We start from the raw sequence: 248812 nt of genomic DNA on the forward strand, positions 1-248812 counted from the left end.
TAATTCACATATTTGAAACTGCAAACGTTTCAACCCAGCAATTTGTTCGCATTACATTTAAAACATGACTAATTTTATTTTTATGATTATTCTGTGATCAGTGTTGTAGGTTTTATTTACAATCTACTAAGACGCGCGCCGAGTTGGACACGTCGACGCGGACGGTCTTGAAAAAAATATTTTACGAGTACCACCCGTTAATGATCAGTGATGGACTTATTTGTTATTTTACCTGAGGACCCCAGGCTATTATGTTCATTAACATATAGATTTGGCGGAATGACAGGCTGAGCGCGGCCCAGTAATTTGTTATTGTGTTATGTTATAAATTGGTAAATCAGAAAGACCATTGTAATGCAGCAAACGATTACAACAAGAACAAAGAAAACATTATTTAGACTTTCCTCAATGAATGTGCTATGAAATTTTTTATTTAAGCAATGAGCTAAACAAATAATAAAATGTGTCATGTATGATAATATTAAACATTTGTGCTGAGCGAGCTTAAAAATCGCAGGAAAATGGACAATTAAGTGCAATTGATATAAACGGGTGATACTCGTAAAATATCTGTTCCATATATAGGACCGTCGACGAGTCCAACTCGGTGCGCGTCCTGGTAGGTTGTAAAACTACAAAATTGATATTAATATTTCCAAATTGAAGGCACAATCTTTGTAGCGCGATGCACTACTGGGTCGCGCGCGCATCAAATAATGCTTCTCGCAACCACAGTAGTGTGCAAACCAACATTCGAACCACCAGCAGCTGGTGGTCAATTTCCTACGAACGCGACTTAATTTTGGTTCAGACTGGAGTCGAGCGCTACGTTATAGCTGTATATATAGCTCGTTTCACGACGAAATCTTCATTTATTGAGTTTGTCTGTCGATTATGTTGGAGTTTGTACTTTTAATTTTGTACTCGAATACTGTTAATTTATTTTTATTAAATAGTTGTTTTTCGTAACAGCACACTAGTACGTGATTCCTTTTGTTATTCTTACATAATTAGGAAGATTTTAAACTTCAATACTATAAATAATCAAATATTTACGAACACCGATCATCGGTATGTACCCATTATGCATTATTGGTATCGAAGTCTTATGTTGAGCTGGATATCGAAAAATTTCAAAATGTAAGGCTGTAATTTTGTACTTGTTTAGGTGTAGAACTAGGATTAACAACTTGATTGCTAGGAGCTAGGAAGAGATTTTAGTAATGATGACCCTTTAAACTTAAACTATATCTCTAGTGCACTTCGATCGGTTTTCTTTTCAATTTTGATAAAACCTAGTCGTGATCTTTGTTTCAGAACTTCACTAATTTATTAAGTTTTGTAGTTTATATAGACGGAACATGAGCAGATACCATTTGATTAATTATAATATATCCGATTTGAAATATTATTCTGTCGGAGTTTGAGTTCTACATGGACACATTTATTAACATCCCGCATGAATTTGTGTCGTCTTTACAATTTTTTGCGCTGAATTTGTATGCTTATTAATACTGCCGCATGATATCAGTAGCTGCTATAAAACTAGAGTGTATAGCATGTGTATTATACGATGTTTCCCACGTAAAAATCGCAGGTTGTTTTGGTGCGGCTGGGCACTCTACTGGTGATTGACACCAGAGACTGAGAAAAACTTTGACATAATTTTCAAGTTTGATATGACCTAATAACTACCACATTTACAGGAAGTATGGTAATACATTCTTGTCAGCTGTCTGGGCAAATCTTCTCTCGCAGAATTGGATTAAAATTTAATGTATTTTATTTCTCACTTCCAACGATGTCGCAATTATTAGGTAAAATTTGAAGTTATTTTGAGATTCAATTAATAAATTTTAGATTGCAGCTTGATATCACTTAGTATGTACATTGTACTCGGTTGCAAGGGTAGAACTTATGAGAATACTATCATAGTATTATTGCACTATACTATTATGGGTTCATCAAAGTTCGTATCATGATTTGTCACAATTAAACCATCGAGTCACTTGAGGAAACCCGTTAAAGCTCGCAATTGGCGACGAGATAAAGTTTGTGGTACCTCTAGATGTTAAGTTAACTCTTAGGCTCCAATCTTCCTTACTATACCTACCACTCCTTCTTCCTTGATAAGAAGTAGATCCATCTGGAACAGTGAGCTGCTTCTTCCCTTCTATCCCGTACTAGCCTACTCAGCTCTCTCCAAACCGTGAACAACTACTCCCGGTGCTAGAACTTTAACCGCATAATTATAACAGCACAATTCTTTCGCTTGAATCTCAGTCTGCTGTAAGACTGCTGTACCGGTAGAGTTTTTACTTGTATGATTCAGCAATCTGCTCTTTAGATGGTACCGTTACCTCCCGCCATAAGACTGTGCCGTCTTGGTGACCTTGAGAATATCATAAGGTCCGATATATAAAAGCACTATCCAATATCGAGACCCACTCAGGATCCCAAACCACGACTCCTTTCGGTCGTCTGTACTTGCTTTTTTCCTCCCAGCATGGACTAAGTCAATGATACTGTCTTACATCGCTGGCCTTGTTCTTATAAGTGTTCACTCGGCGCTCACAAGATAACATGTTCAGAGATCTGTTGCAGAACCTTGTCGTGCCGTCATTTATATACTCCTTGACTAAGAGCTACTTTACACCTACAGCAAAAATGTGCTAAATGATACCCATCCTCTCCTCACATTACTGTACTTGCACTTACCATCCTCATCTTCGCCATAGAGGTGGTTAAGAGGGTGACGTACACAGCATCTAGCACGAATCCAATAAGTGAGTCTACAGTGCGTGTCGAAATACATTGCATGTACCCTTATATATTAATTGAGACAGAATTTTAATAGATCAACAAATTCTTAAAATTTAAAAAGGTAGAATTTAATTCTATGGCATTTATTGAAACCTGCTTTTTTAAAGTTGAGAATTGGTTTCAATTTCTAGAATATCACGATAATGTTGACTCAAAACTGTTTCAGGCAGCTATCAAGTCTCAAGATATGACATAATTTGATAGAATGTTAGTACCAACGCTATCAGTGCATTGAAGTCGAGTTCTCGATACAGGTATTATAATTAGGTTCTATCGACCGTTTTTGTAGTCTTAACTCATTTTTATTTGTTATTATACGACCAATTAAAACCTAGCAAACCAGACTTCTTTATGTGCTAAATGTTACTTTAACCTTAATAATAGCAGCATTGTGGCAGATATCCAGTTACATTTTTTCCAGCCGTATATTATAAATATACAGGGTGGGCCAAAAGTCAGTGTGCAAACGTTGGCATTAATAGCTCAGTCACTGAGTGCCCAATTGAAATAATTGGTTCTGGTATGACTTACTACCACCACTGGTTCGAGAAATTTGTCAAATCGAAACATATTTGTGTTCATTGTTTTCAAAAGAAGGTTCATTTTCGCATTTATTTGATAGTTTGGATAATCGGATCGAGCCAAATTTTATTGAATTGTGTTTAGCCATTTAAATTACGTTTGCTCTAAAAAAATGAGAGTATATATCAGTGGGGGGGGGTGTCACGTCCGTCTATGTCCGCTTGTCTCATAGAATCCAAAAAGGACAGGACATAGGCGGACATTGGCGGACATAGGCGGACATAGGCGGACATAGACGGACATAGGCGGACATAGACGGACATAGGCGGACATTGGCGGACATAGACGGACATTAGCGGACATTAATGGACACCTAAATTGCTAAATAAAATGTTCAATTTTTGCTGTTATAGGGGGGATCATGTTTTTTGTCCGTTTGGTACCCTATATTTTCAAAACGGACAAAAAATAGAGCGGACAAAAACGGACAAAAACGGACAAAAATGGACGAAAACGGACAAAAATGGAAATAACATTTAGATGCTTCCTCCTCCTACTCTTCCTCCTCCTCCTCCTGGGTCTTCCTGATCTTCCTCAGTCCTCTTCCTCCTCCCCTCCTCAGTCCTCCTCCTACTCCTCCTCCTCGTCCTCAGTCCTCCTCATCAGTCCTCGCCAGTCCTCCTCCTCCTCTTCATCCTCCTCCTCTTCCTCCTCAGTCCTCAGTCCTCCTCAGTCCTCCTCCTCATCCTTCTCCTCAGTCCTCCATCCTCCTCCTGAGTCCTCCTCCTGGGTCCTCTTCCTGGGTCCTCCTCCTCCTCTTCATCCTCCTCCTCTTCCTCCTCAGTCCTCAGTCCTTCTCAGTCCTCCTCCTCATCCTTCTCCTCAGTCCTCCATCCTCCTCCTCAGTCCTCCCCCAGTCCCCCTCCTCCTCCTATTCAGTCCTCCTCCACCTCAGTCCTCCTCCTTCTCAGTCCTCCTCAGTCCTCCTCCTCCTCCTCCTGAGTCCTCCTCCTCCTCCTCCTCCTCTTCCCTCTCAGTCATCCTCCTGGGTCCTCCTCCTCCTGGGTCCTCCTCCTCCTCTTCATCCTCCTCCTCTTCCTCCTCGGTCCTCAGTCCTCCTCCTCATCCTTCTCATCAGTCCTCCTACTCCTCAGTCCTTTCCCAGTCCCCCTCCTTCTCCTCCTCCTATTCAGTCCTCCTCCTCCTCCTCAGTTCTCCTCAGTCCTCCTTCTCATTTCTCCTAAGTTCTCCTCCTGAGTCCTCTTCCTCCTGAGTCCTCCTCCTGAGTCCTCCTCCTCCCTCTCAGTCATCCTCCTCAGTCATCCTCTTCAGCCATCCTCCTCAGCCATCCTCCTCAGTACTCCTCAGTCCTCCTCCTTCTCAGTCATCGTCAGTCCTCCTCCTCATCCTTCTCCTCAGTCCTCCATCCTCCTATTCAGTCCTCCTCCACCTCAGTCCTCCTCCTTCTCAGTCCTCCTCAGTCCTCCTCCTCCTCCTCCTGAGTCCTCCTCCTCCTCTTCCCTCTCAGTCATCCTCCTCAGTCATCCTCCTCAGTCCTCCTCCTCCTGGGTCCTCCTCCTCCTCTTCATCCTCCTCCTCTTCCTCCTCGGTCCTCAGTCCTCCTCCTCATCCTTCTCATCAGTCCTCCTACTCCTCAGTCCTTTCCCAGTCCCCCTCCTTCTCCTCCTCCTCAGTCCTTTCCCAGTCCCCCTCCTTCTCCTCCTCCTATTCAGTCCTCCTCCTCCTCCTCCTCAGTCCTCCTTCTCATTTCTCCTAAGTTCTCCTCCTGAGTCCTCTTCCTCCTGAGTCCTCCTCCTGAGTCCTCCTCCTCCCTCTCAGTCATCCTCCTCAGTCATCCTCCTCAGCCATCCTCCTCAGCCATCCTCCTCAGTACTCCTCAGTCCTCCTCCTTCTCAGTCATCGTCAGTCCTCCTCCTGAGTCCTCCTCAGTCCTCCTCCTCCTCCTCCTGAGTCCTCTTCCTCCTCCTCCTGGGTCCTCCTCCTGAGTCCTGGGTCTACGTCTTCCTGATCCTCCCACTCCTCTTCCTCCTCCCCTCCTCAGTCCTCCTCCTACTCCTCCTCCTCGTCCTCAGTTCTCCTCATCAGTCCTCAACAGTCCTCCTCCTCCCCAGTCCTCCTCCTCCTCCTGGGGCCTTTTCCTGGGTCCTCTTCCTGGGTCCTCCTCCTCCTGGGTCCTCCTCCTCCTGGGTCCTCCTTCTCCTCCTCAGTCCTTCTCCTCCTCCTCCTCCTCAGTCCTCTTCCTCCTCTTCCTCCTCCTCCTCCCTCTCAGTCATCCTCCTCAGCCATCCTCCTCAGTCCTCCTCCTTCTCAGTCCTCCTGAGTCCTCCTCCTGAGTCCTCCTCCTCCTGAGTCATCCTCAGTTCTCCTCCTCCTTCTGGGTCCTCCTCCTCCTCCTCCTGGGTCTTCCTGATCCTCCTCCTCCCTCTCAGTCATCCTCCTCAGTCATCTTCCTCAGTCATCCTCCTCAGCCATCCTCCTCAGCCATCCTCCTCAGCCATCCTCCTCAGCCATCCTCCTCAGTACTCTTCAGTACTCTTCAGTCCTCCTCCTTCTCAGTCCTCCTCAATCCTCCTCCTGAGTCCTCCTCCTCCTGAGTCATCCACCGCAGTCCTCCTCCTCCTCCTCCTGGGTCCTCCTCCTGGGTCCTCCTCCTGGGTATTCCTGATCCTCCCCAGTTCTCTTCCTCCTCCCCTCCTACTCTTCGTCCTCAGTCCTCCTCCTGAGTCCTCCTCCTCCTGAGTCATCCTCCTGAGTCCTCCTCCTCCTCCTCCTGGGTCCTCCTCCTGGGTCTTCCTGATCCTCCCCAGTTCTCTTCCTCCTCCCCTCCTCAGTCCTCCTTCTACTCCTCGTCCTCAGTCCTCCTCATCAGTCCTCAACAGTCCTCCTCCTCCCCAGTCCTCCTCCTCCTCCTCCTCCTGGGCCTTTTCCTGGGTCCCTATATAATTTGATTTAATAAGTTAAAGCTATTAATAGCTTTAGTGTGATTAATAAGTCGTTTGTTTTGTACAAGATTATAGTACAAGTTGCGAAAAATTCTCAAAATGTTTGTCTGCTTATGTCCACCAATGTCCGCTAATGTCCACTAATGTCCGTCCGAGTCCGCCTATGTCCGTCCGGGTCCGCCTATGTCCGTCCGAGTCCGTCAATGTCCGTCCGAGTCCGCCAATGTCCGTCCGTGTCCGCCCATGTCCCAAAAAACACGTCCGTTGTCTCATAGAATCCAAAAAGGACAGGACATAGGCGGACATAGACGGACATGACACCCCCCCCCATCAGTTCAGTTCAGTAATAGCACATTCACATTTGCTGCTGATTTGTTGCTCTCTTATCGCAAGGCTTATCTCTACTGTTATCACGACACCGCTCAGCCTGTCGCTCGTCTTGTATTGTGTAACTTTAACTGTAATCATGGAAAAGATGGACTTGGAAAGTATTAACTACAGGTGGGATGAGATTTATTCTTGGAGCAAAGAGCAGTTGCGGAACTTTGGCAAACCGTACGGAAAGATGACGGACATAGCAGATCCGAAGTTTGCGAAATCAGTGAATAAGCCAGAACTTGTTGGCATTTGTAGTCGGTCTTATGAGTACATTGGCTATTTAATGGAAACTGTGGAGTCGTACCGAAATTGCTGCACAACTCTTCAGGCAAAGTTGATTCAGAACCAGGAAACTCTCATCAGCGTTCAGCAGGAGCTCTCTCAGTGTCAGTCCGAGAAACTGGAATCTATGAAGAAAATCGTGGAAACCTCAGTCGCTGATTCAGTTAAAGAGGAGATTAAGACTTACAGCGCAATTGTCAGCAATTCACAGACGGTAACTGCCCCAGTTATCTGCCCAGAAGCCCTAAAAAATGTTGTGAAGACCGTAGTCGCAGAAGAGGACCGTAGTCGAAATCTTCTTGTTTTCGGTTTGCCGGAGGAGGAGCAGGAAGAGTTAGAGGTAAGAATCGGCGAGGTTTTAGAGGAAATAGGGCAGAAACCGAAGGTGGAAGTAGTGCGACTCGGCAAGAAGAAAACTTCTACCTGTACTCGCCCAGTGAAAGTCTGCCTGACCAGCTCCTTGATCGTACATCAAATCTTAGCAAACGCTCGGAAATTGCGACAATCAGCCAAGTTTAAGACTGTGTTTTTGAGCCCTGACAGATCACTGGAGCAGCGGGAAGCCCGAAAGGAGCTGATTGCCAGCATGAGAGCTAAAGCTTTAGCGGAGCCGGACAAAAAGTTTTACATTAAGGAGGGACAGATATTCAGCTGTAGTCGCAATTGAGTGTATTTATCAGTACATGTGTGATAATGCTTGTTTTTCAGTGTGAGTGAAGTTTTAGTTAGTGCTAAGCGGGTGCCTACTAGGCTTTTAACTTTCTATACAGGACTGGATAGTCTTCAGACTGTTTTAAAGCTTATTTTTAGTGCAAGAGTTGGTTGCTAGGCATTGCATTTATCTAAGCAGCGCCTGTATTCAATAATTAATGAAATCTTATTAGCGGATTTAGGTATATAATTATTGTATATATTATTGTATGTATAAATTCTTGAGTAAACATTAACCAGTAAACAAAGCTGGTTCCCAAATTTGTGTGTAATTCGGAGATAAATTAAACAAGTTGTTATCGGCCACCATGTGTAAACGGAATGTTCTAGCAGACTGTATAATACTATAACATACATTTTCTTACACACACATAATCTAATCTCTGGAATGTTGCTATGATATCAATGGCAATGTTTTGATACTGTGTATTATCATGATTATGCCTTACAGGCCGATCTTCCGATGGAGTTTCGGTTGCCATGGCAACACATCAATATGATAAAGAATTTGTAAACGCAGTCACAACTCTGTCGTGTACACTGTACGGTGCGAGCGGTTATTTTATGATAGGTAACATCTACTTTTTCAGCATTTGCGGGATGACCAGTTCACACGTATATTTTCGCAGACACAACTTCGCATAAAATTATATCCAATTATTCTATAACCAATTATCTACACGGACTTCTGTCTAAATATGAATGAAATCGAGAAAACCAAATATTATATGTTTCATCCTGAAGTGCTGAGTTCTCAGGCAGTAAAATCATGATCCTGATAGATATCGAAGTCTCCTTAAATGATTGTCTCTGCTGCTTAATATATCTGGATTGTCGTTGGGAGGCGATGCAGATTTGTTTACTTTTAAGGGGGAGGTTCTGCTCAGCAGGAGAAAGAGGTGAATGGTGATGCACATTTTGTATTTGTCTGACATGTAGGACTTGAGCCACGTTTCCGTAAGTGCAATAAACGGTAACGAGTGGTTTTTGGATTTCTCCTGAATAAGAGCTGAGATTTTTGGCACTTCCCATATACTCGCACTTGATGCACTAGGATTCATGGACTGGACATTTAAGACGAGGCATGAGGAATAACGGGCACGTGCAGTGTATCCTCTGAGGCGGTAGGAACTGCTGGTAGTGGTATAGTGGGTAGTATATATATATTACTCATGCAACTAAGATAAATTGAGTATAAATACTCAATTTATCTTAGTTTAAGTTGCAAGTTATATAACTCATTTTCTAAAGGTCTCGTAAACTTTAATCAATTACAGAGAGTGTGGCCTCTTTTTCACTGAAAAGACGCCATCAGATTTCATTGCATTCTGGGACCAATTTTGGTGTGATTTAAAGTATCCTACAAATTGGTGTTTACTGTTTCGACTTTTGTAAAATCACTGTAACAATATAATCTGTATTCTTATAGTTTCAACCATAATAGTGAAATAGAGGGGCTGGCCAATAGCCACACCCTCTGTAATTGATTTAAGTCTACGAAACTTTCAGAAATTTGTGTGTAATTCGGAGATAAATTAAACAAGTTGTTATCGGCCACCATGTGTAAACGGAATGTTCTAGCAGACTGTATAATACTATAAACATACATTTTCTTACACACACATAATCTAATCTCTGGAATGTTGCTATGATATCAATGGCAATGTTTTGATACTGTGTATTATCATGATTATGCCTTACAGGCCGATCTTCCGATGGAGTTTCGGTTGCCATGGCAACACATCAATATGATAAAGAATTTGTAAACGCAGTCACAACTCTGTCGTGTACACTGTACGGTGCGAGCGGTTATTTTATGATAGGTAACATCTACTTTTTCAGCATTTGCGGGATGACCAGTTCACACGTATATTTTCGCAGACACAACTTCGCATAAAATTATATCCAATTATTCTATAACCAATTATCTACACGGACTTCTGTCTAAATATGAATGAAATCGAGAAAACCAAATATTATATGTTTCATCCTGAAGTGCTGAGTTCTCAGGCAGTAAAATCATGATCCTGATAGATATCGAAGTCTCCTTAAATGATTGTCTCTGCTGCTTAATATATCTGGATTGTCGTTGGGAGGCGATGCAGATTTGTTTACTTTTAAGGGGGAGGTTCTGCTCAGCAGGAGAAAGAGGTGATGCACATTTTGTATTTGTCTGACATGTAGGACTTGAGTCACGTTTCCGTAAGTGCAATAAACGGTAACGAGTGGTTTTTGGATTTCTCCTGAATAAGAGCTGAGATTTTTGGCACTTCCCATATACTCGCACTTGATGCACTAGGATTCATGGACTGGACATTTAAGACGAGGCATGAGGAATAACGGGCACGTGCAGTGTATCCTCTGAGGCGGTAGGAACTGCTGGTAGTGGTATAGTGGGAGCGCTGTTCCTGGCTGAAGAGGTGGATGTGGTCTGGGGTAGTGGTAGGGCATTTGAGTTTGAGGGAGGCTGGACCGGTGGTCGACTATTTCTGATAGGAGTCCGATCCTGGTTTGCATCGTTTCCAACAGTCTCCGTAACTATAACAATCCTGTGATCTGGTATTGGTTACTTAAACTTATTTAATTGAACATGGTGTTTGACGTTGGAGCTTATCACTTTACAGTTTACATCACCTTACCTGAATAATTGAATAGGATGAATACTGAATAGCATTTATTAATGCTTTCTTTACCCGGAGAACTCTGTTTTACTTGTCCCTCGGTAACACAAGACCGTGAGCCGTGACACTTAGTCACAATAATTAAGTCATAAGTCAGAAAGAAGTCCATAATTCGTACACCCATGATTATGTTAAATATAGATTGACTCCAGTCTCCATTGTTCAATGACTTCGTCAAAATGTTTTAGGAAAATGTTCACAGATTTGTTAATTTTGGACTCAAATTAACGTTGAGAAAAACTGAATTTATTTTGGAAAAATCCCGGCTAAAACCAAAATCCCGGCCGGTACCGGTACAAAATCGCCAAATACCAGCCGGTATTCCGGCTGCGCCGGTTATATCCCGGTCGAGTTCTGTCTGAGACCTAATTTTCTCTATTTCTCGTGCAATTTTAGATCAGACACAGTCATCTAAATTATTTAATAAGAAGGTTTAAATTATAAGCAATTAAAAACAGTTGGGACTATCATTGTTTGTGAGTACATATTATACGAATATAAGGTGGTTAATATAATTATAACACATTTAATATAAAACATTTAAGACACATTTTTTTATTCCTGCATTGTACTCATTAATTTAACTAGTAATATTATATAAAAACCACATTTCTATTTGTACAGGGAGCTGCTGGTAAACTACCGTCGCTATACATCGACTATGACTACAATCCTACTTTTAAAAACAAACTACATACATATCTCACATTTGCGAGGACTACTTCATCACAAGCAAAAAATCGACATTGGTAAATAAAGGTAGGTTCTTTTCACTGACTTCGTTAAATGAGTTACATATTTTCACACAAATTACGTGCGTGATCATTAAAGGGTTGCTTGTGTGCAGTTACTTCTGGGCCAGCGCCACCCTGTTGGGAGTTTTCACATAAGTAAATTTGCCGATAATACAATTTTACTCATTCTGGACATGTTACCTATATTATCATTATAGGGGGGGGTGTCATGTCCGTCTATGTCCGCCTATGTCCTGTCCTTTTTGGATTCTATGAGACAACGGACGTGTTTTTTGGGACATTGGCGGACACGGACGGACATTGGCGGACACGGACGGACATTGGCGGACTCGGACGGACATTGGCGGACTCGGACGGACATTGGCGGACCCGGACGGACATTGGCGGACTTGGATGGACATTGGTGGACATTAGCGGACATTGGTGGACATTAACGGACAAACATTTTGAGGACTGAAGAGTACTGAAGAGTACTGAAGAGTACTGAAGAGTACTGAGGAGGATGGCTGAGAAGGATGGCTGAGGAGGATGGCTGAGGAGGATGACTGAGGAGGATGACTGAGGAGGATGACTGAGAGGGAGGAGAAGGATCAGGAAGACCCAGGAGGAGGAGGAGGAGGAGGACCCAGAAGGAGGACCTAGGAGGAGGAGGAGGAGAACTGAGGAGGATGAATGAGGAGGAGGAGGACTCAGGAGGAGGACTAAGGAGGACTGAGAAGGAGAAGGACTGAGGAGGATGGCTGAGGAGGATGGCTGAGGAGGATGACTGAGAGGGAGGAGGAGGAGGAAGAGGAGGAAGAGGACTGAGGAGGAGGAGGAGAAGGACTGAGGAGGAGAAGGAGGACCCAGGAGGAGGAGGACCCAGGAGGAGGAGGACCCAGGAAAAGGCCCCAGGAGGAGGAGGAGGACTGGGGAGGAGGAGAACTGTTGAGGACTGATGAGGAGGACTGAGGACGAGGAGGAGGAGTAGGAGGAGGACTGAGGAGGGGAGGAGGAAGAGGACTGGGGAGGATCAGGAAGACCCAGGAGGACCCAGGAGGAGGAGGAGGAGGAGGACCCAGGAGGAGGAGGAGGACTGAGGAGGAGGACTGACGATGACTGAGAAGGAGGAGGACTGAGGAGTACTGCGGAGAATGGCTGAGGAGGATGGCTGGGGAGGATGGCTGAGGAGGATGACTGAGGAGGATGACTGAGAGGGAGGAGGAGGAGGACTCAGGAGGAGGACTCAGAAGGAAGAGGAGGAGGACTCAGGAGGAGGACTTAGGAGAAATGAGAAGGAGGACTGAGGAGAACTGAGGAGGAGGAGGAGGAGGACTGAATAGGAGGAGGAGAAGGAGGGGGACTGGGAGAGGACTGGGGAAGAGGAGAACTGATGAGAAGGATGAGGAGGAGGACCCAGGAGGAGGAGGACTGAGGACCGAGGAGGAAGAGGATGAGGATGAAGAGGAGGAGGACCCAGGAGGAGGAGGACTGAGGAGGACTGAGGAGGACTGAGGAGGACTGAGGAGGACTAAGGAGGATGGCTGAGGAGGATGACTGAGAGGGAAGAGGAGGAGGAGGACTGAGGAGGACTGAGAAGGAGGAGGAGGACTGAGGAGGACTGAGAAGGAGGAGGAGGAGGACTGAATAGGAGGAGGAGGGGGACTGGGGGAGGGTACCGCGACAATTGACCCCCCGACAATTGACCCCCCGACAATTGACTCCTATGTAATTACACTGGGGTCAATTGTCGCGAAATCTAGGCTTGAGTACGACAATTGACCCCCCGACAATTGACCCCCCGACAATTAACCCCCCGACAATTTACCCCCCGACAATTGACCCCCTATGTAAATACACTGGGGTCAATTGTCGCGAAATCTAGGGCTCAGTACGACAATTGACCCCCCGACAATTGACCCCCCGACAATTGACCCCCCATGTAATTACAATGGGGTCAATTGATCGGGTTAGGGTCAGGGTCCTGGGTCAGGATCCTGGTTCAGGGTCCTGGGTCAGGGTTAGCGTTAGGGTTAGGGTTAGCGTTAGGGTTAGGGTTAGGGTTAGGGTTAGGGTTAGGGTTAGGGTTAGGGTTAGGGTTAGGGTCCTGGGTCAGGGTCATGGTTAGGGTTAGGATTAGGGTTAGGGTCCTGGGTCAGGGTTAGGGTTAGGGTTAGGGTTAGGGTCCTGGGTCAGGGTTAGGGTTAGGGTCAAGGTCAGGGTCAGGGTTAATTGTATTAAATCATATTGTCGGGGGGTCAATTGTCGGGGGGTCAATTGTCGGGGGGTCAATTGTCGCCCACCCTGGGGGAGGACTGAGGAGGAGGATGGAGGACTGAGGAGAAGGATGAGGAGGAGGACTGAGGAGGACTGAGGACTGAGGAGGAAGAGGAGGAGGATGAAGAGGAGGAGAAGGACCCAGGAGGAGGACCCAGGAGGAGGACTCAGGAGGAGGAGGAGGACTGGGGAGGAGGACTGAGGACGAGGAGGAGGAGTAGGAGGAGGACTGAGGATTTGAGGAGGAGAGGAGGGAGAGGACTGAGGAAGATCAGGAAGACCCAGGGGGAGGAGGAGGAAGAGTAGGAGGAGGAAGCATCTAAATGTTATTTCCATTTTTGTCCGTTTTTGTCCATTTTTGTCCGTTTTTGTCCGCTCTATTTTTTGTCCGTTTTGAAAATATAGCGGACAAAAAACATGATCCCCCTATAACAGCAAAAATTGAACATTTTATTTAGCAATTTAGGTGTCCATTAATGTCCGCCTATGTCCGCCTATGTCCGTCTATGTCCGCCTATGTCCGTCTATGTCCGCCTATGTCCGCCTATGTCCGCCTATGTCCGCCTATGTCCTGTCCTTTTTGGATTCTATGAGACAAGCGGACATAGACGGACGTGACACCCCCCCCCCATTATACTAGTATTTCTTCAGGTCTGTCTTCTATAACCACGATGAAAAGAAAAGCTGGGCGAAAACATTTGAGACTGCAGATTGCAGAACTGGAACACTCTATTTGAAGACAGTGGCTGCTGAGTGCTGAGCTGCATCAAATCTATCAGCATCATGTAACTTCGATCAGGAACAGACTCCATTTCATTTCCGACAACTAGCACCTGTTTTCCCTAGACTTACCAAGTATTAAGTAACTGCATTAGTATTAGGTTAAATTAAAGGCCCTACATCGAACAAGTCTAACAATTAAAACTTAAATGCAAGAGTGCACAATTTATCACTAAATATCTTCCTCTTTTAATTCTAATCAACACACGGTTTCGTCTTTGTTTCACCCAATCGTGCTGATAATCAGTAATCATGCACTCTGCACTCTAACTTCGAGATGTTTCAAAAGGGCTCCCGACGAGTTGAATTAGATCAATATTTTCTTTTGATACATAGATACTGATTGGGAGGTTCATCATACTATTCTTGTCACATGGTAACGATTAACGATTAGCTGATCAGCTTCCAGCATCGACAGGCCGAAATCCATAAATATAATCAGTTGTAATTTAATATTTATCATCGTCCGGATCATCATAATATTTTAATTTAAAGTTACAATTGAACGGTGTTAAGAAAGATAATTTAAGAGAAATGTTTTGAAAGTGCCTGATTTCGAGTATAAGATCTGTACTGATACATTAATTTTCAGATTGTTATTATAGTTTATTTGTATTTTTTATATTATCTTATCCGCACAAGTTCGGAAGCCATCTGAACGCTATTGCCAGACACAGGCATATATTTATTTTGGGGTATCATGCTCTCAGAAATTTCAACTCAGTCCGATATTATAGTTATACTAACCTGCATTGCACAAGGTTAATTGTCTCGCAGTCTAGTGCATAAACCTTTTATTTTGTATAAACCCTTTATTTTGATTGGGAAAACTTTAGTTTAATGTGGTTACCGTCTCTAAAGTTGGCATGATAGTTAATAAACTCTTATCTATTATGTCACTGAAGATGACGCCTTGCAACATGTTTGACGATAGCCTGTAGATTGATAGTTTGATCTAAGTATTTACAACAATTCATCTAGTTTGATTGATTCAAAGGGAAACAAATTCCTCTCTTATCTATTATGACTATATTTAAATTCAATCCTGTAAAGTGATACTCCTTTTTTAGTAATTTAAACATGTGTTTTCTCCTTCTGATTTTTAAACTATTACCGGTCACGCTGAATAATAATGACATCAGTGAATTTAAAGCTATCGTTAACATCACTCAGAAAATGCGCGTCTTTAGCGCGTGTCTTGTTGTTATGCATCAATCCTTCGGTAGATCGGCGAGATGCACCACTGTGCCTCACCGAGCTGCGAAGGATTGACATCGTGAATCAAGCACAATCTCTAAAACAATTGTTGGCATTCCCAGCAAACCTAACCTGCTGAATGTGTTAATAATGCAGATAATTGCGTCTTTTCACGTTACAGCGTTTTTGTATTTGCGCGAGCTTAAGTTCACATTAGAGGACGTCGCGTTGTCGATTTGCGCACATTATCATGCTTGCTTCGTAATTAAGCATCAATTTGGAAAAGTTGGCATTATTCAGCCAATTAGAGGGCAGGAATTTGCAAAGTTAAAGTTTCTTATTGTAGCGCGATGCGTTACAGTGACACTGGCTAGATCGGCGAGATATGCGCTACTGTGCCGCGCCGAGCTGCCATGAATTGACATCTGCATCGTCAATTAAAGTTTCTTACTTTTATTTGGCTCAAAATAAAACTTTTTGAAATAAATCAAAATCTACAATTTTTCTCTTGGGGAGCAAATTGCTAAAGATTTTTTTACGAACAGCTGAGGTTGATATACATTATATTTTTGAAGATAGACCCTCATCAGTACGGTTTCCACTTTTGTTCAAACAAATTTTTAACGGGTGATAATCGTCGACGAGTCCAACTCGGTGCGCGTCCTGGTCACAGGGGGCGCTGAAACCAGGTTTTCGATCAAACGCTGCCATTATTTTTTTTAATTTAAAAAAAATAGAGGCTGGGCCTGGTTGGCTCACGAAAGGATAGCATATGTCCTGTGGGATGATGCCATTGGAATCGAGATGTGTAATCAAGGATGATGGTAAGGGAACCTCAGGCAGCTTATTCTGCATTCAACTATGGGTTATCTAAAAGATGGAATTATGTATGCCGAACAACACCTGGCATCAGTCAATACCTTAAAAGACTAGAATACAAAATTCAAGAATCCTTTATACCAGCAATATTGGATAGATCTTTTGGAACCGACGAAACAAGCAGAAAACTCTTTGCATTACCAGTCAAAGAAGGAGGTCTCGGTATATATGACCTAAGTTTGATGTCTGACCTAGAGTACAAGTACTCATGCCAAGTAACATCAGATCTGACAGAAGCAATATACAAACAAAACCCAGATTTTTATGACGATCAGGAAAAACTTGTCGAGATCAAGACCCAAATCCGAAAATCAAGAATAGAGTTTTTCAAGGAGAGAAAAGAAGAGGTTACAAAAGACCTGAATGAAACCCAAAAATTGCAATTAGATCTTACATCAGAGAAAGGGGCAAGTTCCTGGCTGTCATCACTCCCACTCAAATCATTTGGATTCTGTCTCAACAAACAAGAATTCAATGACGCCCTAGCCCTTAGGTACAACTTTGGAATAAAAGATGCTGCAAGAAAATGTGTATGTGGAAGTGACAACTCTATAAACCACTCATTGATATGCAAAAGGGGTGGGTATGTATCTCTCCGCCACAATTCATTGAGAGATGTGATAGCAGAGCTCTTAGAAACTGCTGGATGTAAAGATGTTACCACCGAACCTCTCCTTATCCCTGTCAATGGGAGAGAACTTCCTGCAGGGGCCAACAAAGCAGATGGAGCTAGGTTAGATGTTAGTGCTAGGAGTGTATGGAACCCATTGGAAAGGGCATTCTTAGATGTAAGAGTATTTCATGCTCAAGCTCCTTCCAATAAGGCTCTTGGATCTCCAATGAGTATGTACACTAGCCATGAGAGACAGAAGAAAAACATGTACAACAAAAGGATTGTCGAGGTGGAACATGGAACATTTACACCAATAGTCCTATCAACAACAGGTGGAATGGGAAGAGAAGCAAATACGTTCTTCAAAAAGTTAGCTGATAGAATGTCTAGAAAATCAGGCCAAAGATACAGTGAAGTAATGACTTTTATCAGGAAAAGAATAAGATTTGACTTATTAAGAACGACAATAATTGCTCTTAGAGGAGAAAGAGGGATAAAAAGCGGTAGTAAAGTTAAGATATCAGATTTAGATATTAATTTAGAGCCAACAAATTGAATTGGCTACTTTTACTACTACAACAACTTAGGGTTTTTATGAAATTTTCTAAGATTTTTTATTGAATTTCTATATAGAAATTTTATATAGGGTTATTGTTATATTATGTGTATATTGTTTTAACTTCAAGATCATACTTTATAAAGGATGATGGTAAGTGTTGTGGGGTGTGTCATAGATGAACGCTTAAGTGGTGGTTGAGTGTGGAAGAGAGAGGCGAAACAAGACAGCATTAAAGTAGTCGCTATGTTACACCTGTCTGGTCCAACTCCTCTGGCACCATTAAGCGTTTAGTGTGGTTTGCAAATGGTGGACGGAGATGTGTTGGTTGTCGAATATGTCATTGACAGAGAGGTAGTAGTCCCGGAAATATTGACCTCTTATTTGGGCAATAGCCGGGCACTGACCGAGAAAGTGTGAGAAAGTGTCCTCTTCGTCGCCGCATTTAGGACAAGCACTTGTGTCTGATTTGCGAATGGTGTGTAGGTGTTTGTTGAGGCCACAATTGAAGATGCAAATTGCTAATGGATTCAATGCTTGGTTTGTCTCTATTGCACCAAAGCTTAATGAGACACTGAATAATCTATCTAATGGCCTGCATATATTACCCATGAAAACTTTCTATGACTTCCTGAACCCAAGAAATGAAAAAAATATTAGGCTAGAAGATTGCTCCTCGAACGAAATATTGAAAATCATAAGCGAGTTCGAAAATGGTAAAGCCAGTGACATTCCAATAAGTGTAGTAAAAAAGTCATCTCATGTAATTGCACATGTATTGTCGAATTACTTCAATATCCTTATGACCCAAGGTATATTTCCTGATGTCCTGAAAACTGGTAAAATAACACCTGTATATAAGAAAGGTAACCCAGAAGAAATCAAGAACTACCGTCCTATCTCCACACTGTCCGTCTTCGGTAAGATCTTTGAAAAGCTCATATATTCTAGAATATACGGATTTGTTAGCTCCCAGGGAGTTATATCGAAGACACAGTTTGGATTTAGGAAATCTCACTCTACATCTCATGCAGTTAATTACTCTGTAGATTTAATTACAAAATCTCTTAAACTTAAGAATCATGTTTTAGGAATATTCATTGACCTAAGCAAAGCTTTTGACACCATCGATCATTCAACACTTCTTATAAAATTAGAGGGATGTGGAGTGAGAGGAGTTGCAAATAACCTCATTAAAAGCTACTTGACAAACAGGCAACAATACACCGAAGTTGTAGGAGAAAAATCAGATACCCTATCTATTCAATTTGATGTCCCGCAGGGTTCAATTCTTGGACCTCTCCTATTTCTTCTTTATATGAACGACATCACAAACAGTTCTAAACTAGGATCATTTGTTACCTTTGCTGATGATACCAATATATTTGTTGTCGGCAAAACAAAACGTGAGGCATATGAACGAGGAAATGAGCTTCTGTCATCATTACAGTCTTATATGAGAGCGAATAAGTTACATATAAACATGTCCAAGTGCTGCTACATACACTTCAAACCCACCATGGCAGGTTCTAAATCAGAGGTTTTATCACACCCTGAAGTTGTACTAACTATAGACAACTTTCCAATCAAAAAGGTTTCATCCGCAAAATTTCTGGGTGTTATAATTGACGAGAACCTATCATGGGAAGATCACATCAAAGCTCTTAAGCGAACTCTAAATCATTCCACATCCACTTTATGTAGACTCCGCTGCTCCCTTCCAGAATTTCTACACCAACAATTATATTATACCCTGTTCGAATCACATCTTTCCTACTGTATATCTGTATGGGGTGGGGCAGCGAAGCAACGTATAAGCTCATTATTTACTGCTCAGAAGTACTGTCTCAGAGTACTATTTGGTGATAGACTGGCGTACCTTGATAAGTTTAAGACTTGTGCACGTACTAGGCCTATAGGACACCAGAAACTAGACCAAAAATTCTTCATAAAAGAGCACACCAAACCGATATTCAAGCATAATAACATTCTAGCTATACAAAATCTATATACATACCACAGTTACCTGGAGCTGTACAAGATAATGAAATTCCGTGCTCCAATATCCTTACATGAGGGTTACACATGTTCATCAAGGAAACCCTGCCTTCTAATCTGTCAGGCAGACCCACCTGACAATCACAACACTAGATCAACCAAAATTTTTAACATTTTAACCCCAAAGTTCAGAATGACTGATTTTACTACTAGTGTAATGTGCTTGCGAGGAAAGCTAAAACGTGCGCTACTAGCTAATCAACATAACCACGCCCTGCTTGATTGGACCGTAAAAGACTTTGACTGCACAAATATTATTTTCCAAACATTATAACTGGCTGGTCACACACATCTAAATTAAATTACCCTAGGCTACTGTTTTCCAAGTCTTGTACTGTGAGTAAAGTATGTGTGAGAAAGTTTTAATAAAATGAATGTATATTTTTGAATTTTTAAATTTTAATTTGAGAATGGAGTATAAAGAAATTTTTAATTAGCATTGTATAGTTTAAAATATTTATAGCTTATTATAACCATTGATAAATTTAAGCCATAATCTTTCGCCTGCTCTCCAATATCCACCTTGAAGGTGCATTTTTAATCCTTGAACTACACAATATAAAATCAAGCATGTTTTAGTGTAGACTTTTTGTCACAACAGGACTGCAACCTATATAGTAAAAACTTTAAACAGAACCCCTAATGTCTGCTAACAATTTTTCGTATAGTCCTAATGTGAGCCTTGTCTCTAAAAACTTAACTGAACTAGCGTTTTGGTGTGTGCAAAAGCTCCCAGGCACGCGCATTCCTTGCCCCGTTAGTTACCTGTCCTTCCAAAACCAAACAAGCAGTCAAGGACAAAAAGTCATACACCAAATGGGCATTATATTTTATGAATTGTTTTACATCTTTTATTCTGTAAAATGTGCTAAAATTAAATTTCTTGTTTCAATTTCTTGTTTCATTGACAATGTCCCGTGATGAGGTGCACTGCAGTTCTGTAATTTTGTCTGTTGTTACTGAGTGTAGTGTTGAGATTTTTGGTGATGTTGATGTTTTTGTGTCCAAGTGTCAGTTTAGTGTGTCTGGGACCATCAGTAATCTGATTAAGTTTGGTGACTTTGTCGTTGATCAGGCGTTTGATGTAAGATTGTGGAATTGGGCAATTCAAAGTGGATTCACTGGTTGTGCCATTTTTGGCCAGCTTGTCTGCTTTTTTCATTACCCCACAATCCGATGTGTGCTGCTATCCATCTGATTTCTAAGGTGTTAGTGGATCCGAGTGTATTGAGGGTGTCGTAACAGTCTCTAGTAGTTCTAATTCTCGTTGAGGGTGAGGATATAGCTTGAATAGAGGAGAGACTGTCTGACCATATGATGATGTGTGTGTTGGTATAAGTTGATAAATATTTTAAACAAGCTTCGATGATGGCAGTGAGTTCTGTTTGATAAACGGTGCAATAATCAGGAAGCTTGAATGATCTTTCCTCTAGTGTAGTGTTGTTGTTGTCAGTGGTGATGATATAACCAGCGCTGCTACCTGAGTCTGTGCGTGACCCGTCTGTGTAGCAGGTGATGGTTTCACTGGGGATATCGATGGTGTTTTGGAGTGAGCCTCTATATTCAATGTTATCAGCTCCAGGAGTGGTGACCGTGAAGCGTCATTCAAGCATCATGGTTGGTATAGATAGGGCTCTCTCTGCTTTGGGTGGTATGTTGAGGTTTACCATGAATTGTTTGTTGATAGTGGTGTGAGTTGTGATGGTACTTTTTCTGAGGGCGATAGTTTCGAGGGTTAGGCTACCATAGGCTTGAAGCCTGGCTGTGCCCTTTGCTGCTTCACCTCTCAGGAAAAGTATGATATCTGGAGTGTTAGTGAGGTGGTTCAGTGCGATGAAGGGAGTACAAGGCATGGCACCAGACATCATTCAATGCCTGAACTCGTTTGAACTTCCTCGCGTTGGTGTCTGTTTGGGTTGCCCTAATCCATATACTTCAGCAGTATGATAGAATAGGTCGGATGACAACGGTGTACATCCATTTGCATGTTTTAGGGCTCATACCTCAAGTGGGGCCGACAGCTCTTCTACATTCTACGCTGCCATTATATTTGTAGTCAAACGTCGCCAACAGTTGCTCTCGTCCAATGAAATCGCTGCATTATGTAAGCTAAGCTTCGCCTACGAATATATGTAATTCAATTATGCATATTGACTTGCAAAATGCATATAATAAAAAGTATTCAAGCAATGTTCAGATAATATATCACAATAACCCTATATAAAATAATATAAATGAAAATCACATCATTATAAAATGAAAATCACCCCTGGCCTTGTGACTCCAAGTTCAGATCTAGACTATCTATATTGACAAAGTTCTTTCTCGCACCTCTGTCTCCCCGGAGAAAAATCACTGTAATTCTTAAGGTTTCAAAACAAAGGTGCTTCCTTATGTATCCCACAGCAACAATAGTCCCACAGCAACAATAGTCCTCCTTATTACACTTAAATTTTACTATACATTAAGCGGGACAAAATATTTATATATATATATATTTTGTAGCTGTACTCCTACACATTAAAAGTCGGTGTTGATTAGATCTTCGAAATAAGTCTTTGCATCATTTTATTAAACATCATTATCTGAGATAAAATTGTTCTAAAAGCAACTGGAATATTCACAAATCTTTAAAATAACTTACAAACTAGGAAAGGAAAACAAGTCTTAGGAAGACGTACAAAACTATGTGACTTAAAACGGTACAAAACTAAAATATACTGAGTAATAATCAAACGGAAAGAATGGCTGCGTACATTTTATCTAATCTATTAAAGATTAGTTTCTCGGAAAAAGCTAGATTTCTCTGAATCAAGCAGTAAAAATATATAAATAGTAATGAATATAACACGTCTCTGATAGCAATATTGTAAACTAAACACGGGTTTATAGGCTGAGATCATGTCAAATAAAATAAATAAACTAAACACTAAGCTCTAGCGGATTTAAAAAGGATGTGGTTACTATCGAGGGTGTTCATACCCCCATAACGCTCAAGGGCTTTCAATTGGGTCTGGTAGAACCCCTCTCTAGCTTCCATGGCCTTTTCCCTATCTGCTTGACTTATTTCAGGTTTAAATTCAAGAGCGTCCACTATAATAACAGAAAGGTGCGTACTAAGTGAAGAGTTATATAAGGCTACTGAACTAAAATCTAAATCATGATCAATATCTAAAAAGTGATTTACTAACTTACAACTTCTGATACCTTTCTTATTGTGGCTCTTATGATTAGAAAATCTCTTAGGAAGATTAGAAGTAGTATATCCTACATACGACTGTTTACAAGTTCTACACTCCATTAAATAAATAAGGTTATTACTCTGACAAGTTATATATTTAGTAATAGGGAAAACTTGTTTGGAATGGTGACTACTAAATTTGGAACAAGGGGACAGGAAACTTTGCTTACAAACATAGCATTTTCCACAGGCATGGCACCCTGCGTTGTCAGCCTCCCGAACAGCCGGCAATATTGCAGCGTCTGGTTCAAGAAATTGGCTAGCAGTGGCTTCTCCATCTCTACCACTGCTTACAGTTCCACTAGCACGATACTTATTGTGTACAAGCATGCCACCGATAGTTTGATTCTTTCGGTGACTTACAAATACACTGTCAGCACGTACTAGCTTCTTCAAGGCTGGATCGAGATTAAGAAGGTGCTTATACTTGTGAATAATGCTCCCCATGTTGGGAAGTGCTGGATTCTGATCCATCACCATGGGTATTAGACAAGTAGTCGTCTCATCCTTATTTTTAGGGGCATACAAGTTTTTCCTATTGGTTATATCACTAAATTTGTTGAAAGCATCGTCTACAATACTAGAATGGTAACCACGGGCTTCAAGGTAACCAGTATATACCTCCCTTTGCTCTAAGAAATTAGTGTCTTCACTATTGTTCTGCCTCACTCGCCTCGCCACACCATAGGGTATGTTTTTGAGAACATGGCTCCTATGACATGAGGTGGGGATGAGATAGCAGTGGGTGTCACTGGGCTTAGAGTAAAGTTTGGTATGAATAACATCGCCAACAGCATAGACATAGGTGTCTAAAAACTCAACACCATCCTTAGAGTAGTCGTAAGTAAACACAAGGTCCGGATGGATACTATTGAGCCATTCCATAAATTGTAGAAGCTCCTCAACAGTACCAGGCCAGGCCATGTATATATCGTCACGCAACCTACCCCAGAATGCTGGTCTGTGTGGCGGGCCATGTTCTAAATCTCTTTCATTAACTAAAATATCGATCTTATCCATTGCACAATCTGCATACTCACATGAGTTCTTAGGACCCATCGCCGCTCCACGCTCCTGACGGTATGTTATACCGTTGAACGAAGCTATGTTGTAATCAAGAGTGATTTCTAGAGCACTAATAATGCATTCTGTACTGAACAATTGATCATAACTACTTCTTTCATTCAGGTGCTTGGTGCATTGTTGGATCCCCATATCCCTGGGGATATTGGTGAACATGTTGGATATATCTATGGCAACATGTATCACCTCCTTACCCAACAATATGGTGGACTCATTCAAGCTATCAATCTTCCTCAAAAAATGAGGGGTGTCAATAATTCTATAATCTAAAATAGCCTTCTTCAATTCGTATGCAGTCAGGGCAGATAGGTTCTCAATGTACGAACCACATCCAGTAGTAATCATCCTCCCAGGGTACAAAGGTGGCTTGTGGGCCTTGGGATTCAGGTACATATTACCAGGCTGGTTGAGCTCCGTACACGGAATAACCCACTCCCTGACCTTCTTAGACATACCTAATTCTTCTTTATACTTGACTGTCCAACATGAAATTTTATCAATTAATTCTGAAACTAAATCATCTACATTATTTACAATACTATATACAGATCTATCATTCAAATGTACACCTATTCGTTGAATATATTCTTCCTCTCCAAGAAGAAAGAATCCTACCCCTTTGTCAAAAGGTCTAATAACCACATCCTTCCATCCTTTCACTTCTTTGAGAGCTGATCTGATAGGTGCAGCGATGTTGTCTGGTGAAACATACTTCTGAGTTGGCCTGTGGAGATCAACTTCTGCTCTGCAGCATTTAATGAATGCCTCGAGTGCAGGGTTTTTACATGATTCAAAAGTACGTGATGATTCGGCCTTGATGAGGCAGCGCTCCATGTCAGTAACTCTTTTATCTGCTTTGTTGGGTCCACATTTGAAGCTATCAAAAACAACTTTGGCTCTCATTTTGGAAAACCATGTACACAAATCGTTCTCGAAGCGACTCAGATCTGGTAGGGGAGGTGTAGGTGCAAACTTATGAGACAAGAAGAAGACATATAGTTGCTCTTTGGTGAGCTCCTTGTCTGTAAGGTTAACAACTGTCTGGACATGTTTTCCATTGATAAGTCTTCAACCTTCGGAAGGGTGCCTTTGATCAATGTCCTCTGATGTCTGTGAGACGAAGTACGGTTGACCTTTTTCCTCTTCCTCCTTCTTTTCTTCTTCACAGGTTTGGCATTGTCCACATATGAAGGTGCAATGTAAATGGCGTAGTCTGTATCTCTCTTTATATATATATATGTTGAAGAGCCAGCTGTAGAAGATTCAGGCCACGCCTCTCCAGACACAGCTGAGGATTTTGATTCTGGAGGTTGCTTTCCTTGTGCTAAGAAATGTGATCTCTGTAAAAACTTCCTGAAACCATCAACCACCATCGGCAGTTTCCACACCAACCAAGTATTCAGTATCAATGGACGATTGGACTGTGATACCAAAAATGTTTTGTACATTTTTCTGCTCCTGGGAGGCACTGAGAAGAAATTCAGTGATGAAGGTAAGTAGAAGTGGGGTGGGTTAGCTTGCATCAATGGACTAAGTTACACCAGGTGCTCAGGATGGCAATCAGGGCACTAGGCAGCAGTCACCAGACATTCCCCGTAAAATAGAATGCAACAACCTGAAAATAGAGACGGGCAGAGGGGAGTAAAACTTGTCTGGGGGATAAATAAATAAAAATAGATCAGAGGGAGAGAATGGATCAATGATAAAAATTTAAAGCTATAAGGTAAAATGTGAATCTAAAATGAAATATGTTCAATTACTAGCCTGATAAAGAAGTTTAAGACCCCAGACAAGCTGGGGGATGCTAGGAGAACTGCTGCTGCCTACCCTTCATGTTGCCATAGTTTTTAGACATATTAAAACTGTCCTAAAAATCAAACAATTCTTTTAAATCTTCTGTGTACGATTTAAACACAACAACGATGAACAATGCAATGGTATAGCAGTTTTATAAACTTATGACGATTGCTGAATTTGAGTGTATTTTAATCGAGTTCTTGTGTACACACAATCGGCCAGCATATGAGTACCGGTTGATTCTCTATTGTCTATAATACACAATTACAATCAGAGTCCTCTATACTACATATCATCTATCAACCGGTTCTCATGCTAGGAATAATTTATTTTTAATTGTAGTTGACGAAATGAGAGTCTCCACTCAGTGTGTTAAAACATAATTCTTTGTCGACGTTTCGGCTACATGCCTTTTAAACTAATTACAACACTACAAATCTATTACATTTATTGAGCTATGTAAGTTTTCAGTACGTCCTGTTTATGACAAAGGCATGTAGCCGAAACGTCGACAAAGAATTATGTTTTAACACACTGAGTGGAGACTCTCATTTCGTCAACTACAATTAAAAATAAATGATTGACCCACTCATAAGAGCAAAACAAGATTACCACTAGGAATAATTTATTAATATACTAAGTCTAACAGAAGGAGCACATGTGACATAAGAAGATTGAACACGTTTATGTCACATGGGTAAGCGCTCAGAAAGTGTGTTATTGACATTTATTATATACACACAATTCCCAATGGAACCTTCTCCCTTTCTCAAATATTGCAGATTTCTCTGAGGAGATCTCTAAACTAACAGTCAAGTGCTCCAAACAACAGCTTCCAGGATTATATTTGATAATATGACAGATGATGATACGCTGTGCGCCAAGTCCAATATTAGGTGTGTACTGATGGAGTGCCATGTTTGATGTGTTTCTTGATGGTTGCAATTGATGAGTATAAGTAATATGTTACTACTAGGCCGAGCTGTTGGGAATTAACTTTCCCTGCTCCTGCTAAATTACTTGTTTCATTGAAATTTCTTGTTTCATTGAAACAAAAAAAATGCCTGTAAGATCGATAACCCATTGTGAACAATCCCCTCCCCCAAATATCTTTATAATACAGGGTGGGCCAAAAGTCACTGGACATACATTGGCCTTAATAGCTCAGTCACTGAGTGCCTAATTGAAATATTTCTTTCTGGTATGACTTACTACCACCACTGGTTCAGGGAATTTGTCAAATCGAAAAATATTCAAGTTCATTTTTTTCAAATGAAGGTTCATTTTCGCATTTATTTGATAGTTTGGATAGTAATACCAAGCTAAATTTTATTGAATTGTGTTTGGCCATTCGAATTACGTTTGTCCTGAAAAAAATTAGAACTGTAGCTTCTCAGATGACCGAGATATGAAGCATAACGAGTTAATTCATTACGTGTGATCAGGTTATTGGTTTACCTAATCACGTGATTAGGTGACCCTGTTAACCACCCCGTTAAACATTATGGGAATTGTTAAGGGTGCTCAAGTAAGGTGTCGTGTCACGGTGTCACATAATCACCCAGTCAATATTGTTAACGAGATACAGAAAATGCTTGATTACTTCTTCATTTCTAATCCGTTTTGCCTCAGCTCATGTTTTCAGATCATATGCAACATTTAATAATCTACCGTCTCTGAAAAAATTAGGCTTTTAGCATGTTCAGAGAGAACAATATAGGTGTTTTAATAATGAATGGGCGTTGTCTAAAATACTCGAATTTTCAAATTTTGATGACAAAATCCTCGAACCAGAAGGTACAGTATGCTATTTGCAAAGCAAGAGCTCTCAAATATAAAACACAGCGGAGCTTTTAAGGCCAACGTATGTCCAGTGACTTTTGGCCCACCCTGTATGTTGCGCAATCATGTTGACAATGATATATTGCGCATTTCACCCTCTTACTACTCTTGTTGATGAAAATTCTTTCAGATACTGGGATATCTACTATTGTCATGGAGTTGTAAGGTAGGAGCTATATTTAGTTTTACCTGAGCTATCGATTATATAAAATATGTACAGAGTTTCTTATCAAGCATTGTCATGCTTGCTTTGCCTCGAAAGAGGAAGTTTTTGAGTAGTACCATAACAAATAACCTGATTTGTACACATTCATATTCAGTCATGATACCAATATTTAAACTTCTACTGGTTCTATTGAAGATCTGTCTGTCACAATCTTTACATCAGCCAGGTAAAATACATTAGATTGTGTTAATTTGAAATTCCAGCTTTAAAAGTCACATCTAACAAGCTCACCATTTAACGATTCCCTTCTTAATTAACCAATTAACCATTTAAATTCCCGATGTAACCTGAATAGAAATTTGGGCAGTATCCAACTAGCCTGACATGTGTTCGCGAACAGATCATTTCGTCTAGTTAGACAGTAGAGTACCATGTCAGAAATTAGAATAGTTGTTTTTGTTGTTTTTGTTGTTTTTTGTTGTTTTTGTTTTTTTTTGTTTTTGTTGATGATCGTAACTGATAATTCTTCACCGAAAACGAATCGTAATCATTTGTTTCATTGAGTAAGTTACTACGCTACAATCAATGCTAGTCGTAACTAATTATATCCAAGATACCACAAAAAAAGAAAGATACCACATAATTTGAATCTTAATCAATAATTTGATCCAGCAATAAACTACGCTACCATTGCATTAATGGCAATACTAGTCGTAACTAATTCATATGATCTGGTAACCATTATGTCATAAGTTGTCTGGGAACAAGTGTTCGCAAACACCTGTCGGGCTAGTTGGATACTAGCCCGTTGGATACTATTGGATGCAATCTGAATTGAAATTTGTTAGTCGCAGTACTTCAAATTCGTTCACAAGAAAGGATTTATCACTTCTAGTTTCAGATTTGTATCTTAATCTTAATTTTGTAGCAGAAGAGCGTGCTACAAAGCAGTACAAAGTATTACAAATATTACAAATATAACATATATATAACATATATAATATTACCATTTACCTTTTCAGGGTTACTAGTGCCCAATTTGTCTGGTAGATTCCCTCGCCAAGCATCCCCTAGCAGAAACGGTAAAACTGACACATTTATTCAAAATGTCTGTTTATTTAAAATGTCTAATTTATTTAAAATGTGGACCATGTGAATTGTGATTTATGGTTAACCACCTTCCTTGTGTTGTTGGTTAATCATATGAGCAGGATATAAATACTTAAAAACTTTGATGATAAAATTACTTCATAGTGTTAAATTAGTACAACTATATAGATACCTTATCGGACGTTATTTGACTGGAAATTACGTGAACGGACATTATTGTATTATTTTGAACGAACAATAATATGAACACTCGAAGGCATTCTAAACCATTAACAATCCTAATATAACTTGAACAGACCATAAAGGGATGAACTTAATTCGTCCCTTTATGGTCGAGTTAAGTCCGGTGGGTAGGGAGACACCGGCAACGGTCCACTCTACCCAATATAGATTTTGGTACAAAATATATGCATACATATTTAAAAATATATATAATACAAAATGTAATATGATATGCGTTATGTTATATTATATTGTATTATTATATACTTCACGACAATCTGTCGCAAAACATGGGTTCCAGAGAACCCCCTTCCCGCCCCTATCAAGATTCCTGAGAAAGTGCGATGAGACTGGATTTTGGCCATTTGAAAGTGCGATTGTCACGTGCAGTGGCGAAAAGTACTTATTTTGTATAAAATGATTGCATGAGCATATCCTGGGTATTAAAAGTTAGCAGGTCATTATAGTCATGGTTAGGGGTGGGCAAGAATGATAATATTTTTGGGTCATGTCATGAAATCAGAAAAGGCCCATTTTTTATGACCATCGACCTTTATATTGAAGAAATATGATGGTTGGAGGCCCAAAAAATCGATTTTCGGCATTTCCCGAGTTTTCAGAGGGCGGGAGGGTCATTTTTGAATGTTTTTACCGAAAAATGGCCTAATTTGTATCACTATAATCTCTAAAACCCTATTGTTACTGATGAATGATGATTATTATATTGACAATATAGGTAGAACAATATAGGTAGGGTGTTTGTATGGTTAAAAGGGGTAAAAAGTCAAATGTTAGCTACATTTGCTTGCATTTTTTCAAAACAGCCCGTTTCCATGGATACGGACACCCTGGGGTTCTCCAGTACAGATAATCTTTAGATGTCTGAAATCATTTATCCTACCTGGCCTATATTGTCAATTATAATCAACATTCATTAGGGTTTTATAGATTATAATGATACAAATTAGGCCATTTTTCGGTTAAAACAGTCAAAAATGACCCTCCCACCCTTCGAAAACAGGCATAGAAATGCCGAAAATCGATTTTCTGGGCCTCCAACCACCATATTACTTCAATATAAAGGTCGATGGTCATAAAAAATGGGCCTCTTTTGATTTCAACAAATTTGCATTTTCGTGCCCATAGGGACCTAGAGCTGGCTTTGTTAACATTCAATCGGTCTCGCTGGCTTGTTAGATGCAATAATTGAAAACAACCAAGACCAAAAGATCGATGACCAATAAAATTCCCGTGGCATAAAGTTTAAAAGTGACTAGGTGTCCAGTATGTAAGGAGTATATATCTTTTAAAACGGCCGGAAAATGTGTCTTCCTTAATCCCATACCTTACTGTATTATGCTTTGCTGATTATATTACCGAGCTCCGAGGAATTATTAGTTCTTCATAATTGTCAAAAAATACTGACGTTCAAAGAGTTTCGGTGGGGTTCGAACACTCAACAATTAGCTCCACAGCAGGCAATTAGCCAACCACGCCACGAGGTAATATGCAATAACGTAATATTTATATATTTATACTCGCGCGTTTCTGCTAATTTAAAAGCATGCCTAAATCTCGCGTCTAGGCTCGCGATATCGTGAGCCTAGCGATGAGATTTAAACGAAACTGGCAAAAATCTCGCACAAAACTTGCGCGCCGTTACGTTGAAGTTTTCACAATATAAACACATGATAAACAAGTGATAAAATACACATGATCGCACGTCATGTTAAGTTCCTAATTATATGTATTGTGTCCCTCAACTTTTAAATTCAACTTTTTCTGTTTTCTTATATATTTTCTTGTTAATTTTGTTCTGTGTTTATTTACAAATTTTGTGCGATGAGCCTAGCTCGCCATCTCGCATGAATCTTGACCTGGGCCTTCCCGGTACTCCCGAAACTTAAAATTTTGTTAAGGATTTCACCTTTTTCAAAGTAGAGTGCACAAAATGAGGAAAAAGTCGCAATGCTTTTTAAAGTGCAACCATAAATTTGTACATAGGATGAAGTGAAAATATTCAGCAGTTGTGATTTGAAAAAACGAAGTGCCAGGCTCAAGCAGAATATGACTTATGAGCAATTAAACTGAGTGCCAAAAATCAGCAAACCATTTTAACCTCCAATTGACTAATTCCATTGATTTCGCCATATTTAGCTCAAATATTGTTCACATTACACTAGTAGATTGGAGTGAGTAACTGTTTTCAGCATTTTAACGGCCAGGTACGGTAGCGCAGTTGGTTAGCCAGCTTTGCAATCGTGAGGTTGCGGGTTCAAATCCCACTGCCTGCCTGGTCGTGGGGTGAGTGTCGTTGACATTCAGCTAAGGATCGTGAGTGGTCTATGCAGCCCCCCGGTCTACTCAGCCGAATACTCGAGAAATCGGGTGTGAGGGTTAAATGAGGAGCTGCACATTGCAGCAAAGTCTCGGGCGAAGAAAGTATGGTACACACTACCTTAACCGTCACTGGCTAAAAACAAATCCTTCGGCTTCCTGTAATTGGCTGGTTGCACTTGTGTAACAATATGGCTGTTGGAATACTCCGAAGTAAAATAAGTGTCTAGATTTTTTTAAAAAGTCATTATTAGCAATTCCAGTAAGTGACCGAATTCAGCAAAAAGTCATTTTTATATCTGAATACGACTGCTCTATTGCTTGATGGTTCTTGTCAAAATGTTAAAAAGATCAAGGCGTGACTGTGTTTTTTTCTGGATAAGATAATCTTTGGTTGTGTCTTTAAACTAATTCGTACATGTCTATGTGCCAGCCATCAGCAAAAAGTCACACATGTATCAGCTTGAAATTTAATTTTTTTAAATTGATGAAATAAGTATCGAAATTTCAGTTCTCTTTTTCAGTCATGAGTATCCTTAAATTGAAAAATTGACTTTTAGATTGAAGGTGCCATTAATCAGTTAAAAGAAGGCTTGAACTCTGTATTGCTTACACTCAATTATGTCCCGAGTGCCCAAATTCAGTATATCAGTCATATAGATAGATGATGTAAAAAGACAAAAATTGTCTATTTCTTGATCCATGGGTGTACTAGTGTTAGTTTTTAAACTTTTCGAAATAGATGCTTAAAAGCATCTATTTCGAAAAGTAATGTGTTCATAAAGGGGTCAAAAACAGATAATAATATTAGAGTGCCACTAATCAGCTGTAGTGACTGCTGCAGCCACCGTGGGAATTACCAACTATTGTAAGTCAATATCAGCATTATCATCTCAAACCACCGAATTGTTTATGTTGCAGATACGAATCTTAGTTTAGTTATATCCTGAAAATTTTAACAGCATATGTGTCCTGAAAATCAGTAAAAAGTGACTAATTTGACAGAAATAGTCATTCTTACTGCTAAATGGCACTCTTTTTAGTTCAGAATATTGTTTGAGGGAGCGGTGTGCCTTTTTTGTTTAATGTGGCACAATTTTGTTGCACTGTGTGCCATTATTCAGCTTAAAATGACTTCTTTTTCTAGGCATATACCAATGGTAGATCACATAAAATGTTAGCTTTGTAAGCAGTGTTGTGATAACCTGCTATAACTAACTTAAAACTGGTACAATGAACTTCAAACATCAAAAGTATGAACAAAATTTCCATGATGAACATGATATTGTTGTCAGAAATCTACTTTATCGTGCCAATAATCAGCAAAAAGTCATTTCTATAAAGATTTTAAGCTAATAATATTATTTTTAAAATGACTTTTTGCTGAATTAAAACACACAATATCGTTAGATTTTGTAAAGGATCATCTTGATGAACCTGCTTTAAATGCTGTCAGACATCAATTGTATACCTTACTCGGGAATATTATAGCGGGTTAATTTATGACTGGGAAAATTAATGACCGGGAAAAATATGGCGGACTTTCCCAAAACCCGCCAAATTATCCCGGTCATGTATTTACCGGTGGCCGACCTTTCAAGTTTTTTTTTCAGAGGTAAACAAATTTTCAACCGAAATTTCTGTTTTTGTTACTTGTTAAAGAAGTTATTTGAATTTACAGTTATTGATATTACTCAGAAATAGAAAAAAAAGACACGTCTAATTAATGGAAAATAAATCTAAGCAATAATAAGTCAAATCTTCATTAAAGCGTATTCTCATTCTCATTATCGCTAATGTCCCCTCCATTATCATTATTGATATCCCCCTGCTGCTGACCGTCAAATTCGAAGTTGTATTGTTGTCTTAACAAGACTTTCATTTTGTCCGCTAATGGGCCTACTGCTCTGAAGGTCAGCCGGAGCTTAAGATATATATTATTTATTATTATTATTTTCGTTTTCTTCTATAACATATAAATTGTTTTCTTCTCTACGATTCACTGATTCATGGGCAAGATAAGTGAGAATCACGGTCCACCCTGAAATCTGATTTTTATAACCAAATTGTGATTTTTATAACGAAATTATGGTAGCAACCGCCAATAAAGTTGCAGCCCTCCATCCACTGCTTCAAAAGTCTTCTCTAGCACATATGAGACTTCAGGTAAAATATGATGATCACCACCCCCTTGGAACCCCATAATCTGAGTCGGCGGGTTTTTTTATGACTGGTAAAATTTTTGACCGGGAAAAATATGGCGGAATCTTCCAAAACCCACCACTTTATCCCGGTTATAATATTCCCGAGTAAGGTAGTGCCAATATTCAGCAAAGAGTCATTTCTTTTGAATTTTTAATCGTGATGAATTTGACCTAAAAATTACTTTTTACTGAAAACTGACACACTCTTAATTTGATTTTCGAACAGAATGCTGTTAAGCAGACTTAATCTTGACAGTATGATTGAAAAACGTTCTAATTTTTTTCTGTCTAGCTACTGCAATTAAAAAAAACTCAATTGTTATTTTGTGAGTGAATTGTTACTGAATACATGCACACAATAGGTTTTTCCTAGGTTACATTATTACAGACCAACGTTTCTTGAAAGTTGTTACAATTCATTCACAATCTGATTAAAAGTATTGGCCTTGTACTACCCCTTCAACCAAACTAAAAATTTTACCAAACAAATGACTTTTCGTTTATTTTGAGCACAGTTCAAGTATTCGATTCCTACAAAAATCCAAATATTCTTTGAATAATTCTGAGACATAATCTGAATTTTGAACAGAAAAGTCGCAAAATTCAGTTTTTTATGGGCGTTTTAAACGTTATAGTCCAAAATGCTGAAAACTGGCACTGCATTGGTACTATATTATGACATATTAACTACCTTACTCGGGAATATTATGACTGGGATAAAGTGGTGGGTTTTGGAAAATTCCGCCATATTTTTTTACCGGTCATTAATTTTCCCAGTCATAAATTAACCCGCTAAAATATTCCCGAGTAAGGTAACTAATGGATTTTTCTTACAGGGCCAGTTAAGATTGAAGGCATTTCTGTGCAACACTTTCTAGTTACTAGTCATTTAACTTTCACTGTCAAAAGTGTCATGGCACTCAAAGTCATTTTCACCACACTTAAAAAAAACGTGTCCTTAACCATTGGATTGATCAACGGCCTGAAAAATTTCATATCTCTAATTCAATTTTAACATGGTTTTGGTGATTGTACTGCATTGTACTGCATTGTACTGCATTGTACTGCATTTTACTGTATTGTACTGTATTGTACTGTATTGTACTGTATTGTACTGTATTGTATTGTATTGTATTGTATTGTACTGTATACAGTATTGTACTGACTACTGTAAACAAGGGCAGTGAACAGTTCACTGCCCTTGTTTACAGTAGTCAGTACAATACTGTATACAGTAAACTATTCGATGACCCAGTAGAGAAATCTAAGAACTTTCCAAATTATCGAAATAATTAATTTTTTCCCCATTTTAGCAAATTCCGAAACTTCATGTATTCCAACATCACACAGGTAAAGATTGTTATGTAAAAGAACAGAGTGGATTCCTCAAGTACACCTGCAATACCGGAATAAGCAGCAATTTATTCCTCAAGTGCCACAACACTGATGAATACTACGAATATGAGGAGCGTTTGGGTAGTGTGAATTTGAAGGGACAGATCTGTTCGGATGACACAAACTTTTATCAGTTTTGTGGGATAGAAAAACCACGATTTAAGCTTAAGAATGATGAGGGTCTCTGTGGTGACGTCCTGTGCATGATCGGTCATAACAATATTCTGACTACACTCGACACAATTAGGTATACGGGTAGACATTGTGATGGTAAACCTGATTGTATTAATACTGACCTGGATGAAAAAGGATGCCCTGATCTTACTAACATGACCACCTTATTGAGTGGTACTAAGGTTCAAACCAGGCTGGTCTGTGATGATGTCTGTGATACATTGGGTTGTGAAGATGAGGCTATCTGTAACGGATACCAATATGGCATGTGGTGTAAAAAGAAAGTACTATACTTGAAAGGAGAAGGAATCTACTATGTTTCACTATCTACAATATGTGATGGACGGGTAGAATGTGTAGACGGGGAGGACGAAGCAAACTGTACCGTGACAAATGAGTCAGTGTACACTTGTGAAAATGTATTGACACATCGTATCGTTCCAATTCACAATTATACTAGATGTTCAGTTATAGATATCCGTTCCGGTTGGGCGGAGATTTGCATAGATTATTGCTCAGAATATTTAACAGATTATTGCACACATTTTGCAGAACAGACAAATTGCTCTGACCCTAACAGGGTGGGTATCTCTTGTCAGATAAACGGATACATGTCTACAGTTTCAAAGTACATGATTTGTTTTGGTGAGAAAATATGCGATGATAACATTGAAAACATCTGTTTGGAGCCATCATTTTATTGCCATGTGCACAAACATCTGATGTGTGACGGAAGAGTAGACTGTGACAATAAAGAAGATGAAACACATTTTATCTGTGACCAACAGACCCAACAAAAATGTAAAAGGCGTGTTGGACGAGCAGACGAATTGACAATACCACTCTCTTGGTTAGAAGATGGAGTGCTGGACTGTATCGATGGTAAAGATGAGGAGACCATCTGGCCCACTTGTGGAAAAGATATATCATCGAGATTTGTCAAAGTTGAAGAAAACTGTCAAAATGTCCTTCTCTGTCCATGGAGTGAACCCAGTTTTGTGGAACTAAGAGATCTTTGTGATGGACTTGAAACCTGTGGAAATGAGAATAAAGTCTGCTCTGAGGCCCGAAGTAATCTAAGAATTTCCACATCTGTTTTGACAAGCGATAACGGTTTGAGTAAACGTCTCTCGTTTTGCCTAAAAGGATTAAAAAACAATGTACATCTTAAGGACTGCACAACGTTTCCAAAATTCATCTTCCCAAATCACCGTTTTTTTGGAGTAGCAGATAGAACTTCAGTCATCCTACCGGCAGAAATTCAAAGTTGTGACCACATGTTTGGAGAGCTGTACGTGTACACCAGTTGTACTCACAATTGTATCAGCTCTCCTTGTCCATTGAAAAACATTCCTAGATACGAGGTGTGTCCTGAACAATACCCAAATAGGATCGGAACTGTAGCTAACAATAAATACCTAGCATTTTTCACAAAATCATTCGGAAATTTCTACACAAACAGATATTTTGTTTGTGACAACAAGATCAAGTGTATTGATTACTCGAAAGTTTGTAATCTTGTGGATGATTGTGGAGATGGTTCAGACGAGGAATCCTGTACTAACCATTTTAAATGCAACGCAACAGGACATTACATACCCAAAACCAGTAAGTGTGATGGATTATTTGATTGTTTGGACTTATCTGATGAATGCAATGTCGATTGTTCAAGAAATATTCTAGAGGGTTCAGTTTTAAACGTTATTTCGTGGTTAGTAGGAGTTATAGCTATCGTAGCTAACCTTATCATTATTTTGAAAAGTGCGCCAACCTTAACTAGATGCAAGACAACAGTTGCTTTTATAAACAAATCGCTTGTCATTGCAATATCGGTCGGAGACTTGTTTGTCGGTTGTTACCTATTCATAATCGCAATCTATGACGGGATCATCTTTGGAGAAGATTATTGCCCCAAACAAATCAATTGGATTACAAGCATCGACTGCTCAAAAATCGGTGTTCTTAGCACCGTAGGGTCTCAACTCTCACTATTTGCCATGTGTGGTCTGAGCCTTAGCCGAATCTATGGAATATACCATTCTATGAGAATGCCGGGAAAAGTGACCTGGCTATTTTCGTTGCAATTCGTAGTGAGTTTGATAATCATGATCGCATCATCACTGAGCATCGCTGTCATTCCGATTATTGGCAAATTTCAGGACTTCTTTGTCAACGGTGTAAACTTTGCAAAAGATCTAAAAGTATTTATAGGCACGCCAAACAAGCAGAAAATTTCAGCAGTCCTTGAATCGTACTACGGAAGAATGTTGGACACTGAATTGAGTTGGAAAATGATTTATAAAATGGTCAATGAAATGTATTCTCACGATTTTGAATACCCAGACCACACGACAAAGATTCCGAGGGTTGATTTCTATGGAAACGATGGGGTCTGCTTGTTTAAATATTTTGTAAAAAACGATGACCCACAAAGAATTTTCGTGTGGACCATCCTTGCTTTAAACTTTGTGTGCTTCATATTGATTACAGTTTCGTATTTGGTGATTGGCTGCATTTCTCAGAAATCATCTGTTATTGTAGGACAGGCTGACACCTATGAGCAGAATTCCCAACGGCTTACAAAAATGGACCGAAAAATCTCCATTATAATCACAACTGATTTCTTTTGCTGGATCCCCTTTATAGTGATCTGTGTGCTACACTCCCTTGAAGTGTTGGATGCAACTCCTTGGTATAGCATAGTCTCCGTCATCATCCTCCCGATCAACTCAGTCATTAATCCTCTGATTTATGACAACACTTTGGTCATCCTGATCATCACCCCTTTCCGGAGAGTTATAAGCTTTATTACCAGAAAAAATGTTTACCAAACGCTAACAGGGACATTTAGAAGAGTAACACCGACTTTTGTACGATCATTAACAAAAATATGGAGAAGATCAACCACTGCCGAAATTGTTGAATTTGAGTTAGGTGAAATTAAAACAGCAGAGCCAATAATTGGAGAAGAGCCAATAATTGGAGAAGAGTCAATAATTGGAGAAGAACCAATAATTGGAGAAGAGCCAATAATTGGAGAAGAGCCAATAATTGGAGAAGAGCCAATAATTGGAGAAGAGCCAATAATTGGACAAGAGCCAATAATTGGAGAAGAAGGAATTGAAAAACTTTGTCAGACTCCCACGCAGCAACGAATCAAGAACACTGCTGTTTGATAGGGTAACAGAGTCGTCCCTTAATCGGCGAGTAGAGCCCGATAGAGTTCTTGTATCGATATTCTTACGATCTTGTTTAAATTATAGAGGTTACAGGGGGGGGGGGGGGGGGGGGGGGCAAATGTCAGTACACATACGTTGGGTCTTATACCACCGCTGTGTTTTATATTTGAGAGTTGTTGCTTTACAGATGGCATACTGTACGTACTTTTTCGAGGATTACGTCACCAAAATTTGAAAATTCGATTTTTGGGGGCCACACCCAATCAAAATAGAATCGCTTATACTCGTGTTTGTGAAAATGTTAGAGACTCCGTTGTAACATAATATTGCAATAGGTCATTTAATCCGGAACATAATCTGAAAAAATGGTGCGAAACGGATTTAAAATGGCGAAGTTACCAAGCAAACTTGATTGGGTAATCAATGATTACCCAATTACGACACCGTAATTGGGCTCTCTGCACGATTCCCATAATGCTGATCTAGCCTCAACCCAATCACCTGATCACATGTAATGAACAAACTCGTTATGCGTCATATCTCGGTCATCTGAGAAACTCTTATTTTTTCAGGACAAACTTAATTTAAGGACACGTTCATTTGAGTTTGAGGATATTGGTAAATATAAGTGACCCTATTAAAAGGCACAGTGTAGTTGACTTTGTCACACTATGAAATTACACAAACCCTTGATGGTTAGGATAATCGTTTCATCCTCTAGGCTAACTTTGTCACTTAACAATATCTTAATCAGGTGATAAGATATCGCTTAAATACGGCCGGCACGGAAATGGTTACATTGTCACACTATAAACATGTGACGGAGTAAATATGGACCCCTTGCTGCCGTTTTTGACCAAATCTTTGAGTGTCCAGTTGATTGGATGGGTACATATGACCATTACCTACATATTTGACGACTTTTTTCGTTAGATGGTGCACTCAGGTTTACTCTGTCACACATTTAAGAAAGCATGTGAAGAATGTTTAGGGCACCCTGATAAGCAATGCTGAGTAGTGTAGGTTTATTTGATGGCCTGGAAGTGCTAGGAATTGTTATTATATCATATAGTCGTAAGGAATTAAAACACAGAAGGCACAAACAAGTTTACTTTGTCACATAATCTTGATGATATCTGAACATGTGTGAAATTAAACAAATAATGATATACCAGCTTAAACCCCTTATATTACATACTATGGATCAAACAACACTGCTAGTACCACGCACCAGTCACATAAATCATTATCGGGTGGCAATATGTTAACAGTGTCACAATTAAACTACCGCAACATGGTCAAAAATAGGGTAATTTCGTCACAAAAAAATTATTATAACTCTGTTAGCTCCTTGCTGGCAAAATAACTAGTTCATTGATGATAAAGTTACATAGTATTCTAATACTCTAATAGAAGTATAGCTCTTCAAAATAGGGGCAAGACATGTTTACTTTGTCACATCAGTTATTATAAGAGTTGGGTAATCGTCATCAGATTAACAGATCTTTTTCGTAGTTTAGATCGATTAATATAGGCAATAAAGCATCCTATGCCAATTTTAACACACTATCTTGATATTTTTGTGGCAGGGAAAGTTAATTTTGTCACATGTTCAGCGTCTTTGACAAATTAATCTAAAATTGTTAAACTTGAGCCCTGATGTTCTAGAAAATATTCTACCAATCGTTTCTGAAAGAATGCTGAATTCTAATAGAATTATAGATCTTCAAAATAGGGGCAAGACATGTTTACTTTGTCACATCAGTTACTATTTATAGAGTTAGGTAATCGTCATCAGATTAACAGATCTTTTTCGTAGTTTGGATTGATTTATATAGGTAATAAAGCAGCCTATGCTAATTTTTACACTCTATCTTGAAATTGTTGGGGCACGAAAAGTCAATTTTGTCACATTTTTAGTGATTTTGATAAATTTAACCTAAAATTGTTAAACTTGAGCTCTGATGTTCTGGACAATATTCTACCGATTTTTGTCTGAAAGAATGTTGAATGCTAATAGAGTCATAGAATATATAGATCTTCAAAATAGGGGCAAGACATGTTTACTTTGTCACATCAGTTATTATAAGAGTTATTATAAGAGACTATTTCATTCTATAATCATTATTTTTAACCTACGTATTTACGATTTCGTATCATTTTTTGTGACAATGTAAACACTGATCTTAACTTGCATCAACTACATTGTCATCAAAATTTTCCCGCCTTTCAAACCAAAATCAGATATAAATAATTCGCCCAAAATTTAAAATTCCAAATATTGTGACGGAATTTACCTCATTTCCCAATAACCGAGTGCCTTTTTAGCTAACTATTCGAAACAACATATTTTAGGGCTTTGATTGGTAGATCAACCATCAAATAATGAGTTAAAAGGTTTTTGAGGACATCTCATAGTAGAGTAGAGGTATGGTATTCTGAGTGTGACAAAGTTACCCAAATATTGCCTTGTAACCGTTCGATCCGTGCCCTTTAACCAATGTTGTATCATAATTGTTAGATTGACCTAATATTCTATATTTCAGACCAAGGAATGATAATTAGACAACTGCAGTTAACTAAGTCACACAAAATGTGACATTTGAACCATTATAGTGCCTAACAAAGTAACAACAATAGATTTTCTTTCTGAGCAGTGCATATGGGAGTATGGGTTACGTGGCTAATGTTCAGAACTTCTGAACGTGCTAGGTTAATAGATGTCAAAATTAAGCCACTATCGTCGAAAACGCTATCATTTTTCGGTTCTTTTGCGATAGTCAAAACGCGACAACTAGCGCTGGATGGCGACAACTAGCGCTATCCAGCGCTAGTTGTCGCCATCCAGCGCTAGTTGTCGCTATCCAGCGCTGGATAACGCTGGCCAGCGCGAAATATATATGTTCGATAATTGTCGCTATCCAGCGCTAGTTGTCGCCATCCAGCGCTAGTTGTCGCCATCCAGCGCTAGTTGTCGCTATCCAGCGCTAGTTGTCGCTGGCTATGCGACACTGTCGCACGCGATAGTTTGCGATGGCCAGCGCAACTGGCCATCGCAGAAAACAGTTCGATAACTAGCGCTGGATGGCGACAACTAGCGCTGGATAGCGACAACTAGCGCTGGCCAGCGCTGGCCATCGATATCCAGCGCAAAATTTTTGCGCTATTACTCGTCAGCTAGCGCTAACCAGCGCTGGCCAGCGCTAGCCAGCGCTAGCCAGCGCTAACCAGCGCTAACCAGCGCTAACCAGCGCTAGCCAGAGCTAGCCAGAGCTAACCAGCGCTAGCCAGCGCTGGCCAGCGCTAGCTGACGAGTAATATCGCAACTATATTGCGCTGGCCAGCGCTGGCTGACGAGTAATACTAATATCGAGCGTGCTAAATCACTCTACAGTCGATCTTCGAGATTGTTCTAAAAGGGCCCCCGATGGTTGTGTCCAACTTCAATCGATGTATTTTCGGACGCTAATTCCGAATCAACCCCCATGGGGCCATGGGCCCATGACATAGGGTTAAAATGCTCTCCTGACGAGATATTGGCGAAAAACTGTACATGTATCGATCACGTGATATGACCGTATAAGGAAGTTAGTCTAATTTCTCGTTATTGTTAGGGTTTCAGCATATGTTTTTGTTAAGGATTGGGTTAGGGTTAGGGTTGGGATCAAATTAGACTTAGAGGGTTGGGGTTTCGAAAAGTCGTTCAGAACCAGCTAGAGTCAGAGAATGGATTAAAAAAGGCACGTGACAGTCAAGTGTAAAGTGATTAATCATCATCCGAGTAATATCGCAAGTATATGATTTTGATACATTGCGCTGGCTAGCGCTGGTTACCGCTGGCTAGCGCTGGCTAACACTGGCTAGCGCTGGCTAGCGCTGGATAGCGACAACTAGCGCTGGCTAGCGCTGGATAGCGACAACTAGCGCTGGCCAGCGCTGGTTAGCGCTAGCTGACGAGTAATAGCGCAAAAATTTTGCGCTGGATATCGATGGCCAGCGCTGGCCAGCGCTGGCTATCGCTTAGCGCTGGCCAGCGCTGGCCAGCGCTAGTTGTCGCTATCCAGCGCTAGTTGTCGCCATCCAGCGCTAGTTATCGAACTGTTTTCTGCGATGGCCAGTTGCGCTGGCCATCGCAAACTATCGCGTGCGACAGTGTCGCATAGCCAGCGACAACTAGCGCTGGATAGCGACAACTAGCGCTGGATGGCGACAACTAGCGCTGGATGGCGTCAACTAGCGCTGGATAGCGACAATTATCGAACATATATATTTTGCGCTGGCCAGCGTTATCCAGCGCTGGATAGCGACAACTAGCGCTGGATGGCGACAACTAGCGCTGGATAGCGCTAGTTGTCGCCATCCAGCGCTAGTTGTCGCGTTTTGACTATCGCAAAAGAACCCATTTTTCTTTACCAATATCCTCAAACTCAAATGAACGTGTCCTTAAATATCAAATAACGGAGTAGTTCGCTGTTTATTAGTCTCACACACTGAATACAGGTTGATGTAACCTGTATTCAGTGTGTGTAATTTCAATTTAGCATTTTAACTAGTATAGAAGCATTTATTATATACTAACATTTATAACAATTTTAGCCTGAAGTTGGCGTTGACGCCGAAAATTTGCCCTTACTCCTAACTTCCTTGTTTCACTTGTCCTTGTCTCTTCCAACCGGATAATATCCAGATATCAGTGTCCTTAAATGGCCAAACACAATTCAATAAAATTCGGCTCGATCCGACTATCCAAACTATCAAATAAATGCGAAAATGAACCTTTATTTGAAAAAATGAACACGAATATTTCGATTTGACAAATTCCTCGAACCAGTGGTGGTAGTAAGTCTTCTTCTTTTGATTGGTCGGCGTCGACTGTAAGCCTTCCTTGCGGTGGCTTTCACAACGCGTCCCCATTCTTCAACTCCTGCTGCTGGAGAGAGAGACTCCCAAATTATATACCATAAATATATTATACATAGATATCGACAACAGACTCCGAGAGTCTTGAAGTTCTGTTACCACCGCCCCTGGTGCAACCCCTTACGGGTTAGTGGTAGTAAGTCATACCAGAATGAATTATTTCAATTGGGCACTCAGTGACTGAGCTTTAAGGCCAACGTATGGGTACTGACTTTTGTCCCCCCCCCCCCTGTAAAATAAATGATGATAATGTTAATTCAAATAGAGATAAATAATTGTGGATAATAAGAATCTTGACACTTTTTGACGTCACTCATAATCCCTGGACTGTAGATTCTCTTTGTTAGTGTTATATCTGTTGTAGTGGGAAATAACACCTGCTGTTGTGGATATAACACCTGTAGTGCAACAATATATCTTTATTGTTATCTCTGTCCTCCAGTGCAATGTCCTACTATTCATCACCTAGAATATTTTAAATCGTTATTGTCCTTGAGTCATTTTGACTTTTTGAGGTAAATGCTAAATATATACGTATATTTCAAATGTCATAACTAAAACTCTAAAAGTTTTGTCTCGTCAAGCTGATCCTATAAATAACACTTGACTATAAATTATTTTAAGATAATGGATGCTTTTGAAGTTATAGGCATTTTAATTTTGAGAATTTTGAGAATTTATTCAAAAGTGCGAATACTCAAACAAATTTATAACAGTGCCAAAACAAATTGTTTTGTTTTTCTTCAATACCAACAAGTTTATATAAGAAATTCCTGGTGTTGTCCTAACTCCTCATTGAAGATAAAGCTGTCGTTCTCTGCTGTGCATTTTATTCATTATAATCTAGTTTACTATAAACATAGTACTACTTAAAAACTCTCCTTGTTTTATTCACTATTTAGTGTTATACTATAATCTATACTAAACTATACTATGATATCAATGATATTGCTTAGGTGATATTATAGAGTTCATACTGGATTTGAAACTTGTGTATTATTCATTATTAAAAGTATTTGCAAATAAATTCTATAATCTTTTATTAATTGTAGCTTGCTATGTCCTTCAATTATCCCTATCAAAGTATCCTGACAAGGGTGAGCTTGGTAACGAGGAACAGATTGAAACAACTGAAAAGGTCATAGAACATACTAGGCCGAGCTGTCGGGAATCAACTTTCCCTGCTCCTGCTAAATTTCTTGTTTCATTGAAAAAATAAATGCCTGTAAGATCGATTGTGGACCTTTATAATATGTTGCGCAATCATGTTGACAATGATATATTGCGCAATTCACCCTCTTACTACTCTTGTTGATGACAATTCTTTCAGATACTGGGCTTTCTACTATTGTCATGCACATGGAGTTGTAAGGTAGGAGCTATATTTAGTTTTACCTGAGCTATCGATTATATATAATATATACAGAGTTTCTTATCAAACATTGTCATGCTTGCTTCGCCTCGAAAGAGGAAGTTTTTGAGTAGTACCATAACACATAAGCTGATTTGTACACATTCATATTCAGTCATGATACCAATATTTAAACTTCTACTGGTTCTATTGAAGATCTGTCTGTCACAATCTTTACATGATCAGCCAGGTAAAATACATTAGATTGTGTTGATTTGAAATTCCAGCTTTAAAAGTCACATCTAACAAGCTCACCATTTAACGATTCTCTTCTAAGTTAACCAATTAACCATTTAAATTCTTGATGCAATCTGAATAGAAATTTGGGCAGTATCCAACTAGCCTTACATGTGTTCGCGAACAGATCATTTCGTCTAGTTAGACAGTAGAGTACCATGTCAGAAATTGGAATAGTTGTTTTTGTTGTTTGTTGTTTTGTTTTTGTTGATGATCGTAACTGATAATTCTTCACCGAAAACGAATCGTAATCATTTGTTTCATTGAGTAAGTTACTACGCTACAATCAATGCTAGTCGTAACTAATTATATCCAAGATACCACAAAAAAAGAAAGATACCACATAATTTGAATCTTAATCTCTTAATCAATAATTTGATCCAGCAATATACTACGCTACCATTGCATTAATGGCAATACTAGTCGTAACTAATTCATATGATCTGGTAACCATTATGTCATAAGTTGCCTGGGAAAAAGTGTTCGCGAACACCTGTCGGGCTAGTTGGATACTAGCCCGTTGGATACTATTGGATGCAATCTGAATTGAAATTTGTTAGTCCCAGTGCTCCAAATGCATTCACAAGAAATGATTTATCACTTCTGGTTTTAGATTTTTATCTTAAAACAAGCCGTTTACCCTCTTTGTACTGCTTTGTAGCAGAAGAGCGTGCAAATATTACAAATATATCAAATATTACAAATATAACATAATATATATATTACCATTTACCTTTTCAGGGTTACAAGTGCCCAATTTGTCTGGTAGATTCCCCCGCCAAGCATCCCCTAGCAGAAACGGTAAAACTGACACATTGTACTGTCTAATTTATTTAAAATGTGGACCATGGGATTTATGGTTAACCACCTTCCTTGTGTTGTTGGTTAATCATATGAGCGGGATATAAATACTTAAAAACTTTGATGATAAATTACTTCATAGTGTTAAATTAGTACAACTATATAGATACCTTATCGGACGTTATTTGACTGGACATTACGTGAACGGACATTATTTTGAACGGACAATAATATGAACACTCGAAGTTATTCTAAACCATTAAAAATCCTAACTTGGACAGACCATAAAAGGACGGACTTAATTTGAAGTTCGGACATAAAAATGAACGCTAGGGCCTTCAGCGTTTAATTATTATCCGTTCAAATAAAGTCCGATAAGGTAGCTATTATCCAACCAGACACCTGTAGAGGACTAAGAGGAATGGTAGAATGTCCAGACAATCAACTTCTGCCATGTATCCGGGAGAGTTACATGTGTGATGGTGAAGAAGACTGTTCAGATGGTTCAGATGAGAACAGAACGTTTTGTAAAGGTTTGTCAGTTACTATTATCAGTATAAGTAACAGCTGTTAAAAATTTAAGTGCCAACTGCCAATACTTTATTATAGTGTTAAATAGGGAATTATTCAACGTTTCAATGTGACAACATCGTATTTATGATCTCAAATTAATTGTCATAATATGGTAGTGTTGAAAGTATTAAAACTTATTAAAAATAATTTGAGATCATGAATACGATGTTGTCACATTGAAACGTTGAATAATTCCTTTCCTGATAAGAGTCTTATCCTTGTTGCATCAAACAGGATCAATAGAAATTTACCCAAGAAAACATTTTAACTATGCGACTCATAAATAATATTCCAATCCGGATTTTACAGTGTTAAAAATAAGTATTATTATCTATACTATACTAATAATCTCAATAAATCTGTGTGTTTGTCTGTTTGTCATTTACGAATGTTTAAATCAAGAAAACAGTAAGAGATATGGGACTCGTTTTTTTCGGTATAGTAGTAGTAAGCGGTTAAATTGATCATTTTGTGACCCAAATGTGATACTAAAGTGTCTCACATTCTCCCGCTCTCTCTCCTCTCATAAAAGATTTGCTATATATTAGGTAATTTGGCAGTGTACCTCAAGATTGCCTATCAAGTATTACTATTAGATACATGAGGGGCACTCAGAATTAAATTGCGGTCTGTTTGGACTGAGCGAGTTCATACTTTCGCACTGTTTTAACTACGAAAATGTAATGCGTGTTTTCAAATATAATAGGCGGGTTTATACTTTTGCAATGCTGTTAATTTCGCACTAAACGTATTATTCGAATTAAATTCGCATACTTATTTTTCTCTGAAAATTGCCGCATTTAAAAAAATGTACCAAATACGGGAACAGGAAATCACTTGCCCACATCAAAATGTTCACTATAGTTGGCTTTGTATGGTGGAATATTGCCAAAACATGTGTTTCCCGCAACACATTCGTGGTTACTGGACACTGGTTAGTGACTAGCGTGGGTACTGACCAAGATTGCAAGGGGTTAAATTTAGCTCATACCCGAAGACGTTATGGAGTAAACTAACTTCTCTTAATAAACTTGAAATCACTTAATTTTCTCCACAGTCTAGTCTACTTGTCGAGATTTGTATGTTTGAGATTTGAAATTGAAGTATAACGTCACAATTCACATAATATCCAACTAGATTATAGACTCGAGAATGGCTGCGCGTTCCCACAGCCGCATTTTTACCGAATTTTTCGCGCATTTTTTGACGAATTTAACAGCCCTAAAAATTAAAACTTAAAGTTGTAAATTGGCGAATTATTCGCGTACTTTTTGAAAACTCTAAATACGCCGTACTTTTTGACGAAAATTTGGCGAATTTAACAGCCTGGTACTTTTGCATTTCAACTGTGATAGTGAAGTCCCGGCCGTAGGCACGGGTTACACTAGTATATAATATATAGCTATTATCCAGACTACACCTGTAAAGGAGGATTGGTAAAATGTCCAGACGCAGGTGGTCTACAATGTATCGATAAGAGTTACATGTGTGATGGTGAAGAAGACTGTTCAGATGGTTCAGATGAGAACGGAGCGCTAGCGTTTTGTAAAGGTTTGTCAGTTACTATTATCAGTATCAACTCAATGAAACAAGAAATTTGTCCTTCCTAGTGTCAAATTAGTACCACTCATTTTTCATCAGACATCAGACACTGGCAACAGTCCAATCTACCCGATTGTAAAATATATATTATAATACAAAATGTAATATGATATGCATTATATTATATTATATTGTATTATATACTTCACGACAATCTGTCGTACAACAGGGGTTCCGGAGAACCCCCTTCCCGGTACTCCCGAAACTTAAAATTTTGTTAACCATTTGCATTGATTGATCAACGGCCTGCAAAATTTCATACCTCTAATTTAATTTTAACATGGTTTCGGAGGCACCCGAACAATAATATGGTGATTTCTGGGTTTTTACCGAATTTGGTATAACAGTGCATATTTTATGCAAATTTCTTAAAAATCTCCACATAGCTATTTCTAATTCCTGATATATGATTAGAATTTTATGAACTATAAATAAACCTGCTCTATGTGATCTCCTCGGTCGACACAGCCGAATGATAGGAAACTTGATTGAGGGTTTAATGAGCAGCGGTGCCTGAAAGGATACCCCTTCAGAACATGTACATTTCGATGACCCAGTAGAGGAATCTACGAACTTTCCAAATTATCCAAATAATTAATTTTTTCCCCATTTTAGCAAATTCCGAAACTTTTGTATTCCAACATCACACAGGTAGTAAAGATTGTTATCACGTAAAAGAACAGAGTGGATTCCTCAAGTACACCTGCAACACCGGAATAAGCGGAGATTTATTCCTCAAGTGCCACAACACTGATGAATACTACGAATATGAGGAGCGTTTGGGTAGTGTGAATTTAAAGGGACAGCTCTGTTCGGATGACACAAACTTTTATCAGCTTTGTGGGAAAGAAAGACCACGATATAAGTTTAAGAATGATGAGGGTCTCTGTGGTGACGTCCTGTGCGTGATCGGTAATAACAAATTTCTGACTACACTCGACACAATAAGGTATACGGGTAGACATTGTGATGGTAAACCTGATTGTATTAATAGTGACCTGGATGAAAAAGGATGCCCTGATCTTACGAACATGACGACCTTATTGAGTGGTACTAAGGTTCAAACCAGGCTGGTCTGTGATGATGTCTGTGACACATGGGATTGTGAGGATGAGGCTATCTGTAACGGATACCAATATGGCATGTGGTGTAAAAAGAAAGTACTATACAAAGGAGAAGGAATCTACTATGTTTCACTATCTACAATATGTGATGGACGGGTAGAATGTGTAGACGGGGAGGACGAAGCAAACTGTACCGTGACAAATGAGTCAGTATACACTTGTGAAAATGTATTGACACATCGTATCGTTCCAATTCACAATTATACTAGATGTTCAGTTATAGATATCCGTTCCGGTTGGGTGGAGGTTTGCATAGATTATTGCTTAGATTATTTAACAGATTATTGCACACATTTTGCAGAGCAGACAAATTGCTCTGACCCTAACAGGGTGGGTATCTCTTGTCAGATAAACGGGTACATGTCTACAGTTTCCAAGTACATGATTTGTTTTGGTGAGAAAATATGCGATGATAACATTGAAAACATCTGTTTGGAGCCATCATTTTATTGCCATGTGCACAAACATCTGATGTGTGACGGAAGAGTAGACTGTGACAATAAAGAAGATGAAACACATTTTAGCTGTGACCAACAAACTCAACAAAAATGTAAAAGGCGTGTTGGACGAGCAGAGGAATTGGCAATACCACTCTCTTGGTTAGAAGATGGAGTGTTGGACTGTATCGATGGTAGAGATGAGGAGACCATCTGGCCCACTTGTGGAAAAGATATATCATCGAGATTTGTCAAAGTTGAAGAAAACTGTCAAAATGTCCTTCTCTGTCCATGGAGTGAACCCAGTTTTGTGGAACTAAGAGATCTTTGTGATGGACTTGAAACCTGTGGAAATGAGAATAAAGTCTGCTCTGAGGCCCGAAGTAATCTAAGAATTTCCACAACTGTTTTGACAAGCGATAACGGTTTGAGTAAACGTCTCTCGTTTTGCCTAAAAGGATTAAAAAACAACGTACATCTTAAGGACTGCACAACGTTTCCAAAATTCATCTTCCCAAATCACCGTTTTTTTGGAGTAGCAGATAGAACTTCAGTCATCCTACCGGCAGAACTTCAAAGTTGTGACCACATGTTTGGAGAGCTGTACGTGTACACCAGTTGTACTCACAATTGTATCAGCTCTCCTTGTCCATTGAAAAACATTCCTAGATACGAGGTGTGTCCTGAACAATACCCAAATAGGATCGGAACTGTAGCTAACAATAAATATCTAGCATTTTTCACAAAATCATTCGGAAATTTCTACACAAACAGATATTTTGTTTGTGACAACAAGATCAAGTGTATTGATTACTCGAAAGTTTGTAATCTTGTGGATGATTGTGGAGATGGTTCAGACGAGGAATCCTGTACTAACCATTTTAAATGCAACGCAACAGGACATTACATACCCAAAACCAGTAAGTGTGATGGATTATTTGATTGTTTGGACTTATCTGATGAATGCAATGTCGATTGTTCAAGAAATATTCTAGAGGGTTCAGTTTTAAACGTTATTTCGTGGTTAGTAGGAGTTATAGCTATCGTAGCTAACCTTATCATTATTTTGAAAAGTGCGCCAACCTTAACTAGATGCAAGACAACAGTTGCTTTCATAAATAAATCGCTTGTCATTGCAATATCGGTCGGAGACTTGTTTGTCGGTTGTTACCTATTCATAATCGCAATCTATGACGGGATCATCTTTGGAGAAGATTATTGCCCCAAACAAATCAATTGGATTACAAGCATCGACTGCTCAAAAATCGGTGTTCTTAGCACCGTAGGGTCTCAACTCTCACTATTTGCCATGTGTGGTCTGAGCCTTACTCGAATCTATGGAATATACCATTCTATGAGAATTCCGGGAAAAGTGACTTGGTTATTTTCGTTGCAATTCGTAGTGAGTTTGATAATCTTGATCGCATCATCACTGAGCATCGCTGTCATTCCGATTCTTGGAAAATTTCAGGACTTCTTTGTCAACGGTGTAAACTTTGCAAAAGATCTAAAAGTATTTATAGGCACGCCAAACAAGCAGAAAATTTCAGCAGTGCTTGAATCGTACTACGGAAGAATGTTGGACACTGAATTGAGTTGGAAAATGATTTATAAAATGGTCAATGAAATGTATTCTCACGATTTTGAATACCCAGACCACACGACAAAGATTCTGAGGGTTGATTTCTATGGAAACGATGGGGTCTGCTTGTTTAAATATTTTGTAAAAAACGATGACCCACAAAGAATTTTCGTGTGGACCATCCTTGCTTTGAACTTTGTGTGCTTCATATTGATTACAGTTTCGTATATGGCGATTGGCTGCATTTCTCAGAAATCATCTGTTATTGTAGCACAGGCTGACACCTATGAGCAAAATTCCCAACGTTATACAAAAATGAACCGAAAAATCTCCATTATAATCACAACTGATTTCTTTTGTTGGATCCCCTTTATAGTGATCTGTGTGCTACACTCCCTTGAAGTGTTGGATGCAACTCCTTGGTATAGCATAGTCTCCGTCATCATCCTTCCGATCAACTCAGTCATTAATCCTTTGATTTATGACAACACTTTGGTCATCCTGCTCATCACCCCTTTCCAGAGAGTTATAAGCTTTATTACCAGAAAACAATTTTACCAAACGCTAACAGGGACATTAAGAAGAGTAATTTTGAGTTTTGTACGATCATTAACAAAAATATGGAGAATCTCAACCACTACCAAAACTGTTGACTTTGAGTTAGGTGACATTAAAACAGCAGAGCCAATAATTGGAGAAGAGCCAATAATTGGAAAAGAGCCAATAATTGGAGAAGAGCCAATAATTGGAGAAGAGCCAATAATTGGAGAAGAGCCAATAATTGGAGAAGAGCCAATAATTGGAGAAGAGCCAATAATTGGAGAAGAAGGAATTGAAAAACTTTCTCAGACTCCCACGCAGCAACGAATCAAGAACACTGCTGTTTGATAGGGTAACAGAGTCGTCCCTTAATCTGCGACTAGAGCCCGATAGAGTTCTTGTATCGATATTCTTACGATCTGCAACAATGATTTTCAAAGTTTCCAAAAAATGCGTTTTCAATGTTAGTTCATGTTTCTTGTATACATTATAGAATATAGAGGTTACAGGGGAGGGGGGGTAAAGGTCAGTACACATATGACACACGTTGGGTCTTATACCACTTCTGTGTTTTATATTTGAGAGTTGTTGCTTTGCAGATGGCATACTGCACTGTACATACTTTTTCGAGGATTCCGTCACTAAAACTTGAAAATTCGATTTTTGGGGCCACACCCAGTCAACATTGAATCGCTTAAACTCGTGTTTGTGAAAATGTTAGAGACTCCGTTGTAACATATTGCAATTATAAATAGGTCATTTAATCTGGAACATAATCTGAAAAAGATGGTGTGAAACGGATAAAAAATGACGAAGTTATCAAGCAATTTAATTATCTAGCAAAATTGATTAGGTAATCAATGATGAGCTATTTAGGCCAACGTATGGGTACTGACTTTTGCCCCCCCCCCCCCCCCCCTGTACAATATATCTGTTGCTCTGTTGTAGTGGGAAATAACACCTGTTGTTGTGGATATAACACCTGTAGTGTTATATCTTTATTTTTAGTGTTATATCTCTATCCTCCAGTGCAATGTCCTACTATTCATCTCCTAGAATATTGTAAATTATTATCGAGCTTTTTTTGTAGTATAGTAGTATTTATGCTATGTACCTTACTCGGGATTATTATGACCGGGATAAAGTGGTGGGTTTAGGGTAATTTCGCCATATTTTTCCCGAACCACATTTTCACCGGTCGTTAATAAACCCGCCTACTCAGCTTTTAGGGTTCCCAAGGGGTATGGGTGCTCATATTTTAATCGTTGTCTTATATTCACTAAAGAAGACTATTGGGACACTTGTTGTAGGTTTTTCGACTTCATTTGGCTAAAATTGCAAAAAATTCACCTTTTTGCCCAATTCTTGTCATATATCCTTATTGTCAAAGTTGATTTAAATAGGCCAATTTTGAATTTCTTAGGTATTGACTATCATTGAGTCATTATTTCTGTCTACTTTCAACAATTATTGATAATTCGACCTGTTTCACAAGTTTTAGCAATGCGAAAATTTCTAAACTTGCTTATCTCTAATAAGGAAATTTACATCTGAGACAAAATTTTTGAATCTAAAATTGAAAGGTTGGACACCGGTAAAATGGCGACCGGGAAAATGTGGTGGGTTTTGAGCAATTTCGCCATATTTTTCCCGAACCATATTTTAACCGGTCGTTAATAAACCCGTCGTAATAATCCCGAGTAAGGTTTGTCATATGTGGGGCTATTCTTCTCCAGATACAGGGCTATTGTCCTCGAGTCATCTTGACTTTTTGAGGTAAGGGGTCGTTCACATATTACGTAATCAATATTTTGGCAATTTTTACCCCCCCCCCCCCCCCACCGTAATCAACCGTAATCAAGACCGAACCCCCCCCCCCCCCTATATAGCTATATATATATATATATACGTAATCAAGGTTTGACCCCCCCACCCCCCCCCCCCCCCCCCCCCCGTAATCAAGACCCAACCCCCCTCCTATATTACGTAATCATTAATTTTATTACTATCTATTACATGTTCATGTTAAGCCATTTTTTTTTATTAAAAGCTATCACAACGGATTAATGAATGAAATAATCGCAAAGCACTTACTAAACGAAAATTGGTTTAAAAAACGAAAATTTTGATTACATAATTAACGAAAATTGTCCAATTGCTCAATTGGTATTTCGAAAATCGGTAAAAAATTAAAATTTTGATTACGTAATCAACGACCAAACCACCCCCCCCCCCCCCCCCCCGTAATCAACAGTAAGCATTTGAACCCCCCCCCCCCCCCCCCCCTCGGCTGATTACGTAATATGTGAACGACCCTTAAATGCTAAATATATACGTATATTTCTTCAAATGTCATAACTAAAAGTTTTGTCTCGTCAAGCTGATCCTATAAATAACACTTGACTATAAATTATTTTAAGATCATGGATGCTTTTGAAGTTATAGGCATTTTAATTTTGAGAATTTTGAGAATTTATTCAAAAGTGCGAATACTCAAACAAATTTATAACAGTGCCAAAACAACTTGTTTTGTTTTTCTTCAATACCAACAAGTTTATAAGAAATTCCTGGTGTTGTCCTTACTCCTCATTGAAGGTAAAGCTGTCGTTCTCTGCTGTGCATTTTATTCATTATAATCTAGTTTACTATAAACATAGTACTACTTAAAAACTCTCCTTGTTTTATTCACTATTTAGTGTTATACTATAATAGTCTATACTAAACTATACTATGATATCAATGATATTGCTTAGGTGATATTATAGAGTTCATACTGGATTTGAAACTGGTGTATTATTCATTATTAAAATTATTTGCAAATAAATTCTATAATATTTTATTAATTGTAGCTTGCTATGTCCTTGAATTATGCTGCATCCCTATCAAAGTATCCTGACAAGGGCGAGCTTGGTGACGAGGAACTGATTGAAACAACTGAAAAGGTCATAGAAAAAGTATTGATCCTGGCTGGAGCTATTGAAAAGGCTCAAAATATTGTTTTTATTACTGGTGCTGGCATTAGTACTTCATCAGGGATTCCAGATTTCAGAGGTCCTAACGGGGTCTGGACTATGGAAGAAAAGGGTCTTCAGCCAACTATAAATATTGATTTTGAACTTGCCAGACCATCATACACTCATTTTGCTATAAATGCAATTCTAAACAGTGGGAAAAGTTGTTATGTCGTTAGTCAGAATGTTGACAATCTCCATCTAAAATCAGGTATTTGATCTTTAAATTATGATAAGTTCTGCACTTTTTTAGTAAACTGAACTGTCACTTGATTATTATTTAAAATAAACGTGGAGAATCAAACTGTGCACTTTCCTTGTTTATCAAACTCTCTGTAACAGAATTAAACGCCGCGCCTCCAATACCTTTTATCATGTCTTTATTTCAGGTTTTCCGAGAGAACATCTATCAGAAGTACATGGAAACATTTTTACAGAGAGATGTATGACCTGTGGCAGAGAATACTTACGAGGTACTCCGACAAAAACAATAGGTCTGAAGAAAACAGGAAGATTGTGCACTACCCTGAAGGCTAATAGTAGACCTTGTAGGTGAGATATGTGCTGAATTGGGTGGGGGGGGGGGGCATTGTGGCAATCACATTTAGTAAAACAACGTAATACAGATTGAACATAAGTTTTTAATGTGAAAGCTGTTGCTAACACATAAATATACAATATTATTTATCTTTGTAAATCTGGTCTGAATGACAAATTTTAAACAGTTTTTATCTTACTGTTTAGTGTGTGAACTGTGAAAGCAGCAACTTGCTTCTCAACTGCTGTTTGTTATTTTCATTATTCACAAAATGCCAGTTGACTTGATGATGATTAAATACCACTAAAACCCAGAGGGAAACTTGTAGACAGTGTTTTGGATTGGGAAGATAGCCTGCCCTGGGACGAGTTATATGAAAGTGAATACCAATGTTCTACTGCAGACTTGTGTCTCATTTTAGGAACCTCCATGCAGATCCAACCAGTTGGTTAGTGTTCGTATTGTACTGAAATTTAAAAAATAATAATTTGCAGCCTACCAAAACCAATGGTGCCCTCTCCGGGATTTTTCTTCTCGCATGATAAATATTTACTGTTATAGAAATCCTGATCAATCAATAACAATTAGAAGGGGTGGCAGACTGTTATCCGATCTTATTGTATCCCCAAAAATGCAACGTGTTCTTCATTATTTTTCGTTGTTCTAGATTATCATTTATTATCAATAAAATTTCCAAAGTTTTTCAATCGAATGAACGTTCATGAATGTTATCAGTCTTAATTCGAATACATCCAGGTAATATGCCATTCAAAACCAAGCGCTATGGAGGAGAAATCATGATTGTTAATTTACAAAAGACACGAATGGACCAACACGCTGATCTTGTTATACATGCAAAATGTGACGAAGTTTTCAGAATGTTAAGCTCTAAATTGGGGATCAAAGTGAAAGAGGAGATAATAAATATGCCAAGCTCAACTGAACTGAAAGTTATTAAAGAGGGTTATCGTCCTGATCCTCCTCCTATTGTAAAATATAAAGTTAAAAGGATTAAAGTTTGCCCTGATGTAGATCTTGGTGGTGATAGTAAGGCTGTTGATGTGAAGACAGAGAATGGTGCTCAGAAGAATAGGAATGGTAAAGTTATTGCAGATGCTAATAACGAAATAAAATCAGAAAAACTGGGTTAGCTATCAAGTGATCCTGTTTTAGGTTTCAAGGAAATTGAATTATTATAACTTTGCCAGTAACTATTTCCGCAGATGCTTACTGATCAACGCGTTGATCAGTAAGCATCTGCGGAAATAATAGCAACGATCATAAATAATTGTAAATATGAGCTTCTGTTGGCAGTACTGGACCGATTTATTTGAATACCAAACGCTTATTTTGTTTCGTATTATTGTCAAATTTCAGATACGTTTATAAGATATATTTTGTCGCAAATTTTGTATTGCACCTTATTGCACGTGTTTCTTTCACTATATTATGTACTTTCTAAATAAGTGTTTTATCGTTCAACATCGAACAAAAGTATGCCAGATAATTTTTCGTTAGTACAGAATCTGGGCAATAATTCTTTTTACAGGCTGTTTTTGATTTGGAATTTCCTTACAGTTCAGATACTTTGGTTCGATGAAATTGCTTTTTTATTTTATTTGTTCTTTTTCAGATATAAAGATAAATTTGATGCTTGTTATAATATTAAATAAGTATTATTTGTTTGACATATGGTTTTTTTGTGAAATTTATAGTCTTAATATATTCATTATTGGTTGTTTAACTTTCACCAATTGTTCACCATAGATACTTAGACAATTACCCTTTTTCATGCTTATTGAGTTGTTTTTCATAACTAGCTATGTAACTAGCAGCAAATTGAATAAAATTGATGTTTCTGTTCTGCATGATCATATTAAACAGCATGTTTGCTCCTGAAGTACCTTTACTAAAGGTAGGGGCTACCGGGATCGGGGGTGAATTAAGTGATAACTTTTAATTCATTTTCTTAGATAAATTGCATACTTATATGCGTGAAAGCTCTTAAATCGCCTAATAGATCTGATTCATGACCTTTCACGTATTTCACCTCCTAAATTTGTCTTCAAACTTTATATATTTTAAGATTTAAACGACTCACCTGATAAAAGTGTCTTCCAAGGATGTTTACAAACTGTGTCACCAAAGTTCCCTCTTTATGTCCGAACATTAACTCAGTTCGGTTTTCTCATAGAGCTGTTAAAAAGACTATCGGAAATAATTACCTGCGGCAGATGAAGAGAATGCACTTTTACGATCGATTACAGTAGGTTACGAATTTTTCAAAACTTTGTTGAGATGATTAAAATTCAGTGCAGGTTTTGTGAAAATGTTTAAATCGTTTCGGGACACTTTTTCGTGTATTTCACCCTCTTCAGTCGTCTGAACTGACAATGTCAACGTTTTCAGGCTAGAGACAATATCAGAGTCTGATCTATTACCATCGAAGATAAAAGCACAAGCAGCCGCTGATATCAAACAACTTCCTAAATATAGTCACAAAAACACTGAAACTGATAAGTATGCATATTTTCAGTTTCATTTCACTCACCCGTAGCTGTCATGTGATGTGCTTTAAATTGTGATGGAAAATTCCTATTTTGTTTACCTGCTTTACATGGTATTATTTTAATGATGCCTGGGGAAATAACAAACTTTTCCTCAGATGCGCTCTTACTGGTCATTTACTGGGCTGTGTGAACGATTACAAGATAAACAGAAAGATATTCAGAGACCTAGCCATAAAGGGCAACATCTCTGGAATTAAATTTGTGAGTAATTGCTAGTTCCTAGTAAAAGGTAGCATTAGGCACTATAAATATCAATAAACGTCTGACTTTTTGGACTGATAAATGTATATGAAGTTAATTTTGGGTCACTTTGAACTTGTTTTCTCCTTTATTGGCGTAATAAATATCATACGATGGTAAAATGTTGAAATGATCTATTTTTCCAATACCCTCTGAGTCTTCAAAACTATTGAGCACTTATTTTCTTTCACAAACAAGACTGATCATAACAACACAATATACCCTCTCAACACATACCCTAACAACCCCCTAACAACACCCAATCAACACATGATACCCTCTCAGTGGAGATACCCTAACTACAGCCGATGGGACAAAGAAAAGCTGATATTCAGACTGATCCAGCTTGGTAATGACTCCTACCACCAGAACATGACTAAGGAGCTGTGCAGGTCTGATCCAGAGTTTGAAGATATCTACAAACGGAGAATGAGCGAGGAAAAGGCTGACGCGCGAACTAATGACTATGTTTGGTGTATGAGGAGGAATTTTACTCCTGACAAATGGAATGATGACTATCGGTTTTGAGATTTGGTGCTGATTATAGTTTGAATGATTTGTGAACATGTGCTGATGTTGAGAGTAAAGTTAACTTATTTTGTGTTACTTTTAAGGTGAAATTGCATCTTTATAATTATAACGAGTAGACATTTTTGATATAGGCTGGAAGTTTGGGTTCCAACTCCTAGGATTGAGACTTAGATAATTTCTGCTCCTTCATACAATTCGTATACACTATTATACATTTCCATTTGTACAATGTGCAGTTTCATTACTTAAAGTTCAATGCAGTTAACTCCCAAGTGATTCCATACACTTACAGTCGATGAGTGGTTTGCTAATTGCATGAGAATAAAATCTGTAATGAATAAAAAATAACTTCTAACATTTATTACACGCTTCGACATTAAAATAAACCCAGCAAAGATGTACATTTAAGTCATTCAATCGAGACTTAGTGATGAAATATCATGTCAAGATTATGGACTTTTTATCAGTTCAGAATTAGTGGACAAATATTTGTATTAAGTTACCAAAATTATGCACTTTCATATCAGCTTAGACATTATAGACAAATATTAGGAAAATTATCAAACGCTAGGTGGAAATAAAACGTCTTTAGGGCATTTTAAAAACATTCTACAGATGATAATGATCTCACTGAGTAGGGTAGTCCATTCCAAATTTTTGGTCCACAAAACATAAATGCAGTTCTCTAGTTTGATGTGTCCTTATAAGTACTGAGCAGCTATGTTATTAAGACACTTGAAGACCAGAAGTGATATTTTGAACTTGATTCTGAACCGAACATGAATGATAAAATTGGCGCATTTGAATAAAGTTGTAACTCATCACTCGTTCTTATATGTCGAAATCTCATTTTTTAAATTTTAAGGATGGTCTTAAAATGGCTGCTTCCCCTGATGTACTACGGGGCGTTATCGTTTGTTTACAACATTGAGGAGATAGAACATTTGAAGTATGGTATCGAGATAAACGCTCACCCAGTTCTCAGATCCCAGGTTACTGACCCGCATTATATTCTTGTTGATTTCCAATATCTCTCACGGGATCAAATCTTGTATCATTCATACATACAGATCCGCGGTGGACTTTCTGATAACTTTTGTTGAGTATTTTACACAACACTTTGAAATCAAAAACTGACTATAATTTCACATAGTTTAACACCCACAGTTACCCGAGTTGGAACATATAATAATGAAGTCGAAGTACGACCAGGAATATTCTTGTATCATACCCAACGTCGCTACTAAAGAGAATAAAGATACTGATCTTGAGAATGTCTTCAAATCATTCGCTTCCAGATTCATGTCTAATCAATGTATTCATAGGGTTCGTCTTTCAATAATTTGGGGAATTTGAAACCTCTTTATATTCAGCAGTATTACTATTGATAAGCCCTCTCTTTTTTGATAACTAGAAGCTTATAAGCTATTCATATTTTCCATCCAAAAGAATGTAACAAATCACAGCTTATAAACACCACTTTTACAGACCAAAGGATGGTGGACATACAGAGTTTGTTACGGCAACATAATCCAACAGTACCATCAACCAGGTTAGCTTTTCTTTAACTAGATATAATATTGTGCCGCTAAAATAAATTTAAGTTGATGAGGAACCCTCTCCCTCTCCCTCTCCCTCTCCCTCTCCCTCTCCCTCTCCCTCTCCCTCTCCCTCTCCCTCTCCCTCTCCCTCTCCCTCTCCCTCTCCCTCTCCCTCTCCCTCTCCTTCTCCCTCTTCTTCTCCCTCTCCCTCTCCTTCTCCCACTTCCTCTTGCTCTCCCTCTCCTTCTCCGTCTTCCTCTCGCTCTCCCTCTCCTTTTCCCTCTCATTCTCCCTCTCCTTCTCGCTCTCCTTCTCCTTCTCCCTCTCCCTCTCCCTCTCCCTCTCCCTCTCCCTCTCCTTTTCCCTCTCCCTCTCCCGCTCCTTTTCCCTCTCATTCTCCCTCTCCCTCTCCCTCTCCCTCTCCCTCTCCCTCTCCCTCTCCCTCTCCCTCTCCCTCTCCCTCTCCCTTTCCCTATCCCTCTCCCTATCCCTATCCCTCTCCATTCTCCCTATCCCTCTCCCCCTCCCTCTCCCCCTACTACTTCCCCCTACTTCCCTCTGCCGCTCAATATCTTCTTCGCTTTATATGTTGTTTTCTCTCAGATAGATCTCCCTCTCCCTCTCCTTTTCCCTCTCCCTCTCCCTCTCCCTCTCCCTCTCCCTCTCCCTCTCCCTCTCCCTCTCCCTCTCCCTCTCCCTCTCCTTCTCCCTCTCCCTCTCCCTCTCCCTCTCCCTTTCCCTCTCCCTATCCCTCTCCCTATCCCTATCCCTATCCCTATCCCTATCCCTATCCCTATCCCTCTCCTTTCTCCCTCTCCCTCTCCCTCTCCCTCTCCCCTACTACTTCCCCCTACTTCCCTCTGCCGCTCAATATCTTCTTCGCTTTATATGTTGTTTCCTCTCAGATAGGAGAATGCAGGGGGTCCTACCCGAGGAAGTGTCGATATTAGGTCGCTATGATAGAGACATGAACTGGACACAAGAACTAAGTAACCCTGTAAGTATATGAGGTTAAACTCTAATAGGTCTTTTAATATTTGAAAAACTTGTTAAATAGCGTGAGCCAAAGGTGATTCAGTGTTATCTCAGAAAAATATCGGTAGGATCTGAGTTATGGTCCTGTAGAATAACTGCAGCTTAATATGTGTTGGTACATGCTGCCTAATGCCTATTGTTGCAATGAAAGAAATTTCTTCATATTTTCCATTTTTGTGTTATGTTAAATCAAATTAAATTAAATTAAAAATACAAAATAAAACGATTTTGTTTGGAGTTAGGGTTCTTTTTTATTTTTTTTGAGATTTTCTGTTTTATGATAATAATGGTATAACATAATATGAATAATCGAACTCAGATTATATTCAATTATTTTAAATTGAATAACGTCAATTTATCAAATTTTCAACTTATCAATTAAGCTGATAAAACTTGACTGATTGAATTCAAATGTTAATAATCGAATAATCAAAATTCAAAACCTTAAAACATTATACTTAATAACATTCAAAATTAAATTTTCGACTGTTCAAAATTCAAATAGTAAAACTTAATGATCACATTGTTAATTTATCGATCCACGATCATTTCAAAATCAAAACAAATGCCCATATTTACAATATGTAATCTCTTAACATGAAATATGAGTTTTCTTCACCATCTATTTATTAATCAGATTAGTCACCAATCTGATTAATTCATCAATCTGGAAAATCCATCAATCCATGTTGCAATATCTATAGCATATAAGATTTTGACGAGCTGAAATTCGTCCGATATCTTTCATGAACACGTGTAATGGTGTGTCTATTGCAGCAAGTTATTTACACGATGAACTTGTCCTGCTTCTTGTATGCTCCTGGTAAAGGCAAGTCCAGACTATCTGGCCCGTGAAAGTAGTTCCGAAGCTTCACGAACAAGGAACATCCTCTTTGGGTCTTGGACGTTTCGTAGAAGTTTGGCATTGGTAATGCGTAGCTGTCAGGTTTCGTGAATCTGTAAGGTAATTTCTTAGAGCACACTTACGTTTAACATACAGGGTAAATTTGTTTATTAAGTATTTGCTACTTAGATTTTTAATTGTTCAAAAACTTAAAACAAGTTAAAGTGCCTTTAAAGCTTACCTGCACAAAATATGGGAGAATATTAGGAGGGCAGCAGCTAGGGCCAAACCTTTCCCAGCAACATTTCTTCCATTCTTCGCTGCCATATCATTTGCATCTTGCAGCACCGGTTCAACGTAGCTCCGGTAGGTATATGACATTTTAAAGTTTGCCATTGGTTTTGAAAAGTAGGAATGTCCTACCAGTGTAGCCTCCCCTTCCAAATCAACCATCTTGCCTGTAAATAATCATGTCGTTTAGTTATTTGTTGTTGTTAGATTCTTCCATTTGTTGAACAAAAATCAGGTGAAAAATCGTTTTATACTTTTCCATAATGATTGAAAAATTTAAAGAAAACTTACGCTCCCATCTCTGAATCTCTTCGTACAGTTCCGAAGTTCTTATTCCAACTTTCTGGTGTAGGTGGTACAGTTCAAGGAAGCATTTGTCGCTCAGGTGAGTTTGTGGCATTTCGGGGTCGACTGGTACTCGGCACACTCTATCGAGCAACTCAAAGTATTTATCTTCCTCCATCAACACAACCTCTGAAACAACAGGAATTTGTAAAGGTGATCTTTTGAGTGATGTTTTTGTTCTCTAAAAAGAGGGGAAATTGGAATTCAAAAACTTGGAATTCAAGAAAATCGCATAACAGAAGAGTCGGTATTTACTTTGGCGTTGGGAGACTCCAAGAAGCCCGGATTCCGTGAGAATAAGCAGAGTCACCGCTGCAGCACTAATAAGTGCAACAAACATCTTTATCTTCATGATTGGTTGTAAGTTTAACCAATAAGTATTTGTCAAATAGTAAACGAGAGTAGTTGATTTTACAACAAAAGTGATTTAATAATTGAGAAACTGAGGTTCACGTGCAAAACACAGGGAAATTGTCAGGTTATTCTCGTTGTTATGTTGCTACGTGCTCCTTTATAATGCACGTGCATCTTTTTTCTACTTTGAAAAATGGTGATGAAATTTTCTTCACTGTTTATCCAATTAAGTGATTGTCCCCATATGATGATTCATTGGATTGTTTTGTTGACTTCTAATCTATAGACATATCCTTATGTACGCAGGTCTGCTTTAATTGGAAACATTAGCAAAAGTCTGATACCTCATAGATACCGTTTTTGATCCATTTTATTCTGAAATTCAGCTATTATTAGATTTATCGGTGGAAATTTATATGATAACTGCTTCGGAATGATCAATAACAAGCTCCGTCCTCTTCTACTCATTGTTTCTCATTCAGAATGATGGCGGCGATACAAAAATTTCATGCTGTAGATAGAACGCGCGGAGTAAAATTTTGTAAACAATACGCAGCGTGATCACGTACGTTTATCGCGCGTTCTTGTCGCTTCCAACATAGCAAGTTTTATACCACGTTCGATAACAAAACACTGTCCCGCTATTATAATATTGCAACACTATTTCAGAGTATCAAGTACTACGAACAAATGCCGGTCGCTCACAAACAATATTTCCTAAACGGTGATTTCTGCGGAGATAGCGGGATGAATCGCCAAGCTACAGTTTCGGTAAGACACTATATTTCCTTGTTGTAATTGAAAGTTGATCAAGGAAAACTAATCAAATAATCCAATTGATCGTGGTGATTGTTAATCGTCCAATCCGTCTATTCAGTTCCCTTCAGTACGTATGTGATCCGGACGCGAATTCGGACTTTATTGCGCTGATAGATGAACGAACTGTCTGTGTTTACAAAATAGTAATACATACAGCCCGGATGTGCAAACACGACTTCTTCATGCCAGGACACACCGCTGTCAAACACAGAATATCTTGTAGCCCTATCGTCAGCTCAGTGAAAACTCCTGAAAAGCAAGGTTCATCTTTACTCTTTAGTATTATATATTATAACAGTTCACTAGTTCACTGTAGTGGCAGATCGCTAAATGATACAAAATTTACAAAATTGTACGCCTGATTAAAAAGATATAAGTAAAAAGTGGAAAATAACAGCAGAAATTCCCTCAGAGCGGCGACCAAAAATAGCAAAACCTTTACTGGCACCTTCGTGGGTGGGTAATAATCCCACATCTGACAATTACTCACTTAAAAACTACCTGGAGGATGTAGCTGACGAGGAGAAACAGGCACCGCTCAGAGCCCTCAAGAAAATGTTTAAATCAGCTGTGAACGAAATGAAAAGCGATATTAACAAACTTAAAAGTAAGCATTGTTATGTTATTTTAATCATCGATGACCCAGCTTCATGCATTTCTATTTCATAAACTGTAATCACGGTTCAACTGTTAGTTGATGGTTATTATTTGGATGATTTCTCAGAGCTAAATGACAGAGGAAACATCAAGAACCCTGAGTTAGCCGATATCAACCTGGATAATATATCAGACGATGATCTGAGCAATATTTTTCAATCTGAAGAGGTAATTATACATGACAATGACATTAATTTCCCTGCTAGCAATACCAAATGAAATTTACCAGGCAGAAAGGAGCGACTAAGTAAAAATTAAAAAACCCGAAAAAACATTATTCGGAATCCAAAAAACTGGCTGCCCAAAAAATATAAGACTTAGTTATAAATAATTGAACTGTACCAGCATCCAAGATTTATTGATTTTGTCCCTAACAAAGCTGATAGCTAAGTCATGATTTATCTCAACAAAGCCTAATTTGCGAAAGTACATTCCAATTACGTTTTTTTGCTCATTATTAGGCAATGTCCTAGACTTTGTTTGCCAGAAACCAATAATGATAGCCCCGACTTTGAGCGCCAGTATTTTATTTGTACAATTATTATACCCATTTTAAGAGGAGCACATCTAATTAGGATAATATTTATTGTAAAAATCTTTTCCCTGCATCTGGATCACACCATTTCGTGACGGGATACTTGTGCCCTTTTTGTTAACTTAGACTACTTGGGCAATGTGACTTTTTCCAACCTCTCCCAAATTAACAGTGGTCTTGTCACTCACTTACCTCTACAATTCGTACAGTTGGAGAGCACGATAAACAGGCTAGCCAAGTCCACTCAACAGCAAGTCGAAGCTTGGAAACACAAGGCTCAACAGCTGCAGCAAAAACCTGCCATAGAAATTAAAGTTATTTACCGGTATAATAAAAACTGAATCCTCTATCTTACTCATTCTATGTTTGCTAATAGTCGATGTTATCTACAGTTATACAGAAGTTTAGAGTGCTTTTCCATATGTATAATCCTAATATTGCAGTGATGCAGACGGTAACGTGAAGATAAGTGACGCTGACAGAAACACACCTGAAATACATGAAACTGTTCTTCGGCTCATGGTAAGTTTTAACTCTCCATTCCAAACTTTATCTGCGGTTTTAACATAATGTTAACATATCATGTACCTCCATTTAGTTACTTTACTTTACTTTAGGACATATGACCAACAGTGCAATGGAGAATCTTCAAAATACGAACAGCTAAAGAAATGAGCACCTAATTAATTGCTAATTGCTAGTTGCTAATTGCTAACCTCTCTTGCTGACAGGACGCAGGTACAGAGGAAAGAGTTGAGACGAGGAGACTTCAGACTCTTCAGAACGCGTATCATTTTGTGGACCCTAGCATGGAACACGGGGAAAGTGACCCTGACGGTAATGAACCCGCTTCAGATGCTGGGGAGGCTGTCTCGGAGGAAGACACGCTTCCTTGATTGGAGGAAGTCTCCGGAAAACGTTTTCAGATTATTCGGTTTTATCAGGAATCAGGATTGTGATGCACTATTTTCGTTTGTGTCTTATCTTGTAGATAAGTGTTTTGGTTGTAAACAGAAGATTTTGGTAGGTTATTAATGTAGCTGTGTGATTTGTCTTTGGATTTTTTTGAGGTCAATTTAAATTAAAAATTAGGTAAAATGATTTCTCTATTAATAATTTTGTCATTATCATTTATCAATCATATTTTCTGTTAATACTGGCTGGAATCTTACATTTGGGATAAATTCAAAATGATTGATGTTTCTGATTTAACTTAAACAATGTTTGTACAATTTTAAATTAAATGAGTAGAAATGTAATACTCTTGAGTTATGACTATGTATAAACAGTACTGAGTACATCTGATAGATAATTAGAATTTCCCTGTACTTACGGTCGGTGAGAAATTTTTTATTCTCTTAAATTAAGTTTAAATTGTAACAATTTGTAATTTGATATTTATTTTTGCGTTAATTATTCTGATTTAGATAACAGAAATTGACATGTGTGTTGATGACGACAAACTTAACATATTTTTCCAGTCTTGATATTTGCATGAGTTATAAATAATTCTGAGAGTTAAAGAAGTTAAACGTTAAGAAATATTATGTAAATACCCTAAAAGTAGACTCCGAAATATTTTAAACAATCCCACCGTATCTTCACTCAGTTTCACCTCCAACATAAAACCTGTCAGAACTGACAAAAATCAGCTGTTTTTCACCCTCTCGGGAACATTCCGAATACTCTGAATATTTCGTTAAAGACCTGCTGACAAGAGGCTCTTTGACAATTTGTAAATTTTAGGTTAGCGGAAATGTTCTACCACATGTGCCTGGAACACAGGATCCTGCTGCATCCCCAGTATTTCGGTCCGCGACTCATCGACATTGTGAAGAAGAAGTTGTTTACTGAGGTGGAGGGGTCCTGCACGGGTGAGTCTCATTTTATCTCACCATTAATTTAATTTATAACTTAATCTCTGGATGATCGTTTATTGTGTTGATTTAGGAGTACACGATAAGGGCACCGAACTCGTTAAAAGTCTTCATTTAACTCATGACTCTCCTTTATCTATCATGTGTTTTTGTTAGTTAAGTTATGTTAATTGATGTTAAGTTATGTTAATTTGTGTTAATTCATAAGTTATGTTAATTTGGTTTAATTTATAAATATATGTCTGTGCGTTGTGTGTCAAGACCAGGACACCAGGTCTTGCTATTAATTTAAAGAGATTAATCTAAAGCTTGCTATTAATTTAAAGAGATTAATCTAAAGCTTGCTATTAGTCTAAACAAAGCCATTGTAAATCCGCCTTTACAAGACAATACACATATTTTTAATTTAAGTAAATAGTCATCTAAGCTGTTCATTAGAGATATTGAACAATGAACACGTGCCAAGCCCATTCTAAATGTAATGCTATGCAATCAATGAGTTTAAAATGAACAAATCGTCGGTTTGTAGGATTATTATCAATGGATCTGCAAGCAACAACACCTGTGCTTGGACAAGAGTTCTAAAAGTAAGAGGTCTACAAGGTCAATACTCATAAGTATAAGAACGAGCCATAGTTGATGCTTTGACAATATTACAACTATTAAAGAGGTTCAACTTTATCGTTGCGGCTTTAAATTGAGTTATGATCTACAGCTTAGAGGATCCCAAGAATTTTAGGATAAGGTGGACAATATGCAATATGCATACAAGGGACAAAAAGAATGACATGAGATCATTGAAATACATGTATATAATACTATTGTCATGTTAAATATTGTAAAATACAAAAATGTCTGGTTTAGGGTGACCACACCTAATATTGAAAGTACTCTGCAAAAAGCAACAATATCTACTGTAATGTGTTAACTATATATAATTTCGGGGAGACATTGACTTATGAACGGTTTTATTTACCAATTAATGGCTCAGTTGATTAATACATTTCAGGAGAGTATGGGTTCGTAGTAGCGGTGACTACGATAGATCACATTGGTAACGGCGTGGTAGATCAGGGACAAGGTTCCGTCAACTTCCCCGTCAAATACAAAGCCATCGTCTTCAGACCTTTTAAGGGAGAGGTACGTTTGCAATTAGCATCGGTTTAGTTATTAGACGAGATTATGACTGGCACACCGCCAATACACCTTGACACTCATCACGAGAAATAAAAACTACCGCCTATACCGCCAATATTCATAAAATTGACCTTTTCAAGCTCCCCTGTAAATTCTAAATATTTAGACCGTCTTCAACGTACCATAAAGTGTGAAATATTCGGTTATATGTCCCAGACGTCCCTGTGTTTTACAGGTAGTGGATGCTATTGTCCGTGAGGTTAACAAAGTGGGGATCTTCTGCGAAGTTGGACCTCTAACGTGTTTCATATCTCGACACAGCATACCTGCTGACATGGTCTTTAACCCGGGTAAATATCTCCTCCTCACTCACTGCTCAGCCTCAGTGTAACATAGCTTGTTGTGCCATTTCTATCATGACACTCAATTAGGTTTGTCATAATATCTTGTAATAACTTGGCATACATTAGACCTTGTCATGCCCAGAACTATTATTTGTTGTACTGATCTCATACTGATATCATATGGTGGTAAACAAGTTGTAGGACATGATTTAAAACTTTTACCTAAAATTGTGCAAAATACAATGCAGCAACCATTAAAATCTTACTAAAAAGCAACCATTAAAATCTTACTAAAATCTTAACCTCCTTTTCAGATATGGAGTGCTATCAAAACCAGGATGAGGGTATAGTTGTACAGAAAGAAGACGAGATCAGACTCAAAATCATCGGAACCCGCGTTGACGCTAACGATATATTCGCTGTAGGCTCGCTAATGGACGATTTCTTAGGACTCATTAGCTAGCGATCTGAAGAACTTCTCATAAAGTCAGTTGCAGCCTATATTTACCTCATCTGCGAATACAGATATGGTTTCTCAGGAGTCAACTCTGGAATAGATAATGCAACGGCTGAGGCTCTCCATCTGAAAGTTCCCTGCTGTACGTCACAACACTAATTACGAACGTCATCACATCTTCAGACAGCGACAAATTTGATCCATAAGTGATCGACACTTTACATTTACCACGGCGTGTTCAACACTTTACTTGAGGAATGTACCATGAAGTTGAGGTGAACCGAATGGCATTGTTCCCTCGTACTTCCACGGTCTCTAATTGACAATCTAACAGGCTCTCTCCAAACCTCCCAGCGAGGAGACAGCAGGCTTCCCTCCTGAGAACTCCTACACAGACAGTATTATATTGCCACATCCCCTGCTGTCTATACCTTTTGGGGAGGCGGTGAAACCAGGTCTGTTCCAGAATGTTCAGGCTCCAAGGTATGCCTGCGCGGGCCAGTAATTGCAGTTTAATCTCTGACAGGGACTGTTAAACTTAACCTGGTGTGGAGAGAGAGAGGGGGGGGGGGGGGGTAACCTCACCAGCTCCAGAGATCCGTTAGTTAGTACACCAAGCTCTCTCTCTCTCTCTCCCTCTCTCTATACCTCGTATTATTATATGACAGCATATGAGAGCCGAGGGTTGTCATCGAGTCGAAGCGAAGTTTACAAACTACGTGTTGACTAGTAGCGAACATGACTCTCAGCAGCTGAGTGAGACCCTGCACTGCCGGCTTCTGCACACTGGCATACTACACTCTCCTCAGTGCGCTATGCTGTCTTGTGTGAAGCGCAAAACCTGCGAGTTTTATACTTTGGTTTAACAGGTTTTTAAAACCTACCGCCGCCTGGTGCGGTGTTGTGTTTACTTTTAGTGTTGTTGTGAGTTTTACATTTCTTAACTATTTCCCTTTCACAGCTCCTTATTTGTGAGCTAATTTGCCTGGTTCACTTTGAAATGTAGCTGTTGACGGTGGGGCGTGGACAGCAGCACCCGTTTTTAGAGTATTGTTTTAATGTTGTGATACTATTTATCTTTTTAATGTTATATATTTAAGTGTAGAGTTTTACTTGTCGGTTTGGAGATGCCTAATAAACCGAGGGTACAGCTGCAGGTGGACATTGGGAAGGGTGTTCCTGTGATTATAAGTGAGTGTACTTTAATGTAATGATAATTAGTTGATAATTAAGATAATCTAAACCAGAATTGGGAAATTCCATTCACATCCTGATTCCTGATATATCTTACTTGGTTTCGCATCGTTTCGTTTGAAGATTGGGGTTTACGAATGCTCTCTTCCGAATTATCAAGTCAATGTCTCAAGTCTACATTTATTCAAAAACCTTTCGCTGTGTCTATTAAAAATTAGGCAAATCTTTCACCATTCGATTCTCGTCACCAAAAATTACTGCACCTTCTTCATATGCAACCCGTTGATTTGATGTCTAAGTCTATCGACCATATGCACACCAGCTGGTAAATTGGCCATCAACAATAGCAAATTATCGCCGAACTCATGGACCATAGGTATGAAAAATGTGGCACTGCCTGGAACGCTTATATCCCCGGCATGCACATCAAATTATAGGAAGCTCTCTTTTAATTGCGACTGTAAAGGGTGGACCATGACTGGGCTCTCTCGCCCCTGAATCTGCCGAAAAGTTACAAGAAAGTATCAATATTTGACATTTGTGCGTGGGCAGAGAATCTCAGTTATGTTGCCCTTTTCTTCTAGAACGTTCCGAAGCCTGTCAACATGGCAAAGCATATTTTCTTAGTACATCGCGTCTTTCCAAATTGTAGGTACATCTCTCATAATGTGGGTCTGCCTACTACTGGACGGTTATATCACTATTTAGTTTCGCACGTGCCTCCACCTAGTAGCAGTCCGCATCATCCGCCCTCAGTAAGTTTTAGGAAATCACTAGATCCATGTACTGGCCGGTTTGTGTCGATGACATTCTTCTTCGGATGCACGTAGCTCTACGTTAAACGTCAATCGAGTATGTTGAACTATAGGAGTGATGAATTCGGGAGTGCCGCCAAGGGTTGCGTTCTGTTACAGTGCGTCCTGCATTCTGGCAGAAACTGCTCTGAAAAATGAAATAATTCATTAAATCACAAGTCACAACTACGGCTTCTGTTGATTGTAAAGTTTTGCTTTAAATCTGAGACCATATTAGAAGAAGCTAAGATTTTAAATGTAAAGATGGAAATCACGATCATGGGACTCTACTACAAAAACTTTCAGTTTTAATTACTTAATTAATTAATATTTTTCCGCAAAAAACCTAATTATAGACCTGTTGAGAACCAGGAGCCCACTCAGGGGAGTCGGGGAGTGATTACGACACGCCCCGAAGTAACAAGAGTTCCTCCACACCCAGCACCGCCACCCCAACCACAGCTACTTCCAATAAAGTCAGGCGGAGATCCCGAGCAGCAAGGTACGTGACGGCTAAACTTGGAGTTTTTTAACCATTTTCTTGCTGTCATCAGAAATGTGGAATTTTCCACAATCTTCGATTTTTAAAGTCACTAACCTGCCAAGTTAAAGCCGTCTAAGGTATTTCCTAAAATTTTAATGAACCTAACACTCCCCCCTTACAGGCGGTCGACAGGGATCACCCCCACAGAAGCAGATCTAGATACTCCAGATAAGGTTGATGAGGTGGGGTTGTCCCCCATTTCTACCCCCAAATCCTCCAAATCAGAAAGGGACCCTCTGACCAAAATGTCAGGTGCCACCTCGCTTCTCGTACCAGATATACCGGTCTACCGGGTACCCGCTAAACCTAAACCACCTACCAGTCCTAAACCTGACAAAGTTGCCAGACTTAACAAGGTTTGGATTAGAATTAGCGTTTCTAAATTTCATGTTTCTGTACTGTTATTTTGATTGAATGTACTGTGAAACTCCAAACTGTCAACTCCAGACCTGTTTAACACCGAATTATTCGAAGTTTTATCCCGTAAATAATTTGAAATCTGAAATTTGTTACTTAATATTATTAAGTATATTAAGATATATATGCTTAATGATAATGTTAAGTTGTCAAAAAATTCCTGTGTTAAAATAAGTCCGCCTTATTTTTTCCCGGAAATATTTGGTCCGATGTTTTGTGTTTTCCTTGTATCCCAGAAATATGGAAGTAAGTGCGGCTTTTCACTGGATCCTGGAGCAATATGGAAGTTTCCACGTACTTTGAACGGACAAATATTCTAATGATTGTAAAATATGCGCCCTTATTTTCTACAGACATCATGTGTTCCAATTGTTTCCTGGATTGTGGATTGAAGTGACCGACAATCGACATAGGCTGTCTGAACTAATCACACGTGACAGTATTCCAATAGATAGAGTTATACTGAAGTGATGCAGTTCTCATCTTTTTTCCATCCCACGGGTTAAATTTGGAAGCATTATGCATTAGTCGCTATTGTTAATAAACAATCGTTAATCTGGATAAAAGATACAGCTTAATTTAAGATTAAAGCATCGCATTATTGACACTTATCATCGAGTCTATAATAGACTACCGCTTGGGAGGCAAACATATTTTGTAACAGGTACGATCCTGTCACATTTTAGTCTAGAGGTATTTAAAGCATATATTGACGATGCGAAATTGCTTGCGTGGCTAGTCAATGAAAAGGGTAAATTCTTCATCAATTACAGCTCAATGATGTTGAAAAAAGAGTTATCGTCATGGGTGGAAAATATTTAAGCCGGTGTTATTGATGTTAATAAAAAAAATGTTGAGTTTTTTCTAGAAAAAAACTCTTTCATAAGCTTATGAAAGATCGTGACGTACATACTAACTACTAAGTCGATATTTACAACTTATGATTAGAGATTATAAAATATACATTGAGAATATGAGCTGCTAGCTGTGGAAACTATCTGCAGAGTTTAGATCGATCCGGACCAACTAATTGACTGAATGAATCTGTTAATTAATGAATTAATCATTATAACATTGAACTAAATAACCATTTAACTGATGATGAACTCTATCAGGAGTTAGCGAGTATGCGGAGGAAGATCGAGGAGAACGATTGTATGTTGATCCAGGGGTTAGAAGAGTTGAGGAGGAAGGATCTGAATATAAGAGCTCTTGATAAGACCCAGCAGAGACTTGCCAGCACTCTTACCCAATTGGAGAGGGATATTGAGGTTCGTTATAAATTAGAATTATTTGAGAAATCCCTTGATTTAATATATACTACACCAAAAAAGACAACTTCATATTAGTTCAATTTTTGCATCTTATACCTGCAGCCCAATATTCGAGGTCTATTAACACTCAATTTTCCATCGCTCGATTTCATCAAAACTTGGTTTCCCCCACTAAACATATACCTGAAGGAATGTGATGTCACTCATTTTCGCTATTGCTCAAATCGCGCAACATATTTCTATCACTCATTATTTCAAATCTTTATAATTCCAATCTCCCAACCTTATTAAATCACTCTATAGTCAAGATAACTAGATGTATTGTATTGTTGTTATCTTTTATTTGTTTGTTTTCAATTCAATTATTTTACCACGGGTCTCTCCAAGGAACGTCGGTATTTTAATTCTAAATCTGTGAAAGTTATTTATCCGTGGGTAAGAAAATAATCATGAATGAATGGAGTCGGTGAAGTATGATTTGCATGAGACGATATGGTCATTCACAACAGTTTGGTATTTGTTAAAGGAATTTGAATTCCATGATGGGGCGCATGAAAGTAAAAGTAAGGCGTGGTTATAAAGTAGACGAAGTGGCAGGAGAAAGAATGTATTTTTTTGACAAATGGCATCAATAAAGTATAACTACCATTCAGCTCAAAGCGACGACCAATAAAATTCGTTAATCCCTGGTTTTAAAAGAAAAATTCCACCACCTCATTAGTAGTAAAGTCTATTCTCTGGTCTAAATAAGCTAGGGACTTGGGAGACTTGGCTGATAAAATCTAGACCATATCACGGATACTTATCTGAGTTCATTGAATTTATTATTCAAATATTTGAGTCTGTTGTGTTGGCTCACAGTCTGACATCACTCAGACGAATACCAAAAATGATTGTTTTTGAGCCGTCCAACCAAAATATTACCTCAACACCAAGCCTTGCGTTTGGTTCATCCACTTGACTTATCATTCATTAAATCTTTCCACCAACTGAGTTATAATGCCCTCATTATTATCCATTATACATTAACACCTGGGTTGGAGAGTCATTTAGTTCTTAAGGAAAGTAAAAAGAATGAACAAAAGAAATGCCAAAGCGCTACTTGCAACAATCAAACGATTATACTTCTTAATTGGCGATGCTTAAACTGTGGGAACTTTTGAGGAGGGCATTGTATCTCATTTCTGGCGAATTGAAAGGATGATTGAAAATAGTAGGCCGCTTTCATTGTCTACTAACTGTGATGTAAGCCATTTCCTTCCATCTCTCAATGAGAGTCTCATTTCTATCTCTCATTTCTGTGAAGAGATCATCTCAAATCAACCACATCGTCATTCGTCAATTTAGAAATAAAAACAGTTCCCACCCTATGAATTTAATGCTAGAAATCAATTTTACCGTGTAACTTTTTCAGAAAATGACCACCACACAAGCGGAAAACGACAAGTTTACCAAGGAGAACGCCTCCCTTATCAGAGTTATTGGCAAACTCTCCAATAAAGTCCATAAACCACGATGAGAAGCAAAATCGTCACTTCTAGACTTCTCCCAACAAGTTAGAATGTCATAGTGAAAGTGAGAGTGAAATTGAAAGAAGAGGTGAAAGTGAAAGTTGATATGAAAGTGAAAGTGGGATAAGATCTCGTGATTAGTGGGGCGAGATTCGCAGTATGACTGTGAAAAAAGCAAGTGTTCTTGATCCAAACTCTAAAAGAAAATGAACTGACATTTTCATGGACATGATTTGGAGTGCACTTTTTCATCCTATACGATGCCATTACTTATAGTTATAGTTATCGGTTATTATTAAGAAAAATGTTGTGCTGTTTGACGTCGCAAAACGTCAATTCTGCGCTATAATTTCTACCACGACTGACGCAATCTACTGACGCGATCTACTGACGCGATCAGTACTGCAGACGAGAGTTTCTGACGTTTCCGAATTCTTTGAGTTTTGTAAAACTTTAAACCCGCGTTTTGTATTTACATTTCCAAGGTGACTAGTACATTTTCTCCATCTATTTCCTGTTGGATTACACCATGGGGCTGTATTAATGTATATTATTGATCCTTGTGTGATGTGTATTGTGTGTTATGTACAGTGAACATTCTAATCGGCAATTGTAATGAAAGCAATTCAAATTGTAATTGAAAAAGTGAGTGAATGTATTAGTAGAACAAGCTACTATGCGCGTCAGCAATTGCAAAATAACAAGCAGCTGCTGAGCTGCATAACAAGCAGCGCTCCAACACCACCAATCATATCCAGTATGTCTCTTAACAACACAGCTCGACAAACTCAGTTTTTAACTGGCCATTTTCCTCTTCTTGACTACACGTTTGCAGCTGTTTTGCTTGTAGATCGCTCACTGTTTATCTTCTTAGCGACAGAGAGAAAGATCACATACAAATCTCAAGATTCAACATATCGTGCAGACTTGAGATATACCATAAAAGCGACTAATTATATATCATAAGTGGTCGGTAATGTGTTAATCGTTGACGAGATCCCCAGTATTGCAATTAAGGGAGTCAGTACGATTAATTCTGCTTGGCACGTGCCTGGTCGATACAAAGCTGCGAAAACCCACAGAGTGATGGGGGACTGACCCCGGGGGCCTGCAACTTCAAACACACACGTGTCCGGCCCCTGAATAACGAGGCTAATTAATGGCTCAACGCATTTCCCTCTTTGTAATATATCGCTCACGTGACTTGCCAATCTTCCCGTGATGGCTGTCATGGAAACTGATTGGTGTAGGTTGGTCACCAGCATGAGAGGGTGGGTCATATCACATTCCTGTTTATCCTCCATTCTCAGGCATAAAGAGAACCATCGATTATCTGACCGTCGTCTATAGTTCGTTTTGAAATGGAATAATAGCTTTGAATGGAGCGAAATGCTGTATTTCAATGGTTCGTTTAATGGAGGAGCTTTCATTGTTTGGAGAGAGATGGGCGAACAAATCACAAACACGTGGCAACGCATTCCTTGGAATTATACCCTAAATCATTGACTAACGTCTAATCTACTCAAATTGCCGTGAGAAGCTCGAGCTCCTTTAGAAAACTGTGTAACCGTTTGTACAATGGATTCTCCATCTATTCATTAGACAGAATTCCGAAGATTCACCTGGGAGAAAAGAAAAAGATTTGGTGGCAAAGAATTTATTTCTATTATTTACCCATCAAATCTATTGTCAGGTGTCTAAAACGATCTTGAATCCCAGGCCAACTTTACTCGACGTTATTTCGGTCGCACCCAGCTTGTAAAACTGGCTGGCGTCTGACTCAGAGTTATGAGAAAAATGCCATCAGAATTTATAGATCTTCATAATTAAGATTCTTAAAATTAAATTTAAATACCACAATAATTAGCTTCTTCAAAACAACAATACAAAGTTTTAAATCTAAATAGCTCGGGTAATCAGAAATTAAGGCTCAATGGCATGGAAATACCCAAAATTCTGAAAGTTCGCTACATTGATGTAACAAAGTTTTTCTTAAACTGGCGCCCACCAGCTCAAGAACAAAACCTCCTAACCTTGGTAGCTCCACTCCCCAGGTGATGTGATGGCAATATTGACATCTTGCGGAGTGATATACGGAGGACGTTATGTCTGGTGGCAGTTTGCCAGGGCTGTGGCTCTGCTCATGACAGTCCTGGCTGGGGCCATGCCCGGCTGGAGTTATGACAGTGTCACGGGTACCAGAGTCGGTCTGTATCACACCTGCATGAGAGCTATCTGCACTACTACTTTTGATGGTAAGTAGGAACGAGGGTGATCTTTCAGTCCACCTTTCATTCGTTATTGAGGTCCGTTTTTTTGGGAGGGAGACAACTCAACGTTTTAAAAGGTAACGAAGGTTTTTTAACTGAGCAAATTTTAGCGGTTCAGAGCTGGCCACTTTCTCCACCCTAAGCTCATAAAGTCCTGAATTTCCATGTCTAACAACACCCCACTTCTCAGCAACCACCACACTTGAAGTCAGTAAAGCACTAGTGATAGTAAACGGTGTTCTGGCTGTGCTAGGGCCAGCTGTTATCACAATCAACTTACTCTTGTTGACCCTTGATATCGGAGCCAAGGGCAGGATCAATGGGGACAAATACAAAACTTTCATCATCCTCAGAAACCGTGAGTTTATTTTTACTATTCCATTATCGGTAAAAATTTATAATCCCGTGGGAAAAGAAAGAAATTGTAGTTTTGCATTATTTTTCTCAGATTATAGCAAGATTAATGGTTTTAATGAGATGGCTCAAAGTGCCATTATCTTCAGATTTGAGAGCAATTCAAAGATATAATGGAACGAAAAATTCATTGTGCGAAATTGTGACGACATGATTTTGAAAAAATACTTTTCAGGAGGCACATTTTTTCCCCAGTTCTTCGACTTCTTCACCTTCATGGAGGTACCAATAGTGTTTGCCAACCTGATCGTTTACATCGTAGTCCACATGCTTTACTACAGCAGCGCGAGTGAGTTATATCATCTACCTTAGTACAGAATATTTGTACGTCACGAGTTTTGTACGGATATTTTTTATACGGCATTAATTTTATACGATTGCATCAATCTCCCAAAGAACAGAAAAAAATCCGTTTAGTGACTAGAAAATAGAAATATAGAAATTAATCAATCAGTGTAAGACGAGAAAACGGATCCACTAAGCCATTAGTGTCCATTATGTTCTGTGCGTCTCTTAATGATTTTACTGCTTTCCAAATTCCTGCAGCTTTCCACCCTTGCAGAATGTTTTGTTTGCCTTCTGGTCCCTGAAAGTAAGCAAACGCTTTCGTGATAGTCTTTGCGTGCAAATTTCGTAGAATAGGCTTTCCTGAAGACATCTAGTAATCTCAGCACTGATATATTCTGCGCTGTCATCTTGCTCGATTCGTTTCAATGTACGGTTTACCGTCAGATCATGAGGAGAAAGCAAATGGGTGAGGTTCTTAGGTACATCACTAGCAACTATATTCAATGATGGCAATAGGTTCTGTACATTAGATGCAGTATGACCACGGAAATCATCCCATATTAAGAGTGCCTTTTGATTTTCTGGGAGTCCTTATAGTTTCTTGATAACTTGATCAACATACGGCTTGATAACGTTGTTAAGTAAATTGATCGTTTCCTCAGCATTGGACCAGTGAGACGAGTTGCCACACAGTAAGAATCCATCTGGCAAAAGAGCGGGATCGGGTCTCGATCTAGCAGTCTTCCCATCATAAATCATTTGAAAATTTATACGACACAAAATTTATAACCCATAAATTTTATACGACATAAATTTTATACGAAAAATCGAAATTCGTATAAATATTGTGATGTATAAATATTGTGTACTAAGGTATTCTAAATTCACAAAGATATCATTATCAATCAGTGGGCCAGATGTATTTACATTATTTCTTGAAATGATGGCAGCCAATATTTTACCTAACTGTTAATTCTGGTGTCCCAGCTACGTTTTAGCTTGACAGTAACCCATTTCAGATTACATATTTTTCGTGTGTTTCTGGGTATACCTGGTGGCCCTGCTCCTCCTTGTGATTGTAGATCTCCACATCCTGATCATCAAGTGTCTCCACAAACGACGTGTGACACCTCCCGAGAACATCTGGAATCCAGGTCTCCTGGAAAACCCCGACCTGTACGCTAAAGGTGGATGGGACCTTGTTATTTCTAACGACATTTAGGTCAGAATTGTTAGCATTTGTTGTTAGCAATTGTTAGAATTGTTAAGTTTAATTCGGAATTGGTGATAATATGTCTTAGGGAGGATATGGGCGTGCAACAAAAGTACGGTTTCATGAATGAAAAAAATGCAATGATGAGTTTTATATAGATTTTAGTTACTGCGTCTGGCTTGTGCTATTATTTATTCTCCGGAACGATGTACCATGGAAAAGTTCTGATATGCAAGATATTTTATTAAGTTAGTTTCGCATTACTAAGTTAATTTCGTATTAGTGTAAGATGTGATTTTGCAGGAAGCTGGATAAACAAAGAAGACCTGTGGTGCGGGACCGGTGATTATCCGGCGGCCTGAACTGCAACTCAAACTAACTCAAACAATCTACAACAAAATCTACACTAATGCCCAAAGATTCTCATCTAATTCTCGATCACTTTCGCTCATTTGTGACAATTCCAAATTTCTGAGCCTAGCTGCAAGTCCAACGATGGTCATTTGAAAATTATGTTTTCAGCCAGTGATTATACGTTTGAACAGATGTATGATGTATCGTGAAGCACAAAGTAAACAAGAAACTTTCACTGGTAATTAATCTGAATAGCATTTTAATTTGATTAAGATATGCAATATATTCAAAAAGAAATTAGTTTTAGTTCTGCCACTCAAAGCAAAACAACACACAAACTGCAAATTCAAAAACCCACAAACTAAAAAGCAAACTATTTGCTCAAACATATTTGAAAAATTCAAAATTAAAGCATCGATATTATATATCTTTCAATAAAATCTTGATGATCCACACCATTCAAAATCGGCTGTCTTCAATAATATATTAAAATCGTCAGTATCTTTCTGTCTCTGATAATATAGCAATACTAATAGTGTTAGTTTTTGGTTAACTGGAATGGCCTGAGGTTGGGTATGGAGAGCATTCCTGCACTGGTGGGGGTCTCCGTCAGTGCCATTCTGGTGCTAGCTGAGAACTCCATAGGTGACTGGGGTTCTGCTTTCTGGTGATCAGCTACGTAGGCTCGCTCAGCAAACACTCGTTTGGCGTTTAGTTTGTCGAAGTCCGGGAGGCTGGGAGAGGGGGAGATGGGTGAGGAGAGTTGGGGAGTACAACGTCCGGAGGATCCAATTTCCTGATCTCCGACTAGTCCTCCTGGGGGAGTAAGATGTTAGTTATCAATTTAAACAGTATTTTAACTGATAGTGACTGCAGTGAGCTTGCAACGTGAGCCTAAGTAAACTTGTTTGAAAATGAGTTTGTTCAATCTCACTACGTAGTACGTACCTGTGGAACTTTGTTCTGAGGATGTCTCCCTGGATCTCATCTTTCTTACTCTCTCCTCTTCCAAAACTTGTTTCTTCCACTTCATTCTGCGGGTGACAATCTTGTTAGGGATCAACTCTACTTCTAGTCAGCTAAAGAATTCTCAGTGTATACCAGAGAAATCTTTCGTATCATTGGCTTGCCAAATCATTCGATTTCAGTAATTGAAAGAGTTTTTATTTACCGTCTATTTTGGAACCAAGTCTTGACTTGTGTTTCACTGAGTCCGAGTCCGGTGGCAATGTCCAACCTTTCTGGTACACTCAGATACTTCTGATTGCGGAACTTGCGCTCCAGTCCCTCCAACTGCATGTCACTGTAAATATTACTGGGTTAACAGTCTGCTTAAACTTGACTTTATGAGTTTTAGCATGTGTAATAATGGTGTTATGGTGCAACCATCGAAAGTCGAAACCCAAAATGCCATTGTTTGAATAACTGTAGCCGTTTATTGCCCCGTGTCATTGTCTAGCTCTATACAGATTTTAAACTGGTCTCAAAATAAGTACAATCGGCTTTAAGTAAGTATAAAGTATGGTCTAATAACTATGGAAAGTCGAAAGTAACAAAAGTTCTCGTTTGAATAACTATGACCGTCTACTATCTAATGTCTGGTTTAATGTGTTTCACGTACACTCTGCTTAGTATGGTCTGGTAACTATGGTAACTATTTACCTGAATACGGTTCTAGCTTTGCGTCTGCGGAGATGTCTGAGAGCGTAGTCATATCTTAGAGCTGAGGAGAGGAGTAGGGCTGGGGTATCTGAAACAAATTGTGTGGTTAGAATGTTAGAATGCTAGAGTGACTACTGTCTAGTGATTTACATGTGACAATTAATATGTGGTTAATTCAGACCACGTGCAAATCACACCCCTAATCTCCTTAACTATCTTCATGACAACTTCTCTGATTCTCTTTCTCTCTGTGACAACTCGATTATTAACAATAACGGGACCATGTGACAGGCCCACGACCAATCCCTCCACTCCCAACTTTCACGCATCAAGTGAATAGAAATTCAGTTTGAACAAAGAGATTCTCAAACAAAAGATTGGAGGTCCAATTTCCGAAATGTAGTGCATTTAATTTGCAACAATATGGTAAACGCTGGTGTGATTGTGAATCAGTGATTTGCTGTTAGCAATCGATTGTTGGTCTTCTGAACAATAGGGGTCCGGATGTCAATCCTACAATTTGACATTGACCGGTTGGAGTGGGCTACTAGTGGGGTTGGGCTATTGGTTTTAATTACTCAGTCCAGATCCGGGTCAATCAAGGCCATTGTTTCTGCCACGTGGTGTGATTTATTGGGTGGAATTGTTGTCTTGATTGGGAAATTTGTTTGTTAATTGGAAATTTGGAACCCTGATTGGGTAAAAGTGTTTCAAGTCTGTCATCGTTACTAATTTTACATTAAGGTAACCAAATTATCACCTGGTTAATACATGTATTATAAGAAAATTGGCCAATTCGTAGGCAAATGTCTAAACTTTACAATATGACTGATTCAGAGATTATAATAGATAAAGGCTGGGATTCCGAATAATAAGAATCGTATTCTTCTCAAAGGCGAAGCATCTCAATTCACATGAGTACCACAATTCTCGGTACTTGTACAACTTGACTGAGAAATTCTGAGAATACTAGACATATTTCTCTTGTATAATACTGCAACTTGCTAGACGTAGGGTTTGCTAATTTAGCATGGGTTTCACGAGAAGTGCGTGATCAATTCTTTGGCCGTGAGTAGCAGGTCAGCAGGACTTAGGTGTGCGGGCAGGATCTCAACTAAATTCTATTGTTTTCAGAGTGGGACCTCTGTTCGCACTAATTGGGTACTTTTCAGAGTTTCAATTGATCAGAAGGAGGTGCCCAACGACTCCTTTATTTCACCAATTATTCGGTACTCCTACCCTCTTAAATATTCAGTTGATCACGCCTCAGATCCGAGAATTTTTCATTTAAAGCACTCCAGCACTGGTCTCCAACCCCACCTTTTCATCCGATCATTAGCGGCTGACCTTTAAATCTGGGACACTTTTACTACACCTTTGCCAATACAATGAACAGGGAATTAAAATATAATAGTGTTTTGAAAGTCGGTAAATTTGAAACAATCGCCGCGTGGGTCGCTATTTAATTCTATTGTCCCGGTCAAGCAAGCCCCGTTGTTATGCTTATTTTGGCACGCGTTCGCCGAAAGTCTTGTTATGAATATGAATATTCACGGACTCCCTTAGACGATTTTTTCACCGGAACAACGGAATTTAGGGCAAGGGACTCCGCCCAGCAAGAAACCTAACTTCCTGCTGGCTTTCCGGGTCTAGCTCCACTATTATAGAGCAGACAAGATTAAGGTTTTTAACTGTGATTCAGGAATTATAGTGCTTTAGAAAATGGGATTCAAAGGCCCGCCCTAAGAGAACCTAGTGCTTAGCCATCACGTACCCGGACAATAGAAACCCATCTCACTCTCAGCAAAACCAACATTGCACATCATTTTTTCAAATCCCCTACCCTAAGAGGCTCCGCGAGATTAAAGACATTTAAATGAATGTGGCAGTGCAACAGTCATTTATCATTCATTGAATGAGCTGCAAGAAGATTTGATAATATCCATAATCCCAAACCATCTGCCACGATCTCACGAAATTATGTGATCACTTGATGATCATACCCCGGCTGAACAATGTTTTTGTCTCCTTAATGAGGACTCCGGATATTATTTATAATCGATCAACTCAAGAGTTGAATCCGCCGTCTTTTCCCAGAGCATGGACCAGGCACTGCTGGTCTGCTGCATTAGCCATTATTAAACAAACTCATATCTTTGTCCGGTCCATGTGTTCGGCCTCACATATGTCTAGAATGTTCACTTTTTGCTCTTCAATAGACGTTGCCACTTCCAAACGTCCAAACAGGTCGTTAGTAATTAAATCTAATGAAAAGTTCAGACTGACCAGTGGCCGATAATGCCTGATATTAATGATAATGTCTTCAGGGAATTAAAATGATCGGTATGTCGAAATAAGCATTTTTTTCACCGCAAGAATTGAAAAGAGGTACTGATAAATGAAGTGGTCTACAACTGGTCTGGTGCTGTTACCTAGACCTGATCTTGTTGTGAACTGATCGCATGTACGCTCATTATGTCATTTAATGCCAGTTTAGTTAGTTGCCAGTAATTGAGAGCTAGATATAATCCACAAGTTTTCCATGGTGGTTATTGTTATCTAAAATTGAGCGTGAAAGTGAAGGGTGTGAAACTTCATAGCACGGTGGTTACTAGTTATGTGCTTTACCGCGTATACCAGAGCTCGTGAAATTGAGCTGTTTTTCTCCTGTTTCACTTTCCTTATTACCTTCAGAAAGTCAGAAGGACACATTTACTTCGTTCCGTACTCCCTACAAAATTTCAGTCCCGCTCAAATAGTTAATAGAAAATGTATACCCCACACCCACTTCCACTTCAATGACGACACAGTACCCTTTACTTGGACCCTACGGCATACGGACTTGTTACTCTGTTACAACATTTCTTCCCTTACTCCATTATTAAAATTTCACCTAGACTCGCTATAAAGTATCATGTGATGTCTTGAAAAATCATTTTTAGGGTGTGCAAATGTCGTAAAACTTTAACTGCACACTTACAAATTTGACTTAACATTTACAAGTGCAGCCACGCCTGAAGATTGGATTTTTTATTACCTAACAAATAGGCAAACAAATTCAATATTCAGGCGTAGTAGACAGCACTGTCTACTGTCATTGACAATTATACTAAATGAAAGTTCAAAAGAAGTCCGGTTGTGAAACCCGACGTTGTTCATTCTTTGATTTTTTTAGTTTTTAAGTATTTGAACCAGTTTTACTTTGGAGCTATTTACTTTAGAGGCATTTACTATAGGTATTTACTTTAGAGGCATTATTAGATCTAGGTCTTTACTCCTACTGGGGTTAAGGATAGTATTCAGGGTCAAACAAATTGTAGTTTTATACAATCTGAAAGGTTGTACCGCCATCAGAGAGTGAAATGCCTTTAATTCTAGGGTTGAGATGACGTTCACCGATATATTGTTAAAGGCCGTGTCTGGCAATTTGGAACTTTGTCAATATCATCGAAAGTGGATTATGAAATCTTTCTGTGCCATAACACTTAACCCACTATTAATATCGTATTTAAGCACTCAAGGATTGTACTGGAACTGGTCCTTGTTTACCACTATCTATCCCTAAATAGTATATTGAATATAATACTATATTATGCAGAATATACTATACTCTGCACGATTTTATTTAACCCAACAATAATGTTAAATCACTATCGGGGTTAAACTTCTACTGTGCTTGAACATGGTGACACTCTAAATTTTATGGCAATAAATTAGTACTCATACTGAAAATGGTAATTCTGCTCTGCACTAATACTCATATTCATGTTCATAATACCATTTCTTGAAGTTTTTACGAATTTATTGATTATAAAAGCAATTCCATGCTTTATTAAACACAAAAGCACTGTTGTCTTTGAATCAAATAGAACCTTGAATTTGACAAAAGTCATGAAGCTCCTTTATCACAAATGAGTTCTATAATCAACACGTGCACAATTATATATGCATTATGCAGATTGCAGATAATATGTAAATGAACACCTAAACTGATTAGCAAAATCAGATACTACTTATAAATATCACAATGAATAATGAATATTCAGGATCCTTGTTATCAAAGAAAAGTTTGAAAACAAAACTTACAAGCATAAGCTGGAAGAGCCGAGGCAGCAGCGTAGTGAGGAGGCATGGAGAGGGGAAGGTAGGATGCCAAGGTAGCAGCATCAAATTCAACAGGGGCGGGTTTATCTGACGGGGCTGGGGAGCTTCCTTTCAGGAGGATGTCCTCAATGGAGAATGACCGGGAATGAGTTGCACTGGGTCGAGGTAACCTGGCTTTCGCTGCGTAGTTCATGATCTCGCTAAGGTAATCTTTTTCTTGTCGGAGCATCTTTCGGGCTAAATCAAGACTCATCGAATTGAACTGAATGCTAACTAACTGATACGAATATGAGAGCACTTTTGTGGTATGTTGCTTTCAAAGTTGGCTCGTGCAGATAGGGTCGGTATTCTACCAATAGCTGTCTGGGGAGGTCGTCACGTGACCGTGTGCACCAATAAGCCGCGCATCTGCATGTCACGTGATTCAGCGCCGCGTTACGACTGCGTTGGACACATTGTACTGCAGTCATATCGGAAAAACAATGGGTAACTCGTATCGCATGATGACGTGAGTCAGTCTACAGGCCACAGTGCGGCAATTATACCCATCTATTTCCTGAGCTGCAAACCGCAATTTAGGTGCATTTAATGCCTTATTGTTAACTGCTAATGAGCTTTCAGGCCTCATGTTAGGTGTGGGATTGTCTTAATCGACTGCAAATTAATCGTGTAGTACTGTCGATAGGCTACAAAAGGGCTTATTGCTACTATTTATATTAGTGTCACTGAACCTAAATCTATGCTATACAATAAAACTGGACGTGCAGTTCAATCCCTAGAATACAACCCATAAAAAATTAGGGGTTCATGTTAATCGGCACCTTGTACACCTACAGAGCAATGTACTAGTCCGAGTTAGGGCGGTTCCAAACCCAGGAGGAGCCTCACAGGGCCAGGCTAATAGCATCCATTATCACATGATCGCTGCTTCCGTTCGGTCAACAGCTCGCTAATTCTATTGTTATCAGTAGCTACACTTGGTTTGGTTTAACGTGGCTGTAATTTCTTGGATTTCTGCCAGGAAGTGTGATGTTGCGGCACTTTGAGTTTAATGTTTAAGAACTCTGCAAGTACCTAAATGTCCAGTGCTCTTCAATTTTTCAAAATGATATCAATTATTTGACCAAAACCCATAATCATGGGTAGAGTGGACCGTTGCCAGTATCTCTCTTTCCCAAACAAAAGGAAATGATATTAATTTGAATAACCGTCCACAAATGCAAAATGATACCGAGAATGAAATTGGTCGCTCGCTTTTCTCATTCATATAAAACTGTAGACCCTGGTCATTAGAAACACCCCTAAAAGTTCGTTTTTTGACAAAAAATTTAAAACTTCTGTAATTTCATTTCTGTTCTAGTTACGCATTTGATTTTTGGTATGCGTATAGAAAATCGATAGACTCAGTAGGAGTGATTAAACTGCGAGGGACAATTGAGGCTAACGAATTAGCCTCATCACTTTCAAAAATTAAGAAGAACTACCCGAAGGCAGCTGTACTCGGCAATAAAGATTCAATAAACATCAGCTAATTGGACACTCACTACCACCCTTATCCCGAAATACTTCAAACTAGATATCGACCTGAAAGCAACCCAAAGAGACGTTTACAGCATGTGATTGATGTAATTAATCGAAACTTATTAAAAATCCGTAAGCCGTGAATGAATGGGAAAAGCGAGCGACCGATTTCATTATTGGTATCATTTTGCATTTGCGGACGGTTAATTTGACCAAAACCCAGTGTCTCTCTTTTCCAAACAAAAGGAAATGATATTAATTTGAATACCCGACGGTTATTCACATTAATATCATTTTCTTTTGTTTGGGAAAGAGAGACACTGGGTTTTGGTCAAATAATTGATTCATAATCATATTTTTTATTATCATTGTCGATTTGTTTGAAGTTGCGGCGAAATAACAGGCTTTACTGGGCGGCGCTCAGCCTGTCATTCCGCCGAATCTTTATTCGTGTTTATGAACATAATAGCCTGGGGTCCTCAGGTAACTCAGGGGGCGTATTACTTCTCGGGTGTAGAATTGACCGATTTTACCTGTCGTTTAGAACTAGAAGTGTGCGAGGATGACGGGTGCAGTTACTTTTTTATAGTGCAGGACGAGAAGAGCGAGGAAAGTGACGAGAAGAGCGAGGAAAGTGACGTTGAGAGCGATGTCATCGGAAACTCGAGCGGAAACATCGATCTTTTTCGTCGGAATCTTTTCATTCCTTAGTGGTCGTTCACCTGACAGCAATATAACGTAATCATGGCCTGACCCCCCCCCCCCCCCCCCCCCCCCGACTTATTTCCCTAGCAAACACTTTTATCTATGTTTCCTGCTACCCTGATCATGATATCAATTATCATGGTGAGCCGAAATCATTGTTATGATATCCGGCCAAGCACTTTCTAAACTACTTACTAAAACTATCATAGCCAGATTTCGATCAATTTCTAATTTTTTTCACTAACAGAGTGAAATTGAGTGGAATTTGGATTAAAATATTGTCAAATTTTTATTATTCTGGGAGGGTAAAAAAGAAATTTGATATATGTTTAATAACGTATATATTGCTTTAAACAGTTAAAGCTTTAACTGATCCATCTCTTGATAAAGCGCGTCATTTTTCTTTAAACCTTCAGAAGCTCTTTTGCAAGTTTGAACAATTTAATGCATAGTAACAAAAAATCACGTACTGATCTTTGTTAAATTAACAGCGATCAGTACGTGATTTTTTGGTAATCGAGTGATCAGTTAATCGCGTGATCAGTTAAACTTAATCCGAATCTGGAATCGCGTGATCATCACTGCCCGTTCTGAATAATCAAGCATGAATTGGTGTGCAAGTGAGAAATTTATCGTGCTGAATGAAACTTTTAAAACAAAATGAATTCTCTTCGATGCAGTGTTCATCCAATCAGGAATCAGAAAAAGCGAAGATCTGCAAATCATACTTGTGGAACACAACAAGAAAATTGAGAATAATCTTGTGCGCTATGCATGGCATGCCATTTTAAATTGTTCGATTTAATAAAAGGGCCGTTTAGCGTCGAGGATACAAATCTGAAGTACTGTTTTCGAATTTGTCAGATGCATTAATATTTTCCCTGAACTTTACATTTGTGTGTGACTGTAATTGTTGATGTTCTGACTGCTAAACTTATGGTTGCTGATCAAGGGTCGACAGAGGGCAGGATTTGCGACCGAGGCCGAAGAAATTTTGCTTTGATAAAACCGAGGCCGATGCAAACCGAGGTGCGAGGAATTGTCCTCCTGACCGAGGCCGAGGCCGAGGACTCGGTCGACCCTTAAAATCTTCAAAATTTCGCCGAGGCCGAGGAATAGCAACTTAATTTTTAACCGAGGCCGAGGCAAACCGAGGAATTGTCCTCTTAACCGGTCGACCCTTGATGCTGATCATTCAGTTGTGAAAGTGTCGACTAGAGTACCGACTGTTCACATTGTAGAACAGTTACCCTAACATTAACTAAATTATTTCACACAGCGAATTAAGATGAAGTTTGTTATCTCAGTTCTTGTCTGCCTTCTGATAGCAGTCCAGTCCAGTCCAATACATGTTCAACCTAAACAGAAAATTGCAATTGAACCTGCTGAAAATAAACCTGCTGAAAAGAAAGCTGCTGAAAAGAAAGCTGCTGTAAAGAAAGCTGCTGTAAATAAAGTTGATGTAAAGAAAGCTGCTGTTAAGAAAGTTGCTGAAATGAAAGCTGCTGTAAAGAAAGCTGCTGTAAAGAAAGTTGCTGTAAAGAAAGCTGCTGTAAAGAAATTTGCTGGAATAAAAGCTGCTGTAAGAAAGTTGCTGTTGGATTAGAGGCAGAGAAACGAGCTATAGGTCTAAGAATGCTGCTAAAATGGAAACTGCTGCAAAGCCAAAGAAAGAGTTACAGGGGTAGCTGTCGCTAGATGACGCTAGATCGCGACATTGACAATTGAAATTGAAAAGGTGCCACGCAATTGGCGACATTGTCGCTATCTTTACCGATTGTTGAAATTCGATATTTAGCGTCATCTAGCGTCATTTCACGCTAGATGACGCTATAGATGACGAATTTCAACAATCGGTAAAGGTCCACTTACGTACCTTAAATTACTTATACGTCCGCAAAATTTGGAAACAAAGATTCTTGAATTATGTATCTTATTATTTCTAAAAGGACGCAACTGACAATCCAATTGTTATCAGCTATCGAATTATGTATCACCCAATCAAGGTAGAATTAGAAACTAGGTTAAGGAGTTAGCCTTTATACTGAACAGTGATATTTTATTTCAAAATCTATCGCAGTGCAGTCGACTTTTCAGTTTTACACTGTGCACTGGTTGGATCTACAATCTACTTATTGACCATTTTTAGTTTTGACTCTTCCTCCCCCAAATTTGCTTTTAACCTCTCCCATTAATGATTAATTATATCATTTGAACTTGAAATGAGTATTTGGATTCAATTTTCAACTTATTAATTTCGCTTCTCATGCAATTAATTATTTTCAAAACCAAAAAATTAAACTCATTGTCTCATTCCTGAACTTGATGTTGAAGCACAAGTTGTATACAATTTGCATACAATAAACATGTTGATCGGCTCGAAAACATCTCATGAAAAACGTTCTGAAACTGAAAAAAAAGGTTAAATTTGCATTTCACAGAAAATGGGAGGAGCATATTATTATCTTATTTATTCCTCTGAAAGTCATACGTTGAATCACATAACACGAGTATTTACAAAAACCGGTAAAACCAACGAAAAAGTTAAAAAAACAGAAATGCAATTTAAACATGACCTATCAATAACCCTAAAATCTAGATACAAATATCTAACAGTGAGAGATCGTTCATGTATTACCTGCACAAGGTTTAAGCTTTAACCCCTCCCCCAACTATAATATTTAAATTCCATTTTATCTTGTTTTTCACTGTTTAACTTAAAATCATCTGCACAAAACCCTGGAAATCAAAAGGCTTACAGTTACATAAGATTAAAGTAATGTGTGTTTGATTTTTATGCCTTCAATCTTTAATCCATGTTGCAACTCTTATTCGTAAATTAGTATAAAGACTGTACAAAATGAAGCCATGAATGCAAAATGATCGATGAGAATTATATGGTATTCTATATATCAAACAATGGAAATCATAATCTCATAATAAGTCTCATATTTCTTCAACATAATTATATGGAAACAATCCCTTCTTCCCTTTCAATTCACCTACCCACCAGCCACTATCCTCTTTTCTGAGGAGGTTGACGGTATCTCCCGCGGAGAGGGAAAGCTCCTCTGCATCCTGAGCCTGATAGTCGTACAGTACTCTTACTTTAGGGTAGTTTGGTTGAGGAGGCGGTGGCGGAGGCGGACCCTTTCTTTTTATGCTCATGTTAGGCGACGGAACATTCATGAAGGATTTGTTGCTGGATTGTGGGTTGAGGTTTTTGGCACTCTGTTTGGCACCAATCTTGTGCATGGAAGGTCGCTCCATGCTGGTGTTCGACCGTGACATCTTCTCTGACTTCTTCTGGGATCCCGGAGGTTGATATTTATAACTTTGAGCGCTTCTCGGAGGTTTCTGCTTGTTGAAGGACCCCTGTCTCTCAGAGATTTTACCTGGTCTAGTGTCTCGAGGTAGACCGTTGTCGATAGCAATAGTCAGCATCTTACCCTTCGCCGTCAGCACAGGGAAGTCCTCAGATCCATTGACGAATTGTAACACTCTCTCATCGCCCATAAGTGATCCTATCCAGGCTTTCATTTTGTTGTTATCTTTCTTTGCGGTGTACGTTATCTGATCAGAAAAACTGATGTTGACTGGATTTCCTGTAGCAGCCATTTTTTCACTAAGAACTGTGAGGAACTCTGTTTTAAACACAGATTCCAATACACTCGGGAACGCCTCCCTCACACGAATGACAAAGAAATCATCCTGGCGTGTACTGAGGTCTACGTTTACTATTTCAGATAACTTGATAATCCTCATCACTTTCTCAATAATTTCGCCAGCTTGTGGTCCCTTTTTGACCCTTTCTCGTCCAATCAGGTATAAGTTTTGAGCAGAAAGGAGCATGTCTCGCTTCTGTACTTTGAATTTCCTATCATATTTATTAATGCAACAAGCAAACTCGATCCTTTCTCGTTTCCCCACCAGGGCACGAAGACCGGCATTCTGGCCGAATCCGATGTAGTCACCAACGAAGCAGCGGTTGATGGTAGCCCTGCGTCTCAGCTTCTTCTTGAAAAGAATGTCAGTAGCCTTTTCCCTGATTTCAGCCATTTCACGTCGTCTGACGTACTTTCTCCAAGCGGTTTGGATAACACGGGCATAACTGTCAAACTTTCTCTCCCTCGTCTCCTCCAGTAAGAACAGACTTTCTGGTGCTTTTATGAAAATCTTAGTAACTCCCATCTGCCACTGAGATGGCTCCATTGATACAGAGTCCATGACATGTTTGATCCCTCCGGCTGGTTCCCCAGGCCAACGTGGCCAGGTTTCTCTGGTTAGGATGGCATAACGCTGTAGGAACTTGGCAAAGGGACGTCGGTAAGCGAACCCTGCTCGTCTGATTCTAATATTCTCCTTGAGACCTAGATACTCGACTTGATGCTTCGCTCGGAGATCCTCCCAGTCGTGTGCTCTCTTCGTCTCGTTCGGTTTAATACACCTGAGAGGTTGGAACGATTTAAAATTCGTGCGACAATACATTAAGTCATAACAGAGTACTAAAAATAATGTTTGTAGTTGCTCATAAATGAATAAATCCGTCTTGAGGACAATAAACTAAATTTAGCATCCAAACCTAATATAATGAGGTGTACACAGCATAAGTGTAGCTACTAAATCATTTGCTTGTGTCTTTATCTTGAATCCGGCAGTGGAAGGTTTTCCTCTCTTCTCTTTAAGAACAGCCTGGACAGGAGTAAGAAGTTACAAAATACTGCGATCACAATACCGGATTGAAGCTAGATTGATAATAATTCGAATAATTTGTTGCTTTCTGAGCTCATACTCATAGAGAGAACCAATACCATTGAAATCACTAATCATATGTCGATTCTAAGTAAACTTTGGAGGTGACTCACGAGATTCTCTGGGAAGAGACTCTTGATGAAAGCGTTTGAAGAAGTTTGCATCAACTCGATAACATCATTATTGAGAACATCTTTGTTACGTTCACAAAATCCATTCACATTGTACTCTACCTGTAAAATACCTCAATTCATCAAAAGGAATCCCAAAAATGCAGAACATTTGTCTATTTAAACTCTACAATAAACGACTTGAGAAAGTCTACTTAGACATGGGGGCTTACCTTGCCAGCATAATGTACGATAATGAAGCCTTGAGAGTAGCTCAGGTAATGTTCGTTGTTATTAACTACTCCGTACAATTTCTGAAATTAACAAAGTTTAAAATATTAAACGCATCGTATTTTTGGATCGAAAATATAAATGATCCACGACAAAAATCAAATAATCTGAAGTAGTACAGACAGATCCGTCTAAAAAAATCGATCTGCTGACACTCAAAGCTTTCAGAGGTTTTTTGACGTTTTTGAGTCCCATTAGGTGCCCTTTATGGCTGACCAACTTTTCCAAACTTTTCCACTTGTCTTAAGGCCACTTTTTGCCACTTTACCACTTTTTACCACCTTTTTTGTTTGTCGAATATCTTTAGTTGTGAACATCGTAAAAGGTTGCGGATCAATCGAGTGTGTTCATATTATCAGGAAGAAAAACTTTTGTTCAAACAATTTTTACGTCAGATAATAAGTTAATTGGATAATTATCAATTAACTAATTAGCAAAATTCTAAAAAATTTTTATTGGCTAAAAATGATCGGAATAGCTTAAAACACGGAGAAAAGTAGTTTTTAGAAAAAATTTAAAAATTTTTCACTTACATTTTTTTTCGAGACTTGAAAAAATTTCGAAAATTAAAAAAAAATGTTCCGCCAAAAGTGATCAAATCGCATGAAACACGGATAAAAATGCCTTTCTAAAAAACGTAGTGAATTTTTCGTTTCAAGAATACTTAAATCGCCAATATTTGTAGTTGGAGTTCAGTAAATCTCGGCAGATTTTAGTAATCAGGAATTATACTAAGTGAAGAGGTCTGAAACTGAAAAACGTTAACCATACGATCGCGCGGCGATATAAGAGTTTCATAAACTAATTTTCACAGAAACTGCACCAATGGCACAGTCAAGATCGAAACGATAGCCTGCTGTACTGTCATTTTATTGATTTCAATGATGAATCAGTGGGGTTAAGATAATCACATTTGTAATAAAATATAAATAAAACATCTCTGTACCGTCAATTGTGCTAGTCTAAACCAGCCTACCTGTATTACCAGACCTCTTCTTTTCCTCGACAATCAAACCAAGTTGCTCATATCGCATTTGGTGGGTGATGTAAGTAGTAATACATATCGAGCTGTATTCAATCACAAAACGACACAATGCAATACGTGTATATTATATTATGGCCCTTAATGAGGTATATGAAACGTTCTATATCGTACACTTCTCGTTTCTCCCGTGAGAGGCCCAGTATGGAGAGGTTTTACAGTTTATCACGAAAACGTCTACTTGGCCTCATGGCTCAAAGAAGGCAAGAAAAGACCAGAAAGCTTTCAACTCGCTCTTTTCAATGCCCGTCCATCTGTCCCACATTAATCCTGAGCTGATCATCATAGCCCCGAATATCCTACGGGAAGAACCTGTATTTTTACCTCACGACGTCCGGATTTCAAATCAACACCCTCAATAACATTAACAATCCTTCCTGATCAGAATCTGTCTCTATTAGCAATTTCCAAAATATCCTGACTCTCGTGGAATATTTCACTGAATTAATTATTACCGGTTCTTTACTACCCCTTGCCCGTCACTCGTATCTACATCTTACCCTTGCCAGTATGTTACCCTTGCTGATTTTACGTTTAGCCGACCCTGACATATGGGGGTGATTTGAGGTATCCAGCATAGCAAATGAAGCGGTATGCAGAACAATACAAAACAAGTCACAGTTGATGTTGGAAGGTGTATTTACACTTGCTTTCTGGACCTGGCTGTTCCTTAGTTTCCTTGATCTGTTCTTGCCTTCTTCGAACTGTAAATGAGCCATGTAATGAGGCCAAGTATACTTTTTCGTGATAAACTTTAAAACGTCTCTATACCGGGTTTCTCATTAAGAGCCATATAATATACACGTATTGTGTCGTATTCTGATTGAATACAGCTCGTTATGTATAAGTTTCAATACCTACAACACTACTATATAACAAATAATTTGAATGACAGGATGGATTACTGAGGGCACTGTGTTAAGGTGATTTGAATGACAGGATGGATTACCGAGGGCACTGTGTTAAGGTGATTTAAGTGGGTCCCAATCCCCACCGACCATTCTTCTTTGTGTCATGAATACTTGCTTTATCATCTCCTTTTAATAAAAATCACGGTGTCTTTATTGACTAAGCGCATTACTACTTACATCACCCACCAAATGCGATATGAGCAACTTGGTTTGATTGTCATTTGTCGAGGAAAAGAAGAGGTCTGGTAATACAGGTAGGCTGGTTTAGACTAGCACAATTGACGGTACAGAGATGTGTTATTTATATTTTATTACAAATGTGATTATCTTAACCCCACTGATTCATCATTGAAATCAATAAAATGACAGTACAGCAGGCTATCGTTTCGATCTTGACTGTGCCATTGGTGCAGTTTCTGTGAAAATTAGTTTATGAAACTCTTATATCGCCGCGCGATCGTATGGTTAACGTTTTTCAGTTTCAGACCTCTTCACTTAGTAATACTAATTCCTGATTACTAAAATCTGCCGAGATTTACTGAACTCCAACTACAAATATTGGCGATTTAAGTATTCTTGAAACGAAAAATTCACTACGTTTTTTAGAAAGGCATTTTTATCCGTGTTTCATGCGATTTGATCACTTTTGGCGGAAAATTTTTTTTAATTTTCGAAATTTTTTCTACGAGTCTCGAAAAAAAAATGTAAGTGAAAAATTTTAAATTTTTTCTAAAAACTACTTTTCTCCGTGTTTTAAGCTATTCCGATCATTTTTAGCCAATAAAAATTTTTTAGAATTTTGCTAATTAGTTAATTGATAATTATCCAATTAACTTATTATCTGACGTAAAAATTGTTTGAACAAAAGTTTTTCTTCCTGATAATATGAACACACTCGATTGATCCGCAACCTTTTACGATGTTCACAACTAAAGATATTCGACAAACAAAAAAGGTGGTAAAAAGTGGTAAAGTGGCAAAAAGTGGCCTTAAGACAAGTGGAAAAGTTTGGAAAAGTTGGTCAGCCATAAAGGGCACCTAATGGGACTCAAAAACGTCAAAAAACCTCTGAAAGCTTTGAGTGTCAGCAGATCGATTTTTTTAGACGGATCTGTCTGTACTAAAGCTTGAACCAAAGTATCCAGAGCATATTGAAATCCTACCTCAACGAACTTCATGTCAGCCCCATCGCTCACTGCATGCATGGTCGCACAAACATCGTCTAACACACACATCACACCTGGTGGTCTCTGAAAATAAAAACGGTCAAATTGAAATAAATTGTGTTCAAGTATTCTAGCAGGGCATTCATTACAACTACCTTATCGTCCTAATATTTATCGTAGTAAAAGAAGAATTAACTTAGTTATATATTAGATGTAGGGTGGGGCTAGAGCTGGGGGACATAGCAAACAATAATAAACGCAATTGTTTTCGAATTAAATCTTTATTAATTGGTAAACATACTCGTCACTGGGATTCTGCAAACACTAAATAACAACGTAGCTATAACTCTAGTGATAGGTATATTCTATCGAATACTGGACATTTTTTATGACTATTAATTAATCACAAAACCTTGAATATAAAACACGACAAGTGAAGATGATGATCATTATCAACGTAGCGTACGGACTGATGCTAAGAAAGTTACATACTATCACAACACCTACAACAATGATAATAGTTTGTAAGGATAACTTATAAAAGTATTCTCTGGGACGTTCAAACTCCCAGTGTTTCCTCAAAGCCATTTTATCAAAATGTCGTTTCACAAAATCCTGGCAGTTGTTCCCAATAGTATCATATTCATCTTTCTCACAAATTAAATTTTCTATCAAATATGAGAGAGAATATTTGGATCGTGCTTCAACAATAAGCTCCACTGGAGTATTTCGTGTTGATGATGGTAGTCCGTAAACCAAATACTTGTACTGTGGACTCTTACTGATGTAAATACCATCTTGCTGCTTTTCTAGGGATAGAAAAATTCCAATATTTGTCTTTAGGACTAAGAATGCGTGAAAATCAACAGGTGTACACTGTATCTTCAAGTATCTTTTGAATTTTGATGCGGTTGAGATACGACTTTGTGAACGTTGAATCAAGAGGGGTTTTGTAAACTGCAACGTGCGTAACTTTTGCACTATTCAGGAGTTCCTCATATCTACAACCGAGAACTTTCTCGGCCACATTGTTAACGGAACTTATATTGAAATTAAATTGATTCGAAGCAACTGCATCAAATATTCGGTCCAAGAAGATAAAATCAGGTGCATATCTGCTTTGCTCTTCGCTGTCCAAATTTTTCAGTAAATCAAAGAGACACCTGAGGCAGCACCTAGATTCATCTTCAACAATGAGTTCAATGTAGTCTTCATCTAAAACTTCAAACTCACCGATGTATAAACTTATTCCATAAACCAGATATTCAAACCATGTGCTCTTTCCTATGTAAATACCGTCCCAGGCTTTTTTTACGGATAAGAAACCTCCACAACTAATCTTCAAAACTACAAACCCCTGGCTCCCAGCACTGACTGATTCTTTTGAGTTTGTGTCTTCACTGTCATGATAAGATTTGTAAACAGAAATGTTGGTAATCTTTGCGTTTTCAATAAGGTTGGGGGGGGGGGGGCAACCATATTAAAGTATATTAAAATGTAGGATTTTTCCCGATTTAAGACCCGGGGATATACTTTAATATACTTTAATATACCTACAATATACTTTAATATATCCCTATCTCCTTGGAAGCCTACTTCAAAAATTGTTGCCCAAAATAAGCTTGAAATGCAATTCTTAATCTATTCCAAAAAGTTCTTGAAAAAATATTGAAAACTGATGGAGTTATTTCAATTTTAATGAAGTCATTTTTGCTAGTATTCCGAACCGAGATATTATGTGCAATTTTCCCAATTTTGTTCATGGAGGTCTTTTTACTTAGTATCCACTATATTCAACAAACACTGAGTTATATCTTTCACATAGAGTTAGTCTCATTAAAGAATATTGAAATTTTATCGAATTTGGTCAAAAGCGAATTTGGGCAAAAGCGTATGCCCAAATATGGGCATATTTTTTAAAGCTCATAGAGTCATAGCTCAGCCAATTTTTGACCAATCTGGATGGAAATTCATGTACTAGTCCTAAAACAGGCTTATCTTGCGAATCTGAGTGAAAAATATAGTTCATCATGTAAATCTTAACAAAGAATATAAATCTTCTAATTGTAGGTATATTAAAGTATATTAAAATGTAGGATTTTTTCCGATTTTGACCCGGGGATATACTTTAATATACCCAGGTTTTCATAGTTCTCGCCTAAAACTGTGTGTGCCACATTTTCTTTCTCACTCAACTTGAAATATAAATCATTAAGGTCATATTGACTCACACCAACTTCTGAAAATATCTTTTTTGCAACCTGATTACTGAGATCGGCAGAGGTAATACTGACGCTTCTGTCAGGTTTCAAACTGTCCATCAGTAGCGAGAAAGGGTAATCTGTCCATTACAAGCTCTGTTGGATGATATCTGCTAATGACTTCTACGACAAAAGCATGCGATTCGCTCTCATAGATTTGAAATCTACCTCCCAGTTTTCCAATGGACACATAAATCCCAACGTTAGTTTCAAAAACTATAATTGTTGGAGGATCAGTGATGGCTTGATCACAAGACAAATTTAGTTTCCTGAAGATCGCCGTAAACATGGCAACATTCGTCACTCTTGATCCGTTGTTGCAGAGTTTTTTGTGATAATTTGTACGTTTTCTTTTTACAGCAGATAGTCTACAGTAAAGTTAGACTTAATAGAGATTGGAGGTCGGACACTGGAATTCTGATCAGAAAACACCTCAAAGTAGCCATCATTGCATTCTTTAAAATCATCTCGAGGGCCTGAACGTATGACTGACCAGTATTATTCGAAAAAAATAATACAAAAGTTATCATAAAAGATGACTGATGTATCATTAATTTGATGCTTTTTTGATAACATGTATTTAGAGTAAAATAAGCTTTTATAATAAAAATAAGCTTTTTGATAACATGTATTTTATAATAAAAATAAGTTAATATTAGATTTAAATTGCTATACATCCAGTGGAGATGTACTTCAAACAACAACGAAGAAGAAAGAGCATAAAGATGTAAATGTTGAATGATTCAAACGGATAAATATTAACACTAATCATGGTGATATCAAATTTCTAGACTCGCCGTCCTCCGCAAAGTAGGTTTCATACAACGAATGATGAACTCAAAAGTCTTCTTAAATTCTGCCAGATTTCATAAATTTAGTACTTATAAATTTAGAACTTATAATCGGTGTTGTTATTATAACAAAACAGATTTTCCTGGATCAGATGACTCGACCAAACCCAAATACTGAAATAGAATCACAAGTTTTGTACATTTTTGTAATTCTATAAGCCTGCATTTCAATGGCTCAGCTATTATATTGTCCGTTGTCGTTAAAGGTCGAACTAGCGAATCTCGACGGAACTGCTTCAGTAGGTTGAAGATGTTATCATAGATATAGCTCACTTTCCCCTGTTTTTTTGTTGATCTGCTTTATCATTATGCACGCTAAACGGCTAACTATTAAAATGACCTATAACATGCATAATTTGTATGCATAATTATCTGCGTAGCCATAATTACATATAAAACCTTGCATTCTTGGTTCTTCGTCCTGTGATCTAGTTACTAGAGTACTAAACTCAGATCTCATGATCGCTGTTTACCGTTTAATCTTCAGCGTGCTATAGCATTCACGGCACACGAAGCCTTCCCTCTTCAAATAACCTTTCGTTACACACCAAATGTTGAATTATGCGTGTGTGTGGACATTTTCTTCCTACTATCGTTTTGGCTTCCTGGGCGCCAAATCCAAATGATGTGACGTCAGCAAACTGATGTGTCTCTCCACTCAGATCTACTTATAGGTCGAAAATCCGATTTAAATACCATCGAGGCTTTTAATCATCTTCGAAAGTATGAGACGAAATACGGCTCATCGACATGCATGCTGGTTATGTCACGCGAACCATATGCATGCAACTGCGGGTGCGCGGCTCGACGCTGTCACGGTGAATTTGAAATTAGGCCCTTTTATCAAGACGCAACACATTGCGTATTCCATGTTCAACATTAACTGAAGTTGTCTGCAAAGAAGTGCCCTGTTAGCATGAAATTTGATCATCCAAGGGACTCGGATTACACATGGTTGACGGTGCTATATTGTTTCCTTGAAGTACAAAACTTAAGATCCTGATTGCTGAACATATCACAATAGCTGTAATCTAAACTGAGCTCCAAGACTTTGCCTTCAAACAAATGTTATGAGTGTTTCGAGTGAGCATACTACGTTAAATAAAGGTCAGAATTACTATTGTTCTAGTTTTAGAATGTAAATAATAGTTTGGAGTCGAGAGGGCACCTACACCTTTCGGAGTTCATGAGAGCATGAGACCGATCACCCAAAATAACTTAGATTAAAATATCTTATCATCGAAAAAGACACGTTTAAGTCGAAACAGCTCATTGTTTCATTGAGTCGTAATTGAATAAGAGCCAAAAATTACACACATCAAATGTAAGCTGTGTAACTATTTGCTCCACTTTTCGGAAATATTTTCGGGGAACCACTTGGCCCGCGATCAAACTTATTGGAAGAGTATGATGAATGATGATCACCTTATTCCTCATGTCCTATCGTTTCTGAAACATCCAAAATATTTGCTGGCAGTATCCACGAGAGGCCGCCAACTTTATCATGATTTAATGTGATGTAGCCGTGAATTGCTGTTAAGTTTTAATGAATGATCTCATGTTCAAAACTTCAGATGTTTGCTGATTAGACTCGAGCAAGGACAAAATTTCCTGGATAATATAAACTTCAACACTCATATTATATAGCAAATAATTTGAGTATGTAATAATGAGTACGTACGACGTGCTCTGGAACGTGACTTTTATTGTCCAGTAAAAATCTGTTAATTTTTACTAGAGTCAAATAAGAAAACATCAAAAAATTCGGACATAAAATGATCTAATACTAAATTGATGCCATAGAGAAAGTGGTTAAATAGTTAAGTGTAGCTTCTGAGGCGGGCAACTTGAGGGTGGGGCCGTGGGAAGGGAGACAGGGGAGCACAATCTCATTTAATTAGTCAGTTGGCTCACCTTAGATTCGATGAGATCGCACACACATTTGTTGTTGAAGTAATCTATAGCTTTCCATGATATTCCTTCTTCAACATATTCGTCCTGATAAAAACATTATATAATTTGAAATCATTCCACTCAATCAAATCTTCAACTTAATTATTTGAAATGGCCGGATTTGGTTCACACAGTCAATCTACCTGTTCAGCTTTTAGAGTAAGTTCTATGAAGATTTGCTGAAGTTTCTCGTTCACGAAGTTTATACAGAACTGCTCAAATCCGTTCGTCTGAAATGTGATGTGTGTGATGTACATTATAAGGCAATAAATAAGTGACTTGGTCGCAATGTAATATTAATCAGGCGAAACAAACATCTTTGTCGATCTATTACGGGATGACTTCTGTAGTAACTAACAAAATATCTTAAACATCAACGGACAGATATTATACATACGATCAATTTAACGAATTATGAAACGAGTTATCGTTTAAAAGTAAACCTCAAATATTTCGAATCCGTAGATATCCAGTACACCGATAGAAAACTCACTCTTTTCTTTTATGCCAAACGCATTGTTAACCGCCTGAGATGTACAGAGAAATATTAGTTTTTACTTTCCTGGTGGATTATTATAAATCTCAATACGATTACATCACATCACATGCGTTATCAATAGTAAGCATGAATCTTCAATCCCAAATCAATCACATGCTCAATTTACTCTACATTTTTCTGAGATGAAGCAAATCAGTTCTATCTATACTAAATATTTCTGAGATAATAAATCTATTTGGTATGGGGTAAGCTAAAGGTCAAGGTGTGCGTCCTAAATATTTGCAATAGCCTAGCAATTTTATCATTCCACGTATTCTTTAGAAATATTTTGAATCGTTAAACCATCAATCAATGTTCTAATACCATAATGCAGTAGGGCAACAGATATTTTTATGAGTCAACCTTGCGTCAAGTTTCCATCGACAGATTGCTAAGTTGCCACTTTGACAATTATCGAAATCGACATTATACGGCTATATGTATATCTAATCTATTTGTTCGTAAATCTTATATTTTTCATTTTAATGGCTTTATATATTTGCATTATGTCAAAGTATGTCAAATAAATATTAGAGACGGCGAACTAATAAAATTAGATTAATGAAATAAAATCATATTTGGTAGCACCATAGAAACCCAGACAGATTCCTCAGTCTAACTTACCGCTACAAGATAATCGAAGAGTCGGCTGTAGAGCGCCTTAGCGAGCGCGTCCCTGGTGGATACAGCCTGCTCAGGGTTAAGGGTAACGTTGGTGATCTCAACTTTTCCTCCCCACCTACTCTCCATGACTCTGTTAGTCAGGGCGATGCACAGTAACTCTTCTTCGACTCCCAATAAGTAAGCAGGATATTGTAGGACTGAAATGAGGAGGTTATCATTAGGAATTGAGAGGTAATAGCATGATTAGTAACTTGATTAGTAACTTGATTAGTAACTTGATTAGTAACTTGATTAGTAACTTGATTAGTAACTTGATTAGTAACTTGATTAGTAACTTGATTAGTAACTTGATCAATAAATCAATAACTTGATTAGTGACTTGATTAGTAACTTGATTAATGACTTGATTATAGTAATTTGATTAGTGACTTGATTAGTGACTTGATTAGTAACTTGATCAATAACTTGATTAGTGACTTAATTAGTAACTTGATTAGTAACTTTCAATATCTCACAACCTGGTCTGATCCACTTTAATCAAACGTCCGAAAGATTCGTTAGACGCTAAGGGGTTTAGGTACAACCCTGAGGTGTACTCTGCAAGCTATTAACAACTTTTGCTCTTGAAACTTTGAAATAGCCGAATACTAGCTGACTTAACATGTGTTACTGATTAATTCATATTGAATCGCACGGCAGAAAATAACCTTAATTAAACCTCTAAAATTTAAAAATGAGAGAGCGTTCTCCAGCGCGTTGAAATTTTCTAGTAGTTACTCAGAATTTGTATTAAAATCAGTCCAGTTCGAAACGATCATCCTAAAACCTTTAAACCATACGTTGAAATTTTCTAAATTTCTCAGAATTCAAATTTAAATCGATTCAGTTCAAAATTCGAGACGGTCTCATTTAAAATATTTAAACCATGCTCAAAATAATGTCATTTCCTGTGTGAATTCTCCGTGAATATTCCATTTTATATGGTCAAACTGTCAAAGGGCAGGCACTCGAACTACTAAATTGGCTTACCCAATCTGATCCAGCTCTCTTGATTTAAACGTGGCAGATTCTGTAGAATACTTTGTGGGCGGTCTAACAACTTGTCTACCGTTTATGTGAGTAAATTTAGGACACAAACTATGTTTTATCAAGAATGTAACCATTCTGATTCTTGTGAATAGAAATTACCATTTTCGAACCATTGGTAGTATACAAGAAGCCCGACCCAGTCTGCGGATTGGTGCACTGAATGGGTCGGGTCACGTGGATACTGGCGAAACATTTCAGAATATTTTCTTCATTGGGATTATGCATTATGTTATGGGCGATTTAAAAACAAAAGCATTTCCATGACTAATAGCATAGTTCCATAATGTTATTTTACTAGATCAATATACCCGAGGAAACTGTTTTCATGTAAACACTGCTCGTATTAGCGGTATATTCGTAAATGTATTGTTTACATAAAACAACATTGGTCCACAGTGCCCAGCTACTCGTACTACAATGTAACAATGCGTTATTCATTTAGTGTACAGTGTACACAGCTCAATGATGTGTATATAGTTTATACTCAAAACATTACAAAACATTTACATAAACATAACATTTTATAACTACTAAGTCGAATAAATGACGACGAGAGCTCACCTTTCAACCTGAACTTAAGTAGATCAATTATAAACAACGTTTTTGTGTGTACACTTATAGAGCAGCTTATGAGACAAGTTTAGTAATTTGATCAGGACAATTCCTTTGAAACTGGGAGTGACTCTGAACACCATTATTCAACATTTTGAACTACTCCAATTTCAATCTGTACACAGTAAAATGTAAAGCCACGTTTAGAAAACACTGATCATGTGATAATAACGAGATACTTACAAGATGAATCAGCAGGAACTGATGCGTTGGACCCCTTCTCAACAAATGTAATGTTTCCCAGGTGCAGGATTCCTGAAGCTATGCGAAGAATGTCCCATTGCGTGTTCTGGTCTATGTTCATGATGTCCATCGCGTGCTGAAATTTGGGATTGATTAATTTTGATGATTAATTAATTTTCATAAATTTTTAAAATCGAGTCCAAAAATATATCTTCTCCTATATTTTTTGAGCAATCACCCTGAAACTTTCAGGATATGTTTATTTAAAGGCCTATCTCAAAATTCAGTCCGGCTCTTCTCTTCTTAATGATCCCTAGAATATATCCTGAAAGTTTAAGGGTGATTGCTCAAAAAATGTAGGAGAAGATAGACTTTTAGACTTGATTTTCAGGTAGGTACATTCAACTTGTTTGCGTCAGCAGAGTTGGAAAACAGCTACAACAGGGCATATTATGTTAAAGGATCAAAACTGAAAGTTCTGAAACTATTCCGATTTTTACACAAGTTGAGACTGTAATGGATGTTGATCCAAGTTGTACAACAGAGATAAAAATCTCAAACTCTGTGAGGAAATCAATGTCGACAACTTCAAAGTAAGACCTTCACGGGGCACCTGCTTAACTTTCAACTACTACTACTACTACTTCTACTACTACTACTACTACTACAGCTACAACTACTAATACATAATAGCTAGGTCGAAAGAACTTCCTCTTAAAGTCTTAAGAGTTTGTCCCAACTTCCTTATTCAGTAACATATAATATCTTTGTCTGGGTCCGCCTCGTTGTGCTCTACCATGCACAGGGTCCCATAAGACTAGATCACTGGATAGTGGATAGTTGCTTTAAGTTTAAAGGATGTTTGATGCACTTACAACATCACATGATATATAATATACATATAGGTGATAAAAATTCAAAAGTAAATTAAATTTATTTGCTATGTCGGCTCTACGTTTGGTTAAACTGAGAAACTTCACGGACAGATTTTGTAAACTGTCAGTCTTAGTAAAACATAAAGTCAAAGATTGTGCACCGCTCTCACTAAATTGCTCGCACGATTTTTGTTTAATTCTTGTGTAAAGGCCATGAGGGAACGAAAATAACTCGGTTCGATGTATTTTTGGACGCTGATTCCGAATCGGCCTGCTAGCAAAACACGAATTCGATTGTTTAGGGTTCGGGTTAGGGTTAGGGTTGTCAGTTGTGGTTAAGGTTACATTATGGTTAGCTTTGGGGTTATGGTTAGGGTTGGGTTTATGTAAAACCGTAAAAACCCAAGTCACGTGATAATTTTTTCGCCAAGCCAGTATGCACGGATTGGCGAAGATTGAAAAATAATTACAATAAAATTTTTGTTTTTTAAAGATTCTAATAAAAATTAAATGACTGATTACATTGCAACCTCAACCATAATCACACCGTTCTTACAGGCAGTAATGACAGACCACCCACGCCAACTCTGCTTCTATTTTGGGAATGTCTGTTACAACTAGGAATGATGCTGTAGAAACTTTTAACCAAAAATGGCCACAAGGTGGTCGTTTACTTGACCTTCGACTAAATGGTTTTCTTAAAATATGCGGCGATTATGTTAAAATCCTTGGTTATTGTCTGGTGATGTCAATCAACTGTCAGTCGAACAGTTCAGGAAAAGTCAGGAACTAATATATAATATTGCCTAAAATGAGTTTAGTCATGAAAATTAAACGTTGTTCAGCGATCGATCCCACGCGGCAATTGGGCCAAATCGAAATGTAAATGCCTAGATAAGCAACTATCTTGCTACGGTTGCCTCATTCATTCATTAGCTAAGATACATTACGTGGGGATGTCAGAAGCATTCATTCATTAGCTAAGATACACTCTAATTTTAAATTTTAGATTAAGGTTAGGCACATTTTAGCCTTTTAATCTGTATTGATTACTGGCAATTTAATAGCCCTAGTGGCAAGGTAAACTTTATTTTACTAAAACATAGATTAGATAGTTTAATTTTTTTAAGTTCCACTCACAAACACTTTTGTATTTCGAATCACTCTAATCTTCCAACAAATATTTTCATCGAACTTATATTTTTGAACCACAGGTTTGATACGGTTAGTAACGCAGTGTACTGGTCTGAACAGCAGATTAACAGTTTATCACACTGTTAAACATAGTTTTAGAACCAGTTCCTAATATTAATGACAATGTTACATTCATGTACACACGTGATTAGCACAGTTGCACGTGACCTCACTCCCAACTACTCACAAGGGCAGTTTAGTGATTGCTCAAAAAAGGAAGGCTACTGTTAGTTCAATATTTAAAACAGACTAACTGACAGAGGCAGACCGCAGACATATATTTAATAAGTTGCGGCAATAATTGCGGGTTTTATGTTCAGGTTATGTAGAACATCTGATAAAAGTTGAGGATTTTAGAAACTCAGCTCGGTATTTACTAACCGTACATTTTTGTTAAGTAACCCTGTATTTGGTATTACGATGTAACCTTAAACCAAACCAGTAATAGAAGAACCTGATACCGTAGCACAGCGCCTTCAACTCTTTTCTCAGATCTTATAATATGTGTGTGACAACATGAGACAATATTACCTATCTATTTCACTATTGCTTCGAAACAGGTGCTACATCATTATCTTTATATACTGGATGAGAAATTAAACCCGCCAACATTGCACACGAGTGTAAGATTTAATCATGATCATGTGCACTTGCATCGTCCTGAATCCAGCGTGCTACATCGTCCTGAATCCAGCGTGCTCCATCGCTTATTTGTTAGATTTCCTAATTCCAGCGTTCTCCAGTCTCAGTACGTTATAATTGTGGGGATGTCTTGCTTAAACAGTAAACCAAACAGGAGTACAGGCGGGCACAGAGGTCACGGCTAAGATATTAAGTGTTCAAGAGGCTAACCACGAATATCATTAAGATCCCGTCATATTGTATTATGTTTTTGGAGAACTGTTTCTGATAGGGTATAAGCATCCGTACACGAACGTGCACACTGCACAACCATAGGAGGACACAGTAAAGTAATAGGGCACAGTAAAATGATTGCAGCTTTACTTGATCATCTCAATTACAATTATATTAGATAAATTTAATTACCCGAGTGTCGGCGAACTCCTTAGCATCATTAGTTCCGTCCACAGTGTACGTTCCGCTCTGGTTGAGGTACCAGTAGTAATCTGGCTCACCAAGACCGCATTCTCCTGTCAATCAGCGTGTTAATTGATTATTTAGTGCCTGACTAATTCATAATTGTTTAATAATTAATGGTTTAATCTACAAGGAGCTGATTTGTAAGTCAGAAGATGCTATCAATTGTAAGACTCAGTAATACCGCTGAGAAGGCTGTTGATTCTATTGAAAAGTTTGGCTGTTAGAGACAAAAGTGTGCTTCAAATTTTAAGTACACTTAATGATGACGTGTTTGAGGACAAATATACCGATAAACATGAGATTAAAAAGGCTATTGAGTAAATATAGAGAGTGAAAGGTTCACGTTGTCAATATCAATTATCAATGTTCCAGGCCACGGGCCAATGATCTAAACTATACGATAGTTTTATGACCGGGTGACTGCGTAGTGCGTAACATTCTGTTAAATTGTATAATGCACATCCTTCTTAAGTGTTTGGTTACACAAATTTGCCTCTGAGATCATAGAAAATATACAGCATTAAACTTTTTAAATTTCTTCATAACTTTATTTATAAATACAAGTGGTGCAAGGTGCTTTAGTAAGAAACTTATTTTTCAAAGAAGAAGATTTACAAGGATAATTGTACCATGCTAGTTTGATTAACATGCCTTTTGTCCGACCATCAACTCACGTACTTATCAGAGACGAGTTCTGATTTCCTGACATTTAACCATTTAAAAGTAGAAGTCGAAGGAGGGTGTTAAATTAACACTGTTAATGAATCCCATGGACGTCTAACATACAAAGCGGGGGGTAGGAGGCGTGCCCAAAATATACAAACGTTTGGATTTATTTCTCAGTCATTGATTGCCTGATTAAAGTAATCATTTCTGAAATGACTTGCTACCATCACTAATTTTATGTATTTTGAATGATTAGATCGAATTAAATTGAAGCGCGTTTTGTTTGTCCTTAAAAATGGATGCACTAGCTTTTCATATGACCGAGATATCAAGCATTATAATGTGTTTGTCCATTGCACTTACAATTTCCTAGGTGATCAGGTGATTGGGTTACCTGATCGAGCTACCCTACTCATAAACTATGATAACTTAATCAAATAGTTGATTGTTGTCGTACCACGTCATCTAATATTCTAATGGCCGTCCAATTAATTAGGAATCGTTCACATATTACGGACATTACACACATAGGTATTGTGTAGAAACTCCGTTTCACATCATTTTCTCAGATCATTTGCCGAATTTCTTGACCTAAATTGCGATATGTAAAAATGAGACTTCTACTATGTTCACCAAGGACATGCTGGATGGGCGTGGATTCCAAAAAATACAATTTTGGCGACAGAATCCTTGAATGAGTAGAATTACAATATGCCATTATACGCAAAGTTATAAGTCTCAATCATGACGATGGCTATGTTAAATTGTTATTATAAGCCCAAACATTTGTACACTGACCTTTGTAATTTTACGAAGTTTTAAATTGAAAATCTGGGTTCCACATACCTCTTTCATCGTCTGTTGCCCCAGCAAGCAATTGATAGAAAATGTGAAAGTTTCGCTCGTTGGGGTTCTGACTGACGACCCTGCTTTTCTCTAAAAGGAAGTTGCTGATTCGTCCTCCTTCCGGCAGAGCTGCTTGAGAGAATTGGATCTCGATGTACTTTCCCTGTAAGAGGTTTTAGGATGATAAGAATCTTCGATGATACTTACTAATGTGCAAAACTTGTAATCGTTATTTAACTTGCTATAAATTGTTATTTTTAGTAGTCCGACAAATCCAAAATATCTAAGTAAAAAGTGACTGTTGAAATAATATTACAAATAATATTACCCCCAAATAATATTACCCCCCCCCCCCCCCCCCGCTTCCCTTCTCTGTAATCACTTTCACACATTTATTGTACCATCTAACACATACTTATTGAGCAGAAATTTCATTACCGTAATTAATTTTTTAAACGCTCTCCCTCCCCCTCAGTGATTACGTAATATCTTAGAAAGTTCCCCGAACATATTATTGTTTATACTCACAAAACGGCTGGAATTGTTGTTTCGAACAGTTTTTGCATTCCCAAAAGCCTCCAGCAAAGGATTGCTTTCTATAATCACGTCTTTAACTTTCTGAACAAAGAAGCTATTGTTACAACAATGTAATCAGAAACATATAATTAAAAAAATACCCAACCTTATCAGTTAACACATGATTGAGGTAGTTGAGGCACGAACAAGTGAAATAGTCAAATATGGTGTGGTAGACAAGGTTTTGTTGCATAATAATCATGAAGGATTATGTAATTATCATGAGGTTAGAAGCTGAGGCGTACATGTTTAAATTCTACCAGATTCATTGTTAACGCCCCTTGCATAATGCAAAAAATAGTACAGGGTGTATCAAGGTATTTTTAGGGAGGGTTGAAAACTAAAACCTTTTGTCCAGATAGGAGTTTCCATTCGAAAAATTATGCAATAGGATGACGATGATAATAACGAGGAATTATGCATTGAACCCAAATCGCCAAGTATGAAGTATTTTACAAAAAGTCGGTTAAATACATTTGAACCATACGTCCAAAAGTTTGTGACCATCAAAATAGCTTGGATCAGCTTGGATCCTAAATACCGAAATTGGATATTATGTAACATAATGTGCAGAATTGAATGTGGGCTTAGTCCTCAATCTGCCATCAGATTGTCATTCATTTGACAGCCCCCCATGGCTTTAGCTGAAACAGAACCACCTTTGGCCAGCAAACCTGCAGTCCGAACGGTTAACTGCAAATGAGTTAGCCTCAAAATCTATTACTGGAATATTATCAATTTGATGTACCCTATTTAACCAATTAGTTGTAGGATGAACATGTCATTCCGAGCGGCAGGACTTTAGAGTGGCGGACTTTCAAAGGATCTATGCCCTATGGCAGTTATATAAAAATCGCTTTGAGCCACAGGGCAGAATTGTAAGCCTCGGGCTGATGTGAAGGTCGACAGAAGGCTAATAACTTATCTAAATCCAGGACATAATTATCACAAAAAAATTGGCAGTGTTTTACCTGGATGTCTTGGCCACCTCCACAAATAGCAGCCAGATAACTCATGATGAATTTAGCGCAAACAGTTTTCCCTGCTCCACTCTCCCCGCTGATAATGACACACTGTCCCTCTTTGTCTATCATCATGTTACGGAACATGTTGTCTGTCAGTGCGTATATGTGAGGTGGGTTCTCATAACTTGCCTGGGAGATTATTGAACTGTCAGATATTTACTTTGGTGTTGTTATCAGAACAGATGAAACTAGGATTGACTAGAGCAAAAATATCCAGAATGATGATAATCTGTGTTATTGGAAATTACTGTTACCAATAATCACAATGAAGGTTCGAAAATTGCAAATAAATAACTTACGGCTCCTTGATACATGTCGATCTCTTTCTCAGTGAAATATGACATTTGTTTAAATGGATTGACTGATATCAATACATTTCCAATGTATGTCTGTGATTTACATTAAGGAAAGAAAACTTTAAAGTAAGGGTGTACATGCTTCTCATAAAAGTGGGGAACCATGTAAAGGATCGGCCGACGGCCAGAAAAGTGAATAATATTTTTTTAAAGCTAAATATAATTTATATATAATAATAGAGCAATTTGCAGAAGGATACAAAAATCTGGTCCTCCATGTAGCGCTTTTTAAGATTGTCCACAATGTCTGCTTCAGTTATCTTTGGTAGGAGGACCATGTCCTCCACCCCTTGGGTCTTTGACCTTTGGTAGGCACTCTGAAATTTTATTTTATTTAGGTTTTCAACAATACTCATAAGTGAAAAAGTTTTAAAATCAAGACATTTTTATTAAAACTGTAAATTTGAACTTTAAATATGCTTGCCACAAAGAGCTTGAAGTCGCGATAGAATCAAACTAAAAGCTATAAAACTATAGGCTGGCTTTTTGTGGCCAAAGTATAACAGCAAGTACATTTAATAGTATCATACACCTTTAATATCATAAAAATATGAATAAAGATCACATACCATCCTTCTTCGGGAAAACTGCCGAAACAGTCACTTGCAGGCCGCAGAGTCTTGGAGTCACATCATCTAAACCCAATAGTCGTTAAATACAGGAAAATGGCATAGCTATATAATAAAAGTACATTTTTTCATAGTTGAGGGGTCATTATTATTCAAATATTACATTTTAGTTAGTAAAAAAATGGATTGATAAAAGACTACTGCTGATTATAGCGGAGTATCATCTTTCACACAGCTTCTATTCCTTCATAAAAAGCTCTGTTATTGTGATAGTTGCAATTACGAAAACACTGAGATCTCAAGAATCTTGCAAAATTAGTGCTTGCTGATGTATATAATCGGACCATTTTATTGAATTTTATGTAGTACAGTACACTACAATGTAAATCTACCAAAATTAATATACAAGGGGAATCTTAAGAAGATACTCTCAGCCCTCAATCGCGGAGTCAACCGAAAAGATTTGACACAGATGTTTATTGTTTAATGTTGTATAGCTACAGATATAACGGAACCCTTGGCTGGCTCCATAGAGTAGGCTACATCGGAATGTCGTTCAAAGTGTATGTATTTGATTGTTGATATTTCAAATAATATTGGTAGCAATGGATCATTTCGTCATTGGACTCTCTCATAAAGTGTATCTGAAAATGTTTCTTTTCAAACGTGCTCATAATATTGAATCTTGATAAGTTTCTTAAAATACTGCCTCTATATTTCTTAGCTTTTCCCTAAACAATTTTCTACTGGAGTGCATACAGATTAAAGTTTTATTTAGTGTATCAAGTTTTAATAGTCTTGCACGGCTTACAATATAAAGGTGGATTGCTTTTTCAGGTTTTATTTAGTCCTGAACTATTTTCGTGACATACCTGTACATTTTAAGTTGTTTGCCACTATAATATAAACATTTAAATGATTATTATATTATATTTACTTTATATTATATATATTATTATTACTTATTACTTATTATATATTATATATACTATTATTATTACTTATTATTACCGTGTACTGTGCTCTGATCTGTACTGCCAATTCCAACATTTGATTTGATGAAATGTATATATCGTTTGAATAACTTTTCAACAGTAGGTTTGAGGTTGAAAATATTTGTAATATATGGTCGAATACAGTTTGGTAATACTGATACATTTCTACAAATATAATGGAACCAATACAAAATACGCTTTTTTTTAAATTGAAGGTTCAAGATATGTTGGTAATACTGGTACATTTCTACAAATATAATGGAACCAATACAAAATACGCTTTTTTTTAATTGCAGGTTTAAAATATGTTCATTTAACAACACTAAATGAATTGAACGCTAATCGGTTAAACCAATAGATGTAGTAAGAGTGTGACAAAGGTCATGAATCTTCAGTGTTCTTTTCTTCCAGAGCGGATTGTTCCTTATTGGAACAAACTCCCTTCGGAGGTGAAGAACTGCTTGACAGTTTTGAGTTTTAAAATTGGATTCATGGAAAGTATTAAAAAGAATATGATTCATAAATGTATTGTAAATGACTTTCATTTTTGGAATGTTTCGAAAGAAGTTTTAACAAGAATTGAAGGTACCAGTTATGTCAGTAATAAGGAAAAACATGGTTATCTTTGGTTTCATCCTTATGTAGCAAAGAAACGTATTATAAATCTTTACTCAACTGGGAAGTATGAATAAATTACATTTTTTAATGTTGTTGTTATTCATGATTAATATTTGATAAGTTATTACTTTTAAATTTGATGGAGGAATGGTTACTGTATATTTTTCCATGTATGATGTAGTGCGATGATACTTTATTATAAAAACATTAGTGATGATGTTGTGTCATAATTTTTATTTTACTTTTACTTTACTTTAAATTTTTTATTAAAAGTCGTTCAATCAGTATTGCAAGGTAAAATAAAAAATTCAATAAAATAAACAACTAAATTTCAAATTTTTAATATAAATCATTTCTTATATGAAACATTTGGACAGAGTACATATTTTCGGCAAAACCAGTACATAGTTTACATATATATAATAAAAGTACAATCAAGTTTTTGTGTAACGAAGAATTCCATACACAAATCAAATCTCACGCAACGGGTGATACTTTGCTGTAACAAGAGCCCTCTCGCTTGCAGTAGCGCGCGACTGCCGAAGGCGCGTCAAGCAATACGCGTATACACATGGCTATGTGAAGGTGATACTCGTAAAATAGTTGTTCCAAATATTATATTTTATATACTGTCGACGAGTCTAATTCGTGACTCGGCGCGCGCGCGCGCGCGTCTTAAGGTAGGTAATATTATAAACTTTAACTACATAGTGGACGCGCGCGGCAAATAATTATCGTTCTTACGATACATGGGAGCCGCAAACTCATGCGCGGCGGGTCAAAAATATAAAAAAATTTAATGCAAGTTGATTTTTTGAGAATAAAGTTATAAAGTTACAATTGCTTCAAAAGGCACAAAATCAAAAATTTTAAAAAACTCAAGTTTCAATCTTTTATGTCATGTTTTTTGTTTAACAATTGGACCAGCAGTTAGTTAATTGACGATGTCAATTTATCGCGATCGCAGCTCGGGGAGGCACAGTAGCGCATTTCGCCGATATATTATGCTTCTAGCACTCTTCGTTGCGAGAAGCATAATTGAGTGCGCGGCGCGGCACAGTAAGGCAGCGCGTTACAAGCAGTTAGCAGCAGTTTCTTTGCACTTTAGTCTACCTGTGGGCTGCGCCGCGCATCTTCTCGCAACCACTTCGGTAAATCGTCGAGCTGCGAAGGATTGACATCGTGAATCAATTTTCCTGTATACTTTCACATAACCATGAATCTTTGCGTACTACGTGACGTTACTGTAAAGGAGCTACTGCAAGCTCTGGTTTGTGGTTAGCGTAAAATCAGTCCCAACAGCCTTGCAAACTTAAAACACGGTATTTGTAATCGTGTAAGTTCCTAATAATAAAATGACGATGAGGGTCACAACGTGAGACAAAATATTGGTTAGTGGTTAGGTCCTAATATTTATACCTATTGTCATGATATGAAGTTTTAAGAGAACTCTCCTTAAATTATTTTAATGCAATCACTCAGAGAAGTTTTATAACAGGACACTCCAATAAAGACATCTGCCCACAACAAGGAGCCATAGTTGTTTTAATAGTGTGACAGTATTAGAATTATTATCATTATTATTCAGTCCCAACAATTTCCACTTTCATGGAGATCACATTGCTCACAATTCAATATGGACGAAATTTGACGAAATCCAAAATCTGTCGTGGATCATGTGCTTCTATGTGAAAAGTACCAGTCGGTCTTTTTCCTGTTTAATAATGTTTCTGTTTTCATTTTTCTTTTATTTTTGATAAGCATCCACAACTGGTAATTTAACATTTTTGTAGAACCAAAGTGGTAACACTTTAGATATTGTGAAAGACTTTTTATCTGGAAGAAGATTTAAGACATTCGTTGGTGGAGCATATTCCTACCTTCGTGATGTTTTATCAGGCGTCCCACAAGGGTCTGTTTTAGGTCCTTTATTGTTTGTCATTTTTATCAATGACTTGCCTGATTGTATTAATGGTATATCAAAACTGTTTGCAGATGATTTTAAAGTTATTATGGATGCCAATGACACTGAAAGCACTTTCAATATGTTAGAAAGCTTGCAAAACTGGCAAAATGTGTGGCTGTTAAAGTTTAATCCTAGCAAATGCAAAATAATGCATGTTCCATTTAATGAAAATCCCCTTCAAGAATATGTATTTAGTGGTGTTACACTTGAATGTATTGAAGCAGAGAAAGATCTTGGAGTTTTAACTTCTTCAGATTTGAAATGGTCGAAACATATTAAAAGTTGTATTAGTAAAGCAAACAGTATGATTGCATGGGTTACAAGGAATCTCATTATAAGAGAAATTAACGTTATGAGAAATGTTTATAAAACTATAATAAGACCCCACTTGGAGTATTGTGCTCAGTTGTGGTCTCCACCTGCCTGCCATGGGAATTGGGCTACTATCATTGAACTGGAAAATGTCCAGAGAAGGTTCACACGCCTTATTGATGATATTGGAACACTTCCTTACAGTGAAAGGTTGGATGCCTTACAGATTACAACACTCGCAGAGAGACGGGTTAGAGGAGATTTGATTGAAGCCTACAAAATTGTAAATGGATTGGTTGAGTATGGAAAAGATATTTTCAATTTAAGTAGATCGGGAGATAAAATTGTTAGCACTAAATCTAACAATATTGATAGAAATATTAAAACCTTGTCTAATAATTTTTTATCAGAGCGTGTTATCAGCTTTTGGAACAAATTGCCATCTTTTGTTAGAAATTCGGTGTCTGTTATTGATTTTAAAATTAATCTAGAAGAATTTAAAAAGACTAATAATTTAGTAGACACAGGCAACTTTTGGGAAGTGTCAAACATAGTTTTAGCTAAAATAGAGGGTGTAAATTATATCGAAAAGAAGAAGCAACAAGTTCAATATTTACATAAAAATCCGTGTGTTGCCAAGAGAAAGGGAATAAATATCTCATGAATTTGTTTTTATTTAGTTATTTTTAAATTAACGGTTTTTAACTTTTTTAACTTTTTTATATGTAAATAAATTATGACAATTATGTTAGTTATAGAATTTGTTTGTTTTTTTAATGACGAAGGCTGTGAAATGTTCACAGTTCTGATAATGAGGAAATCAGAAAGAATGTTTAAAACTAGTGATGATGTTTATGTCATTATTCTTAATCTAATCTAATCTAATCTAAATCCAATATATCCATACTTAAGGGTGATCTTCCTATTAAGCTCACAATCATTAGTCTGAGTCGATAGCAGGTTCTTGTGTAAATCCATCGAAGTCTCTGGCACAGGTGAGGGTTTCGACCACTATACTATGTGTTGAATCAGATATCTTTAGGAGGAGTAGAGCTGTCAAATGAGACGTGTATCAGATTTGTCAGCACAACAAAAAATCTTGGTGTGCAAATCGAGCATCACCTTACCTTTGAGCCTCAAATCATGCCCCTAAAAAAACATTGTTTTAGACTCCTCGGGAATGTTATCAGAAGAAAGTATCTTTTTAGTAAAGCTCAGCTTAAGCTTATTGTTAATAGCATTATCGTCTGCAAATTGGATTACTGCAACGCCCTTTATTTTGGAATCAGTGACTACCTCATCCATCAGCTTCAACTCATTCAAAATGCTGCTGCTAAAGCAATAGTAGGACTAAATAAACATGATCATTTAGGAGATACTCTGAAAGACCTTCATTGGCTGCCTATCAGTTACAGAATTCAGTACTAATTATTACTTCTTGTTTATAAATGTCTAAGTACAATGTTTAAATTTGCAAACTATAATCATCTTATCTATTTGCCTGAACCTAGAGTGCATACACAATATAGAGAAAGATCTTTTCAGGAAGTTGGCCCTAAATTATGGAATGAACTACCATTTGAGATTAAGAATTGTACAACATTGGACTCTTTTAAAGTGTATCTGAAAACATTTCTTTTCAAACGTGCTCATAATATTGTATCTCAATATTTTTCAATCCTAGTTTTCCCTATTTGGTTCTACTGGAAAATGCATACACATTATCGTTTATTTAGTGTATCAATTCTAATCACCCTTATCTGGTTTAGAATATGAATGTGGGTTGCTTTTTCAGGTTTTATTGTATCCTGGACTGTTTTCGTGGCACACCTGTGCATTTTAAGTTGTTGTGCCACTATAATAAGTAAAATACAATTTTTAAGTAAAATACAATTTTTATTTTCCACAGAAGAATCAATACATATTGAATTGTAAATATCCGATAATTTCATTAATAATCATTAAAAGTTGCTTTGTAAAATCAATAACGAAAAGCTGTACGCTATTATTATTATTTACTATTAATAAGCATTCGTGAGGGGGTCTCTGTCTGTGCAATCCTGTAGGAATACTGTGAACAGAAGTTGTATAGCCACAAAACAATTGTCCTACAAACTTTATGAACAAATTTAGTTACATATCAGAAGGTAGTAGGAGCGGCGAAAGCTGCAACCTATATGTTAATAGATCAACATCTCATAAAAACTTTCAATACTTGGGGGCAAAATGTTGGAATAATGTTCCAACAGATCTACGAAATCTGCCCGATGTTAAAAGCTTAAGTGATTCGTATAAGAAACAGCTACTCTCATCTATAACAACAGACCCTAATTACACCGTCGACAATTCATATGAGTTTTAGAGTCCTTGATTTGAGCAAATTCTCCGATCACAAACCCTCTGTCACAACACTTAGCCTGAGACACAACATAACCCTTTCAGAAGAAATACTGCGTGACCTCGAGGATGCGCCCAGGAAGTACAAATGGCCATGTGAGGATAATGCTGAGCTCAAATTCTTGCTAGCTATGGGTGACCCTAGTATAAAGGAAAAGACGGAAACTCTGGCTACAAGTTCATGCAAAACCCATCAAGACGTTCTTAACCTTAACAACCAAATTGTTGAGCTGTATCATCAGGTTGCTGAACAAGTGATGCCCCAAAAAAACGCCTCAAGTCGTCAGAAAGGGCCGAGACATAATAAATATGGTAGCACCAAAAAGAAGAGTCGAATGAAGCCAAAAATGGCATGGTTTGACAGTGAATGTATCCGTCTTAAGAGGACACTCAACATTCTAGCAAAAAAGTATGGAAGATCCCCATTGGACAAGCTCCTCAGGGACTCTTATTACGACACTCAGCGACAATATAGAAAGATGATCAGACATAAGCGATCAGAATTCTTTGAGAAGCTATGCAAGGACATAGAAACAGGGAACAACATCTGCTGGAAATCCTTCAAAGCTCTTAAAAATACAAAATCGCCTGCAACCAGTCTTGATGCCTTCGATATGATCAACTTTTGCAAGTTCTTCAGTGAACTTTACGGCAAAAAGAACATCAAAGACTCTAAGATCGCAGAGCTACAGTCAAAGATGCAGAAAAACAACATTTGTGACGACCTGACCAAGCTTTTGGATCAAGATATAAAGATGGAAGAGCTGTGTGCTTGCATTAAGGCCACTAAAAAAGGAAAGGCAGTCTCCGAAGATCTAATTTCTAATGAATTCTTCAAAGCCTCAACACGATCCATGCTCAAAGCAGTCCTCAACCTCTTCAACCACTGCCTAAGCCTATCAATTTACCCATGGACTTCATCAGTAGTTACACCACTACACAAAAAAGGTGATATCTATGATCCAAACAACTACAGAGCCATCGCTGTAGCGAGCAATCTCGGAAAGCTCTTTGCAAGCATATTGCTGAAAAGATTGATATCATTCCGTGATCAAGTGTGGCTGCCAAGCACAGCTCTGTTCCGCAACTTCCCCACAAACACGAGCACCACACCAGAAACAGGAAACGTGTGTACACTCATTGCCAGGGACCCTCTAGAGAACTTTCATCTGACTCTTTTGAAATGGACCTTAGGGGTGAGGAAGTCAACATCCAATGCTGCGATATGGGGTGACACAGGCAGGCATCCACTAGGCATCACGCTATCAAAGCAAGTGTTCAACTACAAAGAAAGACTTGAACAAATGGTTGTAGACGGTCGTGACTGCCTTGCTAGACACGCTTTCGAAGAGCAGGCGACCCTAAACCTAAGCTGGTTCTCCACTCTCGAGCAGATGCAAGAAACCATCGAGGCATCAGAGAGAAACCAAGGATTAAGACCAAGCCAGATTAGAAAGAGTTTGCAAAAGTGGTTTATAAACTCATGGGAAACAGAAAGGACATCTAACAGAAAACTATCATTCTACAACTTAGTGAAGAGAAAGTTTGCTCAAGAGACGTACCTAGCCCTTGATCTTAAACCTAACTGCTCAAAGAAGATCGCGCAATTCAGAAGCAGCTCCCACCGCTTTAACGTTGAAACTGGTCGCTACGGCAAAAAAGCGGTTTAACATAAAACATCGGGCCTGCAGACATTGCTGCTCAAGTGACGATGACTTGTTAGATCTTCTCTATGAGCTACCAGGGGCCTATCCAGTGATAGAAGATGAGCATCACATCCTCTACGAATGCCCCCTATACGAAGACCTACGCAAAAACCTACATCAACGAACGAGGGACCTGTTAGTAATGAGAGAAGAACCGGGAGAAATCTTCGACGACTCAACAACAATTAGAGACATTGGACGATTTTTAAATAAGGTCGATGAACGGAGGTTCCCTAAGAAAAATTCTGAATGAATGTCGTGTTTTGTATATTTTGATAAGTGTGTGGACATTGTATAATACTTTCTTTGTCATTGTTGAGTGCTCTTGGCTGAGTTTTTTTTCTGCATACGACTGTGCTATCTGTGCTTATTCTTTTACATGGCTATCTACTTTTACCACCTTGTTTGGTTATTCGTTACATTGGGGTAGTTTTGAATATTAAACCTTCTATTCCTATATTGGTCAGACACGGCATCTGCCGTTTGACCCAATTTTGTTTAATTCCTGTTTAATTCCTGTTTAATTCCTGTTTATGACAAATTTTACACTGCAATCATAGTGGACGATAACTAAGTATCTTCTAATTCTTTTAAATCTGAGGCATATATAATTTATATAGGATACAGGTCGGATACTTCAACTTACATGAGTACCACTGTGCCCTGCTCGGATGCCTTCCGAAATAGCTTCTTTCATAGATCTATGCTGAAATGGAATAGTCTACCAGTATGTATCCGGCAGTCAGAGCGGATTTCTACTTTTAAGGCCAATCTGATCAAGTACCTCTGGGCTGCCGATACAGTCTGGCCAGACTAGTTTCAGAAATGTGTTTTTGTTGGTTACAATTCTGTCCGTCCATTTCCTATCTGCTTGTCCTTCTTTTTTCTTCTATCAGTTGTGACGGAATTGTAATGAACAAAATCCATATATAATTATTTATGATATGTTTGATTTCTTGTTATTGTATGTCATTCAAATTTGGTAGACGGCCCCAACGTTAATGTGGCTTTTGCTATGTGTTGGTTCAGCCGAATTAATTATTATGTTTAATCAAGTTTATTTTTCTCGTTAGTTGTCATCCGGCCAAACATTAAGCAACTTATATTGCAGCACCATTTTTCAATTAGAATATTAAAATATGTCATTGTAATTTTGCATGGCTGAAATGTAACGCTTGATTTGTATATATAATAATTAATTGAATTTTCAAATAAAAAAAATGTCGAAAGGATATTCCCTTTTTGACCACCTTAGTACCATTCTGATTGATTTTGCACATGACTGACATGTTTTAACTGGAGAAGGGATTCGCACAGTGGTAGTTTTATAAACCACTTTTAATTTATTGACCTATTATACCTAGTGGTAGTTTTATAGACCACATTTAATTTATTAACTTATCATACTTAGTATTTATTTTTGGTGACTGTATCACCCAGTTTTAACATTTGATAATTGTACAGTTTATTGACGACACATTGACTGAATGTTATTTTATATTCTAAGTTATATTCTAGATAGTTTATTTATTTTTCAACAGACGACAACTTCCTGTTCTTTCTTCTATTTTAGTTACTCATATCTCTTGTACAGACTGTTTTACAAGGACATTGACAGATGATACTCACATTAGGCATTCATTATTGCATCTAAATTATTTCACTTGCATTAGGTTTAGAAATTTGTTCTCTGGTTAACAGATTTCAAATGTTTAATCAATTTGTAGTATGACAGTAAGGTATATAAGAAGTTATTTAATTTAGCTTGGGCTATTATATTGACTATTGAGGTTTAATGATGATATGGAATTTGAATTCTATATAAATTTACACTATGTGGTTGGGGCATTTTGCATAGTAAATATGGTTACTACTCCTATATATCATATTATTTGATTGGTATTCGATTTCTGATTATTTCTTAGGAATATGATTATTATATCTCAATTTGGCTTTAGGTAGGGTGCCCCGGGGGGGGGGGGGGGGGGGGGGGGGGCCAATGACTACTTTTGGGGACTTGGGGAATTACGTCAACGATTTTACCCCGAGTCCCCATGATTTTTAGTCCCCATTAGTCCCCAAAAGTCTCCAATAGTCCCCATTTAGATTTCAAAAAATCTGGCTTCTCCAGACCAGATCGTAAACTTCTCAAGACTGAAATCTAGAATATTTATAAATGGTCACTGGACATTCCTGACTTCTTGGGAGCTACTTGAGGGCTGTTAGAGTACCTCAGGTAAATTAAGGGAGGGGACGGGGGCGACTACCAATGACAACATTGAGGAGACATATTGCATATATACGCTTATTTTATCAGATTGATCTAGTAACACGAGTTGTAGCGCAAGGAAAATAAACGCATTATCAATTTTTCTTATTACTTTTGTATTTATTTGTCTGAAATGATATGCTCAGTAATTTGAAATTGGTGTTGGTTTCTTTTGAAAATATTCACAAAAGAGTGCTTGCCAGTGCTTAAAGGGGGGGGGGGGGGGGTGATATGTCTCCAATGTCTCCCGCACCTTATCTTTTCGAAAAAGACAAAGACATTGGAGACATTGGAGACACAGCTTTTGGAGACATTGGAGACATTGGAGACACAGCTTTTGGAGACTCCTCCTCTCCTCCTCCTCCTCCTCCTCCCCCTCAGTCCTCCTCAGTCGTTCTCCTCCTCCTGAGTCTTCCTCCTGGGACCTTGGTCCTCCTCCTGGTTCCTCCTCCGGACCTCCTGGGTCCTCCTCCGGACCTCATGGGTCCTCCTCCGGACCTCCTGGGTCCTCCTCCTCCTGGCTCCTCCTACTCCTCTTCATCATCCTCCTCTTCCTCCTCAATCATCAGTCCTCCTCCTCAGTCCTCCTCCTCATCCTTCTCGTCAGTCTTCCTCCTCCTCATCAGTCCTCCCCAAGTCCCCCTCCTCCTCAGTCCTCCCCCAGTCCCCATCCGGCCTCCTCCTATTCAGTCCTCATCCTCCTCCTCCTCAGTTCTCCTGAGTCCTCCTCCTTGTAAGTCCTCCTCCTGAGTCCTCCTCCTCTTCCTGAGTCCTCCTCCTCCTAGGTCCTCCTCCTTCTCCTCCTCCTCCTCAGTCCTTCTCCTCCTCCTCCTCCTCCCTCTCAGTCATCCTCCTCAGTCATCCTCCTCAGCCATCCTCCTCAGCCGTGCTCCTCAGCCATCCTCCTCAGCCATCCTCCTCAGCCATCCTCCTCAGCCATCCTCATCAGTCCTCCTCATCAGTACTCCTCCTCCTCCTTCTCCTCCTTCTCCTCCTCAGTCCTTCTCCTCCTCCTCCTCAGTCCTCCTCCTCCCTCTCAGTCATCCTCCTCAGCCATCCTCCTCAGTCCTCCTCCTCCTCCTCAGTCCTCATCCTCATCCTCCTCTTCAGTCCTCCTCCTCCTGGGTCCTCTTCATCCTCCTCCTCCTCTTCCTCAGTCCTCCCCAGTCCCCCTCCTCCTCCTATTCAGTCCTCCTCCTCCTCCTCAGTTCTCCTCAGTCCTCCTCCTTCTCATTCCTCCTAAGTCCTCCTCCTGAGTACTTCCCCTCTTCCTCCTGAGTCCTCCTCCTGGTTCATCCTCCTCCTAGTTCCTCCACCTTCTCCTGATCTCCTCCTCAGTCCTTCTCCTCCTCCTCCTCCTCCTCAGTCATCCTCATCAGTACTCCTCAGTCCTCCTCCTTCTCAGTCCTCCTCAGTCCTCTTCCTGAGTTCTCCTCCTCCTCCTCAGTCCTCCTTCTGGGTCCTCCTCCTCCTAGGTCCTCCCCCTCCTTCTTCTATTCACTCCTCCTCCTTTTCCTCAGTTTTCCTGAGTCCTTCTCCTGAGTCCTCATCCTCCTCCTGAGTCCTCCTCCTGAGTCCTCCTCCTCCTAGGTCCTCCTCCTTCTCCTCCTCAGTCCTTCTCTTCCTCCTCCTCAGTCCTCCTCCTCCTCCCTCTCAGTCATCCTCCTCAGCCATCCTCCTCAGTCCTCCTCCTCCTCCTCAGTCCTCATCCTCATCCTCCTCTTCAGTCCTCCTCCTCCTGGGTCTTCTTCCTTCTCTTCATCCTCCTCTTCTTCATCCTCCTCCTCTTCCTCCTCAGTCCTCAGTCTTCCTCCTCATCCTTCTCGTCAGTCCTCCTCCTCCTCAGTCCTCCCCAGTCCCCCTCCTCTTCCTATTCAGTCCTCCTCCTCCTCCTTAGTTCTCCTCAGTCCTCCTCCTTCTCATTCCTCCTAAGTCCTCCTCCTGAGTCCTCATCCTCTTCCTCCTGAGTCCTCCTCCTGGTTCATCCTCCTCTTAGTTCCTCCACCTTCTCCTTCTCCTCCTCAGTCTTTCTCCTTCTCCTCCTCCTCCTCAGTCATCCTCTTCAGTACTCCTGAGTCCTCCTCCCTCTCAGTCCTCCTCAGTCCTCTTCCTGAGATCTCCTCCTCCTCCTGAGTCCTCCTTCTGGGTCCTCCTTCTCCTAGGTCCTCCTCTTTCTCCTCCTCAGTCCTACTCCTCCTCCTCAGTCCTCTTCCTCCTCCTCCCTCTCAGTCATCCTCCTCAGCCATCCTCCTCAGCCATCCTCCTCAGTCCTCCTCAGTCCTCATCCCTCCTCCTCCTGGGTCTTCCTCCTCTTCATCCTCCTCAGTCCTCAGTCCTCCTCCTCATCCTTCTCCTTAGTCCTCCTCCTCCTCAGTCCTCCCCAGTCCCCCTCCTCCTCCTATTCAGTCCTCCTCCTCCTCCTCATCAGTTCTCCTGAGTCCTCCTCCTTCTCATTCCTCCTAAGTCCTCCTCCTGAGTCCTCCTCCTGGTTCATCCTCCTGGTTCATCTTCCTCTTAGTTCCTCCACCTTCTCCTTCTCCTCCTCAGTCCTTCTCAGTCCTCCTCAGTCCTCTTCCTGAGATCTCCTCCTCCTCCTCCTGAGTCCTCCTTCTTGGTCCACCTCCTCCTAGGTCCTCCTCTTTCTCCTCCTCAGTCCTACTCCTCCTCAGTCCTCTTCCTCCTCCTCCCTCTCAGTCATCCTCCTCAGTCATCCTCCTCAGCCATCCTCCTCAGCCATCCTCCTCAGTCCTCCTCAGTCCTCATCCCTCCTCCTCCTGGGTCTTCCTCCTCTTCATCCTCCTCAGTCCTCAGTCCTCCTCCTCATCCTTCTCGTCAGTCTTCTTCATCCTCAGTCCTCCCCCAGTCCCCCTCCTCCTCCTATTCAGTCCTCCTCCACCTCAGTTCTCCTCAGTCCTCTTCCTTTTCAGTCCTCCTGAGTCCTCTTCCTCTTCCTCCTGAGTCCTCCTCCTGGGTCCTCATCCTCCTAGGTCCTCCTCCTTCTCCTTCTCCTCAGTCCTTCTTCTCCTCCTCCCTCTCAGTCATCCTCCTCAGTCATCCTCCTCAGTCATCCTCCTCAGCCATCCTCCTCAGTACTCCTCAGTCCTCCTCCTTCTCTGTCCTCCTCAGTCCTCTTCCTGAGTCCTCCTCCTCCTCCTCCTGAGTCCTCCTCCTGGGTCCTCCTCCTCCTGGGTCCTTCTCCTCCTAGATCCTCCTCCTCCTCAGCCATCCTCCACAACCATCCTCAGTCCTCATCCTCCTCCTCCTGAGTCCTCCTCCTGGGTCCTTCTCCTCCTAGATCCTCCTCTTTCTCCAATCATACATCTACGTCTCCAGTGTCTCCAATGTCTCCAATGTCTCCAAAAGCTTTGTCTCCAATGTCTCAAATGTCCCCAATGTCTCCAATGCCTCCAATGTCTCCAAAAGCTGTGTTTCCAATGTCTCCAGGACATGTCTCTGCACCCTATCTTTTCAAAAAAGACATTGGAGACATTGTAGACATGTCACACCCCCCCCCCCCCCCTAAAATAAAGATCACCAAGTCTGTTCACAGAACGGCTGTTATAAATACTCATTCACCCATCATATAACATCTTTAAGTGTATTAGGAGGGTAAGTCGAAGGGTTAATTCATGATTTTTCATTCGATTATAAGATTCAGATAGTTCAGCGAGTCGGCTACTTCTACCTTCACGAGAGCTAAACTTCAATTTACCTCAATCTGAACTGACTTGTACAGTGGTAGAACACATTACAACCGGGCTTATCATTTTACTTTTAAGTCAGATTTATCCTACTCGTATCTTGGACAAAACATCTCGATCGTATCGTTATTAAACTAACTTGGAAACCATAAATAACTGTCGAAAATTCTGGGGACTTATGGGGACAAATGGTGAATTACGTCAACGAGTTGACCTCTAGTCCCCATGATTTTTAGTCCCCATTAGTCCCCAAAAGTCTCCATTGGTAGTCATTGGCCCCCCCCCCCGGTGCCCCGCTAAAAGAACTGGATTCTTCCAGGAAGCATCCCGTGCACAGACCTTGGTCTACATATATATTAAATTATTAACCATTCATTCTGTATGTGCACGAAAATTTATTTCAATCAAAAAAAGAGATTTATACATCCAATGCATTTTGGAATATACAGAGGCGTGATACCTATCCCAAGCAATGCAATTGTTTACTAAGAAAGACAAAAATCAAAATCAAGTAGTGACTTTGTAGCCGCTGTGTTGTTCAATCCTAATGGTAGGCCACGAGTCGTGGCCTACCATTAGGATTGAACAACACAGCGGCTACAAAGTCACTGTGGCCCACGACAGTTCACTATTGGCCAAATTGTGAAGGACTGGCGGCTGACGGGGCCGGAAGCTAGAGCTTCCACCTTTAGCGCTGAAGGTCCAGGGTTTGAATCCAATGTCACTTGGTCTAGGGAAGATAGTTAAGGATCCGTTGGATCCATGCGAATTTACACATTAGTGTCTCCTCAGTTGACTCAGCAGAATGATCTTGACTACATCCACATTGTACTTACACAGTGCGATGATAGTTTGTAGACATGTGTGATGATGTGATGTCATAAATTTTACTTTACTTTACTTTACTTTACTGTACTGTACACATGATAGCATATACACCCTCTCAACACTTTCTGAAAATTGGACACAAAGGTTAACCGTGGGACTTTAGTGGATTTGTAATTAGCATCAATAGGATCAGATAGATTCAACTATACCCCCAGAAGCATATGATGACCCTTCAAGCCTTAACCCTGTCATAATGATAAATTGATATTTTGGTCATTCAATTGTTTTCATCATAGGGGCTATAATTTGCAATCTTTGCCTTGAATTAATAGCCACCATTTCACCGCTAGGTAAAAGGTTTGAAGCAGCTCCTGTTTAAAGATAAATCAACATCTCCTGGTCTTGGTCCTATGTTACTACTGCTGTTCCTCGTTCTTGCTTAGAATCTCCTTTTTGATAAATTTACGCCAACATTTACAGAGTAAGATGCAAAGTTGGTTAACTAGACCATGGTTTCACAATGAGATATCACGGGAAGAGGCTGTGATACAAGTCACTAAAGATGGTAACGACAGTCATGGTAAGTTCCTCATCAGAAAGTCTGACACAAGATATGGGGAGCTTGTTTTAACTTTTAGCAACCAAGGTGCTGCAAAACACTTGAGGATGCAGATAACCAAGTCAGGGTGTCGAATTCAGCACCTTCTTTTTGACAATGTTGCTCAAATGATAGAGTTCTTCCAGAAGAATCCACTTCAACTGGATAGCCCTGCTCTAGATAATAATACATCCTGTTTATCTGAGGTATATCTTACTGAATACATTCACCGTGATATTACTCTAACTGAACCCTATAATAATGTGTATACATTATAATTTTCTTCCTGATTTACCTGGTCTAGTGGATATACATTGTTTGGGAAAATAAAAACTAAATCTGTTCTAGAGTTCTAGGATATGAATATTTTTTATATTATATTAATTCTTTTTAAAATTGTGTTAAATGCTTAAATTTCTTTTATTATATTTCTACTTAACATATGGTTGAGTGTACAATGCAGTGTTTTATATTCGTTTTTTACCGACTTTTTATTTTATATGTTTTATTTAACGATGTATTGTATAATTTTAAAAATAACTTCATAATACAGGGGGGTCAAAAGTAATTAGTAACGTTACATATGTTGGGTCTTATACCACCGTCGTGTTTCATATTTGAGACCTGGAACTTTTCAGATGGCATATGCATGCTGTTACTACTCATCTAAATTCTAAGCATGAGATCAGGTAAGCCAATCACCTGATCACACGTAATGAATAAACTTGTTGTGCTTTGTATCTCGATCATCTGAGAAGCTACAACTCTCATTTCTTCAATAAAATTTGGCTCGATCCGATTAAATCAGAACTGTTGAATAAATGTGATAATGAACCTTCATTGGTAAAAAAATGAACATGACTATTCTTTGATTTAATATATTCCTCGAATGAGCATTGAGCAGTGATAGTCATACCAAAATGAATTACCTCAATCGGGCAATTGGTGACTGAGCCAACGTATTTAATGTTACTTTTGGCCCCCCCTGTATTTCAAATTTGTATACCTTCATTGTGATAACATGAATGCTCTTCTGCTGATCATAAGTTGTCTTTAGTGCGTCAAATGAATAACAATTGAACTGCAAGGTTTGTTGAATAGGACAGATCCCATAGGAGGTGCAGTATGTATTGTGAATGCAACTGTTGGCCCAATTGTTCAAAATTTAAGATCTTGTTTTTGTTATGTAGCATTATTTGTGTTTCTACAGAATTTCCTCCCATTAGCTAATATGGCTACTCACACAACTCGTCTTGGTTTGGGAGAGCGTGACAGAAATTTAGCTCGCCCTGCTATGAGGAGAAATCCAGTAGACTGTAAAAACTCAAACAGAGGTTTGCTGCTCAAAAGTTTTTGAAATTTCAGTTTTTGAAATTTCAGTTTTTTAGGTTCCAGAAAATTACAACCTTTTTATATCTATTTATGTAGCTCTTGAACCTTTTCCTGATCTAAACTAAGTTTTGTGCAATTCAAACCTTTTCAACTGACTCTTTTTTAGATAACGCTCTAAAACCAGCATTAAAGCAAACTACCACCAATGCCCTTGTGACAAACAAAGCATACGACTTGAGAGTACGCAAGGTCGCTGCACTTAAGCCATCCTCCATTGCTAATGTTCCGTATGCAAAGAAAGAAACTGCGGAACCAAGCAAAAAGGTTCGTAAAGTTTTCTCTTAATTGTTTAAATAAATAAATATAGTTTCACTATTTTCTTGAATTTGTAATTTGTTATCTCATATAAGATACGGTTTCAAACGTTTTCAAGAACTCCTACCCACTTTAGAAGAAAACTACAGACGTTGTTGAAGATTTAACGAGTAAACTTCAAAACATTTCTGTGGAGGACATCGACGAGGATGACAAAGAGAATCCTCTGTTATGCAGCGAGTACATCAACGATATATATGCGTACATGAAAATCATGGAAATAGAATATCGTGTAAGTTCAACACGCTCTAAAAGCTTGGTCTGGAAATAGGAAATTTGAATATTGACATCTTGTAATTGTCGATATAATACGGAAATTATGGCTTTAAAAAAACTATAAAAATTGTATTCATTAAGAACCTGTAATTATTGAAATTAACATTTTTAGGTTGATGCTGATTATATAAAGAAAAAGACAGACATTACCGATAGAATGCGAGGAATTCTGGTGGACTGGCTGATCCAGGTTCATCTGAAGTTCAAACTCCTCCAAGAGACATTATACCTTACAGTTGCTATTCTAGACCGATACTTATCTGTTACTGACATTAAAAGAGGTGAGTTAAAATGGCGGTCTAAATAAGATCCATCCTGTAATATCCTCTTGTTTTACATCTACTTTTCTCGTTATTCGTTAATTTTAGGACCCAATTAGAGGCTAGAAATCGGTACTCAGCAGTTTCTGGAATTTGGAAAATGATTTTACTCGGATAAAAATGTTTACCCATTTAACATCTGAATATCTTTATTTCAGATAAATTGCAGTTGACAGGAGTGACCTGTATGCTGATTGCCAGTAAATTCGAGGAGATCTACGCTCCTGAAGTTAACGACTTTGTTTACATTACAGACAACGCCTACACATTCCAGAATATCCTCGATATGGAGGTACGGCAGAATTTCAGACCTTTATACTCATAATTCTGTCTTGAAAATGATGACCATATTCGAGTCACTTAATCATTAAATTTAAAAAATGTGTATCGTTTTTATTTTGCCCAATATATTTCTACCCTGATGTACTTTCAGATAAATGTTCTGAACACATTGGAGTTCGATCTGAACCACCCACTCCCACTTCACTTCTTGAGGAGGAACAGCAAGGCTGGCAATGCTGACGGCAAGGTCCACACTCTCGGAAAATACCTCACCGAAATCTGCCTCACTCATATGTGTAAGTTTCATTCAGACGACACGTTTCCAAACTATTGGGGATTTAATCACCTATATAGATTTTTGTCTGAACGAACTTTTTGATTATCAAGTTTAAGAGACTTAAGAAAACATGGCAATCTCCGAAGGTTGTGTCAATAATCTCAATATTAAAACAAAACTCAAACCTCCCAGCAATGCTGAAGTTCAAGCCGAGCGAGTTAGCAGCAGGAGCATTCCTAGTAGCACAGCATGTACTGATGCCAGATAAAAAGTGGAACAGCACTCTGACCCACTACACAGGGTACACACGAGACATGGCTCTCGTCCCTGCTAAAGCTATCTGCGAGGTAATTTTACAGTACTGTGCTGCACAAAGGATTCCTTTGTATTAAGATAATGGCAGTGTAAGAACCGTGGCTTGGTTGTGGGGATTTATTTCACTGTCAAAGTCCACTATTAAATGAAATAAAGTATTTATATCCCGCTCAAGATTAACCAACAACACAAGAAAGGTGGTTTTAACCATGTCAGAGCGGCTGACTGTGAGTGATGTGAGCAAATGTGAACAAAAGTATAACTCATTATTAATAAGGCAAAGACAAAATTAAAACATCTTTTATTGTAAACCACGCTAAACTGAGTAGAAGCAGAAACCATACAATACATGTGTAGGTATAATGAAGGTAAGTAAAACAAAGGTATTTAAAGGTATATACAAGGTGCATACCGTGCTAAGTATTTATTAGTCATTTCTTCAGTTGGTGATACGAGCAGAGAAGAGCAAGCACCAAGCCGTCAGAAACAAGTACAGTTCCTCAAAATTCATGTCAGTCAGCAGTCTGGACGAATTAGAACGTGTTCATGACATCCTCGAGGAATAGATCAGGAATGTCAGTGACATTGTTCAACTATTTGTGACACTTTTGCAGGACGCGGGGCTGGGGGATGTAATATATAAGTGGTTTTTACTGATCCTTTATTAAAGGACTTGACAGACTTAGCGAAGTTTTTTAATTACTTCGCTTATAGTTGATATTATAGTACGAAAGACCAATTTTTATCGTGTGTTTTTACTTTTTGGGTTGCTTCTTGAATCTTGATTTAATAAAAAGCCAATATATTCGAGTTGTTCCAAACCAACACACAGGTCTCATTCAAATATTTCTAATGCCATTAAATGGAGCTCCGAAGAGCGCTCGAATCTGACTTAGATCAGTTGATTTTTGGCGGAAGACTTAGTGTTACTGTGTTAATACCAACTATTTACAACTCGGCGTAATAATGCAGTTCCGAAGAGTTTATTAAGCTGTTTTTTATTTCGAGAAATTTCTATTACAATATAAGATGATGACTTTAATATGATAATTGCTAATTGATGACTACTTATGACCAAAACAACGACTTTTTGCCGGATCTTTGGCATGACAATTGTAACCGACTGACAGTGTTCTCCTGTAACCCTTTACAGGGTTTACATCAGTCAGTTTTCAGTTTTTCAGACGTGAAATTATGTATCAAGTAAATTAATTAAAGACTTGCGCATAATTAACGATATTTAATATTTTGCTGTTCAATATTGGTAATTAATGTAACAGATAGATCAAAAAACATGCATAATTTTCAAAATTTGTCGAGATCATAATTTTGATTTGATGTCGAATAAAGCATGGTATCATAATTTTACGATATTGATATTTATAACCAACTCGGTGTATTCAATTCATGTACATTATTATTTAAGTATTATTAACTTGTTGTTATTTAAGTCTGGCTGTCTAATTTCATCGAAAATTAAATTGAATCGATAATTGTGTTCTTCCAATTCGTCTAACTTAACAGAAATATCTATCAACTTTCGGTATAATGCATTTTATAAAACTTATATTCTATTACCTCAGTAGTGCTAAAATGGCAACTAAGGTCGCAGCATCCAAACCATCAGGCCCAGCAGCCGCCAAGATCGCGATGAAAGGAGGCAAGTCCAACAAGAAACAGTTCAAGGACAAGGAAAAGCCCACCGACATCAGACTGAGCAACATTGAAGCCGCTAAAGCCGTTGCAGATGCCATCAGGACCAGTCTGGGACCTAAAGGTATGGACAAGATGATCCAGGGCAAAACTGGAGACGTCACCATCACAAACGACGGTGCTACAATCTTGAAAGAGATGCAAGTGTTCCACCCTGCAGCCAGGATGTTGGTGGAGCTCAGCAAGGCTCAGGATATTGAGGCTGGAGATGGAACCACTTCCGTGGTTGTCATTTGTGGTGCTCTTCTGGACGCTGCTCGCAAACTTCTCCAACGTGGCATCCATCCTACCACTATCTCCGAAGCTTTTCAGATCGCTCAGGCCAAATGTGTGGAGGTCCTTACTTCTATCGCTATGCCCATGAAGTTATCAGACACTGAATCTCTGATCAAGATGGCCTCTACCTCCCTAAACTCTAAAGTGGTTTCCCAATACTCCGGTCTTCTCGCTCCTCTGTCTGTTCAGGCTATCATGAACATCATTGATCCCGAAACCGCCACCAATGTCAATCTCAAAGACATCCGGGTCGTTGCCAAAGTTGGAGGAACTGTTGAAGATACCAGACTAGTAAATGGAATCGTCTTGACCCAAAGAGCACAAGCAACTGGAGTTCACAGAGTTGAACGAGCAAAGGTAGCCCTCATTCAGTTCTGTCTGTCTCCTCCTAAATCTGATATGGATTCCCAAGTAGTGATCTCGGACTACACCCAAATGGACAGGATCTTGAGGGAAGAACGAGCCTACATCCTCGATCTGTGCAAGAAGATAAAGAAGAGTGGAGCTAACGTGCTCCTGATCCAGAAATCAATCCTCCGAGATGCTCTGAACGACATGGCACTTCACTTCCTGACCAAGATGAAGGTTCTGGTTGTCAAGGACATCGAGAGGGACGAGATTGACTTCGTGAGCAGGACACTGGGATGTCGACCCATCGCCACCGCAGACCACATGCTCCCTGAACATCTGGGACAGGCTGACCTTGTAGAGGAAATCCACGTCGGAGGTGGCAACAAGGTAGTGTCTATCACCGGGTGCCAGAGCAATGCCAAAACATGCTCTATTTTGGTACAAGGAAGTAACAAACTGCTGGCTGATGAAGCTGAGAGGTCTATCCATGATGCTCTTTGTGTTATCAGGTGTTTGGTTAAGAACAAGAACATGATTGCTGGCGGTGGAGCTCCTGAAATTGAACTTAGTATCCAGTTAGCGCAATATGCTGCTACACTCAGCGGAGTAGAGTCTCATTGTATCAAAGCATTCGCTGATGCACTGGAAATCATCCCATTCACACTGGCTGAAAATGCTGGACTCCCTCCAATCAACATCGTCACGGAGCTCCGAAACCGTCACGCTCAAGGAGAGGCTATGGCCGGTATCAACGTCAAGAAATGCTGCATCACTAATATCACAGAGGAGAACGTACTGCAGCCCCTGCTCGTTTCCATCAGCGCCATCACTCTCGCTAGTGAAACTGTGAGGAGCATTCTCAAAATCGATGATATTGTTAACACATCACGCTAGATACAATAATCAGTTTCGTCCGACTCTTATTTGTTTAAGTTTATTTGTACTATTGGTATTTTGAGCGAGCTGTATATTATGTTTTTATACCAAAAGGCACTATTTTCGTATCAAGAATAATGTGTTTTATTGCGTATAAATGCTAGATTCAAATTTTAACAATATATAATTACTAAAAGCTTTTACGCTTTTGTTATCGATTTGTGACATGCAATTTCAAACTGATAACACTATCTTATCTACGTATATATTCATTATCACTTCATGAAATAACGACTTAACCCATTTATTACTCGATGTTTCCAAATTTTAAAAATTTTAATCTTTAGCGATGATACTTAGATGGGTTACACTGCTTTCAACATTATTTCTCGCTAAAAGTGTGAGGTTTGAAACAGACGTCATAAAAGAAAATCTTGAGCAAGGAAGACTAAAATATAAAGAGTATAAAGAAGCCTCTAAAAGTGATAAAACCGGTTCATGCTGGGCTACTGCTATAGTGGTAAGTTTAGGGAAAACTTGTTTTCTACAGCTTGAAATGTAGAATATGTATTTTGTATCTCCCATTCTTTTACTTAGGTAAATATTTTTTCTCAGGATTTGGAAGCAAGTTGTGCTGATCTGAACGATGAATCTACCGCCAGACTAGCTTATTCCTTCCTAACCTGTCATCTTCAGCAGCACAAACGTAAAATACACATCTGTGACGATAACGCTTCCATCGAGAGGTACACTATGTTACAAATATTCACTACATATTCATTAGTCAAATAAATGTAGGTACATATTTGGATACTTTATTCTAAATATGTGACTGATCTTAAAGTACAGTGTACGAACAGCTTAGAAGCCGTCTAAAATCACGCCAATATTCTCTATAATGGACATTGGACAATGGCATACTTCAATCCTTCAATCCTTCACTAGCATCATAATGTATAATAGCCGTACATTTCTTGTTCGCGCCTGAAATTGAACAACAATTTCTGTTTTTCAGCTGCACGGAGACGCTGACAGACACAATGTTCGTCATCTACACTTCCTTTGTGATGCACACTCATAACATGTGCTTCTACCTGCAATCACTCAACTGGCAGAATAGACTTGACAGAACAGTTGATAGATTGCAAGATAATAGTGAACAGGTTGCTGAGAAGTTAGAGGTAAATACATTATCGTGTATTTCGATTATGTTGCCTGAGTGATATAAGTTTGATGTAATATTTCCTTGCATCCCATTTTCTTTTTGCAGCCTGTTTCTTTTTCAGATTCAGGCTCACAAGCAAGAGAATTTGCTGATAGGAATGCATGCAATGTCAGATATGAACACCGATATTCTTACCAAAACAGAAAAACTGCAAAGTTTTATCGGCAGGATGTTCAGTTTGGTGGAAAAGATTGGATACTTACAACAGTCATTTCATGACCACTTTACAACTTACGAGATGATACTGTTTTACACTGGATCGGTTATCGTAACATGGATATCTACAAGTTTTCCCGGAGTTTCTCGAGCACGCCCTACCTTGATGTGTCTAACGGCAGTGGCGCTTGCTGTTGAACAATCTATTGTTCAATATGGTTTTCTCGTGCAGGCAAGTCGAGATAAGTAACGGACTTTTTATGCGCGCCAATCCAATTGCTAGTTTTAAGCAAGTATCTTCATAAAGAGTTGAAGGCTGTTAGTAGTAACGTTGTGCGCGCGCAAAGAATTTTCGGGAAGTTTGAAATTCTGAACGAATACGCGCGGTTTGTGTGCCTTCTCGATCTCGATGATCCCCGATAACGCTGATAATATTTTGTGATTATCTGTAACCATGACCACTAAAAGAACTCTTACTTAACTATAGTTATGCAATCCGAGTTTATACATTGTGATCTAACAACTGCCGTTTCAGGATGATGAAATAACCAAGTACAAAGCCAAGAGGTACATTCGGAGACTTTGGCTTGGGATATGCATATTTAAATGGTTCAAAGCTTTGTACTCTTCGGGAAACCCTGATAATGTTACAAAGGTTAGTTTAAATGTAAACCTTCGGCAATCACTGTCAGAGCTGCTTTAACAAAAGATCGCTTACACCCTTTCTCGAAATTTTACAACATTCGTCCTCAGTTTGCAACCTTTTTCAGCAACTCTTGAATCAAACAAGAGATACGACGATGATGCTACAAGATTTGCAGGCTCAACTAGCCCCAATTACTGCATCCCTGAACAAGTCCCTATGGTTTTCTGATGACGAAGCCAATCATTCAGATCACGGTACTCAGACTGATGGGGAGCTTTCTCCTCTGATTATCAAACCAAAGAAATACAACAAGAAGAAAAGTTTTTCACCCATGAAACTGGACCTCAATGTAAGAATACTTTTAGTTTAAATTGGGGGGGGGGGGGGGGGGCATTGCTATTTTTGACAGGCTTTGACCATTGGGCAAAGCCTTAAAAACAGTTAAAACTTGAGTTGTGATGGAAACAACAATCACTATCGTTTTCGCCGTCCTCTAATTAGCAAGTACAGCTATATTTCGGCTAAATCGAGTATGGTATCAGGACTGTTGCTTGCACACTTTCTATTTCGTTTAGCAATCACCCACTCTCTTGCCGCGCCATTCACCCTTAGCTTTAACTGCTATATAGTTAATGATCAGATTTTTATTTCTCAGTCATTCACCATATTTAATAATCCGGGGAGTGCATAAACCAATGTCGAACAGCTCTCACGCATCTCATATTTTGCATTGGGGCCATTTGTTCAGTTCAAACTTCATGTCATTCACAGTCATATTTTGTTTGTCACCAATTATGTTGTTTTTATTTGCAACGCATTCACTTGTCACACATACGAGGACTCTACTTAGACCCATACGGGAGGAAGGAATGAACAGAGTGTGACTGAGGTCCGTAGTGTGAGGGTACTCTCCAGTCGATCCAAATTTCCAAGCGACAATAGTAAACGAATTTATTCAGGTTCTCACATTGGACTATCGTGATTTGGATTTTGGGATCGACCACCTGAAAGTGACCTCTATCCACAGCACCCTGTCAAAGCAAATCCCCCGGCCTGCCCCCTTCAAATATTTACCTAGAGCAACCGAATGTCTTTTTCATTTTTGACCGTCCAGCTGAGTAAAAAAGGAGATCGAGTTTCCTGTTATTTTGATGCTGGCAATTCACTGGATCACTGTTTCAGGTTGTCGAGCGACGTAGAAGTGGAACTGGTCGCTACAACTTACGTCCCAAAACACCACCCCGGCACGCACCTCTCGCACCACCCTCCATCACTTGGCCGGGGTTCAGCTCGGACGATGGAGACGAAGACTATCTACCAAGATTAGAAATCTCTGAAGTGTGATTTGCAGACAGTTTGAATCTGTGTTCACAAATTCCCCGAATCGTGGAAATATGAAGCACTTGTAAACATTAGTTTATTTCTTCAGTGTGTCCCTTTGAGGGTCAGGTTGCGTAGAATGAACAAAGGAGTATACATGTTCAACCCATACTCAATCCAATCATCAGATATTTGTTTGTATATTTGTAACATTCCAGTTCAGATTATTTTGAACCATTTATTACCTATAGTTGTATTGCTCGACCATAAAAGCCCTCCAACTCAAATACTTAAGGACACCGCACCGGGCAGGAGTCATGATGCTGGGACTTTAAATCTGTTCCTTTATCACATATTTGGATCACAGCCTCGATGATTCATGACAGATGTTTAGCATATGTTTATATTACACATTTTATAGCTGAATTTTGTGTAAGTATCGTCCGACGTTGTGACAAGCTCATTGACAACTGATGTTTATATATTTAAAATTTAAATATCAGCAATAGCAGCAAATCTGGGGAAACTTTGAAATACACCAATTTGAAGCATTTAACCCCCCCTTAAAAATCAAAGATTATGAATTTTAGTAATCTGATTATTTACATAGGTCCAAAAATGTCATAGCTTCATGATAGTGCAACGAAAAAAATCTCAGAACATTTTGGTGCTGAGTTAGGTGGTTAAGTAGTCGAAAAATGACTGATTTGTTAGTGGACATTTTTTATACCTCTAACACCCAAACCCTTACTACAGTGAAGATATAAGTACTACAGTTAATATTGATGGTCATTATTGAACAAAAATGGTTCATTGACACATAGTTGAAGAAGGAAATTAAAAAAATTAATAAATGTGGTCTGTGGAGTGGTTTATTTGTTTATGTTATAGTGTACGCGTGCGCGCGCGCTAGCGCGTACTTAACCATCTGTAGGCCAACATATTTAGTCTAGGCTTAAATTCTTTATATATTATGTCACCACTATGGTGCCCAATACTTTTAGTGAAGGTTTGATGTAGAACAGTTAACCACCAACTGTGGTATATCAAAAAAACCATGTTTGTACGCGTGCGCGCGAGCTAGCGCGTACTTAACCACCTGGTATGGCACAGCATTGAAATATCACCATAATTTCAAAAGCAGAGGTCACCATTCAGGTGCCCAAAACTTTTGACTATGGTCCCAATACCATAAAACCTTAGATGTGGCCTCAATGTGGTTAAAACATGTTTATTTTGGACTTTCGGTCAACAGAAGCCATCACAAATTAACCATTATTCAGCAACCTCCGAACTTTTTGTGCCTTATTTTGTTTTGATATTTGATTATGAGAGATAGCTGGAGGATAATAAGTGATTTTAAAGATAATGCAACAAAATGTGTGGCCGTATGGTGGTTAAAACGACCAAAAACACTGATTTTGGTCAATTTTAGACCTTTATTAACCATGATGGACGCAACATAGGACTCAGCAATGTTTCTGGTCATATAAATGAGCAGGTAGTTATATCTAGATAATGTAGCATGGCCAGCTATAGCTTTACAAAGCTAATATGTGCTCTAAAAATGGTTAATTAGTGCAAATATAGGGTATTTTCGAGACATTTTAACCACCATAGCTGCACATTGATCATAATGCATGAACTTGGGGTCAATTATGCATTTGCAAACAATTATACACTCATTTGGATAGCAAACCATTATCTGAAGTTCATATTGTGGTTAATTTTCACTTTAATAGATGCCTTGTTCAACAGCCTAGCAAGTAATATAGCCCTTTTAACCACTTTTATGACAACATTTCTTGATAAATTTTATCAAGACCCTTCAAATGTCCTTTGTTGACCATAAAATGTTGACTAAAATCATTAATAATGTTTTGATTGGTGGTTAACAATAAATTTTGACATTTTAACCATCTTTTTAGCACTTTTTACGAATATTAACCACCTCAAATCAACCATACTATTAAATTGCACATTTGTGATAAAAAATTATCATCCATGCACAAATGAACAACCAACACTATACATCTATAATCAGAGCAATATTTATAGCTCACCGTTCATCTTCAATTTAACCACCATTAGGACCACAAAATGCCCCCAATGAGGTTTGAAAACTTTTGTGATAGTTGCACCATGATATGATCTCAATATAATGACTACTCAGTTCATAATATCATATCTCAAAATGGTGGTTAACCCTAAAACTGGTATTTTAACCACCATAGTGGCCACATAGATGACCCATTAACCACAATTATTCAACATGACCGTACTGCAGTGTTTTGTGCGCCAGAAAAACATCACTCCAACATTGAGATTAACCACAATGAGCTGCAACATAATGTTGAAGTCAACATACTCAAATTGTGTGAAAAAAGTCAATGTCCACCAAGTTTCCCCAGATTTGCTGCTATTGCTGATATATTCCATTAGATCGTGGTTACTCAGAACTCATGGTCGTAGTGGTTAAAATTTATGTTTGGTTTTACCGTCGTTCGTGAGCTATCAAAATATATGTTTTATGAACATAGTTGTATTATTATAGAGCGTTAAGAAATGTGCTCATCTTTTTCAAATTTTCCAAATTTACTTACCAACCTCTTCACCCCTTAAAACTAGATAATTTAACAATTTCACAAACCTCTTATCTAAACCCTTGAAGAGCTCATTTCTGGACGTCCCTGTTAAAGTTTATGTTATTTAATAATTATTTGTAAAATTTCTGTATAGCAGTTCTTAAATATTTGTAAGTTTGTACATCAGAATCAGATTGTATTTGAAAGATAACAATTTTATTTCAATGAAAGGGCATTCTTTTAACATGTCATGTGCAAGACTCAGATTTCTTATCACAGAAATGTTTCAGTTTATCTATTTGCGGCATGGTTAAATATTTTACCATTTTACCCTATTTTAATATTTTATTCTTAAGTATTGCGAAATAATATTTACATTCTACCATATTTGATAAGTTTACACAATAAACAAACGAATTGTTTTTCTGTTCTTACCACTGACCACCAAACTTTTAAATCTACGAAACTTAGCAGTCTGGTATATCCTCTCATAATGTTATTTCATGCCTACTTAAAACAAATCGAGGCCCAAATATTTATCTTGAAGGTCCCCGTATCATATGTGCTGTGGCTTTAACATAATATGTGTAAATTCATTAGCCGGTTCCTTCATTCATTTGATGCCTCCCTTCCTCTTATTTGCTTGCTTTTGTCGTTTCCCTCCCTGGATGTAATAAATAGTGGAATAATAGCTCCTTGTCATAGTTCTCTCGTGTGAGATAGAGCGTAAATAATAATCGTGCATGCTTGAGAGTTTTAGTCGGAGAACTCCGTTCGAAATAATGTCTGAAAATGTTATGAGAACTGTAACGGAGTCAGTCTCTTTGACATCATCCAAGTTGGCAAGCAAACTTGCACATTCACACTCGCACCGAGACAAAGTTTAACAAGCTCGTGTTATTTGAGCTCACAGCGTGGCTTACTTTGAAATACTGGAAGACAAGGAGCCTGTATATGTTCTGAGAATTACAGCCGTTTGTTTACTCCGTAGAATGTGTACACGGAGAAGGTAGTTGCATGTGATTTTTCAGAATGCTTAGTGCTTTATCTCCGAAATCTTTGTGCCAAGTAAATGTTCCATACCGAGGTTAGGAGTATTTTCGGTGATGATCTCACGGAATACTGCAGATTGTGATGCAATAAGCTATGTAGCGTTATTCGCTACATATTTAATCGCTTCAAATGTCACTGCTCCTTAAATGTTAAATTCTGGAACATTCCTAGATATTTCATTGCTCTACTTACTGAATCTCTGTCTGTTTTGCGCAAGGCCGGGCTGGGACAAAATTGCGGGCTTTATTTTTGAATAATCTTGACTATAATGTTGAAAGTATCTGGATAAGATAACTTTAGTTCAGTCTGCTCCCGGCCGTCTTTCCAAATGATCTGTCACTTCTGTGTGTGTAATTAGATTGAATGTGCATTAACTTTTTGGTTTTGGGAGGTCCAACTTGCCATCTGGACTATGAGATTAAATTATCACGGACAATGGGCATTGAGAGATGTGAGTGTTTTGTTGTAGACCGGAGAAGACGGTGGATTGTAATGTGGGAAGTGTTTTATTTCAAATATTAGCGTGTGAATTGGTCACACATGACCCGAACTCATACAAAGGAGGCTTTTCCTTGAGTTACGCGGATACATATCCTCATGCAGTAAGCACACACACACCCACATCCACACTATCCAATTTACTATCCCCTAATCATTGGTCAATCTAATTACCCTAATTATTGCTCAACTCCCTCCCAGTCCATTGAAGCGAGAGAAGGAGACACCTGACTCCAGCTCACTGTAGTATCAGTATACCGCTAGTCAGTTATGATACAGGGCGTCCTAATTAATGTACATGAGAAGAGAGCCCAGTCGCTAATGAACTTTCTCGGTCACGTGAGTAACACTAATGTCACGTGGGCGCCTACACGCGTGTAGCAGCACGTGATCCGCTCATCCAGAAATAATATACTACGAGGCTGATCAGGGATTATGCCTTAAATGTCCACCGATTTTCTTACAGAGAGCGCTCACTGCTCTGCTCGGTCTCGCTTCGCTCGAACATCGAAGTCGTACTGAATAGCCACGCCGCAGCCCCCATTGATTCATATTACCTGCCGATACTCTTATCACACTACCACGTGACCGTCTGTGCGTGATCTGATTGGCTAGAGCGACGGAGTGGCGGCTTCTCATTGGTTGCCAGCCCACACGATATCGTCAATGACAAGCTCGCGTGTATGTCAAGAGTTTAGACACGGTAATTTGGCAATTAGAGAGGTAACACTGCGCCTGAGCTACGTTGAAGCGTATGTCTGGCATAAATGTGTGTTCAATTTCCAGCAATGATAATATTACAATGTGGGCCACGTGGGCACTGCGTGACGAGTCACGTGCGCGCGCCGCTCTCCTCCCATTGGCTACAGCTGGATCACGCGAGGCGACGACTGCGCCTCATCCACAGCCCACTCTACATTCTTGGCACACGGGCCACATTTGCAGTGAGCTTAAATTATACCATATATGGAATAATCTGATGTCCCTGCTGAGGAAAGACGATACACCAGCGTGTTAATATTTCGTACACTGGCTCTCTCTCACTCGCTGTGTGCTGTGTGTACCTTTCCGCGGGTTCGGGTGTAATGGCTGGTTGCGTTATACACGATGTGTACATGTGCTGTACATTACTTTTTGTCCTGTCCGTGGTTTTAGGGATCAGAAAATTACCTGCTGTACGGTTACACTACTACTGTCAGGTTAATGTGAGCCTTACCGACCTTATAACCGCAGTTTGATCCAAGTTTTCGTGAATGTTGGTTGTATTGGAGGTATTGTGGGCTTATTATCATGACCTCAATACAATTGGTGCAGACTGATCGTTATAGCTATTTTCTGTTGTAGTCTTAACTGTAGTCTTAACTACTATAATTAACTGCTATTAAGGTTAATGTAGCATGATTTTACCTTTGATCTTTATTGTCTAGTCTCTTATTCCATTAGGTTGCTTTGTATGTTGCGATGAATCATACTCATAGCAGCCACGAACATTAAGATCTGTTTTACAAGACTGTGCTTTATTTTTTGTCTTATGACGTCAGATAATCTGATGTTCGCACATTTCTCCCAGTCTCGATATGGAGAAACTGGACACGGAGAAACTCTGTTCATGGAATTAATTTCCAACCACAACCTCAAATTTCGTTAGACTCTTCGTCTCATCCTTTCTTGTCAATGTTCTAAAGTGACGCCACCTTATCAAACTTATCGTATTCATTTCTCTTATTTCCTCAGAATTTCGTATGCTGCAATCCTGCGTGTAGTAATAACGTTCTTTCGGTTCCTAATATAAACTTTAAACTGTTGGTTGAGTAGTTGAGAGCTCCAATGCTCTTTTACAATACACGACACACACTGAACTCTCATACGAATTAAGCTCCAATTAAAATACAAGCGATTAGTCTCGCAGGATATATCGAACTAGGAAATTATCCACTACATTTTATTCGCTGTGAGCGAGTCTTGTTGCAGAGCGAGCTCGCTGTTTTATCCTATTAGCTGTGTAGCTCGTCTCTCTAATACATCTCTAGTGATTTATCTCAACATTGGCAGAGTGTGGGGGACGGAGGCCGCTGTGTTGTGTGTTTACACGTGCGTGTGTAGTGTGTTTACACGTGCGTGTGTAGTGTGTGTCACGTGGAGGTCACGTGCGTTCGGGATCACTTGCTCTGTGGGCGGAGTGAAACGTGACGTGTAGGATTGTAGGCGTGTAAGGGAGCGTGTGTTTGCTAGTGTGTGTGTGTGTTTGCCAGTATGTGTGTGTGTGTGTTTGCCAGTATGTGTGTGTGTGTGTTTGTCAGTATGTGCGTGTGTGTGTGTGTGTGTTCTTCTTTAGTTCTCCTCTAGTTCTTTACTGAGTGTGTAGGTTGAGTTGACGTGTATTGTGTCTCATGCGGTTTATCACACGTGTGGGGATGTGCGTGTAAACTGCTGTAAGACTAACAGTTACTCCGTGTGTAATGAGAGATGTGTGTACCAAGCGAGTGTAGCCGTGTTTCTTTCGCTAATATTCACTTAGTATGTATTCTGTTTTCTTGTTTTTATGCATTGTTTTTTATTTATTTTAAATCCTACAAGTCCCCACGCGGGATCAAGCTGTTTGTTTATTTTGTTTGGCTCTCTTGTATAAACATCTCATCTTTAGGACGAGCAATCAGTCCCTAATTTTATTTTCCGTTTCAGTTGTTAGGATTAAATTTCAGTTGTTTGATACACTTTCTTTTAATTTGATTTATATTTCAGTTGGATGTTCGTTTTACCTCACATTCCGTTATTTTTAGTTAGCCTGATAGCATTCAAAGGGCGTTAATTTAATGTAGTGTAGGCTGGTCTCACGTCCGCAGAGGCCATCATTCGTTGTTTTTCATTACAAGAACCCTGTCTTGGACTGCAGATTGAATTTGGTGTAGGAACCTCCGCTCCGTATCGGAAAGTGTTGCTGATTATAATGCCTTTGAGCGGTTAAAAGCTTATTTTAATTCTTGATGCTCACGGATATATGTCTTTAAACCCACTTAATTGTGGTGCAAACTTCACACGTCCACTGCACTGTATTTTGGAATAATCACATGTGGCGATTAACCCCTCAATTCCATGACAAAAACTTGAATAACTTGTAACATTTCTGGAATCTGGATGTAACCAATTTTCAAGCAAGGACTGTGATATTTAAAACTGCTTGCCAGGTAGCTCCTAAATTAGGCCGGCTATTAGCTGCTCCCACTTCAAAGGCTCGATAGTTGAATATTTAACGGGTGGTCAGCGGCAGCTACAGTCACATGAACAGAAAATGAATAATAAATATGTCATGTTAATGATATGCCACGCTTCCCACCCAGTTCTGGAGTCGCTTTTTTTGTGATTCCGTAATTTAAGATGTAGAATTCTTTAAGTTGTACTTTCTATTTTAATGTCGGGTAAAGACTAAAGCTGTTAAATAGCAAGTATACCCATTGTGCGTTTTAAAGCGTGTTTTGCCGCCAAAATTAGTCGCATGATTCAGAATTTTCCACTTTGTTATAATATCCAACCACAATATCCTGATCCGAGCTATAAAACCACGAAACAAACTCTAATATAGTATATACCTGATCTCCGGGACATATTATAACCCCTGAAGAAGTATGAAGGTGTAAACAGCTGAGAGCCGCCGCTGCACAATTAGAGCTCCCAAGCAGCAACGAGCCAGTTCTTGTAATTATACCGCCGAGTAGTGTAGTTCTGTAGTTCTCCTGACTGCCGCTCGAGCAGGTTTAAAGTTTGTTGTATTGCTGACTCGTTTATTATCTGAACAGCTGGTGTTGTGATGGTTTATTAGTCGTTGGCAGCCTGTCATCAGCAGCAGCATATAATGCAGGCACAGTAAACCTGGACAGAGAGGGAGAGAGAGGTAGAGAGAGAGGGAGAGCGCTGTGAGTGTGCCTTGTGAGCTGGTGTAATGCGAGGAGAGCTAGGATATTATACTGTGACACCTACATTATGTGACACCTACATTCTGTGCTCCATAAAAGTGAAAGCAGCTCTCTCTCACACACACACACACACACACACACACACACACACACACACACACACACACACACACACACACACACACACACACACACACACACACACACACACACACACACACACACACACACACACACACACAAACCCGATGTCTGGTTCTTGGAGAGTGTAGACAACCCTGCAAATAAACAGCACTGATAGGTCTTGAGGTATTGATTAGACATAGGGGTCGAGTTCAACTTGTCGAGTGTTAAGACCCAACTAATTGTATCTCCTCTGCTGATATACTTCAGTTTGGCGCCGGGAAGTTCTAGAACATGTTCAGAGTCAGATCAGGAGACTGGAGCTCCTTTTTTAGTGTGGAGATGGAACTGCACAGAGCTGCTGTTGAGTGTACGTGACTTTGCCTTGTATTGACGCTGTTGCCTCAACACATAAGTGCATGTTAAAATAATATTTCTCTCGCCCATACCTAGTTAAAAGGCATCGTGTTGTAATGTGCTGTATAATCGTCACAACAGACACCGCAAATCAAAACTTCTGGTCCACTTAAATGCGGTAATGTGGCCCGGTGCGGTAAAATGCCCCGGTTTAGTGAGGCCGGGCGCCCTGATCGCCGTACCCTTTGTGTGCCCCAAACAGAAGAATCCCCGGCTGAGCTTCTTACTGGTAACTTCACATTTTATCGCTCCTTTATTATCAACATGGGATAACCTAACCAGTCTCCAATACCGTTGCAGGGAGGTGTTTAGCAATATACATCTCCCAGCTCCCTCTCCCTCTCCCCCCCTCTCTCTCTCTCTCTCTCTCTCTCTCTCTCTCTCTCTCTCTCTCTCTCTCTCTCTCTCTCTCTCTCTCTCTCTCTCTCTCTCTCTCTCTCTCTCTCTCTCTCTCTCTCTCTCTCTCTCTCTCTCCCTCCCCTTTCCCTCCCTCTCTTTCTCTCTCTCTCTCTCTCTCTCTCTCTCTCTCTCTCTCTCTCTCTCTCTCTCTCTCTCTCTCTCTCTCTCTCTCTCTCTCTCTCTCCATTATTTTAACTCTGTATATGCGTGTGTAACTTTACACACCTGTTTTATGTTGTTTAGAACACACATCTCTGTGTTACAATTTTGAGAGAGAGAGATGGAGAGAACATTGGACAACATCTGGTGAGTTACCCTCACTTGATAACAGGGACCTCTTAATGAACGTAGAGTTCCACACGTGTGTGTGTTGTAATAGGAACCTTTTAATGAACAGTTGGCGCGCTTTTCAAAGGCATATATAGTCGGAGTTGTGGAGAGTGAATTAAACAGTGTTAACAGCGTTAAAGGTTGATTGAATTATGCAACTCAGAATATAGTTTGAACAGCTGGTTACCCCTTCAAATGACCGAGTTCTCTTTACGGTGATTGGTTGCATAACGGTGATTGGTTGCATAACCAGACACCCTACACAATATAGGTAAACCACTTAGTACCCCCTGTACCCAGCAGCTGAGTAATGTGATGAAAGATATACGTGTCATTGTTCATTCCATCCTCACCAGTTCCACAGAAACTCCTTACCCTCTTTTATACACATAACCTGGGTGATGCGTGGAAATTATTTGGTCCCAGTCGGTCGCAGAGAAATGTTTGGCTAAATCACCTCACGCAGCCTACCATGGAGACCATAATTGAATTGGGTTTGACGAATAATAATATTATTGGTGTCCTCAGACAATAACTACCATAATATTGAACATTGCATTTTCGACCCATATATTATTATGCGGGACTTGGTATGGCTTCGAATTTAAGCAGGAGGGCGTGTCCCAAGATGATGCCGGTAAGATTGCATTGCGCGTTGAAATTGGGCAGAATTAGACAGTAATAGGCTCTCCCAAAGCAGTTATTATACAAAACGATAGCAGTAAACACTATCTACATTCTACTTATCTGAGTCTTCTTCAGTAAACACTATCTACATTCTACTTATCTGAGTCTTCTTCAGTAAACACTATCTACATTCTACTTATCTGAGTCTTCTTCAGTAAACACTATCTACATTCTACTTATCTGAGTCTTCTTCAGTAAACACTATCTACATTATACTTATCTGAGTCTTCTTCAGTAAACACTATCTACATTCTACTTATCTGAGTCTTGTTCAGTAAACACTATCTACATTCTACTTATCTGAGTCTTCTTCAGTAAACACTATCTACATTCTACTTATCTGAGTCTTCTTCTTAACTGTTTGATCTATGATTGTGTATTATAAGCGTCAGTGTTTATTGTTTATTTCCGTACAACTATTATCCCTAACATTGGCATGCTTGCTATTTCAGGGGCATGATGCTTTGTACTCTATAAATGGTAGTGTGTACAGCTACACACACAGACCACAGAAACCTTGACTCACACAGCTGTTGGAAAGTATCTGTTTAGCTCACAACGTTAGATTTAACTGTTGGATGTTAATATTAGAGATGATATGTTGATCGATTGTTGCGTACATGAATATGACATTTTGGTGGCATTTCTTGTCTAAACGATCAGTGCCCACCTGCTCCTCCAAAGTCCAATCAGATGATCGCTAAATGAACATTATAGGTTGCCATCACACAACGTGGGAGTATATTACACAATGTTAGAGCTAGTCTGCTGTGCTCTACACCATTATCATACTCGCGTAATACGAACCATTACGCGGGGGGAGGCCATTATAGGTGGTCTGAAAACAGTTTATAGTTATCGAGTGGGCTCCACCCCAGAGTCCATTAGACGGTAACCGTGTTAGGTGGCCAGAGGGTGGAACATTCTGAACCTGCTCCAGCTGCCTCTCAACTTGAGTAAGTAAAGAGAAAGAGAGAGGGAGAGAGAATGGGTTGAGGCTACCTTTTAGCGATACTCTCGTACTCTACCCCCTCTCTCTCACTCTCTCTCTCACTCTCTCTCTCTCTGCCTCGCTACAGAGATTTTAGTGGCTGACTGGTGGTGATGTTCGATTATACCATAGCTGGTATATTTGGAGGAGTGGTAAAGCGAGAGAGAGAGAGAGAGAGGGAGGGTAGGGGTATCTCTCAAAAGAGAGAGAGAGAGAGAGAGAGAGAGAGAGAGAGAGAGAGAGAGAGTGTGTGTGTACATATAATGTGTGGAGATAATGTCTCACAAGTGGTGTGATGATGCTGCAGAATAGCGCTCTCTGATTGCTTTTCTAATGTAGTTTCTTTGGCAACCGGATTAGCTCCGTTTGGTATGCAGCAAAGAATCGGGTGTGAAGGGAGTGTGAGGGGAATTATAAAGCATGATTCTCTTCTTAGTGATCCGTGTTAAATGGACGTGTCTATTTGTCTCTTTGTATGTTGGCTAGCTACACAATATTCCAAGTTGCTGAGCTGATCAATGACTAGTATTTTGTATACGGTCGTTGATCACAACACGGTATTCTGATATGTCCATACTTCCAGCAGTGCGTGATACGTATAGGATAATTGACACAGCTGGCACGGTATAATAATGGATTATATTATAATCACTTCTGTTGTTCCCTGTTCCCTCTCTTGTGGAGACTAAAGGTAAACCGTGACTAATTGCCTGGAATTTTGTTTTGTAGTAGATTTCGTGTGTATTTTGGCGCCAGGAACGCGGCATCAAATTACTCGATATCCTGTTAAGTTCAAACTTAATATTCTCTTTTTTTTAATACAGCTGTCCTCCCTTTTTTTACAAGCTTGCAAAAACCGGATTGGTTGTTAAAACTTGTATTACATGTGTACATTTATATGTCGGGAAGCCGTGCTTTATAATGCCGTTACAACACTATCTTGCCTGTTTAAATACCTCCAAGTACAATGAGACATCTCTCAACATATATTTATAATGACTCCCAGATTGTTTCAGATATCAAATATGAGCTCCAAAACTCATAATATCTTTCTTAGTCAGGATGTAACCTGATGATGTAAAGACATCTATCTTGATGTAATGATCGGAAGAGGATCGTAAACTTTGAAACAGTCAACACTATTATATAACGAACAATTTTAGTAGAGTAATTTAACTGACGGCTGCATGACAATGAGCAGATTGGGATTGCAAGTACTTCGTAATGGTGGTTTGGTTCGAATGACTCGACAGTTGGGCGCATTATCTTCGACACAAAACAGTGGTAACCACCAGTCCCGGAACACTGATCCTAACACCTATTTGAAGCTTGGTTTACTTGGTGGTTTGGGGCTAGCTGTCACCGCTAAGTGCAAGGAAAAAGCTATCGAAGAAACAAGCGAAAGCATCGAGCCAGCCGACGGTGAGGTAGATGAAGAAAAGCCGAAAAAGAAAAAGAAGAAAGGTTTTCAGGAGAGAAAAGTGATGGAGTACGAGAACAGAATCAGAGAGTTCTCAACACCAGACAAGATTTTCCGCTACTTCGCAACTGTCCGGGTCGACTTTGAGAATGTTAAAAAGGAGATATTTATGACTCCTAAAGATTTCATGAGATCCATAACACCCGGGGAGCTGCAACCGTCCCACCTCGGACTGGACATGTACCGAGACATACCCGCTACTAAGTCTATACAGCATATTGACGGTAACGTTGACGGAGAACAGACCTTCCTCTCCAAACTGGCCCAACACGGTCTCATCAGCTTCCAAGACTACATCTTCCTCCTCACCCTCCTCTCCACTCCCAAACATGACTGTGAGATTGCATTCAAAATGTTTGATTTGTACGGTGACGGGTGTGTTAGTTACCAGGAGTTCCTGGATACCCGCTCGGTGCTTGAGTCCAGGAGCTCTATGGGGAAGAGGCACAAAGACAACGTGTACAGTGGGAATACTATCAACAAAGACGGGCACAGTGCGCTCACTAACTACTTCTTTGGGAAGGACACCAACAAAAAGCTCACTCTTGACGACTTTGTTGTTTTCATGGACGGAATGAAGGAGGATGTATTCAGAATGGAGTTCAACAAGTACGATCCAGTGGACGGTAAGATAACTGAGCAAGATTTCGCTCACCTGCTCCTGTTACACGCTACACTGAGCAACCAGGCAAAGTCCAAGTTTGTCAGGCGGGTTAAAAAGTTTTACAAGAATGAAGAAGAAAGCCAAGGCATTACATTTGAGCAATTCATGACCTTCAACCACTTTCTAGATCATCTGGATGACGTTGAAATTCTTGTGTCAGTATATTTCTCAGCCGGAATGAAGTTTAACAAAGCCTCTCTAAAACAAGTTGCCCACGTGGTAGCCGATGTGGAACTGGACCCTCACATTGTTGACGTGGTATTCACAATATTTGACGACAACGGGGATGAGCTGCTGAGTAACAGAGAGTTTATAAGCGTACTCAAAGAGAGAGCTCACCGAGGTCTGGAGAAACCGTCTGATACTGGTTTTGTGCGCCTGATTACAGCGCTGGGAGCCTGCGTGGCAAGTTATGTAAGGGGAGAAGAAACTTAGAGACAATTGGGACTATTGGGCGAAAAAACTGTCATTATATCTGCAGTATCCCACTATATTTTTACTACTCTTTTGGTATACTATTTGATCCTGAAGATTTTAGGGGAAGTTCTGTTTAACTATAGGGATAACTTTTTGTGGGCATATTCATGTTCAGGGTATTAGGGGTATAAGGGGAATACTGAATATTGTTCACATACAACTTATAAATAAGTTTCGCTATTAGATATGAACAGTAATTATAGTTTTTCAAAATCATTTCTTTCTTTGTGTAAGAAAAAAACTGAAAAGGGACGATCCATTCCACCCAATATTTGGGTTTTTCTTTGTTTAAATCATTTCGTTTCACCTCACCATTTTGAACTGAAATATGATTCTTTTGTTCCGCATATTTTTAAGTTGTAATTGTTTTAATTGAAAATTTCGTGTTAAATTATATATTTATGAAGTTGGTTCATTTGTGAACTTTTAGAAAATTAGATTTATTGGAAGTAAACTTTAAGAATTTGTACCGAGATTTATATGACTATTTTTTGACAATATGTAAATGTATACTTGAGGAATTTATAGTATCATTGTGTTTTTATGTGATTTTGATAACATTCTATTATGGGACATACTTGGAAATGTCCTGCATTTCATGATACAAGCTGACAAAACGCCGATCGGTAGTTGAACTTACAACAAATTAAAGCTTGTACTCTATATGCACGTACATTTATATACCGCGAAGCCCTTCTAAAGATTCGGTTACAACACTTGCCTGTTGAAATTCCTCCTAGTACAAGACATCTCTCAACGTATATAACGACTTCCAGTTTTTTTCAGTACTGAAAAAAAAAACTCAAAAACTAATTTTCCTTCTCTTTACCAGGATGTAACCCGATGTCTTGAACTCACCTATCTACCTTCTACATTGATGTAATGATCAGAAGAGGATCTCAAACCTTTACACTGTAAATCCCTGCCAATTCCAATGCCATTGAGAACGTGGTATGAGTAGGATTTCCCGCTGTTTACTCTGTGAAGCACTACTAAAAGACAACGCAACCCTTCAGACTCATTTAACTGTAAGTTGGAGTTGAGATCATGTTCAATCTGACAGTGCCGCTAATTTTATCCTACTTCCAATACGGATTTGTAATGAAAACCAAAATAGAACTTTTAGAAGTTTTTGTGGTACATACATTATTACACTTATTCTTAACGCAATTATCGTTTTGGCGGGTAAGACTCAAGTCTGCTAGTACAAAAGGTATCAACTCGTAAAGAGATAATGTTAATTCCCGGTACTGTCCCTCACGGCACTTTTCCATGTGTGTAGATGACGAACTACGAAGGTGTCTCTGTAGAGAGTTTGTTTTGACATGTGACTATTTCTTACGTGTCGCGGAGCATATCCGACCAGCTAAATCCCGACCTAGAGTGACAGAACAATCTCACTCCTCTGTAATCGGCACATTCGTGTCTCGATTTACAGCAGTACTTGGCACGATTCCAATACTAATTTTATCTAACCCTGGCTCCCTTCCAGGACCACCACCAAGTGCTATCGGTAGAGGGGCTGTACCTGCTGACCCATGCGGAGACCACGCCCCCGCCGCCCGAGATAGCGCCCGCAACTATCCTGAGATGTCCTCTCTGCGAGGCCCTCCTCAAAGCTCATTTCATCAAAACCCATCTCATGGTATGTTAGTGGGAGAAGCCATATGATACACAGATCTGTCATCTGATCATGGTGGCCAATTACCAGGGTCTGGTTGTGGGATTTGTGTGTCTTCTTACTCGCCGTTTCTTATGTTATCATATTAAAATCTGAGACAACAACCGTCTATTGTGATGGGAAGTTATTGAGAAATACTCTGATATTAAAAACTGAATGGTCTATTCAATGTGCATCAACAATTAATTACTCAGTTCTAAGTGTGCTTGTTTTGATAAAAATTACAATATTCATAGGATTTAACGTAAGGGCCTAAAAGTAAAGACCTCAAGTTATGACCTCAAGTTAGGACCCAACGTCACGTTAGGATTAGCCGTTAGAAGCTAATGTTGACCGTTAACATTAACCCACACTCCCCCACTCCAGGAGCACCATCACGTACTGTCGGACCAGCACAACGCTCTCTCGTCCAAGTGTTACAGTCTCCTGATGAGAGCTAAACCCTACCCCTACATCCTACCCTCCCAGAAATCGTCGCCCCTCACCCCCACCACATCACCCGGACTTATTACAGGTGAGTCAATCGACACCTGCAATACTTCTCTAAAATTATAATTCTGTACAAAGCAAACGAAAAGTATTTACCCAGCTCTAACTTTCATATATGACACTTTGCAACTTTGCAAGTTGCAACGTTAGAATTAGAAACACGTACGTGTGCGTTGGAAACACAGTCAGAAACCGTTGACCTTAACCGAGGAGAGAGAGAGAGAGAACGTTGGAAACACGTAATTAACTATGTATACCGTAAATGAAAACCTCAATTCTTGAGAAGTTTTCATAACTAATGATCACTCGGCCTCATTATACCTGTTACACTCAATCTTAATATTATTGTCTTCGTTTTTATCGTCCCCCGGATCGAGGATGTCCTTTGATATGTTCCCCATGTATTGGCTCGATGGAAAGCGTAAGAAACCGACGTTATTATATTTATCTTAGTTATAGGAACTACTATTACGTCTTTTTATTTACTTTTTCTGATCACATTACTCTTAAAGACTGTGGACTTGTTATTCTTTGTGGGGTCGTTTGATCTGTGTAATAATTCTATTTAACCCCTCTCAATCCCTCACAAAAATCATATCATAACATCCCGTAATCAAATTTGACTCATTGGTCTCTTCGCTTGGGTTTAAACAAACAAATTATAAGCAGTTTAAGACTCCTTATAAGCCTCCAAAAAGTTAACTAGAACCTGCTCTGAAACACATTTATTCTCCTCCCGGCTAAATCTATCCTGTCTTTAGGAATGCTCTCAAGAAACCCTGGCCGTTGAAAAGTTCCAGCTTTCGTCGGCCGTAGTATTTACTAAATATCCGAACGTAATTGTTTGAATCAGCGCCGTTACTACGGCGATGTTTACTTAAGTTATATTCAAATTTAACGAAGTTAACTCACGGTAAGGTATACTCTATACTATATCCAGGCTGACATAATAAATTTAGAGAGCCCTCTCTCTCTTTGATATACTCCCTCAACGTTGCGCGTGTAATTACACTGTACAATAACAGGTGGACTCTTAAATTGTATTGCGGGAAGCCTAAAATATGTCCTGATGTCATGAGTCCTTAAATATTCAGACACGTCTCGAACAAAGTTAAAACTCCTGTCAGAGGTCAGACATCGGTACTCCTCCGTATCATGGCTGCTATAATATCGGATCTGGTCAATTATATAGATATGGTGTTGAAAGGAGTATGCCATGTTACACAGATTCTTCAGAATGTTGTGCCACCCTAATCTAGAGTAGATTAAGATAGCGCGGATTTGTGCGCATACCACAGTTTCAACACAGAACATCGCATATGAAAATGTACGTGAAATGTACGCCAAATGTACGTGAAAATGTACTTCACTGCGTACCTCACTCTACGTGCTCAGTTAACTACAGTTATTTCAGATGTTGCAGCCATTGAGCACGACAACACTTCTAACGAAGACCGGCAGCACAGCCAACAAAGGTACAAACTTCTGTTCAGATAAAACAAAAGAACCCGCCAGAAAACATCTTACATTGAGTTCGAAATTAAGCTATATCTTTAGCACGAATCTAACCTTAGTTCCTCATAAATGTTACCTGTAGTATATCCGCAAAATTAAACATAATTTCGTTGTCCAGGTCGCCAGGGAAGGAGTCACCACCTCCCACTGGAGAGAACAACTACAGCTACAGTCCGGACCAGGAGCAGCAGGCCCAGAGCGGGAGTCAGGTGTCACCACCCCCTCCCTCCGGTACTCCCCTCCCTCAGCAACACCCACACCACCACACTAGTCCTAATCAGGTACATTCCCACACTAAAAACAGGTACACCACCACACTTGTACCAGTATTCCCACACTATTCTCATTTAATTAAAACATTCTGTTTCACAGCACACCGTACTATTACCAATTGTTAACAGGTACTTACACAACACCACGCCGGTCCTGGTGTGGTACTATATAACACCACACCGGTCCTGGTGTGGTACTATATAACACCACACCGGTCCTGGTGTACTGTGCGAGACTCTCTGTGTGTAGTGTAGTCTACCTGGGGACTGTAATTAGTTAATAGTGGTCCTTTGATTATCTCTTTGTGTTTGGGATGATAATTGTAACATTCCGAGTCTCTATAAGAATTGTTGCCGGCTCTTCATTATAAATCAATTATAGTATAATCTATGTTAATTACTGCATTTATCGATGCAATACTGATAATCGATATTTTCGTCTTCACTTCATGACTGATCGCGTATAATGCGAAATATACCCTCACCATTTTTAACAAGTTATAAATAGCATTTGAATTAATCTAAACGACCCCTCCTCTCTCTTCCCAGGAAATGCCGGAATCCTCGCAGAACATTCACCACGATCAGAATATGCCGTCAGAGGGACGAGAAGGGAACATTCAGAGATCTCCGAGCGACCACCACCAACAGCCTCCCCCACAAGGGAACGGACCGGAGGCCCACAGTCCTGTGCAAGGAGAAGGAAAAGAGGGGAACCACTCCGGCCAGGAGTCTCAGCAGATGTTACCCCCTCTACCTCCACCACAGGACACTCTACCTCAACAACCCCTCATGCAGCCACCACCTACCCCCCAGCAGCACATCATTAAGGAAGAGGTGAGAGAGCTTGTTTGTTTACTTTATTGATAACGACCTTAACTTTAGTAATGATAAACAGCAATCACCCTCATCTTAGTCTGTCTTGATCGTCCTCAACTGAAATTAGAGTGTTTTTAATTGACTTATTTTTCTAATTAGACGGATCCGAAACCGTCAAACAAGCTCATTGGCTTCACCAGTCCCTCATTATCTACATACCTGCCTGTCATATGTCTTATCAGGTCCCCATTCCACTCTAATTAGCACCATTGCAACCTCATTATGTCCTTATAAACCTAATTACACTCCGTACACGCTCATCTATATGAGGTTCTAATAATTCTATACACTTTAATAGGACCCGGAAATTGTATTTTGCACTAAGAGAGAGAGTCAGTGTCTTGTGTATCACTACCCTACCAGGAAATTTTGGACACCTCGCTTGCTATAGTCCGTAGTAGTTACCATTTTGCCGGTTTTTGTACATATATTCAAATCTGTGGGTGGATTGCTGGACTACTTGAGCATTAGTGTATTCTTAGTTCCCAGTATCTCCCTCTCCTTCTTGACCCGCTCCTCATTTAATGCAGTAATCGTTTAGCTTGTTCGCCAGCTCCTGCTTGTAGTACTAGTAGTAGTTTATCTAAGATTTTGAGCTGGATCTGAACTACCCGCAAAACGTAGTTCCAGGAGGATCTTACTCGCCCTCTCCCGGATATTACCCCCAGTTCTCCGCTCCTCCATCTGCGACATGGGTAAGTGACTGGGTCTAGTATTACTGGGTCTAGTATTACTGGGTCTAGTATTACTGTGTCTAGTATTACTGTCTAATTACACATTGTTCTGGTGTTAGAGCTTCGCGATTGCTTTCATCCCGGTGCTTATAAACTTGGTTAATAATGGTGGGGGATGTGAGCCACACTTTCTTACCTGGCATTTAACAGCCATATTAACCAGGAGGGGGTTATTTTAACCGATCAGCTTTCAACAGCGACCAATCAAATCACAAGTCTATCTGTTGGTAACATCTTGCGAGACACACATTTTGATTTTGAGCTCTGTTTAATCGATTTTAGCAGCCACCCCACGCCTGTTTGATTCCTGTAGTTGAGGGCTGGAGAGAAAGCCAGGCTGGCTGTGCGGTGTCTATTTGACAGCTTTTAGCAGCTGATTAGTCAAAACAACACGTGACTAACCACGTGATGTTGAATTTCTCATCCTCACCTCCCTGGGTATATTGTTTTGAAAACGGCGGGAGAGTATAATATTGTACTTGTCTCTCTTTCTCTGGATGTATCCAAAAGTAGTGAACTCATGATGTATGCACATAACTTGCACAGTGTTGCGCATATTATGCTATGTGTCAGACCAATGCTAGGAGATGGTATATTTATTTCCACTGTCCAGTAGTGTTCGTACAAGGAGCACAAAGTGTGTGCATGCCAGGGTTGTACATACTTGACAAGAAGGAATGAGAGAGCGAGGGAGAGAGAGAAAGAGATGAGTAGCATTTTCTCACCATGTATTTCACAAGACTCATTTCATGGCTTGTGACTACCGTGTCATCTCTCGTATTCGTGTTTCACACTCAATTAATCGTGAATTAGAAGATCCCAAAATAGCTCGTCATCTCTGACCAAACTCCAGGTACCCCATCTAATTACTGTAAATGTACATCTTCAAATATCCGTGTGGGAAGGGGCGGTCTCGGAACTTACTTGTCTGTCGATAATTTGGGAATTAGACAACAAACTTGTAAAGTATTAGAATATACCCCGTTTTAAACACTGGTCTGCAGTCTGGCTAGATGTTATATCAGTGTTCGGATAATGATGAAAACATTAGCTGCGTTCTCTATCGTACCAAGCGTTAGAAATATGGATGGATCCTTATCTTAAAAAGTTAACTCATATAAATTTTAAAACCTGTAAAATGTAACCGTCTCCAACTTCAGGTTCTGGACGATGGTGGAGGTTCGAGTGACGAAGGAGAACAACACCACCCCTCTCCGATGGAGACAAACCATGACATCGCACCTCCATCCACTTTTAAGGGCAAGAGCTGGCTGACTGAACCCAACCCTCACCCCTCCACACAGGTACTACTATTCTCATGGAATTGTGCCTACCGAAATTTCGCAATCACTTCTTTGTTTCATTTTAGCTGTCTTGTTTATTTTGTAACGTCTGACAACATTTTTATAAATTGATATCTCCACAAAGAAAGTTACCTCTAAAGTTACCTTCAAAGCAAACTCTACCACGGTAATCTTTGTGGAGCTCTTTGTAGAGCTACATATCACTTTGATATAACTCCATACATTCCACGTGACATTGCCCATGATCTCCAATCAGCGCTCCCACCTTGAGCTTAATAATCTCTCACATATCCCACATGATGTGGCAGCTCCACACACACTGCTATTTTCACCAGGAATGTAAGCTCATATCCCTGCTAATTTCAGGGCTACCGAGTAGTGCCGATGTACCGGAGTTTCATCTATAACCCACCCCCGACGGTGCAGGCTCACCACCCGGTACAACCTCCTCCCCCACCCGCCCCCAGGATCGAGGAACAGAGACAACAGCTGGAGCAGCAGTTTATTGAGAGTACCCCCCAGACCGGTATCACATTCTACGAGGGGCAGAGCTTTGCTAACTTCCAGCAGTTCAAGGTGATTGCTTGTTGAGTGTTTTTAAAATGTGACGCGTGACGCCAGACAGTTGTCAGCTGTGTGAGCTTTTCGGCGGAATATATTCATGAGTACACAGGATTCTTACTCAAGAGAATCACAACAAGGTTGTTTGGCTATTGCTGGATAACAATGGGACCACGTAAAATAAACAATAGACAAACTGGCGAATCATTACCCAATCAGATCCACGTATTTAATTACTCTTGGTATAACCGTTTATAACTTTTCCTGATCCCTGTCCCTTTCTTCAGGTATTATGGGATCGGTACCTGTCGGATACCCAGACTATGGTACAGAAACGGAGCAGTAAGACCGGTCATGACGCTACATACTTCCCTTATAAGCACGTGCTATACGTCTGTTTCTACTACGGCAAGGGTAAGATCTTTTGTATACAATGTTTCAAACACTACAGGCTATACAAACTGTTTTGCAATTGTTTCCCGCTCCAATTCAACCATCATCAAATAAGTGTTTCTATTCCCTTTCTCCTTTCTAGTTTTATTTTCAAACTTGCCTCCTGAGCCACGTGTAGTAACTACGTGTAGCTCTAGTGTTCAAACACCGGGCTCGTATCCCCCCTACCAGGGCTCAACATGACAGTGTGTGTCCAATGTATACCACATGTATGAAACACACACACAATATAATATAACTCCGGGGCTAATTGTGCCCCGGGACCGATTGTAGATGGGTCTCCTTTGTTAGGGAGCTAGTATTGTGTTGGGGGGTCACGTGATGTTGTGGACCACATCAACATCATGTAGGGGTCTGTAGACTGGATAATTACACGCTGTCTCTGTCTGTGTGGTATGGGGGTGGGTAATGGTGGGTATAGCAGACAGTCTCGTCTAATGTGTGCTTTGTATACTCAACATGACCAACATGACCAGTATTATGTAACTAAGTTCTTTAAATGTCCTGGTGGGGTGAAGTATGCCTGCTTCCTAGTTTAGTACACTTAGTACACGTTATTAGCTACTGTGCTCTGTGTGTAGCGACCATATCACTGTGCAAAGTACACTGTATACAAAACCAATATCTGTAACCTGAATCTTATTATCAAACATCGTAAGGGCGCTGTTCTACATTCAACGTCATTCTTCTACTTCAAGATTATTTGTAATGTAGCAGTGTTGAAATTGTATTTCTAACCCCGACCCTGTTTCAGCGTCTTGGCGAGACATGGAGGACTCCAAAGCGGCTAACAACAGAAAGTGTCGCTTTAAACTTCGCTTACATTTCGACACCAAAGTGGGCCGTTATCGGATAACGAAGTATAACGGTTCCCATAGCAACCACCAGCTAGGAAAAGTTCAGGTATGGGTGTTATCTTCCTTGTCCGAAATACTCAAAATGAGATTATTGTGCCAGGCGCTGTAGCTTTAGTGTAAAACAATCCTCGTATATCAAATATTGAGCTGTGTGTGTGTAACCCTGCCCCTGTAACTTGATATGGACTTTTCTATTTTACTTTATCTGGAGTAGGATTGTGGATGTGGTACAATTAATTACATGTCTGTACTACATGATGACTGATTACTAAGTGAGCTTTAAAGCCTTGCAAATTTGGGTATTAGTTCCTCTAGTTAGTAAGTGTAGATATTAAGTGAAATGTGTGTAAATGAAGGCAATACACACACACACACACACACACACACACACACACACACACACACACACACACACACACACACACACACACACACACACACACACACACACACACACACACACACACACACACACACACACACACACACACACACACACACACACACACACACACACACACACACACACACACACAAATGTAAGAATGGTACACCAAATCGTGGTTACAATCCACATCTTGGCGGTTTCTCTGCCAACTATTCAAAGCCAGGTTTCTAATCACAACCTCTCCTCCTCAGCGGCAGAACTACTCCTCCCAGCGCCAGTCGTACGCCAGTCAACACGCCAGTACCAACAACCTGGTCTCAAACCCTGCTCAAAATGTGCCGGTACGTCAACTTTATATTATTGAGAAGTAACTTTTAACTTAAACTAACTTCTGGAGATGGTCCAGAAGTAGGTTTAGGTGGTTTTTAAAGGGTTCCTTCAGGTTTAGGTAGGTTTAACAAGCTGTAAGAGGGAGACTTTGCAAGCTCGCCTCTCGCCAGGCGTTTAGCTTTCGCGTCCGATAGTTTTAAAAAGGTAAAACTCGGAGTAAGTTCGTGTGTAAATTATAGTAATTAATTTAGTGGTAGGCTGAGGTTTAGTTTCACTGCGTGACTGGTTTTACGGTCCGTATGTCTGTGGGGATGTTTAACATTGCCGCGCTTTTCTCTCATTTTAAACCAGGGGTAATGTAATAAGACTCCCAAATTGTTGGTTAAATCGAATTTTATTCTCCGTTACAAATTCTTTGAGAGAGTCGGTAAAAATGGCTTTTAAGAGAGACAATCATACCCTTTTAAAGCTCAAGAAAATGCAAATATAAGACAGACACTGAAACCACCAACGACATTGTCAGCTTTTTTATACGAACAAGGACAAATAATTTTTTAAATCTTCAGAAGCGAGGTGACGAGTTGCTGAAAGCGCACAGTATCCTGCGAACACACCCCCTCTCCTCCCTCACCCCTCTACAGCACCAGTCACTAGGTATGTTCAGTCACTAGGTATGTTCAGTCTCTAGGTATGTTCAGTCTCTAGGTATGTTCAGTCTCTGTGTATGTTCAGTCTCTAGGTATGTTCAGTCTCTGTGTATGTTCAGTCTCTAGGTATGTTCAGTCTCTAGGTATGTACAGTGTACATTCCCCACTCTTCTACAGCTCAATAGTTCCTCACTGTTCTGTAATCGCAGTGTATTGAGCTCTTTTGCCCCTAGATTCATTGTACGGTTCATGCTGTTCGTGTACCTCCCTATATATTCGAATCTTGAGATAAGAGACATGTAATAAGGTGAATTAGTTGTTGGTATCATTAGGGAGATGTTACAATGTAAATTATACTAGTACTAGATCTACATATCTGCTGAGTAATTTGATTGAGCTCCAACAACTTGCAATATGATTAAGCTGATGGTACAATTATCAGTCACGTGCCAACCAACTTGGTAACATGTTTGGTAACTTGGTAACATGTTTGGTAACTTGGTTACATGTTTGGTAACTTGGTAAAATGTTGGTAACTTGTTAACATGTTTGGTAACTTGGTAACTTGTTTGGTAACTTGGTTACATGTTTGGTAACTTGGTAACATGTCTATCATGCTAGTGCCAGTATTAACAACCTCTATGGGTTTACTTTACAGCCACATGACAGCTCGCTTTAATGCGCCATGAAGCGGGGCGACGACAGTAATTCTTAAAATTATTTGAGGGTGTCCGCCACCAGAATTAGTTTTCTTATTCCGGGCCAGTTCAAACGTCACAACACCCATCCCGCGGCATGTAACAACCGAACAATCTCCTGTAAGTAGGAGATCATGTTCCTGTGGGAAAGTAGGAAGATATTATTTTAACAAAGGAGGGAGGGAACATGGTGTGTGTGTGAGTTTAATGACCGTGAAATTTAAATATTCGTCTGTGATGTTTAAAGTTCACCCCGGAAGAAAGTTACTGTTACTTCCAGAAATAGCTGACTAATTTTTATGTGGGCCGTCTCTGACATCGTGTGGAGTTCCTCCAAAATTAAGAGAATTAACAACCATCCTTCGTGATTCCAGGGTTCTTAACCTGGGCACATATAATTTGCTGATGAACGTATAACTGAAATGCTATTAGAATAATTAGATGAATAAATATTCCAAATTTATCTCTGTGCCTCAAATAATATGTATTCTATTTGTGTAAACTTTAAGCTAACTTTACCGACTGATCAGATAATTAACCAGACTATTTTCCTCAGGACAAGACATCCTGTTCTGGCAGAGTGGCAGTATGAGAGAGTTGGCTGAGTCAAATCCCCGGCTCTTATCCCTGTCCACTCTCTACCCTGTAGCTAAGGAGGATTTCGTTCTTCATCTGTTCTACGCGCACAAAGGCGAAGAAAAGTTAGTAATTAGTTGGTGATGAGTTGGTTATTAAGATAATTGGTGCTTAAAAACTGTCTTGATTGTTGGTAATTAGCCGAGCAATTACTTGAGTGTTAATGTATTTCTCTCTCGTTACAGGTACTTGGTAGCGTGGACGTTTATCAACTGTGCGGTTCAGCGGAGTGCCGAGATAGCACTGACCATCTTCGCACGGTTCAACCCCATAACTCAGAAACAAGCTGAACTTGTCGTCATGAACCACTCAATAGAATGGGTAGCCTCGGCTATTAACATATTCTGCAAGGCAATCTTCCACCTATCCCTGGACAATGTACACGAGCACCTGAGAAAACGGCTCCACAGCTCGTGTGATTGGGAAAGAGTCGAGAATGGGGCGGAAAAACACAAACTTTGTCTTCAGCTGCTCGAGCGAGTTGTGTACGCTAAAAACGAGACTGACTACGCAATTAACCTGAAAGAACTGGAACTGGCAGGACCAGCTACTTTCATGGAGTATTTTTATAATAATTGGAATAATAAGAAAGACTTTTGGGTGTATTACATTCAGCAACGGACGGCTGAGGCGCTGAAGAGCTCTCATTTAGACAAACAGGAATCAAAGATTGAAAACTTTTTAACGATCAACAGAAAGAGCTTGACGAGTTGTATCAGTCTTCTCATGTTATTCGGTGAGGCTCCAGAGAGATTAAACGCACATTTGAGCCTATTGGAGACGAGCCAAGAGCCTCTTGCAGTAAAACAGATCCCCATAACCCTACCTCCGTCCCAGCAAGATATAAAACCTAACATAGTGCACCGTTCCCCTCCTGCAGCCTATCCTAAAAGCACTACCCCCGGTGAACCTAACAACTTCCCGCCCGCAAGTCCAGCGTACGATCCCCCTACTTATCCTGCCGAGTTTTTCGCTAAATCGGTAGAAAGACCCTCTCCTGCTGGCCAGCACAAGGACACCAATGGAGGAAATGAGAATACTGAGAACAAGGGAAAAGGTTAGTTCTTCATTTCAGAAACTCGGGTTTAACACTTCATTGATAGTTATTTGATTTGCTTCGAATTTCATAGTTTTATGAACTAGGATTATGCATAAATAAGGTAACGGAAATTTAGTTGATTATTTTAAATCCTGTCTCTTCATCAGAGGAGGGAGGAAAAGAGAGACTGTTCTCTGGGGAGAGTTATGAAGAAGGTCCCAGTACTCCCACCCAAGAAGCCAACACAGTAAGTAGTTTCAAGAAGAGTTGCACTTTTCATTCCCCGGACACGACCCAAACGTCAGCGGCGTCTCGCTTTGTTCTGAAGAATGTTCTTTACAGGGTTTGCTCTTCTTCAGACCAGACCCACGTACAAATGAATTAGCAACTGACGACCATTGTTGAATCCCTAGAACTTTAATTGAAAAGCAGTTTATTTGAAATTCTAGTTTTACGTCCCGTTACAGTCGAATGCGGAATACAGTCCCGAGTATGGTATAACCGAGGAGAAGGTGCAGTACGGACAGTGGAAAAACGGCGATTTTAACAACAGTCCAAATCAACAGCAAGACGAAACTCAGGAAAGCGAACAGCCACAGGTAATTAACTTCTGTAATTAGTCTGTTCATTTTACCCGTTGCTTTTGACGTGGTGACCCGGTACTATTTACGTTAATCGTTTGGAATGCAACTTATTAGGTTTTGTTGTGAACAGCAAGTTAAAAATTTTGCAATTTTGCAAATTAGCAAGAGTTTCAGTTATGATAATATTTCTAGTTAGAGGCTAAGGCTAAGCTAGAACAAGTCTAGTGTTAGAGCTAAGGCTAAGCTCATATAACAGCATCGACAGATCTAATGTTCAGGATTGTTCGGGTAGCGAGGAGGAAGCGTCCCCAGCTAGGGAGTTCCCCACATCTCGAAACAGCACCAACTATCCCGCCTTCAACCCAGCACTCTTCCCACCAGGTGCTGTCTCCTCACAGTTTCTCCCTCGCCACACCTTCGTTCCTCCCCCGGGATCCTTCCCGCCTCCGTACCTACACACCTCACGAGAGTTCCCGCCGCTGGCACGCGCCATGTTCCCGCCCGCCACCGTCCCCCGGGAAATATTCTCTCAACCTCCCATCGTCCACTCGCCTGTTGAAAGGGAGGGCGGTAGCCCTTTCAGTCAGTCCCAATGACAAACGACAGAGCACTAATAATACAGTACAGTTCCCTGCAATGCTTCTCACGCCCCACTGCAAGTTTTAAGAAGAGACTGCTCAGATAATTGATGTATTGATCGAAAGACGCTTGGTGACACATTAGAACGCTCGGGCCCAGCAATTTATTTGACTTAACTTTCCCGTCTTTAGGGGCTGGTCACATCATGTGATCTTTTAATCTTTTAATTCTTATATACATCTTAACAAATATTTATTTTTGCTATAGTTGTAAAATTTAGCAACATAAAGATGATGCATGGGCTACAACTTTTCTTTCCCCCCTTTATTTTGTTAATGTTATAAGCACATATGAAACTGCTTGACTTGGGTAAATGGTGTTAAATATGATGTCAAATTATAATGCTGATATACCACTCCGAAAGATGGTGTTTAAACAGAAATGATGTATTATCGTCGCGTTTTGAATTGTCAATATGATATTGATGCTATATTTCGCCCTATATCCTGCCGATTTAACATTTGTTATTAATGCTATATCGCCGTAATAACTATTAATGTCGGCAACTATTTTTCCCCCACCGGGTGACAATTTGAGAAAACTGCATATGAATATATTGGAATAAGAATAGGTTGGGAGGTGATCATGTGTATTAGCGTTTTAAGAACCGATATCAAGAGCCCAAGATACGAATATGACACATTAACCTAACAGTACGTGTAACAGAAAATCAAGAATATTTGGTTGACTACAATGAAGCAGCATTAGATCAAGTTAGAAATGTGTCATTGATATAGATATTCCCGCTGAGATTTGATATAGACAAAATCTGTCCTTTGCTGTTATGCACAATAACTGAGCCTACGAAATTGTTATGTCAAGAATATTATTATCGTTAATCGTTTTCAAGAAGTATTTTGACTACATTTTAAATATGAAGCGTTCACAAGAATTTGAACCGCGTAAACCAAAGAAGGGCAGATTTTGTGCATACTGGTTAACTTAATTTGGACAGTTAATTGCAAATTGCAAGCCTTTGAATATAATGATCAGTATCATTTACCAGTTACCCGATTTAAAGAGTTTGTTTTGTTTGTGTACTCAATACATACTGTGCTGATGTAAAACATTGAATTATATCAACAATACAAATTTATCATATATGCGTCCATGTAGTGACTGAATGCTAGATCTATTGTCAAAGTTAATTTTACCTTCATAATTAATAGTTGAGATTGACTTGGAGTGTCCGTTAGGTATATAGTTGATAGTATCTGCTACATGTTATACCTACAAGGAGTTGGACTCGTCGACGGTCTTGGAACCAATATTTTAAGAGTATCGTCCGTTAAGCGTATCCGTTTTGTGCACTCCGGCTGGCCGGCGTTCGAAAAGGGGAGTTCAATGTAGTATTTACAGAATTAGCAATAAGATCCCAATGTGGTCTTCGTAAAAACCCGAAAATCCATTTAGAGATTTCCGCCGAATTACGGTTCCCATGGCATAATATATTATGTATATCATTATTTGCTTTTGGAGTTACTTTTATATACAATTTTCAAGAGTGATACATCTTTCACCCAAAATTTACCTTACCATTGACCATATTGCATTGTGCTTACGCGTACTCCATACTGATACTCTGTGCGCGCTTGTTTAGCTGGTTTCATTACGTAATCAGCCGAGGGGGGAGGGGGTTCCCAAATGATTACTGATTACGGGGGGGGGGGGGAGGAGAAAATTTTGATTACGTAACCAAAATTTTCCTTTTTACCCTCTAGAATAATAACAATTTGACAATATTTTAATTCAAATTTCACTCTACACTCTAATAGTGATAAAATTTAGGAATCGGTCGGGTATCCGGCTGCTCTGTGCCGCTCCTACTAAATCGCTCGCCCAAATTTTAAGAAAATTCTTGTGAAAAGGCCCTTCGGGTGTGAAATTGATCTGAATCGGTGTATTTTAGGACGCTGATTCCGGATCACCCCACATGACATAGGGTAAAAATGCTTCCTCAGATTTATGGGCAAAAAACCGTTTTGGTCACGTGACAGGCTAGTAAAACATGAATTCGATTGTTTAGGGTTCATGGTTAGGGTTAGGGTTGTGGTAAGGGTTATGGTTAGCTTCGGGGTTAGGGTTAGGGTTGGGATTAGGGTTTATGTAAAACCGTTTTGTACGGCTGCAAAACCATAAAAACCAAAGTCACGTGAAATTTTTGGGCGAGCGAATCAGTAAGAGCCGCTCTGTGCTAGTGCTAAAGTAAGTAGTTAGGAAAGTGCAGGGCCGGATCATAACAATGATTTCTGCTCATAATGATCAGGGTAGCAGTAATAACTGGAAACGTAGACCTGTGGAGAAAAGTGTTTTCCAGGGTCGCGATGATATTTCGACCGTTCTGTGTACATGCTTATTGCTTATACATTTTTGTTATATAATTATAAGTTAAGCTGTGGGATTGTGAAAGTAAAATATACCAATGTATTTTTTACGCTGATTTCGATAAGACCTATAATGTATAACGTATCATGAAAGTCATAACGTATCATGAAAGTCATTTTGACGAGTATGGGCCATCTATTTAATTTTAAGACGTCTGCCTTAACCATTGTTAATGATCTGGCCCGGCGCGCGCTACTTCGTAGCTCGTGCCATCGAAAAGAAAGCGGCGCGCGCTACTTCGAAGAAATTTAGACGAGTAACATCCGTCAACGTCTGCCAAAATCGCAGATTTTCAGACCACCCCTTCCCCTGTCCAGGTGTGTCCGAATTTTCAAAATCTGTCATTCCGCCGAGTCTTTATTCGGCGGATGTTTATGAACATAATACATAATAGCCTGGGGTCCCCAGGTAAATACTTGATTCGATGTATTTTCGAACACTGATTCCGAATCATCCCACATGACATAGGGTTTTGCTCTATAGCTATCCAGAGGCCTCTCTGGATAGAAAAACTTACCTGGGGACCTCTGGCTATCATGTTCATAAACACCGAATAGAGATTCGGCGGAATGACAAGCTGAGCGCGGCCCAGTAAAGACATGGCTAGGTGAACATAAAATTAAAATGCTCCCCTATCATTATCGGATTACACAGGATTTACACAGGATTAAAATTAAATAATAGCTAGATCCATTATCATGGACCGTCATAATTGTACAGAAATTAATGAAAACATTCATCTTTCCTTGAAGTCAGGGCCAGAGTTATCCTTGCTCTAACCAGAGCCCTCTCGCTTGCAGTAGCGCGCGACCGCCGTAGGCGGCAATATTCAACTTGTGAAACAAGCGCGTCACGCAGTACCAAGTACGCGTATACACATGGCTATGTGAAGAGTTATCCTTAAAGCTTAATTATGACTAATTCGCGAGGTTTTCACCAAATTGATAGTGAAATTGTTTAAGTTTCGTGCATTTGAATTACGTTGACGCATATATCTTCGGTAAAGCTATTTCGCTTTTCGGAGCAGCGAAGGAAATAAGTGCACAAACAATTGACAGCATAGGAGCGCCTTTCTTGAAATTGGATATATACTAGGTGGGGTGTTTGGTTGAATATTAAGTGAACGGTGGCAGTAATCTATGGAGGCTCTGGTGATTTTGAGGAATTACAGTTGAGTAAGGAGACAAAATTTCCATAAGATGGACTTTGAGATTTGTTTCATTCATATTGCTTGAGTCGGTGATTTCAGTGCTTATTTCAATGAGTGGCATTTGAGAAAGATTTTTGACTAATTTCGACCTCTGTTTTGAATACAAGTCACATATGTAAAAACATGTGACTCGTCTTCGATGGTCTCAATCGAGATATAGGCAAAAAAACTGTGTCGATCACGTGATATGGCCATATATAATATAAGGAAGTTGGTCTAATTTCTCATTAGGGTTAGCAGTTAGGGTTTTTAATTGACGATGTCAATTCATCGCAGCTCGGCGCGGCACAGTAGCGCATCTCGCCAATCTAGATTTCGCTGTGAGAAGCCTCATTGAGTGCGCGGCGCGGCACAGTAACGCATCGCGCTACTTACTGGGCCGCGCTCAGCCTGTCATTCTGCCTATATTTATGAACATGATAGCCTGAGGTCCCCAGGTAACGCGCTACAATTAGGGTTTCAGTTACCTGGGAACCTTAAGTTGACCATTGTTAATGGTCTGGACCGGCGCGCGCTACTTCGTAGCACTTGCCATCGGGCCAATTTCGAGAAGAAAGCGGCGCGCGCTACTTTGAAGAAATTTAGACGAGTAACATCCGTACTCAAGACCTTAAGCTATATATTTATGTTCATAATCATCCGAATAGAGATTCGGCGGAATGACAGGCTGAGCGCCGCCCAGTAAGCTACTGCTGACTGCGGGCGGGCTTGTTTCACAGAGCCGCGCGCTGAGTTAGATTGTAAAATCTGATTATTTGATTGTAAAATTGCATGAACACGCCTATTTGCGCGTTTTAGAAGGTTCAATTACGCCACGCTATGTTTATGAACATAATAAATAGCCTGGGTTCGCTTTATATCATGTGGTGACCCCCACTGTCGCTTCACAATGAGTATAGTGTAGAGTTTGAACGATACAGGCGGGTCATACAACGTATGACAAAAGTCCCCAGGTAACAAGCAACAAGTAAAAAAGCACATATCCACTTATTGACGGATGTTACTCGTCTAAATTTCTTCGAAGTAGCGCGCGCCGCTTTTTCTCGAAATATTGCCTGAGGCAAATGCTATGAAGTAGTGCGCGTCGGCTTAGTCCATAAACGATGGAAAAATCCACTTACTGGGCCACGCGGCGTTCAGCCTGTCATTCCACCGAAACTGTATTGATGCCTGAGGTCCCCAGGTAAATATCCACAAACTCGCAGTAAATGTTTTGCCACCGCATGGCAAGATATTATTGCGTCAAAACTATTAACGGGTTACACTCGTAAAATATTTGTTCCATATATTGTAGGATACAAGGATACAAGGATACAAAAGTGATAATTATTTTATTGAGTTCACAATAGTTATAATTCTGAAATAATTTAAGTTACACACTTCTAATCATTTACAAATGTGTAGGGATAAAATAGAAATGTTATAATATAATGCTATTTTCTTTAAGTAAATCAAATTTGTATGGTTCATGAGTTTATTTTGAGTTCCTAGAGCATTATGCACTTGCCAGTATTTGAGTGGAAATCTGGGCTCTTATAATAGGCTGTATATTGTTCGTTCACAGAGAGAATTGAATGGATTGCTCTTGCTGTGGCAGTAAATTTGGTAGGATCTAGATTTTTGTTGGAGAGCAGACCGGCTAGGTCAGTGATGTTTTGGGGATAAAAGTTGAATTTTTCCCTAACTGAGGAGTAAAGCAAACAGTCAATTAATACATGGCTTTCGTCCTCGATAGGTTTGAGCCCTTTACTGAAAAAGCAGTAAGTGCACCAACGTTCTTCTCTTGGTACAAGAGGGGTTTCGTATCTGCCCCTTTCAACGTAGAGGTTGTGGCAGCTGATACGAAACCTTGTCAAGCTTTTTCGAAAATCAGGTACTTTGATTATTCGTAGGTATGCCTCTGGTTCAAAATCATGTTTAATTAAGTTATAGAATTCTAGTTTTGGTGAGGAGGCCTTGGCAGATTTCCAGGTATTCACGAATTCTTCCCTCATATTATGACTGATTTGGGTGGAGAGCTTAGATTTTGATGAAGATGAGTGGGGGAAGTTGTATTTGGTGAGAAGCTTTGAGATGTTGGTATACCAAGGAAGGCCCAGCATGATCTGCTCGTGAAATGCAGCACAAAGTAGTTCATTTTCGGTGCTTTCAAGGCGACTATAGTAATCTATTGCAAGTTTGCAGGCTTCAAAGAATAGGGGGTGGCGCCCACTTTCGCCCCAGCAACCTATATTTGATGCTTTTGAATGGACGGACAAAGACCACTTGATAAATTTTAGGTGGAATTTCTCATAGTGGTCCTGTGCAATGTACTTCAGGGTATGCTGGGGGCTGGCTTTGTCATCTATTTTTGAAAGGTATCTCATTGTTTTAGAGTGGGGGCATAAGACTTGACAGCCATAAAGCAGGATTGGTTTGATTAAGGAATCAAATAGAATATTAAGGGCACGGTGAGAGAGGGCATCTTTAACTATATTGCCTTTAAGGCCATATAGAGCACGGAGAGCTTTGGCCCTCAGCTCAGTATTTGCTGCCGTAAAGGATCCATTTCTGTGGAATATTATGCCAAGATAGCAGTACTTTTCGGTGTGCTGGATGGGCTGACCTCCCAATGTAAATGTTTCATGGGACTGCTTCTTTTTGGGAGGGCTGAATATGACAATCTTAGTTTTCTTTATATTTACTTCAAGGCCCATGGAGTTACAGAAGTCAGATAGAATGTTGATATTGACTTGCAAGGCCTTGGGACTTAGAGCAAGAAGGACAAGATCGTCAGCCCAGAGCAGATGTGATATTAGAACGTCAGCAAGAACTGGATAATCACCAACAGATTTCAGAAGAGATGACAAGTTATTAATATAGATTTTAAAAAGGTCTGGTGATAGGGGGTGTCCTTGCTCCGTTCCTTTGCCAATATCAATTTTAGGGGACAAGAGTTTGGAGATTTTTATATGAGCAATTGAGTTTTTGTACATATCACTTAAGCAGTTAAAGAAGTTGCCGGTAATTCCAAGGCATGTTATTTTGTGCAGAAGAAGGTCCCTACATACAGTGTCAAAGGCCTTTCTTAGATCAACAAAGCATGCATAGAGACGAGCTTTTTTAACTTTAGTGTATTTATCAATGACTGTCTTAAGGGTGAAAACGTGATCATTAGTTTGAGCACCCTTCGAGAAACCGAGCTGTTCTTTTGGATCAGGACAGTAGAGCTTTTTGAAGTATAACAGACGTTCAAGTAAAATGCTAGAGAACAGCTTACCCATACAACTGCCAACTGCTATTGCTCTGTAATTGTCTGGGCTGAAGGGGTTGCCTGATTTGTAGATAGGAGTGATAATACTGGTATGCCATGGATAGTAACCTGAGACCAGAGAGTGGTTGAACGTTTTGAGGATGACTTGGAGACAAAGCGGAGTTAGGCTCTGAAGCATTTCGTTTGAGATCAAGTCATTTGAGCAACTTTTACCCTTTTTGAGCTTTTTGATTGCAGAAGTTAGTTCGGGTTCAGATATGAGCTTGTTTAGGATATCCAGATCTGGTGGTTCAGGGTAATGATTGTGATTGTGGTGAGTGGGATCGGGCTCCTGGTCTGGTTTCTTATAGAGGGATGCAAAGAAATCATGAAAGCTAGCTAGATCGAATTTGTCTAGTAGGGGGCTAGTGTCATGTTCTTGTTTAAGCCTTTTAAATTTTTTCCAGTCAAGAATATGACCCTCTTCAATAGCTTCATTTAACTTCCTAAGAAAAGATAATTTCTTACTGTTAACAAGATTACTGTGCTTATTGCGTTGCTTGTAATATTCACGTCTGAGAATATTGTTGCAGTGCTTACTACCTAGCCGGTTTGCTAGCCTATTCAGGTTTCGCCTCGAGGAGTTGATTTGTGGGTCAAACCATTTCTTGTGGGCGGAAGTTTTAGGAGGTTTTTTCACTTTTAACGCTATATCAGCAGCACTGTGGAGACAGTTAGTAATTGCATCGTTCAGTTCATGATTGCCCTCCAAGGTGCTGCTAAATTCGTTTGCTGCAATGTTTTCCAGGTTACTAACAATTTCGGGCGAGTTAAGGGCTGTTTTAAATAGTGAGTGAGAGGTGTTGCTGTCCCACTTATAGCCACAAGGAAAATTAGAAAAGTCTGGGAGCTGGAAGTTGGCAACAAATGGTTCAAATGTGGTAAGTTTCAAGACTAATGGACAATGGTCAGAGTATGATGTAAACTCCTTCACTTGGAGAGAGTTTACATGATCCCTTGCCCATGAGGTGATTACGAAATAGTCAACCACACTGCTCCCATTGTATTTGTGACAGGTCATTTTTCCAGTGGTGTCCCCGAGGGTACGGCCATTAAGAATTTTGAGTTGGTTATTAATAACCATGTCAAGAAAATGTTGGCAGTGGGGTTCAGATATAGTCAGGTCAGAGTTGTTTCTGGGTTCTTCGATGTCATGTTCAAGTCCAATGTCATTGTAAATGTCATGCATGGCAGGTGCATTACAAGAGAGGATATAGTCTGGGAGTTTTCCAGTTCTTGCATTTGCATCGCCACACATGATAACCTCTCCCTTTTGACGTAGTCTGATACAGATGGAGTCAAGAGCGGAGAAAGTATTAGCAGTATAGTCTGGATTTTTTTTGACATAGGACGAATATGCAGGGCTAATATAGTAACATACTAAAAATAGGTCAAAATCAAGCTTAAAAAAGTTTTTGTCAAGTTTGACAACAATAATATCGTCAGATTCGCTACAAGGCACACAAGAAACACCTTTTCTTAAATCATTTTCAGCAAGAATGCAGACCCCTCCTGAGCGAGAATTTTTGCGGTTGCTATTAAAAGAAAGGTATCCTTCTATCTTAACTTGTTTCTTTGTTTCTTGGAGACACAGAATGTTAGCTTGATTGAGGATTGAAAGAAATTCTTTATTTTCAAATTTGTTAGACCCATCTCCTGTGCTGTCCTGAATGTTCCAGGACATTACAGCGAGTTGATCTCGTGAGGCTTGTTTTTTATTGAATTTCATGGTTATTCTAACGCTCTGTGGGGGGCTGCTTTCTATAGGATCTCATACCAAAGGCACGGTATAGGCCAAGTTTGATATTCATACAGAGTTTTTTTAGACCATACTCTGAGACATGAAGTTGGTCTTCCTTCAGAGGGTTAGGAGAGTCTTCAGATGACTCAGCAGCAGAGATGGCTCGGGAGAAGTTTCCAGTGTTGTTTACAGTGAAGAGGCGCCGGTATAAGTCACTAAGCTCTCTTTTAGTGGAGACAAATTGGGTGATCTCCGAAACAAATTGATTTGTTAGATCACTTATTGGGCCAGGAGTTGGAGTGGGCAGGGAGACAACAATTTTAGCACTGGAACTTGAGAGGAGTGTGTCGATGGCTTCTTTTGCATCCTTGACTGCTTTATTAACATGACGGTCATTATATCTGTAATCATTAACTCCGAGCTGAAGAATGTAGCAGTCAACTTCTGGTTCTTTGATCACATCTCTCATGTGTTTACCGTTCAGGTCAGTAAAGGAACCTACTTTCTTTTTTTCAACCTTGAACCCAGAAGAGAAAGACTCGGCTATAAATCCGTTCATCTGAGAGTCATGAAGGAGGAGCACTTTTCTCTGTTTTCTGGTTTTTCTATGGGGGTTCTGAGTTGTGCTATTTGAGCTTTCACGGTTCTGGTTTTGAGCAGGATGAGGCGAGGGCCTTTTCTTTTGGGGATTTTTATGGCCATTGAGCTGGAGAGACAGGATATGTATTGTATATACAGGACCGTCGACGAGTCCAACTCGGCGCGCGTCCTGGTAGGTTGTAAACCTACAACAAAACTATTAAAATATTTATCAATAATACTACTCTACAGTTTTAAATTATTGGTAAGCATTTTTAGATCAATTGACATTTTTTTGGGGTACCATGCACTGAAAATCGAGCGCTAACTTATAATTTTTCTAATGACCTTACTCCTATTCATTGCGGCTGATGAAGGGCTTATACGGTATCTGTTTCTTACGGTCTTGTCTTCTTCAGAGTAGTTTGACTTAAGCTTAACTGAGTCCAACAATGTTTAATATAGTACAGATAAGTGATGTATAATATATTATTACTTTTACCATTCCAATATTTCTGGAAACTACTCAGGAAACGTTTTTAGTGGATATTCGGGTGCCTATCAATGTCCGAAATATCAGCAACAATATATATATATTCAATCAAATCAAGTAATGCAATTGGCAGAGCACAATAGACCAATATCGGAAATGGTCCATTGCTACCAATAGTATCTGGAATCCCAATATTATGTCCACGTATGCCCAAAAACAAATATCAACTGCTGCCTAGAATTTCCAAGCTATGTGTAGGTCTACTATCACGAATAATGTCAACAGTGCTTTGATTCGCGACATGGAATGAAATTAAATTCCCTGTTTGACAGTTTAAACTAGCATCATTTGGCGAATTGGGGGGTTAGATATGTCTTGCTCTGTAGTTTGATAGTTAAATCTGTTCATAGTCCAACGCTGTTTATCCAAGTTTTATACCAGGACACTTCAACATACCTTACTCGGGATTATTATGACCGGGATAAAGTGGCAGGTTTAGGGTAATTTCGCCATATTTTTCCGGAACTACATTTTCACCGGTCGTTAATAAACCCGCCGTCTCAGCTTTTAGGGTTCCCGAGGGGTATGGGTGCTCATATTTTAATCGTTGTCTTATATTCACTAAAGAAGACTATTGGGACACTTGTTGTAGGTTTTTCGACTTCATTTGGCTAAAATTGCAAAAAATTCACCTTGTTGCCCAATTCTTGTCATATATATCCTTATTGTCAAAGTTGATTTAAATAGGCCAATTTTTAATTTCTTAGGTATTGACTATCTCTACATAATGAAATAGGACTCAAAGTAAAAGTAACAGTTAAATTAAAACTTGAATTAATTAAAACTACATCGATAACATGAATCAGTTTCATCAGTCATTTATTCATAATTCTAAACAATGTGAACGATGCATTCTTTCGAAGATTTTCTACAAATGGAGTCATAATGGTTATTTGATACACAAGTTTTAGCAATGCGAAAATTTCTAAACTTGCTTCTCTACGGGTATATGGCCCCCAGAATATAGGTGGCCCCCAAAATATAGGTCATGTTAGTGGATACAGTTCTAACCAAGATAAGCGATACTAATGGGATCTGTTACTGCTATGTTGGAGTAAAACATGTAACTAATGTTTCTGGATAAAAATTTTGGACCTACATGAGGTATTTTGGTATATTTGGTCATGACAGCGAAAGATTTAAACGATGTTGTCATTTTCTAGAGGGGTAAATATGGCGAAAAATTGTCATGACAAAAATCTGTCCAACACATGCCATTAAGACTACTGGTATGAGTATAAGTATTATTTTAAGCTATCTTTTCATCGAGACATCTGCAAACTGACAATTTGGAAAAAAGTTATGGCCACCACAATTTTACGGGCCCCCAGAATATAGGTCTATACGACCCCCAGAATATAGGTTGGTCAAAAACCCTGAACATGCCCAAAACCATGCTTTGGGATGCCCTACTTGTAGCTACTAGTCTCCTGAACCCACATATCAAGTTTTATCAAAATTGGATAAAAATTGGCCGAGTTATGGGATAAAAACAAAAACCATATGCCCATATTTGGGCATACGCACCAAATTTGATCGATTTTGGTCCATAAATTGGTCAAATATCAATATTTTTGAATGAAACCAACTTTATATGGAAGGTAAGCATATATTACACATTCTCTATGATTATCAGCTCAATATCTACCTAACTGTGGATTCTGTGTTCAAATAATCGCAAAAAATGAACAAAATCGCCCATATCTCAAACTGACTTCGCTCAAAACAATAGAACTCAATAGGGTTTCAATATTTTCACATGAAATTTTCAGAATCAACGTAGAATTGTCTCATGACCTTAAGTTTTGGGACAGAATTTTGAGTTAGGCCTTTAAAAAAATTTGGCGGCCAAAAATGTCTGATTTACAGTCATTGAGGTGCACATTGTATTGATACAGATAAAAACAGCCCCCCTCAATCATATCTAGGGACACTCCTTCAATCTTATTTAAGTATTTAGTTAAGATCCCTACTAAATGAGTGCATGAAAGCTTTTTAACTAGTAAAATTAAAGATTTTACTCATTACGGGTATATGGCCCCCAGAATATAGGTTTTAAAAAAAAATAGCGACCAAGATTCTGCATTTTCTCTGTCACCCTGAGCATTAAGGAATGTGGGGTAGTGATGAGAAACAGTTAAAGAACATATGCTGAAGAGATGGCATCATCAAAATGTATGAAGGTGGAGTATTTGAGGACGATTTTTGCATACCTATATTCTGGGGGCCGTAGTTTTTGATTTTTGCTATTAAGTATACTCTAAACCATTTCAATTTAGTATCTGGAGCCATTGGCATCATCAATACAGTCTCAGCAACATATTCTGACTGCATATAACTGTCTGTGACAATTTTAGAACAACTTAGGAACAGATGTTTGGACCTATATTCTGGGGGCCCTGTTAAAAAATGGTATTTTTACAGGTGAAAAAAAAGTACACTTAAAAACCTAATAATTATTTTCAACTACCCAAGAAACATTTAAAGGGTTATTATGTACATATTTACAGCCCTAAACATGCTTAGAAGTAGTTTTAACACCTGTTTCTAAGTGCTCAAAAAACGACCTATATTCTGGGGGCCATATACCCGTAATAGGGAAATTTACGTCTGAGACAAAATTTTTGAATCTAAAATTGAAAGGTTGGTCATCGGTAAAATGGCGACTGGGAAAATGTGGTGGGTTTTGAGCAATTTCGCCATATTTTTCCCGAACCATATTTTAACCGGACGTTAATAAACCCGTCGTAATAATCCCGAGTAAGGTAGACACATATTCTGCCCGCAATAAGGGGTTGTTGTTTCAAATATGCAGCTGTATCTAGAACTATTGTTATTATGTTTAAATCCATTTGGAGACGGTTTAACATATTGATCCCTGTGATGGAAATCTGATCTCTGGTCATTTAACAAATTTGATAATTGTCTATTTGACAGTTTGAACTGGCATCATTTGGTGGTTAGACATATCCTGCTATGTAGTTCAATAGTTATATCTGTTCATATTCCAACATCGTGATTGGTACACCCACTGGATCCTGCAAATGTTGACAGGATTGATCCCATCATTGTCACAGAGCTCCTAATTGAATAAGAGCCTTGAAATTTTAGGGGTCGATTCTGATTCAGATTATGAATACGGTGCGCTAAATTGAAATGGACAAGTGCTCAATAGCAGCTCTTTAAGAAATCCAGATATTTTTGAGACAATTAAATAAACAGAGTTCTGGAGCAGTTTTGTCTTGAATTTTTATGTGACAGATTCTGGAGCATCAAATGACTTGCAAAGTTTCAATTCAAGTCGCAAAGTTAGATTTGAGCCAAGTTATCGACACAAGTCACATGGTTGCTTTTTTTGGTGTTACAACCAGGCCGGGGCCCTTGGCCTTATGTTATTTATTCATTTAATACATTTTTTCGATATCCCTATGACGTGACCTGATACCTATTCTACACAAGGTATACAAAAAGTTCGCAATGGTCCAGCCATTCAGTGATAGGCTGAAATATGTAACACACCCAAAAGCCCAAGAACTCATAAAAGTCATTCTTCGGAAGAGTACTAACCTCTGCTTGTCTGCCGATGTTACATCATCCCAGCAGCTTTTAGACCTTGTTGAAAAGGTTGGACCCCATATTTGTTTGTTGAAAACTCACATAGATATTGTATCAGATTTTACTCCTGATCTTATTGAAAAACTCAAAAAGCTATCAAAAGAATATGATTTTCTCATCTTTGAAGACAGAAAGTTTGCTGACCTTGGCAGCACAGTGCAGAAACAATTCAGCGAGGGTGTTTATAGAATAAGTTCGTGGTCTGATTTCATAAATGCACATGTTGTTGTTGGACCTGGGATTATCAAAGGTTTAAAAAGTGTTGCTCAAGATCAAGGCTTAATTCTAATCGCGCAGATGAGTGCAGCTGGCAATTTATGCAATGAAACATATACCCAAGAGGCTGTGAAAATGGCTGAAAATGATAGAACATTTGTCTGTGGCTTCATTTGTACAAAGTCAGTCTCGGATGACCAAAGTTTTCTCAATTTTGTGCCAGGTGTAAATATTTCATCAACTGGTGATGGTTTAGGACAGCAATGGGTTTCTCCCTCTGAAGCAATAGAGAAAGGTGCTGATGTGATTATAGTGGGAAGAGGAATTTACCAATCTTCTGAGCCAGCTGAAACAGCTAAAGAATATAAGGAGCAAGCTTTTAAAGCATACTTGGACCTAACCAAGGAGTAATGATCCCAGTACATTGCAGTGGTGTACTATCTTAAGCCCCGTTTTTAAAGATTTTTTTCTGAACATAATTCAATTTTAAGCTAATTTATGAAGTTTTTATTTCCAAAAAGGTATTGGCTTTATTTTGAAGTGCCTTCCTTTGAAATTAATTATAATGAACGAACTTATTTTGTTGGCCAGACAACTTTAATTTCTTATACATTTTTATAAAGGTCTGATAAGATATAAAAACGTCTAAAACTAACTTGACTTGGGTGTTTGTCTGGTTTGAACGTGATACAATTCGAATGTTGCTACAAACAATAATTTTATAAATTGATGAAAATTAATTTTGGATCTCAATTCTACTAAAATTGTCATAATGGAATTTTGAAAACCATTGTGTCATAACAAGTAAATAAAGAAATTTATAAAGACCTAAATAATTATTACTATCTCAAACTATATAAGCTTGATTTCATGTAGAATTATGTGATGCTAAAAAGGGTTGTTGTCACTGGCTTGGGCTGTGTCACGCCACTTGGTATTTCAGCACCTTCTACTTGGGAAAATCTCATTGCTGGAGCATGCGGAATTTCTCGCCTTGAATCAGAGGGTAATGTTTGGATCAATTCAATTGTAATATGATTAGTTTTCAATTTGGAAGGTTATCAGTTGAGCTTCATAATATTACCCTGATCCCACCCATTGGATGATAATATATAACTATGATATTGTTGATCCGTTAGAAAACTTGCAAAATGACTTGTATCTTCTATTAAGGGGGCAGGGGGGGTCTTTATGAAATTTCTCTCGAAATTGATTTTATAGTTGTTTCTGATAGAGGGGAGTGATATCTATCTGCTGCTTTTAGTCTCATGGAAAAATATTGTTCCTAGCCGAATTTATTGCCAATCAAAGGTCAGCGTTCATGTGTAATTGTATTGCGTGAGCGATTTTCAATCGCGCGCCCTGAAAATCGAGTCTAAAATTCTATCTTCTCCTACATTTGTTGAGCAATCACCTTGAAACTTTCAGGATATGTTCTAAGGACCATTCAGAAGATTCCATTCGATCAGAATTTTAAGATAGGCCTTAGGAGAAGATAGAATTTTAGACTCGATTTTCAGGGCGCGCGATTGAAAATCGCTCGCGCAATACGATTACACATGAACGCTGACCTTTGACCAGCAATAAATTCGGCTAGGAACAATATTTTTCCATGGGACCAAAAGCAGCAGATAGATATCCCTCCCCTCTATCAGAAACAACTATAAAATCAATTACGAGAGAAATTTCATAAAGACCCCCCTGCCCCCTTAACACAGAACAGATAATTTTACAGGTATTGAGCATCTCCCTTGTCAGATAGGTGGATCTGTTAAAGAATTTGATGAAAGCAAAGTTCTGAATGCCAATGAACGCAGAAGTGCCAATCGAACCACTGGGTTTGCTATGTCTGCAGCAATTGAAGCCACCAACCAGGCTTCTTTAGACTTTACTGATATAGACTGTGACAGGGCTGGAGTGTGTTTTGGGAGTTCCTTAGCAGGGTTTATGGAAACAGTAAGTCACATATTACACGCAAGGGACAGAATCTTGTCATTTATTTAACTAATTAAAATCTACATTTTTATTCAACAAGATGTGTGGATTCTACTACGTATATTTTACTACTTTACGGTTTGTTTGTCCTACTTTCTATTGTTTACATTGGTTAGGACTCTTAGGAGCTTGTTAAAATAAAAGAATTGGTGATCACCATTGCAACAATAACAGCAGAATACAGTGTAACACGAAAAAATACAACAACCATGACATAAATATTATTATATAACAGTTTATCTATTTTGTAAATGAAAAAAATAAATAGATTTCGCAGCTTTTTTGAAAGGGCAAAGTTATGATGTGCAACACATAAAAGTATTGATTCTCATAACTCTTACACCAAAGATTTCTCGAAATAAGATTCAATTTATTTATAACATTTATAGACATATTTGACTGAACATTTTGATTAATCAAGTCTGCATGATCAAGCGGTACCTAAAGCTTGTTAGGACATTTCTTATCATCAAACTGCATTTTCGGCCTGTCCATCTTCAGATTTGATGCAGTGAGGCCCTGGGCTTGGAGGATTTGTCATGGTATGGTGTGTCTTCCTTTGAATGTATGATGACTTCCTCATGAACCACATCCGTAACTTGAGAATACTTTTCATTTTGAATACATAAATCAACGTATTCACAAGAGAGTTCAGTGCAATTGTGTGAATGTATATGAAGTTGTACAAAAATATGGATTGTTTTGGAGTAATTCCTTCAGTCCAAGCAAATGCCCCCTCTGAGAAAACTTGTATTGAGTCAAGTGTAAGTACAATGCAGTATGGGATATTGAAGAGGATGTAGACTCCTGTCAAAGCCAAGATCATCCAAGTTGCTTGCCTTTTGTGAACCTTTACATCATTGGAACTACCTTCCACATGAGAGGTTTTCAGCTTGTACACGGATATTAGTCCACTTATTGTGACAGGAAGTATGGGCACAACAAATTCCACGAGGTAGGTAATGGTGTAGTATATCTTCCTTTCGGCAGGTGACAGCTTATCCAGTAGATCATCAAGGAACCAGACACAGCTTTGAAATTTATCAAAGTAGCGAATCTCGATCTTATACCACAGGGGCACAGATCCTTGGATCAGGATGCATATAATATAGAATGCTATGGGACCTACAATGTGCTTCTGTCTGGAGGGCTGGAGGGGTGACATGAGAGAGTTGGTTCTGATGATGCTGAGGAGCATGATGAGGAATATAGAGATCCTGCTGACACATCCCCAGAGGTAGCTCCACAGCTCGCAGATGAAGGGCATGGAGAAGAGCATGGGGGACCAGTGGTTGAAGTTGGAGACACAGGTGGGCAGCATCAGGATGGAGATGGTCAGATCTGTGAGCAGAATCATCTTGTACATTAGTCGGCTGACTGTGGTGCGCTGTGGCTTGTTGGTGGTGATCAGAGCAATTACGCCCATTGGTACTCCAACAGCAAAGCATAGCAAGGAAATAATTCCGAAGAATATTTGTTGGAAGTGTTTGCTGCAGTCGAACATCCTGTAATATGTTATCTGGTTAAAAACGTTGTGAAGGTCTCTATCCTAGGTTATCAGTGATGTAATTCATGTTAAAGATAATTTACTTTATTATGCAAAAAAGTTGTTAAATCAGTCATGCTTTTATGACTTCACTTGATTCAGATCTGCATGTAAGTTATCTATCATTCTCGATTTTTGGGAATTATCGCAGGATTTTTGCAAGCTCTAACTACCACTTTCTAAATGAGCCTTATAACAGATTTTAACTGCACGGAGTGTGAACGAAACACAAAAACGTGGATACAGAAGAGTCAGCCCGTTTTTTGTCCCAAGGTTTGTTTTACATAATATTATAATAATAAATGGCATGGTTTTTACAACACTAATTTTGTTAAGGGGGCCGGGGGGGGGGGGGGGGGGTCTTCATCAAAATTCTCTCGAAATCGAGTTTATAGTTGTTTCTGATAGAGGGGAGTGATATCTATCAGCTGCTTTTGGTCCCATGGAAAAATATTGTTCCTAGCCGAAATTATCGCCGGCCAAAGGTCAGCGCTTATGTGTAATTGTATTGCGTGAGCGATTTTCAATCGCGCGTTCTGAAAATCGAGTCTAAAAATCTATCTTCTCCTACATTTTTTGAGCAATCACCCTAAAACTTTCAGGATATGTTTTTAGGATCGGGTAGAAGAGAACTCTAGAGCCAGAATTTTGAGATAGGCCTTTAAAGATTTTTAATTCGATTTTGAAAATCTTGGACCTTGATTTTTAGAGGTCCAAGATTTTCAAAATCGAATTAAAAATCTTTAAAGGCCTATCTCCAAATTTTGGCTCTAGAGTTCTCTTCTAACTGATCCTAAGAACATATCCTGAAAGTTTGAGGGTGATTGCTTAAAAAATGTAGGAGAAGATAGATTTTTAGACTCGATTTTCAGAACGCGCGGTTGAAAATCGCTCACGCAATACAATTACACATAAGCGCTGACCTTTGGCCGGCGATAATTTCGGCTAGGAACAATATTTTTCCATGGGACCAAAAGCAGCTGATAGATATCACTCCCCTCTATCAGAAACAACTATAAACTCGATTTCGAGAGAATTTTGATGAAGACCCCGGCCCCCCCGGCCCCCTTAAGTGAAACTAATTTTCAATTATAGTAAAAAATTACCAATTTTATCTCTGAAAACTGGACTTAAACATACTCAAGTTAAGTATTTATATATCACAAGAATAGAGCATCACCAAATCATACTGTACAAATTGAATACTAAGAGTTGTACCACAGATGAAAATGTCGTTACCGAAATAGGATAATTAAATGCTAAAGATATTAAATTTTGACAAACTTTTAGCTAAACTTTTGATCAGACTAAGTCAAAGAATAACGAAGCACAAAGTACGTCCAACCACAAGGTCTCAACCATGTACTGTGTCTGGGTCATCAGCAATATTATATAGTTTAAAGCATCTCACTTCACATGATTGGTAATTCCTAGAATTACCGAACTTGATTAGTTAACTATGATTGGAGAAAATCACTCGTCCGTCGGAGAGCTTCTCCTGGTTGCAATGTCTAGCCACAGGGTAAAGACCCTATTTCTAGGAAAAATTAATATATCTAATTAGTTATCACGGGTGTTGTCATGTTTGTTGATTCAGTAGGCAATGAATTGGAAGGAATTATACAGAGGCTTATGATATGGTCCTCAGTAAGGGATCTATTCAGGTTACAGGTTGATTGATTATGTCATGACTTGGCATTTTGTCGGGGGTTCTGAACATTTTCAGCGAAAACGTAAGAAAATCTATGCATATCAAGAGAGGCTGGACCTAGATGGCACACGAAAGAATAGCATGAGGATCTGCCTGTCTCTGGGGAATGGCAACCCTGAGCTGGGGGAGGTTGCCGAAATTATCTATGTGGAGATGATGGTGATGAAGTGGCAAGTGAAATGAGAGGGAATGAGTACACGCTCTAGTGCCAAAATGGACGATGACCAGAGATAATGAGTTAAGACAACATGAGAGTAGGCTGTAGGCTCTATGCCACTCCGGTCTCGTCCAGTTTCTCAGGCACGATTATGCGTTTAGGGGCTAGAGCGTTTTGGGAAATTGACTTTCTCTCAGGATTGTGGAAATGTGAGAAAGGAGATGTGCAATCACTGCTGATGTCTGAAAATTAAACTAAAGCATCCTCGGCATGTGCTTTGATTTGAAACTTTCATCAAATAATGAACGAAAGTAACATTGAAGCATAATACAAGCATGGCGCACATCTCGTTTAGCCCCGAAATAGTTGACCTATTTCGGGGCGTGGCAATATTAGATTGTAAATCAAAGCGACTGCGACAATCTAATCAAATCGTATGTAAAGCAAAATGGTCTGTTTAAATCGTTTTGAATCAAATAGCAGTAGCACGAAATTTGGAGATTGAAGGGATTTAACAACAGTTCGCAATGTTGCACGTTGACTCATACAATTATACGGATATTGGCAGGATGTCACAAAATAGGTAGTAGCTGGACCTTGTGTAAACCACTATAGACTTCGCTATAGTGTAATGTGTAACATTACTTTTCCAAACCCCTGCACTTATGCTGGCTTACTTAATAGTTTAATATTTGAACGAGCCCTAGCGAAGATTTGATGTCATAAACTTCTCGAACAGACGTCATATCGATAATTACTGCATAATAATATATAACAATGAAAGTAACGACGTATTAGTAACTAGCATGGCAGGAACCCGTCTAACCCTAAAGTGGTGTCTCAAGAGACTAAAATAATTATTACCTATTTAATTCGCGTTTTTGACACCACTTTGGGGTCCGAATTTTGGGTACTAAAATTCTTATTCCTTGGCCAATATTTTATTTGTTCATGCTGATTTGAAGGCCATTAAGGCATTTGACTCAGTCAAAAAAGTTTCAATTGTATTTCTTTTACGGTTTTTGCGGAAAGTCGCGTTAAAGTTAATGCCGTGGCGTTAAAATGGCACGGATCCATCCATCTTTATATATCGTCTCGCATTATTATATATAGTAAGATTAAAAAATTACAAAAATAGTAATACAAAAATAATAACACAAAAATTGCTGAAAGTATCGAACACAAAAGAGTACTGCTCATACCACGTACTACCACACTGTTCCACAATATTTACATGTGATCATCATAATTGTAATATTATGATAACCTCAAAACATGATATGATATTACCATCAATACGTCACGTCTGGTAGACACGGTTGTGTGACATACTGTGAACTGCCCCTACAATTTCAGCGAAAGAAACAACATCTCACCTCTCTAGCACAACAAATAAATTTAGATATCACCTGCACTAATGGTACCAGTCACGCTTGCAATATCCTCTCTCTAATGGCATCTTCCCTCCCAGAATACTGGATAACATGGCAGCAGGAGCGATAGCTATGAGACTGGGTCTCCTGGGACCTAACCACAGCTGCGGTACAGCTTGTACGACAGGTATAACGCGTTAGACGCCTTCTCTATAGTATGATATAGTTTTACTAGCAGTTTAGTTACTCAAAGAGTTTTAGTCCCCACAACTCGCGGTATGAGTGCAGCAAAGGAATATATCCCTCTGTTTGAAGCTACCTGATTGGTTTGGTAGTGTAACCCATTTGGAGCTTTCAAAATATAAAAAGTTTGAGAGATTTGGGATGAATACAGCTAGCGACACGTACATTGTACGTGTCGGTAGTATTATATATCTCAACCATTACAACAATGACTAACTGTTTGAAGGCAGTACTAGCTTTTAAGAGTGGTTATCACATGGGTGCCCGGATACAAGCATATTATTACATGTTATCTCATTTCAGGTGCCCATTCGGTGGGTGATGGTTACAACCTCATTAGACTAGGGATGGCTGATGTGATGCTGGCCGGTAGTGCTGAGGCTTGCCTCCATCCTCTCGCGATGTCTGGGTTTAGCCAGGTTATTAACAAGTTATACTATAGTAACCATGGTCTTAGGTATAGACTACTTACGCCACCATGATACCTCCATGATATGCCACCACAAGTGCCGGAACAAGTGCCAGCTGAGACTGAATCTGATATAGAAGGCCTCTAGGTAAATGTTTTTCAAAACTAAAAAATTTAAAATTTAATAAAATCGGGTAATACCCGCATTAATTACAATAAGAAATGGATGACTGAAAAGATTTACTCTATTGTTTCGTACCAGCCGTTACCATTTAACTCTATGTAGTATTTGTTCATTTATACTCTTTAAATTCAATAATGTTCGGAATGACTATTTCCGAAACAACAAAATAATTGCTATCAGTTAAACAATGATCTCAAAATCATTTCTGTCAGTTAAACCACAATCACTAACCAGCTAATTATATGTGCCCGGCGAATAAATGTCGTATTCTTTCTAACAGATTATGTAATGATATTGTCTCAATGTTCGATGGATTTCGTAATCCTGTGTTTTACAACTTCCAATACCAAAGTCCAAACGTCTTGAGATAATCATGCGATATCGGGAGTCAGACCTAGAGTGACGATACCGGTTTGATTAAGTTCAGATCTTGTTCCATGGTGGACTTGTGGTGGCAGCTTGGTGATGCCATAGTGGCATTGTTAGTTGAACATAAGGCCTTAAATTTGTATAATCAGTATGAAATGTTTTTGAACACCACAAACAAGCACTTAAACGTTGCCCTCTATGTAGCTTTGACCTTAATGCATCACTGTTTACCTAAAAGAAAGCATCTGTTTTGAAATTTACAAGATGATCGCTTTTAAAAATATACCGAATTTAAATTGAATGCAGGCTAAAGCTCTCTGTACGGACAGTAACGAGAAGCCTCTACAATCATCTCGCCCATTTGACGAGTCCAGGTCGGGTTTTGTGATGAGCGAGGGAGCGGCAGTGCTTGTTCTGGAGGAGATGGAGCATGCTGTTAACCGAGGAGCGCAGATACTGGCAGAAGTAGCTGGGTATGGTCTCAGCGCTGATGCTCACCACATCACTGCGCCGCATCCTGAGGGCAGGGGAGCTCTCAATGCTATGAGAGGTGAGCTCAACTTTTACTAAACTGCTTTTCAAAGGAAATTAAATACTAACGAGAATCTATAATATTCTAGGCAACCTTAACGTAAAGTAATTTCTAACGTCATTTGCAAAATAAATGCTTACTTAACGAAAAGAATGTTTAAAATGGTGAAATTTTGTTACCCGTTAGGCCGTTACGTAATGGATCATTTAAAAGCCACTCAGCGCTTTAAGGGGGCAAGGGGATCTTCACAGAAACTTTCTCGAAATTGTCTGATTGTATTGCTTGAGCAATACAATTACTTATAAGCGCTGACCTTTGACCAGTGATAAATTCGGCTAGGAGCAATATTTTTTGATGGGATAAAAAGCAGCTGAAAGATATTACTTCCTTCTAGTCTAGTTACAACTAAAAAGCGAATTTTCATGAAAACCCCCCTGGCCCTGCCCTTAATCTTAAACATGATATACTAAATAACCGGAAACATTTACCAGAAGTTCCTGCAGTATTAATCTCTGACAGCATATTAACATACTACTAGTCTATATACCTATATATTGCATGGTTAGTACGTCAAATGAGAATCCTTCCTTTCAAGGGGCATTGCAAGACGTGAAACTGTCAAGAGTCTCCTACATCAACGCTCACGCAACGTCCACTCCTCTGGGGGATTTAGCGGAGGGTACGGCAATTCGTAAAATATTCAACCTCGACCATGAAGGTAAACCCGTTTTACGTTTTAAATTATTGGTCTGTCTTAAGTGAAATGTCAACATTCAAGCCGTCAGAATAATGCGAAATTAGATCACAAGTTCGTTAATTTTGCTAACAACCGAATGTCAAGAATTTCACGATATTTTTATTATTATTATTTAATTATTGTTATTTAATTATTTTTATTTAATTATTGTTATTTAATTATTATTAGTGAGACTGGGTAAAAAATCGTAGCCGAAAATTTCGAGAACATTAAATCTTAAAACTGTGAGCTATATCACTAAGATATTAAACTGAAATAAAATGGATTTATTGCATCGATATTCCATATAAATAGCTTTCGTGAGAAATGGGTACAATGGTATCGATAGAAATCTGACGTATATGTAATATAGAACTATGTATGAAATAAAATACGTGGTCTTCTAATAGCAATCAAAAACATAAAATATAGTGTTAATGGAAAATAAAAAATAATGACATCAGTTGATAAACTGTATAGTATAGAGTTGGCAAATAAAATGTGTTAAAAGACTGTGCAAATTTCTCGAACCCGTACAAGGCCACACCCTTTTTCCTGAACCAACTCTGTGTCTCCAAAAAAACCAAAAAAAAGATAGATATTTAAAAAAATGAAAATGCCTTTAAAAGACTGGCACAAAAAAGGCCGCACAAGTTCGTTAAGCAAAATAACCTCTTAAAAACCTCTTTGCTAAAAACAGACATGACCAGGCCGTTAGATAAAGTAAAAACCATACTTAGGCACAGTCTCAAATAAATGAACCTGATTACCACACAACAGCAACTTTTTAATGAAAATACTATTTATCTCAGAAATCTGGTCTCTTTGATGTTTCCTCGGACAGTAAACATTTAAATGGTTATGTAATTGATGCGTTGTGAGTGGTGGCTTTAAAAGATATTGGAATCCAACGTTTGGTAAAGATGGACAAGCACAACCGATACTCAGACTAGTTGATTTTATATTAAACATGTGACGAACATTGTAGCTGTCGCGGCGTCTCCAGCATTACCTTAAAGCATCACGCTAGTCTGTGACGTTATAATTTGTAATAAAAGCTACCTTTATCAAGCTTTTTATAAAGTGATAGTAATAAAATATATTTATAAAGTGATAGTAATAAAATATTTAAATTAAGTTAGTACGAAACGAAACGCAGTATTTACTACCCCGCCCCGCTACTTACTATGCAACAAAGATATTTTATAATATATAACTAAATAATTATCTATACTATATTTCAAACTTGACGAAAACTCCGGAACGGCTTAAAATTGACAAAATTGACCCTTCGCATAAAACAGTTACAGGTCGCAAATGGAGTTAAAAACTAACGATTTTTAGCAAGGTTGCAGAAAAAGAATATTCAGCTAATATAGTCATTTTAGAATTTTTATGTGCCTCATTTCCTGTGAATAACCTTAACGCTAGAATAATAGCGCAATTTTAGCTAAGTTTTACTACTGTTTAAAACAACATCTTTTAATGGTTGGAAATTTATTAAAAAATAATTAGTTTAATTAATGTAACACTGATAAGCGAAAAAGCGATGCTCATATAATTAACTGTTCGCTCAACATTTTATGGTTCTAGTTTATTCCTTCCCTGTACTATTGACTTAATTTCTAACTCTTATTTTTCCTCTGACTGACTCCCTGATTTCAGGGCCAGGGCCGTACGTTAGTTCCAGTAAGGGTAGTCTAGGTCACCTGCTAGGAGGGGCAGGGTCAGTGGAGGCTCTGGTTTGTGTTCAGAGTATAGTACATCAAACAGTCCCCCACACACTCAATTTAGTGGTATGTACTGTTCTTATCTTATCTTTTAGTATAGTACATCAAACAGTCCCCCACACACTCAATTTAGTGGTATGTATTGTTCTTATCTTATCTTTTGTTACCAATTTCCTTTTAATTCTAATGCAGTTAATTTTTCGTCCAGTTCCAGGACGCCCGATATCCCTGTTCTTTCAGCTTTTTAACTGTAACTCTAGACATAAGTCTGTCCTATTAACTTTTTAACTGTTCAAACATCTTTCCAAACCCCAACCTTAACCAACTTCTAAACTACCTTCGAACCTGAAACAGCAAGATCTAAGATTAAATTAAAAATGCAATATATAAAGTATTTTACTGCTTGGTGATCTCATTATTTGGAGCTTGTTGAACGAGTCCTTAACTAGGAGCAATTGAAACCAACGCGACGGTCAGAGTCAGACGGCGGTTGTCCAACTAAGTTGTCCAATTTAGCATTTTTGATGAATGCTTCAACTTTAATCTAACAGACTGGAAGGAAATAAAAGCTGGAAATAAAAGCTGGAAATAATCTGTAGAGGAAATTATAATTTGGGGGTACAATACCAGGGCCAGGGGGTTACAGAAAAGATTTAGGGGTTACCTAAGAATAAATTGGATGAAGACATCTTTGCTTTGAAGAAATGTACAACTTTCTGGAAGTGGGCTTATGCAATGTGCATCCTGCAAATTGTCAGTTGTACAGTTTGTGAACCCGTTAAAGACGAAATAAAAATCAAACCGAACGAAATGAAATTTGTTTGCTGTAGCGTTTCTGCCCGTACCATGTGATATCATAATATATGAGAAATGTTTTTGATATCTTTTCGGGGACTCATTTTACCTTTATCCAATAAAACAAATGACTTGAGACTCGCGATCTTTTCATATTGATTGCTACCGTAAAAAAAGGGCTACGAAATTATGCCTCGACGAAATGAAACGAGTTTTATCGCATACTTGCTCACCCTCTAGAACAACATATACCTCAGCAATCAAATTAAGAAATTAACCCTGATGTTTTCGAAAAACAAGCACCAGTTCCACACGTGCTAACAGATAAGACATGGCGGATCTGCGTATTAGAAAGAACACCATGCTCCTAATTGGATTGTCCTGAGCACAACATAATAATATCTGCATGCAACGGTGCTTGAAAATATCGTCAATACCTTCAATTCCTAGAAGAAACTAGCCGAACATTTTTGATTAACATTTGACTGATATTGCAAAATGTTATTAGGAATCCCGGCATCCGGGGACCAACTGAGAGGTTCATTCTTCTTCCACTTGATGAATTGTGGTATTCGTTATAAACAATAAAATATCAAATTGGTTAATTTATAACTATTTTGGTCGATATAACAATTCCCCGTCGGTTGAAGATGGTGATATAAATTTAATTTAAAATATAAATTTAATTTAAAATATAAATTTAATTTAAAATATAAATTTAATTTAAAATATAAATTTAATTTAAAATATAAGATGTAAGGATACTTTTTTCTTGCCTAGAATTTAAAAAAGCCTTTACATGAAATTCATAATAGCATATTTTGATCTTAATGGAGGAAATTGGCAATAGACTGGAATATCGAGTCTTCAGACATCTAAAAGAATGGCCTAGGTTATAATATTCTTAATATTTAAACTGATAGCGTGCATGATATTAAACTTTTAACCTGCCGGTAAAGTCCACCAGAATCATGCCGAATACCTTAATATCAAGTTTTTCGCCAAATATTAAATATATGTTATGTCTTGCGCTTGACGTAAACTTTAATAATCGATTTTTGACGCAGAAAATTTAATCAAAATCGGCCGTCTGAATATTTATAGTTGATTAATTGACAGTCGTTACGGTAGAATATGAAATATATAATCTCAGTAGCCTCACTACAAATTTAACGACACCAGATTCTCACGAATTGAAAGCATTAACGAATATCAATAATTCAATATTACCAGTCATGTCAATAATTCAATATTACCAGTCATGTCAATAATTCAATATTATCAGGAGCCGTGCTGTGAGCTGAATCACGTGACCACACCGATAAAAGACGCTGAGGTTGACCACGTGATGACCAACTCGTTTGGTTTTGGAGGCACAAACGCGTCCCTACTCTTTAAACGATTTAGTGGAGGCTCTTAACTTTAAAAACGATTCAGAAGACTAGGATAGTGAGACGTAGGATGGAAATAGAGGTTTAAGCATTGCAACAGTTGACATACCTGGACGAGCATGTTCGTTTACCTGCCCAAAATATATATGTACTATTAGCCAATTACATCGTGGTAATTTATTAGTATATTTTATATTATGAGAATTGAGAAATGTCTCGACTTTAAACGGATTCCCTGAGGGAATATCAATTTAGCGAGATTTGATGAATGGTTTACTACGGAAATAAAAATTCTTCAGACAGCAACCTCTCATATTTAACTGTACCCTACCACTTCATCATTCTTGACAGCTGAAGGCGTTATGTTATTTGGAAGTTTCTGGATCAAACAAACTGTCGTAATTATATTATGTTTTCAAAACTTTCTCCAGTTCTAATAAAAATCTATGATCATTTTGGTGAGATTCTCGCCCATGACATCAAATCAGATTATTAACGAAAATGAAAAGCTTCTTAAGAAAACAAATCTGGAAAGCTGGTGACAAGCTCACATTCCTTGATGGGTGCATACATTTCAATTCAGGTTTGAAAGCAGTTTAGATTTAGCAAGCTTCGCCTTGGTCAGTACAGTTACAGCTCTTAAACAGCATTAAAAGAGTGAAAGTTCTTATACAGTATTAAAAGAGTGGAAGTTCTTATACAGTATTAAAAGAGTGAAAGTTCTTATACAGTATTAAAAGAGTGAAAGTTCTTATGCGATACTAAATGAATTGATTCGCCATTGTGCTTGACAGTTACATTTTGACAGTCCTGACGCGCGTTATAGCGTGCAATATAATCAAATTAGTTTAATCCACACCTTGGATGGAACCGTTTAGGGAATTTGTACATGACTTTGAAAGCCAGTCTAATTCTTTTTGCCAAATTAAGAAATTACCTGGTTTTTGCTCGGTTTATGTGGTTGATTGGTTGATTTTATGTAATATGTATTAAATTTGTACATTTTTGTCTGATTTAAATAAACTTTGAATTTCAATGCTCAGCTGATGTAGTAAAAACAGTTTTATTCTTTTTAATATCATCTAATTCACAAGACACAATCAAAAGACACATACAAGAATTACACAAATACGATAATTTGATTAATGTCTTGACATAACTTTATATTATTCAATGCAGGATGGTCTTCTTTTGTTGCAACAGCTGCGGAGACACGCTCAAGAAGCAAAAAGTAGAACATCACTCCTGTCACGGTTCTTACTCCTGCATTGACTGCAATGTTAACTTCACGGGCAATGAGTACAAGAAGCACACTAAGTGTGTTACTGAAGCAGAGAGATATCAGGGGAACCTATACGAGGGAAAAGAAGATAAGGGAGCAAAAAAACAGGACTCGTGGATGGTTTCAGTAAGAGACGCAGCTGAGTCGTGTAAGAACAATTCACAGTTGAAGGGGCTTTTAGTCAGGATTGCAGAGAATGATAATGTGCCCCGTAAAAAGGTTAAGTTTTTGAATTTCATTAGAAACTCCATGAGGGTTGGTAACAAGGATTTGGTTGAGAAAGCTTGGGATGCCATAGAAAAAGCGGGAAAGCCTCCAGCTCCTGCTGTTCCATCAGAAGTAATTCAGGAAGTTGTTGTTCCGCAAGAAACTGAAGGAAAAGTGAAGAAGTCCAAAAAGAAATCAAAGAAGACATTGAACTCCGAAAATGTGAATGGTGGGCTGAACGCCAACAAACAAGTTGAGCCAGTTGAAAATTCAAATGGTAATGTTGTAAAAGTTAACAAGAAAAGAAAGCGAGCTGATTCTGAAACAAAAACTGAGAATTTAACCGAAGTTGCGATTGTTAAGAAGAAGAAGAATAAATCTAAAAGCAAGGAAAGCGATGCATCTAAGGAAAACACTTCATTGCTGGAACCGAACTTGAATCATGTCAATGGAGTCGCTCCTGAAACGCCAAACAAGGTCAAAAAATATAAACTTTCTAATCATATTCAGGAGCTTGTATTCGATAAGGAAGAGATCTCGCTTAAAAAGTTAAAACGTAAAGTAACGGCAGCTTATTTGGAATCTTATCCTTTTAAATCACCAGAGGAAGCCAGCAGATTGTTCGATAAGAAAGTAATGAAAGTTCCTGGTGTATGTGTCGAGCATGGCACGGCTTCAAAGGAAGTGTTAGATATTGTTGAAACATGAAGATATTTGGCTGTAGTTTAAATTTGTAATCTTGTTTTTGGGAAATCGTACAGCGATAATAATTTATTATTTTTTAAATTTGACAAAGTTTAAATTTCAGAGTTTAGCTAGCCTTGTTTCACTTATATATACAGTAGTAGTCTAACTGTCTATAAAATCATCAATTTCAAGAAATTTAAAATAATTATCCAGGTGCATTGTTTTGTTATCTTATTTTTCGCGTGTTCAAAATTTTCATGACGCCATTTTAGAATGAAGTTGGACGAAAACGTCTGGAGAAGCTATCAAATTTCGAAAGTATTTCGGGAAAATACCAACAAAATCAATGCGTTGGACTACAGCTCTTCGGGGGAACTGCTTATAACCAGCTCAGACGATGACAGCATCGTGATATACGACTGTGAGGAAGGAAAGTGAGTACTAGCTGAAGACATGTTATTTAAAGCTTCTGAAAAAACAACTGATCAATTATAAGTTTCCAGAGCCGCCTTTTCCTCTATTTATATGCCTCCTCTATCTGCTAATATACTCCAGCAGAATTAATACTGGCATGAGGCAACACAAATTCGGAGGAATTATAAGTGACCTTAAACTCTCCGATATTTTATATTTAATAGGAACCGTTTGCGTTATACTAGGTCTATAATTAAAGGGTCCATCGATATTATTCATCGCTTTGTAAAATTTGATTTGCAAGGTGCCACGAATGATATTGATAAGAAATACTATCATAGTAACCATTTACTAAGTGCAATCACGGATCGTTCACTTATTACAAAATAACCTAGGGGACGCTTACTGTAATTTCTACACTATGTCTATAAATAATATTATATATAGGTATGTGAGGCTTATAATAGAGGGGGAGCATTCCTAACGACAAAAGCATATAAATGATTAAATGAATAACCCGCAGGTCAACCCGAACGTTACTAAGCAGGAAGTACGGGGTCTCACTGATAAGATACACCCACGCACAGAACACAGTGCTACACGCTTCCACCAAAATAGATGGTTTGTGAACTTTTCCAACTACAATTATTGTTTTTATCAATGACCTGATTCGCCGTTGAAAAATCCAACGCGTTGGATTTTCAAGTCCTTCACCATGCTACGGGAACAAGCTTGTCTACAAAAATTTACTTTAAAATCAATAATTTTCCTATTTATTTTTTATCAACGCTCCTTACTGGGCATACTGTCTCTAATGACAATATGAGGGCTCCTAGCTTTGGTGGCCAGACTGTTAAAAGTTTTATTCTTAAATAGTAAAAATATATTTCAGACACGGTCCGTTATCTCTCATTACACGACAATAAATACCTTCGTTACTTCAAAGGACACCAACAAAGGTAAATGTAGCATATTGAACCGAAGGATATTGAGAAAATCGAGTAATCATGTATTATTCGAGAATTTAACCGCTCGAAGCTATCAATAAAGTATTTATAATTTTAAAAACGATCGATGATTGGCAATCAATTAGTGTGAAAGCAGACGATTATTCAATGGGCAATTACGGTGAATACATTAACGTGGTACAGTAAAACCCCGATTTACTGCAAACTCCGATTTACCGCGGCTGTTTCTTACTCCCAAAGAATTAATAGTAACAAGGATCTCTTTGCATGCTGTAGTAATGACTACCAACTGAACTCGCCCCAATTTTTGACTGAAATCGCCTCAATTATTCTGAACTCAAAAGATTGTTGATTTTAATACCTACAATTTTGTGGGAGGTTCCAGATTGTGCGAAAATTGCAAAAAACGTCTGTTAGTGTAAATATGTGTGGGGAATGGCTAAAGCCTAAAAGTGCGAAATTTTCGCATCAATAACGTGAGCGAGACTCAATAGTTAACTTTTGATCAAATAAAGGCTTGTATCATAAGCAGCAAGTTTGTAGTCTGGCAAGTCCCGGGCCGATAAACAATAAAATGTAACTCCATAGCGTGCTCAACCTCGATACCTCCCCTTTAATTACAAATACGGGAGAGGTTTGAGTTCGAGAGGAGAGCTCGCATAAACGGCACATCAATAACATAATGAAAGGCATATTTTATTATATAGCATATATATTATGTGAGGCATCATGTAGCCGGTGGGCCCGACATGATACGACATATCTCGACACGTCGGGGTTTGTCGGGGTTTGTCGGGGTTTGTCGGGGTTTGTCAGGGTTTGTCGGGGTTTGTCAGGGTTTGTCGGGGTGTGTCGGGGTTTGTCAGGGTTTGTCGAGCCTGGAGGCTTTTTTTTCTTTTTTTTGAGTCTCCCAACAAAAAGCCGAGACGGAGTCATCAAGCTTTACGTGGAAAAACACTACACAAGAAGGCCTCATGTAGCCGGTGGGCCCGACATGATACGACATATCTCGACACGTCGGGGTTTGTCGGGGTTTGTCGGGATTTGTCGGGATATGTCGGGGTTTGTCGGGGTTTGTCGGGGTTTGTCGGGGTTTGTCGAGCCTGGAGGCTACATGATGCCTTATGTGATTGGTTGAAAACAGTTCCCTAACAATCCTCATTGTGAAGCAGGTCTTCCTCATCAAAAAACCGAATTTTAGTTGTGCAACCAAACTTTTAGGATAAATTAGATTAACTTAGATGGATTTGAAATGATTCCGTGCTTTAAATCAACTGAAAAAGTTTAAAAAAGATTCGATGCATGTAGAGATTTATGTTTTCTAACTTGTTGGATGAATTGGTCTATGGTTTAAAACTTTGTGAGAGCAAACCCCTAGGGTGTGTTCATAAAGCGAACACCTTCATACTGCAGTTTCCACTTAAATATTCTTTCACGAAGCTCAATGAGTCAAATACAGCTACTATATACCTGCTACAAGACTATTGTTGCTGACAAAAAGTCATGGCTTTTAAAAAATGCGAACTCAGTGTCAGCCTTTTGTATTGCTCACATCTCTCACAGTCAGCCGCTCTGACATCGTTAACTGCATTCCATATTTTAGTTGGTTAATCATATTATGTTACATACATGTTACATGGCGAGATCTCCATCCAAAAGGATTAGTCTGCGTCGACTGCGTCATTACTTTGTATTATACAACTTCGGCGGGTAACATTTCTCCATCCCTTTCGGTCTGCAGCTAATCTTCTCATACAATCAATCGTGAGTCCATTCCGATCCAATCTCTGCTCAGCATCCTCAATAAATACATCATTTAAGCTCTTCCTAGGCCTGCCTCTTGATCTCTTCCCATGCTTGGGTTTCCATTCAAGTAAATAGTTGGGTAACCGATCTTCAGGCATTCTACTGACATGTCCAAACCAACGCAGCCGTTTTGTTGTTATTATGTCAGCAAGAGCAGTTATTGATGCCCTTCTTAAAACATCCTCATTACTTACTCGATGAAACCACCTCACTCTCAGGATTCTTCTTAAGCAGTACTGATGGAAAGACTCCAATCTTCTTGTCTGCACTTGAGTCGTGTTCCATATCTCACATCCATAGGTCAGAATGGTAAGAATCATATTATGAGCGGGATATAAATACCTCATTTTATACCCTATAAATTATCCCATAGTTCAGTATCTTAATTGCCCTGAATAAGAGAATAAGCATGTAAATTATAATTTTAACAGGGTGGTATCACTGTGCATGTCTCCTATAGATGACACTTTTATCTCCGGAGCGATGGATAGATCAATACGACTGTGGGACTTGAGATCTCCTAATTGTGCGGTAAGTGCAAACTGATAAATGGTAGCTACTACCTTATCAGACGTTATTTGAGCGGACATTGCGTGAACGGACATAATTTTGAACGGACATCAAAATGAACGCTCAAAAGTATTCATTTAATGTATTTATTTTAACTACCTAGTCGGACTTTATTTGAACGCCAGGGCCTCCAGCGTCTAATTAATTTCCGTTCAAATAAGGTCCGATAAGGTAGTTATATTAACACGTTAAAAATTGAGAACTGCCAATCAGAAAGATGTATTTCAGCAAACGAACTTAATTATATATATGTATATTAAAATTAATTGTTTTAGATTGTGAAAATATGGTAGTAGTTTAAGATAAGCTTTATAATGAGTGATATAATCGTAAAAACTCGCAGTTATATTAGTAAAAATATCAAAGATAAGCTGCTTTGAAATGAATTGTTTATTTAAAAACCTTACTAGTACTACTGCTTAATATCAGAGTGACTGCCTGCTGACTGCGGTTAATCTATAGCCTGATAAGTTTACAAGAACCATGCTATAGCGCAATTAATCCGCATCCCATGTTGATGTTTTTAATCCTGTAGAGCACTTTAGTAGCTCCGTTATACTTTAATATCATCTATCATTAAGGCCAGAGGGGGGGGGGGTAAAATTGGTTTTTCCAGTTTTCACATATTTGATCAGAGCTGCTGGAGACGAACAAGAAGAAAAAAACCGGACCGAAATCTGACCTTGCGTTTTTAAGATATCGCGCGCCAAATATTGAGGTTTACATGTAATTACATGTAAAACTTAAACTTAAACTGTAAAAAGTTAAAAGTCCCTTAGTTGAGAATACTGGCCACACCCAGAAGCTGAAACTTGGCACAGTTGTTCCTTGGGCTGTCACCCACAATTCTATTGTACAAAATTTTGATATTTGCCTCTGTTCTCGAAATATGAGGTTAACTTTACCCCAAATTCGACACTTTTCGAAAAATTGTCGAATTTGGGGTAAAGTTAACCTCATATTTCGAGAACAGAGGCAAATATCAAAATTTTGTACAATAGAATTGTGGGTGACAGCCCAAGGAACAACTGTGCCAAGTTTCAGCTTCTGGGTGTGGCCAGTATTCTCAACTAAGGGACTTTTAACTTTTTACAGTTTAAGTTTAAGTTTTACATGTAATTACATGTAAACCTCAATATTTGGCGCGCGATATCTTAAAAACGCAAGGTCAGATTTCGGTCCGGTTTTTTTCTTCTTGTTCGTCTCCAGCAGCTCTGATCAAATATGTGAAAACTGGAAAAACCAATTTTACCCCCCCCTCTGGCCTTAATAACATTATAGATTATATTTCTGATTTCTGGGGGAAAAATTCATATTTACGACAAATGTGCTGTCTAAAACTTGATTTTATTAAAAGATATACATAATATGTACCATTTGTGCAAGATTTAGATAACTCGTTAGGAAAGGCTTTTACCATAAATGCTATAATCAGATGATTCTGTTAACACTACTGGGAAAAAATAAAAGTTCTTATAATTCGGATCTTTGCATCGTTAAAGATAAGATAAATACATTTTAGTATTTGTGACAGAACGACATGTTTCTACAAAGGATATTACAGTACACAAGGTGGATCTTCAGCTTTCAGTAAGAGGGGAAGCTGTGATCGTATTCTTGTAAGCTTCTTTTGGTTAAGGTAACAGATTTAAGAGATTGCTTTGATTTGGGGATCTAGGTTCATCTGATGGTCAAAGAGAAATCCAGTATCGACTACACAAGCTTCCCCAGAACATCATTATTATTTGATGTGGTGCTTTCCTCAAATAATTAATGATAGCAAGTCATATCAGAAACATTTAACTTAATCGATCAGAAATATTTAACTAAATCGAACACTCAGTTATTGAGTTATTAAATTAACCTCGACCTATATAATATATGCTGACATTTGGCATATTAATCAATTTGTTTCAAATTTCCCAAATTTTCGCCACGTCACAATACTAAGTTGTATTTAGACAGGAGTAAAGAAATGACAGTTACATCTGATCGCTGAAGCTAAATAAAGATTCAAGAATAACGTGAACTTGATGCTCAAATTCTATCATATTTTGGATGTAAAAGGTCTCAAAAATTCCCGACGTCTTGAGTCTTCTTTGTGCTTTCTTTGGAATCTGGTTGTTAGATTGGAGTATCCTATGACCTATTGGGTGGCTAAACTACACCAAAGTAATCTAAGTTAAGGAACGGTCACATATTTAACTTAAGCTAGAGATTAAGTAAGCAATAAGCACGAGCTCCTACAAGCAGACATAAATGCACTGCAATGTTGGGTGGTGAGAAAATAAAGAAGTTTCACCCCAATAAATGCATAGTGCTCTATATTTCTAGCAAAATGAGTTTTAGGTGTTTTCCCTTTTAATCATTTTGTCTACACCCTGGATAGAGTGTAACTAGATTGGAGATTTTGTCCAGAGTTACTGAGTTAAAAAGACCTTGAGGTATTTTTTACAACAGAGTGAGTGGAGAACAGACTCACACTCCATACGAAAGCTAGTTCAAGTTTAGGTTTAAGGCAAAGAGGAATCCTATAAAATCTATTCAGCATTAATTGGAAGCCTTGTTGTCTGGAGGCCAAAAAGTGTTGTCTTTTAAATTAACGGAGTTGATAGCATCCAGAGCAGAGCTGTTAACTGTTAAGTGGATCCTTGCACAACAGGATCATTATTCATTAGTCATGACTATAATATAATAACATCGAGTATTTGGCTAGGCTAAAATAGGGGGGGGGGGGGGGGGGGGGGGGGGAGGGGGTAGAGAGAGAGAGCTACTGGGGGGGGGGGGGGGGGGGGGAGGGGGTAGAGAGAGAGAGCTACTGCACCTGATCCAATGGAGCTGAAATTTTAAATTATAATATAGACCTACTATTATTTCATCTGATATATAATGGTCGATCTGTATATCCTACTTAACCCCATCGCCCCTTTATTTATGGCTTTATTCCTCAACTTTTAGTCAAATGGGCATGGACTTCGATGGGCATTGCTATTTTTAAGGCTTCGCTCCTTTGAATTTGGCAAAGCCTTCAAACAGCTAAAACTTGAGTAATGATGAAAGTACAGATCACCATCGTTTTTATATGAGCGATCCCAAAGTAAATTATCGTACGTGGATTATTTGACGTCTTATGGGGAGGATCTGGTATAAATGGACTGCTTAGGCCCAGTTTTTGTTTTGTTAAGTGCACTTAAAGCTTTTAAATCCCCCTCTGATGGCATGGAGAGGACTTGAAATCCAGTTTTCCTTGCCTCTGTAATAGGCTTTTAATAATACAAGATATCTCTCTCTCTTTCAAAAAAACTGGTTGATATATCTTACCTCTGGTCTTGTGATATGTTGGAGATACAAGTAACGACTAGACCATCGAAAAATATTCTAAAATATCACTAAAGATATACATTTTATAATATCACCTAAGGCCGAGGGCCCGACATTAACTAGGAAATCATCGAGAATATTGCAGGTAACAAACTAGCTCCAAGACCTCAGCTTTGTTAATATGGCACTAATCTTGAATTCTCAGTATTGAAAATCGTCCTTCAACCCCAAGCGATTAAACAACTCGACGGTGATTCCAATCGTTCTGATTAATAAATGTTCCAAGATATGACTTATTTGAAAATAACCACGTTCTGTGAAAGACAGCTCAGTTACCCAGCTCACAAGTTGTTACATGAATATGGCGCATATGCTTCAACAGAGGTTGATGTTGAACTGCAGTCTAATGAGATAAGAAGTTTATAATATAAGAACTGCTGTACGTATCTAATTATAGTATCTAATCATAGTTTATTTTCATAGCCAATGTCAAGGCTCCTGGTTAATTTAAAAAATGCTCACTAAAAGAAAATAAACGTAACATCAAAACGACCACCTAGCCTTCAGCACACAGTCCAGAAGCACATCCTAAAAGCCCCGAATAAAGTTGCAAGAAAGAAATGTCAATCTAGTGGCCACTCTAGTTCCACAAACTGACACATATCCAGTATCCACTATCCAGCCACATGATGTTCTCACATATTGTCGTAATTTCGTAACTTGTAGCACTTCTGACAACAATTTCATGTTGGAAATCGAAATAATTAAACTGTCACTTACTACTACTAGTTGCCAGTTACCAGTTACCAGTTGCATCTCAGGGTCTGATGCATGTGAACGGGAGACCCGTGGCTGCTTTCGATCCGGAGGGTCTTATCTTTGGTGCTGGAATTGACGCAGAATATTTGAAACTTTACGATCTTCGCTCTTTCGACCGGGTAAGATACTATTATTAAACCTGTATTATTATTAGTGTATATAAATTGTAGATAAAATTAAGTATCAAATAATGTCAACAAAAAATAACAGCATCTTTATTTCCGAAACGTATTAACAAAAAATATTGAGCCCAACGTACTGCTTTCCCTCCCTAACGAAATTGATTTGATTCTGATTTCACCCAGAAAGCGACAGTTGCAATTTAATTAGTACCGTGGCTAATGGGTTACGGTAGTATGCCTACTAACAGTAACTCCGTTATGTTATAAATCTTTGGTGAGATGCAAGCAATCATTTAAGAATTAAGGGGGCAGGGGGGTCTTTATGAAATTTATCTCGAAATTGATTTTATAAATGTTTCTGATAGAGGGGAATTATATCTATCTGCTGCTTTTAGTCCCATGGAAAAATATTATCCCTAGCCGAAGTTATTGCCGGTCAAAGGTCAGCGCTCATGAGTAATTATATTGCGCAAGCGATTTTTAATCACGCACTCTGAAAATCGAGTCTAAAAATCTAACTTCTCCTACATTTTTGAGCAATCACCTTGAAACTTTCAGGATATGTTCTAAGGACCATTTAGGAGATTCTGTTGGATCAGAATTTTAAGATAGGCCTTAGAAAATGTTTTATTCGATTTTGAAAATCTTGGACTCGGAAAAATCGTTAAACAATTTTTTTCCAAGATCTATCTTAAAGTTCTGATCAAACAGAATCTCTTAAATGGTTCTTAGAACATATCCTAAAAGTTTCAAGGTGATTGCTCAAAAAATGTAGGAGAAGATAGATTTTTAGACTCAATTTTCAGGGCGCGCGATACAATTACACATGAGTGCCGATCTTTGACCGGCGATTACTTCGGCCAGGAACAATACTTTTCCATGGGACCAAAAGCAGCTGATAGATATCACTCTCCTCTATTTGAAACAACTATAAAATCTAAACTACCCCCTTAATTACTTCTGTCTCGACGTTGATGTCATTACTTTATTCTTTTCTGAAGAAAATATTGTTTTGATTTACTTAAAATTGGCTTTTTTGATCATCATAAAAAGAAAACCTTTCAAAAATTGATTGCATTGCATTGGTCACCTTTCCTTCTAAGACCTTCCACTAAAAATCATTTGGGTCTTATCATTTCTAAAGAATTAAGGTCAATGATATGATCTTAAATCGGAGACACATTTTAAAGGGTACCATTTTCATGTGTGGAGTTTAGCAAAATGCTTGTCTACTGTACCGGAAGATTTTTAAATTTTGTTCAATAATTCAATATTTATAGTATCAATCTTTCAATCATTCGTTTTTAATACCCCAACCGTAGACAGATCGTTTAACCACTTTCCTAAACCCCGCTCACGCAAGTGGCACCTTACTTAAATTAACCAATTTCAAGTCTTTAAAAACTTGGCCTCCATACAATACTCAGCCGTATAAACATTGTGTAAATTGGTGCCATAAAATATTTTACCTTCCTACAGGGCCCGTTCTCCACCTTCAAGATACCATCTGAACGAGGAACAGAGTTGAGCTCAATATCATTCTCTCCGGACGGCAAGAACATCCTGGTGTCAACAACAAACGGAGTCCTGAGAGTGGTGGACGCTTTTAACGGACAGATCATTCAAACGTTCACAGTAAGTGGGGTGTGACGCAGGAATGCAAGAAATTCAAGGTGTTCCATCAACTTGGAGTTATTTTCTATATACTTGGAGTTATTTTCTAAAATATAAATACCGACCACAGCACCTGCTCCCCATCAATAACAGCTTAAATGGACCCAATTTGAGACGTAACAGTTTCTTTGATGTTCATTTAATGAGGTAAATGAACGTCAAAGGTGCCGCGAAAAAACAATACATGCCTTATGGGTTTTTTGAGAATTAATGAATCACCAGACGATTGAGGCCACCCTCAATTTGTGTTCATATAATTGTCTCTAGAGGTTCTCTTAGAATATTCCTTCGGATATAATATAAAGATGGCCAGTATAATATGGCCGTATTTACCCATGACCTTAAAGTACTGATTCAAAGTGGGTCCCACCCCTATAACTCTATAAGGGCGCCCTTAGCTTTGAGAACCTCTTAATTCGTTTGAAAGAGAATCTAGAAACAAATTTCATCATACGTAAATGGTTTAACACCAATAAAATGAAATAAAATAATTTGCTTGTATAAGTTGCCCATATGGATAGCAACTGACACAAGTGCTGGGACCATGTCAGAGCGGTTCTAGAGAAACAGTGAGCCATCGGCAATAGGAAAGAAATCAAAAGATGTCGGAAGAACAATAAATTGCTATCTTATGAAAACTTGAGTAGTAAAATCCTCAGTTTCGTTGTAAGTCAACTGTCTATGTTAATTCTACTCCGGAAGACAGTAAACTATCCTTCGCGTTGGTTGTAAAACTTTTACTCAGAGGAAGAATATTAGGATGCTTTTAAATGGCAAACTTCTTAGTATCTGTAACGATTTAACCCACATATTAGGTGGGTTAAATCGTTATAGGTACCAAAAGTTGATCAAATAAGAATCATCACAAAATGGATTCCGTTAAAATAATGCATAGGTGTGCTTAAACTTCAAATGTCCTATTAAAGATGGTTATCAGTTCTGCTGGTTGAGGCAACTTTACTAGGATCATCACTAAATATTCTGATGAAATGAACCGCTGGGGGCCTCAACCGCAATACAATCACTGTCGGCTATAGTATGACGTGTTATATCCATTTATTGTTTCCGATATGACTACGATAGATCTCTGAAAGTCCGTTGATGGCCTGGTATTAATATGTGCTTGAAGAACAAATGAACACAAACTAGCTGCCGAATAGTTATTACTGACTTGCCGGCATTCTCTAATGAGAGTTGCAGTTACAAACGCTTCATGATATTTCTCACGATGTTGTAACAAATATCTGTCAGAGTCATGGTGCACGTGAAAATTGTAAAACCACTAAATTTTCGAATCACTTTATATTACCTTCATCATTCTGTGCTGGAAATTCTAAACGGTTTCACCCAATTTTAAACTGTTTCTCTCGATCGTAAACAGTAAACTTCAAATTATTAAATATTTAATTGTCGTAAAACTTGATATTGCAGCTAACTTGGGTGGTTTTATTTCCAATCTTCGGATCTAATGAGTATGGTGTTTTATATTAGCTTTATAAGGAAATCTTCTGGTCTCTGTTCACGATCGGAACATGACAGGATAACAGTATATTCAACAAAATTCGGTTTTATTATCAATTTGATTGAAATCGACATTATACCCATAATGCATCCCCTCCCCCCTTTCAAACTATCCAGTCCCTTCCCCATCCCTTTTATCAAAATTTATAATTTTCCTACCGAACCCCTTTTTCTCACAAGTTTCTTCCATCCATCAGGGTATTATAACAGAGCGAACAGAACGTGGATTACATCTGGGGTGCTGCTTCTCCCCTGATTCTAACTACGTGCTCGCTGGTAAGCTACAGGGTGTTGGGATATTATAGATTATACAGGTAAAAGTAAAACTTATTGGATAGCCCAGTTTCTACAGTCCATAGCTTCATTTGAGTTCACGCCAAACTGTAGCTGATGGGTAATCCGATTGTATTATTACTTATATAATATAAATTACATGCTTGTATATATATATTTGATCTAGTTGATCCCTACAGTTGTAGTAATTGGGTCTTCCTTATTATAGTTGAACAATGCAGTTAAACTCAACCATTTGTTTAGAGTTGTAGTTGTAAATTACATTTCGTTTTGGTGTAGATTTCAGAATATAAATGTATTAAAATTCAGGAATACAATAAACAGAAAATTCTCAAAAAATAAATAGATGAACTGATAAAAGCTAAGAAAATGAGTTAAAAACATGAGCAGCAATGATATATCTATGGCATTGTAACATTGTTGATTGTCCTGACGGCTGACATAGTGAGCAATCGTCCTGATTGGTCCTTTAAACGCAAAGGTAAAAGTCCCAAAACTAAACGCAATCAGTGAATATCGCCAGACTTTGATTGGCTTTTTCAATTTTTCAACGCCGACATTCTTTTAAGTTAATCACTTATGTGCATGTACACTTAGACGAATTGGGCCGGCCACTCTTATTTTGTTGGTTTTAGAAAAAGACAAATCAATGTTGAAACCAATTCTTACATTTCATTTTGATTGTAAAATAAAAATCCAGAATACAACACAAGACCTTGAGATTTTATTGATCGAATAAAGATCTAGTGCCAATGGCAAATATCGATGAAACCTTTCATACTTTTTGTTCTTCATCGACTGCGGGCAGCAAAGATTTTGAATCATTTAACTCCGGGTCAGAGCTATGTCTATTTCCAAGATTTTGCAACGGAGTGACAGCTCCGCTACCCCCCTGAGAACTTGTCATATCTGACAGCTTCCTTCCGACAGTGCTTTGCATTAAAGAAGCAGTGAGTTCCCTTCGGGTTATCCGGTTGCTGCAGAAGTAAATCATGGGATTACAGATACTGTTAGTGTAGTAGAGCGTGACGGTGAATACTTGCGCTATCTTGTAGTCTAGTTGGATTTTGAAGGTGGTGAGAAGGTGGTCAGGGATGACGGTGATGAAACCGGTTAGGATTATTGCTGATGTTATCACGAATAACCTCTTGCTTTCCAAACCTAGGTTAAGATCATTAGTCATAAAGTCTTTATAATTAAATTAATTCGCCATCTGGAGAGGATTGTTCAATTCTATTATGGAACAATGCGACTACATGTATTGATATCAATACAGGTAGTCACCGAAGGTCATCTGGCGACTACCTGTATTGATATCAATACAGGTAGTCACCGAAAGTCATCTGGCGACTACCTGTATTGATATCATGGTAAAACACGTGTACCTCCTTCAATATCGAATATTGAGTACCTGGTGAACTAAATACAGTAATACTCTGATTTACTGCGGAGTTAAGGAGAAAGAAAAAAAGCCGCGGTAAATCGAGGTTTGAGGTAACTCGGGGTTTTGATTGTTAACATTATGTTAATATGTATGCTGAACCCTGTATTTAGGGGAAGGAAATGGCAGCGGTAAATCGGGGTTTGCAGTAAATCGGGGTTTTCTGTGAATCGGGGTTTGTGGTAAATCGGGGTTTGTGGTAAATATGGGTTTGCGGTAAATACCTGTTTTGATGACAAAGAAGAGCATGGTGCTGTACATTAAAATGATAAGAATGAAGGGAGCCATCAAGAACACTATCGGCTGGTAAAATCTTTCGTTTTCAATCACACAACGGTGAAATACCGGCTGATGTGCTATCTGGGGAATAACAAGTTATATTAATTTGATTAATATTAATGATATTACTTTACTTTAGCCAAGTTGAATGATTGGGCAGTTGTTTAATAACTGCATCTGATTTGTTAACTGTTAATATTTCCTTGAGCAGTTTGGCTGTTACACTGTCAATCAATTGTGTACCGCAATAAAGCAATTAATTTATTCAACTGTACCTTGAATAGTGGTTAAATAATTCAAATGAAATGTCCTGAGTAGAATGACAGAAATTTTAATTTATAAGCTAGGAAACCTTTTAACCATTTGATTCTAAAGATCATTTGAATGGCTGTTAAACTGTCAATCAATTGTGTAACGCAATAAAGCAATTAATTTAAACTGTGCCTTTGTTGAATGGTGGTTTTAAATATTTCAAATGAAATGTCATGAGTAGAATGACAGAACTTTTAATTTATAAGCTAGGAAACCTTTTAACTATTTGATTTTAAAGATCATTTAAATAGCGCATGATTTACCTTTGTGTGTCCCGTGGAGTAAGTGACACTATCGTATATTAACAATCCTATTAGTGGGAGCCAAGTAATAACTGAAATGTTTTAAGACCATTAGGATCAGTTTTAATAGTAACTTCTTTTAAACTTATACTTCCTAATACTTAAATACTAATACTTAGAAGAAAGGCCATTCGGATGAGATTTTGCTGATTAAAACGAAACCAAACGTGTATGGAACGTCTTAGTGCAAAGCCTGGAGACACTCTGCGGTGAAATTTCAAAGGAATCCGACCATTACTTTTCGATAATATCTTCTATAGATTTTTTGTTAAAAATACTAAAGTTCACGAACCAGAAACTGTCTGGGGTATGAACTTGGTATTGGCTGTCATGAAGTTGTCCTGGTAGTTGGCCATTATGGAATATGGATCTATCTGTGGTTCAGATTTAAGTCTAAAATAAAAGGTTACATTTTTCCTCTTGAAACTGCCTTATACCCCTATTACAGCTGCCCTATTTCTACTGGCTTACTAATTACGTATGTGAATTGTGAATGTTTACCAAAATTTTCTCAGAACGTCTCGCTGTCAAAGAGAATCGCAAGACAAGCTTGCAATCCTCCTTGATTGATTTTACTAAATAAAATAAATTATGTCATTTTATATCAAAGTCTAATGGTGACAGCTTTCGGAATTCGGGTGTCTATTAGATTAAAATCATGCTTTTTAATTTGCAAGCAATTTTATATGTCTGGTAGGAAAATCGTGTACCAGATACAGCACTACCATGCAAGCATGCAGGGGCTCCACCCAAATTCCCATGCGCCCCCCCTCCCCCAACGCACAACCACTAAAATATTTTCATCTTGAAAATTCTTGAAGACTATTCACTATAAGACATTGCCCCACTGAACTATCTAGCATTTTTTTGGATGTTGCAGTCAAGTTTGTCAAAGTTTGTCAAAAATTTAAAGTTAAACAATTAAATGACTAGGAATCACTAAAATAATTGGGTGCATGCTCGCATTTATGTGATATTAATGTAAAAGCCTAAAAAAGCTGACCGTGGACCGAAGACGTGTGCAGGGATATTTTTGGTATAACCCTTTAAAAGCGTACCTGACCTTACCTTAATAAAATATATGTTAGTATAAAGCCTTTATATTAAGATAAGGTACGGTCAGGTACGCTTTAGGGTTATACCCAAAATATCTCTGCACACGTTCATTATATTATACAGGGTTAATGTAAAGCGTACCCGAGAAGGCTCTGCTTGTTTCTTTGTTAACAAGTGACTTATACTGAAAAGGGAACACTATCGCGAGGAATCTGTCCAGTGTGAGTGGTAACAGCACCAGGACGGATGCACTCCTGAATAAAATGGTTCTCATTTACACTTAATAAAAGTTGAATTCAGTGATGTGTTCCAGGAGTTTTTAAGAAGTATTCAATGAGTATTTAACGAGAGAAAAGATTGCTCACCAAACTGTGTTTCCGACAAGGGGGTATATGTGACACCATTGTAATATTTCCCCTTCTCTGGTAACGCCAATGAATACCGGAGAGGCTACCATTCCTGGAAATTGTATTGCTCTTTAATCTTAATCATATAACAAGAGTCAACATTGTTAGGATACAGTGAAATATTGCAAATTGTGCGACTAAGGTGCATGACAATTGCCAGTTGGCAGATACGTCGACCTTTTCTGAGCCCAGCTTAGCCTTCTTAGTGGAAGGTGGTGAGCTATCTAGTCTGCCGATCTGCGTATGATGATTCAGCAGATACTGGACCCTTGCCAAATTAGCAACCCACAAATTGGCAACAATTTCAATTTACAATCTAACTAATTACTAACCGAGGCCTCTGATGATTCCCACAGTTGCGTTCAGGATATCACTCACTGCTACATTTAAAACGAAAATGTTCTGAGGAAAGTAATTTGAAATTAGTTCATCAGATTATATATCACAAGCTTGAGTGGAATATAATATACTCCGTAGTCCGTATCGATATCATAATCATATTATTACGATAATGCACATCAACATTACATCACAGATCGTTCTCTAATGGCCTTCTGCGACCATTATAAAGCTTCGGATTCCTGATTAACAAAAAATGTCGTTTTTGATTTTCCTAATTGATTATTTGTAAAACTGTGCGTCTCCTACAAACCTGACATAGGGGTAGTTTAACGTGGAATATGAGACAGTAGATTGTAAAACTGCTCAACAGGAACCCTGTACCGGCGATTATCGTCAATGCGGAGCCCTGGGAATAAAAATGTCAAATTGAGATAACCAGCATGCACAAATGTCTGGGAAATTTGGCTTTTTGATCCCTTTTACAATTACATAAAACTGGGATTTTGACAGTCATGATAATTAACAATCAGCTTTGAATCCCATTGGAAAGAAATGTTAAATCACGTGCTAAGAGGTCGTTCACATATTACGTAATCAGCCAAGGAGGAAGGGGGGGGGGGTTCCAAATGATTACGCTAGTGTAATTTTGACACAATAGCTATGTGTAAAACTGATTACGGAGGGGGGGGGGGGGGGGGGTAAAAATTGTTCAAAATTTGATTACGTAATATTATGTGAACGACTCCTTATTGAGAAAGCAGCCCTGGTGAACTAGTCCTCCTCCTCCTAGATATATATAATATAACTCACGTTAGCAACTTGGAAGGGACAGGTGGACGAATAGTTTCCCGCACAGTCGCTGTCTCCGATATTGTATCCCATCAAAACATTTCGTGGGTCTTCTAATTAAATATTGGGAGATTAGTAATGTATCTTGTCAGTTTAAGTAGAAACGGCTGAAGTTATCTGTGATGAAACGGTAAACAACTAAACAAAATTAATTTCTTAAAATGACCAGAAGGGCAAACCGCATTAAAACAAAACCACTTTCCGAATTAACTTAGTCATTAAGTTATCACGTGAACAATTAAACGGAAAACGTACAATGCACTGCACAATTATACGACATGAATATGATGTAATTATTGAAGATTCAAAATGATACATTATGTAATAAGTTGTTTCTAATAATTGTGGAGAATAATTCATAGTTCATAGTGCCTTGTGCGTAAAAAGTTCTTATACAATCTTTTAAGAAATAAATGAATTTGTTCAGTGAATTCTTATTAGTTTATTAATTATATCTTTTAAGTAAGTCGACAAATCTGGTTTTGAAGGCAAAAAGCAATGGAAGAGAACTTTAAGGGTAAATCTTTTTGTGCCAATAAGATATCAATGGGTACGAGAAACAAAAAACGATAGCAAAAAAATAGATATAAAATGACCGTTCATCTAATGATTTGTGGCTTATCTCCTATCACCTGACACGAGTCTGACGCGAGGCTGACAGGTAGTGGCATTATTATATGTTATCAAGAAGACATAAATTAATTATCCTCCTTTCTCTGTCATTCATCATCATATCAACACAAAACCTGTCTAACTGATAATAGATTTACCAAATTCTGTCAAAACATTATCACCTAATACCTGAACAATGAAAAAGCTGGTACAATCGCACAGAAAAACAAAAGATAGTGATCTTAGTAGCCAATGACTAGACGGAATGGTTGAAACAAAAACAATCAATTGTTGCTTCTGGACAACCTCACAGCGAACTATCAATGATGGCGACTAGTAGACTTGTCATAATATTAAAGAGAAGTTGCAAAACTGTACGGGCGGTGTGAAAATCAGCGGACCTATCTAGTTATTTGATTAGGTATATGAGATCCCCTCTCTGTGGGGTGATCACACGCTGTGATGGCTTTGTTCAAGCTGAACGAATCTCAGCATAAGTAAAATATCTAGCGTAGAAAATATCCAGCGACGATCTGATCATACCCTTGAGGTAATGGTCATGATACAGCTGCTGAACGATTAAAGGAAGGAGGCATCTTTTATCCTTTCCTCATTAAATACTGACTCTAATCAGATAACAGGACCTTGAAAAACTGTACAAAGAATGACAATATTTTCACAGCGTAGTTAATGAGTAGTTGATAGTAGAGTTAGCACTGGTACATTGGTACGATGGTCAATGTACAAGCTTACTAAGTAAGATTTATATGATATGGTGAAACTGGTACAGACTTGACAAAATGTTGTTTTAAGCTGATAACTAATAAACTATCTGAGTAGTTTTAGGAGAAATACAAACACGGCTGTGTTACCTACTGCTAAATGAAGTAGAGTGTGCTGCCTTTAATAAATTTAACGGAGGGAACTGTTATTATACTACTCACCTTGATTGTCTACCACAACTTCATGTTTAATGTCATTAATTATAAATTACCCACCATTAGCATTAGGATAGACAAATTACATTGACATATATCCAGGATGTCATTGTACTGAAAGTAGCAGATACAATTTGGCTAACTTTAAATGTTGTATGTAATCTCATTTATCGCAATTGAGTACAAAAACGGGTAGTATTAATGGATATAAGTTTTTCAATTTACGGCCATGTTGAACTATCAACGGTACTGCGGAGAGGGTTTGGGCATAAAGTAGGAAGCAATGGCAAGGTCTGTATAAAACTCAGGCAGATTCGTAAATAAACGGCAAGGTTTGAACTGCACTAATGTACAAAGGATAAACGTAGAAAATGTGTAATCATATTAACGGCTCAAGACGCTGAATCTGCTGTCAATTTCCCCAGTGCAGGAATAAAATCTATTCGAAAGGAACGTGCATTTCTGAATTTAGTGATTACTGCTTGACTATGAACCTAATACAATGAATAGTTTAAGGCTACAACAAACCAATGCAAATGTCACGTTCTTTGTTTGATCTAATAAAATTAAAACTACAATGCAGATTCCAGAGTACTGGACTACGCTTCACTTCAAAGTCACTTCATTGTTAAGTCTCCAATAAATCATGTTTTAAATGGATTGTGAAATTAAAACCGCGCCATTTGGTCGAGGACGTTCCTTGCTTTTAACACGGGACTAAAAACACGTGACACGCACAAGGATCACAGCATTTAGTGCACGTGCATTTATTTTTGAGTGATTCAATATCGATGTCATTCCTTTAAACAGTTGACTGATAAGGTTGTATTGTGATCTATCGAAATTATTTGAGTTTACCGATTCTTTCCGATATGAAGAGAATGGAGAAAGTATGTCTCTTTGTCTACCGATTAAAAACTGATGAATGGTCGATCATAGACATTTTAGTCTGTTCTTTCGTTTTAGATATTTCATCACCCAGTTGACAAATTTATCGGTCTAAAACCTACTGGCAAACTATGTATTGCGAAGTATAAATGTGCCCAAAACAGGATAAAACATTGACATAAATATAATGATATTCTCAGCGCGGCGGTATCACAAAACGAATTTATACTTATAGAGTATAGACGCATTTGTATAATTATTTAAAGTGGACCCGTTTTGCGAAAATCATGACCACCCGAGAACAATGCAAATTTCATCAACGCGCCACAGTCTGACTATTTGCAATGATTAATTGATTATGTAGGTTTAAATTAGCATATCATATTTGGCTGAGATTATCAAGTGAGGCCCCTGCTTTGTCAAATTGATCACGAGAGACAGTATATTGCTATCACGTAGCTTTGATTATGCACTTAAAATAGGCCAAACCATATTTAATTATTCATTTAAAATATTTCTAGCGAATTTATAAATATTCATTGGAAACCACTGGACAATGCCGATTTCCACGTGACCATCTCTCTCTCGAGACTGTTACATCACGGGTGTTCTGCAATGAAAGTATATATTTTATAAGTGACTCTTGCTTTGACCCTTCGATATTCATCTATAATCTATGTCGATCCTCAAGCCTGGAGTAGGAGGTATATAATATACAGAACTTTAACATTAGCTCGTAAAGAATACATCAACAACAAACAAAAAACACCAACTAGAGTATTATTCACACTATAGCTTGGTTCTGTTAATTCGTGTAGGAGACTATAACAAATCGAAAAGAAAGAACAGTTGTTTATATTGAGATATTGAGTCAGAGTTCATATTTCATAATAATATTCTAAATTTGTACCTTGTCTTTAACTGATGTACTTTAATTACCAATATATTATACTCTTAGATTAGGAAGATTCCGTGTTATTTAATTCTTTAAGTTCCTTTTATATACCCCGTACTAGGTTATAATATTTCTGTAGCTGTGGTTATATTATTTGCCCCCAATAATTGAAAGGTCTCTTTACTCATTGACGTTACCCCACAGCTTGCTTAGTGCTGCTTTAAGCTGGGACCGAGTCTCCGTCACACATCCTCACAGGTTGAGGGTAATAAAAGGGGTTTCGTTTGTAAAAGAGTCCCTTTGGACACATTAGTCAAGGTTTAACTAAATCGTGACTTGGCATCATGTACTCTTAATTCCAGCCAATGCCATTACGTTACTTTTTATTACGATTTGATGGTGGATTTAATGGATTTAGTGGCGAAGTGTTATCTCAGATCATAAGAATCTAAGAGAGGAATTAATGTCTACACGTGTGTGGGCGATGGTAATGAGCTGAACAAGAAATGCGGCCGCTTTTCTTTTGTGGATGGCCGCTCAATTTCCCGATCTGTGATGGCGTATTTATCATATTCCATACAACCTGGGGACGGCCCAGTCTTTACTGTTTATATAAACATGCAAATATGGCGAAGTGACATGCCGACTGCCGCCCAGTTAATATAATTCTATATTGAATTTGAAAATCGTGTATACTTCTATGTAACCATATGTTTATTGTTTATGCAACCTGACACGGATCTGTGCAAGATAGTAATACTAACTCAAAATAATAATAATATGCTATTAATCAGTGCCTAGTGGGATACGTACATGATGAAATTAATAATGTACTTGGTTGGTTCAGCGCCGCGCGCCAACAATTATATAATTCAGATTGTCACGCAAAATAACTTTGCGCAGGTAGTCACGTGGGCGATAACAGTGCTCGCAGGCACGTACGGTCGCACACTCGCACACACGGTCGCAAAGCTACCATTAAAAAAAATCGATCGTTAAGCCTTGTCCTTGACTCTTTTGTGCCTTCGGCACTTTGAGTCATGGATCGGGAAAAAATCAACAACAAACTAGAATAAATTGAAGTGAATCAGTTCCCAGGGTCAATTATAGCGAACTCTTTGCACAACAATATAATAAAACATTCCAGTTCGTGTCCAGGCTTGTATTGTATGACTTCAGCACTAAGGTAATCGTCAATATCACTGAATTTAGCTGTAAAGGTTCTGTAAAGAACATTGTAGAGACTCAGCTCAGCTCAGTACCAGCTATGTTGTTAACAAAACGAACGTAAAGACATTTACTTTGGAAAACAATTATCCCGTTTATTGCCGGACTCAATGGTAGTATATTTGTCAATGCATTGTTACTTTGTATTGAGCATAATGGTAGTTTTAATATTGAAATTCGATCGTCAACCGAAGCTTTATTTTATGTCTTTACAAGGCCGTTGAGAGAGAAAGATGAATAATCCTGCATAATATATAACGTGGAAAATATTTCATTCAACCACAACCAGCAGTTTTAATATGCTATTCCATTCGCAGTTATGCGCTGTAAATTTAGGAACACAATACCGTAGTGTCTCATATCAGCCCTCCATCATCTCAGATATCTGCTCACTAAAGTTCGTCCCTATTATATTTTATTAATGTGTTGGAGAACTGATAGAGAAGCAATCGCTGCCTTGAAATCGAACAATCTAGTATTAGTTATTAAGTAAGGCCTGGGAACTTGGTATATTTGTAATTGTTGCTCCATCCCTATTTGAACTACTTAAATTGGGTATTTTTAGATGATGTTCTGAGTGGAGAGCTGTCTCCACTAATCAGCAAATAAACACAGCATAAATATAAATATAAAACGGTTTGAATGAAGATCGAAGCTGGTCACGTGACATCTACTTAGCAAACGATTTGAATATTATATGCATATTATTATAATATCGACTAGCGATCATATTGACGATTATGGATGTCCTGGACGATAAAGTCAATATTATTGGCTGTAATTGTTTATTATAATATTGTATATATAGGTTAATACTTAAACGTTATATACTCGAGTGCAGACTGCGGTTCATATTCATCAACTTGATGCGATCTTATAACAATATGTTGCCACAATTTTGCCAAATAAACTACAAGACTAATACTGGGATGGCAATTTGAAAAGGATTATTGCGACTTAGTGTCGAAACACATTGAATTCAATAGTTGTGTAAAAATTGTGTGTTCAAATAAAACAAAGACCGAAACCAAAATGCAGAATTGAGCACTTCTGGTGTCATATAATCGGGTAGTTGGTGCTATCATTGTTCAGATGACGTCAGACATGATCACGTGACGTGATGTCGTCACGTCATGATGACATCATGGCGTCATACTGGGCTGGGTCCCACCAAAACGTCCCAGGATTACTTTATGTGATTTGATTGTTGGATCTGAATTCCGGAGTCTGTCATGATGATACGTTGTCATGTGGCAAGACAGAATGTAATCATGAAGTTGTCGGATATCTTGTCATTTGAGATAACATAATAAACCGATTATAATACCGGTATTTACTGGAGTGTTACATCTCGTAATAACGACCGATCTAAATAGTTCTGTGATCGTTACTCATTAATAATTAATACCCAAACATTCCAGAGGAATTATCGATTTTCTGAAACATAGCAGCTAATTCAGAGTTTTCAACAACAAAAAAAAGCATTTATGTTTAAAGCAACTAAACCAGGCTGAATTTCAGGTTCTCAAGATGGTCATTTACACGTCTGGTCGGTGAAGACTGGAAACAAGATCGCAGTACTGGAAGGCAACCACCCAAACCCTATTGGCTGCGTAGCCTTTAATCCGAAGTACATGATGGTGGCATCTGCTTGTAACAACGCGGTCAGTTTTATTCTCACTAATTTATATTTTATCTTACATTTTGATGATTAATGTGTGTACTTAAGATTTTTTAGATATCATTGAGCATAAGCAGTGATACAACGTATCTCGGGATGATCCGTAGAGTCTCGACTAGTTTCGGCTTACCGCCATCAACGAAAGTATAAAAGCAAAATTCAATTTTCCTTTGAATTTTGCTTTTATACTTTCGGAATGTTGTTTATTGATATTTGATTTCAAATTTCCCGCTAGATGATTCATCGATCCTGTTGATGGCGGTAAGCCGAAACTAGTCGAGACTCTACGGATCATCCCGAGATACGTTGTATCACTGCTTATGCTCAATGATATCTAAAACATCTTAAGATCCTAACGTATTTTATCTTGGGAGGATTGCGGCTAATTAACACCCTTGCTGGACAATCTCTACTTTCCTTAACGTCAGCGAAAGCTTTATCAATGTGTGTACTTAACGTTTAATTGCGAACAATGTTTTTGTTCATATAATTCGTGTACATTCGGGTACGATGTTGTATAATTCAAGCATGCAATCGGAGTAAAGAGTGAACGAGAAAAACAATAGAACAAATATAATAGAACAACAGTGCCGTTACCAGAAATATATAAACTGATATTCGATCCGTTGTTAAAAGCCTATAAATTTTATGTTACACGATGGTGGCATCAAAGTTAATTTGGAAGAACAGTTTCTTAATTTGTAAAATTAAACGAAAGGACAAGTTGACCCGAGCAGTTATCGATGCCCGGAAACATTTTTAAAATAATAAATTAATATATGATAGTCTACACGCAGATGACCCAAATGTCGATGAAACGTCCATTTTTAATGTTTTGCAAATTACATAGAATAAGTTGTTTCACCTAGAAAGTTAACAACAAATGAACAAACGCTATCAAACTAATACGGAAGTGCAGGTGCAGCAGTTCCATTATGTTACTATACAGTAAGGAGGAAACTCAGCTCACTTAAATTGGAAACACAGCCACACACACACACAATGATTTGTCATTGTAAGTGGTATATTTTGTTCTAACTTTGCAAATGGAACATGATCAAACACAATCTAGAGGAATGTTAACAGGCTTTAACTTTCTACCAAATTCAGAGCTCACTCTGTGACAAGATAAGATGAAAGAAAAGCACTGAGGTCCGCTAAAGTAGATAAAATATGATAATTTATGAGAAATGAGAGCTGATTTAAGTATTATTATTACACGATAATGAAATCATGGGGAGTAGAATTTTGGCAAACGTATTAACATTCAATCATGAGAATAAGACATCAAATATTTCAGGCATTTTGGATACCGAACTTAGAAGAGCTACAATGATAGAAGAACCCTCCCCTTTCAATTAATCAGACAAACTAATCAGGATGGAGCAGACCTGTCATCACCGCACTTTTGAGGACTGATAATATACAAAGTCGAGAACGAACAATAATTAATTCTTGATTACCGCGAGTTTTTGTGACGAGCATGCGCTTTCAAGGTTCGGTTAATTTGCCATGCTGTGGAGTATTACAATCAGATGCAACTATAGGGAAAGCAGTTATTTTCGAATATGGCGATTTAAAATTAAAGCAAATTTGACGATTAAAAACAATTCGGCAAACCAAGTTCAAGAAGTAAAGTTTAGCCACAATCCAATCTTATCATTATCTTCAGCACAACAAGAATTTGCAAAATAAGTCTCATGTTAACAGGTTAAATCTTATCTTGAGTAAGTCACATTATAATATAACGGAGTTACGACACGTTCATTAAAAAACAAACTGGAGTACTCGTTCATACGACGTTACTAATCTGGGGCCGGGCCAGGCCCATCATTATCAACAGAAAGTAACAGTAAAGAACTGATGAAGTGGGTCGTTAACACAATCCTTCTCCCGGCCCCCACCCTGCAGCCTGGTGATGTAATATACAATTATCGTGTAACATGATCTTACCCAGAAGTGGGCACAGGGCATGGGGACAGGATTTATAGGCTCTTACAACCTGTTTAGCACTCTTATAGACTGCCATAGACTGTCGAACAAGTGTGTACCAGACTACTAATGACATTGTAATGGGGGCATGGGTTAGGTAAGGTAATTTTAGGTAAGGTATGGTAATTGTGGTCTAGTGGGAGCTTCTTTGTTAGGGTAAGCTCCGGCTATTGTAATTAACAATGTTGTGATAGGTTTATATAGTGAAGCAAGTTACCAGATAACGTGTTGGGCACACCAGGTCTTAACAAAATTTTAACAGCAGGTCCTCAAATTGTGCTGTTTAAGGTGAAATCATGAATGGTACAGACTTTTCGGCAACGTTTCTTAAAATGAGCTCCAGAAAATCAGGTAATTGTTTTTCAACAATTATCCTCCACCCATCCCAGACACGATTAAAGAGCTGGAGCACTCCTACAGCATTGTTAAAAGTAGAGTTTCCTAGTGCTCCGGAGCTGTTCCTGGCATTAGAGTGGCTATTTAATTAAATAACTTATTTAAGTTATTTAAGTAAATATGTCATAACAGAAAGAAAACTCATTGGGCTGGCCATAACTACAAAATAAGATTTAAGTTGGGCTATTATTATTTATAAGCGGCTTCGTGTCAAAAAGGAATTTTAAATTTAAGTTCAAAAAGTTCATTTATTTAATTAGAATGAAGTCGTTACCAAAAAAAGGGGACCCCCGGCCCCAACCATGTAGCTGATACACGTCCTCACAGCGAGTAGACCAAAGTGGTTCTTGCTTGTAAAAGGTGCATCAACTACCCGCCGAAGCGGTGGGTTGAGAGTCCTCCCTGGGATCATTTCGTCCGTAAAATGTCTGAGAGTTGTCTGCTCTTTTTCTTCTTCGCCCTACTGCAGTAGGGTGGAAGTTTATATTTATCCGACAAAGCCCCTCAAATCGTGACTATCCTATACTCGAATAAGGGCTCTGCTCTGGGTACAGGGTACAGTTTTGCAATAGAGAAATAACTATACTAATGTACCCTTTGATCGGGCTTTGGCTGACGTCCGATCTAATGAGCATCCCAGAGCGGAGGTTGTCCAATCTGTCCACCAGTGTTGCAGAAGTGGATAGGATTCAGGGAAGGATAATAACTCCTGGTGGGCTTGTCTTTAAAATGTCTGAGATAGAGCGGACACCAGGTCATAATGTTCGGCATAGAAGGAATATAACACTAGAAAAATGTGTCGTTCATCTAAGTTGACTCTGACCTTTGAGGAGAATTAAGTTTGTGTTTCCGTGCTTTGTTTGGTGAGTATACTTGTTGGCTGATGCATCATGATGCTCAGATCAGAAATGATTACTTCTGCGGCAGTGGTTTCTCCATAGCTTCATACATGTGGAGAAGTGAGAGAAAAGCCTTCACGTTTTGGGCCCATTGGGGGGGGGCCAATGACTACTTTTGGGGACTTGGGGAATTACGTCAACGATTTTACCCCGAGTCCCCATGATTTTTAGTCCCCATTAGTCCCCAAAAGTCTCCATTAGTCCCCATTTAGATGATTTTTAGTCCCCATTAGTCCCCAAAAGTCTCCATTAGTCCCCATTTAGATTTATCCTACTCTCTTCTTGGACAAAACATCTCGATCGTATCGTTATTAAACTAACTTGAAAACCATAAATAACTGTCAAAAATTCTGGGGACTTATGGGGACAAATGGTGAATTACGTCAACGAGTTGACCTCTAGTCCCCATGATTTTTAGTCCCCATTAGTCCCCAAAAGTCTCCATTGGTAGTCATTGGCCCCCCCCCCCCCCGCCCATTGCTTTAGCTTTGGTTTGATGTTTAGAACAGGACAGAATGGAATCCGAGCGAGTGATTTGGCAATATTTGTGCGCTTTGCCGCGCATACATTTTTGGAGGACGCGGAAGAATCTGTCATAATGTGTAGCATTCTTTGCACGACGTTATATATTTTCAAAACCGCCGAATTCAAGCTTTCCGCCATAAAGTTGGCATTCAAACGTTGGATAATCGTGATTTACTGTTTTAAGCTTTTGCTTGCTCGATCAGGTTTTCGCTGAATCAACTTTGTTCTTACCTAAAACTTTCTCAAATAAGACTAAATTCCAAAAAAGTTCCTTTCTTCGTAAGCTACTCAGAACTTACAGACAGCGAAAAGAAAAACTTCTTATTTAATATTTATATATCGAACGTGCCTCGCGGTTATATGTTAAACATTTTATTCTTTCAATTGTTGATTTCATTTTACAGAACTTTAATAACAATCAATAGTTTACATTGTTTTCTTGGGGCTGATGTACACATTTGGGACTAAAAGTTTCGGAGCGTTCTGTATGGCCCCGTTAATGTGATCAACCCACTCCGCCATACCTTCAAGAGTTTCAAATTCAAACAAATAAGTGCTCTTGGGTGAGTAAAGAAGAAATTGTGACTGTCTCTGACCGTTCTTGACCCTTATCGCTGAAAGTGCGTACGAGTTTACAAAGTTTTCGATCTCCCGTGTTTGGGCATCGTAGGGTTGAACCTCGTATGTAATCCTAGATAACATGATCGCATCATCGAACAAATGTAACTTGTATTTCTGGTAGTGTGGGAACTTTCTGTCTTGAGGGAAGGTATGAGCGGCCCCTGACTCGTCAATAATTCCCTTCACCCGATATACATCCGCCTCAGCGATAATCCCCCTCTTTTTATCAGTCAGTATCGGACACTCAACCACTTGATGCTCTAGCTGCTTCAGCTCTGTCAGGTGACAGTATTGTGTTCTGGATTGTTCTATAAACCCAGATAGATTTCCAAATTCACTTTCGCATTGTTTGAGCATTGTGTGATCGGAATGTTTGGTTGGTGTGTAGAATATGAGAGAGGAAACTAAAGTTTTCAGAGACTCGATTCTGTACATAGGCCGCGACAGAAGTTCAAAAAACTTTGTCCTGTTGGAGTTCTTACGATCAAAATGTTCTACAAATGCCCAGAAAGCTGGGTTGTCATTGATGTTCTTACGATAAATCGTTATCGTTGAAGGGTAATTATTGATATAGTTAGAATAACAATCGAATCGTTGAGCAAGCTGAAGAAACGTATCACCGATTGTTTGATCAGCCGACCAAATCAACTGTTTGTGTTCCAATCTTTCCAAGAACACTTGGTGGATTTTCCTAACTTCCAGGAGATCAGAAAAGCAGATACGGAGATTTGCTGGATTAAGAATAGGTTTTTGATTTTCGCTGGCAGCTGAATATAGTGGAGTGTAGAGTTCTTGGTCTATTGTGTCCATTTGTCGTAAAAAGGTCCTTTCGGTCCGTACTATCTCCTCCAAAATCGTCATTCTTTGATCTACGACTACCCCTAAAAAATTGGTCGAATGATTATGCCTATTATAGAGCTAAGCAACTCTTAAAACTATTGTTGCTGCAAAGCCAAGTTTAAAATCGTTTTAGCGTACAAACCTTTTGGGAAGATGAGCCTATGAGAATTGGTCTGCAAAGAAAGGGGAACTGATCTGTTCATCCATTCTGAAATGAATAAAACATGGGAATAACCAGCAGTTTACTTCAGTGTGCTTAATGTTCAATTAAAGGGTAATAAATATGATGAATAAATCTTCTACAGCTGGTATTACAATTTACGACCTTAAGTTTAACTCATCAATGTGCCCTGTATTTCCACCCACCTAACATCATCATCACATCTTTGCCCAATGCCACGGGATCTTCTGACACATCACTGACTTCCTTTTCCTCATCTCCCTTCATATCCTCCAGATCCTTAACAAACTGGCTGGACAGCAGCACATCCACCAGCCTCATGCACAGAACCCCCCTTTTTACCTGCTCACTCTCGTTTGGAGGGGGAGATGAGGAGGGTTCTGTGCAGAGTTGTGAGAGGCTGTAAAACAGGATGTCTGCCAGGTGAACGTGCTCTGATTTGGACAGGAGTTCAAGACCTGAAGTTTAAGATTTGAATTCTCGACCGGAAAGAAAATGTCTAATATGTTGCCACTGACGTGCCGTGTAACGTCTATATGGTTTGGTTTGATTTATGAAGTAACTTGACATAGCCATTAAAAAACATCGTTGACCGGTGTTGTTTCTTACCTTGCCTCAGAATAGCATTGACGACCCTATGCAACCCCGCAGTGTGTTGAATGTGTAGTCGGTGGCTGAACTGAAGTCTTATATCCTCAGCTATAGTTTCCAGCTGCTTCGCAAACAACACCCATGTTCTAACCTGAGATAAGTTCCTATGTTGGTTGCTCTGGAGGACTTTCAATTAAAACTCTTCAATACATAGTCGTCTCAGTTGTCTATTTTTCGCGTTCGATGTACTAACTTCATCTGGAAAGTGGTATTGCCACAGTTTTATTGCCATATTCCGTTTTGTGAGTTTGTTACCTTGTCTTCCCTCAAGTAAATACTGAGAGGATGGACATTGTCTGGGTGGAGAAGCCAAGTCCCACAAATCTCTGCCCACTCCCCATAAATGCCACCAAGGGGCGCATTAAATGGTACTGAAGTAACTCCTGCTAGTCTGTAGATTATATCCATTCCGAGAGATTGGTTGACAGTCGATACTCCCACCGAACTGAAATAGTTCTACTGAATTTAAATCTCACGGACAGTGTTGAAATTTCTTGTCTTTCTTAAAATCAGTGGTACTGTGCATTCGGAACAACAGTTTTTCTACTAAATTGTTTTTACCTGAAAATGTCAATTCTTCCACCAAATTTTGGTACCAAGAGAAAACCACAGAGCTCTTTCCAAAATTCTGAATGAAGTTCAAGTCCACTTATATGGATATGCCGGGTAAGGTTCAGATAGCCGAGCTTGCCCGGTGCAAATATTCCCAGACTCTCAGCTTTCCTCCCGTTCAATGAGTGCTCGACTTGATTAAGAATAGACCTCAAAGAAGCTTTTTCAGCGTCATAAACCAATCCAATTATCCCTGGGTATATTGTTATTGATCAATGATGATATCAATCAACCAGAGCAGCTTTAAAGAGCAATCGTATTTTTTATAATATCAATCTACAAATTGCCCCCGTACCCATCGAGCCCTTGTGGTTGGTACCTGTAACCACAGTGCCGACTATCATCTCATACGCAGGAACATCTGATGATATAAGCAGAACTTTAGGGTGAGTGTGACAGGGCAGGTTCTCTCCCCACACTGCTCCGCATCCCACGTCAGCAGCTAGCTCGGGTTTCTGGACCGTACCATATCCTCCTGGTGTGGGACAGAGTGGTTTATAGTTCTCCTGTTATGGATATAAATGGCAACAAGTGACCCATGAGAGCCAACAGGCAAGAATCACTGTTAGACTACTGAAAATTTCAGTAAAACAATAATTACTGAAGACAAATTTAACAAGACTTTCCGATAAAAGATAGGAATAAATGTTTTGAAATCTCTTTTAGAAAAATAACATTCCTAGAAAACTAACTGTACCTAGCGATGGAATGGTAGGTTTATCAGGTTTCTGTAACCAGTAGTTTATACTCGGAACTGTAACACCCTTCTTGGTTAACAAGTGTGGCTCTTTAACCAGAGTCCCATCCTCTTGTTGAAGTATTCTGAACGATCCATGTTCACGGTAGATCTCGGTGATAGTTGAGACGCTCTTTGACTTAAGTTGACTTTTAGGGTCATCAGACTTTTTCAGAGGACTATTGCTGGACGCGTTTAGCTGTGTGTAAGACTTGGATCTTGCTTTCAGTTTACTTTTCTGACAATGTGTACTCTGGTTAAAACAGTCTAGTCTAAAAGGGTATGACGGTTTAAGAATTAAGAAAGAAGTGAAATAGAGTATTTATCATTGATTTTACTGTTCAGTGTAGAGTTTCTTTTTTACCTGTAAAAACCTGACATCTGGTCGATACTCCTGACTTGTAGCTTTTCCCCAGTTATCCAGATCTTTTGGGTGCTTGTTCGGATCAACCCACCTATCTTTGAACAAGCTCGTATCAATATCCTCCACTTCATGCCCAGATTTCTCAAATATTCTACTAGGACTTTCTGGTTCTGGTACTGGATCATCGGTGTTCACGTAGTACTTGCCTAGTCTCTCCAGATCAGATCGGCTGTACTGGTTCTCTCCTGCTGTTGGTTCCTTCTGAACCGAGGGCAATTAGTTTATTTAATAAATAAAAGTCTGTTTAGACACAGATGTGGCACACTTATAAATTGTCTCAAATAAAAATGTCTTGAGTAGATATTCCACACCTACCCTTTGATGATCCACCAGTAAGCTAGGTTTCTCCGAATTCTTAACACACATGACATAGTACTGTTTCCAGGCACCATGTTGGGTGGGCGGGGGACTGTAGGGAAGGAACCAGCCCCTCGCTGCTGTTCGGTGTCTCCACAGGATGTCCTGCTCTGACAGATATCTCCAATGAGAACTCACCTGAGGCATGCCGGGATGTTCAATTTCTTACATGTGTTTGATAAACTCAATACTCTGACTCGAATCAAAAAGTTGGATAAGATGTACAAACTACAAGTCTGTATATATGCTTACAATATCAAGCTCATGTTCCTTGTAATGTTAAGTTTAACGGAAAGTACCTTGCTGGCAGTACAAAGTTCAGCTGTGGTAAGGTAAGAGAAAATATGTAACATGAGCCATTTTGGCAGAGCGGACGTGGGATCGGCTCTCCACTGTGGTTCCGGCATCTTCTTCATGATCCACTCCCTGATACTAAACATCTCGCTCTGAGTTGTACGCTGGAGCAAGTGGACCAGCAGCTGTTTCCTTTGCCTTTCGTTCCACTTGTCATGCCTGGGACAAAATCATGTAATTTGATAAATCCATGTAACCTAATTAAATGGGCAACCAGGCATCATACGTATACCATATCAACTCATTTGTTCAAACACAAGACATGCACCGATCAGACTGATAACACAGTGACATTTATCTGTAACACCAGTGTGTGATAACACTTAACAGTGACATTTATCTGTAATACCAGTGTGTGATAACACTTAACAGTGACACTTATCTGTAATACCAGTGTGTGATAACACTTAACAGTGACATTTATCTGTCATACCAGTGTGTGATAACACTTAACAGTGGCATTTATCTGTAATACCAGTGTGTGATAACACTTAACAGTGACATTTATCTGCCATACCAGTGTGTGATAACACTTAACAGTGACATTTATCTGTCATACCAGTGTGTGATAAGAGACACTCTTTCCAGGAACAGCTTGTGATTGTCCTTTGCATCAAGCTTGGGGGTCCATGCACTTCTGTTGGTCTTCAAGAACTCCGGTTCAACTGGCTTCAACGTGAAAGATCTCAAAGAACTCTGAGATCCTCTTACTGACATTTCATACTTTCTCTAAGAACTACAGAATATGGTTCGTAGTTCGCTGGTAGTGGTACGTTGCAAAGTTAAACGATCGTCAACACAAAATTTAAACGAGGCAACAAAATTTTAACCGGACAAATTCAAAACAATAGCAACGACGATAGGACTTAAAATGCTGTATCACGTAGCATTAGGTTGCTGGGCACAAATTAGCCAGCGATAAAGTATTGAGAATCACCATGGCAACGCAATTCGATTACTATCGTATTTCTGGGTTAAGCATGCTATTTAAGGGTCGTTATGTGCCGCAGCTTCATACTCATTAACATGACAGTTCAATACTCATAATAACAGTTAAAGTAAAATGATTATTAATTAATACTAATAGATCCTCAAGAGGCTTTAATTAAGTAATTAACTGTTGGTAGTTTTTAGTTACTGTAACAGACAATTTATATGATCGATCACTCGTTAAACCTTGTCAGACGTAATTTGACCGGACATTGTGTGAATGGACGTAATTCTGAACAAACATTGCATTATTACATAAATGCTGGAGGTATTTCAAAACGTTTTTTTGGCGATTTCATAAATTAGAAAAAACAAAAGTGGAATCCGAAGAAAGTTTTTCTATAATGCGATCAGCCAAAACTCGCTGCTTATTTAACTTTTTTTCATAATAACTTATTTCTATTAATCCGATGATATCATTTAGTCCGAGACAAAATTTGAGCAGACTTTGACTTGGACGGACAGCCTATATTAAACGGACATAAATATAAACTTTAGGGTCTCCAGCGTCCACTGTGTACTGTTAGCTGACATACTGTGAATGTGCCGAGTGTAATATATTCACTTTCACATCTCCGGTGGCACTGAAATTTTGCAACTAAATTATCTGCAGGGCACCTTGTGTGTTGTGCCAAATACGATTATGGAGAGACCTAATTGAAATGGATTTATCAGCACTATGCTAGTGGATCCATCGGCGACAAAGGTTGACTGAGCGAAACCCCTTTTTTTATTTCGCGACGAAGTAATGAATAAAAGTGTTCAGCACAAGTAGTTAATGATCATTATAGCATATTATTGTGATTTTTAATGACCACTACGTGCAGTGGACCCAGAACAAATGGAGGCCACTGAAATTCATTCGAGATGTCATGGATCCAAAGACGATGGACTTGGAGGTATACATTTCATCTACTGATTTGCGCCAATAGATGAGGATCACCATTGGGGACAGGAGTTGTCCCTATATGAAACCCAGATTTTGTGCAAGAATAATCAAACAAGAAACTCCACATCAAGATATGGAAGGCTAAGGACTGTTCAGGTTATATTTGGTATGTCACTCATTAGGTAATGAAGTGTGTGTAACCTTTCACTTTCTCAGAGGGGGTCCCTCTTTTGTTAACATGCACATTCCACGTGGCCCAACTCTCAAACTTTGACTGTGTTGTCTGTCGTTTTGTAACACAAAGTAACTCTTATTACACTTGACTCTGTGTAAATGGGATAGACTGGACTTGGTGCTGTTCATGTAGATACTCATAGTACTTTTTTTCCACAACCATAACTTATTTTAACTAGACACATGCTTTCATAGCGTGATCAGTGATGTATGTCAAAAAGTTTTCCAAATTACACACTCACTCTCCCAAATCCAGAATGTTCCGAAACAACAGATTCACGGGTAGTGGTGCATGAATCAAAATAAAACAGTCTATTAAGTCAGTATTGATTTTTAAAGAGTTGATTTTATAAAATAATAATTTACAACGGTCATCGATGATAATGATTCACGGGACACTTGACTGTGTTTACTTCACCTTAGCAAAGTTAAATCTCTGTTGCACTAGCAGTATCATTTGAAGACAAATTCATAATAACAATGATCAAATTTGAATCATGAGCCGTACTCAAAGTAAATTTCATTCTCAAGGCTCACTGCTGACTGTCGATTCTGGTAAAACTATAGATTTACATTATACATCAAAATGGATCCGGAATTTTCTTATATAAATGATCAGATAGAACTGACGAAGTGCTAACCGCCAGATTCAAGCTCGGCGCATTCAGTTGTTGAATTGCACAGAGTATAATTTCCATTATCATTGTCAGTCAGCAGCATTTTCAGACGGTTTAGAAAAACTTTTCGTATCTTAATATTAAATTTAAAACTCAAACGTGTAAGCAATCACCATTAAATTAATGCTCGAAAATACACGAGCATGTATAATAAACAAAAATCAAATCCAACACCATATTCCCCTTCACCTTAGTAACCTTCAAATTCCCGTTCTTTTACACTGGAATAAATTACACGCTAAAAACATTAAAAAAAGTATAAAATAAGAAGGTTGTAAGCCCGAAAAACTAAAAATTCTGTCAAGTAAGGTGGCCAATTACAGCGAAAGACACCGACCACGTTACACACAATAAAAGTAGATGATCATAACCGAACATCATGACTGAATATAACTGAAAATAATTCGGACTGACGATTAACTTAAATAATTTACATTTTTTTTAGACTATTTTGTTTCTGGAGATAAAGTCAGGGATAAAATCGGAGCCACAATTACAGAGTACTCTCATACAGCTCCAAAATTATAACTCTTAATGAAATGACAGTTACATGCTCTGCTGAATAAATGCTGTCCAACAAACACAATCATTAAAGCAGCAATCTATATTCGTAATTGTTAGCAACGAAATATGGCACCATCAATTTGAAAAATAATTCAATAATAATAATAAGGTTTCCTCCATTTAAACAACTTCATCCGCCGAAGACTTTCTCGAATGGGTTTCAGGGTTCATAGAATGAACAATTTTAAGTCTATCACTAGGCTCAGTACCTCTTGTAAAACAGTTGCATCCATATAGTGCAGTCCAGTGCACGTATATATAACATTCAGGTAGTCATGAGATAACTAGAGGTAAACGCACGTGACCGGATTTAAACGCACGTGACCGGATTTAAACGCACGTGACCGGATTTAAACGCACGTGACCGGATTTAAACGCACGTGACACCATAGTTCTCCAGGTTCTCGTCCCCAAACTCGTCCCCAGATACCTGAACGTCAGTGTCGGAATCTGCCAGCTCTCGTATTTCTGGTTGGGATGACAAACTGAGGTCGAACGCGGAGTCACCTTCCTCTGTCGTCTGGTTAAGCTGGGATAGTCAGGGTTAGATCAGAGCAATAGAGCACTCAATCGATTAAACAGCAAAAAAACTTAATTTTTCTTGAGTCTTAAGTGTAGAACAGAGTAAAATGCTGACTATCAATAAGATAAAATCTCACTTTAGCAATGTGTCTCCTCTGTATAGGAAGCCTGATCCTGTCTTGTTCGGAGGTTTCTGCCCCGCTCTCTATATCTGCGTGAGCTCCTATACTACCACGGGAAGATGTTGAACTGTCACTCTCGATCGGGCTCTGAGTGATGTACCAGATCAGTTTTTAGAATGCAACATTAGTTTACTTTTAACATTTGATAAACGAAAGAGTTATCTACGGTAAAAATTTAAGAATTGATCTTACCACGTAATCGTTATTCCTGTCGAATGGGCAGCAGCTTTCATCAGAAAGAGGTAAGTTTTCTGGTCTGGATTTGGCACCGAGAGTATTGGCTTTAGGTGTCTGACACAACCTCACACTGTCCGTTATCTGAAACAGGACAAGTCAGAACTGCAAAAGAGAATATGACGAAAGCGATTTCTGTTTTCAAGATGTCTTTATTATTTGAATATTCTAGAAGATGTTTAAAAATACATAGTTTTAAAACTAACTCTGTGAAGGGTGTTCTTCTCCGTGATAAGAGGAGCGGAGACTGTGCGAGTCAAGGTCACGTGGTTCTGATTTGAAAACAGGAGGGATGTTTTGCTGGTTGATTTTTTCTTCTTTTTGGACGACTTTTTCCGAGTTCTGGTCAGCGTCGGTTCTTGCCCTTTCTTTAACTTTTTGAATTCTTGGTACAGATTATTGTAGCTTGTCATCAGGGCGTTGTACCTGAGACAATTAGTATATGTTAATAATATGCAGTTTATACCAAAAAGTGGGATATGGTTAATATGATATCCTGAAATCAGCGATATTAACGAAAAGTGGTTATCTTAAAGATCAAAACAAAGTAACCGTACCTCATTTGAAGTAGTCTATAGCACTCCAGATCTTTACACCACTGTTTTATCTCCTCCATATCAAACTCGTACTCGTCATACTCGCAATCCTGTCTCCAAGACATCTGGCTCTGTCTGTAGCTCTCATTGGAGGTCAACTTCAGGTCGCCTTCCAGTACTTCGAGATGTTTCTTGATGTACAGCGCTCCAGGCCGAGCTTCTGGAGCTTGCTTCCTAAAACAGAGCTCTAGTTTAGCGGAAATCACTTTCGTTTTGGGCCAGGGATTGAGATTATTATGTGCGTCGTGAGGGCAACGTGTCTTTGGTTCTACAATATTTTGGCTAAATTCGTACGTGCGCGCAAACACAATCAGGTCAACAATCGCTGCGGCCTACAAAAAGTGATGTATATGGCGCGAAAGGCATCTCGTGACTAGTTCGACATGCTACCTGTGGAAAATTCAATGAGGGAGTAGTGAGTGATGCTAATAATAGCCCGTCCTATCAAAAGGTCGGAGGAACCGAACAGACCAAAACAATAGTCAAGATTTGGCTGATTGACAAGAAAGAAAACAAGAAAAGCATACGACACGGCCCGGTGCCAGGGAGTCTTTGTATAATCATGTCACTCTATTGTTCACACCGCATTATTACATTGCTACTACAACTTTATTAAATAAAATTAAAGAGGGTGTGAATTAGTGTGTTACCGAGCCCACATTGAACGAGTGCACGTCCGACACGTAATTGAGGACATGACCTCGATCCAAGCACTAACCTGTCTCCACCCTCCAGTCTCCAGTTTCAAAACAAACTTAAATCACCGCCGTCCAGATGGTGCAGCAAATTAGCAGTTTGATTACAATTGCACAGAGCTGGTTTGCACACAGGTAGCATGGTCTCAGATAAACAAAACATGTCACCAGTATTTAGAATCATAGAGGTTGAAGAGAGAGAGCGCCCTATATTAAGTTCTAATAATATTACGAAGGGTGGGGTACATTAAAGGTCCATATTTCGGTTTGGTTTCAGAGTTCTAAGTCGGCCGTGTTGGGGATGGGCTGAGACAACAGGTCTGGAAATCAGTGATTTAACTTAAGTTGTAAGTGTTTCTGGTCATCTTCCCTCGAATAGAAGGCTCCAAAAACAGTGAACATGCTCCAGACGGTATATGCTGCATACTGATTACTGATATGATGTGTTGGTGTGAATTGTATTAGAATCCAGACACACCTATCTCGCTACTTCTATTACTGTAGCAAGGTTCACTTTATATTACCGTGGATGTAAACAATTCACTAAATATGGTTCCTATCATAATATGGTGTGGATTGAGTGCCAAGATAGATCTTTATTCCACTGATGATATTCTAAGACGACATTGCACAACACGTGTACCACACAGATCTTAGCTAACAGCTAACACACGTAGCCTATACATGATATATGATGGTAATCGTTACTTATTTTTCGTCACTAATATGAGACGAGTAAATTAAGTCGTAAGGGATTGTTCACATATTACATAAGTTTTTTGCCATTTTAGTCTAAAATGTTGAAAGGGGTTTGGATGTGCTAACGCATATAATCTAATTTTTAGCCAGTATCTTGTGTGTAAAAGTGATTACGGAGGGTGATATAAAACAATTTTAGACTACCCTCCATAATCCATTTTACACATAAGAATATAGCTATTGCGTCAAAATTAGATTATATGCGTCAGCGCATCCAAACCCCTTTAAAGTTTCAACTAGACAGGTTACTTAACGTCTGAACTTCTTAGTTCCCAAACATTTGTAGCTGGGGAGAGTATGACTTTGATGTTGTGTTATAATCATGTATGCCCACGCTAATCGAGAGCAAAATAACCGCGTCTCTAAAAAATGAATGCTCAAATTTTTTTCCGCCCAAACAAATCCGAATCTCCTGCCCCAATTTTCGGTACTCAAATTTATTGAGCCAAAAGTGTTGGCACACAAATATTTGGGAACTAAGCTTCTGATTATAATCCAGATAACAAGCAATAATCGTACGAGGTGTAAAATGTTACCGCTTGTAACAAGTTCAGTACCGTATGTGATAATTTCGAATGAATACAGTTTAAAGTTTCATAATCTGCATCTAAATTCTTCAAGCATATCTTATTTCTTAATACGTTTTGCACACATTTCAATCTTCTTCAAAGTAGTGTCATTCATACATGCAAGATCTACTTGACTCTCTACAGCACAAGAAATAGATCTATTAATACATCTCAGAGTATTTTCACCACAATTTTCACAGATACATCTGTTTTACTTGTTGGGAACGAACACAAATAAAAGCAGTCAGGTTATCCTAAATTTATCTATTAGCGGGGGGGGGGGGGGGGGGGTATTTGTTGTTAAAAAATAGCACCGCTCTAGATAGTTTCCTTCTAGTTTCCTTCCCGTAATAACATCAACAGAAACAAGAAATAAGTAACACTCCAGTGTATGGGTTACTTACCAGCACATTTGCAGGAGAAGTTTGATACCATCCGGGATATCATCGGGGATAGGGAGAGATATCTTGTTCATTCCTATACCGTAAAACACGTACTGCTCTTCTTTTCCCTGCACAAATATATATTTAAATGATAAGAAGTAGATAAGAAGTAGAACCACTCACGAGCTCTTTATACATGATATTATGACAATTTATTGATTAATTTGTCGGTGTTTAGTACTGATAATATGGCAAAGGAACAGTCAAAACAAATGTAATTAGGCCGGTGATCTCGTGCATGTGAGTGTTTCATTATTATTAGAACATTCCATACTCTTGCTATGCTTTGTGGCATAGTTTTTAGACATCGCCAAATATGGTAGGAGAAGGGGGGACGGCTGCCCCTTTTCCTAATTAAGTTGGCGATTTGTTCAAAACATTACCTTATAAGGCGGTTTTAGGGTAACCATCTCCCACAGGACAATACCAAAGCCCCTGAAAACATAATAACATTAGAACCAGACCGAGAGAGATATAGAGGATAGAATGTTGGAAGTTAGGGCTCACGAGGCAAAAACAAAACCCACGAGAGTCAATAACAAAACCCGGTTAACATGCGCAAACTGCACAGAAGTAAAAGTGGACGCGAAATATATTAATGAGCCACAGAGCATTTCAAACTGACACACATAACAGCTTTATAGTATATTGTTAATACTGCATTTTAGTACTTTCAAACTCGTTCACTTCACTCCTTAGTACTTACAACACTTGGCTGTTAACCAACTTTAGCTCCTAGATTATTTCATTAAATCACGGTCTAATAATGTCTTTAAATTATTCAGTCAAGTTATTAGTTAGAAGTGTATATTCCCTTGAGATAGAAGGAAGACTTACTTTAGCATTGATATGGGTTATAAATTTATAATAATAACATTGATGACATAAAAATCGATATAAGTGTCAATGTGAAGTTTGACCATTGAATCTTTAATTACGATTTCATTTATCAAATTATCACAATTTGGGAATGAGATACAGAAATAAGAAATAGACATAATCTTGTGAAATTTGTCGATTATGTAATGGAATATGATGATAAAGAGACTGCCTAAATTAACAATCTGGTGCACAAAGCTGTTATTGGGAAATGTAGACGCTTTATGACAAATAATGTGGAGAATGTGACGTACCAGATGTCTACCATCGTGGTACAAGGTAGCTGTTTAATCATCTCGGGGGACATGTAGGGTGTAGTACCCCGTGCTTGGGTTACCGGCACCTGGGTGGAATGTGGGTTAGGAATGTGCTGACTGATATAGTTATAAAGGAGTCAAAATATTTGGTCATGTGTACAGCAGGTCATGTACAAGAGTTGGAAACAATTACTCGAAATGAACCCCAGCTTTCAGCTACATTTTCAACATTGTCAACATTCCAACTCACCTGATCAAGACCTTCAGGAACTGTGATAGAACTCTCTAGATCAATTATCTTCAGTTCCATTTCACCTCTACTATCGTCCAGCATTAGACTGAAATGTCAGCTAATGTAATATAAACACGCATATAATTTAGCCATATAACACAAAAATATGCTATATCAAAGTGAATAATGGGCAATGACCTGGCTCACAGCCAGTAAAGCATAAAGACACGCTATACTCTCTATCTCCCTGGCTTGCAGCCAAAGAATTGGACAAGATCGGGCAAGTATTTTGTCCTCTAATTTCAGATGGACGTCAGCCGTTGGAGTATAGTAACTAGTATGAAGGTAGCGCAGCAGGTACAGACGCAGGGCGGAGTCGGGTTCATTAATGATAATTTCCTATCTCTTCATGGCGTACATAAAAAACCTACGATGCGTGGCAGGCAGATTGAACCGTACGTGGATTGAGGTGGACGCCACAAGGAAGGCTCCTGGTTAGTACATGTGGTTTGGTAGGTATAATTCTATAACTGGTCACCTTCCCACCAGATAGCGACATGGCGGTAATTGGGGTTGTAAATATTTGTATACCCATTCCGTATAATACGAAATATATGATTTTGCTTGCAAGTTCTGGGCAGTCCAGCTTTTACACTAGCTAATTATTAATCCATTCGGAGCTGAATCACACGTTTACAACTTTCACTCAAAGCTAATAAGAAGTAAGATAAATGAGAAAAGGGTATAGTAAGTTCGAGTACGCTACTTGAGAACTGAGAGATCGAATAATTTGGACTTAAATTTTGAAGGGGTGTGATTACAACTCATAGTGAGCACTGCTAATTTGTATTTTCTATCCTTCATTATAAACAAGCTCATATCCAACGGTACTATGACCACTGTGTTAGTGCTGAGTTTAACCACTAATCATGAATAACCGCGCAAAATATTCGTGGATGATCCCTTTGCCCTATCCGGGCCCCGACATTCTGATATAAAGCGTCTGATGCCCTGAAGAGATAACGGAACTTTATCACACGTGATTTAAACGAATCAACGAATGCCGTTTCTTCTGCAGCTGGCGAATCAGCATTGGCCAAATTTATAATTGTCATCTGTACCGGGGAATTAGAAGAATAACATAAAATCGCGTCTCCAAATTTGTAAATCTAATCTTGTTAAGAAACAGGGAGGAACCACTCAAATTTAATCGTGATGTAACGAATCTCTTAGAGTTAGACTGATAAGGATTTAACCTGAATCTGTTTGATATTTAAACTTGTCTATACTAAAACTTTTCATTATTTCCGTACATTTTGTTTGGTATAAGTCGACTGTTTGGTATATTACTTACTTTCATTTTAATATATTTACGCTTGCATAATACACAAATCAGGTCAATGTCTCTGAAGCTATTTCGTAAATTTTCCAAGTGACTTGTAACTCAATTTAAGGGGACCACAGAAGATTGTATACTGTAATACCTTATGGCCAATAAATTTGCAATAATAACTGCAATGCATTATTCACCTCAATTAATGTTATACTGAAATTTTGGTCTGAATAAATTTGGTTTACACCAATTTTAGTCAAAGTTTTGACTAAGCTTATGGTAGACTAAGCTTTGCCTACCTCTGGGGTATGGCAGTCCTATAGGAGGATGCCGGAGGAATCAGAATGTGTAATGTAGGATGATGGTAAGTGTTGTAAGATGTGTCGTGTATGAACGCTTAAGTGGCAACTGGCAGCTGGGTGTGGAAGAGACAGGTGAACTAAGACGACGTGTGAGTAGTCGCTATGTCACACCAGTCTGGTCCAGGTCCTCTGGCACAATTAAGCGTTTGGTGCGGTTTGCTATTTAAACACATACTCTGCTATTGTGATCGAAATTGATTACTTTGACGTCTAATTTCTTATTGCAGGCAGTTCAGCTAGCAGTTAGATCTCTAATTCTGTTTTTCCAGGAATGTCAAACCTCTCAATTTAATATCGCAGGCAAATCAGAAAGACCTCTCAATTTCCTTTTGCAGGTAAGTAAAATAAATATATCATTTCTTTATTGCAGATACATCTATAAAAACTCTCAACATTGCAGGTATTTCGACCTCTCATTTTCTTCCCGCAGAGATTTTAACTTAACCCATTTTTTTATTACAAGGATATCAACTAATCCCCCTCATTTCATAACAAATTATCCCAGGGATGTCAGGTGAACGTGAAAACCCTTCGAGTATGGTCAGTAAGTTAGAAACGATCGAGGAGGCCGTGGATCGCATTTTGGAAAAAATAAACTTGAAGCTGGTAGTGATCTTCATAGCCATGCTGTGCACAGTCATCAACACCGGTGCAGTTAGTTGTGCTACCATTTTCACAGGCTTCATTCCTTACAATGATTGGGAGTGTAATTCAACCAAGTGTTTTAATCTTCAGACCAAAGCTGAGGAAGCAGAGGACGCCGACAATTTCTTCTCGTACGAGACCATGTGCGGAAACGATTTTGTGGAAGGATCTGATTTCAAGTGGACCTCCAAGATGCACACATTCTCCATGGACTGGCATCTGTATTGTGGAAGAGAGGCTATCTTCTCCCTGCTAAACGGTGCAATAGGTTTAGGGTCGCTAATCGGCCTCTTACTATCCACGGACTCTTTGATAGAATAGGAAGAAAGAAGGGAGGAATTGTAGGCAGTGTCATATCCATGCTTTCTGTGGCTGCTTGTTCAGTCGCTCCCAACTACCAAGTCCTCTTCTTTCTGCGACTGGCGTCTGGGTTTGGCATCTTTGTCAACTTCACTGGAACCTTCTGCTGGATTGCTGAGTATGCGCCCACTCGTCTGAGAATGGCCATGAGTGTTTCTGTTTCTCTCGGATGGTGTGCTGGACTCTATGCTACCATCTGTTTAAGCTACCTAATAAATGACTGGCAAAACGTGTTTCTGGGTATTGCCGGAGTGAACATCTTCAGTCTCCTCACGTACTTCTTGATTCCACTTCCTGAGTCACCGAGGTTTTCTTTGATTCAAGGAAAGGAGGAGGAAGCTAAGAAGACTTTGAAAAGGCTAGCCAGGATTAGTGACAGCAACGTGGACGTGGATTCTCTGGATATCATGTTTGAAACGAGAAAAGAATACAATTATTTCAATCAGCTTAAAGATCTAAAGAAATACCCTAACATGCTGAAACAGACCCTCCAAGGACTCTGGGTATGGTTTACAGTGGCCCTCATCGCCTACAGTTCCAATTATGGGTGGGGTAAGCTGGGCAGTGACTTGTACGCCACCTACTGCTTCTCAGCACTGAGTGAAGCTATAGCTTACAGCACTTCTGTCTTCGTTTGTGGTCTGCTGGGCCGCAAAAACGCCATTATCTTCTACCTAGTGATGATGATTCTGATGAACTTTCTCGCCATGGTGGATGTCCAATTTGCCAGTGCCTGGAGTCTGGAGCTTGTAGCTGGCTTGGTTGGATACGTAGCTACCTCGGCTGCTTTAAACATGCTGTGGCTCTTCTCAGCAGAACTAGCACCAACCTCGCACCGGGGCATGATTATCTGCATGAGTTCCAGTGCAGCTAGGGTCGGTGCTACCATCGGCCCCTACACCAATCTTCTGTACGGAGTGACAGATAGGAAAGTACCACTCGCTCTATTTGCTGGATTTACGATGCTGGCATGTGTTGCGATGTGGTTTCTGCCTGACACCACAGACAGGTCCATTGCAGAGACTCCAGAAGATGTGGAATTAATGTCGAGAAGGAAAAGTAAAGATAAGGATGAAGAAGAAGGAGATGAGAGTGATCCAGAGACGGAAGGAGTGGTGATGGAGAACAGGACAGCAGGTTCTGGTGTGTTCTCATGAGCTGATAAAACAATTAGTATTACGACTTAAGGGCGAGACTGACAATTGCAATATTTAATGATTTTCATAACAAACACTATTAGATTTAACTCAATTACATATTTGGGATATTTTAAATATGTATTGTCTATAAAGGGCATCTATTTTATCTATTAGTCTACATTATCTTTACTTTCTGCTTAGACATTTTAATTCCAAGATTACTGCAAATCATTCTAAAATGTAGCATGCTGACAAATTTGAAGCCACACATTTTCTTTCATAAAGGCCTCGGATAAGCACTAAGAGCCGTACACTTCAACAGTAAGCATACCGGGACCCGGACATTCACTAACAATCCAACAAGATCGATTAACGTCAGGTCGTCAGGGTTGGACCTAAGTAGGATCACAATACTCGAGTACCTTGCACAAATGATTAATCATTAAAGGACCTGCTTTAGTATACTAACCGCTGCGTGTGGAATGTCTATACTTACTTAGCTGACTTGAGATCACAATGTATAACATTGAGTCGGTGCAAATGTTCCAGGCCATTCACTATATTCCTGGACCATCGTATCAATCGCTTGGGTGGGATTTCGCCTGAAAAATAAATCTTCATCATTGGACATAAATCAAAATTAATATTATGCTAAAATTTCAGACTTGCTTCGGCCCCTTATTTAAAAAACTTCCGAATAAAGGCTAGTTAACAAAACTAAGTTAGAAACTATGGTGCGGTAATGTGCGGTTATGTGACGTAATGTGCCGTAATGTTCCGTAATATCTCGCTTGACACCCGAATAACCGCTAATGAAAGTGACAGACAATACTCTAGATCTAGTATACTGCATCATAAACTCTCGTTAACAAGTCACACCCAAAAGGGGGCAGTACAAACCTCCACCGCTGATAAAGTGGGAGAGTGTGCCGTGGGGGAGGAACTCCATGATGTACTGAGGAGGTTCCATGGTGTGACCCCTGGGGAGAGGAGGAGATTTACTTGTCAGTATATTGTTGTATGAGGGCAAAATCTAAGTAACTGTAATCTGTTAACTGTAACTGGTAATAACCTGCTGCTTTTCCCTAATCTAGCCGTAATCTCCGGTAAGTTGCGAGGGGCTTAGTCGAGATTGTGTAAATCAATTACACAATCTTCATGGGCCAAGATAATTTCTTATTTAACAACTCTGTGTCTGTGTACAACTTTTATGAGCAAAGATGATTTAATCACATTATATTTGTCAAGTTAATTTGTTTGTCATTTGTAGATAATATAATCGGGCTCATTAAGTTGTTCCTTGTCGGTAAAGCAATGAAGAAAGTATTGGTTCCCGATAAACTAATCTAATTCCTGAATTCTCATCATGCACCCTTCAATGGTTACTGAAATTGGCAAAACGTGCCCTTCTAGATGATAACCATTCTTAAGGTTGAGTAGTATATAAAATACATTATACCCATAGTTCACTGCATACTATCCCTATAGATCATGCAGACACATGACTTACTCGTCTACAGTAATTGCCAGCAAAAAATACAGTTTACTTGTAACTGCAGATTACAGCTATCTAGGTCACGTGACATCTTATAGGTCACGTGACTTCTTATAGGTCACGTGACTTCTTAGCCTTATAGGTCACGTGACTTGAGCCTAGTTGTTGTCTACCAGCGGAGAAACTAACCTAGTCAGTGTCACTAATCACAACACTGACTTTTTAACTTCGGATCTGTTAAAAGATTGAACAGGAGGAACAGGTGTCGTGAACAGTTGTTTTGTCAACTTGTTGTTATCCAGCACATTGTGCAATTTATGTGTGCGGTGGGTGGAGTTAATTTAATATATCAACCAATCGTAGCTTATCTGGGATTATTTTACACGAGCTTTTAACAATAACATACCGCGCTTTTAACATCATAACCTCGTCATTTTAATGAGCAAAACGGAACGTAGAGTTGCAACAGAGCAACAGTACATACTTTTTACTATTTATATAATTTTACTATCTAGTTGACTTATAATTTAATATTAGGACTTTAAAAAGTTTATAAAACATTGCTTGTTAAGTCATGATCAGGTCACCTTATGTTGCAGCGCATGCAGAATTAGGAATATTCTGTATTATCTTATCATATCCCACAAATAACACGTATAAGTATATAATGAGATACAAAAAACGGGAAATGGAGCGGATGACGGTGCAATCCAAAATGACGTCATATGCAGCTTTACATTATGTGAGGTGACGTAATGTGACGGCCCCCTACGTTGCATGCTAACAGATGGTTACTCGACAAGCATTATATCTGAACATTAGCTCAGAAGCTGGTCTCCAGAGAGAGAGCGCTGCTGGAAACATGTATTGTGTTACTACCAGCTAGAGGTTTAACTGTTCTGAGAAATATAGTGGACTACTCAGAGTGTTTAATATTGAGGAAACACGGTGTAAGTCTGTGTGGAGTCTGTGTGTAAGTCTGTGTGTAAGTCTGTGTGGAGTCTGTGTGTGAGTCTGTGTGAGTGTTAGTGAGGACGAGTTATGTAACTGAAAACTGGGGATCCTTATCTGTGTATACAGACACAGTACACACAGTGTGCACTTTCTCATTCATCAGTGTGTAGGTTGTATAATCTCTAGTTATAGATCTGTTACAGTACAGTTATGAGAAAGTAGAATGTAGATTATAGGACCGTGTTGGCACGTGATTACTGTCTGTGTCTTTTAAAGGCTAACTGTTATATTCAGATCAGTCAAGGGTCATCATTAACAACAAAAGGGACGCTTCTCCCATTAGCTATATCAAATATATCGAGTGTATTATTATAAGGCACTATATATACACCAACACCTAACATGCATTGTATGATCATTTAAGATGATCGTATAATTCGGGACCAAGTATGAGAAGTTAACCAATTGCGGCTGTCTTTTGTTGGAGGAAGCTAAACAATTAATTGATTTTCTATTTGCCCATAAAGGATCTCTTTGTATCGATAGCATTTAAATTCTTCTGTCATAACTCACGTGAATGCGACTATGTTGTCGGGCCGCAGCCGAGCTAACATTTCAATCAGCTCAGGGTTATACGACTTCCTCAGAACTAGCCTCTTTACCGCCACCTGCAACATTCTTTAGTGATGATCTGCACATGGTGGAATCTTAGGAATGGTGGAATTCGGAGAATGTTTATGATTCGCATGGTGGAATGTAAAAATTACTTCCGTTTAAGCGGTTTTTGGAATAAAAATGTGAATATGTTGGAGATACATTTCACGTGCAAAGTAAACCAATGAACCATATCTTTTCATCTTTTTAACCGTTTGAAGAGATGGTGGAATTAAAGAATTTTCCATGATTTGCCTGGTCATTTACATAGTGGAATGTGAACATTATTTGAGCGGTGTTTGGAATAAAATTATGATTATATTACAGATAAAATTCACATGCAGGGTAGCCTTGAAGAGATAAAGAAGTTTAAAACTAACGTTGTTGCCCATGAACCGTGTTCTGTACACATTGCCCTCCATTCCTTGAGCGTGGAGGTCTCGCACCGTATCTAGGTGGATATCCTTACCGTCTATCTTATACGGGTTGAAATCTGAAATTTAATTATATTCGATTACGTTTATTCTTGAGTGTTTCCCTCTTCAGATCAACTTAAACATGTCTGAATAATTTATGGAATCATGTACGGAATTTATTAAGGGTCGTTTAGAAGTTAGATCATCATCAGAGATTGTGATAACATTTTAAATAATTCGAAATTATAAAGGAATTAATATTAAAGGGAATACTAAAGCAAAAGTTTTGGGAGCTATCAGTTTCTTAACTATGGACTTAATTAGTTTTCGGAAATTTTATACTAGGAATTTACGGAATTCATTTAGGGCCCATTAGAAGTTAAATCATCATCACCATGGATTAGGATAACATTTTTAGCATGTAGTGAACGCAGGCTAAATTATTCCTGCCTGTGGCAATTTATCACAAACAGAATTTTAAACATTTCCTGTAACCATGCACATATAATATAACTTGCAATAACCCATCCTGGCATTTCCCATACTTTTAGTTCGTCCATAAAGTTATCCAAATGTGATGGATAAATGAAAGGGGCGTTTTCTACCAATATTTCTTGTTTTAAAAAATGCTTCTATCATTTGGATCAATAACTGGATTGTGAGGGGAGACGTTGGACGCTTGATTTTAACCACCTGTACTTCTATCAATATGTGCACATACAGGTAACTCATTATTTAAATAAATCATATGAAAACTATTGCAATTTGCGATCTCCCAATTCAAATGAATTTAATGATATCAGTAATATTTAAAACATTGCGAATTAAATTGATTATTTATTATGTTCATGCAGTAATAATATTACATTTCGTTTCCTTGTTTGTATAGAAATTTTGGACATTTATCCTAACATTAAACTTACATTCGGTAACGAAAGCAATTAATTTACGAAACAAGTGCTTATAAACAAAGCAACTTCTTGTTTCATCAATCGCTGAAAATATGAGACTTATCTCTGGGTTAAAAAAAATAACGTGATATGATATGACAACAAGGTATTAGAAACTTGTTAAAACACAGCTAAAACCAAACAAATATGTTTGAACTTACATCCTTTCATAGAGGAGTAAACTGATTTGACTGGTTGCATGCAGTCAGTAAAGCCGCCAAAGAGCAAGGATATGGTCGAGGTGGTGCTGGTTACCGAGTAGGGCTGCTCTCTTATTTCAAGGTTTATATCATCAAACGATGTCGGTTCGTTCTGAGAGTGAAATATTTACCGTTTCTGAGTTGAAAGTACTAATGCCACATAATTTTTAATAAATTTTGTTGGCAAGTTCTGAAAAATCAAATAAACATTTGATATCATCTTATTAGGTCATGTCAGTTATTATCATCTTTTCTAGACTTACCCGTATCGTAATGGTGTCGTCAAACATTGCAGAAACGTTGTAAATTTCCCTGTCCCGCACTTCAAAGCTGGAATCATTAATAGAATACTGATTGTCTGTTGTTGGATGACTTATGTATCCGGATTCTACCCACGACATATTTTACCTATTCACTCACTCATAACAGGACAAGTAGGTCCACGTAAGCACTCTATATAATCTGTCTTTGCTAAAACAAGAATTGTTATAAAAGGAGTTTATAACTAAATTATTACTGTTTATAAGAGAGAAGAGTGTAAGCGAATTTGATTCAACATGTAAATACAATTCTGAAAAAGTATGTACAAAATCAAAACTGATAACTTGAGTGACCCAGACTAGTTTAACATGTTATTGAGATAAATTTATCATTTAGTAAAAAATAGCTGTGGTTCCAAAGAGAAACAAATTTTAAAACAATTTTAAAGCTAGTTGCTGTGAGGAATTGTTTTGTCTTGTCTGTAAGTAGCATGCAAAAGTGTCATAGATTGTGCTGCAGTTGCTTGACCACAATTGTTGGCAAAATGTGTCAGCAGCTAGAAACCATTAAGGAAATATTGCTTAGAATGGGCGGACAGTATGCCTCTATGCCAGAAGATGCATTCAAAGTTTAAAATGGGATCAAAAGCTATGAAACACTGTACAAGCGTATCTGGCACCTTTAATATCAGGAAAAAGACCTGGTACTCCACGATTCAACTAAAACGCAATAAAAATATAAAAGAGAATGATTGAATATCAGAACTAACAACTTAATAATAGAGTTGTCTAGAGTTTGTGATTGTTGTTTGTTTGTTTGTTGTTGTTGTTTGTTTGTTGTTGGGGGGGGGGGGGGGGGGGGGGGGGGGGGCTCATGGTGTCACACTCAAGAGAGTTATGCTTCATCAATCATAAGCAACCAGAGTCTAAATCAATTTGCCTCACGTTGTAGGCCCGCCACGCACAATGCACAGCTGTATCATGGCTTTTGCCCTGATACTTGGCGAAATGAAATGACCATGAGGGTCACGACGTGAGAAAAAGTCTATCTTTTGTAGACTGGAAATCCTTAATTTGACAACGCTGGCAGAGCGGCGAATACGTGGGGACCTTATTGAAGCTTTTAACACAATGATTATCTTTGGTTTCATCCTTATGTAGCAAAGAAACGTTTTATAAATCTTTACTCCACTGGGAAGTATGAATAAATTAAATTTTTTAATGTCGTTGTTATTCATGATTGATATTTGATAAATTATTACCTTTAAATTTGATGGAGAAATAGTTACTGTATATTTTTCCATGTAGTGCAATGATATTTCGTAGACATTAGTGATGATGTTATGTCATAATTTTTACTTTACTTTACTTTACTTTATAATTGTTGGCAGTGCTAAATTAATATCGAGGGCACTTGACCTATTATACAAATGGGTCATGTGAAATTGCCACAAGACTTATTTAGTTCACTAAACGAAAAGAAATGAAGACGACCTTTCAGCACAGTTGAGATATGTTCACTTTTAAGAACACAGGGGGGACTCCCAACCCACCGCTTTGGCAGGTAGTTGATACACCTTTCACAAGCAAGAGCCACTTTGGTCTACTTCTGGTCATTTGACAAGCTGTGGTACCAGGGATCAGAGAGGAGTCAGATAACTGAGAAGAGAAAGATCAAACTCTACGACTCACTAGTAGTATCAGTGCTCCTGTACAACTGCTGCTGCTGCGCTGTACCTCAGCATGTTCTAGAGTCTGTAGATGTTGTTCAGAGAAAGCACCTCAAGCGCATCCTACACATGTATTGGCCTAGCTCAATATCTAACAAGGCCCTCTACGCTCGTACCTAGACCAGGCCCCTTTCCGAGAGTGGAAAAGGCACAGTGGACAATGCTAGGTCATGTTCTACGCAGTGACAACGACACGCCTGCCTACCAGTCTCTGTTATTTGCTACACTAGGATGTCAAACACTAAAGGAACGAGTGGGTAGACTCAGGACTAATTTGTATGATATTATTGTGAAAAAGGACCTATTTAAGAGAAAAATTTATTTGAAAAACGAAGATGATTTTACCAACTTAGTGAACTTAGCAAGAGATAGAATAGGATGGAGGAGTTTATTTACTTTGAGACATATTGAATGAAGGAGTCTTCGAAAGCGTAAATAGGCCAGCACTTTGCTGAGCCTCTTTAGGTGCTCTTTTGTTTATATTATTATTATTATATTATAGATGTTATTATATATAATAATAATTCAAACTTTTATATTATAGTGGCACAACAACTTAAAATGCACAGGTGTGCCACGAAAACAGTTCAGGATACAATAAAACCTGAAAAAGCAACCCACATTTATATTCTAAACCAGATAAGGGTGATTAGACTTGATTCACTAAATAAACGATAATGTGTATGCATTTTCCAGTAGAACCAAATAAGGAAAACTAGGATAGAAAAATATTAAGATACAATATTATGAGCACGTTTGAAAAGAAATGTTTTCAGATACACTTTAAAAGAGTCCAATGTTGTACAATTCTTAATCTCAAATGGTAGTTCATTCCATAATTTAGGGCCAACTTTCTGAAAAGATCTTTCTCCATAATGTGTATGCACTCTAGGTTCAGTCAAATAGATAAGATGATTATAGTTTGCAAATTTAAACATTGTACTTGAATAATCTGGTCCCATGCCATTTAGACATTTATAAACAAGAAGTAATAACACCTTACTCAAGAAAACAACAAATTTTTTCAAGAAATATGGACTGGACGGCGCTCGCCCTGTCAATCTGCCATATCGTCGTGAACACAAAAGCCTGAGTAGAGGACCTAGGTTACGCAACACCTATCATTATTACTTCAAGAAAATGAGGAAGCAAGAAGTAATTGCAAGTGCCGAATAGAGGCAATAAGTCCCGAGATTCTGTGCTATACCCAGTTAACATAAGAATAGATAAAATATCTTCAAATGCGATGACATACATTTGCCAACGACAGATTAAAAACAGAAACAACTCTGATTTGCGCAGTTAATATTTGAGCTGATAGTTTAGATAAGCCTCTTTTACCAAATGCATTAAACTTGATAATTATAATTTGCCTATACTATACGTGTTACTGGGCGGCGCTCAGCCTGTCATTCCGCCGAATCTTTATTATATGTTTATGAACATAATAGCCTGGGGTCCTCAAGTAATATACGTAATGGTCGTAGTAAGTGGGATGATGGACAATCTGCAATGAAAAAATATAACAGTGGTTTACAATTTCGACAACGATAGCTGTGTTGATGACTTCAAAGTCAAGTTTGTGCAGCTTCGCATACATTGCTATACTACGACGCTATACTACAATTGACAGATGATACATAAATGACACATAAATCATTGTATCTCTTATATGTTTCTAACCCAACTCCACTCAGATGATACTCGTCTAAATTTCTTCGAAGTAGCGCGCGCCGGGTCGTTTACAGTCCATTGATTAAAAGACACAGGTATGCACGCTGAATTTTAAACATAACATTTTTGATTAAAATTTAATTAAAAAATAAAAAGTATAATATTCGAATTTTACGCCGAATTTATACATTTCAATGATGAAAGTGCATAAATTTCCAAACTAATAAAGCTTTTTATATAATAGTACTCAAATTTATGAATAGTACTGTACTCAAGTTTTAATAATTTGACGCTACGACGAGTTCATTACATGCTACGTAGTGCTATTATTCGATAACAACGAGTCAAATCTTTCGAAGCTAATAATTGGTTTAATAAGCGGGACTGAAAAAGTAAAATGATCAAACATTTTCTATAATAAATACGACACTTCAATTTACAGAATTATGCTTGCTAGAGATAAGACAAAATATTATCAGACTATACATGCAGCATGAGTAACTGGTGGATAAGCCTTCGGTAAAAACGGATCCGGAAAAGTCAATGCGGCACTCGGGTCCTTGGTATTGTTGTCGGTATATTGTCCATTATCTACGTTCTGCTTTCGTAGTTTAAACAATAGTGAGTTCTAAATATACAGCTTTAAACCGATTAAGTATGAATGAATGAAATACCTGACAATCCGCACTCTTATAATCCAAAAGCATGAGTAACTCGTAGTGATGTATGATTTCTAGAAACTTTAAATTAAATTTGGCGCTCACAGGTCCTCATATCATGAATATGTGATCGCCGCATAAGGTTCTGTAAATGCGCAGGGCACCTTCAAGCTTAAATTATTCACCTTACTGAGGCAGTCAACCAACGCGCGGCTTTATTTTTATGATATGATATGTTTTGATTGTTATTAATAAATACCAAAATTTAAATTTGTTTTCCTAAAATTTGTTTTCCCTCTTAAACAATTTATTTCGAAAATACAAAATATCAATAAAAACAATAAACAAGGATTTTTGCTCGATCATTTCATCATTGTATGCGCGGCTTATATTTAATTGACGATGTCAATTCATGGCAGCTCGGCGCGGCACAGTAGCGCATCGCGCTACAAGGCTTATATTAATTTTTAAGTTATCCTGCATGTGCGCGCGCGTGAGGTTGATCCAGCGTTACTAAAATCGAGCGCTACCTGACCAAGTCTTTCTGTCACTTACAATCGACTCAATTTGTAATACAACTTGCATTTTTTTCCCTACTCTTGCCGAAGGCAAAAAGATCGTAGGGAATAAGTAATCGGGTTTGGATATATGAGGTGGCCCGACGGTCCTACGGTGTCGACAAAAGTCTGCTCCTTCGCAATATAGACCACTCCCCTATAATTATGTGTATAAAAGGAGTCTATTTTGCGCGCGCGACGCTGGTTATGAGTTAATTAATTACAGGCATAGCAACCAGTTTTTGGTGCTTGACGACTGTTACAAACGGATCAATCATCAATATAGGTGTTATTTGTGTGAAACAATCTTAATAAATTACCGAGTGATAAAATTAAGCAAGTCAAAACAAATAAAATTATGATGTCAGCTGATAAACTCGTGGCTGTGGGCTGATTATTTAACAGTTAATCGACACTGAATGGTAGAAAGCATTGGAATACATAGTTGAGAACAAATGTTACTTCACAGTTACATTTAAGAAGCAACTATAATATCAAGATTGTGGTATTCTTTTAAAGAATCCTATATCAAATAAAAGGCTCGAAAGTCGATGGTGCTGTGATGTGTCGAGTAAGAATCAAAATGTATTAGTTTATGTTAGATACAAATAATAACTAAGACGAGACAGCATATTTTATTACAGTCAATAAGTTGGCATACGATGCAGTAATATGACGTGACATGATACGCATATCGTTATTGTTAACACGAAACAAAACCGCGCAAAGTATGAAATGATCTACAACCAAACCATATACAGATCGACGGCGACACCTCAGATGCGCGCAGGATTTTTCAAGTTCTGCACGCCTAATATAATATAAACGTTTATTACATTGTACATGCGCCAAACACCTCTCTGGGATACAATAAAGTACAATTAAATTGTATGCAGTAGGGAAATTTGATCGTGCGTGGTGTTACCGCGGCGAAATTCTTGTTTTAATTTGTTTGTCCTATCACGAGTTTTCGTTTTCTGTTGTCTTTCAGCCATGAAATTCAAACTGAATTCGATCGATTCTTGTACTGTCCTTATAATATGAAAATTCCAAATCATAGTTTTGCAATGTTTTCACCTTTGCATATTACAGTATCTACTAAAAAGTTGAACATGAACATTTAATATGCACTTAAAGTATTTAGGAAATCAGTGAGATGTTTGCTGACGATGATGTGATCACATTAAACCATTTTTCTTGCGACCCTACTTATCTTCTCGAAAATTATTGTAAGTCAGTACTGATACTTCACGATTCAACTAAAATGCAATAAAACTATCACAAAAGAGATTAACTATTAACTGTATATCAGAACTAACCACTCAATAATCGTGTTTTGACTAGAGTTTGTGAGTGAAGCGTATATTATTGCCCACGTTAACGGGCCTGTTTACAATTTATTAAATTATTAGCTATTTTAGATTTAATAATAATAATGTGAGTGAATCCTCTCTAAAAACTATCTGATTTCATGGGATAAAAGAGGCAATCAATTTTCAATAGTTGTCAATTCAATGAGCTAGGTTTTCGAGAATATCATTCTCGACATTTTCGATTGTTTTGTTCATTGTTGATTTGATATCGATCATCATTATATAACTAAGCTGTACTTAAATAACGCTATTTCAAATTGCTCAGGTATGAAGGAATGAAATGTTCATCAAAGATTCTTTCGTTGATCTACTGAATGAGCTTTCAGGTGCTCAGGAGAGTATCGAGAAAGTTTCTGTGTGGATACAACAATACCGAGATCAAGCACCTGTCATAGCCCAGGCATGGAAAAACTTCTATCTTGAAGGTACGTGTTTCTTATTCAAAAGGATTTTGCGAACTCCTACATTTTGATAAATGTATGTTTTGTTAATTTGGGTTGGGAATTATCATCACCATCGTTTTCGCCGTCCCCTAATTAGTAAGTACAGCTATATTTCAGCTTATCAGAGTATCAGAGCATCAGACATATTTATTTTTTGATTTTTCGGAATTGACTGCAAAATGATGCCCATTTTTGCCAATTTATTCCTCAACTTTTAGTCTAACGGAATTCCCACCGCCTCCCCATGTCTACATTTACACCCTTACTACCAGTACAATCACAATATCGCTGACTCTGAAACCACACTGTTTATTTCGGAAAATAGACAATTTACTTAGTGATCAGTGTACTGTCTGAATTATTGAAATTTGAATTGACAACACAGATTTATTAAGTGGTATGGGAAAGGAGCTGCACCATCAATCAACAAAATATGTAAGTACGAATCATTGTAGATAATACTTTCATGATAATAGTTTTATGAAATCATGAGTCCTTTCGTTTTCAGCGACTCAGGAGAAAAAGTTGACTCTTTTGTTCCTCGTGAACGATGTACTGCAACACAGCAAACGGAAAGGACCTCAGTTCGTCGATGCATTTGGTCATATTCTTCCCAAGTGTATGTCTGAATGCAAGAATGCTGAGTCCAAGTCTCAGATTGAACGCATGCTCGACATTTGGGAATCCAGAGAAGTCTTCCACAAGCACATTATCAGCGCTATGAAGTACAATTTAGGTTTGTTCTCTCAACTGTTTGACAGCTTTAAGTAATAACTGAATAATTCGCTAGGGAATTATAATATACGTACATTTAGTTAACCTCATCATGGACAATTGACATCCCTACATTGTAAGTACAAATAACAATCCGTCAGATGAGATTGGGATGGACGAGACTTATGTTAAGTTGACAGACCTAATGGATTCGCTCGACCTGCTGCGTTCTCACGAGAAGAAATCTTCTGAGGTGCTCACCAAACTGAGTCACCGTCTGGATACCACAGATTTTGCTAATGCCTTCAATGTGACAAGTAAGTCGTGATTATCTTCAGAAGTTTGAGATGAACTGTTACTTCAGAGTCTCTTTTCTCCAAAAGCTGCAGGTAAATTGAGTTGATATTCTAAAATCAATACCACATCTAGGCAGGAAAGAAGGAGATAAATATGCAGCTGATTTCGACGAAACAGCTCACTTCCTCGATCAGTACTGTTCTTGTCTCCTGAAGCAGACTGAAGCTCGCAGTGAGATGATAAAGAAGGTAAACAGTACCATGTTTCAGATGGAAAAGGCTGAGGAAACCATCAAAACTCAAGACAAGGTAAAGTTCGTTATTACTGCTCTGATAAGTGTCATTTTAGTTCAAGTTTCAGGTTCTTTGAGAAACAACTTTTTCTTCACCATTTAGCTATTGTATTTATGAATATGTTAAACCGAATTTTAGTTCATTTAATATTTTCTCGCTTATTTTAGCCCATTTAACTTTGTTGTCTAGCAACATGCTTTCCTGGGCAATGATCTTGTATTACATAGCTACAGGTTGGTTAGGCTGCTAGTTAAGGATTAGCTGCCCAATAGCATGCCGGGTATAAAACATGAATGATAACATAACAAATCTCAGGAGTACAAGGACCAGCAAGGAACCTTAGTCCGAACTAGAAAAGCAATCACTTCCCGCCTCATGCTCATAGACGAGGGAAAAGTGAACTTTGGAGACGAAAGTCCCGATCGAGAAGAGATCGAGAATCTTACCAGCGAAG

General features: G+C 38.6%; 21 protein-coding genes and 1 long non-coding RNA gene across 32 annotated transcripts in view; 17 read left to right on the plus strand and 5 right to left on the minus strand.

Annotated features, from left to right (window-relative positions):
• The first annotated feature begins 1100 nt into the window (after window positions 1–1100).
• On the plus strand, window positions 1101–15230 carry LOC134815230 (uncharacterized). The gene is made up of 4 exons (XR_010160228.1): window positions 1101–1817; window positions 2990–3077; window positions 10985–11119; window positions 14023–15230. It is a non-coding gene; the product is annotated as an uncharacterized LOC134815230 (long non-coding RNA).
• Window positions 15231–26014: 10784 nt separating this feature from the next.
• Window positions 26015–69654, plus strand: LOC134816125 (DNA-directed RNA polymerase II subunit RPB7-like). Of its 3 annotated transcripts, none has more exons than XM_063824884.1 (5): window positions 26015–26028; window positions 66487–66616; window positions 67629–67759; window positions 67992–68106; window positions 68415–69654. In XM_063824884.1, exons 2-5 carry the CDS (start codon window positions 66499–66501, stop codon window positions 68561–68563), a joined length of 513 nt encoding a protein of 170 aa, XP_063680954.1. In that variant the 5' UTR covers window positions 26015–26028; window positions 66487–66498; the 3' UTR covers window positions 68564–69654. The 3 variants fall into 3 exon arrangements, with proteins under 3 accessions (XP_063680954.1, XP_063680953.1, XP_063680955.1); XM_063824883.1 differs by lacking the exons at window positions 66487–66616; window positions 67629–67759; window positions 67992–68106; window positions 68415–69654 and adding exons at window positions 57101–57246; window positions 57390–57500; window positions 57646–57751; window positions 58076–58409; XM_063824885.1 differs by lacking the exon at window positions 26015–26028 and having other exon boundaries at window positions 66462–66616.
• LOC134816113 (NAD-dependent protein deacylase sirtuin-6-like) lies at window positions 54272–56777 on the plus strand. Its single transcript, XM_063824863.1, has 4 exons — window positions 54272–54653; window positions 54832–54994; window positions 55295–55428; window positions 55737–56777. Exons 1-4 carry the CDS (start codon window positions 54287–54289, stop codon window positions 56129–56131), a joined length of 1059 nt encoding a protein of 352 aa, XP_063680933.1. The 5' UTR covers window positions 54272–54286; the 3' UTR covers window positions 56132–56777.
• LOC134816104 (protein OS-9-like) lies at window positions 59187–66485 on the plus strand. Its single transcript, XM_063824850.1, has 11 exons — window positions 59187–59313; window positions 59489–59647; window positions 59810–59873; window positions 60768–60859; window positions 63401–63502; window positions 63619–63811; window positions 63963–64157; window positions 64275–64375; window positions 64952–65067; window positions 65186–65264; window positions 65474–66485. Exons 1-11 carry the CDS (start codon window positions 59188–59190, stop codon window positions 65636–65638), a joined length of 1392 nt encoding a protein of 463 aa, XP_063680920.1. The 5' UTR covers window position 59187; the 3' UTR covers window positions 65639–66485.
• LOC134816124 (uncharacterized) lies at window positions 61592–62810 on the minus strand. The gene is made up of 4 exons (XM_063824882.1): window positions 62633–62810; window positions 62324–62506; window positions 61983–62199; window positions 61592–61854 (listed from the first exon to the last, which is right to left on the minus strand). The coding sequence occupies exons 1-4, from the start codon at window positions 62727–62729 to the stop codon at window positions 61683–61685; spliced, it is 669 nt and encodes a 222-aa protein (XP_063680952.1). The 5' UTR covers window positions 62730–62810; the 3' UTR covers window positions 61592–61682.
• LOC134816122 (uncharacterized) lies at window positions 69608–74886 on the plus strand. Of its 3 annotated transcripts, none has more exons than XM_063824878.1 (5): window positions 69608–69748; window positions 70912–71047; window positions 71211–71445; window positions 72622–72777; window positions 74195–74886. In XM_063824878.1, the coding sequence occupies exons 1-5, from the start codon at window positions 69685–69687 to the stop codon at window positions 74297–74299; spliced, it is 696 nt and encodes a 231-aa protein (XP_063680948.1). In that variant the 5' UTR covers window positions 69608–69684; the 3' UTR covers window positions 74300–74886. The 3 variants fall into 3 exon arrangements, with proteins under 3 accessions (XP_063680948.1, XP_063680949.1, XP_063680950.1); XM_063824879.1 differs by having other exon boundaries at window positions 70918–71047; XM_063824880.1 differs by having other exon boundaries at window positions 70930–71047; window positions 74195–74385.
• On the plus strand, window positions 71581–78894 carry LOC134816121 (uncharacterized). 2 transcript variants are annotated; one of them, XM_063824876.1, is made up of 6 exons: window positions 71581–71584; window positions 76331–76546; window positions 76752–76919; window positions 77151–77264; window positions 78283–78485; window positions 78780–78894. In XM_063824876.1, exons 2-5 carry the CDS (start codon window positions 76354–76356, stop codon window positions 78483–78485), a joined length of 678 nt encoding a protein of 225 aa, XP_063680946.1. In that variant the 5' UTR covers window positions 71581–71584; window positions 76331–76353; the 3' UTR covers window positions 78780–78894. The 2 variants fall into 2 exon arrangements, with proteins under 2 accessions (XP_063680946.1, XP_063680945.1); XM_063824875.1 differs by having other exon boundaries at window positions 78283–78450.
• A 170-nt stretch (window positions 78895–79064) lies between these two features.
• Window positions 79065–84899, minus strand: LOC134816118 (brain-specific homeobox protein homolog). The gene is made up of 5 exons (XM_063824873.1): window positions 84579–84899; window positions 80493–80580; window positions 80002–80133; window positions 79779–79864; window positions 79065–79646 (listed from the first exon to the last, which is right to left on the minus strand). Exons 1-5 carry the CDS (start codon window positions 84847–84849, stop codon window positions 79369–79371), a joined length of 855 nt encoding a protein of 284 aa, XP_063680943.1. The 5' UTR covers window positions 84850–84899; the 3' UTR covers window positions 79065–79368.
• Window positions 84900–89695: 4796 nt separating this feature from the next.
• On the minus strand, window positions 89696–197873 carry LOC134816094 (unconventional myosin-If-like). Of its 2 annotated transcripts, XM_063824836.1 has the most exons (18): window positions 197863–197873; window positions 110414–110479; window positions 110045–110161; window positions 109788–109877; window positions 109435–109617; window positions 108416–108505; window positions 107888–108050; window positions 106322–106425; window positions 103206–103341; window positions 101322–101518; window positions 100603–100686; window positions 100303–100389; window positions 100121–100204; window positions 95092–95178; window positions 91918–91998; window positions 91688–91807; window positions 91405–91514; window positions 89696–91269 (listed from the first exon to the last, which is right to left on the minus strand). In XM_063824836.1, the coding sequence occupies exons 2-18, from the start codon at window positions 110414–110416 to the stop codon at window positions 89769–89771; spliced, it is 3237 nt and encodes a 1078-aa protein (XP_063680906.1). In that variant the 5' UTR covers window positions 110417–110479; window positions 197863–197873; the 3' UTR covers window positions 89696–89768. The 2 variants fall into 2 exon arrangements, with proteins under 2 accessions (XP_063680906.1, XP_063680907.1); XM_063824837.1 differs by lacking the exon at window positions 197863–197873 and having other exon boundaries at window positions 110414–110520.
• On the plus strand, window positions 93881–132334 carry LOC134816112 (G2/mitotic-specific cyclin-B-like). Of its 2 annotated transcripts, none has more exons than XM_063824862.1 (9): window positions 93881–93904; window positions 127028–127137; window positions 127302–127459; window positions 127587–127742; window positions 127899–128067; window positions 128265–128398; window positions 128540–128684; window positions 128858–129012; window positions 129424–132334. In XM_063824862.1, the coding sequence occupies exons 2-9, from the start codon at window positions 127035–127037 to the stop codon at window positions 129544–129546; spliced, it is 1143 nt and encodes a 380-aa protein (XP_063680932.1). In that variant the 5' UTR covers window positions 93881–93904; window positions 127028–127034; the 3' UTR covers window positions 129547–132334. The 2 variants fall into 2 exon arrangements, with proteins under 2 accessions (XP_063680932.1, XP_063680931.1); XM_063824861.1 differs by lacking the exon at window positions 93881–93904 and adding an exon at window positions 108276–108285.
• Window positions 130574–132334, plus strand: LOC134816100 (T-complex protein 1 subunit delta-like). The gene has a single exon (XM_063824847.1). The coding sequence runs from the start codon at window positions 130574–130576 to the stop codon at window positions 132212–132214; it is 1641 nt and encodes a 546-aa protein (XP_063680917.1). The 3' UTR covers window positions 132215–132334.
• On the plus strand, window positions 132540–136037 carry LOC134816106 (uncharacterized). The gene is made up of 7 exons (XM_063824852.1): window positions 132540–132716; window positions 132812–132942; window positions 133212–133377; window positions 133483–133809; window positions 134113–134232; window positions 134348–134572; window positions 135406–136037. The coding sequence occupies exons 1-7, from the start codon at window positions 132546–132548 to the stop codon at window positions 135565–135567; spliced, it is 1302 nt and encodes a 433-aa protein (XP_063680922.1). The 5' UTR covers window positions 132540–132545; the 3' UTR covers window positions 135568–136037.
• Window positions 147548–149688, plus strand: LOC134816105 (calcium uptake protein 1, mitochondrial-like). Its single transcript, XM_063824851.1, has one exon. The coding sequence runs from the start codon at window positions 147725–147727 to the stop codon at window positions 149114–149116; it is 1392 nt and encodes a 463-aa protein (XP_063680921.1). The 5' UTR covers window positions 147548–147724; the 3' UTR covers window positions 149117–149688.
• LOC134816093 (uncharacterized) lies at window positions 149989–163884 on the plus strand. The gene is made up of 17 exons (XM_063824835.1): window positions 149989–150186; window positions 150651–150803; window positions 151206–151353; window positions 152743–152803; window positions 152962–153124; window positions 153665–153952; window positions 155889–156032; window positions 156399–156608; window positions 156881–157007; window positions 157801–157949; window positions 158543–158632; window positions 159188–159275; window positions 160523–160667; window positions 160788–161659; window positions 161809–161888; window positions 162109–162240; window positions 162504–163884. The coding sequence occupies exons 1-17, from the start codon at window positions 150112–150114 to the stop codon at window positions 162819–162821; spliced, it is 3243 nt and encodes a 1080-aa protein (XP_063680905.1). The 5' UTR covers window positions 149989–150111; the 3' UTR covers window positions 162822–163884.
• Window positions 176068–177189, plus strand: LOC134816120 (uncharacterized). Its single transcript, XM_063824874.1, has one exon. It carries the CDS (start codon window positions 176102–176104, stop codon window positions 176864–176866), a length of 765 nt encoding a protein of 254 aa, XP_063680944.1. The 5' UTR covers window positions 176068–176101; the 3' UTR covers window positions 176867–177189.
• On the plus strand, window positions 177245–190679 carry LOC134816107 (3-oxoacyl-[acyl-carrier-protein] synthase, mitochondrial-like). Of its 2 annotated transcripts, XM_063824854.1 has the most exons (9): window positions 177245–177461; window positions 178191–178411; window positions 180196–180269; window positions 183336–183424; window positions 183784–183899; window positions 184749–184992; window positions 185570–185692; window positions 187376–187506; window positions 189521–190679. In XM_063824854.1, the coding sequence occupies exons 1-9, from the start codon at window positions 177341–177343 to the stop codon at window positions 189653–189655; spliced, it is 1254 nt and encodes a 417-aa protein (XP_063680924.1). In that variant the 5' UTR covers window positions 177245–177340; the 3' UTR covers window positions 189656–190679. The 2 variants fall into 2 exon arrangements, with proteins under 2 accessions (XP_063680924.1, XP_063680925.1); XM_063824855.1 differs by lacking the exon at window positions 187376–187506.
• On the plus strand, window positions 190807–191922 carry LOC134815196 (uncharacterized protein C16C10.8-like). Its single transcript, XM_063823710.1, has one exon. It carries the CDS (start codon window positions 190807–190809, stop codon window positions 191821–191823), a length of 1017 nt encoding a protein of 338 aa, XP_063679780.1. The 3' UTR covers window positions 191824–191922.
• LOC134816115 (WD repeat-containing protein 82-like) lies at window positions 192074–215964 on the plus strand. The gene is made up of 9 exons (XM_063824870.1): window positions 192074–192236; window positions 192740–192837; window positions 193109–193175; window positions 195422–195521; window positions 199703–199819; window positions 201302–201457; window positions 203215–203293; window positions 214381–214523; window positions 215841–215964. The coding sequence occupies exons 1-9, from the start codon at window positions 192076–192078 to the stop codon at window positions 215874–215876; spliced, it is 957 nt and encodes a 318-aa protein (XP_063680940.1). The 5' UTR covers window positions 192074–192075; the 3' UTR covers window positions 215877–215964.
• LOC134816095 (epithelial cell-transforming sequence 2 oncogene-like) lies at window positions 203553–224024 on the minus strand. Of its 2 annotated transcripts, XM_063824839.1 has the most exons (19): window positions 223688–224024; window positions 223074–223287; window positions 222733–222912; window positions 222358–222618; window positions 221955–222231; window positions 221577–221732; window positions 221207–221450; window positions 220901–221090; window positions 220604–220736; window positions 220180–220452; window positions 219956–220021; window positions 208261–208352; window positions 207761–207856; window positions 207441–207510; window positions 207067–207160; window positions 206843–206955; window positions 205607–205677; window positions 204977–205112; window positions 203553–204472 (listed from the first exon to the last, which is right to left on the minus strand). In XM_063824839.1, the coding sequence occupies exons 1-19, from the start codon at window positions 223843–223845 to the stop codon at window positions 204087–204089; spliced, it is 3210 nt and encodes a 1069-aa protein (XP_063680909.1). In that variant the 5' UTR covers window positions 223846–224024; the 3' UTR covers window positions 203553–204086. The 2 variants fall into 2 exon arrangements, with proteins under 2 accessions (XP_063680909.1, XP_063680908.1); XM_063824838.1 differs by lacking the exons at window positions 203553–204472; window positions 204977–205112; window positions 205607–205677; ... (3 more) ...; window positions 207761–207856; window positions 208261–208352 and adding an exon at window positions 218616–219854.
• Window positions 224025–225556: 1532 nt separating this feature from the next.
• Window positions 225557–240851, minus strand: LOC134814863 (mitogen-activated protein kinase kinase kinase 13-like). Its single transcript, XM_063823162.1, has 15 exons — window positions 240622–240851; window positions 240320–240470; window positions 239173–239285; window positions 238712–238806; window positions 236590–236669; window positions 236186–236291; window positions 231869–231956; window positions 231616–231704; window positions 230866–230917; window positions 230444–230550; window positions 227978–228190; window positions 227627–227846; window positions 227379–227504; window positions 227142–227273; window positions 225557–227011 (listed from the first exon to the last, which is right to left on the minus strand). The coding sequence occupies exons 1-15, from the start codon at window positions 240757–240759 to the stop codon at window positions 226853–226855; spliced, it is 1869 nt and encodes a 622-aa protein (XP_063679232.1). The 5' UTR covers window positions 240760–240851; the 3' UTR covers window positions 225557–226852.
• Window positions 234550–235707, plus strand: LOC134814697 (organic cation transporter protein-like). Its single transcript, XM_063822877.1, has one exon. It carries the CDS (start codon window positions 234550–234552, stop codon window positions 235705–235707), a length of 1158 nt encoding a protein of 385 aa, XP_063678947.1.
• Window positions 240852–246844: 5993 nt separating the features above from the next.
• Window positions 246845–248812, plus strand: part of LOC134816096 (uncharacterized) — a 14708-nt gene continuing 12740 nt past the window's right edge. Inside the window, exons 1-5 of one of the 2 annotated variants that reach the window (XM_063824840.1) lie at window positions 246845–247036; window positions 247563–247790; window positions 247930–248085; window positions 248198–248373; window positions 248674–248812. The exon at window positions 248674–248812 is cut by the window's right edge and continues 37 nt beyond it. In XM_063824840.1, the coding sequence (XP_063680910.1) occupies window positions 246892–247036; window positions 247563–247790; window positions 247930–248085; window positions 248198–248373; window positions 248674–248812 (844 nt within the window). In that variant the 5' untranslated portion in view covers window positions 246845–246891. The remainder of the gene's footprint in view (window positions 247037–247562; window positions 247791–247929; window positions 248086–248197; window positions 248374–248673) is intronic. The other variant, XM_063824842.1, reaches the window with a different exon arrangement.

Source organism: Bolinopsis microptera, chromosome 5, assembly GCF_026151205.1.
Source record: "Bolinopsis microptera isolate Bmic1 chromosome 5, MBARI_Bmic_1.0, whole genome shotgun sequence".
NCBI classification, from domain to species: domain Eukaryota; kingdom Metazoa; phylum Ctenophora; class Tentaculata; order Lobata; family Bolinopsidae; genus Bolinopsis; species Bolinopsis microptera.

Excerpts from the sequence above, each read along its gene's own strand:
- LOC134816113 (XM_063824863.1), top strand. The coding sequence starts at position 54,287 with ATGTCCTTGAATTATGCTGCATCCCTATCAAAGTATCCTGACAAGGGC. Across the intron at positions 54,995-55,294 it reads GCTAATAGTAGACCTTGTAG|AGGGAAACTTGTAGACAGTG; the intron begins GTGAGATATGTG and ends ACTAAAACCCAG. Across the intron at positions 55,429-55,736 it reads CATGCAGATCCAACCAGTTG|GTAATATGCCATTCAAAACC; the intron begins GTTAGTGTTCGT and ends GAATACATCCAG.
- LOC134816125 (XM_063824883.1), top strand. The coding sequence starts at position 57,104 with ATGTTTACAAACTGTGTCACCAAAGTTCCCTCTTTATGTCCGAACATT. Across the intron at positions 57,247-57,389 it reads CACTTTTACGATCGATTACA|GCTAGAGACAATATCAGAGT; the intron begins GTAGGTTACGAA and ends CAACGTTTTCAG. Across the intron at positions 57,752-58,075 it reads ACATCTCTGGAATTAAATTT|TGGAGATACCCTAACTACAG; the intron begins GTGAGTAATTGC and ends ATACCCTCTCAG.
- LOC134816104 (XM_063824850.1), top strand. The coding sequence starts at position 59,188 with ATGGTCTTAAAATGGCTGCTTCCCCTGATGTACTACGGGGCGTTATCG. Across the intron at positions 59,314-59,488 it reads ACCCAGTTCTCAGATCCCAG|TTACCCGAGTTGGAACATAT; the intron begins GTTACTGACCCG and ends TAACACCCACAG. Across the intron at positions 63,503-63,618 it reads ATCGCCAAGCTACAGTTTCG|TACGTATGTGATCCGGACGC; the intron begins GTAAGACACTAT and ends AGTTCCCTTCAG.
- LOC134816124 (XM_063824882.1), bottom strand. The coding sequence starts at position 62,729 with ATGAAGATAAAGATGTTTGTTGCACTTATTAGTGCTGCAGCGGTGACT. Across the intron at positions 62,507-62,632 it reads TGGAGTCTCCCAACGCCAAA|AGGTTGTGTTGATGGAGGAA; the intron begins GTAAATACCGAC and ends CTGTTGTTTCAG. Across the intron at positions 62,200-62,323 it reads AGAGATTCAGAGATGGGAGC|GCAAGATGGTTGATTTGGAA; the intron begins GTAAGTTTTCTT and ends GATTATTTACAG.
- LOC134816122 (XM_063824878.1), top strand. The coding sequence starts at position 69,685 with ATGCCTAATAAACCGAGGGTACAGCTGCAGGTGGACATTGGGAAGGGT. Across the intron at positions 71,446-72,621 it reads AAGTTGCCAGACTTAACAAG|GAGTTAGCGAGTATGCGGAG; the intron begins GTTTGGATTAGA and ends GAACTCTATCAG. Across the intron at positions 72,778-74,194 it reads AATTGGAGAGGGATATTGAG|AAAATGACCACCACACAAGC; the intron begins GTTCGTTATAAA and ends TAACTTTTTCAG.
- LOC134816121 (XM_063824875.1), top strand. The coding sequence starts at position 76,354 with ATGGCAATATTGACATCTTGCGGAGTGATATACGGAGGACGTTATGTC. Across the intron at positions 77,265-78,282 it reads GCTTTACTACAGCAGCGCGA|ATTACATATTTTTCGTGTGT; the intron begins GTGAGTTATATC and ends AACCCATTTCAG. Across the intron at positions 78,451-78,779 it reads CCCCGACCTGTACGCTAAAG|GAAGCTGGATAAACAAAGAA; the intron begins GTGGATGGGACC and ends GTGATTTTGCAG.
- LOC134816118 (XM_063824873.1), bottom strand. The coding sequence starts at position 84,849 with ATGAGTCTTGATTTAGCCCGAAAGATGCTCCGACAAGAAAAAGATTAC. Across the intron at positions 80,581-84,578 it reads GGCTCTTCCAGCTTATGCTT|ATACCCCAGCCCTACTCCTC; the intron begins GTAAGTTTTGTT and ends AATTTGTTTCAG. Across the intron at positions 80,134-80,492 it reads AAAGCTAGAACCGTATTCAG|TGACATGCAGTTGGAGGGAC; the intron begins GTAAATAGTTAC and ends TAATATTTACAG.
- LOC134816094 (XM_063824836.1), bottom strand. Across the intron at positions 109,618-109,787 it reads TCGACATGTATCAAGGAGCC|GCAAGTTATGAGAACCCACC; the intron begins GTAAGTTATTTA and ends ATAATCTCCCAG. Across the intron at positions 103,342-106,321 it reads AGGAGTTCGCCGACACTCGG|CACGCGATGGACATCATGAA; the intron begins GTAATTAAATTT and ends CCCAAATTTCAG.
- LOC134816112 (XM_063824862.1), top strand. The coding sequence starts at position 127,035 with ATGGCTACTCACACAACTCGTCTTGGTTTGGGAGAGCGTGACAGAAAT. Across the intron at positions 127,743-127,898 it reads TCATGGAAATAGAATATCGT|GTTGATGCTGATTATATAAA; the intron begins GTAAGTTCAACA and ends TAACATTTTTAG. Across the intron at positions 128,399-128,539 it reads AGAATATCCTCGATATGGAG|ATAAATGTTCTGAACACATT; the intron begins GTACGGCAGAAT and ends ATGTACTTTCAG.
- LOC134816100 (XM_063824847.1), top strand. The coding sequence starts at position 130,574 with ATGGCAACTAAGGTCGCAGCATCCAAACCATCAGGCCCAGCAGCCGCC.
- LOC134816106 (XM_063824852.1), top strand. The coding sequence starts at position 132,546 with ATGATACTTAGATGGGTTACACTGCTTTCAACATTATTTCTCGCTAAA. Across the intron at positions 132,717-132,811 it reads GCTGGGCTACTGCTATAGTG|GATTTGGAAGCAAGTTGTGC; the intron begins GTAAGTTTAGGG and ends ATTTTTTCTCAG. Across the intron at positions 133,378-133,482 it reads AGGTTGCTGAGAAGTTAGAG|ATTCAGGCTCACAAGCAAGA; the intron begins GTAAATACATTA and ends TTTCTTTTTCAG.
- LOC134816105 (XM_063824851.1), top strand. The coding sequence starts at position 147,725 with ATGACAATGAGCAGATTGGGATTGCAAGTACTTCGTAATGGTGGTTTG.
- LOC134816093 (XM_063824835.1), top strand. The coding sequence starts at position 150,112 with ATGAGTAGGATTTCCCGCTGTTTACTCTGTGAAGCACTACTAAAAGAC. Across the intron at positions 156,033-156,398 it reads ACCCTCACCCCTCCACACAG|GGCTACCGAGTAGTGCCGAT; the intron begins GTACTACTATTC and ends TGCTAATTTCAG. Across the intron at positions 158,633-159,187 it reads ACCCTGCTCAAAATGTGCCG|AAGCGAGGTGACGAGTTGCT; the intron begins GTACGTCAACTT and ends TTAAATCTTCAG.
- LOC134816120 (XM_063824874.1), top strand. The coding sequence starts at position 176,102 with ATGGTCCAGCCATTCAGTGATAGGCTGAAATATGTAACACACCCAAAA.
- LOC134816107 (XM_063824854.1), top strand. The coding sequence starts at position 177,341 with ATGCTAAAAAGGGTTGTTGTCACTGGCTTGGGCTGTGTCACGCCACTT. Across the intron at positions 178,412-180,195 it reads TAGCAGGGTTTATGGAAACA|ATTTTAACTGCACGGAGTGT; the intron begins GTAAGTCACATA and ends GCCTTATAACAG. Across the intron at positions 187,507-189,520 it reads CCCACACACTCAATTTAGTG|GAGCCGTGCTGTGAGCTGAA; the intron begins GTATGTACTGTT and ends CAATATTATCAG.
- LOC134815196 (XM_063823710.1), top strand. The coding sequence starts at position 190,807 with ATGGTCTTCTTTTGTTGCAACAGCTGCGGAGACACGCTCAAGAAGCAA.
- LOC134816115 (XM_063824870.1), top strand. The coding sequence starts at position 192,076 with ATGAAGTTGGACGAAAACGTCTGGAGAAGCTATCAAATTTCGAAAGTA. Across the intron at positions 192,838-193,108 it reads CGCTTCCACCAAAATAGATG|ACACGGTCCGTTATCTCTCA; the intron begins GTTTGTGAACTT and ends AATATATTTCAG. Across the intron at positions 201,458-203,214 it reads AGATCATTCAAACGTTCACA|GGTATTATAACAGAGCGAAC; the intron begins GTAAGTGGGGTG and ends TCCATCCATCAG.
- LOC134816095 (XM_063824838.1), bottom strand. The coding sequence starts at position 223,845 with ATGTCAGTAAGAGGATCTCAGAGTTCTTTGAGATCTTTCACGTTGAAG. Across the intron at positions 222,913-223,073 it reads AACTTTGTACTGCCAGCAAG|GTGAGTTCTCATTGGAGATA; the intron begins GTACTTTCCGTT and ends GGCATGCCTCAG. Across the intron at positions 220,453-220,603 it reads CAATGCTATTCTGAGGCAAG|GTCTTGAACTCCTGTCCAAA; the intron begins GTAAGAAACAAC and ends CTTAAACTTCAG.
- LOC134814697 (XM_063822877.1), top strand. The coding sequence starts at position 234,550 with ATGCTTTCTGTGGCTGCTTGTTCAGTCGCTCCCAACTACCAAGTCCTC.
- LOC134814863 (XM_063823162.1), bottom strand. The coding sequence starts at position 240,759 with ATGTCGTGGGTAGAATCCGGATACATAAGTCATCCAACAACAGACAAT. Across the intron at positions 231,957-236,185 it reads TGTGATCTCAAGTCAGCTAA|TCTAATGCTGGACGATAGTA; the intron begins GTAAGTATAGAC and ends CTGACATTTCAG. Across the intron at positions 230,918-231,615 it reads ACCACGATGGTAGACATCTG|GGGCTTTGGTATTGTCCTGT; the intron begins GTACGTCACATT and ends TTATGTTTTCAG.